The 227,169-nt window shown below is 40.3% G+C and overlaps 4 protein-coding genes across 8 annotated transcripts; 2 read left to right on the top strand and 2 right to left on the bottom strand.

The window, feature by feature from the left end:
* Positions 1-5,226: 5,226 nt before the first annotated feature.
* On the bottom strand, positions 5,227-29,794 carry LOC130072668 (uncharacterized). 2 transcript variants are annotated; one of them, XM_056237885.1, is made up of 7 exons: positions 29,701-29,794; positions 29,474-29,565; positions 6,602-6,659; positions 6,426-6,478; positions 6,246-6,317; positions 6,020-6,143; positions 5,227-5,841 (listed from the first exon to the last, which is right to left on the bottom strand). In XM_056237885.1, exons 1-7 carry the CDS (start codon positions 29,746-29,748, stop codon positions 5,470-5,472), a joined length of 819 nt encoding a protein of 272 aa, XP_056093860.1. In that variant the 5' UTR covers positions 29,749-29,794; the 3' UTR covers positions 5,227-5,469. The 2 variants fall into 2 exon arrangements, with proteins under 2 accessions (XP_056093860.1, XP_056093859.1); XM_056237884.1 differs by having other exon boundaries at positions 6,246-6,321; positions 6,427-6,478.
* Positions 29,795-29,887: 93 nt separating this feature from the next.
* Positions 29,888-31,065, bottom strand: LOC130072650 (UAP56-interacting factor-like). Its single transcript, XM_056237847.1, has 2 exons — positions 30,889-31,065; positions 29,888-30,108 (listed from the first exon to the last, which is right to left on the bottom strand). The coding sequence occupies exons 1-2, from the start codon at positions 30,974-30,976 to the stop codon at positions 29,888-29,890; spliced, it is 309 nt and encodes a 102-aa protein (XP_056093822.1). The 5' UTR covers positions 30,977-31,065.
* Positions 31,066-41,083: 10,018 nt separating this feature from the next.
* On the top strand, positions 41,084-172,092 carry lrch2 (leucine-rich repeats and calponin homology (CH) domain containing 2). 3 transcript variants are annotated; one of them, XM_056237872.1, is made up of 22 exons: positions 41,084-41,366; positions 72,168-72,312; positions 73,337-73,463; positions 73,544-73,649; positions 73,831-73,967; positions 75,953-76,083; positions 77,247-77,334; positions 78,618-78,714; positions 80,286-80,386; positions 80,545-80,609; positions 113,750-113,854; positions 117,606-117,674; positions 128,811-128,870; positions 147,413-147,461; positions 148,756-148,794; positions 149,774-149,914; positions 162,445-162,498; positions 164,148-164,211; positions 165,783-165,895; positions 168,864-169,001; positions 169,231-169,308; positions 170,120-172,092. In XM_056237872.1, the coding sequence occupies exons 1-22, from the start codon at positions 41,111-41,113 to the stop codon at positions 170,237-170,239; spliced, it is 2,283 nt and encodes a 760-aa protein (XP_056093847.1). In that variant the 5' UTR covers positions 41,084-41,110; the 3' UTR covers positions 170,240-172,092. The 3 variants fall into 3 exon arrangements, with proteins under 3 accessions (XP_056093847.1, XP_056093849.1, XP_056093848.1); XM_056237874.1 differs by lacking the exon at positions 117,606-117,674; XM_056237873.1 differs by lacking the exon at positions 148,756-148,794.
* A 2,894-nt stretch (positions 172,093-174,986) lies between these two features.
* On the top strand, positions 174,987-185,370 carry il13ra2 (interleukin 13 receptor, alpha 2). 2 transcript variants are annotated; one of them, XM_056237881.1, is made up of 10 exons: positions 174,987-175,084; positions 176,265-176,385; positions 176,881-177,032; positions 177,731-177,884; positions 179,917-180,037; positions 181,665-181,849; positions 183,535-183,686; positions 184,149-184,305; positions 184,631-184,754; positions 184,860-185,370. In XM_056237881.1, exons 2-10 carry the CDS (start codon positions 176,280-176,282, stop codon positions 184,957-184,959), a joined length of 1,251 nt encoding a protein of 416 aa, XP_056093856.1. In that variant the 5' UTR covers positions 174,987-175,084; positions 176,265-176,279; the 3' UTR covers positions 184,960-185,370. The 2 variants fall into 2 exon arrangements, with proteins under 2 accessions (XP_056093856.1, XP_056093857.1); XM_056237882.1 differs by lacking the exon at positions 184,860-185,370 and having other exon boundaries at positions 184,149-184,311; positions 184,625-184,757.
* The last annotated feature ends 41,799 nt before the right edge of the window (positions 185,371-227,169 follow it).

Below are 227,169 nucleotides of genomic sequence, written 5' to 3'. Positions count from 1 at the left end.
GAGCTCTCAACTACTGTTTTAACAGCAACAAATTTCTAAAGGTTTGTGTGTGTTGACGGCTGGTTAGAGGGCGGAAAAGTGAGTGCTTCACTGTTTCAGTTCCCTGTTCAGTGTTGCCACAGTCATTCCCCTGTGTGCTCCGGCACTGGTGATGGGTCCTATTTCCTGAAAGAGCAACACGGGTGCGTTTGAGTGCGTTTCTGGATGCGGTCGTTCCCTTTTCCTCTCTGACGGTCACAATTGTTGCATCACGTGTTTGGGCTTACAGCACGCTGAAGCAGCTTTTGTGGGCGGTTCATGTTCCCATTGCGGGAATTTGACTGTCGCGGTGTTGAGACCGAGACTCGCCTTCGTCCGCGAAGCAAGAGTCCCCATTACCATGCCCCACCCCTGGGTGCCGTGTGGGATGGGTGAACGGAGGATAGTGATGGAGGTCTCGCCCAGTAACCATTCCCTGTGGGCTCCTCACTCCTCCATCACACCGCAGCCGATGGAATTCCTGTTGAACGTGCTGGTCCCTCTGTAATGGACCGATCAGCCGTTTCAATTGGGGTTCCTCCAGAGGATAAGATGTCGATAGCAGCATCGGAGGGTGAGCTGGCCTCTGGAGATGACGACTCAGCTGTGTTATCTCCCTCTGGGAGCGCTCCAGGCGCTGCCAAGCCAGGTGGCAAGCCACAGCGAAAGCATTTTGGAGCGGGCCGCTCAGGGATGGAGGAGGATGCTCTTGGAGTTGGTCATCGATCCACTCCCTCACCCCGGGTGAGGGCCAGGTGGAGTCTTTGTTTGTGTGTGTGTTTGTTCCTCCGCTGCTCCCAAAAGAAGCAGAGCAAGCGGTACCCACACTCCAAAGAAAGAGCAAATTCCTCTGTTCCTGGGTCCCAAGAGGGCGAGTCTGGCGGTGTGCGACACTGTAAGCCTTGCACCCCTCAGCCCCCTCTTGTTCGCCAGCACGGCAGCTGGGTGCGGTTCGAGGACCCGGTCATCCATCTTCTCACGCATCCCTGGCCATCTCGTGGAGACAGGTAAGTGTCGTACACCACACTCAGACCCTGCTTCGGGCCGCCTCCGGGCCTTCCGAGCTGGGTCCCTGTCCTCCACATCGCTGCCCCACCTCAGGTACGTCTGTGGTTCCCTGGCCCCTGGCACAGTGTGTGTGAGCCTGAAGATGCTTCCTACCACTCCAGCTGGCCCCGAAACTACCAGCAGAATCGACTTGCGATTCATTTCGCTTTGCTTCGCCCTGGCTCAGTGATATTCATCACACCTAGGTGTTGAGCAGAGATGCTCCTAAGATTAGTGATATTTATCACACCTATGTGTTGAGCGCTGCTCCTGTCCTGTGTGTGCACATCGCAGTCCTACTAGCGAAGGACGCGATGTAGCCTCTCCTCCAGCCAATATGAAGACCGGTTTCTATAAACCCGTACTTCATTGTACCCTAGATATGTGGTGGGTTATGAATGAATGAATGAATGAATGAATTTTCAAATGCTCCGTCCCCAAGGTTGGCCTGCAGCATTCGACCTGAAGGACAGTACTTCAGATCTCTATCCTTCCGCTCCACAGACCATTCTGTGTTCTGGCGTCGAGGGTATGAAGTATCAGTACAAGTCCTACCCTTAGAGTGCTCCATAGCCAGTTGGGTCTTCAGGTCAACTGGGAGAGAGTAATCTCGCCCACGGGCTGAGTATCTCTTTTTCAGTTCAGGAGAAGGACTCGGTCCAACAATTCTCTTCAAGAAGAGTGTGTTAGGCTAGTGCTAGAAGTGAGAAAGGGTCCCACTGAAAATTTCAGAGGCTCCTGGGGCATATGGCAGACGCTGCCGCTTGGCTTCCTCCATATGAAGACCGCTTCAGCAGTAGTTTTATGATCGAGTCCCGAGGTGACCGTGGCAGAGCGGCACGCCCTGTGTGATAAAAGATCACCCCAGCCTGCCGCCAAACTCTAAGCCCGTGTTCAGACCTTCAGGTCCACTAACATCGACTAAGGGGCCATGTACAAAGGCCATGCTTTAACGGAGGCCTGGGTGACCTCCGACTGCATTGGCATTCGTTACCTCGAGTTGGCAGTTCACCTCGCTTTGAGCCACCGCTGCTCAGCGAGCTGGTACTGGTCTGAAAAGACAACATTGCGACCGTTGCGCTAAGCTTCCCTCGCATGTCACAACTCGCCCGTCACCTCCTCCTTGGAGTCAGAAGCTTCTGAGGTCGTTCATTCCACTATAAAATTCTTCCGCCTGCTCAATCGTACCGGCAACGAGCCTCACGACAGCTATGGCCAGGGAGAGTGGAGACTCCATCCCCTGGCGGTCAAGCTGGGCAGGGACCACTTCGGGGCCACACAGTTACATCTGTTGCCCCTCCGGACTCGTCCCTCTGCCAGTTGTGTTTCTGTCTGAGCGGACATCCCTTGGATAGACACTGGCTCTCAGCTGACCCCGGGGCCCCGCAGAAATGCGTTCCCCGGTGAGCCTTCTAAAAAAGCGGCTATGCGATTCATTATCGCTTGGTGCTGTTCAAGTTCAGTGATGTTCATCACACTCAGGTGTTAAGCAGAAATGCTCCTGAAGCTCAGTGAATTTCATCACACTCAGGTGCTGAGCAGAAATGCTCCTGAAGCTCAGTGAATTATCACATCTAGTGTTGAGCAGTGCTCCTGTCTTGTGCGTGCATGTCGCTTGCACCTACTGTGCTAAGTCAGGAGTGGAACAGGTCTTGATAGTTGCCCCTCATTGGCCCAACCAGATCTAGTTCCCTCAACAGCCTTCCTGACTTCCCCTGAATACATTTCAGGGACGGGGCATGATGGCACCCATGTTCAAAGAACTGGACGGGGAGGTTCAGGTGGCTACCACAAGGATATGTGGTAGTGACCATCACTTCTGCAAGCACCCCCTTAAGATAAGGCAGTTGTGCTTCGCTAAGTTAGAAGTGGAACCTATTCGTTGAGTAAGTCTTCTATCCGTGAGGAGATCCTGAGAGCGTTCGGTCATTTTAGTGCTCTCTTTCCTGCAAGTTGGGTTGGAGTAGGCTGTTCCTTCACCCTCAATATGATACAAACATCATATGCAGAAGTATGGGAAGCACGTCCTGATCGTCAGGTTCCTGAGGGAGCAAGGGTCATCAATGCGCCCCTCTTTATCCTCTTGGGCCTATCTCTGGTGCTACTGCAATGCAGAGACCGCCCCTGAGCCACTGCAGGCAGTGAGTTAAAAATTCTGTTTTTAAACAGTTCTCCTGCTCGCATGGTCTCTACTAGAGGGTAGGGACTTGCTCGCTTTCGGTCAAGGACTTGTGCCGCCAACCCTCACGAGCTGAGACCCCGGCCTGGATATGTGCCCAAGGTTCCTACCTCTCCCTTAACTGGGACTAGGTGGTGAGCCTGCAAGCGCTGCCTGGAGGAGGCAGACCCAGCCCTGGCTTTCTTTGTCCGTCCGCCTCATTGCGGTTATACGTGCACAGAACGCAAGCCTTAGGACCTCAGACCAGCTCAAATATCTGTTAAGGAAATCAGCAGAGAGGGAAGGCTGTTTCCAAGCGAGGTTGGCCCACTGAAATGTGGCTGCCTTCATCTTGGTGAAATTCCCGAGATGCACATGTCCACTTAGGTGGTGAGCTCCTCTTAAATGAGTGTGTGCTCCCGCCTAGGCGTTGACACAGAGTGCTTCACTGACAGATATTCTAGAGTTGGGGGCTGGGCGACACCTTAGTCGAACCGCTGCTTCCCGTGGGCTCCCTTCACGTGAAGCCAGTTTCACTGTAAGCCCGGTTCGTTGTGTCGGCTTGCTGCGCCATTCTCCTCCTATGGACTGGATACATGTGCAATTCTTGCTCCAGTTGAGTTCCCCTTTTTAGCCGAACCCTGTCGAGTTCCTCCATACCCTTTGGCAACGGACGTGGCGTAACGTCTGAAGCCAGGCCTATCACTCGTATGCTCTGGTGGAACCTGTGTTAGGCTGGGTCCATATGCTGTGATCCCTACGGCGATCCCATATGTGTATTCTTCCACGGTACGGCTCCCTGCGGCGAGCCCGTGTCTTCCTTTGGCAGAGCCTGGTCTGCCGTCACTGTTCGGTTGAGTCTCCCCACTGTCATAGGCTGGAACCACCCCAGTGACATTCCATATGTTGTACTGCCCGGTCATCCCCCCAGTTCATATGTGCATTCTCCACATTTTACCTCCCTTTGGGCAGGATGTGGCTTCCGCAGCGTCCCTTTCTTTGTTCAGGGAACGCTTTCCCTCCAGTAGGAGCAGCAGTGACTTCCCTGCCTAAGCCCTGTCCCTTCCCCGCCTTAATTTGCGGGGGGATCTGGAGGCTTTTGTCTAGGCACTGGAAGGTGGCAGCACTAGATGGCGTTTTAATTGGGATCCCAATCAGTCGACACATCGACTACGTCGAACGTGAGCGACTAAAAGGGAACGTCTCGGTTACTCATGTAACCCTCGTTCCCTGAAGGAGGGAACGGAGACGTAGTCCCGTCGCCACTATTGCTGGACCACCGCTGACTCCGAGTTACGCTCGGCTCCTCAGCGAAAAACAACTAGTGCGTGCATCCACTTCCGTATTTATTCCCGTGCCACGGGGGCGGAGTGTGTAATGCATTTCAGGTACGCCAATTACATTGGCTCGTTTTAACAGTACTCGAAGATGACAGGCTCTCTAAGCGTGATCCCAATCGGTCGACACGTCGACTACGTCTCCGTTCCCTCCTTCAGGGAACGAGGGTTACATAAGTAACCAAGACGTTTTCCTTTAGCTGAAAACCAAAACTGAAATCGAAAATAAAGTTTTGTTGATTAAATCTTGGTAATTAAACTCCTTATGCTGCTCAGGGTGTCATGGTTAGGCGATAAATTAAACCAGTCGCCATAAACTTCTTCAGCAACGAGCCAACTCTTGATATATCAGTCTAAATTTTTTACATTTTGTTACGCTAACATTATTTTTGTTCATGATGAAGAGCATCCATTTTGCAGCAATGTTGTAACTGTTGTACCTTATCCATGTTGTTCGTAGGAAATAATCACTGTTTCAGTTTCTGATTATACCTGATGAATTCAGATATATTTGATATTTTTCTCTATGATATACTCTACTGTTCAAAAGTTTGGGGTCTGTAAGATCTTTTCATGTTTACGAAAGAATTCTCTCATGCCCACCAAGGCTGCATTTATTTCATGAAAAATACAGTAAATTGTAATATTATTACAGGCGATATTATAATATTATTACAATTTAAAATATTTTTTATATTTTAATATATTTTAAACTTTAATTTAGTCCTGTGATAGCAAAGCCCTCCAAAACTATTTTGGTCAAAACTGATTTTTTTTTTATTTTATTTTTTTTATGTTTGGGCTGTTTCAAATTCAAATAATTTAAAAATAATTTTGGTTGCCGAAATATTGGTGCATCACTAACAGTAAACACCACTCATTCATTAAATTGAACGATTGTTATTCGAATCACTGAAGAATTACTGTTCGACCAGCTCCTCTTGATTCTCCCCTCCCTCTTGTCAAGCCTCGTCCTCCTCTTGTCACACCAACCCCTCCTCTTCCTCTGCCTCTTCCACCCCCCGCAATGTTTCCTCTTCCTCTTCCAGCACCTATAATGTTTCCTCTTCCTCTCCCTCTTCCAGCCCCCGCAATGTTTCCTCTTCCTCTGCCTCTTCCAGCACCTATAATGTTTCCTCTCCCTCTGCCTCGTCCACCCCTAACAGCGTTTCCTCTTCCTCCGCCTCCTCCAACAGCTCCTCTTCCTCTTCCACCGCCCCTTCCCCATCCTCGCCCACTGAAACTCAGGTCAGTGAATCGGTCATTGAGGGATACGGCAGTCTGCGAAACAAAGTAAAAACGGAGGCTCTAAAAACTGATGAACAATTTAATTGTGTAAGTTTATGGAAAAATAATAAAACTTTACTGTCTTTACACACACAAGGCCAATAAAATGTAATAAATGTCTGACTCTCCTACTTTACCGGGTGTACAGGCTTTGCCGGATGGCTAAACTCACCTGGTTAGTGGTCGCTTTGTAGTTAAATTGCAGAGGAATCCCCTTAGGTAAAGAAGTACCGGCTCCTCTAGAAGATCTGCCTCTTAACACTACCCCACCCCTCCTAGCCTGAATAGGTGTCTTCCTGATGGAGTGAAAAAAGCAAGAGAGACACACAAAGAAAAGCTAAACAAAGAAGGACATAAACCAGTGAATTAGAAGCCAGCGAGAAAGTTCATTCACTCACACAGTGACAGGTGCAGATTTAGCATTTGGCAGGGAAACTGTCAGTGTTGAGCCAGATGGTGCTGTTCTTTGACTTCAGTGTGTGTTTGGATGTGGATGTGACAGACACACAGAGAGAAAAACAATTTGTCAACACACCTTGAGAGTACTTTTTAGAATATTCACACGTAAAGAAACTCACCCTCTTATTTTCTGATACTTTTGCAATTTCTCAGCCATTTCTGTGGCAGAAAACTGAAGAAACAAAGACAAAGCACAGAACTGTAGGTTTAAAACATTGTAACAGGAAGGTCAATCCATGTGTAAGTCGTGTATAATGTTTTTTTTTTTTTTTTAAATAAAGATTGCCCTTCTTACCCCTCTGTCTAATACAAATGGTCTTCCACCCCTTTGTCCTCTTGCTGAAATTGCACCCCTAGAACAACAAATGACTATGACAAAAACTATTAAACAATTACATTAAACTACTATCTGTGCTATGGTAAGTTTACAGCTCTATTTCTATAAGTTTAATGTTATTTATAAGATGATTTCAATATTTTATGTCACAACGCATAACTTAATGGGTTAATGGGAGTCTGTAGTTGTCTGTAGTTTATCAGATCACCAGATTTTATGCTTATTTCCTATGTATTGTTCTGTTGTATTACATCTTAAGTGTTCTGATATATTTGATACAATATGTATCAAAAGTTAATTGTCTGTAAGATTTTTTTAATGTTTTTGAAAGATGTTTATGCTCACAACGGCTGTGTTAATTTGATCATAAATACAGTAAAAACAGTAATATTGTGAAATAATTGTTTTCTGTTGGAATATATTTAAACTGTATTTTATTCCTGTGATGGCAAATCTAAATTTTCAGCATCATTACTCCAATCTTCAGTGTCAAATGATCATTCTAATATGCTGATTTGGGGCTCAAAAACATCTTATATTATTATCAATGTTGAAAACAGTTGTGCTGCTTAATATTTTTGTGGAAAGAGTGCTATTTTTTTCAGGATTCTTTGATAAATAGAAAGTCTCTACTACACCCTCTTCAAGGTCTGAATTTTTTTAGAGATGATAAGCTACAGCTGTTTCATCTGAGCTTCTCTTTGAGGACAGAGAAGCAACACTGACCATTTCAGCCTAGGCTGCATGGAATACATTTTCTATTACTTCTCTCTTCTGCATCTCTGGCTTTCAGTGCATATATTTAGGCAGATGTTATGGCTTCAAATAAATGACAGAGACCAAGAGTTGAGATTGGGCTATGGATTGGAAGACTATTCTCATGATGAAAACCAGAGGACTAGTTCTCATCAACTACTGTGTACACCACCACTTCAGTAGGCGCATATGTCATATATTTCATATTGTTCTGCTCAGTTTAATTTTAAGAGAATATAATAATAAATACTTATTATATAGCACTATATAATACTTTAGCAATAAATATTTTAGATTTATTACTACTCAGACTGAGATTCTTGCATTATGAATAAGTTTGGATATTACCCCATCAAGTGCCCCATCATTAGTAAATATGTATGATACTGTATTATTATGGTATGAAACTCTATTATTGATATTTTCTGTAGTGTCTGGACCAATCAGACACACACAAATTATTCATTATATTTAATGGATAATCCAGCAAACTCACTATCCCAACAAAGGTCTGTGAGACTTCCCCCAAATCAAGCCAACACACTGGCAGAACTCGGTGTCCTGTTACAGGACACAGTTTTACGACCCATAAGAATGTGCAGGGAATTGGCTTTATGCACAGCTTCACTACTTCCTGAACTTCAGCCAGCCCTTTGTTTCCTGTCTGTCATTATTGGACAAACTGATTAGTCCAGGTGTGCCTGATTATTGTTACTGAGGCCAGGCACACCTGGATTAATCAGTTTGTCCAATAATGACAGACAGGAAACAAAGGGCTGGCTGAAGTTCAGGAAGTAGTGAAGCTGTGCATAAAGCCAATTGTCTCCTAATTCTTGCTGAGAAGAAGAAATGAACCATTTTAATCCTATATATTCTGTATATATATAACCATATGATAAATGTCTTAACATGTATCTAATTTTCCATCTCATAATTTTCCTTTTATGTGGTTTGGCCTACGTCTTCATTCTCTCTTCTAAACTATTTTGGTCTGAAACATGACTTGCATACTATGGTTAACCAAAATCCTATGTGTAGCATGTTTAGTCTCTATAAACTCCAATCTCCAACCCATTTGTTAATTTACATTACATTTTGCTAACTTTATTACGCATTAGTATTATAAGAATGTATAAGAAGGTTCTCTCTCATCAAGACCACATCAGCAAAGATCAACTGGAGCCTCAACAAATTGCATCAGGACAGTTTAATGCAAATGGACGAGACATGCAAGTATCAAACTTAGTCTCATTATTTGATACATTAAGTATCCTTACCCCTTTTTAAGAAGGGCGTGTTAGAACTAAACTGATGGTTTGCTCAGGCTGTTGATCTGCTGAACATCAAACAATGCTATAACTTCTTGCTTTCCTGTATTCTGCTTCAGCTCTCTTTCCCTTGGTAAACTGTATGTATGTATGTATGTATGTATGTATGTATGTATGTATGTATGTGTGTGTATGTTGGAGTAGTTTAAATGTTCAGTCTAATTAATAAAGTCTTTTTCATATCACACGTAAGTAAAGTTGTCTGTGTCTCAAGCTCATATCTGGAGTCAATACTCATAGATCTTGACTACTTGCTCTTAGTAGTACTTAGTAAGAAAGACATTTCCCATGCCCCGGAAATGTACATTTCTATTAATTAATAACCAATGTTGAGTGTCCACGGGATGAACCGAGTAATTGGTTGTAATGTTAATGTAGCTACATCAAGTTAACCCGATTAACTGATCCAAATATTCATAATCAATTATAACAAGTTATGATTGATTATTAATATTTCATAGAGCTAATTTGCTACATTTCTTTTGATAATGAAGTAAAAATAAATAGATTCATATTTTAAAGGCACAGTATGTAAGTTTCACTGCTAGAGACCACTTATTCAAAACAATAACAAAGCAATCTGACGGGAATCAGGCAGAAATGGTGTTCATGGGTGGGCTAATGTATTTAATGTTTTATTAACGTTACTATAGTATGAAGCTGGGCGGGGCCGAAAGCCGGGACATTTTTTTAAAAAATATTTATTTTTGCAGATTTTTGCCTTTATTATGATAGTACAGTACAAAGTGGACAGGAAGCGAGGTGGGAGAGAGAGAGGGGGATGGGATCAGGAAAGGTCCACGAGCCAGGACTCAAACTCGGGTCGCCTGAAGCGCAACAACGCTACATGTTGGCAGGCTGCCCACGAGGCCATCGGTGCCGACAAGCCAGGGACATTTTACGTTGCTGTTTTTATTATGCTTATATGCCGCAGTTGGCCCCAATTCCACTCCTTTCGTTTTGTTATTTATGCATATTTTACAATTAAAGTTATGTTTAATGTTCGTCTCCTTCTTACCTTAACTTTCTTACAGTTATTCTTGATCACTTAAACATTATCTTATTTCATTCTAATGAACCACCCTTAAGTGCTGAATTACTACTCATACAGTTTACTTTATATGACAAATTAAAATTGTGAGGTAACACAGCGCTGTTTTACTTGGTCAAAATAATCATACTAAAAATACATTTGAGTGAGTTGAAAGTTATGTTATAATGTTAATGTGTTGAGATAGCGGTGGCAGCTATGAGACACTTGATGCACATTGCAGTAAGCTAGATCGATAACAGAATATCATATTAATAAAAGCTGGATGACTTGAGTTGCTAAATGGCATGCAATTCATTTTAAAACATTGTGTGGTAGATAAAATGCTGTATTCCTGTAACTACAAATAAAGCTCTTTCTGATTATGTTATGTTAGCCACTTGACAAAATAATGTTGTCTGATTTACTTTTTGGGTACAAACATGTTACTCGCGGTAAATCAAGAAAACAAGAGATTCAAACAATAAGACTAACCGTGTTGAGCTATATAACAAATGATTTGTTTTCTGTCGATAAAGGTACCCTATCCAAACAGTTGCTTAAAACACATAATATTGTAGGGCTGAGCAAATACACTCTTTTTTTACAGTCTATGGTGGATACTGTCATTCACAATCACAGATTCTACTTTTTGGAAGTATGACATAATAATAATAATTATAATACAAGATAATAATTTTCACCGGAAAATGTCATCTGAACAAGTAAGTAACATCCACTTTTGTTCTGACCAACTAAGGGAAAAAAATCATTGCAGTAACTTTAAATCGTGCTGATTAAATCTAAAGATCGCTTATCATATCACGTCAAACCGTGCAAATCATACCTTGTTCTCAAATTGTAATGTTAACAACATCTGCATTGCGTGACTACATTTAAAGCCCTTCAGATATTTAGGGCCCAAGCCCAAAGGGCGAAGGCCCTATTGTTTTCCTTAGGATTATTTATTATTATTATTATTATTATTAGGGCCCAAGCCCAAAGGGCGAAGGCCCTATTGTTTTCCTTAGGATTATTTATTATTCTTCTTATTATTTTTCTGCTACCTTTTGGACACTTTTGGAGGCCTTAACATGCTCAAAAACTCCTGAAACTTTGCACACATGTCAGAACCCGCGGCCATCAGGGCCGGGCTGAAGATGGTACCCGGGCGTGGCAGGGGGGCTCGACAGCGCCCCCTGGAACGGGGTCCGAAAACATGGTCCATAAATCAAACACGCTTGCATGTAATAATATGAAACTCGGTACACATGTAGATCTCCTCGTTTCATATATACTTCACACTCTTACTTTTTACCCCAGCCCAACAGGAAGTCGGCTATTTAGGGTTGTTGGTAAAACACACGCAATGGAATGTGAAATACTCCTCCTAGAGAATTCAAACAAACGGCACGAAACTCGGTCAGCATGAAGTCAAGACATTGAGGATGAAAGTTTGCGAGGGGATTTTTGATATCTCGAACGGTTTGGCCGTGGCGAGGAAACAAAATTATGGCGAGAAACGTGAAACAGGAAGTGTGTCATAACTACTGCATACATTAACTGATCTTGATGAAACTTCAACAGTGTGTTCGTTGTAAGAGCCCGATCACATGGATGTGACTATTGTGAGTCAAAATTATAGCGCCACCAACTGGCAGCAGGAAGTGTGTCACTTCCTAAATGCTTTGAAATCACCCTCTTATTTTTACCCGATTTGCTTCAAACTTTATGTGTATAATGTAAACACACGCCAGATGTAGACCTGTGAAAGGATTATTGATATCTTAGATACTGTTGCCGTGGCAACACATCAAACTTTAATATTCTTGTTTGATGCTTTTGAGACTCTTAGCATGCTTGAAATTGCATGAAACTCGACAGACACAGGTATGCATATGGTTCAGATCAAGCCGGACAACTTTCTAATTAACTGTCATTAGCTCAGACCAAGAGGAAGTCAGATATTTTGGTTTGAATGTGGATGTTTCTGAGAATTTTCTCTCCCTCTCCCTCTGACAGAGAGAATGCACCCTGCCATTCGTGTGTGTCTGTGTGGGGAGGGGGGGAGGGGCTCTTTTAGTTTAAACACAAAATTATACATAGGGCCATACTGCCCTCTTGTGTCCAAAATTATATTTATATATACATTATACATATATTTGGTATGTGACTGAGGACCGAGAGCTTTTAAATACGGGACATTGATAATGGCCACGTGCAGAGCGCTCGAGGGAATTCCTATGGAAGTAGGAATGAACTAAAAAACGTTCGCTCTGTTCTGCTCGCTCGTCGCCATGGACGCGCACCATTATGAATGCCAGTGCAGCCGCATACTTTTTAGTGTCACTTTAAAATTAGTGCAATAACGGGGCCGATTGCTTGAATTGTGAGTTCAATAGTCTATTATTTTTCACGGAAAACACAACAACAAAAGAGTACAAGGATAGATTCGCTGAAATAGGGGCTTTTACATAAAATAGCCTATTCCGTCATCATCTTTTCAGTCAGCTCTTCACTCTCGTGATTAATGAAATTTGACTCCTGTTGCTGATATTTGCTGCAACTTTCGTTCCGCTCACAATTTAGTAAGCAAACACGCTTCAAATGTGTTTTTATTTTATTTTTGTGTATATATATGTGTGTGTATATATATGTGTGTATATATATATATATATATATATATATATATATAGCTTATGTTTCAAATATGAGTTAATTAACAATCGTTGGAAAGAATGATACTTTTAATATCACTAAACCGTCATTAGGTGTCGCCAGGCGACCGTCTTAATGAGCGAGTCATTGATTCATTCGTTCAAACGATTCGTTCGAACGGCTGAGTCATTCATGAATGAGACAGATTATGGATTGGTCGTTGAATCTTTGAGTCAACCGATTCGTTCAAAATGCTGAATCATTCAGTAATGAGAACGCGTTGCTGTGAGATGCTCGATGGTTCTGCTGTGATCTTTGTTTAACTATTTTCGCTGCTGAAACAGAAAAAAAAGTCAATATTGCATCTAAAATGTAAGTGATTTGACGTGTGTGTGTGTGTGTGTGTGTGTGTGTGTGATTGTGTCTGTTACAGTGATTGTTTAACCCTTGTTAAAGTTTAGGCCTTGTCTTTATGGATATATATCTTTTTATATAAAAAAAAATAGCATACAACCCATGTATTTTAAATGTATTGTTTGCTTTAAATTACATTGAGATTTGTATGTTTGGTAATTGAACCTGAATGAATTATAAATGAATGTGCTATATTTCAGATCATATATTTGTTTTCCTTAAAATTTGAACTAACACTAACTTTATTCTCATCTGAATGATAGATTATTTATTTCTGTATAAAATAAAAACACATTTGATTTTTCTTTTTTAATCAATGTAGAATGTGTAACTGAAAAAATAAACAGATTAGGGCTCTGATCGAGGACAATAATGTCAAAAAAAGAATCAGGGCATGTCTCATATCTTTCTAAAATGTAATTATACACCATTTATTTTTATATAAAATTATACAAATATTAGAACTAAACCCATTTTATTCCTTTTTTTCAATTTAAGAATTATTTTCAAGTTTAAAAACAGCCAGAATGGTTGTTTAGTCAAAAATAATAATAATCCAAATCATATATAGTGCTATACTGCCCTCTTGTGTTCAAAATCAGGTAGGCCTATTGAATTAATATATATTTATATATTAGGGATGTTACTATGGGAATATTTTCCCACCGGTTAATCAACGTGTGATTGTGTAAACAAATTGTGTAAACCTCCCGCTGGGGGGTTTAAAAACACTAACTTGAAAGCGAAAGTATAATATGGACGTCCGCACGGACATTGAAATGGTGGCGCTCGAATGAATTCCTATGGAAGTAGAAATTAACTAAACGTTCGCTCTGTTCTGCTCGCTCGTCGCCATGGACGCGCACCATTATGAATGCCAGTGCAGCCGCATACTTTTTAGTGTCACTAAAATTAGTGCAATTTCGGGGGCCGATTGCTTGAATTCTGAGTTCAATAGTCTATTATTTTTCACGGAAAACACAACAATAAAAGAGTACAATGACAGATTCGCTTAAATAGGCGTTTTTACATAAAATAGCCTATTCCGTCATCATCTTTTCAGTCAGCTCTTCACTCTCGTGATTAATGAAATTTGACTCCTGTTGCTGATATTTGCTGCAACTTTCGTTCAGCTCACAATTTAGTAAGAAAACACGTTTCAAATGTGTTTTTATTTTATTTTTGTGTATGTGTGTGTATATGTATGTATATATATAAATATAGCTTATGTTTCAAATATGAGTTAATTAACAATCGTTGGAAAGAATGATACTTTTAAACATAACACTAAACCGTCATTAGGTGTCGCCAGGCGACCGTCTTAATGAGCGAGTCATTGATTCATTCGTTTGAACGACTGAGTCATTCATGAATGAGATAGATGTTTATGGATTGATTGGTCATTGAATCTTTGAGTCAACCGATTCGTTCAAAATGCTGAATCATTCAGTAATGAGAACGCGTTGCTGTGAGATGCGCGATGGTTCTGCTGTGATCTTTGTTTAACTATTTTCGCTGCTGAAACAGAAAAAAAGTCAATATTGCATGTAAAATGTAAGTGATTTGACTTGTGTGTGTGTGTGTGTGTGATTGTGTCTGTTACAGTGATAAGAGTTTAACCCTTGTTAAACTTTAGGCCTTGTCTTTTTGGATATATATCTTTTTATATTAAAAAATAGTCATACAACCCATATATTTTAAACGTATTGTTTGCTTTAAATTACATTAGGATTGTATGTTTGGTAATTGAACCTGAATGAATTTTAAATGAATGTGCTATATTTCAGATCATATATTTGTTTTCCTTAAAATTTGAACTAACACTAACTTTATTCTCATCTGGATGATAGATTATTTATTTCTGTATAAAATAAAAACACATTTGATTTTTCTTTTTTAATCAATGTAGAATGTGTAACTGAAAAAATAAACAGATTAGGGCTCTTTTTGATGACAAGAAATGAAAACCAATGCGATATGATGAATGTCCAAAAGATGGCTCCCACAGACTGTTTTTAAATAGGATTGTTTGATATTTTTTGCTTTTAAACTGTGTGTGTGTGTGTGTGTAAGAGATTTTGGTTGGGTGACAGTTGTAGTTTACAGTTTGACAAGAGTTTATAGTTTGACAAAAGCACAATGTTGTGTTTTATTGCGAGTGTACACAAATATAAGTAAACACTTTGCAGTTTGAATAATGTCCTGTATGAACAAAAGGACGGAGTATGTCTTTATGTCTACATTGTTCAATTACGCCACACACACACACACACACACACACACACACACACACACACACACACACACACACACACACACACACACACACACACACACACACACACACACACACAAACACTATTTTTCTAATCAGATCAGGCAAGTAATATTCTGTCTTGTCTCTTAAAAAAACAATATATATATATGTATATATATATATATATATATATATATATGTGTGTGTGTGTGTGTGTATATATAAATATAGCTGCGAGCAGCGATGAAAGGGCCAAAGCCGGCGGCACCGCCACCCCGGTTATAGCGCCACCAACTGGCAGCAGGAAGTCTGTCACTTTCAAAAAGCTTTGAAATCACCTGATTGCTTCAAACTTCACTACTATGATGTAAACACACGGCAGATGTAGACCTGGATGTAGACCTGACCTTTCAGAAGGTTGCTCTCGCATACTTTGTGGTTGACATGTGCCCTCAATGCACACTTTTGCAGAGCCCACACTGATACAAGCTCTACAGCACACTTCTTTTCGACAGTCAAAGCAGGGTTACGTTTTTGCACGTCGTGCACAATAACCCTAAAGGCACCAGGGTGGCGGTGCCACCGGCTTTATATATATATATATATATATATATATATATATATATAAATATAGCTGCGAGCAGCGATGAAGGGCCAAAGCCGGTGGTACCGCCACCCCGGTGCCTTTAGGTAACTAAAGGCACCGGGGTTGCGGTGCCACCGGCTTGGGCCCGTAATCGCTGCTCGCAGCTATATTTATTATTATTATTATTATTATTATTAGGGCCCAAGCCCAAAGGGCGAAGGCCCTATTGTTTTCCTTAGGATTATTTATTATTATTATTATTATTATTATTAGGGCCCAAGCCCAAAGGGCGAAGGCCCTATTGTTTTCCTTAGGATTATTTATTATTCTTCTTATTATTTTTCTGCTACCTTTTGGACACTTTTGGAGGCCTTAACATGCTCAAAAACTCCTGAAACTTTGCACACATGTCAGAACCCGCGGCCATCAGGGCCGGGCTGAAGATGGTACTCGGGCGTGGCAGGGGGGCTCGACAGCGCCCCCTGGAACGGGGTCCGAAAACATGGTCCATAAATCAAACACGCTTGCATGTAATAATATGAAACTCGGTACACATGTAGATCTCCTCGTTTCATATATACTTCACACTCTTACTTTTTACCCCAGCCCAACAGGAAGTCGGCTATTTAGGGTTGTTGGTAAAACACACGCAATGGAATGTGAAATACTCCTCCTAGAGAATTCAAACAAACGGCACGAAACTCGGTCAGCATGAAGTCAAGACATTGAGGATGAAAGTTTGCGAGGGGATTTTTGATATCTCGAACGGTTTGGCCGTGGCGAGGAAACAAAATTATGGCGAGAAACGTGAAACAGGAAGTGTGTCATAACTACTGCATACATTAACTGATCTTGATGAAACTTCAACAGTGTGTTCGTTGTAAGAGGCCGATCACATGGATGTGACTATTGTGAGTCAAAATTATAGCGCCACCAACTGGCAGCAGGAAGTGTGTCACTTCCTAAATGCTTTGAAATCACCCTCTTATTTTTACCCGATTTGCTTCAAACTTTATGTGTATAATGTAAACACACGCCAGATGTAGACCTGTGAAAGGATTATTGATATCTTAGATACTGTTGCCGTGGCAACACATCAAACTTTAATATTCTTGTTTGATGCTTTTGAGACTCTTAACATACTTGAAATTGCATGAAACCCGACAGACACATCACATTTATTAGACAGTAGACATGTGCAGAGTTTCAGAAACGGGCGTGGTGAGGGGCTCAGTAGCGCCACCTTTTGTCAAAAGTGGGGGGATTGATTTTATCTACAGTAATAAAAATCGGTATGTGTATTGTTCTCCTCCAGCCAGACAACTTTCTAATTTACACTCAATAGCTCCAACCAACAGGAAGTCAGATATTTTGGTTTGAAAATTGTCATTTTATGTCTCTCTCTCTCTGAGCCTACGTCTATGTGTGTGTGTGTGTGTCTGTGAGTGTGGGGAGGGGGAGGGGGGCTAGATTAACCATTTGACTGCTGTGTGGTTTGGCCTGCATTAAAAAAGAAAAAAAAATGTCTTACGCCTTGTATTTTTTAAATAAGTTGTATTAATAAGTAAAGACATATAACCAGTTGAATTGTAGTGCATTGAAAATAGTTTTATATAATTAGTTTATTAATTAAATTAACTTGGTCAGAAAATTTGGTCCATAAATCAAACACACTTGCATGTAATATTATGAAACTCTGTACACATATAGATCTCATCGGGCCAAACAACTTTAAGCCAGCCCAACAGGAAGTGGGCTATTTTGGTCTTAATGTGGATGTTTTGCAAAACCAGGCTCTACATTTTTACCCACTCCTCTTAAGTGGTTTATTTTATTCCCACCAAACTTTTTCAACATGATGAAAATACATTAAAGAAGCATAAATGTGAATATCTATTGAATATCTCTAATTGTTTTGCTATGGCGAGGGATTAAAGTCATGTAAAAAAAAATAAACACTAAAAGCCTCATATCTTCTAAAAATTTAATTATACACCATTTATTTCTAGATAAAATTATACAAATATCAGAACTAAACCCATTTTATTCTTGTTTTCAATTTAAGAATAATGTACAAGTTTAAAAACAGCCAGGATGCACTATTCAGTTAAAAAATAAATATATCAAATAATACATAGGGCTATACTGCCCTCTTGTGTTCAAAATCAGGTAGGCCTGTTGTATTTAAATATAGGTAGCTGCTATGTGACTCCGAGAATTTTTTCTCACCGGTTATTTGACGTGTAACACCGGGGGCTTTTATATCGCTAACTTAAAAGTGAAAGTAAAGTAAGGACATTTATAGTGGTGGCGCTCACAGTGCGCTCGAATGAATTTCTATGGAAGTAGAAATGAAAAAACGTTCGCTCTGTTTTGCTCGCTCGTCGCCATGGACGCGCACCGTAATGAATGCCACTGCAGCCGCATACTTTTTAGTGTCACTTTAAAATTAGTGCAATATCGGGGGCCAATTGCTTGAATTGTGAGTTCAATAGTCTATTATTTTTCACGGAAAACACAACAACAAAAGAGTACAATGATAGATTCGCTTAAATAGGCGCTTTTACATAAAATAGCCTATTCCGTCATCATCTTTTCAGTCAGCTCTTCACTCTCGTGATTAATGAAATTTGACTCCTGTTGCTGATATTTGCTGCAACTTTCGTTCTGCTCACAATTTAGTAAGCAAACACGCTTCAAATGTGTTTTTATTTTATTTTTGTGTGTATATATGTATGTATATATATATATATAGCTTATGTTTCAAATATGAGTTAATTAACAATCGTTTGAAAGAATGATACTTTTAAACATATCACTAAGCCGTCATTAGGTGTCGCCAGGCGACCGTCTTAATGAGCGAGTCATTGATTCATTTGTTCGAACGATTCGTTCGAACGGCTGAGTCATTCATGAATGAGACAGATTATGGATTGGTCATTGAATCTTTGAGTCAACCGATTCGTTCAAAATGCTGAATCATTCAGTAATGAGAAAACACGTTGCTGTGAGATGCTCGATTGTTCTGCTGTGATCTTTGTTTAACTAGTTTCACTGCTGAAACAGAAAAAAGTCAATATTGCATATAAAATGTAAGTGATTTGACTTGTGTGTGTGTCTGTGTGTGTGTGTGTGTGTGTGTGTGTGTGTGTGTGTGTGTGTGTGTGTGTGTGTGTGTGTGTGTGTGTGTGTGTGTGTGTGTGTATGATTGTGTCTGTTACTTTTTGGATATATATCTTTTTATATAAAAAAAAATAGGCATACAACCCATATATTTTAAATGTATTGTTTGCTTTAAATTACATTAAGATTTGTATGTTTGGTAATTGAACCTGAATGAATTTTAAATGAATGTGCTATATTTCAGAGTTTTCCTTAAAATTTGACCTAACACTACCTTTATTCTCATCTGAATGATAGATTATTTATTTCTGTATAAAATAAAAAAGAGATTTTGGTTGGGTGACAGTTGTAGTTTACAGTTTGACAAAAGCACAATGTTGTGTTTTATTGCGATTGTTCACAAATATAAGTAAACACTTATGAGATAGATGTTTATGGATTGATTGGTCATTGAATCTTTGAGTCAACCGATTCGTTCAAAATGCTGAATCATTCAGTAATGAGAACGCGTTGCTGTGAGATGCGCGATGGTTCTGCTGTGATCTTTGTTTAACTATTTTCGCTGCTGAAACAGAAAAAAAGTCAATATTGCATCTAAAATGTAAGTGATTTGACTTGTGTGTGTGTGTGTGTGATTGTGTGTGTGATTGTGTCTGTTACAGTGATAAGAGTTTAACCCTTGTTAAACTTTAGACCTTGTCTTTTTGGATATATATCTTTTTATATTAAAAAATAGTCATACAACCCATATATTTTAAATGTATTGTTTGCTTTAAATTACATTAAGATTGTATGTTTGGTAATCGAACCTAAATGAATTTTACATGAATGTGCTATATTTCAGATCATATATTTGTTTTCCTTAAAATTTGAACTAACACTAACTTTATTCTCATCTGAATGATAGATTATTTATTTCTGTATAAAATAAAAACACCTTTGATTTTTCTTTTTTAATCAATGTAGAATGTGTAACTGAAAAAATAAACAGATTAGGGCTCTGTTTGATGACAAGAAATGAAAACCAATGCGATATGATGAATGTCCAAAAGATGGCTCCCACAGACTGTTTTTAAATAGGATTGTTTGATATTTTTTGCTTTTAAACTGTGTGTGTGTGTGTGTGTGTAAGAGATTTTGGTTGGGTGACAGTTGTAGTTTACAGTTTGACAAGAGTTTATAGTTTGACAAAAGCACAATGTTGTGTTTTATTGCGAGTGTACACAAATATAAGTAAACACTTTGCAGTTTGAATAATGTCCTGTATGAACAAAAGGACGGAGTATGTCTTTATGTCTACATTGTTCAATTACGCCACACACACACACACAAACACTATTTTTCTAATCAGATCAGGCAAGTAATATTCTGTCTTGTCTCTTAAAAAAACAATATATATATATTTATGTATATATATATATATATATATATATATATATATATATATATATATATGTGTGTGTGTGTGTGTATATATATATATAAATATAGCTGCGAGCAGCGTGAAAGGGCCAAAGCCGGCGGCACCGCCACCCCGGTTATAGCGCCACCAACTGGCTGCAGGAAGTCTGTCACTTTCAAAAAGCTTTGAAATCACCTGATTGCTTCAAACTTCACTACTATGATGTAAACACACGGCAGATGTAGACCTGGATGTAGACCTGACCTTTCAGAAGGTTGCTCTCGCATACTTTGTGGTTGACATGTGCCCTCAATGCACACTTTTGCAGAGCCCACACTGATACAAGCTCTACAGCACACTTCTTTTCGACAGTCAAAGCAGGGTTACGTTTTTGCACGTCGTGCACAATAACCCTAAAGGCACCAGGGTGGCGGTGCCACCGGCTTTATATATATATATATATATATATATATATATATATATAAATATAGCTGCGAGCAGCGATGAAGGGCCAAAGCCGGTGGTACCGCCACCCCGGTGCCTTTAGGTAACTAAAGGCACCGGGGTTGCGGTGCCACCGGCTTGGGCCCGTAATCGCTGCTCGCAGCTATATTTATTATTATTTTTCTGCTACCTTTTGGACACTTTTGGAGGCCTTAACATGCTCAAAAACTCCTGAAACTTTGCACACATGTCAGAACCCGCGGCCATCAGGGCCGGGCTGAAGATGGTACCCGGGCGTGGCAGGGGGGCTCGACAGCGCCCCCTGGAACGGGGTCCGAAAACATGGTCCATAAATCAAACACGCTTGCATGTAATAATATGAAACTCGGTACACATGTAGATCTCCTCGTTTCATATATACTTCACACTCTTACTTTTTACCCCAGCCCAACAGGAAGTCGGCTATTTAGGGTTGTTGGTAAAACACACGCAATGGAATGTGAAATACTCCTCCTAGAGAATTCAAACAAACGGCACGAAACTCGGTCAGCATGAAGTCAAGACATTGAGGATGAAAGTTTGCGAGGGGATTTTTGATATCTCGAACGGTTTGGCCGTGGCGAGGAAACGAATTTATGGCGAGAAACAACAAACAAGAAGTGCGTTATAACTTCTGCATACATTAACTGATCTTGATGAAACTTCAGCAGTGTGATCGCTGTAAGAGGCCGATCACATGGATGTGACTATTGTGAGTCAAAGTTATAGCGCCACCAACTGGCAGCAGGAAGTGTGTCACTTTCTAAATGCTTTTGACAAAAGTGGGGGGGTTAGTTTTATCTACAGTAACAAAACTCGATATGTATATTGTACTCTTCGAGCCGGACAACTTTCTAATTTACCGTAATTAGCTACGACCAACAGGAAGTCAGATATTTTGGTTTGAATGTGGATTTCAGATTCTGAGTTTTTAGCTACTCCTCCTAAGTAGTTTATTTTATTCATGCCAAACTTTTTCAACATGATGAAAATACATTGAAGATGCTAAATTGTGAACAGATATTGAATATCTCAAACGGTTTTGCTATGGTTGAGGGATTCAAGTAATGTCAAAAAAAGGATCAGGGCATGTCTCATATCTTTCTAAAATGTAATTATACACCATTTATTTTTATATAAAATTATTCAAATATTAGAACTAAACCCATTTTATTCCTTTTTTTCAATTTAAGAATTATTTTTAAGTTTAAAAACAGCCAGAATGGTTGTTTAGTCAAAAATAATAATAATCCAAATCATATATAGTGCTATACTGCCCTCTTGTGTTCAAAATCAGGTAGGCCTATTGAATTTATAAATATTTATATATTAGGGATGTTACTATGGGAATATTTTCCCACCGGTTAATCAACGTGTGATTGTGTAAACCAATTGTGTAAACCTCCCGCTGGGGGGGGTTTAAAAACACTAACTTGAAAGCGAAAGTATAATATGGACGTCCGCACAGACATTGAAATGGTGGCGCTCGAATGAATTCCTATGGAAGTAGAAATTAAATTGCTTGAATTGTGAGTTCAATAGTCTATTATTTTTCACGGAAAACACAACAATAAAAGAGTACAATGACAGATTCGCTTAAATAGGCGTTTTTACATAAAATAGCCTATTCCGTCATCATCTTTTCAGTCAGCTCTTCACTCTCGTGATTAATGAAATTTGACTCCTGTTGCTGATATTTGCTGCAACTTTCGTTCAGCTCACAATTTAGTAAGCAAACACGTTTCAAATGTGTTTTTATTTTATTTTTGTGTATGTGTGTGTATATGTATGTATATATATAAATATAGCTTATGTTTCAAATATGAGTTAATTAACAATCGTTGGAAAGAATGATACTTTTAAACATAACACTAAACCGTCATTAGGTGTCGCCAGGCGACCGTCTTAATGAGCGAGTCATTGATTCATTCGTTTGAACGACTGAGTCATTCATGAATGAGATAGATGTTTATGGATTGATTGGTCATTGAATCTTTGAGTCAACCGATTCGTTCAAAATGCTGAATCATTCAGTAATGAGAACGCGTTGCTGTGAGATGCGCGATGGTTCTGCTGTGATCTTTGTTTAACTATTTTCGCTGCTGAAACAGAAAAAAAGTCAATATTGCATGTAAAATGTAAGTGATTTGACTTGTGTGTGTGTGTGTGTGATTGTGTGTGTGATTGTGTCTGTTACAGTGATAAGAGTTTAACCCTTGTTAAACTTTAGGCCTTGTCTTTTTGGATATATATCTTTTTATATTAAAAAATAGTCATACAACCCATATATTTTAAATGTATTGTTTGCTTTAAATTACATTAAGATTGTATGTTTGGTAATTGAACCTGAATGAATTTTAAATGAATGTGCTATATTTCAGATCATATATTTGTTTTCCTTAAAATTTGAACTAACACTAACTTTATTCTCATCTGAATGATAGATTATTTATTTCTGTATAAAATAAAAACACATTTGATTTTTCTTTTTTAATCAATGTAGAATGTGTAACTGAAAAAATAAACAGATTAGGGCTCTGTTTGATGACAAGAAATGAAAACCAATGCGATATGATGAATGTCCAAAAGATGGCTCCCACAGACTGTTTTTAAATAGGATTGTTTGATATTTTTTGCTTTTAAACTGTGTGTGTGTGTGTGTGTGTAAGAGATTTTGGTTGGGTGACAGTTGTAGTTTACAGTTTGACAAGAGTTTATAGCTTGACAAAAGCACAATGTTGTGTTTTATTGCAAGTGTACACAAATATAAGTAAACACTTTGCAGTTTGAATAATGTCCTGTATGAACAAAAGGACGGAGTATGTTTTTATGTCTACATTGTTCAATTACGCCACACACACACACACACACACACACAAACACACACACACACACACACACACACACACACACACACACACACACACACACACACAAACACTATTTTTCTAATCAGATCAGGCAAGTAATATTCTGTCTTGTCTCTTAAAAAAACAATATATATATATTTATGTATATATATATATATATATACATATATATATATATGTGTGTGTGTGTGTGTGTGTGTTTGTGTGTGTATATATATAAATATAGCTGCAAGCAGCGATGAAAGGGCCAAAGCCGGCGGCACCGCCACCCCGGTTATAGCGCCACCAACTGGCAGCAGGAAGTCTGTCACTTTCAAAAAGCTTTGAAATCACCTGATTGCTTCAAACTTCACTACTATGATGTAAACACACGGCAGATGTAGACCTGGATGTAGACCTGACCTTTCAGAAGGTTGCTCTCGCATACTTTGTGGTTGATATGTGCCCTCAATGCACACTTTTGCAGAGCCCACACTGATACAAGCTCTACAGCACACTTCTTTTCGACAGTCAAAGCAGGGTTACGTTTTTGCACGTCGTGCACAATAACCCTAAAGGCACCAGGGTGGCGGTGCCACCGGCTTTATATATATATATATATATATATATATATATATATATATATATATATATATATATATATATATATATATATATATATATATAAATATAAATATAGCTGCGAGCAGCGATGAAGGGCCAAAGCCGGTGGTACCGCCACCCCGGTGCCTTTAGGTAACTAAAGGCACCGGGGTTGCGGTGCCACCGGCTTGGGCCCGTAATCGCTGCTCGCAGCTATATTTATTATTATTTTTCTGCTACCTTTTGGACACTTTTGGAGGCCTTAACATGCTCAAAAACTCCTGAAACTTTGCACACATGTCAGAACCCGCGGCCATCAGGGCCGGGCTGAAGATGGTACCCGGGCGTGGCAGGGGGGCTCGACAGCGCCCCCTGGAACGGGGTCCGAAAACATGGTCCATAAATCAAACACGCTTGCATGTAATAATATGAAACTCGGTACACATGTAGATCTCCTCGTTTCATATATACTTCACACTCTTACTTTTTACCCCAGCCCAACAGGAAGTCGGCTATTTAGGGTTGTTGGTAAAACACACGCAATGGAATGTGAAATACTCCTCCTAGAGAATTCAAACAAACGGCACGAAACTCGGTCAGCATGAAGTCAAGACATTGAGGATGAAAGTTTGCGAGGGGATTTTTGATATCTCGAACGGTTTGGCCGTGGCGAGGAAACAAAATTATGGCGAGAAACGTGAAACAGGAAGTGTGTCATAACTACTGCATACATTAACTGATCTTGATGAAACTTCAACAGTGTGTTCGTTGTAAGAGCCCGATCACATGGATGTGACTATTGTGAGTCAAAGTTATAGCGCCACCAACTGGCAGCAGGAAGTGTGTCACTTCCTAAATGCTTTTGACAAAAGGGGGGGGGTTAGTTTTATCTACAGTAATAAAACTCGATATGTATATTGTACTCTTCGAGCCGGACAACTTTCTAATTTACCGTAATTAGCTCGGATCAACAGAAAGTCAGATATTTTTGTCTGAATGTGGATTTTTGGCTAAAAAAGCCTCTGATTTTTTACCCACTCCTCTTAAGTGGTTTATTCAATTCCCACCAAACTTTTTCAACATGATGAAAATACATTAAAGAAGCTAAATTGTGAATGGCTATTGAATATCTCAAATTGTTTTGCTATGGCGAGGGATTAAAGTCATGTCAAAAAAGTAAACACTAAAAGCCTCATATCTTCTAAAAAATTAATTATACACCATTTATTTCTAGATAAAATTACACAAATATCAGAACTAACCCCATTTTATTCTTGTTTTCAATTTAAGAATAATGTACAAGTTTAAAAACAGCCAGAATGTGCTATTCAGTTAAAAAATAAATACATCAAGTAATACAAAGGGCTATACTGCCCTCTTGTGTCCAAAATGATATCAACTCAGTACATAAAACTTTTTTTATCAGGTATGGCTATTGTAATTAAATATAAATATATTAGGTATGTGGCTGTGAGGATCTTTTCCCACCGGTTAATCGACGTTAGACACCAGCGAGGCCTTTTAAATCGCTAATATAAAAGTGAAAGTAAAGTAAGGACGTCCGCACGGACATAGTGGTGGCGCTCGCAGTGCGCTCGAATGAATTTCTATGGAAGTGGAAATGAAAAAACGTTCGCTCTGTTCTGCTTGCTCGTCGCCATGGACGCGCACCGTTATGAATGCCAGTGCAGCCGCATACTTTTTAGTGTCACTTTAAAATTAGCACCATATCGGGGGCCGATTGTTTCCGGTTTTCAGGTAATACACAACAACAAATGAGTAAATGACAGATTCGCTTAAATAGGCGCTTTTACACAAAATATTCCATCATCATTTTTTTCAGTCAGCTCTTCACTCTCGTGATTAATGAATTTTGACTCCTGTTGCTGATCTTTGCTGCAACTTTCGTTCAGCTCACAATTTAGTAAGCAAACACGCTTCAAATGTGTTTTTATTTTATTTTTGTGTATACATATGTGTGTATATATATATATATATATATATATATATATATATATAGCTTATGTTTAACAATCGTTGGAAAGAATGATACTTTTAAACATATCACTAAACCGTCATTAGGTGTCGCCAGGCGACCGTCTTAATGAGCGAGTCATTGATTCATTCGTTCAAACGATTCGTTCGAACGGCTGAGTCATTCATGAATGAGACAGATTATGGATTGGTCGTTGAATCTTTGAGTCAACCGATTCGTTCAAAATGCTGAATCATTCAGTAATGAGAACGCGTTGCTGTGAGATCCTCGATGGTTCTGCTGTGATCTTTGTTTAACTATTTTCGCTGCTGAAACAGAAAAAAAGTCAATATTGCATCTAAAATGTAAGTGATTTGACGTGTGTGTGTGTGTGTGTGTGTGTGTGTGTGATTGTGTCTGTTACAGTGATTGTTTAACCCTTGTTAAAGTTTAGGCCTTGTCTTTTTGGATATATATCTTTTTATATATAAAAAAATAGCATACAACCCTGAGAATTTTCTCTCCCTCTCTCTTCGTCTCTGTGTGTGAGGGATTTGTCTATTGCTTTTAATGGAGTTCAAGGTTTCAGGGGCTTTTGGGGCTCTTAACGTGCTCAAAAACTATTGAAACTTTGCACACAGGTCAGAGCCCACAGCCATCAGGGCCGGGCTGAAGCTGGTACCCGGGCGTGGCAGGGGGGCTCAACAGCGCCCCCTTGAACGGGGTCCAACAATTTGGTCCATATATCCAACACACTTGCATGAATTAATATGAAACTTAGTACACATATAGATCTCATCGGGCCGAACATCTTTCCCCTGGTCAAGTTTTACGCCAGCCCAACAGGAAATCGGCTATTATGGGTTGTTTGGAAAACGCTTGCTGTGGAATTTGAAGTACTACTCCTAGGCAATTCATTCAATCATTGCCAAACTCGGTGTGCATGAAGTCAAGACATTAAGGATGCTAAATTGTGGACAGATTTTTGATATCTCGAACGGTTTGGCCACGGAGAGGAAATTAATTTTCATGACTAAAAAAGGACATATAAAGTGTGTTATGACTTAGTTAGTTTTACCTACAGTTACAAAACTCAGCGTGTATATTCTTCTCCTCAAGCCGAACAACTTTCTAATTTAAAGTAATTAGCTCCGACCCTCAGAAAGTCAGATATTGTGGTTTGAATATGGTCATTTTCTCTCTCTCTCTGAGCCAATATGGCAAGCCGCTTTAACATTTAATCATTTTAACCTACTAGTCTCTATTTTCATGCTACTAGTACTTATTTTTTAGATACTAGTATCTATTCCATTAAGTACTAGTACTTATTCATTTGGGACTAGTGCTTATTCTTTAGTACTAGTGCCTATTCTTTAGATACTAGTGCTTATTCTTTAGATATTCTTTTGAATACGTATTAGTAGCTAATGAATAAGTACTGGTATCTATTTAATATGTACTAGTATCTAATGACTTAGTACTAGTATTTATTGAATAAATACTAGTATCTATTAATAGGTACTAGTATCTAAAAGGTCATTTTCTCTCTCTCTCTCTCTCTCTCTCTCTCTCTCTCTCTCTGAGCCAATATGGCAAGCCGTTTTAACATTTAATCATTTTAACCTACTAGTCTCTATTTTCATGCTACTAGTACTTATTTTTTAGATACTAGTATCTATTCCATTAAGTACTAGTACTTATTCATTAGCGACTAGTGCTTATTCTGTTTAGAATATTCAAAGTGCTTATTCAATTTTTATGCTTATTTATATTTTCAGAGCAGAAAATCCGATTTTTCTGCTTATTCAATATTGCATCTAAAATGTAAGTGACTTGACGTGTGTGTGTGTGTGTGTGTGTGTGTGTGTGTGTGTGTGTGTGTGTGTGTGAGAGAGAGAGAGAGAGAGAGAGAGAGAGAGAGAGAGAGAGAGAGAGAGAGAGAGAGAGAGAGAGAGAGAGAGAGAGAGAGAGAGAGAGAGAGAGAGATTGCGTCTGTTACAGTGACAAGAGTTTAACCCTTTAAGGCCTTGTCTTTTTGGATATATATCTTTTTTTTATATAAAAAAAAGTGCATACAACCCATATATTTTAAATGTATTGTTTGCTTTAAATTAAATTAAGATTGTATGTTTGGTAATTGAACCTAAATACATTTAAAATTAATGTGCTATATTTCAGATCAATATATTTGTTTTCCTTCATTTTAATCAACACTAACTTTATTCTCATCTGAATTATAAATAACTTATTTCTGTATAAAATAAAAAATCCCGAATAATCCAGACCAACCAGAGCGCACTATTTCTACAACATCATCAGTGCTGAAGCGGAACTACCAGAGCCGTTCGGCAGATAGCGAGCAGATATTTTGTGTCACGTCGTGCACAATAACCCTAAAGGCACCAGGGTGGCGGTGCCACCGGCTTTTTATATATATATATATATATATATATATATATATATATATATATATATATATATAAATATAGCTGCGAGCAGCGATGAAGGGCCAAAGCCGGCGGCACCGCCACCCCGGTGCCTTTAGGTAACTAAAGGCACCGGGGTTGCGGTGCCACCGGCTTGGGCCCGTAATCGCTGCTCGCAGCTATATTTATCCTTGTTTTCGCATGGGTCCGGTTGCAGTCTCTTTTTCCAAACTCACAGTCCAAAGTCTTTTGCATATTACAACGGGGAATCTCCAGCTGTCACTGCGATTGTCGTTTGAACCTTTCTGGATCCGCCATCAAATTGATAAGTTTAATTATATCAAGTGCTGTGAGAAAAGGCTACAAAGCTCCACCTCCAACATCATCACACGCAATATAGCTTATACTAGCCGAGACTCCTTCTTTATGTGTACAGATGTGACGTAATGACGCAAAGACATGCTCGAATTTCCCGCGGAAATCCACCAGTACCACTGGAATTAAAAACATTATTACAAGTTTACCGATTTGAATCAAGCTAAGGCACTATTGTGTTTTGGATATGTACTTGCTATAGTTGGATATGTACTTCACTAACGATAGTTTTGGATATGTACTTGCTCAAAAAATTATTTTGGATAATTTTTAACCCACAAAAGCTACGGACTACAGCTTTAAAGCTTCTTTGGTGTTCTTACGTTTTCTATGAAAGTAACCGGAAATCGAGGTTAACGTGGATATAACGTTATTGACAGGCTACACAATGACACAGGCCATTCTCTGGATTTAAACATTGTAGGAAACATTTGGGATAATGTAAGTACACAAGTCAACAAAATATATAACATTGTTCTAGTGGTTTTTGGATATTTTAATCCAAAAATCTTACATATTGTGCCTTTAAGATGATAAAGTTGAAACAGAGAAGAGAGTGTAGAACCTGCTCAGTCTGGCTCCTCTTCCTCTACCTCTTCCTCGTCCTCTGAATGTCCCCCTCGATGTGAATGTGGTCTGATTAAACTGTCCATCGATCTATGGCACAGAGAGAGTAATCACAGTAATAATCATTGAAATAAATCTTATCAAGATAGAACACAGGGTTATTCAACCACTGGTTTCAATTACTTAACTCTATTTTAGCCATAGAAACAATAAGACCGTTCATACCGTGGTAGCGGCAGCGGCTCTGTTTAGTGAACCCCCTCTCGACACCATTCCCCTCCCGGATCCCCTTTGTCTCCTCAAACCTCTCAACCCGCCAGGACCTGTGGGACAAACCTATATTAGAAACCAGTTAAACAAGCGTTTATACAGTTCATTTGAAGCATTTTTTACAGATCTGGCCAGGCAGAAGTCATGCCAATTGTCCAAATGTGTCAGCTGTCACTAATTGAAGTGTAAGACAGTCAAGTATCAAATGCTTGCCTTGGTACTGCTGCTCTCCTCGCCTGAGTTCCCTCTGCTGCTGCTGTGGAACCTGGTTGAGTTTCTTCAAGACGTTGCTCCTGTTAGAAGCACGTTTACTTTTAGCTCTGTTCGCCTTCTGCTCTTTCTTATTCAGCCTTATAATGTCATCTGTGAAAAAAAAAGGAACAAAGTGTTTCGCCTCTGGTTTACTAAAAAAGCAAAGATATTCAACTTAAAGATGAATGATTAGATAAAATTAGATATCATTTGGAAATAATTCTTGTTTGAGCTAAATAGGAAAATAATTAGGTAAATGCAGCATGCAATATAGGCACCTTATGTTTTTATTTACTTGATTATCTCATGAGTGGGTGAATTTCACTATGGCAGATATGAATGATAAATCTTCTAACAGCACAGCAACTACTTTCTACTAATGATAATACACTATTAGGTGCCTTGGTGTTTTGCAGATATGTTTTGCCTCGGTATCAGTGTATTATAAATTGAGAACTGAATTTGGTTTTACCTAGAGCCCTTGAATAGAAAATAGTCTAGGACGCTGGTTTTACCTAACCAAATAAAACGACAAAATATTTAAAAGTATCAGCTCTTCAGGTTTGTTGAGTAAACAAGGGTCTGTATTAAAATGGTTGACTGACTGGCGCTACTGTCTGTGCTAGTCATTTACTGTGGCTGGACATTTACAGCCTACTTTAAATGTTAGGCTACTTATTTTTAGTCATTCACATATCATTACAGTCATTTACTATAATGCTGAAGTCAAGGCAAATGATTTGAGCACGAGCACGTTGGTTTGACAGCTGTTGAATGTATGTGACAGCTGACCACTGTTCCTCTACAACACACACACAGAAGTGAAACCGACGGATCCTGCAGCTGAGCCAACTCATCCAAATCACAATGTCTCGCCTCGCAATTACTAACCTAATGACAAGTCGATTTTGTCTGAGCTTGAAGCGTGAGACTCCTGCATTTGCTCTGTATTCTCCATCTGTACCTCATTCTCCCCCATTTCGTCTTCCAGTGTCGTTGCGCACGCAAAAGTTTCACAAGCGTCGCGTGTCCGTGTTTCTGACGGCTCGAGAAAAAAAAAAAATACAGCCTATACTCGGTAACTTCCAAACGAATGTAAGAATACAGAAACGCCAATGACGAGACGGACTGTGAAACTTTTCAACCCGGTTTCAAGGCGTTTTCCTTGTGTTTATTTGTGTCGATCGAGTGAGTGAGAGCCAAAGCCAAGCCCAGCAGCGCGTTGAATAGGAGGAGTGACAACCAGTGACAAGAGCCCTTAAAATAGCGCAATGTCTAATCCTGGTAGGCAGGTCTTTCCAAGGTGCATTGCAACGCAACTAGCGGCAGGAACCCTCCCCCCTCCATTATTATGTTTATCACGTTATCACAGACAAAATATGTTTTAATATAAGAAGTTGATCCAATTTTTTTTATTTTTTTTCTAAATAAAACAAGAGTTTCCCCTCAGTAGGCTATATAGGCCCTGTCCCAATACCCGCACTTGCGCCCTTGTGCCCCTCAATGCGCGTTCTCGCTAAGGGGTGCAAGACCGTAGGGTGTCCCGATCCTCTAATAGTGTTCTCCAGGGGTGATCATAAGGGCACTAAATGCACCCCTTTCGCAAGTGCGCATCAGACCTCACTTTGCTGTGGGATATTACCCAGAATCCTTGTAGTGTTGTGACGTTTCGAACAGCTAACCAATGGGGGAGAATGGTTGCTATGGTGCTGTTCGGGAGCGGAAACTCCGAAGATAAAGGAAGCCGGTATGGTGAAGTGTTTTTCAAGGCCGCGAAATTTAAAAATATAGAGGGGTTTCACGACGCGTCATCAATCCGGAAATCGGCCATTTTGGAGGCACAGAACGTAAATAATGCCACTGAACTGAATGGACTCGCAAATTTGGGTGAGTATTGCTGCTAAAAAATGGTCGAGTTTTGGTCTGTACCAATCAGTCACATCGGGAAAAAACATGTTGAGTGCTATAGACTGTCAAAAGTTAAAGAGAAGAGTGCAAAAACTGATGAAAGAAGGCGTTTGTGGTTGAGAGAGGTACAGCATCAGCTACTGGCGCGCTGGACTACTGGAGGCTGGTATGTAGCCTACTGCTTTTTCCCCACGCTCGTCTGCGCCGGTTTCAGAAATAATAACGTTACTTTTCTGCTCGTCCGGCAATTTGCAACAACACAGCATTGTTTCGGCAGTGACTTTCAGCATGTTTCCTATAAATGACGTTTGCATTTTAAGACATACCACGCGAAATCCGATCGTTCAGACTGAGGCTGATGTCCTGATATGTGATTTGAATAGGATTTCAAACCACATATGGATGTAACTTGAAACGGATTTCATGTGCTTTTTTGGACTGACAATCTGAACGTATCCTATGTCGGGATAATAAATAGATGGAAGAATTGCAGTAATGTTACGTGCTAGAGAAGCTAACTCGTTCGGATCTTTACCACATATTAACTTTAGTTTGTCAAAATGTTGCGCTCTCTCCTGCTTCCCAAGTCCTTCTCTATATGATTTCGCACCTACCACGTGTTTTTTCCGTGGTTTATTAGTGTAACAATGTGTTCAGTAGTACATAAACAGTGCAATCCATGCTGTTGTTTACATCCGAGTGCCTCCATAATGGCCGCGCATCCGGGTTACCGCCCAGAACGTGACGTTGGTGAAACCCCTCTATTAGTGTTATCGTGTCACGAAATGTAGTTTTAAGAGTTTTTCAGTCGAGAATATAGTTGTTTAAAGCTCAAATCTGTGGTTTGTTTATAAAGATAGCGCCTATTTAAAATTTTGATCGGACTTTTTCGGAGTTCCATGGATCAGCGGGCGCACAGCGCTCATGTAACTTACCCCGCCTGGAACAGCCTTACCTCGGCTAGTCATTCTGACGTTTCACGCGGGCTCTGTGTCTAGTGGTTAAACATGAGCTATAAATCGGCTTGTGTATATCTAACAGGCGATCTTTGGTCTCATTAATCTATGATTTGTTCCCTGGCAAATCGTTTTGGCTGAGGGCAAAGTGAAGTTTCATAACTTTATATATTTATGCTATTTAACTGTAACGTTAGCCTGTTGACTTATGTTTGACTGAATCTTTTAACTTGCTTTATTTCTTGACTTATATAGCTTCTTATACTTTTTTGGCTACTTATAATTTAATAATGGCTATTATTGATCAATAAAACTGAAATTTAACAAAAAGAGACAGGGTTGTGTCATTTTATTTCATATAGCCTATGTAAGACTTTTAATATATAGCCTTAGCCTATATATAATATATCACCAACACGTCATGTATTTTTTCATGTATGGGATGGGAAGAATTTCATATATCAATTTCCATAATAACATAATTAAAATTGCATTTCGAATCGCTGTGAATACGGTAAGGCAGTATAAGCTCAGGTAAACCCCAATCACAATTTATCTTAGCCAAAAACTGTTTTAATATTAATAACATTAACAGAAAGGTTGGTAGCTAAGAGTAAAAAAATATATTATTTTTTTCATTCAAAGGATTGTGTCATGTTACAGCTATTATAAGCAGCACACACGTTAGCCAAATGAATGGTGTTTGCTCTCCTGATCACAACAGAAGTGACGTGTGCAAAACTGTCCCAATTCTGCTCTTCACAGCTTTGGGCCCTTGCGCACTTACTCCGCTAAGTGCACTTTCAACAAGTGTCCACTTCCAGGAAGGCCTTAGGGCTCAAGTGAGAATTGGGACTGGGCCATACACTCACCCAGAGCCGTTGAAAAACAGAGTTGCGAGAACTTGCGACACTCCCATAGACCGCCATAGGAACTTTGGAATGCGGAAGTAACGCGTGCCCCCACTTTTCAAAATCCTGTATGTGTCCCCCCCACTTTCAAATTCGTTTTGTTATGATTTTTTAACTAAAATTAATTAAGTCACCTGTTGTTTCTGTCGTTTCATTGCCGACTGTGCCGCAAACGCGATACCTGCTCATTAGAACTTTCAGTGAGCTATTTTTAGAGTGTGCACGCGACGTTCCTGGACGTGGACGCGCGCTTCGACAGGCTTGGTCCTGCTCCTCCGCTCCGCTGTTGCGGCACAGTCAGCGATGAAACGCCAGAAACAACAACAGGTGACTTAAGCTAGCGTCATATGATCCTGTTCTTATTCTTATTCACGTTTATTCATTTATGCGCGACAAAACAAAAGAGAACGCGCTGCCAGTGAATGTCCTCCTGATACACACGCATAAAGACGCACAGAAAGACGCGCACTGGTATTGAGTTCTATTTCGCCGCTTGAACGAACAAAAACACACATGTATGCCAAAATGTCCGTTTTGTAGAGTATCCTCACAAGAACAGTCTTAAATGAGTTAAATAAAATCTTAAATGAAAGTAAAGAGTAGTGAGATAATGAGATGGATGAGATCCTGTCAGCAGCGGCAGATCTTAAAGTGACAGCAGTCACAAATTCTCTCTGTCAGTAAAGTTAACCAAAGAACAAAGGGAACAGAAAAAAATTCTAACTGCTCTTGACTAAATAATGCTTGTAGATTTAATAAGGATTAATCTATATTTAATTTATATTTATGCAGTGCGGACTGTTTGATAACCTTATTCAATTTCTGTATATTTCATACCTGGCACAGGTAAATATGACGTTTATTATGGGTTTATGTAAGATTTGTTTTAAGTTCACTTAAATTATAAGTTGTTATATATTTTTTTAAGCCTAATAAATGTTTTAAAAATAATTGGGGGGGGGGGGGGGGGGGGGGGGGTTATACTGTCTTTATGTTGTTTCTACATTACAGTGGAAATTGAGGCTCACATTATTTACATTTTTAATTACACACAAAACATTAATGGCTAACATTTTGACATTATAAAATGATTCTCTAAAGTCTTGGCGATCGGTCCCTATAAACAATAAAGAAAGTAAGACATATTTTTCTTATACATATAGCCTAGGCTACTATTCTTTTTGGCAGAATTTATCATTATAATCAAATTATTTCCTGGTTTTTGTATCAGCATAGTCCCTAAATGTATGTACATCCAGGAAATGGGATTCAAATCGAAAACATTTTCCCCCATTTTGTGTCCCCCCCACTTCTCAAACCAAAGTTACGCCCTTGATTGGAGCTATAGCTTACGTGACCAACACTTCACTAACGTTAGCTAACTTACCGTAACCTGATGTCAGTTGGGCTACATTTACCTCAGATTTTCTTCAAGTTCGTTGGCATACAACGTTTATCTTATGTATTAAATTTGTTGTTTAAGTTAGCAACACTTAGTTTGCGACCATATTAGTGCATCTGATTGCATGGAATAGCAGCTAGCTTAACAAGATGTGAATGATCCCAGTAAAAAGAAAGTATAACTGCAGATATAATCTATCCTCCATTGGGTAAGTTGTGTCAAAAGGGAGGCCCACTGTCTTAGACTTGAAAACCCCTGAGATAGATAATTACTTCATATATTTTTTAATTGAAGAGGCTGTGAAACTATTGGATACTGACTTTTGACCAAGGAAAACTGAAGTCGTGTTTTTAATAGTTGTTATTTAGAATACAGTGAATCATTTCAGCTGCCCAACATAACTCCTCATGTTTAAGGCTCCCTGTGACTTAAATAAAAGTGAAAAATGATACTCTTGTCATTTAGCTGAAAGAAGCACATGCACACTGCGGCTTTTGTGACACATTGAACTTTAATCTAACAGTCACTTGTGTGTAAAGGAATGTTTACACCTGAAAGCAGAATAGCTCAGAATATATTTTTTGGATGACATTTAATTTTTTACATTTAATTTTACATTATCAATTTTATCTTTCTCTCTTTTAGGAGGTGATAGAGAAGTCTAAAGCAAGACTTATACCTATATAATGTACTGTAAGTCTCAAGTTCCAGCTGTTGAACAGGTAATTTAATGTGCAAATCCATACATACACAATCACTGTATGTGTGTGTTGTCGTTTTGTTTGTTTTCAACAGGATGGATTATCAGTGGAGGGTGGAGCGATGACCAGGCTGGGGGAGCTTGCCATTCCTGTAAGCAGTGGAGTGATGATGAAGTTGGTTAGTGGCGCTATTGGAATGGTGGAGTACTGAAGCTGGTGGAGTGATGGTGAGGCTGTAAGTGTAAGATAGAATATAATATTGTTTGAAATTAGTAAAAAAATTATTGTCAAGTGCCAAAGCTACTGTACCACAAACAAGACCACATCTTTCTCATATTTCCTGAAGCAGATATTTTGGATTATTAATACGATATGATCAGCATACAATCAGTAAAACTAGTATAAACATAAGACCAGAGACCAGAAAAAAGGCAAAACAGACCCTCCATACCTATTGATGCTGAAGCCACGCTAGGTGCTGGGACATTTGTAGGAGCAAAGGTCAGACCAAACTCCTCCATGGCAACGATCAAGGTGTTTGGTGGGGGCCTGCTTGTTGTACGCCTAGATGTTTCTTGGCCTTGCTGGTTCTTTTTTGCCCTTTTCGCCTGGCTTTTGCTTCCGTGATGCCCATTATCAGACAGAATTTTTAATTGCATAATTTGTTGGATGAGCAAAATAATCATCCAGCTTCTTCCATAATGTTATTGTGTAAGAATACAAATTTGAATAACAATAGTGGTTTGTATATGGATATAGATATATATTTTGTTATATTTCAAATGCTGTACTGGAGTACATAGCCAAAATAACATAAGTTTAGGAAACATAAGTTTGCAATGTGTATTTAATCCGTCCTTCAATCTATTAACCTTAATACCGTTTCCTCTTTCTTGACTTAAACTTAGCAGCTTCTGCCTTTCATTGATATTCACTTGATGTGCATGTTTATGTGAATGTTTTTAACATATCATAAGGATGTTGGTTATTATGACCATAGAAGCACAAGAAAGATATATACAGTACATACTGTAAATGTATTATACCTTATGGGATCAGTCCCCCTTCACTCAAATTAAACACACACAAATGTATTCAATACAAAGGGCTTTATTGGCATGAAAGTTTCAAGAACAATGTTTTTCCAAAGCATCAAAATAAAATTTGTCTATATACAGTAATATGAACATTAACACAACATTAATACAACTGGGTGAGGAACAGCCAAACTTGACTAACAAGGTTGCATAAGACCCTTAACTGTCAAAAGTCATACACCATGGCAAGATTGAGCACAACAAGACACAAGGCAGACAGGGGTTTCCAGATGTGCTGTCCAAGCTCTTTTGAAGAACCACAAAGAAACTGGCAACGTTGAGGACCGTAAAGAAAGAAACTTGCTGCAGCAGATGAAAGACACATTATGCCAAAATTATGTATCATCCCTTGCATTCGGAAGATGTCCAGTAGTGCCATCAGAATGTAATGTACTGTCCAGTAGTGCCATGTGTGATTTATTAAATGGGTTAGGGTTATGTGTGTATATATATGCATATGTCAAAATGTGTGTTTGTGTAATATACATAAATACACATGCATTCATACGTACGTATATACATGCACACACACACATATATATATATATATACATGCACACACACACACACACATATATATAGTGTATACATACACAATAAGACAATATATTATGTGTATCATGGGTTAGGGTTAGTTATGTGTGATATAAATATATATACATGTGTACTGTACACAGTACATCGTATACATGTGTTTGTGGGTGTTTTCTGATGAATGGTTTAGTCTATGATTAGGGAAGGATAAAGGGGTACATTAGCCATACTGAAATGAATCCCGTTAACAGTTATGGATCGTATGTTAAAAACATAACGTTACATGTTATGGATCGTAGCCTATTTAGGAACCTAAGTTAGTTAATTCACTCATTAACTATCTCTCCAGTTTCATTTTATGAAGTTAAAATTTTACCGAACATTGCTGCAAATATAAGCGTCAACATAATAATCAATGTACATTATGCCTCAATATATACCGATAATTGCTGCAAATATAGTCGTTGGTGTTAATGCATTCTCCGTTATGGGAGCAGTCCGTTTCCCTCCAAAATTAAACACAAAAACTTATTAATGCTGTGTTTCTGTCACTCCCCAGAAAAAAATTATATTATATGTATTTAAAGTAAGCGTCACGGTCAACATAATAATCAATGTACATTATGCGTCAATATTTACCTATAATTGCTGCAAATATAGCTGCTGCTGTCTGTCCCGCTTAAAATCATTCAAACTGGATGACAGCGCGGCTCTGTTTGGAACTATTGAGAGCTACACAAACCACGTGACCGCGTGGTGGCAAGATCAAAGTGTGTCGCAACTCTCATATTTAACGGCTCTGCACTCACCTAAAGGATTATTAGGAACACCTGTTCAATTTCTCATTAATGCAATTATCTAATCAACCAATCACATGGCAGTTGCTTCAATGCATTTAGGGGTGTGGTCCTGGTCAAGACAATCTCCTGAACTCCAAACTGAGGCCCTGTTTACACGAAAACGATTCCGGGTGAAAACGTAATAATATTTTATCGGATGTGCGTTTCGTTTACACGGCGACGGCGTTTTTGGGGCTTAAAAACGCAAAAAAGTGAAACCACCCTCCAAAGTGGAAATCTTAAAAACGCTCCACCGTCGCGTTTCCGTCTAAACGGGTAAAAACGCAAATCTGCTCATGGCGGCTCTCGTTGCGTACGCATTTACGTCACAGGCATGCGCCAGTACAGGAAAATAACAACCAACATGTCGGATTATTTCCATACGTCGGACCTTCAAGTTGCCCTAGCAGCTCTGATAAACGTCCAAGAGTCTTTTCAATTTCGCGCTACTAGGGAGAGAAGTAGAAGGAAGGTTGTACGCAGGCGCACGGACTTGTTGTTGTTGTGTGGCAGTGCTTCACATTGCCACCTAGCCGCCTGGAGTGCATACTACATCGCATTTCTAACACTTTTGCGTCTCCATATGCACGCAGATTTCCCCCCCATAACGCTCGTCTAAACGCAGAATAAAAAGTGAAAACGAAATGCCACTTTTGCGTTTTCTCTTCAGATCGTTTCCGTGTAAACATGGCCTGAATGTCAGAATGGGAAAAAAAGGTGATTTAAGCAATTTTGAGCATGGCATGGTTGTTGGTGCCAGACGGGCCGGTCTGAGTATTTCACAATCTGCTCAGTTACTGGGATTTTCACCCACAACCATTTCTAGGGTTTACAAAGAATGGTGTGAAAATGGAAAAACATCCAGTATGCGGCAGTCCTGTGGGCGAAAATGCCTTGTTGATGCTAGAGGTCAGAGGAGAATGGGCCGACTGATTCAAGCTGATAGAAGAGCAACTTTGACTGAAATAACCACTTGTTACAACCGAGGTATGCAGCAAAGCATTTGTGAAGCCACAACACGCACAACCTTGAGGCTGGTGGGCTACAACAGCAAAAGACCCCACCGGGTACCACTCATCTCCACTACAAATAGGAAAAAGAGGCTACAATTTGCAAGAGCTCACCAAAATTGGACAGTTGAAGACTGGAAAAATGTTGCCTGGTCTGATGAGTCTCGATTTCTGTTGAGACATTCAGATGGTAGAGTCAGAATTTGGCGTAAACAGAATGAGAACATGGATCCATCATGCCTTGTTACCACTGTGCAGGCTGGTGGTGGTGGTGTAATGGTGTGGGTGATGTTTTCATGGCACATTTTAGGCCCCTTAGTGCCAATTGGGCATCGTTTAAATGCCACGGCCTACCTGAGCATTGTTTCTGACCACGTCCATCCCTTTATGGCCACCATCCTCTGATGGCTACTTCCAGCAGGATAATGCACCATGTCACAAAGCTCGAATCATTTCAAATTGGTTTCTTGAACATGACAATGAGTTCACTGTACTAAAATGGCCCCCACAGTCACCAGATCTCAACCCAATAGAGCATCTTTGGGATGTGGTGGAACGGGAGCTTCGTGCCCTGGATGTGCATCCCACAAATCTCCATCAACTGCAAGATGCTATCCTATCAATATGGGCCAACATTGCTAAAGAATGCTTTCAGCACCTTGTTGAATCAATGCCACGGAGAATTAAGGCAGTTCTGAAGGCGAAAGGGGGTCAAACACAGTATTAGTATCCTAATAATCATTTAGGTGAGTGTACATAGGCTGTTAACACTTCATAGCTATATCAGAATTTGTTGTAAATTGTAAAGTGACTTTTTTCTTTATACTGTAAAGTAGGCCAATAAATAGTATAAATCATTTTATAATATCATTATTATTTAAATTCATGTGTGCTCGACGCTGCTTGTAATCTTTTATCAAACTTCTGCACCCTCTTACAGCGCCATCTCTTCTCTGATGATGTGTTTACTGCCGCGAGGGTGGGACAACCACAACCACTTATTTGAGATTTTTTGTTTTAAAAGAATGACAATTACATTCAGAGGGGGGGGGGGGGGGGGGGGGATTATTCATTGAATAATCAAAAATAAAACATAAATACAGTCTGTAGAAAATAAATAGGCCTAGGTACGAGACTGTAACGTGTCTTCTAAATGTGCATTTTGTCATTGTTTTGGAGCACACTAACTTATAAAAGTAAGAACATATTCATACTAAAAGCCAAAAACTTCAATTTTGATTCCATGTGGACTTTAAAGTTTATGGGGTCAGCAACACCTCCCTTATGTTGCAAGGATTTTCTCAATTCAGCCGCCAGGGTTCGCCTTTGAGCTCAGGGCCCGTTCTCTGTACCCCACTAACCGCAACCACATGAGAGGAGGTAGGGCCTAAGACACGCCCTGAGAGTCATTAATCCTTTATTTCACCTCTTTCCACTCAATAATTATCTGAGAGATATTTTTAAAAACGAAAGTATGACTTAATTATAACAAAGCTTTTGAAAGGGCTGTAACCAAGTTCTCGTATTACAAATATTCCCGATGAAAATATAGCTTGCTCTAATTTTGCAAAAACAAAAACATGAATGGTTTCTCTTGATCATCCTTATGCTAATACATGCATGCCGTAAGAGCTGTGCCAAATCCTCCGCCCCTTTCCAGTAGTAGCATACCCCCCACCCCCCCTGTGTCCTCTGCGCATGCGCGGCACGCCAGGCAGGCGGCCCCCTATTATTATTGTCAGAATAATTTCACTTATGAAAATGGCGGCGAGTCAGGGAGCTGTGGGACCTGCGGCGGCTCTACAGAGCCAGCATTATCTGAACGTCGCGCACTGGAGCCCGGGCGTGATTCAACAGCAGCAGCAGCAGCAGCAACACCCGCTGCACACCGCCCGCAGTCTGGAGCGTGCACTGGAAGATGCCGTCTGCTCCGGGATGCTCAACATCAGCGGAAGAAAACTGCGTGAATACCCTGGTCTAAACTACGACCTGACCGATACTACACAAGCAGGTGGGTCCCGCAGATGTGGGCTAATCTCCCTTCCTGCTCCACTGACCCGATTCTCACGATTCATGTTTTAGGAGGACAACAAAAAGACAACTAGAGCGTGTACCTTTTGGTGCATTTGCGCGGTGTGTCAATGGGGTTTTGTGTGTTCACTTCAATAGCCAGTGCACATGGTGCTTGTACAAGGGAAAACCGTTAGTATCACGCTTCATTTCTCATGTTTATCGTAGCTTGAGTGCTGTGACATGGAATTAGAAATACTGGCTATGACACTGCGTCTCTATTTGTTTTGGTTTACATCCCATTTCCCCCCAGATCATTCATATTCCATGAATAAATACAACTAGAGAGAGCACTACAGCTGAAACGAAAGGAGACAATCTTCATTAACCTTTGCTCCAGTAAATTAATCCAGCAAGTTTTAAAATGCAAACCCGTAGAAACCACACTGCACCCTATCTATTCTGCGAACACGCGTGACGCAACAAAACTAGATGCTCCCTTTATATTTGACGAAGCAGTTTTATTTATCATTACGGGAACAGCTTATTTAGTGGATATGGCGTTAAAGGATGGCAAAAAACGTCGGTAAATGCAGATAGAGGCTGTTGTGCCAGACAAAAGATGCTGCCCTTCGTCTCTATAATCTATCGCGCCTTTCTTCATCCTCTCAGTGTAAGTCAACGTGCAAGCAGCCATGGATGTAATTTAAAAATGCATTTTTTTTTCAACTAATGTTTAGCATTATGATTTAGATGTTTGTATTAATATTAAGAGCTATTGTTGATCTAAATAATCTTTGGTCTGGCAATTCAGAGTCTTTTGGGTACTATCGCTGCACTCATAAATATTGCAGTATAAAGCGGATTAGCTACATTATTGTTTCTAGAGATGAGGCTAAAAATTAAATGGCTGCATCTCTTTCGGAAGTGTCTGTGGTCTGTAATGGTAGTCTTGCTGCAGCAACAGCCATTCAGATGTGAAGCAGACAGTGGGAGGAGGGACACTAATCCATTCATTCATGCACACCTTACACACAGCATCATGTCTACACTCCCATTCAACTGTATCGAGTTACACTAGTGGATAGGCCTTTTGTGATTATTTGGCTGTCTCAAAACCATTTTAGCTGTATGAAGGGTCGTTTGTTTATATCAAGCCTTGTGTTTTGATTCTCTCACACACACGGCTTGTTGGCCGAAAGAAGCCTGTGGCTGTTGTAGATAACAGTAGACGTTCACTGGTTTCCCTGTTACTGTCAGGGTCGTTAGCTTACAGATTGCGTTAGTTGATAGTACAGGGCTGCTTGTGTGCACTTTTGTTTGTGTGCATGATTTCTATGGATGTGTTCGAAAGAGGAAATAGTTGGATGTACACCAGACTGTCACCTATAAGAGGAAGTGACTTTGTCGCTGACTCAACTGGAGATGTATGACTGCAGAGAATCCTCGTCTTGCAATCTGTGTTCACTTTTGTGAGAATGAGATTGCTTGTGTGCTTGTTAGTTTCTGTGTGTTTGACAGTTTGAGTAGGCTTGAGTAAATGGTAGCATGTGCGTACTAGTGTGGGTCTGTTCCAATGGCTTCAGTGACCTAATTAGCAGTCTTTATTGTCTGTTTGGCCACAAACTTAACACTGGAGTATGAAGATACCCCCAAGTCTCTGATGCTAAAGTGTGATAAAGATGAAGAATTCCTTCTCTTTGTCTTTCTTGCCATCATTTTCCCACCAGTTTTCCCCTTTGAAGGGAGCTATTTATGACATGAGTCAAGAAGATAGCTGCATATATCTTTTTGTCGTCATTTGTGTCTTCATCGATGAACTGGATCACATTTCTGTGAATATGCATGATCCACATGTTCACATGTCCCAATTCAGTACATTGCAATGCATCTCATTCAATTTGATCTTCAATATCAGTTTCAATCCTTCTTGCGCAGTTTGCTTTACTATTGTCCAGTACTGGAGTTCACAATGGCTAAATGTGTAATCTCCCACCATTGTCTTGCAAAGACCTTATGTGTGCATTAAAAGCAAATGCTTTAAATTCTGAAGTTCAGTGAGAATTCCATTAACAGAATGGTTAAAGGCAGTTTAAAGGACTACGTCTTAGTGCTTAATTCCGATTTATTGCTCTGATCCAAACGCGGCACGCTGTCAAGTCACCTTTATTTATATAGCTCTTTTTACAATACAGATGGTTTCAAAGCAGCTTTACAGAGATAACACGAAAATAATGCAACAAAGTTTGTTTCCAGAAGAAAATAGCATCACAGTCCAGCTTAAGTAAGCTCAGTGATATTTCATTTTTGTTGTAAAAAAAAGTATAAAAGTATAATATATATATAGCCGCTCTGGAGAAAACAGTGATGTCATCGTCCAGCTCAGTTCAGTTCTCATATAATGGTGTCAATGCAGGCAGATCAGTGATATTGTTGAATATTAAATTAAATGTCCCCAACTAAGCAAGTCAAAAGCCAATGGCGACAAAGGCGAAAAAAGGCGACAGTGGCAAGGAACCAAAACTCCATCAGGTGACAGAATGGAGAAAAAAAACCTTTGGAGAACCCAGGCTCAGTCGGGGGGCCAGTTCTTCTCTGACCAATGAACGAACAGTGTATGATTATGATTCAGGCAGCATTATAGGTCAGAAGTCAGATTGGATTGGAACATTCAGAATAATATCCAGTTCCATCTGGTTGAAGGTCGGAGTCATCACGCCGTTATGGAGAAGGGTTTGTTGAGGATCAGTGCCGATGGCCTTCAGAGGGGAGAGTCTAGAAACAATCTCTGCTGACACTTCAGGGATGCATTGTGGTTGTGTCTAGGCGCAGGTCCTCCATCTGATCTAGATACGGCCCGGATCCGGCTGACTACATCATGCGTTGTGGTCTTGTCTATGTGCAGGTTCACCATCTGCTCTGGATACGGCCCGGATGTGGCTGATCACAGTATACCTCGGAATAAACAGAAAGACTAACATTAGCGTAGTAGATGCCATTCTTCTTATGATGTAACAATTACATCAGGTGTTATAGGAAGTTCCCGGTTCCGGCTGACATAATTTATGCATCCTAATAATCATTTAACTGATTTAAATAATAGGAATGTATAATGTTCTATGTGTATGCCAGGTTAAAGAGATGTGTTTTTAGTCTAGATTTAAACTGACATAGTGTGTCTGCTTCCCGGACAATGTTAGGAAGACTGTTCCAGAGTTTAGGTGCTAAATAGGAAAAAGATCTACCGTCAGCAGTCGATTTTGATATTCTAGGTATTATCAACTGGCCAGAATTTCGAGATCGGACTATAATGCGTTAAGAGCTCGCTCAAGTGTTGGGGAGCTAAACCATTTAGTGCTTTGTTTAAAAGCACTAAAACCATTTAGTGCACGCAGTCATACGTAAGTAAACACGGAGAACACTAAAGTAAGCGATTATGCATTTATTTATAGTGTTATCTTGCTGCCGAAGCCAGTGAATTTATGCGCAGGCAACATAAAAAACAAAGATGAGGATACGAAAAAAGAGCAGAGTTTTTAAACATTTATGATAGGAGCCCTCATGTTTTGCTTGGATATAGCTGTCACTGTAGCCTAATACTTATGAATTCTTAGACATCACTGTCCTTCCACTGACTACCTTTCGCAACTGTCTTGATAACGTCAGGTAGGCCTATGTAAAATCTTTGAAGTGACTCACATGAGCTCAGAATTGTGACGAATGTTGATCAAATTTGCATGAATTACGTTACTGTTCAGAGTGACTGAGGTCGCATTGCAAAATAGCTGACCTGTATTGGATTTAGTACCACATTATGGAAGTGGCACAAATTGGAATTGAATAGATCAGATTGCATGTGGTTTTTGCTGTTCACACTGTCTTGAGAAAAACAGATCTGAGTCACATGTGAGCAAAAAACAAAACAAAAACTGCAAACTTATTGCAGTGGTGAGGTTTGAAAGAGTAGCTGAAGAAGTGTGTTCAAAGTTCATGTACGTACACATACTCGTTTCTAAACCCATATCTGAGCAACTGAACGAGAATCTTTATGTGACAAAGACTGGCTTGATGTGAGATGGTTGGGTTTATTTAAAAAAAGAAAAGCTCAGATTTGTCTCTACTTTTGGCTAATCAAGGTGTTTATCAGAGAGAATGACCAATAAACGTTTTTTTTTTCATAATGCATTATCTTCATGTAGAAGTAAAGTACAAGTGGCATTTATTAACAATAATGGAAGATGAAGAAAAATAAAATGCTGACTGTTAATAAATATTGATTTTTTTTTCTCTTAATATCATCAGACTTTTTTTTGCTGTAGTATGCACTATAGAATATTCATGTGCAAAGTTGCCTTTCATGGAAATGACTTACATTAAGGTAGTTTGTGGTCATGCATGTATATGAATTATGTATGTGCCTGTTCGTTGTGCACATGTAGTGTTGCTTTTTGGATCCCTGTATTAAAGGCTGATGCAGATGTATGCTAATGCTAGCCGTAACCGCTTTTAACAGTTCTTATTTAGATTTGACAAAACATAAGTTCATGCATGCATATGGGTTCCCGCATGTGTGCGTGTCAAAATATGAAGGGTTGTACTGGAATTTATATCTGAAAATGCTGCTGCTCAGCCCAATTTTAGTGATTTTAGGTTTAAAGTGCCTTAAAGGGATACTCAATCCAAAAATGAATATGCTGTTATCATTTACTCATCCACATGTCTTTCCAAACCATTATGGATTTATTTCTTCTGTGGAACACAAAAGAAGATAATTTGAACATATTTGGTTACCATTGCCTTCCATTTTTTATGGTTCACAGAGGAAGGTCATATGGTTTTGGAACAACTTGAGGACGAGTTGTAAATTATTTCATTTTGGGTGTTCACTTTTGCTCCAACAGCTAAAGAAAAAAAAAAGCAAATATTGCCTAAAAGAGCAAATATTGAGAAATATCTACAGAAGTCAGATTTGCTGTCACTCGCTGAACAGCAGTGTTAGGGGATTTACAGTTAAGGACCCAAGGACCGACCAGGGCCCGTATTCATAAAGAATCTTAATGCAAAGAGTCGCTCCTAGTGACAAAGTTCTAAGAAAATTCTTAAAAATGTGGGCGTTTACTCTTAAAATCAAAGAAAAAATCCTAGTAAAGAAAAAAATAATTCAGAAAGTATCTTTACCCTTAAAAGAGGTCTTAAGGTCAAAATTGTTAGGAGTACGGACGAGGACTTTTAAGAGGCTTAAGAGTTTCTTTAGCAGAGGAAAAAATGGCAGAAAGACGAAGAGGGAGAAGAAATGTGTTGCAATAGATGACAGTGAGTTAATAAGACGCTATAGATTGACACCCGGCCCGAATTTTCCTATAAGGATGGCCTTGTGTTCATCCACTAACTGGGCTAACAGTAAACACTGTTCCTCTGTCCAGTCGGGCTTTCTCGCCCTTCTTGGTTTTGATTCCATGTTTGTTACATTAAAACTAACATTCAAACCACCACTTAAATAGACATGCCAGCAATCAGTGTAATTGGAAAGAGTGGAACAATTTTTATCATTCTAAGCCAATCAAATACCTTATAGGAAATTAACAGCATGGTAAAAAAAAAAAAAAAAAAGGATTTATATACACACATATAATGTGTGTGTGTGTGTGTGTGTGAGAACAGTCAAATAGGAAAAATTACGCATGTAATTTCAAAGCGAAGGCTTAGAATAGACCATATACTTAAAATCACTCTTTTTTTTTCCTTTTTGGACAACCAACCAATCACAGTCTTCAAAAGATTGTGTCACACATAGCAACGGGGTCAGCCCCGCCTCCTCACTAAGATGAACGTTTTTGTCTTTTCCTTACTCAGAGTTGCTCTCAGATCGGTCCCGAATCGCTCTTAACACTAGAAGCGCCAGAATTCCATAACTACTAGAACTGCCACAAGCGGTCATTTTGACCGTTAGATTGCAATCTCTATATCTTTAATGATAAATACCCAATTGAGAGATGAATGCATTTATTGTATTAGGATATCTTTTAAAAACAAAACAACACCAAACTGTACATTTAAAAAAAGTTTAATTGTACATTTATAAATAATAATATCAGTAGCCCGTAATTATCTCATAGGGCCTATTCACAACAGATAGGCCTAGCTATATTTCCATATCCATTCAACATAACTCAGAACAAGATAACAACTAAAAGTATCTTATTTAGATATTCTTTTGACAGTGAGAGAGACAATGTCACGGTTTATGAATTCGCTGTCTCCTTTCTCGTCTTGTTGTGTGTGTGTGTGTGTGTGCGTGGTTGCTGATCATTGCAGCTGATCAGCACGCCCGCTTTGATCAACGCGCCCGCTGTGACTGATCAGCGATTCGACCCTTTTCAGTGTTACTGTTGTTGCCTAGTCTTTGTCAGATCGTTGTGGATTTTTCCTGCGTGTTTGTTCCCTGCCTGTATCCGTTTTCCGTGTGTCATCCCGTGTTCAGCACTCACTCCAGCGTCCCTGTGCTGCCAAGGGCTTCATACCGGACATTTGCACACCTTAACTCTCCCAGCATCTGACCAGCTCTCAATAAACATATCTGTCATTTTGGAATTGAATCTTCTGATTATTTCCTAATAGACAAAGGTCAACCGCGAGAATTGTAACAAAAGAATACCGCGAAATTCAGTGCGGTCATAATGACCGTCTATGGCCGAAATAGGTAAATATGTTCATTTGTTTGTTTGCCTTATGTGTAATTTATATTAAAAACATTTTAAATGAAAATACAGACACTTTTAGGAAAAGTCAGGTACCAGGAGGATTTTATTTATTTTTTCAACAAAGTTATTGCAGATATAAAATTCAAAACGGTCAAAATGACCGTCGTGGCCGTTCTAGTGTTAAGCTGAGACTCCTACGTAAAAGTTTTTAAGCTAAATTAAGAGTTTTCTGAGAGGATTCTTAGGATCTTTATGAATACGGGCCCAGATATGATTAATTAAGACCCGGAGTCAAGAGTGGAGTCAATTGAAGACAAGAGTCAGAATTATAATAAATTATAATAAAAAAGAAAAGTTTTACTGAAGATAGTTTGCAGTTTCATCAGGCAGAAGTCAGCTTCAAGACTCACAAGGAGTTCGTAGGCCGCCCCGCTTACAGTTACAAAGATCACAGCAATTATACCATACACCAAGGTCTCAGCTATGTCCTTGCTTTAGGTTGTATGCTTCTGATTGGCTAAAAAAATAGATAAACATAGTAATTTTCCACACGTAAACAGATAGACTGAAGCATATCTCCATCAATTAGCGGACTGACACTCGGACCCTGAAATTAGGCACGTCGTGACCTTTCAGGTCGCAGATTTGGGTTGCTGGGCACCAACATGTCCAGAACAACAACTCAGTCAATCTCCAATAATGCCAGTGGTTCCTTAACCTGTTACCAAAAAGACTAACACACACACTGACACACAGCTTCACTTTAGTCTAACTGGAAAGTAAGGCTTTAACAAGGAAATGGTTCCTTAAACTATTGGTTCCAATGACCCCATTGGGTTAAAACCGAATGTTTTAACACATGTTGAAGACCTAAATTCTCAAACAAAACAAGTCCATATTTCATTTCTGGAAGCTGGTCTAAATGAGCAAGCACTGTCACTGCATTCCTGGCATGGGCCAGACCCTTCAGTCACCTCTCAGATGTTTAATACAGCCATTAGATAATACATGAAAAGAACATTTCAGTAATCACACTGGTAACTTCTATAACAAGGTAAAATCTCATAAGCCTAGAGAAGTCATTCACTCATGTGATATTTAGAAGGAAAAAATATTGATTAATACCTTGATTATAATCACTCATTAGATATACATTGAAGCAGCAGTGGATTCCAGAATCCACCCCTTCAGCAGTATTTAAACTGTATGTTGAGGCTGTATAGTTGAATGAGTTTAATTCTTTATGTGATGCAGTTAAGTGTTGTCCACAATACTAAACCATTTTTTTCAGTCTGCAATGTCACATTTTATAAACATTAAAAGTTGCAGTTATTAATTTTTCATGATTAAAGTTTTTGAAAAATATCAATAAAATGTCATGAGATGCCTGGTGTTAACTAATTTGCCATATTTATTCTGCTAAAAAAAGTGAAATCAATTCTGTGAAAAGGGTCCATATTTGCACACAAAGTAACAGGAAGTCCCAATCCTGTTTATAGCTGTGGCAGAGTGTTGAATGTCTCTTTTAGTGTCTCTCTCTTTAGGGTAATCTGAGCACCAGGAACACTGTAGTCATTCTTCCTCTAAGCATACTATAGTTCTCAGTAGATCAGTAGCTATTGAAATCAAAGAACTAAAAGAGTGTTTTAGTTCCCTGGACCGATCTCTTGAATGGTCAGACACAAACTGGTTCCCTTTCGAGAACGGTTCACTCGTATTGCGTAGCTATACGCTATGGGAAAACTCCTTTTCTCGAGAATATTGAAGCCTTTATTTTAAAACGCACAGCAAGCTGCACAGCAAGCACAGTGGAGGCTGTCTAAGCGTGCTGATTGGCTAGGCTGCGGCAACTGCACAAACCTATGGCGAAGCAGTGAGGATGCGCGAACCTGGCTGCTGACTATATAAGCGGCCCATTTCTCCATAGGAATCAGATTTAATCTCCTTCAGCGAACGACGCATCTCTTCGCTGACTTCTCCGTACAAAGAAGCCTCTCTCGCCGTTGAACAGCCCAGCAGCAGAACGCAGCGACCTGCAGCAGCAGCTCAGCGACTGGCAGCCTCCTGCTCAGCTTCCTAAACTCGCCGCGCCCGGTCTGTGTTTCATGCGGGGTCTCCCTGCATCACACTGACGGGCACAGTGAGTGTGCTTCCTGCCTCGGCACGGAACGCGCCGAAGCTGCTCTCACTGCATGAACATGCCGCTCTGCGCTCGCGGCTAGCTCTCTTTACGTCAGAAAGCGACCCCGCCCCTCGCGCCCTCCCGTTCGGAGCTGCCCGTTTCCCCTTTCCAAAGCACCAGGGTCCCCGGCCTAAACTTCCGCTGGACCCGGAGCCTTGGAAGCCGTCCTAATCCAGCAGAAATGAAGAGAAGGCGGGCCTGGGAAGCCATCCCTGAGGCCATCCTTAAAAATATTTTGGTTTGCAGTAACAGCAAAAAAAAAAAAAAAAGGGTCGGTAGGTAGGTCTATATATTTTTTTTTCAAGATTCAATGTAAAAAAAAAAGGATAATTTTGGTCATGGTGATTAGGTCGGTATGAATTTAAACAAATTTGCATATCGTGACGTCACTGACTGGGTCTTCAACCCCCATGCCTTCGGGCGCACCATTGCGAACCTCATTCTGATACAGGTTATAGACCACAAACAATTTGAAATATTTGTAAAAAAAAAAACATATTTATTGCATTAATTCCAGCTGCATTCATTTGGAAAAAAATAGGCAGAATCAAAAAAAAGAAAGAAAAGGAGCCACTAGATTTCAATGAAAGTGGATTTTCAGAGGGAAACAAATAAATTAAAATGACTAATCTCACCAGCGCCGCGCCGACCAATAAAACAGCGCGTTTGGCACCATTCGTTTACATTTGACCCATACTGTTACAAGCCCCCTTTCTGGTCTAGGGGCAGGAAAGGAGGGTAACAAAAAGTTGCAGGGAGAGAGTGAGAGATTTGACCCATAAACATCTGCTATTATTAACGGAAATCAGTGTGGTCAAATAGCTAGGCGCATTGTAGGAAACTATAGGCCGATTAAGTAGTCCTGACATATTATGGAATGGTCGATTTTCTTTTGTGCAATTTAGTACATTTCGGTATGGGATGTGCTGTTTTATTGGTCAGCGTGGCGCTGGTGAGATTAGTCCCCGCCGCTCTGACCATTGGCTGGCGCAAGCAAACACTTCTCTCTGCGCTGTCGAGTCTGTCGCGCTCGCGCGTCTCGGTCCATTGAGCAGCGCAGATTACAAGTCAGCGCAGCGCGAACTCTGTAACACACCGCGCCGTTTCGTCCCCCTTTCGGTGTGTTTGGCTTCCCACACTTATGTGTGTTTGTTTGTCAGAGCCTGCAGTTGCTGTGTGACGCGCGTTCGCGGTGGGCATGTCATGACGAGCTGGACGCGCTCCGAGAAAAGGCCGTTAACATCGATTCCCTATTTGAATTTCGAATAATGAGCGACTAAATGTAGGCTCATACAAACGTATTTCACAAGCAGCCGCGCCGCAGCCATCATCACCGAGCGCGAACCATTGACAGTGAATGAAACGAAGCGAACGCACAGGCCATAGTGTGACATGCGTAAACCAATGGTGTAAACATAATCATAATAGATGACGCCACGGGTTTTTATTTAAAAGAAAGAACGTAGCCTACGCAATTTATATTCACAATACTTACTATAATAAATCTATATTATTTTATTGCATTTGTATTAGTTGTTTGAAGAGTAAAAAAAAAAAATCGGTCGGTCTTAATGCAAGTTTACAACCGGCAAGTCGGTCGGACTAAAAGGAAAAATAAATAAATAATTGGGTCGGTCCTAATTTGACAGGGTCGGTCGGGTTACGGCAAACAAGAATATTTTTAAGGATGGCCTGACGTGTCAAAATGAGTATTGAGCACAACAAAATGAGGTTACTCGCTACAATTCGCTCAGGCCTATTTTAGATCTCAGACACCTGAACAAGGCCCTCATGGGACGACCGTTCAGGATGCTGACGACCAAACAAATCCTTGCGGAAATTCGCCCGAGGGATTGGTTTTTCTCAGTGGATCTGAAAGATGCTTACTTTCACATTCAAATAGCCCCCCATCACAGGCCATTCTTGAGATTCGCCTTTGGCCGCCTACGTATCAGGGTAAACCATGGTTGTATCAGAGCCCTGGCCCCTTGGAAAGACACCAGCTGGTACCAGTCTGGTGTAACCATGGGTCTGGCCTCAAGGAGGAAGGTGATTTCAACACACGCCTCCAACTTAGGTTGGGGGGCTCTGTACAAGGGCAGGCCTGCCTCTGGTCGAGCTCGGAGAAGTGCCTACATATCAACTGCCTCGAAATGAAAGCGGTCTTTCTAGCCCTAAAAACACCATGTCTTGGTCCGGACGGACAACATGGCAGTGGTGTCAAATATAAATCGCCATGGCGGTCTCAGGTCATACAACCTGTACTAGGGGTGGAACGGTACACAGAAGTCACGGTTCGGTTCATACCTCGGTTCAGACGTCACGGTTCGGTATGATTTCGGTACAATGGAGTGAAAAGCAAAACAAAAATGCAGAAGGCATTTTTATAAATGTCTTAAGCCTTGTATTTTTTAAATAAGTTTTATTAATAAAGGCATAGAACCAGTTTATTTGTAGTGCACTGACAGTAGTTTTATATAATTCGTTTATAAATTAAATTATTAAAAAGACCTTGAGATATGTTTGGTAATTGTACCTGAATGAATTTAAAATTAATTTGCTATTTCAGATCAATATATTTGTTTTCCTTCATTTCAATTAACCCTAACTTTATTCTCATCTGAATTATAAATAATTGATTTCCGTATAAAATAATACTACCATTAAAAACTTTTGTTAACAGTTGTAGGTTACAGTTTGACAAGAGTTTAGAGTGTGACAAAAGCACAATGTTGTGTTTTATTGCGAGTGTACACAAATATAAGTAAACAATTTTGCAGTTTTAATGATGTCCTGTATGACGGAGTATGTTTTTATGTTTCCACTGTTCATCGCCCGTGCCTCTCACACACACTGTTCGATCGCGCGATTCGCGCCCGCGCCCCTCTCTCTTTCTCGCACACACACACACACACACACACACACACACACACACTGTTCGATTGCGCGATTCGCGCCCGCGCCTCTCTCTCTTTCTCGCACACACACACACACACTCCAGCATTGCAATCTTGATCGCAGCCTGTTCATTGCTGCGTTCACAGTCACACCAAAAGCGAATAGAGCGAGATTGATCGCTATTTAAGAGTTTTTTTAATTTATTTGTACCGTGTATTCTCTGTGCAAATTCGTGCACCGAACCGTGACGCCCGTACCGTTTCGGTTCAATACGAATACATGTACCGTTCCACCCCTAACCTGTACATCATTGCCAAACAGCTCCTCTTATGGGCTCATGCCAACCTGCGCTCGCTCAGAGTGGCGCATGTACCGGGCATACTGAACCAGAGTGCAGATATGCTATCTCGAGACAACGTTCCCCCCGAGGAATGGTCTCTCAACCCTCAGACGGTTCTTTTGATCTGGAGTGTCTTCGGGAGGGCAGAGGACAGTAGACAACTTTCACTGCCCAATATTCTTTTCGAAGAACAGGGATGCGCTGGCCCACGAATGTCCCAGCAGCCCTCTTTACGCATTCCCTCCGGTCTTGATGCTCCCTCAGGTCATCAAACGGATCAGGGAGAACAAGTGTGCAGTCCTCTTAATAGCCCCTCTCTGGCGGACCCAGACCCATTTACCATGGTTCCCCGAGTTGATGGAGCTGCTAGGGAAAGCTCCCTGGCCTATTCCGCTGAGTAAGGACCTCCTCAAGCAGACGAACAGGACAGTCTGGCACCCCCGTCCCAACTTGTGGGCCCTCCATGTATGGCCCCTCAACGGGTCCTACTGCCGAGGCTAGAGCTCCGTCCACAAGACGCCTCTACGCCCTTAAGTGGTCAGTGTTCACCGGCTGGTGCTCAGCTCGGAACCTAGACCCATATTCGTGTGAAGTACCACTGGTACTTTCCTTTCTCCAAGAGCTGCTGGACGAGAGCCGGATCTAGGGGTGGAACGGTACATGTATTCGTATTAAACCGAAACGGTACGGGCGTCACGGTTCGGTGCATGAATTTACACGGAGAATACACGGTATAAAAATAAATAAAACTCGCGTAAAAATTAATTAATGTAATGCGGAACTACTGTTAGATACGCAGGTTCTTTAGGGACACATAATCTGTAGCCACGCTTTAGGTGAGCTCCGCCTATGTGCAGTTTTTTGTCAGGTCGACAGACCAGTGAGTGAGCCAGAGATAACAGCACTGAGAACGAGTATGGCGAGTGGTGGCGACCCACAAGAGTTAGAGGACCCGCCGGCCTCTTTAAGATCGCAAGTTTGGGAAAACTTCGGTTTCCCAGTCAGTTACAATTAATTAAACCAACAAGCTTCAACATTAGTTTACTCACTTGCGCATGCACACTCTCTCTCTCGCTTTCTCTTGCTCTGGTTAATTCATAAATTTATTACAGTGCTACTTTATTTCACTTCAGAATTCTAGATCTGAACTGTAGATAAACGGGAGGGAAGAACTATATATATTTTCCGTTTGACTAGCAAAACATTCATGAGTCATGATGACAGCTGTTATCTTATCTATTTATCCAACCCATTTAAAAACAGTCTGTGGGTGCCATCTTTTGGAGATTCATCATATTGCATTGGTTCTCATTCCTTGTCCTCAAACAGAGCACTAATCTGTTTATTTTAAGTTACACATTCTACATTGATTAAAAAAGAAAATCAAATGTGTTTTTTAATGGTAGTATTATTTTATACAGAAATAAATTATTTATAATTCAGATGAGAATAAAGTTAATGTTAATTAAAATTTTAAGGAAAACAAATATATTGATCTGAAATATAGCAAATTAATTTTAAATTAATTCAGGTACAATTACCAAACATATCTCAAGGTCTTTTTGTTTTTTTTTATTAATTTAATTAATAAAATAATTATATATAAACTACAAATAAACTGGTTCTATGCCTTTACTTTATTATTAAAACTTATTTAAAAAATACAAGGCTTAAGACATTTATATTCCTTTAATCCAAGCGCTCTCCATGAATGCTTCCTGCCTTGAGTTTGGGCCCAACGACTCCAGAGTCATCCTCAAACCAAGACATGGTTATGTACCCAAGGTGCTCTCGACTCCGTGCAGAGCCCATATTATTTCACTATTGGCTCTTCCCCCGTCGGAAGACGATAAAGACTTGAAACTACTCTGCCCTGTCAGGGCTCTCAGAGTCTATTTAGAGCGTTCTGCCCCGTTCAGGCAGTCGGAACAGCTCTTTGTATGCTTCGGTGGGCGCACCAAAGGGTTCCCGGTCACGAAGCAGAGTTTATCACGATGGATAGTTGATGCTATCTCTTTAGCCTACACTTCAATGGGCCTTCAATGCCCCATAGGCGTCAGGGCTCATTCCACAAGGGGTGCATGACCTCTTCATGGGCATGGTCCAGTGGTGTACCAATTGAAGACATTTGTGTGGCGGCTGGCTGGTCTTCGCCGTCCACATTTATAAGATTTTACAACTTGGAAGTGCCAGCCCTGCAGGCACGAGTCCTTTCTATATAGGAGGTCTTGGCCCCTGTTGGGCCCAAGCCTCTACATATTCCTTCGAGGGCCCCGTCTCATCCGGTCCCCGTTGGATTCTGACTTTAGTTCTACTATAAGTCTTGGGCTTCTCAGCTCCAGGCGGTAGTCAGAGCGAAGTCATCAGCTAATAGCACAGCGTTTTAAAATGGGTTCCCATAGCATATAGCTACGCAATACGAGTGAACCATTCTCGAAAGGGAACGTACTTGGTTACTAACATAACCTCGGTTTCCTGAGAGATAAGGGAACGAGTATTGCGTAGCCGGCTGTGCTATTATGCTGCACGTCCAGGTGCTGTCGCTTCAGTCGATTTATCAATCAGCGCGCTTAGACAGCCTGCACTGTGCTTGCTGTGCAGCTGTACTGCGTTTTAAAATAAAGGCTTCAATATTCTCGAGAAAAGGAGTTTTCCCATAGCGTATAGCTACGCAATACTCGTTCTCCTATCTCTCAGGGAACCGAGGTTACGTTAGTAATCGAGTACGTTTGATATCACAATGACTTCGTTGAAGTTGAATTACTCCGCGAATATCTTGAGAACTGAGATTGTGTCCATAACAAAGTTTTTGTTGTGCAAACAGAGGTCAATGTGACTTGGATTTATTTATTTTGAGGCGAGACAGGGAAAAGGTGTTTCCAGGAACTAAATTCACACTTTTTAAATAGCTTGTCATTGTGTCTGAATGAATGAATGACTCTTGTTGTGGAATTGTCTTGGGTTCAAAGAAATTCATTGCATATGTTTTGGAGGAAAATGTAATGCCACGCATGACGCTTCTTGATTTATTTACAGTATCTTTTGCCTATCTTACCCCGTATATATTTTACTATGTATTGTTGAGCCCTGCCTATCCCCTTCAGAGTACACATTATAACCCTCAAATTATTATTTTTTTCTTCTTCTGTTGGCCTAGGTTACTCACTTGCCCTTCCATCACTTTTTTTCTGACCTGACTGCATGAAATAGTGTCATTTTATATTAGTCTTTATATTAATATTAATTATTAATATTAATATTAATATAATACATATTAATTAACTACAAAACCAGGGTTTCCAGAGGTGAATTAAAAAAAAGACAAGAGGGACACACAGATAACAGAAAGCACATAAGTAGGCTACCAATACAGAATACACACCTTAGAATTACAGATTTGTTTCCACATTTTTTCTTCTTCTTTTGAACAGTAGCTTGAAATTATGCAGCTATTAATGCATAAACACACCTTTCTCAAACAATTTTTGTTATAGGCTATATGTTACCCAATACTCAGCTAGAGAAAGAGAATGTCAACTTGGTGACATTTAAATCAGTGGAATTACCAAAAACAATGTTTGTATCAAGTCATAAAAATGCATGGGGCAAGTGACAGCACCGTCACAGTCTGTTTCATTGAGCTCTGCTATTCAGCGTTATTAGATTTTAAGATGAACTACGTAACTTAATTTTGCTGGTGTTGCTTGAGTTTCCTTGCATGTCCTCCTGTGATGTACACTCTGGTCTTGAGATCTTGTGACAGTAGGCAGGAGACCTCTCTGCCCTTCACAGATAAACACACACACACAGACACAGACACAGACACACACAGACACAGCACTCTCCAGAGACTGAGGTAATTACACATGTGACATGCTGGTCCCATCTGTAAGGTGTCAACTTCAAACTCTTGTGCTCAGTATCATGGTCTTTGTAGTTTGGGCAGCACATCACAACTACCCCTTTTCCACCAACGCATTTTGAGAGCCGGTTCGGAGCCGGTGCCTGCGCGCGAACCAGTTCTTTGTGTTTCGACAGCCAAAGAACCGGTTCTCGGCCAGAAAAACTGGTTCCAAAGCGGCACCAACTCTTTGCTGGACTAGAACCGTTCTTTTACCACGTCATGCTTACCTCGGGAGCTGGGGGCGGGTTTAGATAACATATTTTCTGACATAATATAGGATCGCAAAGCCAGGAGAAACATTTGCAGAAACACGATGTAGTCCGCCATTGTAATTGTTATGCTTGAAGTTGGCGCAAGCGTTTCTATTTTTTTATTATTATTATTTTTTTTTTTTTATCGAAAACGTTATGTAAGCAAAGGAGAAAACAGTCACAATATAGAAAAAAAAAAAAAAAAAAAAAAAAAGACAAGACAGGAGTACATAACTAATCAGAAAAGATTACATATCAAAGGAAAAGATTAAAAGACTTACATATTTCAATTGTTTTTAAAGCCTTCTTGGTTCACGAGTTAGAGATAATCCCAAAGTAATGTACTTGCAAGCGTTTCTAGCTAAGATGTATGGCGACGTACACAGTGACGTAACGACGTCGTTCGCTGGGCGCTCTAGTCAGTGGAAAAACAAACAGGTTCTGAGAAGGTTCGCAAGTTGAACCAACTCCGAACCAACTTTGAACCAGCACCAGTTCCGAACCAGTTCGTTTTTGGTGGAAAAGGGGTAAGTGTGGTGAAGCTTTGCAGCACTAAGAAAAAATACTTTTAGGGAGTATGCATTGAAAAGTTAATAAACTAACAGATAGATCAGTCAAGAGGGATGAATGCACTCAGTCCAGTCGACATTGAGAAATGCATCTAAAACAAAATTAGGCTAATTCAGGGTTTAAAATGAAGTGAAACTGATGATATATGAGTCAGCTCTTCTCACTTTCTGAAGGTAGTTCTCAGGTCTCTGATACTGTAGCTTTATTAAACACTCATTCTGAGCTCTAGGCCTTTTTTAAAATGTTAATCATGTTTTTCTGTTTACGGTTTATGTTAAATCTGTCAGGTATTTAAAAAAAAAATCTGATAAGCAAAAAAACTATACAATGACATAAATTTCATTTTACTAACACGATCCAAACCACGTCCATATGTGCTGTTGTGCTGTAAAATCTTTATTTTGGAATAGCCTATGTTTCAGTGTAAACAGTCAGATCGGATTTCATCCAATTTTCGTCTTTCAGGACATTTGTAGCTTCAAACAAACTGCAGCTGGATAACACTAATTTTCTCTCATTCTTTTTTCAGTGTGACATTCACTATGTAGTGAATGGGTAAAGGAGTCAGCAGTTTTAAGCAAATACATATGCACGCATACATAAAATGTTGCTTATATATTTCACGCTGACATGCTCCTTGTAAGTCTATCATCTTAGTGAGATGTCATAATATGAGCAGAGGAAAAATTTCCCAGTTTTTTCCCACACTGACACCTACTTTCAGTCGTTGTATAAAAATGTCTCCTGGCGTTGTGCTGACATTTTTGTCATTACTGTAGCAAACATAGATACACCGCATATTGACTGCGCTGTTTGTACAAGTGATCCAATTTCATCACACTTGAGTTAGTTTCATGTTGTTCTGATACACTTCACTCGGTGAGATATAGTGTTTATGAGCTGTATATTTAAAGTTTGGGTTTCAAGTCTTAAACACCAAAATGGAGTGTCTAATAGTCCTAATTAGACTGAGAAATGTTGACATTATTTTGAGAGATTGTTCTGCCACTGGCATGTTAGAGCAGTGTTTCTGAGCTCTCACTTTGTCCTGTAATACTGAACCTAGAGTATGACACAGACGCAAACACTTTTTCAGGTTGCCTTTTTGCTTTTAGATTGAACAAAATATAATTATTGGTAACACTTTATTTCGATAGTCCACTTTAGACTATACTATAAGTAACTTTGCATCTGCATGTCAACTAGTAGTCATTAGAGTTGTAGACTGTCTTGCTTAATATCTGCTAATTTTGATGCTCCCCCAACAGACATTCAACTGACTGTACACTGTTAGACATTTCAAAAGGGTATTAGTGGCAACACTGTTGCCAGTAAGTTACTGTAAGATTTACTGTGCTATAACCGTATTTCAGTTTTACAGTAACTACATGGTACTATAATTATATGTAATACACTGCAATTACTGTAAAAAAAATCAGTACACTGTCATTAATTTGTACTAAATATAAATTAGATTTTATAATTTTTATATAGAATTTTATTCTACACAAGTACTACTGACATTCAATTCAAACAAACACAATTATTACAAAATATAAAAAATAAAATTTTTGCTTAAAGCTGCAGTCCGTAACTTTTTTGGGTAAAAAATTATCCAACATATATTTTTGAGAAAGTACATAACTAGCCAGTGTTCAAAACTCTCTGCTTGCCTTAGCTCGATTCAAAACGGTAAGCTTGTAATCATGTTTTTAATTCCAGTGGTACTGGTGGATTTCCGCGGGAAATTTGAGCATGTCTTTGCTTCATTACGTCACATCTGTACACATAAAGGAGTCTCGGCTAGTAGGCTATATTGCGTGTGAGGATGTTGGAGGTGAAGATTTATAGCCTTTTCTCACAGCACTTATCTTACTTAACTTAACTTATCAATTTGATGGCGGATCCAGAAAGGTTCAAACGACAATCAACAGTGAACAACGGGTTTACCCTTTGTAAAATGCAAAAGACTTCGGAGTGGCTACAGAAAAAAAGAGACTGCAACCGGCCCATGCGAAAACAAGGATAAATATCGGAAGGGCTTTTGAAAGTGTTTTGAAAGGCTTCAAAACGAACGCAGAGACGGCTTTTTTTCTGCTGGACTGGTAAGACATTTCAATGGTTCAATTATGTAGCACTTGTTCGCTTAATTCATACACTTACTTGTTCAGATGACATTTTCCGGTGAAAATTTACTCGGTGTCATACTTCCAAAAAGTAGAATCTGTGATTCTGAATGACAGTATCCACAAAACATTGGATTCATCGGGGGTTGCATGGCACGTGGGTTGTGCCGTGCCGAGGCACAACTCACGTAAAGTGAATAATTCCGCGAATAACTGCAATTGCAGATTTCGAACAGAGATGGCGACAAAGAGGAAAAACTACGGACTGCAGCTTTAAATTGTCCCTATTATGCTATTTTAAAGGTTCCTAATTTTGTTTTGGAGGTCTCCTACAACAGGTTTACATGCATCAAAAGTAAAAAAACAACTTCATTTTCTCATTATATACATTGCACATCAACTAATTTCTCAAAGACTTGAAAAATACTCATCCAAAGATTCACTCTCTCTAAACCCCTCATTTCCGTGAGCCTACTGTGCTCTGATTGGTCAGATGGCTCATTCTGTTGTGATTGGTCTACCTCTACCGTATACAGCGTGTGTCGTAAACGAAATGCCCATTACCATAACTGAATTTCAGCTCCGGAGTCTTTGTAAATCCTTAGCGATTGTACACACTGTAAGGACAGTAATGATGATGTCAATTATCTATTACATGGGAAGAACTAGTTATTTAACCCGAACCTCCATCGCAGGGACGAATTAAGCAGGACATTTTTCAGTGATCGTACATTATGAGATGCCTCTATTAGCATTAACAAGTGTATGTCCATCAAGAAACTGAGTATATTTCTAAATTATTTTGCGGAGCACATGTGGTAACTGTGTCAATAACAGCGCATACGTTAGCCGATTAGCACTAACATCAATGACGGATGTAACAATAAAGGTCCCCTGACATGGGGTTATTTTATAATGTTTCCTGGGTTGCCCTTATAATGTTAGTATGTTTTTTAGATCAAAAATAGTCATAATTTAGAAATAAGAGGCATTTTTCCTAGCCTGATTTTAGCCTCTGATTTGAACGCTCTGTTTGAAGGGGCGTGTCTGCTGTGGGATTCAGTGTAACCGGCCACTCCTGTGATTGGCTGACATGCTTGCATATGAATTAGCTACGTATTACATGTGAAACTCTCTCGAATACTTTTACTACAGCTATTATACGTTTTTACTATTACAGCTATCGAGATTAACGAATCGTGAGAAGTTTTTAAAGTATTTAGATCTATTCCCATCACATAAAAGTTCCAGCTCGTTTTCTCATGGGCGAGCCAAATTCTCCGGGCGGGCAAAGCAGAGAAAGGGGAGGTAACCTTTCCTCGTTATGACGTCATAACGAGAAGATTCAAGATCAGCGCGTCTGAGCTGCAGAGAAGAGAAAAATAGCCAAAGCTCGCTTTATACCGATTGAAAATTCTAGACACGAGGGGACCAAATACAGGCTAGGCCAGGGGAACTAATATTAATGTGAAAAAACCTCAGAAAGTGAAAATTTCATATCAGGGGACCTTTAAGTTAACAGAAAGGTTCATACTGGATGTGAAATGACTGGATGTGTGTCTGTGTAAAATATTTTTGTGGAAGAATTAACAAAGTTGTACTGTATGTGTAAGGGTAAATAATACTGCATTCATCATATGACATGTTTCTCTGTAAAGTCCCTGGTAAAGAGTAAAACATTATACAGTGAGGTGCTGTTTCATTTGACTTCCTTCATTCAGACTCTTTTCACTCTCTTTCTCTTAAACACTCTTTTGGATAGATTCATTGACTATTATATAACATTTATTCAGTGCAATAAAAATGAGATATGTTAGAGACACAAAGAGCAGGCGAGCGAGGCAGACAGAAAAATGTAAGGAGTCCACAAAAAGAAAATGAGATGAATACATGCAGAGAACAAGAGAATATCTGTTGTATACCCTCTTTTACTGCAGTCTCTTTCTTAATCTCATACTATGTCAGTATTGAATGCTGAAAAACACTGCTGCTGGTCACCAGTATATGCAGTGCTTTGGATGCTTGTCCTCAGTATGGGATATTATACGCATAATGCTGTGAAGCCTGCTATTAACAGATTTGGTACTCAATAATTTGAAGTCTGTAAGATTTTTAAAATGTTTTTAAAAGAGCTCTCCTTTCCTTACCAAAGTTGCATTTATTTGATCCAAAATGGAAAGTTAAACAGTAATATTGTGAAATGTTATTACAATTTGAAATGTTAAAATTTAAACAGTTTTCTATTTTAATATATTTTAAAATGTAAAATATATTCAAATTACTCCATCTTCAGTTCAGTGTCACATTGTCCTTCAAAAATCGCTTGGTGCTCAAGAGACATTCCTTACCCTGTGTCCCAATGTGCATAGGAAGTTTTCATTCTAAATAGTATGTGAAATTAGAATAAATGTATCCCGAAGTATAGCATGTTGAAAAGAGTATGCCACGTCCCTGGATGGTTTACTCTTTCCGAAATGTGGATCTGTGCACACTCCTTGTTTTGGGGAACAAGAAACACGAATAAAAAAACACGGTGGATGCACATGACATCGAGGGTTAAATAGAGATGTCCTGTTATTAATTGTCAAATATATAACTTGATGAAGAATATTTCTTTTTTAATAAAACATACGTTTGGCCAATAACTATTAAATGCATCATTATGCAAAAAACATGAGCAAAGTTGTCAGCATGAAAGACCCATGACTGTCAGATCAACATTCTCTTCAGTATGGTTAAAAGAATTGTTTTGAATAATGCAAATTTGCAAATAAAGCGTGGACTGTTTAAATAAGGTTGTTAACTGTGACGGGAAGATTGACAGGCCAGTTTACGGTGACAGAATGCAAATGACTATGCGACACAGCACCATTTTTTGACGTGGTAGTAATACCCCAAAGCTTCTCTCACGCACTCAAACGCATCTACTTTTTATCAACAAAAAGAGTAGGCTACATACATATAGTATAAGTAGGTGAATTGGGACGCCACATTATTATTATTAATGTTAAAAAAAGTTGTGCTGCTTAATATTTTCGTGAAAACCGTGATACATTTTTTTCAGGAATCTTTGTCTAATAGACAGTTCAAAAGAACAGCATTTATACAAATAGATATCTTGTAACAATGTAAAAGACTTGACTGTCACACTGTGATTGTGTATTTGGCCGTAGGTTAGTGTGGGTATGTGGATGGTGTTGAAGTTGTGTGGATGTGTTAACAAACCACCAAACCTTTCCACTCCTGTTAATGAACCTGTCACTCTGTGAGTATCTATTGCTGGTTTCCATGGTAATTGAAGGAGGGTTGGTCAATTAAAATGAACACCTCACCTCACTATAAACGTGCTGGGACTGTTGCTCGAGCAAGGGTGTGTGAGAATGATTTCTGTGTATGCGCTGTTTGTGCATGCTGATGAGCCCTACACAGCAATAGGGTCTATGGCGGTCTTGTCTGATCGTATTCAGAAAGAGTGATGTTTTTGCATTTCTGTTTGATGCTGCTAGTGGTTCAGAAATTCACTTCAGCTTTAAATGGATAGTTTACCCAAAAAATTTATATTCTGTCATTTACTCATCCTCATGTCATTCTGAGCCCATAAGACTGTCATTTATCTTCAGAACACAAATTCAGATATTTTTAATAATCTTAGCATTTTTGTTCATCCTATTGAAAATTTAGGTAAGCAACATTTTCAAGCTTCATGAAATATGGTAAAAGTAATCTGTATCAATTGAGCAGTTAAATCCAAGGTTTCTGATGAGACACAATCTAAACATTAATCATCACACACGTGTACATTGATTGTACGCATTGAACGGAAGCTTGATGCACAAGGACCAGTGAAGTTTGTTCTTATATGTCACACACACAAACTTTAGAATGTTGATTGACTGGTAAAATATCTAAAATATCTTCATTTGTCTTCTTGAATGAACGTTTTATGGGTTTATGTTAACAACACGAGGGAAAGAAATTGATGACAGAATTAACATTTTTGGGTGAACAATTCCTTTTAAGCTCAAACATGCTGTCTGCCAACCTTTGGCTTTTGCAGTGTTTTTGACTGAAGTAGGCCTATGTTTTCTACAGATCTCTATGAATTCTCTATGAAATGTCATATTTCTGGGTTTTGTCCATGAGAATTTGTTCATTTCTCACAAAGGAAATTAATTGGTAGCAACAGCAATCAAATGCAATCTATCATTATTATGTTTACAGTGGACAGGGTTGAGAATCTGTTGTCTAAGGGAGCAAATATAAAGAAGACGGATTAAAATATTCTGATGCAGTCAATTATCATATTCATAAAACACATGAACCACTGTGTGTGTGTGTGTGTGTGTGTGTGTGTGTGTGTGTGTGTGTGTGTGTGTGTGTGTGTGTGTGTGTGTGTGTGTGTGTGTGTGTGTGTGTGTGTGTGTGTGTGTGTGTGTGTGTGTGTGTGTGTGTGTGTGTGTGTGTGTGTGTGTGTGTGTGTGTGTGTGTGTGTGTGTGTGTGTGTGTGTGTGTGTGTGTGTGTGTGTGTGAGAAACTTGAGCCCTATCCCTCTCATGAAGACATTAAGGAAGCCTGCTGATAGCCCGTATCATCTCCATTGGCCTTAAGTCCATGCATTAAAAGCACATTGATTTCTCATTTATGTGTGTGTGTACGGTGGGGGTCTGGCACCTTCTGCTAAACAGCTGTGCCTCAGTCTAAGTATTGTTTGAGTAAAAAAGACGGATAACAAAAAGAAAGGAGAAATGGGAAAAAAGAACAAATAAAGTGATCATAGCTGAAAGATATCAAATCAGGATCTCGTTGCAAATACACTCAGAGGAGCAAAAAAAGATGAGAATAATTTCCCTTTAGTGAGCTCTCTTTCACTGGTTTTGTGCCAAAAGATGCGCACACACACACACACACACACACACACACACACAAAAGCTGATTTAAGAAACGTCGCTGTCTCAAGGAATTCCCATCAATTCATCCCTCTATCGCTTCCTCGCTCACTTCTCCTATCTCCATCCAGTATCCACAGTTATTGACACACACATGCACACATTTGTTTCACTAGTGAAGACATTACATAGACTTCCATTGATTTTATATCAGGTTAATGATATTTTCTATGGCCCTAAACCTGCTCTTACTTCTAAACCTACCCATCACAGAAACATGTCCAACACTAGATAAAAAAAAGTTTTTCTAATTTATAAGCCTTTTTAAAGGGACACTATGCAGCTTTTTTAGCTTAACTGAACAGCTTCAGAGTTATTGAAATGTTTATATAACTTCTTTCGGGTTGAATGGTGGGCGTCTCGACCCCCCCTGGTGCCTGTGAGCGAAAAAATCCCACTTGCAACTTCGGTGCGGCGGGCCGCGTCAGGAAGTATCGCGTGATATCAGCTCTCGCGATGTAACATATTCCTTTACGGCAACTGCACACATACACACAGGAACAAGGTAGATGGATGGAGTTTGTCACACTATCGTCATGGCTGAGCCGGCATATAAGATGCAGAAAGCTAGGAAAGCATTGTCGGAGGAACAGAGAAAGAGGAAACGGCAGACTGACCGAGCGAGGAGTCGGACACGAGCATAGGCATAATTTGCGGGTGTGTTATGTCCCCATTGAAACTTCTCGCGGCACGGATGTAACGTTACCATTACAAACAAATAAAACATCTCCAGGTAACTCTAGTAGAGCATTCATTTCGTCCGTTTGTTAAATAAGAGGCGATCTGAAATGTGTTATTTTTGAAATCAAGTGACCAAAGTGCTCGTTGCCTCTGCGATCAGTGGTGCAGATAAGTTACAGTGTTCTGTTGTGACGCGCGCCTGAATCCGTTGCGGGGACTGAGATACTCTCTATATTTTGTTATGGTAAAATCACAAAACCTAATGCACAAAAAACATGTCCCTGCTTGAAATACAACCACTAATAAACAATCGGTTTTGATGAGGAAAATAAACTATACTACTAGTACCGACTAGAACCCAGAACCTCTGACACACTTGCAAAAGTTCTGCCTCTGGACCATTAAAATTGTCGGATCTATGTATTTAATCACGTGAAAATTCTCACCACTAACAACATATATTATATCTCATTAAACGACAAATTAAACACAATGTACTATTGTATACTATCTATATAACAGGCCATGTCACGCTCTGAGTGAGTGGTATTTACGACAGTAACGTTAAATTCAAGCACTCCACAGTAACTCTAGGGGTCGCTGTTTGACAAAAACGGGATTTCTGCATAATGCCCCTTTAACCAGTAAGGGCCAGTAATATGTCCTCATTAGCCGGTTGTCGTAATATTTTACTATAGATGTGAGGACACCCTCACATTCTCTAGCAGTCATCAGTCTGCGCAACTCTCACTAGCTGGCCTCCGTTACACACGCAATGCAAGAGTGGATGTCTATTTATCGTTGCAGAAGCGCAACAAAATAATGCTTCACGAAAAAAAAATCGAAGATGATGAACCAACGACAAGGAAGCACAAAAAATTAACACACATACACGAGTAAATAGAAACAAGAGTTTGTTGTTAGTTGCCAACATAGTCTAGTCATTTTATGAAAATAATGTAAGAAAAATAATGAATAGGCGTATATAGGCTATATTTGGGTCTTTTTCGAAACTTTCCCCTAATGGGATTCTTCTGGGCTTTTTTGGGTGGGATACAAAATCAGTTGAGTTTGCTTCTGTTGCAATTTGTTCTAGGTTGACCCCCATTTTGGCTTAAAATGACTGGACTAACAGCACAGCAGCTCCAGATAAACAGTGACACCTAAAACAAGTGTATTTGTGGATTTAAAGCAACCTCCGTGTCTGTTTTCAGGCCTTCCCGCTTAGCTCTCTCCAGCGCTGGAAAGCTTTTCTAATATAACGTGGGTCCTAAAGCTCTTTCCTGATCATAACCCTTCATCAACCACACAACCCTTCTAACCCAGTAATATTCTTATGAGCTTATCTCTTTTGTAATGTCTCTCAGCCATCTCTCTTTCTTCAGTCTTTCTTCATATCTCCCTCTTGCTCGTTCTCTCTCCTCCACCATCATACGCCCCCTAATGCTGATTGGCTACACGGAAAGTTGGCTGTCGGTCTGTCCAACTTTCAAACTGCGTTTTTTCAAATATCGCTTACTTCACCTATAAAGGGTTAGTTCACCCTAAAATGTAAATTCTGTCATTTATTCTCCCTCATGTCATTCCAAAACTGTATGAATTTCTTTCGTCAGCAGAACATAGATATTTTGAAGAATGTTTTATAGTTTTGAAGTTCTGTTCCCAGTCATCATGTCATATTCTTCAAATGTGACTGAAAATGATTTATCATTTTTAAAAGCACAAATCCCTTAACTTAAAGTATTTTTAAAAATCTATTTTTTTTACAGTCTATGATTATAATATAATGAATAAAGGTTTGCAGGGTGGTGCGGGTATGGTTACAGCTAAAGCCTAGTTCACACTACATGATTTTAAAACGTCGGGCTGAACTGTCCGGTTCACACTACATGACTTGCTCTCTGTGAAATCAGGAGTGTTCAAGTTGTTGAGCTGTTCACACCACACGACACAACGTGATTGATCCGCAACAGGAGGTAACGCACTACACGAGTTGACAACAACTCTGTCACCCAACGATTCAATCTTGTCTACAAACCACGTTTTGTCACAAAAAATCATGCGATAAAACGAACCGGAAATGACGCGAAACATCACGCGCGCTAATACCCAGCGAAGAAGACGAAGACCCATGCCTTGCTCTGATTGGAGCAACCCATGCCTTGCTCTGATTGGCTGTAGCTCATGACATCACTGAGGTTGAGTCGGGCGACAGCTCTGGATATCTAGCATGCTAGATATTTTTCTGGGCTCGGCGACGCGTCTGCGAGGCGTCAGCGAGCGTCTTTGATGCGTTGTTGGCTCTTTCATACTAACAGATTGGCGAGCGTCCATCGTCCGCTAATCCCCCGCGATTTGCACGCGATAACACCCTGACCTGTCGGCGAGCTCAACGATTTGCAAATCGGGCTTATAATCCTGTAGTGTGAACTAGGCTTAACTGGCCAAAACATGACTCCTCGGCCGACTGGACCAGAAAAAAGATTTTTGCATTGTCTAGCACATGATCACATGCACATCTGAAAATTATACCACACTGTGATGAGGTTCAGTGTTTGAAGAAGGAAGAAGACCGGGGTCGGCGTGACTGGGACTCGCGATTTATTTATAGAACAAAAAGATAAACAAAAAGAGAGAGCCGCGCACGAGCGCATTCACCGTGTCACTTATGCCGAGTTCAGACTGCACGATTTTAGCCCCAAATTTGGCTCACCGACAGGTTTTGAGAAATCGCCGACAAAAGCCCGAAATCACAGGCAAATCGGTGCTCGTTCACGCGAGTGACAATCACGCAGTGTGAATGAGCAAAGACGCGATCTGAGAGAATCGCCGACGCCGTGAGATATTTGGCATGCTAAATATCTGGACCTGTCGGCGATTCACAATCCTGCTGTGTGAATGTGTTCTGACTGAAAACTACATCGGCGATGACCGACAGCCAATGAGAGAGCAAGATACAGGGAGGAGGAGGAGGAGTTATAGACCAGAATATCAGTATTTTAATAGATAGGCCTATATTTACAATTATATCAAACAGAAACAAAGCACAAACATTTGCATGACCAGCAGCAACAGCAGGACATTTGCAAAATTATTTATTTACCCCCAACTCTCTTTGCAAAACACAGTCCCTGCTCCCCTCGTCTTCCCAACCATTTCCTGCATAAACTGTTTTTTCGTTGTTGTTTTTTTTCTCTCGCTACAAATCAGTGCACAGACAATTTGTAGGCTATCATTTTTAATAATAAATTCAGTGTCGCGCGAGAACTCCGGTCTCTTACTATTGTGATCTTCCGTTATTTCCTATCACTTCTCGCGTTTGTTTGGTTGTGAAACGTAGTTTGCGGACCAGGCAGAAGTTGCCGGCGATTCTTTCTTTTGTAAAGTCATGCAGTGTGAAACCTCCTGTCGCCGATCCATCGTGCAGTGTGAACACAGCAGCAACTGAATGTTACCCCAGATAGTCATGCAGTGTGAAAACAACAGTGACCCGATTATTTTGAAAATCGTGCAGTCTGAACTCGGCATTACGTGACACCGCACAACATCAAACAGAATCAAAACAGACGGCGTTTCTCGGCTCTGCACGCGAGTTTCCAGTCCATCTCTCGCTCGTTCCCGCTGGCTTTTATCCGGTCTCTCCGCGCCAATCACTGCAATCAGACACAGGTGTTCGTCATCTGCACTTGACCTACTCACTTACCGCTCGGCTCCCGCCTCTCTCTCCCGCTACAGGGTTCGCTGAACCACGCCCCCCTCGCCACATACACAAATAAACGTATGTATAATACGATGATACAATACAATGATCTTTTTAAACGTTTGAGCATTTGAAGTGAAATGTTGCGTGGTGTGTAAATGTTGACAATGTTGAAGCCCGATTGCTAAACTAACGTGAGTCTGCTGTGCTCTCTATCAGCCAACTGAAGGCTGTTCAAGAGGAATTTCTGAGGTTGGAGTCAGCACAGTTTGGGTTGGTAACGGTTGCCAAGCAACACTGCTCCAGTCTGTAAGAGTTGCCAGGCAGCACAGTTTCAGGTTGGCAACGACCGCTGCACAATCAAATAGTTTTTTTTCCTGCTTGCATCTCATTGGCTGACAAGTGCCAAACCCATAATATTTAATGAATTCTTTTTTGCTGGCATTTGGCCTCAAACTCCTGAAGGATATTATCTGTAACAGGCACAAAATAATTCTGTTTGTATTTCTTCTTTTTCAGTCTGCTTTGATATAGTTAGTCTTTTATATTCCTCTCACATTTCTCTTTTCAAATGGGATGTGAATTATAGAGGAAGTTGACATGACTTTTCTTCTGCATGCATGTCTGCTCCCATGGTAGCACAATGACAACTCAGTTCTGATTGGTTGAAATTGTTATAATTCTGGGTGTTTCTTTTTTTTTGAGAGATTGATGTCTCAGGATGAGGGCTATCAATTTATATCCTTTTTTGTGTGCTTTACCAGTCAAAATGGTCCCAAATGAAGCCAAAGCAAGATGAACCTTTAATTGTCTCAGAACTGTGTTTTTGAACAAATCATTTGAGTATGATTCAATAAGACCTCTTATATATTTTTTTTTTTATGTTTTAATCCTTACAATGTAAGATCTGTTATATGTTTTCCCCAATATCTGTTTGGCTTATGTTTGATGTTAAATGTCATTGTAAGCTTTTATGAAAGTTGAATAAAAAAAATAAAAAACAATGATTCAAAAAGTCACTTGTCACCACCTAATGGCATAATGATGTAACTGGCAAGAAAGTGTCACTGACTAACTGCTAACTGTTAACGGACTAACTGTTGTGTAATAGTTTGACCGTTCGCAAAAGCCACGCCCCCTAGTTATTGTTGCTACGCCCGTCAAACAAATGGTCAAACACGACCAGCGCCACAGATTGCCATGACGGGAAGAGGTGCGTCAGTGACCTTTTTTGGAGCAATACCTCCGCGATATCCTCCAGATCGAGGCAAAAGTGGTTACAGTATGCAGTGGAGGGATATATTCAAAATATAAAAATACGCAATGAAGGAGACACGACTACTATCGAGGCTAATAATGCTCTCAAGGTCTCAAACCGGTCTCAAGCGAAATCTGAGAAACCCCATGACCTGTAACGTTACCTCAAATGCAACCAGCACAGCCTTGAAGAAGATTCTATAAGCTGTTTCAGTGGCTAATTGTTTGGAGTTAGAAATATATAACTCGCGCTGAATATTTAGTAATTTTGCTCTAACGTTAGTCTAAACTGTAGTCTACAGGTGCTGCCTGCGCTAGTGACTGCTGCTCATATCATGGAAATATTTTCATGATATTTTCCCCGAAAATATCATGTTAACAACAACACTTAAGAAAACGTACTTCCTTTGTGGATCCTCTTGATCCTCTTGATCTGCTTTCTCCATGTGTCTTTGACTAATCTCATTGTCTGACACATTTAACTGGGAGTGGGGCCGTCCACACTGTTTTTATCCATTGTAGGGACAACGCACGTTGTGTTTTCGGCTTTTGAAACGGAAAGAACACAACTCCTCCAGACAATCTCTCGGGGTATCTAGTGTCCGATTTACAAACGCCGTGGGCGCACCGCTTCACCATCTTGCTTGGAGTCAATGTTTGACGGACCTGCTCACATAGTAACGGTTGCTATGATGTGTGATTGGACAATAGCCGTTTTGGGGGAGGGGCCTGCGAACGGTCAATTGAACATATTTAAGCATATTTTCAATGTGATACATTCTTTTGACCGTTTTTTTTTTATGAAAAGTGAGCGGGTCACATTCATTTCACTGTTGTGAATCTCAGCCGTTTTATTGCTAGGTGTCACAACAGCAGAGCTTGTGACGGAGCTCTTCACACCGCATCTGAATTAAATGTACCGCCTTGACAAATCAATAATTACCTCTCTTATTTTCTCTCTCTTGCATTCTCTCTCTGTGTGTGTGTGTGTTACACTGCTGCTTTGTCAATGTCTGATAAGGTGAAACTCCTATAGATCAGACTAATCAACCAATTAATTATTCAATTATTCAGTCATTCTACCTGTAGACATTTCCTGAGTAACAGGGGCTTCAAACTTCCTGTTTGTTTGGATGTGCAGTACACTAGCATGCATTATTAATTTGTAAATGTGTGTATCTTTCAGTTGAAAATGTTCACAGTATACTTCGCCACGTTAAACTGACTTTATCTTTTTTCTGTACAGACTTGTCGAAAAACCGCTTTTGTGAACTCCCTCCAGAAGTTTGTATGTTTGCGCCGCTGGAGTCTTTAAACCTCTATCACAACTGCATAAAGGTCATTCCAGAGGCCATTATAAACCTACAGATGCTCACCTACCTGAACATCAGGTAACACCCACACTATGATGTCTTTGTCTTTTAAGATCATCTATTTCTAAGACTATCTTGACATCTGTCTATTATGCTGTTGTTGATCAAGCTGTTAAAATAATGTCTTTTGACTGAAACCGCTTTTAAATCAAATTCAGACCCATAGAAATGCATTGGAATCGACTGCAGGTGCAATTGTTGTCAAGTAAACTTTGTGCTCACCAAGGCTGTGTTTATTTAATCATAAATACAGTAAAAACTAACATTGTGAAATATAATTACAATTTAAAATAACTTATGATATAATTATACATAAAAGTAAAATAACTTTAAATAATAATCTTTCTATTTTTATATATTTTAAAACGTAATGTAATCCTTCGGTTCCAAATCAGAATTTTCAGCAGCTTGTTTGGGTCAGTAATTTTTTATTTTTTTTTATTTTTTATATAAATTAATACTTTTATTCAGCAAAGAATCAAGATGCATTTATAATGTTGCAAAATAATTGATTCCAAAATTCCCAAAAATGCATCATGGTATCCAAATAAGCAGACCAACCGTTTTCAACATTGATAAGAATAATAAATGTTTCTTGAGCAGCAAATCAGTGTATTAGAATGATTTCTGAAGGATCATGTGACACCTGAAGACTGGAGTAATGATGCTGAAAATAAAGCTTTGCAATCAACATGGATAAATTACATTTTAAAATATATTACAATAGAAAAAAATTACTTAAAATATGTAGTAATATGTCACAATATTACTGTTTCTACTGTATTTTTATCAAATAAATTTGGGTGAATTTTTTTTAATCAAAAGCCTTGGTGAGGCTGCAGAGACTTCTTTCAACACATAAAAAAATCTTACCAGCCCCAAACCACTGAACAGTAGTGTATTTTTGTCCAGCAACTGTAAGAGCTTTAATTTTTTTTTTCAGTTGTTGTTGGGGTTTCCTCATTAAAGAAAGTGAGAGATGGTATTAAATAGTATTTATTGAAGACTATTGAACCTAATCCTTGTGTTTTGATGTTTTCAGTCGAAATCAGCTGTCCGTTCTCCCCAAGTTTCTCTTCATTCTTCCTCTGAAAGTGCTTGTGGTCAGCAACAATAAACTCCTGTCTATTCCTGAGGAGATCGGAAAGGCCAAAGACCTCATGGAACTGGTCAGTATGTGAAAATACACGTGTAATATTTGTATACGATATGTTCATATATACACAGTACATGTTTTTTCTGTGTTCAGGACATCAGCTGTAATGAGATCCAGGTGCTTCCTGCTCATATGGGGAAACTACTCGCGCTACGAGAGCTCAACATACGAAGAAACTGGCTACAAGTCTTACCGGATGGTATAGACAGATATATCAACAGAAGCATCAATCGGATAAAACTACAAAAGCTTAGCTGGATATAAATTCACATTCAACACATTTAGTGTTTATGCTAGTTATGCTACTTACTTTGAGATAGGAAGGAATTCCTCATTATATCTTTAGTTTTCCCCTTTCTTTCTCCTTTACTCTCTCACAGAATTGTCTCATCTGCCGTTGATCAGGTTGGATTTCTCTTGTAATAAGATCACTGAGATTCCCATATCTTACCGTAAACTTAAGCAGTTACAGCACATCGTTCTTGACAACAACCCCATGCAGTCTCCTCCCGCCCAGGTATTTCAGTAGTACTCATCTGTTACTGTGTATCTCTTCACATGATGTGTGGCACTGAAGCTGAAGACTTGCTTGATTGTTGTTCCTGTCTGTTGGTAAAATTTTTTATGTTGGCGCCATCCAGTGGCTGACATTGCGAAACACATAAAATATCAAGCATATTGATGCAGTAATGATGGTATTTAATTTTTTTTCTAATCTTACTTGGGGTACCACATAGGAATGCCCCCTCAAAAAATAACGGTCCTGGAAAAAAAACTATTAGTGTCCACAATTTTTTTTGCAGAACTGTTTTCAACATTTATAATAATAAGAAAAGTTTCTTGAGCAGTAAATCAGCGTATTAGAAGAATTATTTCTGAAGGATCATGTGATGACACAATTATCTTTTTGGAGAAATATTATTAAACATGGTTTGGTTTCAAAATTGAGTAATTTCAATTGTCTTAAATGTTCAAGGACTTTGTAGTGTTTAAATTTGAGTGAACTTCGAAAGTTTGAATCACATTTCAAGCATAATTTCTGCATTGTGTATTATTTGCGTAAATAAATAGGCTACTCAACCACTCAACCCCCCTCCCCCCAAAACACAGCGAACTTGTGGTGCTTGGCCTTTTTACCATCACAGTGGTAAAAATCTGCCATCGTCACAGCTCTAACCAAACCACACTTTTCATTTTCCAGTTTGATTACTGTAAGGATCCATGGGACCCATCAGCCGTCACACTGTGCCCTTAAGCAATGCACTTAACCCAAGTTTCTCCAGTGTTGTTCTTGCTTGAAAGGAAGACACATGCTGCTGTACTTGTGGGCAGTAAATCAAACGATAAAATTCTTTGTTTCACAGAGTGTGATGATGTGTAGGATTATGTTGTTCTAGTCACAGCGTTATCAAAGAACTGTGTTCTGAGAACTCAGATTTAATCTCATCAGTATATTGTCTTTTAGGAAATGCGAGCTGTTGATAAGGGCTTGGTCCTTTTTCCTCTTCATCTGAAAAATCCTTTTTTTTAGACAATCACGTAAAATGCGTAATGTTTTGTTCTGTCTGATAAGTTGATAAAAAACTAAAAACAAAGATCATGTTTTCCCTGACTATGGCTTGTCTTGCTCAGACACGCAGTTGTGGAGCTCAGCATGTTCTTCCCTTGACTGAAATTAATTTTGGATTTGTTTGGAATGTTCTTTGGTCCGTTTAGTTTTTCCTGGGAAATGCAATGCTGAGAGAGGGAGGGGGAGGGGGAGGGGGAGGGGGAGGGGGAGAGAGAGGGGGAGGGGGAGGGGGAGGGGGAGGGGGAGAGAGAGAGGGAGGGGGAGGGGGAGGGGGAGGGGGAGGGGGAGGGAGAGAGAGAGAGAGAGAGAGAGAGAGAGAGAGAGAGAGAGAGAGAGAGAGAGAGGGAGAGAGGGAGAGAGGGAGAGAGGGAGAGTGTACAGGTGGATTCAAGTCAAGTTAAATTTTTTTTAAGAAGAATTATGTCAATGATGTGTTAGCACATTGCAGTATCTTACATAAATTGCTGCATTAGACTTAAAGTGAATATTTACATGAGAATGAATATTGACTATTTATAATGTCTGTCTGTCTGCTATGTATGTGGTGCGATTAAAAAAAAACAGTTTTTTTTAAAAGAAGTCTTTTATGCTCACCAAGGCTGCATTTATTTGATATAAATACAACAAAACAGTTACGCTAAATGTTGTTACATTTTAAAATAACTGTATTTTCAGCATCATTATTCCAGTCTTTAGTGTCACATGATCATTCAGAAATCATTCTAATATTGTGATTTGCTGCTCAAGAAACATTTATTATTATCAGTGTTGAAAACAGTTGTGAAAATAGACATTTCAAAAGAAGAGCATTTATTTATTTCAATTAATCAATATTAATTTCAGTGATCCACTTTTACAGAGGCTGTTTTTTTTCTGTGATGTTTAGAAACGTTCTTGTCGGTTTTTAGATACATTTTCTTCCTTGCTTTCAGATCTGCCTGAAGGGAAAGATCCACATCTTTAAGTATTTAAACCTGCAGGCATGTCGCCTGGATAAAAAACCAGACACACTTGACCTGCCTTCTTTGGGAAAGCGCTGCTTACCTCAGCAGCTAACAGACAGGTAACTACAGCAAGGCTTGAAAAAAATCAATGGTTCACTCCGAGCAGAATCAGTATTTTAACATTTCTGTTCTGCTTTCCTTCTGTAACATTACAGAAGGAAGTTTTATTAGAAAAAAATACTGATTAATAACGTTATTTTTGAACAATTATTTCCCCCCTATACTTTATACCAGACCTTGAATAGAACTTTATTCTAAATAGCTTTATACTAAAGCTTGTGACTAAACCTCGTAACCCTAGTGTATCCTCAAACTGTTGGCAAAACCTCGTACAGTAGCACAACCCGCCTCAATCATAAATGCTAAATCATAAATCATAAAATTGTTTGCAGTGCAAGGGGAAATCAAGAACTGGTTCTTTGAACAAGCAATGCATTTAAGCTGTACTATTTGAATTTATGATTGGTTGACTTAAGAAACATTAGAGCGAGTAATTGAGTTGTCAATTCAAACCATTTGTTCAAAAGCACTGATTCATTTAAGAAACTAGTGACTTTTTTGTGAGTCATTTTATTATTCATTCAAAGGATTTGTTCAGAAAGGCTGATTCATTCAGGAATGAAACCCCTCTGTGTTGCTTGGAGATGTCCTATGGTTCTGCTTTGAATTTGTTTGAGACTATTTTGTTGGTGGAGCAATTGCAAAGTAACTGGCAAATTGTGTTTAAAATATTACTCAAATTAATATATTAATTTGATATTCAATATCTATTCAACAATATTACTTTTTTTTGTTGCTTTTCAGTAGATTAAAAAAATCAGCTGAATTAGAGATTTTTGTGATCTGTCTGTACAAAGCTTTAGATTCCTTCTTTCTCCAATAATTTCTTTTTAATGATTAGCTGCTAGCCATCATTGCTACTGTAGTTCTAATGTGATGACTTAAGTAGTAACGAAGGCTTGTACATATCTTTTAAACCTATCAGTGGTAGCTCACAAATCAGTGCTGTAAGTAGTTTCACACAGAAGAGGATCTTCGGGACACAACATTTACGCAATTGGCCAATGACTATTGTATAAAAGTGTTGTATCTTTCAAGTGTGATATGCTTCATTATTATTTCATTGAATTTATCCTCATCCAACTCTCAGTGTAGTGAAGGGAAATTATGTTGTGTGTCTATTTATCTCTTGTTTTACATGAATATGTGTTTGTTTGTGTAGTATGGAAGATTTTTATCCCAGTAAAAACCATGGCCCTGACTCCGGTATTGGCAGTGACAATGGGGACAAAAGACTGTCGACTACAGAGGTAAACACACAGACACATTAGTTGTACACATATATAGTTAGTGCTGCAAACGGCTCAAATATTGAGTTTTTTTTACTTGATATAATAGAAAAAAGTTTTGAATTAATTCTGCCTGACAATCAAAACAGTAGACAGAGGCCCTGTTTACACCTGGTATTAGGATGTTTTGGTCGATCGGATCACAAGTGTACGACTCTAAAAACAGGTGTAAAGGGGGTCTAAAACTTTTGAGCTTGTCCATTTTCGACCACTTCCAGAGGTAGTCGAAAACGCATTAGACCGGATTGATTTCTTGGTGTATTCATTACTTCAATGAGCTCATTGTTTCTGCCTTAAATTATTACATTGTTTAAATGAATACATTTTTAGCTAACTGTGATTTTGTATTATGTACATTTCTGAAATACATAACTTTTACCTCTAACAGATCAATTACCTCTAACAGATCACTCTAAATTGTAATGTGGACTCATGCATTTTTTGAAAAGCTGCTTTGAAACGATGCGTATTGTGAAAAGTGCTATACAAATATGCTATACTAATAAATGTGAATTGAATTGAATTATGTGATGTGGTCGTAAATGCTCATGTGGTCGAATGTGTTCGCACAGAGACAAAAGGCCACCTGTTCTCCGCCTACTGACCTTAGCACAATGTTCTCACCATTCCTGATTTCCAACACGCACTCACCGCGTTCAGCTGATCTTGTGGATATCAGAGCAGAAACGAAAGCCATTGTTCACCGTATGTTTTTCCGTCGTCTCCATGCACGTTCATATGTAAATTGCGCAAGCTTATTTTGTCCATTAGATCAAAAGATCTGAAAAACCCATACATATACCCACCCATAGACCCCTCCCTTGAAGAAATCAGGACAGAAGTAGTTGAAAGTGGACAAAAGAGACAGGTGTATAACAGGTGTAAACGGGTATGTCTCTCACTCTTCTACTTATGATCTGATCGACCAAAACACATCTTAATACCAGTTGCAAACAGGGCCTGAGGTGGGGTGAGTTAAGCTCATAATTAGGTGGGCTGTGCACACCTGTGGAACTTGACCTGATCTGGATGTTCAAGAAAGACGATCTAAAACAAGTAGCAATTACTGAGTAAATACAAAGACTATAGAATAACATAAAACGCGTCACTCGTATAATGACTTGTCTTAAAGGGACTTTGGTAAATCTCTAGTACAGTTTGCCAGAGGCAAAAAATCTAAAAAATATTTTATTTCCTTTCTATTGTTTTTTTCTCTCAATCCTGTTCTGTCTGTCATTCCCCAGCCATCTGATGATGATACAATGAGTCTCCACTCTCAAGTGTCTGAGACCGCGCGGGCTGACCCACACATACTTCTCACAAAGCTGGACTCAAACAAAGGTGTGCTTTCAGCATTAGTAATATTGGCCATAGGTTATTATTCACATTGTGTATTTGTTTATTTCTTTGATAGTGATCAATCCAGCATTGTGTATTGTGTCATGACTCATGACATTAGATACTCAGGTCTGCTGTCTGTTTTGTCACTTTGAAATAAACTTGGATTTGTTTGTACCATAAGACACCATAGTAATGATGCCAAGATAAGAGACAGGATTCTACCTCTGCTTATCGTCGCTAAGACTAAATACATTAACATTGTTATATCCATTACCATGCTAAACTATTCCAAGAGTTGTCATAATTTAATTAATTTAATTAACATAATTTAATGCTTACTTAAAGTTAAGCTTTAGAAATATATGAAATAGTTTAATAACACTGTTCATTTAAATTTTATTCAGCATTAAAGTTGATCAATAATAAGAAATGTTTCTCGAGCACCAAATCTCAAGCACCAAATACGGCATATCAGAATGATTTCTGAAGGATCATGTGACACTGAAGACTGAAGTAATTTCACCTTTGCCAACACAGGAATAAATTATTACAAAAAATATATTTAAACAGTTACTTTAGTTACTTTAAATTGCAGTATTATTTCAGTTTGATCAAATAAATGCAGCATTGGTGAGCATAAGAGACGACTTTAAAAAACAATAGAAAATCTTACTGACCACAAATGTTTGAACAGTAGTGTACATGTCAGACACAATTTCAAAATCAGTGCATCCCTAAAAGCGAGTGAATTCAGACTCCGGTGTAGATACACCAAATCACACAATATAAGTGATTTTCAAAAATCAAATTTTAATTGCATATTTCAAAATGCTTATTTATAAGGTAAGGTTTTTTTATTTTTTGTTTTGTTTTGCTGTTCAACCAATTGAATTAGAAACCGATTATTTGTATCCTGTTGTCCTGCAAAGCCTTAGTGAGCCATAAACATTTGTGCACAGTTATCAGACATCTAATTCACCTGTAGCGTGCAGACACTTGATTGTTGAGGCCAACACAATTTCCTGTTCTTTCTGTCATTAAAATGGTGTTATAAAAGCCAGTAATTGTCAGTTATTAAGTGAACGACTCAGACAAGTCGGGAAATTACCTATAGCCGCAAATTCACTTCTTTATTCAGAAAGGCTTGATATGTCATATATTTCTGTAATTATGTTGTTTGTTCACTTATGATTGTCATCACTACTTATGATCACAGTCATGACATACTAATATGCAAAATCCGATTCCCTAGAAGACATAACATAATGAACTAGCTGTTGCATTGCATACCAGAACTAACTTATTCCATTGTGCATTGAAGAGATAAAACATAATTTCTGTTTGTTGACTTTTGATTGACACCACTACATATTTTTACAGTCATGATTTACTGATATGCAAACCCATGCCCTAGAAACATCACAGAAAAAAAAAGACAAAAGACAAATAAAGCCTCTTGGTGTTTGTGAGAAGTAGCATGTCATATTGCTGGTATGTAGTTGGCAATTACAGTATAAGTTTACAGGAATAAAAGTGCCTCACCTTAGTGTTCTCATGTCAATTATCTGCAGATCAGGAACCATATGACTTTATTGACCCAAATCCAGATGAAGAGGCCATTCTGTCTGAGGGAGATCTACAGCACAATGCACCCTATGTGTCGTGTATAAAGGTATGCTTAAACATTCACACAGATCCATACTCCTCCTGTGTACTTGCTTTTTAAAATCCTTATCTGTCAAGCAAAGACACCACAAGCATGCACATGTGTACATAAACACACTCAGTGCACCACACAATGTAAAAGAGCTTCCCCTCTCTCATCCTCAGGAGTTGGAGCGGGTTCTGAAAACACACCAAAGCAAAGACAAAGAGAACTGGAAAGAAGAGTCTGGGTAAGTCTGACTGGTTTTATGGGAGATATTATATAGGGAACATTCCTATACGCAAAATCCGTGCTACTGAGGTTTGTAGTTTTGAGTCAGTTTCCTGCACAGACTTCAAAATTACATCCATTATCATAAATGTTGCCTTTGCTACACTTCCTGACTATAAAAAGTCTCACTCGTAAATATCTCTTACTTCAAGTGTGTGTATTCAAGGTCATTTACCCATTTATGGAATCTAGCTACGGTCATAAAGGTTTTAATTTACTAGCTACGGTCAACAAATGTTTTAACTTGTCATTTCATTAATTAATCTCTGTATCATGCACTTAAGGCAATTCATTCATATTCAACAGCCCTACTAGAGACATGAAAAGAATCGTTCCAAATTTTGGGGTTGGTAAGATTTGTTCAATGTTTTTTAAAGAAGAAACAATAATGTTTTGAAATATTACTACAATTTAAAATAACGGTTTTCTGTTTTAATATATTTTTAAAAAGTCATTTATTCCTGTAATGGCAAAGCTGAGTTTTCAGCATCATTACTCCAGTCTTCAGTGCCACATGATCCTTCAGAAATCATTCGAATATGGTGATTTACTATGGTGATTGTGACCGGACAAATGAACACTGAAAAGGCTGCAACTTAAATACAAAGCAAATGAGGGAAATAATGACAAACACCTGTGATAATAAATGAATCTCCATGACAACTAAAGAGTGGCGGGAAACTGAACTAAGGAACACATGTGACTGAAAATAAACTAAAAGTCCATGAAAATGAAACCAACTAAACAGAACCGTGACATAAGTAAGACGTGATGACTGACAGGATGATGTCTCAACAGATCCTGAGGAGCGTTATTGACAAATATCTTCTCTTGTAAAATGTGTGGTCAGTACCACTGCTTCCTATAGCCTACACAGAGTAAATTGGAAAATGAAAGTAAAAAAACTAGCATCCATTCAACAGCGATTTCAATACCTGAATATTGATAGCGTCTCCCTATTGCCTGCAAACGCAAAATCCATCTCATATTTTTTTCCAATACCATGTTCCTTTAGGGGCTCTGTAGAATGTGTAATTTCCTTTCTAAACTAATATTCAGCTTCGGGCACATCCCTAATCATGGCTGAATAAAAGTATTAATTTCTTTTAAAAACCTCAAACTTTTGAACAGTAGTGTGTAAGCATAAATAACATGCTAACACATGTTATAGGTCAAGGTTTCATACATACTATGGCTGTACGCTAATGGTTAAAGATCCAAGCTGCTGACACAAAGGTCAATAGTTTGGGTTGACACATGAATAGAGCTTCAAGAAGACTTCCTGTGTGAATGTGAGCTGATGTGCTGTATAGTATTTCACACCGGATGAAGCCTCTTTAGGAGCAAAAAGTTTAACCATATTGAAATTATTAACAAGACATGAAAACTCTTGAAACTGCTCAACGATGGATTTTTTTTATTGGGACTATGTTCCAAACAAAGTGTGTAACAAGTACCAACTGTAGTGTAGTGTTTTTAAACAGTTAAGGGGCCTTTCACACAGAATGCATTTTTGTTTAAACAGTGCAGTGGAATGAACAAAAAACGCAAGATCTAGACATGTTTGAACTGTGTTTTTAGAAAGGCTTGACAAAAGACTGTCAATCAGTCAAACATGTCTCTCTAGCACACGTATTTACAAAGAAAACAAAAGCAGTGCAGTGGAATGTAAAAATGTGTTCTGTGTGAACATAAGCTTAGTCAAACCTAAGCTTAAATGCCACCCAGGTTTTGCATTGTGGCTTTTGTATTTTACATGGATTTTTGTTCCATGCAGATGTGCGGTTTGTCACTGGAGAAGGTTTTGATGTGGTTGATTTATTTCTATAAATACATCTGATACACTGTGTATGTGTGTGTGTCTGTGTGTGTCACAGAAAAGGAAGGACAGGAAAAGTGACGAGCATGCATGTTTTGTACAAGCAAGTTACTCACTTTTTTCTCATTATTTTCTTTTTCACTAGATTACTTAGAACAGGTGTGGCACATTTTCCCTGACTTACATCACCATGACTTTCATAGTCAACTAACCACTGTTTCGCAATGCAATCTGACATGACATGATGACATTATATCTTAATTATGGTTTTTTGTGTTGTCAAAAATGTCAGTAGTCAGTGCCAACATAAGTTACATTTCTTTTCTTCAGTACAATAACAGGTTTGATTCTTTGTCTGTCTGAAACTTAACGGTCAAATAGGGCTGAAAGGTAAGAGAGTCTTTAGGGCGGCTTGTGTAATGACTGTTTTTACACTTGGGATACTTAAATGCTTCACTCATCAATTAGCAGTTTTCCCCATGTAATTGCCACTAATTTATGTGCTTTACATAGACATACATAGACTAATACTTTTACAGGTAATGTTTTACAAACTAGTTGTGAGTTTGTAAAACTTTACCTGTAAAAGTATTAGTCAAAATCTGCTAAGGGGTATTTTTACAATAATGTTTCATAAGTTAACTACTTTAGTTAACATGAACTAAGAATGAACAATACTTCTACAGCATTTATTAATTTAGTTAATGTTACTTTCAGCATTTACTAATACATTATTAAAATCAAAAGTTGTATTTGTTAACATTATTTAATGCACTGTGAACTAACAAGAACAATTAACTACTATTTTTATTAACTAACATGAACAAAGATTAATACATATTTATATAAATAAAAAATAAATGCAAACAAATGTATTACTTATTGTTAGTTTCTTAGTTAATACATTAGCTAATGTTAACTAATGAGACCTTAATGTTAGTGTTACCATTTAAAGGTACAATATGTAGGATTTTTGCAGTAAACTATCCAAAAACTACTAGGCCAATGTTATATATTTTGTTTAGTTGATCACTTACAATATCCCCAATGTTTCCAACTATTTGTAAACTTGGTTAAAATTGTGATTTTAACCAAGGAAACGGGACGTGTCAGCAGGGGTGAGGAGTCGCCAGTCAATGGTCATATCCGGGTTACCCTCGGTTTCCGGTCGTACTGCCATAGTAACCATGGCGACAGACGTGGACAACTGGGTTATGCTTAGCAGGACGCTCACGCTGTTATTGTTTTGTTCAAACATTTTGGACCATGGCAAGCAGACTTTGAGACAAAAAGAGGACTAGAACGAAGATCAAAATCTTTCGAGATGCCGAGAGCTCCACGTCCGCGACTAACTTCGACTTGACAGAGACGCGAGTGTTGCATGTACTTTATTAACGTAAGACAGGTGAGCAAATGTACATAGAACTAATCAATGTTATTTAGTTCAATATGATGAAATCTGATCTGTATGTTATTCTAATGTTGATCTAGCTTACTGCTAGTCTCATACAGCCAACAAACAACCTAACTAACAACATTCAACATGCCTCAAATGCCGTTTAGTGTGATCGTGTAACTATTAGAGCAAGTGAAACAGCGCTGCGTTACCTTAAGTTTAATTCATCTAATAAACTGACCTGTGAGTAACTTATTAATTCAGCACTTGTGTGTAGTTCGGTAGAATAAAATGTCCTTATTCCTTTATATCCTCGGGACTCGCGTGTGGCGCTGGTATACGTCTCTCATTAGCAATCGCGCCCTGCTTCACACCACAGTCATGTTAAAAACATCACTGTATTCACTCATCCATAAAAGATCCATCAGCTTGACGACAAGATCCATAATTCCGCTTGATGCTTTGCGTCATCGATATACGCCTTTGTTATTGTATGAGATTAGCGACCCCTGGTGGCCAAAAATTACATACTGTGCGTTTAATTAAATTTAACAAATCATGTAAAAAAAATTGCATCTTTTATTGGAAAATTAAACCACATTTGATCAAACTTTGATCATTTTTATAATTGATAATCAGTTGTTATAATTGATAATAACAACTGAGAAGATAGTGATCAAACTACATTTTATAAAAATCACCTGTCGAGTTTGTAATATATATTTCATCAGCCAATGAGTCCATTTGGACGACTACAGGGACTCATCTCAAGATCACTCATTTAACATTTAATCTTTTGCCAAAATGATGGGGAAAAAAAAGATCAGTTAAGAATATAAAATTATTGAAAATATTCAAATCAGGAATGTTAGAATGCGTAGTTTGTGCATGAAAAATGTCCGTCAAAACATTTTGAAAGATTGCAAAGTTTTTCGGATTGGCTTTTATTCTCTTTTGCATGAAGCATTTCCCTGATCATTCCGATTCAATGTCAGCGAGTGAAGAACAAATTTATACTCGCGTGCGTTATGTATTATGTACGTTATCGTCTCTGACCGACAGCATGTTGAAGCCACTCAGGCCGTCATGTCCACCCTCTTCTCGGAAAGCGAGGACTTTGTCAAAACATCTGATAGTGTGGGTTTTCCAGGAAATGCGTGTACTCCCTGGACCTCTGCTTCTCGTAAATACTGCAGTGAATACTGCATGTTATTTTTTGATAGACATTATTATTGTGATCTTCACTATTCCGTAAGGAAATAATTTATTTCTTAGCTGGCAACTTGGCAAGTATTCAGTGAAGTGATTGATGCCCATGAGTGTGGTACAGTATGTCAATGTTTTTAGTTGTAATATTTCAACCGACAGATAGCCTAAGTTTTTGATGGATGTGATAACGTGCGTGATAGGTGAACTATGTTGGATTTTTGGGTAATTATAAAATGTGTTAGAGACATTCTAAATGCTTTTTGTGTAGTTAATTATACTTATTTTACGGAATTAAGTTTATTTCATGGCTTAAATAAATGACATGTTATACTGGCTGACATGTTTGTCGCAAATTTGTTGACTTTTGAAAATCAAGTTTATTTATTTATTAAACTGTGCTTTTCAGATTTTTCAGGTTGGTCTAATAGTAGTTTTCAGTTACATAAATTGAATAAAGTAAAATAAACAAATGTAAAATAACTGCATTGTCTTCACTGTATAAATTAAATACAGATTCATCTTTATTAATGTTGTTCAGTCAGGAGTGATTTTTTTTTTTCTTTGTCCTTTATTGTTTGATTAGCATTAAAAAACAGACAGCAGCAGGTTTATTAGGCTGCTGTCACTTTAAAAGCTGCATGGAACCAACATAATGATATGCATGTGTTTTATTTCTCAACTGTTTATGTGCACTTAAGACATAAACCAACTATATGTACTAGGATTCTCGCCAAGACGGGCATTTTGACATAATTTTGTGTGAATATTTTCCCAAACATGCGCGACTGTGCTTGCAACTGAGAATTTTAGTTCACGTCATCTCAGCACATTTAGTGGTGTAACGAGTTACCTCAAAGGGATTAATTATGAATATTTGGGTCAGCTAATTGGATTAACTTGATGTAGCTAAATTAATATTACAATCAATTAATCAGTTTTTTGATTATTCATGTATTCTAAAATAGGGCATCTTTCATGGCCACAGAAAAATTATTATTTCTTAGCATGTACAGCGCTTAGAGCATGTAACAAGATCAAGATTGTAAAATAAACTTTGTTGCAAGCAGAGAATCAGAACCAAATATGTATTATGCACAAGTTTTATTAACTAAATCACAAACAACTAAACTAAACAAACATACATGCATAGGTAAAATAGTGAGTGACAGAATGAAACCGGAAGCAGGAAATGGAACTATGGAAAAGATCCATTTAACTATGAAAAGAACCATCAGCATACTATTTTCAGAGCACCTCATTAAAGTCGGCATGAAACGGAAGTTGAGATTGTCATTTTTTCCTTGTTGTGACGTATATCCGAGTGAAACGGCTTCTGAAATTAGAAAAAAAAATGTAGGGCGGGGCTTGATTTCGTCCTTCGGGAATTGATTGGATCGTTGGAGGTTGGGCGTTGCAAACAAAATGGAAGCAGATTTGAATGCTAGTTTACATTCAGTTGTAGCCGCACCCTCATCGGCTCTGGCCGCACCCTTTCGCCATGGCACGTGACCGAAAGAGAAGAGAGGTCGTTTCCAGGGGGGAGGGAAGGGTAATGTATTTGATTAAAGATTATAAGGGTACATGAATTTAAAAAAAATAATGAAGTGTACAGCTAAATCATTTATAATAAACACTAGAAGTTCTAGAAGAAGATTCCACAGGTGCACGGATGACGTCAAAATTGGCCTGTTCAAAGCATATTGCACTCCTTTGTATACGGCTCCTTTATGGACTAAGTTTAAAAAGGCTAGTATGCAGAAGCTTAAGGTTGCTTATAATGACTTTATGAGGACACTGCTCTAGTGCAAGTGACCTGTTTTGTAATGCAGGGGTCTGCACTTTTCAGGCATTACTGAGGAGACTCACCTACAAATTCATTTGTCGCCTGAATGACTCCCAGAACAGCATTGTGATGCTGCTAGTAAATCCTAGGTTTAGTGCCATACGATACCAATCATCACTATGGAAAGGCTGGCATAAGTGTCTTTTATAGAAATGCCGTATTTGAGCTTTTTTAAATTCTCTTTATCTTTGTATCTCTTTGTATATGTTTCTGATTTATGTATTGTTGCATGTTATGTCTGTGCCTTCTGAATGGACCAAGAGTCTGTAAATAAAGGTTGATGATGATGATGATGACTACAATATTACATATAAAAAGAAGATTTGTCAAATTTGATTTCATGCCAACTTTAAATGTATACTTGCATGGTCTTTGGAGTGGAAACATTTCTTGAAGTTCCTGAAGAAGGATGTTGATGGTTCCATTAGTCTCAATCGATTTCTTCGGTGTTGTATGAAGAAAAGTTGATGAACTTGAGTGGTTTGTTTGACTCTGTTCTGGTAGAAGGTTTTCTCTCCATGAACACATAGCTGAGCACATGCAGATTGTGGCCTGCCGGAAAGGCCACGCAGGCATCCAAGGAGTGAGGTCGGAAGAGTTGATGGTTGCCCATTCAGTGATGGTAAAGTTGCAGTTTTCTTCTGAGTTGGATTGAAGAAAATACAGTCTGACTCTGTTGGGAGAGTGAAGGCTTAGCAGGCTGTGGTCATGGCCTGCCGGGGCCCCCACAGAAGAAGCAGCAGTAGAGGCCAGAAGAAGAGAGAGGGGGGTCACTGTGAATTTGTCTCTAATAAAGCCTGAGAAAAGCCCCACCTCTCCGGGTTTGCTTGACCAATGAGAAGGGTGGAATTTCCAAGTGGGAAAATTCCTCTGTTGTTGATTTATAGGTCTTTGTTTTAAGTGTGCTCATTTGCATGTGCAGCTGGATTGGTTGCTGATGAAGAAACTATGAAAGATTCTTGTAATAATATGAATGAATGAGGCATTTATATAGCGCTTTTCATATGTACTACTGTACACCCAAAGCGCTTTCGGGGTCTCTCCTCATCCACCACCAGTGTGCAGCATCCACTTGGATGATGTGACGGCAGCCACAGAACAACGGCGCCAGTGCGCCACACACCAGCTATAGGTGGAGAGAGGAGAGAGAGTGATAGAGCAAATTCAATGAATGGGGATTATTAGGAGGCCATGATTGGCAAGGGCCATTGGAGGGAATGTGGCCAGGACACCGGGGTTACACCCCTACTCTTTATGAGAAGTGCCATCGGATGTTTAATGACCACAGAGAGTCAGGACCTTGGTTTAACATCTCATCCGAAGGACGGTGCTCTTTGACAGTATAGTGTCCCCATTACTATACTGGGGCGTTAGGACCCATTCAGACCACAGGGTGAGCACCCCCTGCTGGCCTCACTAACAGCTCTTCCAGCAGCAACCTAGTTTTCTCAGGAGGTCTCCCATCTAGGTACTGACCAGGCTCAGCCCTGCTTAGCTTCAGTGGGCAACCAGTCTTGGGCTACAGGGTGATATGGCTGCTGACAATATGTTGCGCAGCTATCGACATATGTACACAATCATTTCGATCTTCAAAGTACCAATTTATAGAGACCAAACCTGTAAGGTGAGGTTACCTTGACCGTTGGTTCTATCATAAAATCCACAGTATCAAAAATAAAAAATAATAGAATTAAAAGACACTACACAAAACAGTAAATCATTCACACAATGTTCTGGGGTGCATGTTCGTTTATAGATCAGTTCGTCCATTCATGCGCAGGAAAGTCTGTTTAAGGGCTGTGGGTCTTTTCTATGGCCTCTGCTTTTTCCACGTGACCACATTTTTAACAGCAATAAAACCAACTTATCTGATTGTAGTCATGGTAACCAAGACCCTTCTTGCCCTTGTTGGGGGGATAGGACCATAGATCCCAGAGTGAGTTTTAAAGATCATTTGTTAAATATAACAAATTAGGGATGGGCGATATGGCCTAAAATCCATATTGCGATATACATTGCAGCCTCTTGCGATAACGATATATATCACGATATATAAATTATAATAGAACCATTTCAGAACAGGTTAGACAGACCATAAGGAAAGCCAAACTGCAAAATGTATTTGTTTTAAAAACATTTATTATGCAAAACTGTAATTATAGAACATAATGTTGCAGATGAATAAAATTCAAGTACACTAGCTGCAGAGACTTTAACAAAGAAAAAGCTTAAAGTATTGGGTTTATTTCCTGTAGTGCACGCCTGTTTCACACATACTCCATGTGCAGTGCAGTGCGGTGGTGTGCGGCACAGGAGCAGCACGCGCTATTGTGCTTTCACATATGGTTTGCAGTGCGCAACTGATCTACGGCTGTACGACAAACAACATTAATCCTCTATTTTTTATTTTAAATCACTATTTATATTATTAGTGTCTTTTATAAAATAATATAAAAGAGTTTCAGCATTGTGATTCTATTTGTACACAGACAGTAGGCTAGTAATACGCACTCTTTCACAAGACTTACGCACTCTTTCACAAGGCTATTCATGTTTAAATTTATAACACTTAAAAACATATTATTACTTCTATATAGATTTATATAGTAAGTTGCTCAAGCAAGTGGCAAAACATTTATACATTTATGTTAACATCGCAAACATTTTAAATTAAAACATACATAATTGACATAAACAGGTCTCTCATACCTTTTCTTTTGCATTTAAATCTTTTTTACAAGAAATATTGCAATCACAAAGAACTTGTTTCACGAAGAGACAAGTGCATCCATTATGTCGCGTTGTTGAGGTAATGTTACTGTGTAGTTTCCTTGCTTTAATTACCCCGAGCTTAAAGTTAAAAAGAAAATGATTGAAAAATAGTATATATATTTTTTTACTATATTAGTAAAGAGATTACTATATTTTCATATCAATCCGTGTTCATTTTGACCATGAACCATGCGCTGTCACTTTAATTCAGCACGTGCAGCACAGCAGAAATAGACTGTGTGGAAACGATCACTGCACTGCTGTATACACACCGCTCCTGGAACGCATTGCCGCACCGCATCCGCGTGCAGGCCTGTTAACATGGGTACGGAAAAAATACATAGCCTACAAATGCACTGCAAACGGAATATGTGTGAAACAGGCGTTAGCCAGAACTGTTGCCCCTACAGAGTATAGTTTGCTGCTGCTCGTCGGACGGCTTAAATCCGAACCAATGGATGTTGCACCGGTTTTTTTTACCAGCTCCTCCGTTTCGCTTTCAGCCATGTTTACTCAAGATGTCGAATACGATGATGCGTTGCAGCCGTTTGCAGCTCGTGGCTCTAAATTTTGCGGGTAGATTGCGTCAACATGCATTATCGCGATAGTGCAATATAATTAAAATCCATATCGTAGACCAATTTTGTATCGTTTATATTGCATATCGTTTATATCGCCCATTACTATAACAAATAATTGTCTGATTTGTCTGTCGTTACAGTGGATTATTTCATAAAGATAACTAGTTTCAACGTTCCACTGCCATATGCCCAAACTACGACTGTTTACCTATTCATAGCAGTTTTTAATGTTATTGCATTAATATGCAATAACGCTGCATTTATTTGATTAAAAAAAGTAAAAAAACGTTATATTGTAAAATGCAATTTATTCCTGTGGTGGCAAAGTTGAATTTTCAGCATCATTACTCCAGTCTTCAGTGTCACATGATCCTTCAGAAATCATTTTAATATGCTGATTTGCTGCTCAAGAAACATTTCTTCTTATTATTATTATCAATGTTGACAGTTGTACCTTACTCAGTTTGACATACATTATGAGATGTTGCAACTGTAATTCCTCTACATCAGCATTAAAGGAGAACTCCGGCGCAAAATGAACCTTTGGTCTAATTACACATTGTTACCTAGTCAACCGTTATCTGAGATTTGTTTTCATGATTATCGAATGTAAATAGTTTTATCTCTAAAAACAGTTTAGCCTATAAAGCTAGTATAACGCTAGTATATTGGGCATAGATCAATGACAAATAAAAATCGCTTGCTAATACCACTAACAAGGCTCAAAATAGCCCCACACTAGCACGGTAGCATAATGAGGGTCCCTACATGCAAACCGAAGCATTGAGAACTTTGTCAGTGTCCAGACAGTTTAATAAGAAGATATTTAATACATACAGTCAACTTCGCGTATACAGGCAGGAGCCATCTTTGAAATACAGTCTCTACCAGTCAATCCAACTGCGCTGGTGAGATATGAACGAGCTATAAGTTGTGATAAGGTGAGCGCGAACAGCAGGCTTGGATCGGCGTTCGTAGATCGACTGGTAGAGACTGTATTTCAAAGATGGCTCCTGCCTGTATATGCGAAGTTGACTGTATGTATTAAATATCTTCTTATTAAACTGTCTGGACACTGACAAAGTTCTCAATGCTTCGGTTTGAAGGTAGCGACCCTCATTATGCTACCGTGCTAGTGTGGGGCTATTTTGAGCCTTGTTAGTGGTATTAACAAGCGATTTTTATTTGTCATTGATCTATGCCCAATATACTAGCGTTATACTAGCTTTATAGGCTAAACTGTTTTTAGAGATAAAACTATTTACATTCGATAATCATGAAAACAAATCTCAGATAACGGTTGACTAGGTAACAATGTGTAATTAGACCAAAGGTTCATTTTGCGCCGGAGTTCTCCTTTAACAAGTGTATGTCCATCAACAAATCAATGTGTATATTTCTAAATTATTGCGGTGTACATGTGGGAACTGGATCATTAACTGTATCAATAACAGCGCATACGTTAGCCGAGCTGCACTAACGTGAATGACTGATGCAGCATTAAAGTTTGTAAAACAAATCTTGCTCCATCCTTTATCATGACTCAAAATAGTAAGAATGACAGACAATCTGCATTGATGGACACAATTTTTAGTAGTAGTGGGCCCACAGCTGATTAGCAGAAGACAATAATAACGTGAGTTAGCCGGTTAGCTGGATAACTACACAATATAAAACACAAAATGACATTTTGAACACCCGGTAGAAAATGTATACATCAATAATTAATAATACTTACAGGTTGGGATTCTGAAGAGCAAGTTGGTCCAAATAAAGTGGGTATTGTCCCATTTTTAATGGATAAGTATTGTGTAAATCCCATTTAGACTTCACAGAGATTTGAGAAGCAATCGTCAAAAGCTTAACCACTGACTTAACCACTGACTCTTCACATCCTCATCCTTTGCAAAAGCAAATTCTCTTTGTATACACTACCAGAGTATAAGACAGCGTCTTCTTTACATGTACACAACACCAGCTACAGTGTTTGAGACGAGGGCAGGTCAAAGTAGACGTTGTTCGCGGGCAGCCAATGCAGACCATAGGTGGGCATTAGGCAAATTTGTTACAACGTTATGTATGGAGGTCACTGAAGTGGGATTCGAATTACTGGCGACTCGTTTAGGCTGTTCAGAGTAGTGCTGCACGATTAATCATATCGCAATCGCGATGTCAAGCCTATGCGATTATATGACACACAATGCTGCGATTTTATGAAATAAATAAATGCATGTGTGGACATGACAACCCATTCTCTCTGAGAGCTGTTTGCCCATTTTCTACACCGCTAATAAAAAGAAGACCAGTCAGTTTGTTTAGGCAGTGGCACGTGTGGCGCGTATGGTCACGTCGTGACTTTTTCCGGTAGCGTAGAGAACAGGTGAAGATGGATGCCGAGCAGACGGACACTGAACTGGTGAACAGAATTTTTTTTACCTCGGTTCAGGGTTTCCGCAGGGCATTAAAAAGCATTAAATTTGAATCCTACAGGCATTAAAAATTTAGATTGTTTTGAAGAGAATTTTATATGATCAATTTATTTGAATATAGCCTTCATAATTAATCATTTTTATTTCCTGTCGTAAATTATGTACGTTAGTGTGATAAACACGCGGAACCGGTTTGGTGATTGCTTCCGGCTGGAGCAAAATTGCCGTGATTCGGAGGTGACGCAGGCATTTTGTACAGCAGGAATAACAGGAATAAAACCAGAATGGGAGAAAGTGCAAATTCCAGCAGAAGTGGCTGGAAGACGAACATTTAGAAGAAGGATTTTAAAGCTGGGACCGAGATGGGTCTTGTGCATGTTGCCCACTTGGGTCCGGCCTAGTACCAAGTGCAATCCTACATGAAATTCATCTGGGCAATTAACATGGGGCCATTATGTAACCCGCAGACAATCCTACATGGGGCCCATTTTTCTGCCCATTTCATACCTACACTCACCGGCCACTTTATTAGGTACACCTGTCCAACTGCTCGTTAACACTTAATTTCTAAGCAGCCAATCACATGGCGGCAACTCAGTGCATTTAGGCATGTAGACATGGTCAAGACAATCTCCTGCAGTTCAAACCAAGCATCAGTATGGGGAAGAAAGTTGATTTGAGTGACTTTGAACGTGGCATGATTGTTGGTGCCAGAAGGGCTGGTCTGAGTATTTCAGAAACTGCTAATCTACTGGGATTTTCACGCACAACCATCTCTAGGGTTTACAGAGAATGGTCCGAAAAAGAAAAAACATCCAGTGAGCGGCAGTTCTGTGGGCGGAAATGCCTTGTTGATGCCAGAGGTCAGAGGAGAATGGCCAGACTGGTTCGAGCTGATAGAAGGGCAACAGTGACTGAAATAACCACTCGTTACAACCGAGGTATGCAGCAAAGCATTTGTGAAGCCACAACACGCACAACCTTGAGGCGGATGGGCTACAACAGCAGAAGACTCCACCGGGTACCACTCATCTCCACTACAAATAGGAAAAAGAGGCTACAATTTGCAAGAGCTCACCAAAACTGAACAGTTGAAGACTGGAAAAATGTTGCCTGGTCTGATGAGTCTCGATTTCTGTTGAGACATTCAGATGTTAGAGTCAGAATTTGGCGTAAACAGAATGAGAACATGGAACCATCATGCCTTGTTACCACTGTGCAGGCTGGTGGTGGTGGTGTAATGGTGTGGGGGATGTTTTCCTGGCACACTTTAGGCCCCTTAGTGCCAATTGGGCATCGTTTAAATGCCACGGCCTACCTGAGCATTGTTTCTGACCATGTCCATCCCTTTATGGCCACCATGTACCCATCCTCTGATGGCTACTTCCACCATGTCACAAAGCTCTAATCATTTCAAATTGGTTTCTTGAACATGACAATGAGTTCACTGTACTAAAATGGCCTCCACAGTCACCAGATCTCAACCCAATAGAGCATCTTTCGGATGTGGTGGAACGGGAGATTCGCATCATGGATGTGCAGCCGACAAATCTGCGGCAACTGTGTGATGCCATCATGTCAATATGGACCAAACTCCCTGAGGAATGCTTCCAGCACCTTGTTGAATCTATGCCACGAAGAATTGAGGCAGTTCTGAAGGCAAAAGGGGGTCCAACCCGTTACTAGCATGGGGTACCTAATAAAGTGGCCGGTGAGTGTATATGGGCCCCACATACAAATGTTGGCTGGGCAGTATCGTGCGCACAGACAGCGCGCCAGAAACGAACAATAACACTTTCGCGCTTGAACGAACAATAACACACACAATTATGCCAAAATGTCTGTTTTGTCGAGTATCCTCATAACATAAGAGCAGTCTTAAATTAGTTATAGTGTGAGACAGGGGCGGAGCGGGGGGGTGGCTAATTGGGCTTAAGCCCCGAATGTTTTGTCAAAAGCCCCGAATCTTTTAGGTTTTTAAAATGACTTCAACTTTGTTTAATTTCCTCTTAGTCTTTCTGACTGGAGTGGCAAAAAATGAAACAAAAGCTCTACCACCGTGCGTGGTGGCGGACGGTAATGCATTGCATCGCGCATCACTCAGCTTGTATGCCAACTGCCAATAAAAACTATATAAATCGTCTTCTTCGTCGTCGTTGTCATCAGGGGCTTGCCGTTGGCGGGCTGTTGTATGTTTCACCAGAGAAAGTCTAATATGGGCTTTGGTTTCACCGTGACATAAAATTTGATGAAAGTGATGTTTTTGAAAACATATTTCTGACAATAAATGAAAGATTTTTAAAATGGCATGTCTATTTTGTCTCCGCGGAGCTGAGATGAGAACAATCGGAACACGGCCGTATTCTTGTTCATGCGCATCTTGGTGACACGGATAAATGTACGCAGCAATAATTAATGTTCCTGCGAGATTGTTGCGCGGGATGTAGTAGCGTGCAAAAGTTACAGAAATGTACAAAAAGTGCCCTGGCCTTGAATGACTAGGTAAGGAAAATAAGACTAAATCAAAATTAAATAACCAAGACTAGGTTGTCCTTGTGATTTTTCTCAAGCGATGATTTTACTCATAATATCGGATTATCAGCAAACTGCCAAGAGAACGGCTAGCTGGCTACTCAAAATAAACTAGCAATCTATTCAGTCACCATATTTGTGTTTGATCTGTGTGAATTACAGAAATATAAGACTTGCTAGACCAAGACTCGCAGAGTAGGCTGTGTGTATGTGTGTGTGTGTAGGCCTATCTCTCTTCATGTGGCACATTATGTTTGGCACATTGTATGGGTCACTATATAACAAGGTAATACAATGTGTAATCAAGTGATGACTGATTAACAGTAATGTAAACGCTAAATCTTCTACAACAATGCAAAGTATATGCTCTTAACCTTACAGTTTTTCACATTTCATGTAATACTCAATTGATCAATTTCTTTGCACAAAACACTCCAGAAAGTGCCTTTTAATGGTTTATTTTTAAAAAAAAAATCCCGGGAGGGCATACCCCCGTACCCCCCTAGGGAGAGCAGCCCCACATAATAAAAATAGATGCCCCTGGTTTGGGCTAAGCCCCGAATGTGTACATCGTCTGGCTCCGCCCCTAGTGTGAGATCCGCGTCATGCAGCGGCTGGTTTTAAAGGGGCACTTTGCAACTCGTCATTTCTTCGCTGATTTTCACTTTTGTTGTCGCATGTTTTCTCATCGAGCTCCCCCTACAGCTGTGCGGCGTATATTTTCACAACACTGTCATAAAAAAACTCACTTGCGGCACCTTCTTCCCGCTTTCTACCGCTGCTCATGTGCATTTGTTATTATCGGAGCCGGCCAACTTTATCGTGTGGAGCTATGTCTACCGAGTGGGTAATACATACACAGTATCATAGAATTATGTTGAATTGCCATAAAGCAGTTCATGTTTCTCGCTCGTTCTCGCTTCTCACGAGACTTCCTATTTCCAACTTACCGAGACGTTAGTCCCCATGTTGCAAGGTTGGTTTTCCGCCTGGGGACACTGGGGGGAGCGGGGAAAGTCACCATTCTCTCCAGAACAGGTTATTGAACCATTCAAATGATTTCTAAACGGTTTTATTAAGTTGAAATTGTTGCCAAGTGCCCATTTAAAGGGACAGCCAATAAAGCTTTCTGTCAGTAAAGTTAATCTAAGAACTAAGGGAACAGAGAAAATTACTCGCTGCTCTTGACTAAAGAACTTTTGTAGCTTTAATAAGGATTAGTCTATATTTAATTTATAATTTATGCCTTGCAGACTGTTTGATAACTTTATTCAATTTCTGTAGCCTATACGTCCTACCTGTTAGACAGGAATGGCAAAGGTAAATTGGACATTTATTATGGGTTTATGTGAGGATTGTTTGAAGTTCACTTAAATTAAAAGTTGTTATATTTTTTGGAAGCCTAATAAATGTAAAAAAAATTATAGCTTTCAATTACACTGTAATGTTGGATGGCTATAATTAATGTTTAAAATTAGGGGGGAAAAAATCATTTTTATCCAGATATCAATAGCTGTATTAGTATCAGTGATACTGGCCTTCATTCATAAAAAGATGCCATTAAACAAGTATTTAAAATATACTGTCTTTATGTTGTCTCCACATTCATTTTATATATAAACTAATATAAACCTATAAAAATGTAAGTGTTTTAATTGCGATTAAAGGTACAATATGTAATAATTTTGTAATAAAATATCCAAAAATCACTTGCACAGTGTGATATATTTCCTGCAGTTGTGTACTTACAATATCCTAAAAGTCTCCAAAGATTTTTTATTTCAGAGAAATTCCAATTTTAAATAAGTGGCCGTCCCGGAAAAAAATGGTAACCATTAGCGGCACGCAGTTCTTGTTTCTTTCAAACATAGACCATGGCAAGCAGACTTTGGGACAAACAAGGAGAACTAAAATGAGGATCAATATCAGCGTGGCGTTTTTGAGGTGCCGAGAGCTCCACGTCCGAGACTAACTTGGACTCGACAGAGCTTCACGAGTCATGACTTGACAGCTTTATTAGACAGGTGAGCAAATGTACATAAAACAAATCAATGTTATATAATGTTAGCTCAACATGATGAAATGTTAGAATATGGTCAGTATGTTATTCTAATGTTGATCTTGCTTACTGCTAGTTTCGTATAGCAAACGAAGTAACACGTAGTAACGTTATAATATTATAACTTTCAACACCCATTTAAATGCCGTTTAGTATGATAGTGTAACGTTAGACCAAGTGAAGCAGCGCTGCTTTACCTCAAGTTTAATTCGTCTAATAAACTGACCTGTGTGAGTAATCCAGCACTTGCGGGTAGTTCGGTAGAATTAAATGTCCTTATTCCTTTATATCCGCGGGACTTGCGTGTGATATCTGTCTCTTTAGCAATCGCGACCTGCTTCATACCACTGTAATGTTAAAAAACATGAATGTTTGCACTCATCCATAAACTTTATTAGATCCATCAGCTTGACAGCAAGTCCCATCATTCAGCTCATCACTGCGTCATCAACCTACGCCTTTGTTATTGTTGGAAACTGCGCCCTCTTGTGGCGAAAAAATCTTACATATTGTCACAGAAAAAAATTTGTTTATTTTTTAATCGATTGACCGCACTAATATATAATATCCATGGTTAGTCATGGGTCATGTATGGCATTAAAAAAGGCATTACATTTAATTTGAAGATACCTGCAGAAACCCTGTCTGTTATATGGCGATATTTTGGCTATAAGATAACCGACACTGATCAGACAGAGCAGGGCTGCCAAATCTCACTCATTCAGCGTGAGACTCACACAATTGACACTTTTCACATGCTTTCACGCCACACATCCTTTTTCTAACGCAGAGAAAAATCGCGAAGCAAAGAGGACACTGACACCGACAGACTAGAGAGCAGGTTACTTTTGATATGAAACAAATCATCAGCTCTCAGATTCTGTCAGTTTTATTACGAAATTCAAACAATAGCGTTTTGGCGCTTGTAGACTATAAATGTGACGTGACAGATCGCTTTGGCAATCACAATACACATCCTGCTTAAATGTCCCTGTTTGCCTGGAAAGAATGTTCAAAATATCTTATTTTCATGAGCATACAAATGTTCTTATTTATTGTTCTATTTATTTTGTACTATTGTACTATTGAGACAATAACAAGTTTGCAGTAATGCAAAGATGTCATTTAAATTTGTAAAAAATATTATTTTAATTTGAAAACACTGAGTTGAGAAATAGACATTTCAGCATTATCACTAGATCTGTGTGTGCATTTTCCTTGAGAACTAAGCAAGTTGACTCATGAAACCATTTGTTTATTATATCGCAATCGCATTATTGACCTCAATAATCGCAATATATGAGATTTTCCCCAAATCGTGCAGCCCTAGAGTCAATTCTTTCTTTTGAGAGACAATAACTTTACTTATCGTGCACTTTCGGCTTCACAACTTTGCAGATCGTTTACATTCACAGACAGCTGTATTACACATTGCATGAAAGGTAATATTCGAAAAACTATATTGGGGGCACTTTAATCTTCATAAGGTGAGGCAACAGTCAGAACAACATAATACATAATTGAAATGGCAGTTGGTTCATGTATTTAAAAATATTCTTTTTTTTTCTGCCATTGGAAACCACCAGTATTGAGAACTTGGAAAATGTTGAACAGTCAGAACAGGTAAGCTAACATATGGATCATCACACCAGTATAGGTAACATTATGTATTTATACGGTTTTATTTCAATTGTTACATCACAAGGTACAAAGGAAGGAAATCAATGTAGACGATAGTTTGTAGACGAAGGTTGCTCAGCTGTAACGTTACATGAAGTGAATGCCTGTCATTCAATCACGGACGACTGCACAAAATGTGCATAGCATACTAATAAAAACATTACAAACTGCTATGAAAAGGTAAACAATTGTAGTTTGGACCTAAGTCAGTGTGATGCTGAAACTATATATATTACCTTTATGAAACTAAATGTGTGTGAACTAAAATTGTCAGCTGCATGTGCAGATGCGCATGTCTGGGAAACTCATGCATATTCATGTTTGCTCCGCTTTCGGAAGCCGAAAATCTCATGACACTGTTCAGGCGTAAGAAGATGTTAATTCGAAGCATTCGCACGCTGTCTGAATCGCAGCTTTCTGGGCACGCACTCCAGATGTGTGCGCACAAAACGTCTCACACAGTGCACGAGTACCGAATTGAGCTCTCTTTCGCATCTTCTTGCACTTGAATATTTAAATTGGCAAGACTTAAAAACGAGTGCAAATGATAAACTTTCGTGTCTATGCAGAACAGATCTATCAACTGTCCCGAGCGTCGTTTATGCTGACCCCGTGGGCATTGGGCAGTCCTTATTGTCAAGCCCTGGAATGTCTTAGCAGGTAATAGTTTATTATCTTAACTAATAAAAAGAACGTACTAGGTTACTAACGTAACCTCGGTTCCCTGAGAGTAAGGGAACGAGTATTGCGTAGCTAAAACGCAGTGGGGAACTCCTTTCCTCGATAAATATTGAAGCTAATAATTTAAAACGCAGTGCAGCTGCACAGCGAAACAGCAGAGCGTCTAGCTCGCCCATTGGCTGTGCTGCGGCAACTGCACATCCTATGGCCAAGCGCCTCTGATGCGCAAGCCAATCAAGTGACTTGGCGCCATCCTCCTGGCTCCTTTGAGGAAACGAACGATGAGGTCGTTTCTCCCCAGTGACTGGCCAGCCACAGGAGCATGGTAAGCTGCTATGGCTGCCACATACACTTTGAGCGTGGATGGGGAGCGACCCGCATCCAAAAGCTCTTGCAAGGAGAGTACCACTGACACTTCGCATAACTGGGGCTCGAGGTCACTGGCTAAGCACCAGCCAGTGAATACTGACCACTTCAGAGCATAGAGATGCCTAGTAGGCGGTGCTCTAGCCTCAGTGATGGTATTCAAGACCTTTTCTGGGAGGTCCCAGGATACCCGTTAAGGGGCCACAAATGGAGGGCCCATAAGTTAAGGCGAGGGTGCCAAATCGTCCCGTTCGCCTGTGTGAGGAGATCCTTCCTCATTGGCACTGGCCAGGGAACAATGTCCATCACCTGCGTAAATTCGGGAAACCACGCCTGGGTTTTCCAGAGGGGGAGGCTACTAGGAGGACTGAGCATCCGCTCTCCTTGATCCTTCTCATGACCTGAGGGATCATAGAGACCGGTGGGAACGCATATAGAGGGCGTCTGGGCCAGGGGTGGGCCAGCGTGTCCTTGTTCTTCGAAAAGAATGCTGCGCAATGAGTGTTGTTTTTCGAGGCGAAGAGGTCGACCTCTGCCTTGCCGAATACACTCCATATCAGACGAACCGTCTGTGTGTTGAGAGACCACTCGACTGGGGGAGTTTTGTCTCGAGATAGCATGTCCACACCCAAATTTTGGACTCCCGGGACATGAGTAGCTCTCAGAGAGCGCAGGTTGGCATGCGACCAGAGGAGGAGATTCTGATGCAGTGCTGGTTCACCATAATGTGCAGCCGTCCTGACCACCATGCATGGGCTTGCACACAGCGCTTTAGCCAATGCTGAAGGGGGCGCATATGCAGTAATCCTAGCTGGAGTACTGACGATGCAGCGGGCATGAGACCGCGAAGCCTCTGAAACTTCCTGAGGGACGTGCGTGTACCTACCCTGAAGGAGGCTATCAGCTGTTGGATAGAGAAAGTGCGCTCTGGTGTAAGCCACGCTCTCATCATTGTAGAGTCCTTAACTGTCCCCAGAAAGGTTACGTTCTGGCTGGGTAACAGTTTGCATTTGGAAAAATGTATCCTGAGCCCCAGGCATTCCAAGTGGCTGAGGAGCATGGATCTGTGTGTCAATAATTCGGTCTTCGACTGAAACATAAAGCGCCAATCGACGAGATAGTTCAGCACGTGCACTCCCTCTTGCCTCAGGGGAGAAAGCGCTGTGTCCATGCACTTCGTGAAAGTACGAGGTGCTAGGGACAGACCGAATGGTAGGACCGTGTATTGATAAACCTGCCCCTCGAAGGCGAATCTCAAGAATGGCCTGTGATTGGCCGTTATTTGAATGTGAAAGGAAGCATCTTTCAAAGCTTTGTTCAGATGTCTCAGATCTAAAATGGCACAAGGAAGTAGCGGCTGTGAAACCCTGACCGGCTTTTGGTAGCAGATTTTGTACTTCGGTGCGAAGCACGTGAGCCACGTTGCTTCTCACCGAGGTCTCGACGACCGCCTGAAGACCGCTAGGTCTGTGGTGCTGCGCAGGTCACGGAACTGGTTTGTGGCGGGGGGCCTGCTGGCGCCCTGGCAGGAACCATCAATTCAGCCGACTCCTAGGCGGCTCCTCAAGCGAGGCCCATTCAAGACCGAGGTCTGAAACGGCCGCAGTGAGGATGCGCATCCGAATTAGTCCTGGTAGCAGCAGCGCTAGCACCAGACTGTGAGTGCGACCACTCTTCCTCAGACGCAGCGATGGAGAGGCTGTCGTGTTCTTTGTCCGATCCGCCGAAGGAGATGAGATTGCGGCTGAAGTAGTGCCTGGAAAGGAAGAGCAGGAGTCGAAAGAGAGCTAACCGCATCCGCAGCGTTGAGATAGGCAGGCTCTCGAAGTAAGAGCACCCCGCGGCAGAGAGTGCAGCTTCAGCGTCGGTGGGTCCCAGGCACGTGGCGCACTCCGTGTGCCCATCATCTTCGTGTAGACATGATCCTCACAAGGTGCATGAAGAGCGAGGCATTTGGAACAACGCTCGCTGAAATTTCTCTTTTAGAAACTGAGTGTCGCAGCGGCGAACACAACAGTAGCAGTAAAAGGATATATAGCGTTTTCCGCCGGATGGCCACAGGAGAGCAGCGACAGAAGAGAAACGGCTTCGAGGTGAGTTGAAGGCGCTGTTTGCAAGGCTCGCTCTAGCTGTCTGGCTTGTTTCCACGGCAAAGGCTTCAGAGGAGTCAGAGACGTGAAGTGTCGCTGAAGGAGAGAAAATCTGCTAGATGGACAAAATGGGTACTCTTTATTGGCTTAAGCCACGCCCATTTAGGCGTGCTCTGACGTGCGACTTGGCGCCAAACACGTCAGAGCACGCCTAAAAGGCGCTTGGCCATAGGATGTGCAGTTACCGCAGCACAGCCAATGGGCGAGCTAGACGCTCTGCTGTGTTTGTTGTGCAGCTGCACTGCATTTTTTAGCAATTATTAGCTGCAATAGGCTTGTTCAAGATGAGCAAAATCTGCGCAGAACTGATCACCGCGAGATACTGATCACCGCGAGATGCATGCCGGTTAGAAATGTGTCCGAATGCGGTCAGCCTTGCTCTGATATCATGCTGACGTATGTCAAAAAACTCGCGACCGCGTCGGATTCTGCAGTCGCGCCCAGTTGCTCTCCACCGACTGCACTGATCAAAAGCATGATGGGAAACGACTTGCTGACGACACAGCTTAATGCTCATTGATTTAAACAACCGTGATGTATTGTTCTCTTTTAAAATGTTTGATTTTAACTCTGTTATCATATTTTATGTGTATACGTACGCTATGTGTGAATAAACTCTCTGACAGTGCAATATGGGTTATGTGATGTCATTTTTATTTAAAAAAATATATATAAAAACACGTCTGTATTAAATAAAAAAATATTGATAAACATGTATTTGGAATGAAATTAAATAACAAGTACCGGGTGTCTTTGTTCATTATATTTATTTTCATATAAAAGCAACATAACTTAAATTACATAATACAGTTTATTATCAACACCGTGCACGAGCGTGAATCCCGCGATATCCGCCTTTGATCTCACAGGTGTCTGATCCACTGCGAGAAGAGAGATCTGTCTGGCTTGCCTACGCTTTTTTCACTCCTCCCCAGTCACTGCAGCTGCCTACTCTCGCATACATTTCAGGCGAGGCAAGGCACATCTCAAACAAGCCTAATATTTCTCGAGGAAAGGAGTTCCCCACTGCCTATTAGCTACGCAATGCCAAGTGTCCGTTCTCGAAAGGGAACTACATATTTTCCTTTATGCACCTGAAATGAGCATGCATTTATTTAATGGCAATTAGTATGATATTGACAATGGTAATAGTTTAAAGTTTTATACATTTTTATTTCTAATCATAATTTGATGACATGTACTGTTTTTATATCTCAGGAAAGAGCAATAGTAATTGTGGAAAAATAATAAATGGAGCAAATATCTCCAAACTGTGCAGCAGGATTGTGACAATGTGAATTACCAATCTTTTCTTATATTGACAGTTGTTTCTGTTTCATGTGTTTTTTTTTCCAAGGGTATTTTTGTTACCTTTGTTACAAGCTCTTACCTTGGTATTCCAGAGAAGTTAACAAAGGGAGGAAGTAATGCGGTTTTATCTAGATGTCAGGAAAATTCCCTTGCAATCTGGTGAATTGAGTTCAGAACCAAAAAAACAAAAAAACAGTTCCAGGGTTATGGATTTACCTCGCCTATAGTTTAGATCCGGTCTTGATTTCATCTCATTAAGATTCAGACAACTGATGTTATAGGTGGAACTAGAGGATGGAGGATTATTTAATATTTTATGACTGTCTAATTCATCACATTAAAGGTGCTGTAGGACATCTGGGAAAATGCTAACTTTTGCCTGATAGCAGTAAAAGCGTACGTCCCACCCTTCCTGCAAATCGCCGTCCAAAAAATGTTTCTGCAGAGAAGTCCATTTCTTAGTTAATTATTTATTCATTGAGCAATTATTATACACTTTGGTTTAAATAAGTGTCGAAATAATAAAGGAGGGAAAATTCACAAAAGATCTGGATACTTTTCACAGCAATACACTAAGATAAATACTATATGCGACTCTTTGCCAACTGTGCATCTATTGGCGTGTAATAATGACGCACACTTCCCTAAATCAAAACTTGTTTAGGCACGGTTAATTGAAGCCTTGAAGTATCATGACTGTGCCTGTGCCAACCTTTTATGACGTAAGTCACACTTTACGTGTCTGATTTGTTTTTACCTTGGTAATCCAGAAGAGTTATTTAATGTACATCCAGACTCGAGACTAATATTGTGGAAAGATTTCGGATTCCTAATATAATGGCTGGAGCCAGAGAATGGAGGTTTATTTGCATTTTATTTATTTTTTGTAGTGCATTTGGTAAGCCACACTAACTGTTAGTCAACAATAATCAACTAATTTAATTATATATTAGCACTATTCAGATACACTTTGCTAAAAAAGTTATATAAATTTCAAAATTATAAAGGAAGGGAAAAATGGAGTTAGAACTTTCGCAGGAGTTTTTATGCCATTCAGGTTGCCGAGTCTCCATTTTTTTCCCAGAGAATTCCCAGATTCTGTAGTATCCAAAGGTCCAACAGAAACAAACTAATACTTGAGTCATCGGGTAAATTCCGAGTTACTAGCCATACTTGCGGTTATGTGGTGTTCCTGCGATGTGTCCACTTGAGTAGCTGTTTGTGCTGTTGGGAATGCTGTTTATAGGCTTTTACATTGGTGGATGAGAGGAACTTCTTATATGGTAAAAAAAAACAAAGGGTGGTGCCAAACTATGGATGATATGTGGTTTGTGATTTTATTTTATTTTAATATTTTTTTTGGATGGCCTCAGCAGAACCTATTCAATAAATTATTTACTTTTCTTCCCCAAACAGCTTTTGTTTCTATTAATTTGCCTTTTAAATCAAATCAGCTGTCATGAAGGATGGAGTTATGTTGTCTTTCAAGTCGTTCCAAACTCACACAGAAATATGTGCCTCGTTGATGGGAGACGCTTGACAAAACTAGCTAAAAAGCTTAAAAATTGGAGTCTGAGTTCCCATCATACACTATGTAATTTCCTGTTAAATCTGTCAACTCAGACTGCCTAGTATCTGCAGAAAAGTTGTGTAATGTATTCCAGCCTTTAGTCAAACTTGTAACAAAAACACCTTGTAATTTGCACAGTTAATTGAAATGAGATTTGCTTTTGATGTCTCTCTCACTGGTTGTAAAGTTATAATAGTGTACAGATGGCTGACTGACAAAATATTCCGTTAATGATGACCATACACACACTGCTGCCAAATCCATAATAACATGGCACATGAAAGAGCAAGGCAACAGAGATAAATGTACTACATACTACCAAAAAGTATGTGGACACCTCCATTCTAATTACCAGGTTTGGCTATTCCAGTAATTGCAGTGAGAAAATGTCTTGTCATATACAAGGACTAGAATTGTGTGTTCCAGCTTTGTTCCTGCAGTTTTTGGAAGCTCCTTTTTCTGTTCAAAAATCTAAATACAATACAAAATTTTAAGTTTTAAGAGTCTGTCTGGTGTAGAATAACTTGGTCCGCACAAAGCCCAGATGTGAACCCCATAAAACACCTTTGGAATGAAAAAAAGCAGCTTTTGATTAGACGGTTCAAGAGTAGTGCAGCATCCAATCATTCACTAAACTCACTGATGTGTCTGTCCCCTACCAGTGTTTACAGCTCTTGTAAGATGCAGTATCACATCTGCTAGGCTTACTACGGTAGTCTGTGTTACACAGTGTTTGGCCGTACACCGATTACATTACTTGGCCATCACGGCACCTCACTGTCATTTTGCTTTTTTTTATAGAAATAAAAACCATTAGTTCAGTCAACAGACCTTACAATTTTAAAATGAAAGCCTCTGCTCTGCACCATACAGCACAAGCTGCAGTCTCAGCACAGTGCAGCAGGAGTCTTGTCACTTGCCAGTCATCTCTCCTTACTCTCGTCATGTGATAAGATGATGTATGAAGGTAATATGATGCCATAAAGAATCGCATGTGAAGGGTAAGATTTGTGAAAGTGTACATAAGATTGCAAGAGTAAATACAATTTGCATGTGCAAGAGAAGATTTGTAAAGGTGTAAATACAATTTGCATGTGCAAGAGAAGATTTGTAAAGGTGTCTCAGTCTTGGACACACCTGCGACTGATCTGATTGCTCGTCAGCACAGCTGACCCCGAAGGGCAATCAGATCAGCGCAGTAGACACACAGAATGAACAGGCAAAACCCGCAAACCGTGACATTACCCAACCCCCTAGGAGTGTCACCTGAAGCTCCCAGAGGATCCTACCTGGCGATTGTAAGCATCGATAAGGGAGTGATCCAATATGTCCCGGGCAGGAACCCAACTCCTCTCCTCCGGACCGTAACCCTCTCAGTCCACCAAGTACTGGAATCCACGTCCCCTCCGCCTTGAGTCCAGAATACGATTTACCGAATAAACTGGTTCCCCATCTACGATTTGCGGTGGTGGGGGAACCGGGGCTGGCGGATTAATAGTAGAACGAAAAAAAGGTTTGATCTTTGAAACATGGAAGACGGGATGAATTCTCTGGTACGCCAGAGGAAGTTTGAGGCGGACCGTCACCGGACTAAGGATCTTGGTGATGGTAAACGGGACGGGGGCCAATGAATCTTGGAGCAAGTTTTCTACAAACGGAGAGGAGAGGAATATCAGCAGATGAAAGCCACACTTTTTGACCAGCGACGTAGACGGGAGGCCTCGACCGGTGGCGATCGGCCTGGGCCTTGGTGCACAAACCCAAACAGAGAAGAGTCTCCCTGGCCGTTCTCCAGATGTCTCTGCACCTCTGGACGAATTCGTGAGCGGAGGGAACCGCGACCTCGGATTCCAGACTAGGAAAAATTTGTGGCTGGTATCCTAAGCTACACTCAAACGGAGACAGGCTCGTGGACGACACTGGTAATGAGTTATGTGCGTACTCAACCCATGAGATATGCTGACTCCAAGAGGACGGATTCTTTGATGCTAAACATCGCAACCCTCGTTCTAAATCTTGGTTGGTCCTCTCCGTCTGACCGTTGCTCTGGGGATGGAACCCAGAGGAAAGACTGACATTCGCCCCCAGCAACCGGCAAAACTCTCTCCAAAATCTGGATTTGAACTGGGTACCCCTGTCAGAGACCACGTCTGTCGTGAGCCCATGAATCCGAAAAACGTGGTCTATAACAGCCACTGTCTCTCTGGCTGACGATAATTTGGGCAGAGGAATGAAATGAGTAGCCTTCGGAAACCTGTCCACCACGGTTAAAACCACCGTGTTACCCTGTGAGGCAGGGAGGCCTGTAACGAAATCTAGCGCAGTGTGTGACCATGGTCTGACAACGGTTGAATGAATCCAGCCGGAGGGCGAGTGGAGGTCTTACAACTAGCACAGACGGAGCAGGTCAATACAAAACGAAGAGTGTCGCGAGCCATGGTTTGCCACCAGAACCGTTGTTTAATAAGAAAAATAGTACGGTTGACTCCTGGATGACAAGCTAGCTTGGAACAGTGACCCCACCGGATAACGTTGGACCGCAATCTCTCTGGCACAAACAATCGACCTGGTGGGCATCCGGGCGGAGGCACTACCCCATGTAAGACAGTGCGGACCTTCGACTCGATCTCCCAGGTCAGCATTGAAACCACACAACTCTGTGGAACGATGGACGCGGACGAAACCGGGCATTCAGATTGGTCAAAAATGCGGGACAATGCGTCAGGTTTGATGTTCTTGGAACCAGGACGGTAGGAAATAGAAAAATCGAATCGACCGAAAAAAGTGCCCACCGAGCCCAGGGCTCGACATAAGCAATGGCCCGATGGCCCGGGGCCAGTAAAAGAGTATGTCGGGCTAGTTGATTGGCCAGTCACTGGCCATCAGCAAAACAAACAGCAAACATCATATACAGTGGCGCGAAGAGTGTCAATGTTACTTCAGGTTATTTATAACGTATTAAAATGTCAAAGATTTATGAGGCTGATACGAGAAAGAGGACATTCCTAGTAGGGCTGGGCGGTAAATCGAGTTTGTAGGCTACAGTATATCGATTTTTTTTTTTTAAACGATATGGAATGAGGCAATACCGTTTATATCGATACAGTAACGTTAGTTTGATACGAGCACATCTGAAAAATAGCGGAGTACGCAGTGTGAGTTCCTGCTGTGAAAGAACATAGTACAATTTGTCCTAAACATGACACAAGCTTATACTGGTAAGATATAGTTAACAAGTTTAAAGTAGCTTGCCCTGTCAGATGCTCTGACAGATACTGTTGCTGACTGAGAGATAAATACTTGCGCTGTTACATGCGTTTGAGACGTGGTGCTTTCCTCAGTGCTTAACTTACATTTCACAGGTATATTCTCCATCTGTAAATGTTAGAAAGTCAAACAAATATGTCCATTTCACTGTCAGGAAAGGACGATCTTCTGCAAGTGAATCTCCGCTAATATTCAAGCTCCCGTGAATGAGCGCCGCCGCGCGCACGCGCGCCAAACAGACGGAGCACAATAGAGTAGCGCAATAATTCTGACTAAAATATACATATTGCTAAAATATTTGTTGTTGGAGACAATAAATGTGCCATATGTGGAATTTTAAACCTACAAGTATGTTTTTATGAAAGTGAGCATTATAATGGGGTAATCAAATGCAGGCTAAAATAATTAGTTTGTGCTTTTGTTTTTATTTTCATTTTTAGTTTAGCCTTTAGTCATTTTAAAAACAAAAGCATTATTTTTGCTTTTAAATTGTAATGTTACAATGTTAGATTGTAATATGATTTTAACAACCTTTTTGCACATAATATATTCCATAGCCTACATTGCATTCCCTATATTTGTTTCCATATCCTTCAATATCAATATTGTTTGGATATCATTGAGCAGGATGTGAAATAACATTTTTTTTAAATAAATACAGATTTTCTTTATCCAAATAGAAAAACGTAGAAAGTACCGAGATATATATCGTATATCGTCATTTAACCAAAAAATACCGAGATATGATTTTTTTGGCCATATCGCCCAGTCCTAATTCCTAGTGTCATGGAAAACACAGTAAACCTGGCTGGAGAAAGGCGATGAGGGCATGTACTGTTTCGTTTGCCGGAAATTTCCAACAAAAGACAACAAAAATGCATAACTGGCCTGCCGACGGGCTATCTAAAGTGTAATCAAATTCCCCCCTAAACTTCTGCCTAGCCCCCCTAAAAATGTGTGATTAAGTGTAAGCTACACAAATTTGTGTTCGCTTCAGTCTTGTTATAATCAGATTCAGCGCGTTCTTCATTTTTTCTTCATTGACAGTTTTTTAGGTCATAAATGTTAAACGAATGACAAAAATAATCAGGCAAACTAATATACTTTTGTCTAATTTCGCCATTTTGAAGTGAAAATAGGCCTTTGTAATATTACTCATCACTCATGTAATGTAATAATTAGTTTACTGTCATTGTGAGGGGGCAAGAAAAATTAATCCTAATGTATACAATAAATACAGTTTAATGGAAAAGTGCTTTTCCTTCTATTTCTTTCAGGGCCAGTAAAAATATAGAAGGGGCCAGTAAAACTCTGATCTACTGGCCCTGGGGGCCAGTGGGGATTTTTTTTTATGGTGAGCCCTGGAACCTGCCTAGAGTTAAGTCGTTTGGCGGACCTGATGTATTCAAGGTTCTTATGATCGGTCCAAACGATAAAGGGTACCCCCGAGCCCTCCAACCAATGACACCACTCCTCCAAGGCCAACTTGACTGCCAACAATTCTCTATTACCAATGTCGTAGTTGCGTTCGGCGGGAGACAAGCGATGAGAAAAATAAGCACACGGATGAACCTTGTCGTCCGCGGAGGAGCGCTGGGAGAGAACCGCTACCCCCACCTCTGATGCGTCGACCTCCACCACAAACTGACGAGAGGAATCAGGGGCAACGAGAATAGGGGCTGAAACAAAGCAGTCCTTCAGTTTGGAAAATGCAGTCTCAGCTGCATTAGACCACCTGAACGTTGTCATGGTGGAGGTCAAGGCAGTCAGAGGTGCGGCTAGTTGGCTATAGTTGCGAATAAAACGTCGGTAAAAATTGGTAAAGCCCAGAAACCTCTGCAGGGCCTTGCGGGAGTCTGGAGTTGGCCAATTCACCACTGCCTGAATCTTGTCGGGATCCATGCTCACCCCCTCGGACGACACGATGAATCCTAAAAAAGGAACAGACTGTGCATTAAAGACGCATTTCTCCGCCTTGACATAAAGCCCATTCTCCAACAGCCTCTGAAGCACTCGTCTGACGTGTTGAACGTGTTCCTGGAGAGACGAAGAAAAAATCAATATGTCATCCAGGTAAACATATATGAACTGATCGACCATGTCTCTCAACACGTCGTTGACGAATGCCTGGAAAACCGCGGGGGAGTTGGAAAGGCCGAAAGGCATAACCAAGTATTCAAAATGCCCCCTAGGGGTGTTAAAAGCGGTTTTCCACTCATTCCCCTTCCTAATGCAGACCAAATGATAGGCGTTACGAAGATCCAACTTTGTGAATAAGGAAGCACCCTGCAGTCTCTCGAAGGCTGAAGACATCAACGGCAAAGGATAAGTATTCTTTATCGTGATGTCGTTCAGCCCTCGGTAGTCAATACAAGGGCGCAAAGAACCGTCCTTCTTACCCACAAAGAAAAATCCCGCCCCTGCAGGAGAAGAGGAAGGACGGATGAGTTTGGCTACCAGAGAATCAGAAATATATTTCTCCATCACCTCCCTCTCGGGAATAGAAAGAGAGTATAATCTGCCCTTAGGCGGAGACCTACCTGGCAATAAGTCTATCGCACAGTCATAGGGACGATGCAGAGGAAGAGAAGCAGCCAGAGACTTACTGAACACCTCCTTCAGGTCGAGGTACTCCTCGGGCACGTTAGACAGGTCCGCCTGCTCATCTTGCAACACAGAACAAGACACAGAAGAACAAGCAGACACCAAACAGGACGCATGACAATTCTCACTCCAATACATGACAGAGTTCAGACGCCAGTTTATGTGAGGGTTATGAAGGGTGAGCCAAGGGTGTCCCAACACCACGGGGGCAAAGGCGGAGTCAATGAGGAGAAAGTGAATCTCCTCGACGTGATTGCTAGATGTGATCAAACTCACCGGTCCGGTAGAATGAGTGACGGATGACAGAAGTTGACCACTGAGTGCATTTACCGAGATGGGATGAGTGATGGGAATGATGGGGTTTTCAAGACGCTGCGCCAGTCCATGAAGGTCCATGAAGCTCCCCTCCGCTCCAGAATCCACCAGAGTGTCACAGAGATGATGAGAGGTGGCCCACTGCAGTCTGACCGGGAGGAACGTTGATTCTCGGGAAGCTTCATCAAAAGCAATGCCACCCGTCAGTAACCACCTCTCTACTGACGGGTCTTGGCTTTTACCGGGCACTTAGAGGCAAAGTGTCCCCCGGCTCCACAGTATAAACATAGCCCCTGGGCTCTCCTCCGCTCCCTCTCCTTCCGGGAGAGGCGAGCTCTGCCCACCTGCATGGGTTCAGGATCGAATGATGGGCCGACAGCATCACAGGGAGGAGTAACAAGATGGGGCTATATGTCTGGAATCAAACTTCTCTGCATTAGAAGATCTCGACGCTGCAGTCTGGTGTCCACTCGAATAGCAAGATCGATCAGGCCATCCAATGATGTTGGTAGGTCCAGAGTGTAGATCTCACCCTGGATGCGATCGGCCAACCCATGCAGAAACATGTCCCACTGCGCCTCGCTGTTCCATTTGCACTCCGCGGCTAGTGTCCGGAACTCTATGGAATAGTCTGCCACCGACCTGTGGTCCTGACGAAGATCTGCCAAGGTCCGGGCCGCCTCCTTGCCTGAGACTGCCCGATCCAACACTTTCTTGAGTTCCGTACTGAAGGTCTCAAATGACGTCAAACACTGATGCCCCTGTTCCCATACAGCGGTTCCCCATAGCGCCGCTCGTCCGGACAGTAGTGTGATTACGAAGGCTATTCTGAACTCCTCGGTTGGAAACGATGAGGGCTGTAGGGCAAAAAACAGTGAGCATTTGGTCAGAAACGCCTGACATAGTTGTGGCTCACCCGAATAGGCAGCAGGCAGACGAGGTTCCGGGCTGTTGGTGGGACGGCTCGTGGGTGGAACAGCGGGTGGAACAGTGGGTGGTGGCTCAGGCGCAGTGGTGGCGTGGGCAGACTCAGCTCGAAGATGTTGCAGCTGGGAGGACAGTTCCGAAATCTGCGCCACCAACGCCTGGACTGCACGACCGGTCACCGTGATCTGTTCATCCTGTCGATCAAAGCGCGCGCCGTTGTGTGTCAAGATCTCTCGCAACTCGGCCATATTCGCTGGATCCATAACGTGGTCAGATCGTTATGTTATGTCACAAAACACAGGATCCAATTGCAAATAAAGTGAGGTTTATTCTGAATAACAGAACAAGCAAACAGGAAGGCAGGAAGTCAAGATGATCGGCAGTAGACTCTTGGCGGCGCAGGCAGACTGCAGTGGGCTCAACTCAGTCCTGGAGAAATCAGGAGAGACTGACGCGAACAGAGAGAAATCCTCCGTGGGCAGAACCAACAAGGCTGGCAGAGAGATGCAGGATAATCCATGAGAAAACAGGAGAACTGGAGTGGTAACACTGCACACAACAGAGACCAGAACAGAGGACCAGCAACAACAATCTGACACTGAACATGACAAACACAGCACTACATATAGGACTCTAAATGAGACACACCTGCGACTGATCTGATTGCTCGTCAGCACAGCTGACGCTGAAGGGCAATCAGATCAGCGCAGTAGACACACAGAATGAACAGGCAAAACCCACGAACCGTGACATAATGATGGCAGAGGATTTGGTGCGCAACAGATCCTGAGCGTCATTGACAAATATCTTATCTTGTAAATTGTGCAGACAGTACCGCCGCTCCCTATACACAGAGTACACATGATCACGAATTCATTCAAAAGCGATTTTAGTACCCCACATATTGATGGTGAATGTACATCATGTTCCTGGATCAACATTTCAATCAACCAATCAGATTTGAGGGACAAGTTTACAGTTTGTCAAGTTTAGGCTTACAACCAGGGTTAGGTCCTTTAACATCACTCTTATTCAACTATCATTTCCCCCTGATTTTGGGGCTAACTTATGGGTAGGGTCAGGTTTAAGGCTAAGAATAGGGTTAGGACAAATTATTTTTTACATGAAAGTGGTTCCAGGATCAACAAAATATTATATACCGGTGTGAAAATTTCCTCACCGTGACATCCCTAACATCTGCTCAAAGGCTTCATTAAGGTCCTGTACCATGGCTCCTTGTATCATGCTAACATCTGCAGGACTTCTAGCCGAAAACACAATATTTTGTGCATTAGTAAATTTGGTAATGGTCCACCAGAAATGAATTAAACACATTATTGCATTAATTTATAGCCACATTGGTTGTCTGTTTGGTTAAACATTATATGATATTTCTAAACAATCTATTCTTTCATGAATTCCTTTAACTTCACAGACACTGAAATGTTATATTAGCATCTGAATTTTGAATAACTCCGTGTAAGGATTTGATTTTAACGGTTTGATGTAAATTGTGTACAGATTAAGAATTCAGCAATAACCTCCTTTTGTCTCTTTCTTTTTTGTCTTTTTTTCTCATCTACTTCAGCTCAGAGAAAGAGCAGTTAGTTGAAGAGGAGGAGGATGACTTGAAGGAAGTGTTGGATCTGAGGAAGATTGCAGTACAGCTGCTACAACAAGAGCAACAGAACAGGTGATCATTCTTTCATGCTACAGGAAATCACACATGGTCATGCAACCTTCAGAGCCCATCAAACAGTAAGTCCCTCTGACTCCCTGTAATATTAGGGCTGTCAATCGATTAAAAAAATCAAAACAAAGACTTGCACTGACTACACATTATAAAAATTATTTATATAAAGGGGCTGTTCTAGGATTATTGTATATTTGGGGCTTAGACTAGGTGTATTTGGCACCATTAGCATTAAACATTGGAATATTATATATATACTTTACAAATAAATGTTGACATGTTACATCTCCAAGGTATAATTTTAATAAAGTAAATCTTTCCCCTGAGATACAACTAAAAAAGTCCAGCTAACTGTCTTTATCTCAAAAGATTTCTTCAAAACACAGTAGTTAAAAATAAATTATAAAGAAATTTGTCCTTTTAGGCTTCCTATAGTCAGCTGTATGTTCTATAAGGTAACAGTAGAGACTCATTTTAACTTTTTAAATAAGTTAGCAGATGGTTTAAATGATTGCTTCAAAGATTAATATAGTTCCTTAATTTACCAAAGTTTGTGGCATCATGTCGTAATAAAGGTTTTGCAAGAACTGTAAATTTGCAGACTTGTGTATATTCTACTTTGTTATCAGAGTTATGTCTGGAAAATATTCAGTGCTGGATTACAGGTGGATGCAATTCTAACCTAAAAGGCAACAAATCTTCTAGTTCAGGGGTGTCAAACTCGGTTCCTGGAGGGCCACAGCCCTACAGAGTTTAGTTCCAACCCTGCTTCAACACACATACCTGTAGTTTTCAAATAAGCCTGAAGGATTTGCTGGAATAGGTGCGTTTAATTAGGATTAAAGCTAAACTTTACATGGCTGTGGGTTTTGCCCCACTGAACTAGTTACTCTATTTTCTTCAGGGTTGTCTGCAGAACTAAAGGCTCCCCAGTCATTTAAATGAGTGCTCTTTGTCACAAAATAAATTAATCAAATTCTATGCATTAAAGGCAGATTAACATGGGCTTTTAACTAAATTCCCACATATAGCACAGCCAGTATAGTTATGCCAGGCTACTTTAAACAGCTTCAATTGGGCTTTTAGTCCAAAAGAGCGCACATTTAGAAAAATCTTGATACATTCTCATATGTTCACGTCTCGTTGCTTTAAAGAGAATGATAATTTCTATTTATTTTTTTCACAAAATTATGTGCTCTGGAGAATTTTGAGCGCTCTCTCCACTGCCATCACAATATAGGAATATGTCATCAAAATTATAAAAAAACAAAAAAAACATTTAGGCCTAACGAGTTCCCGTTTAATGTATTTAAAACACGAGCCTATGATATGTGAGTTATCACACCAGCAAGAGCGCTGATTTTCCGAACATCTGCACAATCGCAAATGTGACATCAGTTCAATCAAAGAAAACAGAACAAACAGCTGAACCGATGCGCCTCCGAGTAACACGTGTTTTGTTCCTCAAAAAATCTTCATTTTTGACAGAATCAGACAAGTAAATGATTCAATTAGGCTACCCATTCAAACATACAGTCATTTGCTAGGTTAAACGAATTAGGATTTTTGAACGAATCGGTTGAATAAAGGATCCAACTCCCTCATTAAGATGGAGACTTGCCGCCACCTACTGGCGGTGTTAGTTTGATAGTTAAAATGGTTTCATAGTTAATTTTTCTCAATCATTTCATATTTCTACATTCAAATTTTTACATTTAAAACATTAATCTCTTAACATAATTTATGCAATTATAATTTGCTGTGTAAATCCATACATGCCATGTCTAAACAGCCTGTGTCAATCCAAAAATGGATTTTATTAATACCGACTTCCTTTTATTTGGTCATAATAAGCCACCGTGTTTTTGCATTCTGATTGAATTTGTTGACTAAATTTAAGAATCTGACAGATAGCTATGACAATGAATAAAAAAAATACTGTTTTCTCTTGGCTTTATTATTAGAGTTTTGATCTTATCTCAACCTAGAGAGCACATCCTGCATTATATTGTATTATAATGACTATTTAAAATTAGCCTACCACTAAACTTTGACTATAGGCACGTTGCATATTAATTGTTCTAGGAACCGCAAAGCATATTTACATTTTTGTGTAATTTGTGCTACTCCATAATGATGTTTGTAGCATATAGGGCCCAAACATAAACTCAAGCCCAGGGGCCCCCACCCCCTAAGTCCTGCCCTGATGCCAGGGGTCGCCAACCCTGCTCCTGGAGAGTTCAGCTCCAACCCCAATCAAACCAGAGGTGTAAAGATTACCTGAAAACCATACTTGAGTTAAAGTACAGATACCTTATAGCAAAAATGATTTTATTACAAGTTACAAGTCACCAATTCCAATACGACTTGAGTAAAAGCCTTACCCCCAGTTTCTCAGACAAGGCTTAGGCTAGTCTCAGACTAAAATGCATGTTTGAGCTTTTAACTTAAAGCAACTTGCACTGATATATCTTAAAATATGTCAGTGCCATTGTTTTGTCTCAAGACGCACCAGTAATGTTTTTTTTCTAAGGCACGTTTTATAAAAGCTGCTTTAATGCCCTAATTGAACTAAGCCCTAATCCTGGCTTAATCTAAGCACTGTCTGTGAAACCGGGCCTTTTTAACAGTAGGCCTACTTAAGTATTTTACATTGCTGAATGTAGGCTCAAAGATGCACAGTGACATACCAGTGAAAAACAAGAAACAGTTGATTTGTGAGGAGAGCAATCACATGTTTATTTTTGCAAAATCAAAATATAACCGTCTTTTCAGAATAACGGATCAATAAAATAATGAAAAGTTAAATTAAATGGTCAAAGCCTACTTGCAATGGACGTGCTGGTTTGGGCCTCATCAGCAGCTGCAGGCATGTCCTTATCTCATATATGAAACACCTGCGATTCACAACAACCTGCTAATGCACTCGCATTCACGTAAAGTAGCCTTGTTGACAAGTTTGGGTGAGTCAGGGCAAAACGTACAAGATTTTGTAGCAGAAATAAACTGCTGTAGAAAAAGTTAGGTGCCATGCAAAATGTAACAAGTACATTACTCATCACAAATGTAATGTAGAAAAGAGTATACTTATTCAAAAATGTAGTCCAAAAATGTAGTAGAGTAAAAGTCGCTAATATCTTTAAAACTCCGGAAACTACAAAGTAGCCAAAAAGGTACTTAAGGACAGTAACTAATTACATTTATTCAAATATTTTACACCACGGAATCAAACACACCTGAAGCAGCTAATCAAGGTGTTCATGGTTACTTGAAAATTACAGGCAGTGGTGGAACTGAGGTCTGCTGGAGACGTATGAGTTATGCTTTTATAATTTGTGTTATTGAAATTAATTCTACTGAATGAAAACAGTAAATTGACGTCCCAATATAATGTAGATATATCTTTTAAAATACGGTACTCCTCTGTTCTGTATTCACCTTTTCTTTCTTTTGAACCTCCTCCTAATACCTCCTATGACTTTTCTCTCTTTCACTGTAAGTTATGTCTATGAGAGATTCACAGATGAAAGCAAGATTTGACAGTTCCAATTCAAAACTATCATCCATGCATGCTACATCTGAAGGAGAGAACGGCTGTCAGATGTATTGAAGTAATTCAATCAGACACTCTATTTACTAACAAATGAACCATATTCCTCCTCCTCTTTCTCCTTCCTTCTCCTTCTCCATCCCTTCCATCTCCACCTAATCCTGGGATCTGATCGGTACACACATGACATTTGACTCTCAGGAGGCGGTCCCTAATTTGTAGGGCAGAGAGTCTAATTCACCGTAGAAGAGCAGCGGGGAGAGCTCACAGGTAGAAGGAGAGCTGTGTGTGTTTATATGTGTGTTTATTTCAAATGGTGGATATGTGTCATACTTAATCTGATATGGGTGTATGACACATGTCCAGTACATCTGGCGTCTGCGTGTTGTGTGTTAGTAAGTACATACGTGCATGTCCTGGCTTAATGATGTCACGAAGTCAAGTGTTGCAATTTCAAGTGTTGTAAATGTTTCAAAATAGTTTCCCACGTTCTAAAATTGTTGATGTGCAGATGTGGAAATACACTTCTTTTGAATTTGTTGGTTCATTTCACAAAAGAAGAAATTGCATGCATTTTCAAAGATTGATGTGTATCGTAAGCCAATGTGCTTTAAGGATCATTGGGCAGACATCATGAATTGAGAATGCTCTGAAGTGCGTCTAACCTAGAAATTCATCCAATCAATCATTTTTATTTGCTTTTCAACTCCCATCTTTAGCACTGATTGTATTCACAAATTGTTTAACGTTGCATATGCATTACATCTTAAATAATGAAAAATGAGCTGAAATTCAATCTGGCTGTTTAAACTAAAGTGCATTACCAAAAATCTGTTTTTGTCACCTGTGAATGTGGTTTTGGGACAGATTCCAGAATGTTTTTCTTTTCGGTTCAGAGTACAAAAACTAAATCTTTTGCATGTTTTGAACTTGGGCTTTCGCACTGGGTAGTTCTAGAAACTTAAGGAGCTTTCGCACCTGAGGAACCTATTCATAGTTCCTAGAACTATTGGCGAAAGTTCCCGGTTTCCGCGCGTTCGCACCGCAGGAACTAGGAACGATTTTAGTTCTAGGAATTCTTTTTGGAGAAACTAATTTAGCTCCAACTTTAGAGTAGGGTCTAAACCAGCACTATAGGAACTATCAGTGACGTTAGTGTGCGCTGATTGGCCAAACGCAGGCAAAACACCAGCACCCTCCATTCAGGCTTTGTAAACACTCAAATTATAGCCAATACATTTAATCCAGAAACTAACTCTATGAACATGGAAAACAGTGATAGATGGACCCCTCAACCTTTACGCTGAGGAGAAAATCCAAACGCTACTTTGAGGGGACCAAGCAAAACATAATTATGTATTTCTGCTCAGCTAGCGACACTGGACATCAACCACACGGCATACGTTAATACCTTTTCATTACTGCCCACATTCTATGTATAACTATGAAGGTAATATGATGCCATAAAGAATCACATGCTTTTTTCCACGCTTACACTTTTGGCACGTTTTTTTCGCACAAATGCAGCCAAAAGCACTGCAAGCCTGTGAACAGCAATTTGCAAGCGAAAACAACAGTCAGGAACTGCAAAACAGGTTGATCGCGTAAAATGAAACTTTGTGTAAAAAAAAAAAGTTGCAAATGTCTAAATGACTTGTTGTGTACATGAGGCAAAAAAGTTCCCGTAATAACATTATTTGTACAGTTGCGTCTTTCTTTTAGCTGCGCTTACAGTTTTGGCACGATTCTCTCACACGATTCTTATCAACATTAGAATAACATACAGATCATATTCTAACATTTCATCATGTTGAGCTATATAACATTGATTCGTTTTATGTACATTTGCTCACCTGTCTAATAAAGTAACTTACATGTAAGAGCTCTGTCAAGTCGAAGTTTGTCAAGGATGTGGAGCTCTCTGCATTTCGAAGACGCCACGCTGATATTGATCCTCGTTTTAGTTATTTTTTCCCAAAGTCTGCTTGCCACAGTCCATAACGTTTGAATGAAACAACAGCGTGCAGCTAGACATTACGCACTACTGTCGCCATGGTTACTATGGCAGAACGAGCGGAAACCAGGGATAACGCGGATATTACATTAGTGACAGGCGACAAGTGAACAGGGATTCCGGGACGTCCAATTATTTAAAATGGGAATTTCTCTGAAATTAAAAGTCTTTGGGAACTTTTGGGATATTGTAAGTACACAACTGCAGGAAATATATCACACTGTGCAAGTGATTTTTGGATATTTTATTACAAAATTGTTACATATTGTACCTTTAATGCACACATCCATGTTAAATAAATAAATCATGATTGCTTAAAGGAGAACTCCAGCCCAAAATGAACCTATTCTGTCCTCAGTGTGTGTGACTGTACACAAATCGACAGATAGCTAACAGGCTTCAAGAGAAAGTCAGAGGCTGGAGTAAAGTTCAAGGCTCTTTACTGTTGTCGTAATTCTCATGAAGGAATTTTTGTAAAACTGAAATGATACAGAAAGATAGCACCAATCACTGAATGCTATTCAAACACATCATACATTAACAGACATAAAATAATATACCTTTAAGCTACAAAGTTGTAACATATATATTACATTCAGCTGGTATGCTTATAAATGTAAATAACTTGTAAATATAGTATGTGTGCATCTAAACTAACAAACTATTGGCTACCTCTTAGCTGAAAGGCTATACAATAGCAGTTTCACATGTTAACAAATAAATATTCAAGTAACATCACAGAACATCTTACATGACACTTATGAATCAATGTAATTAACTATAAATTCAAATACAACTTACAAGCTTGATGCTTTCTCAAGGCACAAACAGAGTGGGAACAGGATAAGGTGACTGGAGCTGACCGCATGGAATTTAACTACTAATGTTTCCTGATCAGACTGCATCGTGATAAAATCAACCAATGAAAGCAATGTAAGAATTATATATGAAGACAATGAATTACACCCAGATGACCACTAGGGGGAGAAAGTAGCAAACTAAATGCAAAGGTCTTACAGAACATAACACTCCCTGCCTGGTATTAATTAAATACCACTATCTGAATAACCTTGTGTCTGAATAAAAAAGGGGAACTAAATCAGTTTGTTTCCTCAGCACTCTTGAGAAGGATCGTCTCAGAAACAGGTCTCAAGAAGGTCCTTGCTGACCCAGATCTTGTGACTTTAAGTTCGATCTTCCTGACCTTCCCATCTTCATCAGGGAATGTCTTTGTAACCAGAGCTAAGGGCCATTCATTCCGCTTCACCTGGTTATCTTTAAGCAGAACCAGGTCACCTTTCTCAATGTTAGGCCGTACGTCCTGCCACTTGCTTCGGCTTTGCAGCGTAGGAAGGTACTCACGTCTCCATCTGCTCCAAAACGTGTTGGCCAGATGCTGCACCCGTCTGCACTGCTGTCGGTGAAGGTCTGTGCTGTCAAAGGTTCCCGGAGGAGGAGGGTAAGTAGACATCTTCTGAGTCAGAAGTGTAGCAGGGGTAAGGAGAAAGGGTGACTCCGGGTCTGAAGAAATAGGTGCGAGTGGCCTAGCATTAATAATTGCCGTGATCTCTGCCATTAAAGTAGACAACACCTCATGAGTGAGGCATGAAGGATTGGTTTGCATAAGCATGGAGTTGAGTATCCGTCTGGCGAAACCAATCATTCGCTCCCAAGATCCACCCATGTGGGAGGAATGCGGGGGGTTAAATACCCAAGAGCAACCCTCTTCACCCAAGTACCTCCTCACATTGGGCTCTTTGGGATCAGTAAGGAGTATATGCAGCTCCTTGCAGGCACCTCTAAAGTTGGTTCCACAGTCTGAACGGATTTGCTTAGCAGGTCCCCGCAGAGCAAAGAATCGGCGCAAAGCATTGATGAAGCTTGACGTGTCCATCGCCTCTATCAGCTCTATGTGCACAGCCCGTGTGCTCATGCAGGTGAAAAGTACAGCCCACCTTTTGCTGTTAGCCTGTCCACCGCGGGTTCGTCTTGTGGTGACAACCCATGGGCCGAAAACGTCAAGTCCCACGTAGGTGAAGGGTGGCTCTGTACTCAGACGATCTGAGGGTAGATCTGCCATCTTCTGTTCAGCGCTTTTCCCACGAAGCTTGTTACATGTAACGCATTTGTGAAGGATGCTGCTGATACATTTCTTAGCTCCAATGATCCAGAATCCAGCTGTGCGGACAGAGCCTTCTGTAAGAACACGACCTTGGTGCTTAACCTTGTCATGGTAATGACGCACGAGCAATGTTGCAATGTGGCTACGGCCTGGAATGATAAGAGGGAACTTTTCTTTAGTGTCTAGTACCGCATGGTTGAGCCTGCCTCCTATTCTCAGGAGACCCTCTTCGTCCACATAGGGGTTCAGCTTTCTCAATGAACTATCTTTTGAGATGTCTTTCCCAGCAATCAAGCAGGCGAACTCTTTGCTGTAAGTTTCTCTTTGCACACACCTGACAATAAGAGTTCCTGCCTTGGACAGCTCTTCTGCCGTGTGAGGTTTTTTGCATTGATGCCAGCCACTACAGGTGTCATCCTTGGTTTTTACAGCACTTCTTTGCGACTGAATGATGTGTGTCAGAAATGCTATGCCTCGCACCAGAGACTTCCAAGAGGAAAACCGTTCAAAGCGATGAGATCCCAGACTAGATGGAGTAGAGAGAGTGGTGACATTAGAGCGCACTTCAACGTCTGCATCCGGATCAATGAGTCCATATGGCTCCTCTCCTGAAGTTGGCTACTCCTTCAGGGAGGGACAAAAACGGAGGCCCTGTGAGCCAGGTTGTGCTAGCTAATTCTGCCGCAGGTACAGAACGTGTAGCATGATCTGCCGGATTCTGTGTGGTGCAGACGTAGTTCCACTGCTCAGGTTTGGTGGACTTCCTGATTCGCTGGACTCTGTTGGAAACGTACACATAAAACCGCCTGGTCTGATTGTATATGTACCCCAAGACGACCTTGCTGTCTGTGTAAAACCGCAATGTGTCTATACTGATGTCCAACTCACTCTCGATCAACTCTGCCATTTCTACTGCTAACACAGCTGCTCCCAGTTCCAACCTTGGGATGGTGTGGGCAGATGAAGGCACCAGTTTTGCCTTTCCCAAAACAAATCCCACGTGACACTCTCCATCATTGTTGATCACCTTGAGGTAAGCTACAGCGGCGATAGCCTTCACCGAGGCATCTGAGAAGATGTGGAGCTCTTTCTTTTGAGTGGTGATAAGAGTGGTAGGTGTGTAAGCTCTTGGAATCTTGAGCTCGCTCAGGTCTTGCAAGGAGTCTTTCCAAATTCTCCATTCAGTTTCTTTCTCAGGTGAAAGAGGCTTATCCCAGTCGAGGGCTTCAATGCTAGTGAGCTCTCGTAACAGGAACTTCCCTTGTATAATGATTGGCGCCACAAATCCGAGAGGGTCAAACAGACTGTTCACGGTGGCTAGAACGCCTCTACGGGTAAAAGGCTTCTCGGTAGACGCTACTCTGAAGGTGAAGACGTCATGTTTAAGATCCCAGCTGAGCCCTAAGCTGCGTTGAATGAGGGCTGAATTGTCATTGAAGTCCAGGTTCTGTAAACCCTTTGCATGGTCTTCTGGTGGGAAGGCATCCAAGACGTCAGAGTGGTTCGACGCTATCTTGTGGAGGCGTAAGTTTGAGCCAGCAAGCATCTCCTGCGCCTTTTTCAGCAGATCTATGGCTTCAGCAGCTGATGGTAGAGACTTGAGGCCGTCATCAACATAGAAATCGCGCTCCACAAAGTGTTGGGCCTCTGAGCCATACTCACTTGCTCCCTGTTGTGCCGCGCGACGAAGACCATAGATAGCTACTGCTGGCGACGGGCTGTTGCCGAACACATGGACCTTCATCCTGTACTCAACAATCTCCTTGCCAGGATCGTTGTCCCTGAACCAGAGGAACCGAAGGAAGTCTCGGTGGTCTTCTCTGACAGTAAAACTATAAAACATCTGCTCAATGTCTGCTACCACTGCTACTGACTCTCTTCGGAAGCGTAGTAAGACTCCAAGTAAGCTGTTGTTCAAATCTGGGCCTTTAAGTAACACATCGTTGATAGAAATCCCATGATGCTGAGCACTGGAATCAAACACGACTCTAATCTGATTCGGCTTCTGAGGGTGGTACACACCGAAGATGGGTAAGTACCATCGTTCCTCTCCCTCTTGCATCGGTGGAGCTAGCTCTGCCTGGTCGTGATCGAAGATCTTTTGCATGAAGTTCACAAAGTGAGTTTTCATCTCAGGCTTTCTTTCAAGTGTGCGGCACAAAGAGGCAAGACGATTAAGAGCTTGCTCTCGATTGTTTGGGAGCTGTCGCCGTGGTGATCGAAATGGAAGAGGTGCCACCCAACTGTTGGACTCATCCATAAACATTTCTTTATCCATAAGCGCCAGGAAAAGCTCATCTTCGATGGAGAGACCCACTTTGTCATCATCCTTGGTTCTCTCAAAGATTGTGCTGCCGAGGCTGCAGTCATGGAGGACTGGGGTGTGGTGTATAAAGCCGTGAAGAGATGTGCAGTGTAGTCCTTCGTTGCCAAACCTCTCCTTGACTTGAATATGATTGGGACATGGAGTAAGGAGAGATGGACGGCCATTTTCAAGCACGCTAGTCCGAAAAGAAGTCACAGACTCTGTCTTGTGGGCTGAGCTCAAGCAGACGTCACCTATAACAACCCAGCCAAGATCTAGTCTTTGAGCGTAGGGTGCTGTGGGTGGCCCATTGCGTTGTTCTCTGACTTTGTGAACCTGGAGGATGTCGCGTCCCAGAAGGAGGAGTATCTGGGCCTCTAGATCTAGGTGTGGTATCTTATGAGCTATGGACTTCAGGTGTCTATGATACTGTGCGGCTGCTGGAGTTGGAATCTCAGAGCGGTCATTTGGCATGTGATTGCATTCAATGAGTGTGGGGAGCATCACGCTTGTTGTTTCATCCAGTGACTCCACCATGAACCCTATGGCTCTTCTCCCATACGCTTCAGTGACCCCTGAACATGTGCGCAGAGTATATGGCGAGTTTAACCCTTCGATTTGAAAGAGGTCAAAGAATTCAGACCTGGCCAGGGACCTGTTGCTCTGGTCATCCAGAATGACATACATTTTCACAGCTTTGTCAGGGCGTGCTTTAGGATAAACCTTTACTAGGCAAATCTTGGAACAGGATCTAGGTTTCCTACCGTCATCACAAACCTCTGTGCACCTAGAGGTGACTGCCTGCTGAAGTGTTTCTCTTTCACCCTCCCCGCCATGCTCTGAGGAGGGACCTCTCCTGTCCCATGGTGGGGGTCCAGGGTGCAGTGCTGCAATATGTCTGTCGCTCTCACATTCTGTGCACTTCAAAGCTGCCTCACAGTTCTTTGCCAGGTGAATGGTAGAGGAGCAACATCTGAAACAGATACCATTTTCTTTAAGAAAAGCCTTGCGCTCTTCTAATGACCTGCTTCGAAAACCTCTACACTTTTTCAGAGGATGAGGTTTCTTGTGGATAGGGCATTGTTTGTCTATTTCACCTCGCCTACTGCTTGAACTGTCCGCCTGAGACGCTATTTGAAGCGATGCGATTTCAGTCTTGTGAGCAGAAACATAGCTTTTGCCATATGCTGGTCTCTTTTCCACTCGTTCAAGCTTTGATGGACCCGTAGTAAACCTGTGGGAAGTATTCAATGGGGTTATAGGGGCTGTTGAGAGAGTGAAGCTTGGGTCGTTTCTTCTGCGTGCTTCACTGCATATGAAGTCTGTGAAGTATGCAAATGGAGGAAAACATACGTTGTGTTGCTCCTTGTATTGTGAGCCTTGAGCTAACCACCTCTCTTGCAGACCAATTGGCAACTTCTCAACGATAGGGTTGACACCCCTGGCGGTGTCCAAGTATGAGAGCCCTGGCAGGTAACCCTCAGCTTTTGCAGACACTAGCTCCCTTAGAAGGTCTCCCAGCTCCCTGAGCTTTACGGGGTCTTTATGACTGATTTTAGGAAAGTTCTCTATCCTCTCAAAGAGAGCTCTTTCAATAACCTCGGGGGAGCCATAGCACTCCTCTAGGCGGTCCCAAGCCATTCTTAGACCTATATCAGGGCTGGCAACATGCACAGAACGAATCCGTATGACGTGCTCCGAAGACTGATTTCCTAACCATTTTGTTAAGAGGTCAAGCTCCTCGCCAGCACTTAAGTTCAGTCCTCCAATAGCGTTGCAGAATGAAGACTTCCATGCCCAGTAATTTTCTGGACGATCATTAAATTTGATCAGGCCAGAATTCACCAGCTCTCGACGTACCAAGTACCTCGCAATATCACTCATACCTGCCCTGTCGTCTGCATACCCAATATGTGGCTGTAATGAGGCTCTACTGACAGAGCAAGGGTGAGGATGAGTAGAGAGGAGCTGATCAAGGGAGTGGTGATGAATTGCTGGTATTGGCCTTTCAGGCTGCTGCATTTTATGGCTGTTGTCCCTTGTGGGGAGTTGACGAACCACTGACGTCGCTCTTTCCGGCTGTTGTGCTGCAGCCTGAATTGCACCCTCATTCTTGGGTACGAAATGAGAAGCACTGCTGGGACCAGGGAGACGCTCCTTTCTGTCTGATTGGACATCGGGTTTGATGAGCGGCAACAGTGATGGCGTGTATGGTTCAAGTACTGGGGGTTTCTCATCACAGAGACGTAGCTGGGAGTGGTGTTCAACGTATTCACGGGTGCGCTGAATGGCGACTTGAACTGAGCCGTGGAGACTCCTACTGCCCTGTGTACCTTCGATTTCTGCTGCTGCCTCAAGAACTTCAGCTTCAGCCGAGGCTACTGCAATCTCCCTCTCATGCTCCAAAGCTGATAACTCAGCGGCTATATGTGCCTCCTTGACCTTCAAATCAGCTGTAAGATGTGCCTCTTTTATTTTCAATTCAGCTTCTCTCTGAACGAAGGTGGCACGTGCACGTGCAGCTTCCACTTTAGCACGGGCCCTAGTAGCGGCCCTGCTAGCTGAGGATACTTTAGATGTGCTTGATGAGGTGGATCGTTGTGATCTTGCTTCATGTGCCGTCTCCTGATCTTTAACACCACCGTCAGTGATGGACACTTTTCCCAATCCAGCTTCACTGGTATGCGACATTATGGTTAACAATCCTTCAAGATGTATTAGAAGGGATGAATAGAGAGGCCTTAGTATGCTTGAAAGGGTGTACTGGCTCAGTACCTAATCTTCTCGTTGCTGTTTCGCCCGCCGTGAAGTCGCTTTTTTACTATTCTGTCCTCAGTGTGTGTGACTGTACACAAATCGACAGATAGCTAACAGGCTTCAAGAGAAAGTCAGAGGCTGGAGTAAAGTTCAAGGCTCTTTACTGTTGTCGTAATTCTCATGAAGGAATTTTTGTAAAACTGAAATGATACAGAAAGATAGCACCAATCACTGAATGCTATTCAAACACATCATACATTAACAGACATAAAATAATATACCTTTAAGCTACAAAGTTGTAACATATATATTACATTCAGCTGGTATGCTTATAAATGTAAATAACTTGTAAATATAGTATGTGTGCATCTAAACTAACAAACTATTGGCTACCTCTTAGCTGAAAGGCTATACAATAGCAGTTTCACATGTTAACAAATAAATATTCAAGTAACATCACAGAACATCTTACATGACACTTATGAATCAATGTAATTAACCATAAATTCAAATACAACTTACAAGCGATGCTTTCTCAAGGCACAAACAGAGTGGGAACAGGATAAGGTGACTGGAGCTGACCGCATGGAATTTAACTACTAATGTTTCCTGATCAGACTGCATCATGTGATAAAATCAACCAATGAAAGCAATGTAAGAATTATATATGAAGACAATGAATTACACCCAGATGACCACTAGGGGGAGAAAGTAGCAAACTAAATGCAAAGGTCTTACAGAACATAACAGAACCTTTGGTCTAATAAAACATTGGTACATAGTCAACCGTTCTCTGAGATTTGTTTTCATGATAATCGAATGTAAAGAGTTTTATCTCTAAAAACTGTTTAGCGTATAACGCTAGTCATGGGGGCATTTAATAAGTAAAAAGAAATCGCTAGTTAATACCACTAACAAGGCTCAAAATAGCCCCACACTAGCACAGTAACATAATGAGGGTCCCTACATGCAAAACGAAGCATTGAGAACTTTGTAAGTGTACAGACCGTTTAATAAGAAGATATTTTATAAAGACAGTCCACTTCGTGTATACAGACTGGAGCCATCTTTGGAAAACAGTCTCGACTAGTCAAACCACGAACGCCATTCATACAGTTCAGAAGTTACTGAACTTCATACAGTTCAGCTCACTTAGCACGTCGTTCGTGGTTTGACTAGTCAAGACTGTTTTCCAAAGATGGCTCCTGTCTGTATACACGAAGTGGACTGTCTTTATAAAATATCTTCTTATTAAACGGTCTGTACACTTACAAAGTTCTCAATGCTTCGTTTTGCATGTAGGGACCCTCATTGTGTTACTGTGTTATTGTGGGGCTATTTTTAGCCTTGTTAGTGGTATTAACTAGCGATTTCTTTTTACTTATTAAATGCCCCCATTACTAGCGTTATACGCTAAACAGTTTTTAGAGATAAAACTCTTTACATTCGATTATCATGAAAACAAATCTCAGAGAACGGTTGACTAGGTACCAATGTTTTATTAGACCAAAGGTTCATTTTGCGCCGGAGTTCTCCTTTGCTTAATAAGCTGTGCACCATTAGGCTGACTATATGAGTTACGGTAGAGATCCACTTTTGCGACACGACTGTGGCGTGGTGTCGCGACGCCTCCCCAGATTTGTATTTTGATGGGCGTTCCTCAAGTTTACCGCTATGGGCGTGGTTTTGAGCCAGCGGCCAGTCTAGAACAAAGGACCCTCGAGAGACTTCCCTCCGTCTCCATGTGCTCTACTTCTATTGGATAGACGCGGCGCGTTCAACAGATTCATTTGCATAAAGATGGGTATCGGCCAGCTTTTTGACGCACAGCATTTTTCCAAATGAAGCGCCGCCTTCCCGGGATGCTTTGCGGGCGCGTCAAAGTTGCGTGACGTCACCCATAGGAATAAAGCAAAGCGCGCCGCGACAGAAGTATCGCACGGACAAGTGGATCCGCACCCTTAGTGTGACCATTGTGACCCAGGTCTATAACAATTGCCTTTTTCATGGGGAGGAATTGTTTATGTCAGGTTTGCTGTCAGGCATGTGTTCTTTTTTTTTTTTTGGTACAAAGATACACTTGTTAAACACCGCTACAGATGCAGGTAAAAAGACTACATTCATTCTCATATAGTGACACCAGCATTGAAATGTTTTTCTGCATCATTTGAAGTGTCAAAAGACAGAATGGTTGTTCTGTTCTTGCAGGTTTCTCAGCCACTCAGGGAGCAGCACCAAACAGAGATCCCCATCTCAGACTGTCAGAAGGTATTCTGATGCACACACAAACTCTTACTTACATTCTGATTTCTTAAAAAAAATATCAACTTTATTCACCTTTATTTTCCAACGCTCAAGTAAGCTATTTCCTGTGAATGTGCGGGTTGTCTGATTCTTTAGCTGCTTTAGGTCAGTAACCAGAAGAATAAAAAAAGCACAGTAAAATTTGTGCTACAAACCAGTTTATTTATGATTATAATATTAAATTAAAATAATATTATAACAAATGCTAGTTCGCAATATCAAACAGTATAATGGGACTTTTTAGACAGCTAAAATAACTTGAAAACTTAAAACTTGAATAAAATGAACAAATATTACATTTGCGTATTTATTAGCAGATAATGTATGGTTAATGTACATTAGAAATGTCATGACACTTCATATATTTTCATTAAAACATTACAATAAGCTCCCATAAGTTGACATTAGTTAATGCATAAGGTATCATGAAATAACTGAACAATATTTTTACTGCATTTATTGATCTTGGTAAATTCTAATTTATAAATGCAATTTTTTTCACTGCAAATTAAAGTTAGGTAATGGTAGTTAAATTTAAGTATAAATTAATATTACCCAGATTAATAAATTCTGTAAAAAATATTGTCAGTTAAACTAATGTTAACATGCAACATATTGTAAAGTGGGTAACATTTGCTAATGCATTAGTTTTCTTGAACTAACAATTACAATTTTTACAGCATTTATTAAATTTAATATAAATTAATAAACTGTTGTTCATAGGTAATTTGTGTTTATTGATATAGCGTTAATGTTAGAAATGTATATAGAAATTAACATGCACCTGAGATATTTAAAAAATGTAATTGTTCATGAAACAAATGTTAACGAATGGAACCTTATTTTAAGATGTTGTTCTTATGCATTACCTTGTTTTTATTCTGTCTGCTAATGATTTATAATGCTATTATAAAGTGGTATTAGTTGTACCAAACTATTCTGTATTCATAGAAACAAAGCTTTGCATTTGCACATTTATTTTAAACAGTGAGTGTTTGTAGGGTGGAGAATCCTCAGGAGTTCAATCTCTGAGATCTCTTTGTTGATTGTGGAAACACCCTTAAAATAAAAAAAGAGAACTGAGAGGGAGGTGATAACAGGAGAAGCTATAGATTTGACAGTTGAACAGGTAGAGACATGAATGTATACACCTGGAAATAGTTTTTTTTTTTTTTCAGACCCAAGGCATTATTCTGTATTGGAACACGTGTGTCGTCTTCTGTCATCTCCTAATAACATTTATTCTCAGATTTGATCCTTAGAAATAACTGTTAAAGTTACAGATTTAGTTTTATTCAGAACTGCAGTCTTAATCCTGAGGTCTGCATTAGTGAATCACACTATGACTGAAGCACCAGGGCATCAGTTTCGTATACTAATGTACCACAACCATACTGTTTCTCCAACACTTTTTGGAGGTCCTGTACAACAAATTCTTTTTCTAGCGCATTCTCATTGTCAACCATTTCACCTCCAATCTGAAATTTGAAGGTCAACTAAGTAAGCTAATCAAGAAAACTCTCACTCTGCAAACATATTCAACCAGAATTTTATTCAGCTATTTAATTTTCCCAAATGCAAAAAAAGAAGAAAAAAAACGCACAACTGCTCATTTAAATTAGAAAACATTAAACAAGATTGATCACTAAGAAGAAGACCGAGATGTTAAAAATTAAAGGGGCACTTGGCAACTATTTCAACTTATTTTACAATAAAACTTACAACTTACAATAAAACCATTTAGAAATCATTTGAATGGTTTAATAACCTGTTCTGGAGAGAATGGTGACTTTCCCCGCTCACCCCAGCGTTCCCAGGCGGAAAACCAACTTTGCAACATGGGGACTAACGTCCTGGTAAGTTGGAAATAGGAAGTCTCGTGAGAAGCGAGAACGAGCGAGAAACACGAACTGCTTTATGGCAATTCGACATAATTCTATGATGTATTACCCACTCGGTAGACACTCCACACGATAAAGTTGTCCGGCTCCGATAATAACAAATGCACATGAGCAGTGGGAAGAAGGTGCCGCAAGTGAGTTTTTTTATGACAATGTTGTGAAAATATACGCCACACAGCTGTAGAGGGAGCTCGATGAGAAAACATGCGACAACAAAAGTGAAAATCAGCGAAGAAATTACTATAGTTGCCAAGTTCCCCTTTAAAGGTAGGGTAGGCATTTTTTTTATAAACACTTTTTAACCCTCTGGGGTCTAAGGTGTTTTTGGGGTCCTTGAGATGTTTTGACATGCACTGACATTTGTGCTTTTTTCAGTTGCTTATAAACATATTAATGGCACAAGTGAAATTACACTCTATTTAGCACAAACATGGCTACCATAATATGTGAGCAACATGTATGTACATGTTTGTATTTTTGAGAGAATATTGTTTATGCATGGTTATTGAAAAAACTAAAAATGAAAGTTTCTGAAATAAGGCCACAAAACACATACTAAATATCTGCCCACAAGACTTTTGACTAATGGATGTTGTCGCTTAGAGTTTTTGCTTCAAAATGATCTGAAAATCATCCTGCCTAATCATTCACATAAAACAATAGATTGTTTTAAATTGTGAAAAACATTTGTTTGTTTGGAAAGGCAATATGCGTGAACGGCCCAAACCCCTCATGTATAATTAGGTGGTTCTCACCTGAGAAGACAAAGACCCGCATAATATTGAGCCTTTCATTCAGGTGTGTCACACAAGAAAGAATGCAAGGACTATATATATATATACATTCATACATACATACATGCATACATACATACATACATACATACACACACACACACACACACACACACACACACACACACACACACACACACACACACACACACACACATATATATGTGTGTATGTATATATATATATATATATATATAATCAAAATATAAATGAAAGTTAAAAGCACATTTTTAGTCATACCTGGAAACAAATCCATTTCAAATGGGCTTTATGGGCCATTCTATAGAATTGGTTCAAAGTTAGAGTTGGAAACATCTTGAAAAGACATTTTTGTTATATTTGTCTTATATGTAGACATTTAGTCTTATTTTTGACAAAACATTTTTGACAAACACTATACTAACTATAAAAACAAAAGCTTATTTGATGTGGCTGTAGTCTATTTTACAGTAAAACGTTTATAACAAAAACTAGTCAACGAAATGTTGTCTTTCATAATTCGTCTGTAACATAGGCATATCGTTGCGATCTCATGAAAGTGCGTATCTGTAGCACAAATTTAATTTCTCATACCAAAAATAGATTTTGCGTGCATATGATATGCAGTTTACGTGTGCATATGATACGCACTTTATGGCGTGTAATATACACGCACTCCACACACCTAATCCTACCCAAGGGGTTTACAGTGCGTAGCCTATCATTTGCACGCAAAAACTGTTTTTGGCGTAGGATGGTACGAGAAATTAAATTCGTGCTATAGATACGCACTTTCATGAGATCTTGTTGTTTTTATGATATATTAGGGCATATAAATGTTAATTTGCAGTTTAAGTTGCTTATACAAAGACATTTTATTTCAACATATTTCAGTTGATTTTTACTCATCTCAGTATAGCAATATAGTTTGGTAAAAGCTGTTCATTCATTCACACACAGAAAGCGATTCATATTAAAACAGTATTTTTGCAGTTTACATAGGCTACTCCATATCGTGATTACAACAAAGCACTTAAAAAAAAAACTTACTGCATCAGCTTGATCCGTCGCTCCTCGAAATAAATTTAAACCAGCACTTCTGATGTATCCCAGGATTATTCCTTACAGCCTCGCAAGACGACGTAAAGTAGCCTACTGTAATCTGATTAAACTTGTTGTGTTTTATCGAGTTGATGTGTGGGCGTTGACAGGTTTGCATGTATCGCCTCAGATCATTTGCGTTTGAATAGCGCGCGCTCTCCGTGGGCGTTGTAACGAATCACACAATAATAATATACATAAAATGTATTTAAGGGGGGCCGGAAGGCCAATTTAGCTCAAAAGGAATGATTCATCGATTTGCATTGAATCTTGACCGAATCACTATGGAACCGAGCAAATGACTCGTTTAGAGTTCATTTGAACGGGCCGTAATTATAACCTTGGCAACAGATATAAATATCCAATCTATAGTGAAACACTATGTATTAGCAAGGTAACTTTAGATCGACAGTACAAGACATTAAATGTGCAAGCACAACACAAGGCAAATATCTTTTCAAATATATTGACGACTTTATTAACTATTCTAAACACATAATAAAACTAAGGTCTAAACACAATCACACACACGCATTCATACAAGGCGCAGAGGAAGAGAGAGAGAGTGAGAGAGAGTTTTCAGAGATGCACTTTGTAAGACATGACCTGAACGAACCACCAAGCATTAATTTAAACCTTCGTTTCTTAGACAGGTTATTCAATTTACATTTGCACCAGTTCAGTTAAGAGTCTGGAGTAGCTGATACTTGCTTGTCTTTGCGTTGCTTAGGGAGTTCCCTTTTTGCGGTGCTTCGTCAAAGGGGTTTCCCGACCGGGTCCGTGTGGCTGGTTGTCTTGGAAGTGCCTGGATGGAAGTTTCTGAACTGCCGGTCACGTGTGATTGGCAGGCGAATAAGAGTCTTTACAGTTCGAAGCGCGTTGCAGGAGAGACGTTTAAACGAACTTCGCAGCAACTTAACGTTGAACCGAGACTTTTATGAAAAAAGAAAATAAAGGAAGAAATGAAAGTAAGACTAGTTAGATGGCTTGAATGAGCTGTTTCAACCCCGATCTTGATGGGTTATTTGTCTGCTGGTCTAATTTGGTCTGGTCGATGTAGAAGCGTGCGAACACGCTCTTTGGTGTTTTCAGAGAGAAGCACGAACAGGAACACTCTCTTGCTGTTGCTAGAGAGAGGCGCAAACTTAATTCAACACCGAACCGAACTCAAAAACCGAACGGCAACCCCGAACTGCTCTCTGAACCGAATTTCTTTTTTCAACTTACTCTAACTCCTTTGTTCGGGTCTTTAACTTAAACGTTAGTCCAACCTCTTTTGGAGAATTCTGACCAATGAGACAATGGCATCATTTTAGGAGGTGGATCGTTCCTACTTATCGTTATCTGGGATCTGCTTGGGTTCCAGCACTTAGCAGAGAAACAAGAGACCCCAGTTTAAACATTATAGATTATTATAATCATACAAAACATTTTACACAGATTTCAAACAAGCCACCTTTTGAATTAAGGGCATACGATTCTTTTGATTGGAAGCACGATACCCTTTCATCCATACACACAGTTATATCACAATTACATGATTTATATGTGATCTACGCATAATACAAACATGAATTGTAGGAACAACAAGAATTATGATGTTTGATTAAGTCCACGGAGCATTGTTCTGTGTGAGTTTTAATGGGTTTGATATGTAAAGTCTGTGTAAGTCTCTCACGTTCCATGGAAGCGGGGTCTGTCTTACATCGCTGTCCTGCTCAGCAGTGGTGATGCTGAGGGAGGTCAAAGGTGGTCAGGCCCCTTAATGGTCAGGCCTCGTCTCACCATTTCTGAGCAGCTTTGTCTTGCTTAAGGATGAAACAGTGACAACGTTCTTCCTGTTTAGGCTTATCTCTAATGCCTGCGGGGCCATAAAAGACTTCTCTGGGGGGGTTTTCTAGACAATTTGGAGCCAGTCTTGTGACTTTGGAATGTGGTATTCAGATCCGAAATGCTGAATCACATTTGAATGAATCCCATGAGAGATTAGAAAGATTAATTCGTGTTTGGTTCATCCTTAAAGTCTCTACAGCGTGATCAAATTAAAAGATAATGAGCTGAAATGAGAATGACTGACATCTCTCTCTTTTCATATAGATTACATAAACAGAGAATATTTGTTTTTGTTATGAATTAGACCATTTAAAAGTACACACTTAAATGATTATAAAGATATATAGCTCCTGCCTGGGAGAATAGTATTCGCTGAGTTTTGTTTAAGTTTAGAGACGTGCTCCAAAAAAAAAGTTCACTGTGACGGAGAGCCAGATCGCACACCCTGTTTATTTTCTTTATTTAACAAAAGCACAATGTTTTGTTTCGATTGTAAGTGGACACATAAAAAAGAAGACATTCAACTGTTTATTTTTTTTCATATTTCTTAAGTCTGTATGACCAAAAATGACGGAGTATTTTAAGTCTATTTTGCTGCTATGTGAAAAAAATCGAGCAAAACGCGCCGGCGCGTTTGCCGACCCCAGAGGGTTAATACTGGCTGAAACTCTCTCACATCCTGATAGCAATCAATAATAGAAGTGGTCTAAATATTAAAACATGTACATATATCTTCTGTTGAAGTCTCAGGACCAAAAAATTTCCAAATACGATGTCCTACCTGCCTGTTGTTGGAAACTTTTCCTTCGTCGAAGCAGAGACCAGGAGACGTTGGGATATCTTTCAAGCAGAAGTTATTCTTTATTGAGGACTTTGCTGTGCCTCGCTGTAGTCATCCAAGTCTGACTAAGGGAACTTTACATAACATGCCACCTCGATGTAAATCCCTCCCCCTAAATGTATATAAATTGCAAATGAAGTACAGGATTCAGCTCGTTACCTGATATCATCAGCATAACAGTGTCATTCAAATGCATAGATGCTAATCCAATCAGCCTCACAGTATTCCCCATACCTTCACGTTATCATAGCTTAACTTGGGACAATGACACTGTTCAGGAGGTGCATAAAGACAAAAGGTTAATGTCAGACACCTGGGTTGCTTGACTTAATCTTCTTTGAATCTCATCATCTATACCTCAAAATGTAAAACACAGTGTACAGAACTTTCTCAGTTTATATACTATTGTATTGGAACCTAGATGTAAAATTTTATACATTTGTAATACAACAGTTCCCCCTTAGAGAGTTTTAATAACTCTCACAAAATACAAATGTAGACACTTAAAAGTTCATTCTTGTAACCTGTGATCGTTACAGGCACATATCACATGCTCTGTGTTGATTTTCTGTAATTGCATGCTGACACAGAAACAAACATGCAATTAGGGTCCTTGAAGTTCTTACGGGTAATGGTCTTTTCTGGTTGGAACTGTCATTTTCTCGTGAGAGGCGTGATTCATTTGTTGAATGAAACACTTGATAATGTGGACGCATAGATAGTACGCGAGTAGGAGAAACAACAGCAGAATTGCTATTTCCTTGATCCACAGCCAGGGTTTACCTAACAAGTTTCCGAACCATGAAGCTCAGTCCTACTGATCTGTTAGATGACACTTTTATACTACACAGTACTGTTGGCAGCGCTTTAACCCATTGTACTCCTTCCTGATGCATTTTGCTTAGCCTGGTTTTAATTGTTCTGTTTGCACGTTCAACCTGTCCTGATGCTTGTGGCCTGTATGGGCAGTGAAGATTCCACTTAATCTTCAACATTCTAGACACTTCCTTGACTACCTGTCCTGTGAAGTATGTACCTTGATCTGAGTCAATGCAATCTGGTAATCCCCATCTGGGAATGAAATCAGTGACAAGACATTTAGCAGTATGTGCAGCTGTAGCACGCCCTGTTGGATAAGCTTCTATCCATCTTGAGCACTTTTCTATTACTACCAAAACGTCAGTTTTTCCCTAACTGTGCGTTCACACCAAGACGCGAATAGCGCGTCTAATTCGCGTGTAGTAAACACGCATGTTAAAGGATTAGTTCACTTTAAAAAAAAAACTTTTGCTGATAATTTACTCACCCCCATGTCATCCAAGATGTCCATGTCTTTCTTTCTTCAGTCGAAAAGAAATTAATGTTTTTGATGAAAACATTCCAGGATTTTTCTCCATATAATGCACTTTGCTGGGCACCAAACGGTTCAAGGTCTAAATGACCGTTTCAGTGCAGCTTCAAAGGGCTTTAAACGATACCAGACGATTAATAAGGGTCTTATCTAGCGAAACGATCGGTCATTTAAAAAATAAATAAAAAAGTTAAAGTTTTATAGGCACAAATGCTCGCCTTGCGAACTCTCCTGTTCGAACTCGTTCATCAAAATGAACGAGTCAATGACTCGAAAAAAGATTAGTTTCTCTAGATAAGATCTGTCTAGATTTCTGACAGATCGTTTCTCTAGATAAGACCCTTATTCATCGTCTGGTATCGTTTAAAGCCCTTTGAAGCTGAACTGAAACGGTCATTTAGACCTTGAACCGTTTGGCTACCATTGAAGTCCATTATCTGGAGAAAAATCCTGGAATGTTTTCATCAAAAACATTAATTTCTTTTCGACTGAAGAAAGAAAGACATGGACATCTTGGATGACATGGGGGGTGAGTAAATTATCAGCAAAAGTTTTTTTTTAAAGTGAACTACTCCTTTAACCCTTTAGGCGCCAGAGTTTTTTTCCTAAAACGTTCGATTTTGACATCTTAATTTCAAAAGGCTATATCTTAAAAGTGATAAAAGATAGAGACTTTCTGTAAATTAGAGAAATATTAAGGATGACCCAAAGTTTATGTAGGGATTACATTTTCCCATCTAATTTGCATATTATGACGTCATATGGTGGCGGCAATCTTGCATTATAGAATTTTCATGAAAAGTCACGTTTAAATGATAAAATGCAGCACTTCTTTCCCCCCAAAATGTCCATCACCTTCTGTATGCTATATTGCACAATACTGAATGCTCAGGTATATAGTAAGTAGTAAACAAACTGTGTAAATCATTACTAATAAATGGTAGAAACAAACCGAATGCATGTAGTGGTTGGCCTTTTGCTGTAGAGATTTTCTATTTACTAAATACAGTAGGCACTCTGATTCCATGTATGGGGCACATATATATTATTTAGTGCTGGGCCGTTATCGGCGTTAACGTGCTGCGTTAACGTGAGACTCTTATCGGGCGATAAAAAAAATATCGCCGTTAATCAAAGTTGGGTTGGGAGGGATCATAAATAGCTTTTTCGAATATCGTTATATTTTCGCGCAATTCTAATGTGTTGTATGACGCCGCGCCTACTGTCACAGATCGCGCAGTTGGGTATTTTCCTGTCAGGGACACGAGGTGTACTTTTACTTTGTTACGTTGGGCGAAGTTCCTCTCGTTACTTTATTTTAATGCAATACATGATGTTTTATTAACAAGGTTCGGGAGGAGCAGGTGCAGATAATTAACCCAATCAGCACAAGTGGAGATCAATCAGTAATCAACTCAGGACAAGATAAATAACAGCAGAACCATCCTCTGTTCCTTGACAGTTTATCAGCATCCCACCTCCACCCCATCTCCTCACTTTTAGTTCCATCTCTAGTTCCATCTACTCTTACCAACGGGGGGAGTACTCTGGGTTCGGGCAGAATTCCGAGCTCGGAACCCTCCACCCGGACAGCACGCCAAGTACGCATAACCTTTACCATAATAATTATATGTAGATGTGAACTCGTGAAGTTGTTAAATGAGTTTATTCCAAGCGCGCTGTGTCCTTTGTATGGGCATGAGCGATGCTCATTTACAAATGAATCACTCTTTTGAGTCGATTCTGTTCAAAGACTTCATCAAACAAGTTGTCAGATGATCTGTCTAAATCGGTTCGCGAATCAGTTGATCTGTTCAGTTCCTCGCGCACTGAATCGTCTGAAGCGCTTTCAATTCACACTCGGAGTCGAAACAGGAAGATTTAAGAGCATCAAGAGCGTTGGATGAAGTGGCCGATCTACAGTCTAGTCTAGTGAATGCAAATCTGCAAATGCATCATATTTTTGCCAGCGATGAAGATCTTTATTAGTTGAACATCTTCGTAAGCTGTCTGTGAATGAATGATTCCACAGGACGATACATTCGATTTCATTTCATTCAGGTAATACATTGTGTGTGTATTGCGCGTGTATTGCGCAGTGGCATAATCACACGAATAGTTTACATTGATTGAAACTAATTTGTTTAAAAATGAGGCTATTGCAGTAACAAGACAGGTTCACATAAAATTCTTATGATATGATGACATTATTTTTTGATCTAACGAGCATTGGCGATGCAAAAACGGACTGTCGTGCGTATTGTTTTTTTTCTTCTTCCAATTAGCCTACTATGTTAAAAAAAAAGGACGAAAACATGTTACTTGTTCAATTAATAAACAGTTTGTTTGATGACAAATCGCTAAAGATGAAATTGGCCTCCCTTTTTTTGTCATTGTTTTTTTTTTTTTTTTACGATATTCGACTTTTGCTCCTCGGTTGTCGAATGGCATTTTTGGCAGAAATGCACATCCCTACGCGAGGCAAACTATTCTCAAAGACTTACTTTTAGTCATTATTTGGGTAGCACACATATTCTGAATGCCTTCGGGAGAATTCAAATGAGCCATTTTAATCTAGATTAATCTAGATTAATTTCAATATTAATCTAGATTAATCTAGATTAAAAAAATTAATCTATGCCCACCTCTAATATTATTCATATGACATACAAACACAAGTAGACAAGACTTGTTTAGTTCAAACGCTCACTCGCCACGGCAAGGCACAGATCATGAGTGAGATGATACGAGCAGCGCGGCCAGATCTGTCTCGCGCGCGCCGAGTGTGCACAGCTCGGACTACTGTCATTGTCATTGCGACTCCTCACCCTGCCTCCACGTTGCCTCCTAACTGTCCTATGAATACTTCGACCTCGTCTAACATACCCAGTGGTATTAGACAAAGTCTCCACCACAATACTGTCGCCGCGATTGCGGAGAGGACCTGATAAAATGGCTCACTCGCACACTAGCTCGGCTTTTGAACATTTTGTATAGAAACATGACGTTTTTTTGATTCGGGGATGAAGTATGACATGTCTGCCATCCAGTGGATCGGAGACGAAAATTTTACACCCAATTTGACAAAATCGGCCGTTTTATTCAGTGCCGCATCTTGTCGAGTAAACTCGACCGTGGCGCCTAGAGGGTTAAGTGTAGTAATCAGCCGTCTTGTAAAAAGATGTCCGCCAACGGATTTCGCCTCCGCTTTGAACACTTTGAATCCATTCGCGCGTCAAGAGCGAAATTGACGCGCGTAAAAAACTAAAGTTTGAAGTGAAATTGACGCGCGAATGGATTCAAAGTGTTCAAAGCGGAGGCGAAATCCGTTGGCGACCATCTTTTTACAAGACGGCTGATGTTGAGCGAGCATTCATCGAGAGAGTCACCGCTCTGTATTTGCTCTGGAGAGTTTGGCGAGTTTCACCATTTGCTGATTGGTTAACGCGGCGCGAATTGACGCCAAAGTTAAAAAATTTCAACTCGGGCGGCAGACACGAATTTGCGTCAAACGCGTGAATGCACAAAAAGCACTAAATAAAATCATTTGCGCGTAACGCGCCATACACTCAGTTCGCACCATTCGCGACGCGGGAATTTTTTACGCACGTAACGTGTCTTTGCATTGAATTAACAAATCACTCACACCAGACGCTCTATTCGCGTCTGCTGTGAACGCACCATAACAACGAGGCAACGATATGTAATCAACTTGCAGGTGACGAAATGGTCCTGGTGGAGCTGGGGTATGTGTTTCTGCTGGCACATCATTATTTTTCTGACATGTAACGCATCTCTTGACTGTTTCGGTGGCTACCTTTCTGAATTTTGTATTCCACCATTGATTCGAGAACCTGTGATTCATCGTTGCTTGACCACTGTGACCCAAATTGTGTATTTGTTGAGCCAAATATGGCAGCAGTGATTCGGTAGCGACATACTTTCCCCCTTTGGTCCAGCAGCCGGATGAATCCACGTTGGCAACAGTTTGTATTTGGACAACAGAAGAGTTGGGAGGAACACTTTCAGTTCCCTCAATTCCCTGAGATCTTCTCCTAGCATCACATACCTTTACTGAATCTACAGGCTCATCAGTTACTGATTGGATGGCTACATCTGTTTCAAAGAAAGCTTGTAAGTCAGGACAATTGTTATCAGGCTGACTAACTTCTTCCACGTCAGTTTTTTCTGCATCTTTGTTGCGGTTTAATTTCTTAGTCAAAGAGGATACTCTAGCACAGAGCTCTTTGGTCTGTTTCTCTAGCTCTGAGTTACGCTGAGACTGTTGTGTAGCTAGTGCTAGAGTATCCTCTTTGACTAAGAAATTAAACCGCAACAAAGATGAAGAAAAAACTGACGTGGAAGAAGTTAGTCAAAGAGGATACTCTAGCATGGAGCTCTTTGGTCTGTTTCTCCAGCTCTAAGTTACGCTGAGACTGTTGTGTAGCTAGTCCTAAACCAAATTCTCTGTGGCAGCAGATAATGCCTTTCACATTGTTCTTGCGAAAACTTGCTCCTAGTACCTTTTTACACTCATCTACCGACCAAGTCTTGTCTGGATGAATCTCATATTTCTGCCTTAGTTCTTGTCTAACTTTTTCAGTGACTATTAGGTTCATTTGTACTCCTAACAGTGATTTGAATTCGCTATCTGACCACGAAGGAGTCGCAAGACCACCTTTTTCAGTTGTGGGGATCAGTCTAGCATTTTTTCTAAACGTTTTGTGAGTTTCTTTATCACACAATCAAAAACACTAAAACTTCTCTGATCAACAGAGGGTACACTTGTTAACACAGATCAACTATTGTTAACTTTCCTTGGCAGAGCAAAGGATAACACAAATTACTAGCACTTTACGCTAATCTTCCCTGCCTGAAACAGAGGATTAATCTTCTATGACTACACAGGATAAATCACCTTCTCTGGTAAAGCAGAGGATAAATATTCCCTAACTTTACAGAGGATAAACCTTCTCTAGCAACGTAGAGGATAACTATTCCGTTAAACAACCTTCCCTGATTAGATAGAGGATAAAACAACTTCCCTGACTATACAGAGGATGAAACACTTCCCTGGCAAAGCAGAGGATAAACTACTGTTAACACACTGTAGCTGTTGTTAACCTTCCCTGGTTGAACAGAGGATGAATCTTCTCTAACTACACAGAGGATAAATGAATATTAACATGTAATGCTAATCTTCCCTGCCTGGAGCAGAGCGAGCATTTTCAGATTTTTATGGAAGTTGAAGTTTACGGTTATGCGTGAGCAAGAAGCTCAACTTCCATAGGAATGAATTGAAAACGCTCACTATGCTCCGCTTGCTTTGTGCCAGTGGACACACGTCATTCATTAACATGGGCAGTGGCAAAACACGCTCCGCTATGAAACAGGCATAAAAGACATCGCAGAATCGTGGTCATTTAGGAATAAATTCAATCGTGCACGTTTAATCGTGCAGCTCTAGTTCATCTTGAACCAAAACGACAAGCTTGTCGAAACACATGAACGCACACTTGAGCTTGTGCTGCGTTCACGCCATGTCGTAACCGTAATTTAGAGACAACAACCTGTGACGTTCTACCCAGAGCTGTTCACGTCCTCAGACTTGGATTTATATGTTTCTGTAATGTTGCCTGAATCATAATCATACACTGTTCGTTCGTTGGCCAGAGGAGAACTGGCCCCCGACTGAGCCTGGTGAACTAGCCCCTGACTGAGCCTGGTGAACTAGCCCCCGACTGAGCCTGGTTTCTCCCAAGGTTTTTTTCTCCATTCTGTCACCTGAGTTTTGGTTTCTCAACAGTATCAATGCTGAAATGAATCTGAGTACAAGTAAGACCTCTAAGTTGTTTACGATCATTATTATTGTAATGTTATGTGCTTTGAGGCATGAGGTAATTTAACGCTGTCTCTTGTCTCGTGACGCTTTGCAGTCTCTGCTGTGTGCGTTCATGTGTTTTGAAGGAGGCGTGGCTTTGGAGACAGTGGTATTTCAGAAGGGGAGGAAGGGGAGGGTGGTATTTCATGTTTCAAAGCTAATTTGCTATTGCTAGCCTCTCCGAAATTGCCTACCCTACCTTTAAGTAAAATGTTATGCATGTGTTTTTACTATCTTTAAATTAGTGTGAGGTTTTATTTATATATAAACATAATATCTGTTGACAAATACCCTCATTGCCTTGTATCTTTTCGGTGTCGCAATATACCGGTGTTGACGATAATCGTGATATTCAAATCATGAAATATCGACATCGTGTTAATTTAGAGTGTGGCGATATACCGGTATTGGCGATAACCACGATGTTTAAAATGAATAGGACTGTTATGATAACATGACACGTAAATACTCCAGCGCGAGTGCCTGATTGACGTCTCAGCTGTATTGCACCCGCTGACACCTATCAAACAAGAAGACGCAGCCCGGGCCGCGCAGCTGTCTGAGCGAAAGAGAGTGAAACACTCTGTCCACACCCGAAAAAAGTAAGCTCGCCTGAATGGGAGTTCTTCGGCTCAAAAGAAAACAGCACTTTATAGGGGCTCGCACACCGGACGAGAAGCGCAGCGCCACGTCTTTAAAATTCGAACACATTTTCTCTTCGAGTGTAGGCTACACACACCGGTTGTGCCATTCGGCGTCTGTCCGCGGCGCCCAGCTCTTGTACAAAATCCTGCCGCGACACAGAGCGCCATTTACATAGTTTTATATTAGGCTAAATTTACATTATATTTGTCGCAGATCATCGTAAATGATTTCACCCTGTGCGGCAATGCACATTTAGTTTTACATTAATTTACAGAAATCAGCTGCTTGAATGAAAATTGCTGATGTTATCGGATTTTCAGGTGATATTCTCAATTCATTCAGTTAATTGATGCTCTGAGGTAAAGTGTTCAGATCACAGACTCAGCAACTATTGTATTTAATTGTACAGTACAACCATAACATAGTACAGACATTATCTTAATTTCATAATCTCCTTAAACATAAGAATACGCTGGCTGTCCATACACTGAGAAAGTGCGCGTCCGGTGTGCGATACCTCGAGTTGTCCTACACGCGACGCAGCGCTGCAGAATGTGTAGCCACCAACCTTTTTACCCATCTCCGTGTCCATCACCCTGCGGATTACACAATTTTACAGAGAATTGCGATTATTTTACTAGTCATAGAATGGGAAATGTGACATTAACCTGTTAACAGGGGGTTCCTGTGTTCATACATTTAATAAAGGTTGATTATTAAGAACCATCTTATTTTTGTATTTGTATTTGCACTTGATTTTTTTGTTTGTACCCTTATGTTTGTTGGGTAAAAAATAAAAACTATATAAACAACGTAAAAATTAATTACCCCCCCCCCCCCCCCCCCCCATATATTCTATAGATATCGCGAATTATTTTGGCCACAATAACCGTGGTGTGAAAAATCTAACATCGTGACAGCCCTACATCTAATGCTACAGCACAGGAGACCAGACAACTCAACATACACTAAAAAAAAATTTGAAGTTGTAAATAAAATAAAGATTATAGGAGTATTTTTTCAGGAAAATAATATTTCAGTCTTTCTACTTCAAAATTTCAAATTTAATTCAATGTTTCTCTGTAATTATTTATGAAATTTAACTGGCAATTTCTTAGTTATAATTGTAATCCTACAACATTTCCCCCCCCCCCAGTATAGTATGTATGATATGGAACAATGTCAGCATTTACAGTACTACACATACTGTACGCTAATGTTCAAATGTTTGGAGTCATATTTATATTCAGCAAGGATGCATTTCATTGATCAAAAGTGACCATAAATGCATTCATAATATTACAAAAGATTTCGATTTCAAATCAATATAGTTGTTTTGAACTTTCTGTTCATCAAAAAATCCTGAAAGAAATGTATCACTGTTTCCACAAAAATATTAAGCAGCACAACTGTTTTCAGCTTGATGATAATAAGAATACATTTCTTGAGCAGCGAATCCGCAAATTAAAAGGATTTCTGAAGGATTGTGTAAAACTCAAGGCTGAAGTAATGATGCTGAAAACTACATTGGCACTTCATGTGTAAATGTAATTATAGTGGGGTTTTCCGTGTGTTTATGATATTGATATTGTCCATGATGCTTGATAATGAACTTTGTGTACATAGTTTTGGTTAAGTCGTATTTGATAATGATTCTTTGGAGTGTTGAATTTGACGGCACAGACCTGTCATTGGCTGCAGAAAGCAATCCCAGCCTTAAAATTAGTGTTACATCTGCAGACTTGCCTCTCACTGCCTGAAAATGTTACCCCACACAGGGTTCCAGACTGCGACAAAAATTGAGAATGTGCGAGTTAGAATTTGATGTGGTCGCATTTGTGCGAGTGCACTCAGTTAAATTCGCGCGTGCGCAACAGAATGTCGTTGTATCCGTAACTGCTGCAGTCCGTAACTTTTTGTGTTCAAAATGAACAACATGTATATAATGAACGAGTACATCATGAATCCATTTTCCAAACCGTGTTTTTGTCTTATCCGCTGCGGAGTAGCCCAGTACCTGTATGACTCCACTGCATGGCACGGTTCGACTCGCTTCGCTTTTCCACTGCGTGGTACGACTCGACTCGGCACGGCTCGGTTTGCTTTTCCACTGCAGTTAGTACCGCTTCAAAGTGGGTGGGATTATAGACTGATCGTTAGTTTATCCGCTCCTCTGCAACCAACGAGAGGAACGTCTGCACTTCGTCCACTGACCACGATTCAGCCATTTCTTTTTTGGATGTTTTTTTTCTTTCTTTTTTTCTTCAAGCAAGTAGTTTTAAAACAGGTGCTACAGCTGTTACTGGCTATTTAAATCTAGCGGGTTTGATGTCTCGCAAATACAATGACGCTGGTAGTGACGATTCTGTCAGACCAATCAGTGATCTGCAGTGTTTTCAGGTCACATTTTAGTATCGGTACGGTACGCTTGGAACCTCAACAGAGGTGGTACCATTTAAAGCGAACCGTACCGTACCACACAGTGGAAAAGCACCACAAAGTGAGCCGTATCGAGCCGAGCCGTACCGTACCATGCAGTGGAAAAGTGCCGAAGCGTGCCGTACCGAACCGTGTTCCATTATATACGCCAGCTGGAAAACCTCCGGTGAAATGTCACTTGCTGGTGTGTTGGTATCTTCAATGTCCTGAGGTTGCTTTAACAGCATAAATATTGTAATACTTATTTTATAATCAGAATATAGTCACATAAAGCTCCAGTCCGTAACTTTTTTGGGTTAAAAAATATCCAAAATAAATTAGTACATAACCAGCCAGTGTTCAAAACTATCTGCTTGCCTTAGCTCGATTCAAAACGGTAAGCTTGTAATAATGTTTTTAATTCCAGTGGTACTGGTGGTGTCACGGTGTGGTGTAGGTAGAAGAAAGGCGAACAGGCAAAAAGCTCCAATATAAACGTTTACTCACAACAATGTACACTAGGTACAGAACGGGTAGAAGGCTCACACACCAATTACAACGTAAACATTAACGAGAACGGACCAAGACTGACTGAACAGAAGGGAACTAAATACAAAAGGTGATGACGAGACAATGACAGACAGCTGTGAGGAACATAAGTGTCCATGGTGAATAATGACATGCAAAAAATTCATGAAAATTATTATGTTGGTCATACTTCCAAAAAGTAGAATCTGTGATTCCGAATGACAGTATCCACACCGGCGTGGCGACTGACAGCCGCACATTCTCCTCACAACATTGGATTCATCCGCACTGTGCCGTGCCGAGGCACAACTCACGTAAAGTTGTATTTAGTGTGTACTTTAGTTAGATTTATTAAACAAAACTGTGTCGAAATCAGTGAGCTTGCGCTGGCAGCGCTGCACTGACTGACAGTTATTGTTTATCATGAGACTTTTGTGAATACTTGATACTTCAACTTGACAAAGTTTATTTTTAAACCTAGTGAATTTATCATATTTATTGCATTGGTATATATTTATAGTTTTTGGTCATCACATTAAAAATAACACTTGAAGTGCTGAAAAAATGTTGTGTGTGCGTGTCCAATTACAGGCATCGCGTTTCTTATTCCAACATTCACATTAGCTTCAAGTCTTTATTGCAATCAACTGCTTCATTGGCAAATTAGGAAAGTGTGATAACGGCATTAAAATATAAATACAACATTAAAAGTCAACCATTGATGGTTTTGTGTGGATGTACAGTGAGTAGCCTACATGTTCACCGGAAATGCCCGAGCTGGCTTATCGAAAACCAGGAAGTAACTGTGCATATTAATCCATTAGGAATTCAGGAAATTTAGGAATTAAGCATATAAAAATGAAAAGATTGAGACAACTATTCATCAGCATGCATTGATTAATCCTATGTTGTAGCAAAACCAGTGGAAAAGTTTGTCTGGAGCCCTGACCCCACAGCAAACATATTAAGGTTGATGTAGACCATTCATCTGCTGGAATTATGACACATTGAAAGAATTAGGATAGAGCCTCGCATCACCCTCATCGTCCACAGACAGCAGACATCAATGACCTGTCAACACATCAGGCCTCACACACAGTTGAGCATGCACAAACATTCCCATATCTGTCCCCACATAAGTGCACACATTAGTATCGTAGTGCAATAGCCCCTAAGCCCCCATTTGTATGTTTTGGGGGTCCATGTCACTCAATGTTTCTGTTTTTCTTTACAGTGCATCACTAGATGAAGGAAGCAGCTCAGCCTCTGCCTTAAGTGGACAGGTACCAATATACATGTTTACAAGCACACGCAGTCATACACGCCTTCGTTGTATGTAATAATGCATGTAGCCGCATGCTCATTTTGTCTCACCTTGTAAGAAATACTAGCTGGCTTTTCATTTGAAATTTTCTTCTTCAAAACTGGCTTCTTCTTAGTGTGAGATTGACTTATATTATTGTTTTATAGTAGCCCATTCTATCATCCCTTTTATTCCCCAGCCATGTGTGCTCATTTATGTAATATTTTGATTACTAAAGATGCATTCAGTAGTTCTTCTTTAGCTAGCGTTAGCATCGCTGTTTTTCATGTACTTTAAGTATCAACACCAAAATGGTGTTAGACGCTGCACTGCAATCTATTGACGTCGATCAGCATGATTATTTCTAAGTTTGGTCACACATGTCCACTATTAACTAGGAGTTTTCCCTCAATAAACTCCTAATGACTGCTTATTGATAGTAAGTAAGGTAGTTGTTGTAGTGGTTATGTTTGGGTATGGGGTAGGGTTAAGGGCTCTAGAATATGGTCATGCAGAATAAGGAATAAATATGTGTGGTATAAGTATTAATAAACAGCCAATATGCTAGTAATATGCATTGCACGCTAATAAGCAACTAATTAATAGTGAATGTGTACCTAATCTAAAGTGTTACCCACATTTTTTTGTAAATTACACAGTTATTGGTGTGTTTTAGAGAGCTGTCTAACAATAATGAATTCCCTTACCTGTCTAATAAACAGAATCTTGGGCATCACAATTCAGGATTTTCTCCATCAAATATTCCCATCGTGTGTATGTCTTATCAATGTTTGCATACGCTTTCTGTGTTTGTTGGCCTTCGTGTCTTCTGGCTTCAGACCTTTTCTGCTGCTTTGGCGGTACAGGTACTGATTCTCTCGTTGTCTTTGCTGGTTGCACGATAATAAGTGTTTTCGGTAGTCTAATTTTTGCTCTTTGCATCACCAAACAACACTACATTACTAGTGTATCTACAAAGGCAGCAGCCATTGAGCGAGAGGATTCTCACTGACGTTTAGTGAAACCGCAGAACGCGTCATTTCAGCATTGAGCTCGGTGACCCGCACCGTGCATAATTAAAACATTTTATGTAGAAAACTATTATGAGTACAGTCTTCATCTTCATGTTCTAATATCAGTATAGTGCTCTCAGCTTTGTTGAACACATACAACTGTTTACATCCATTTCTAATTCCATTCTTACTCATTCTGTGTTTTTTGTTGTTGTTGTTGTTTTTGTGTGTGTACTTGTATGTGTGCATTTATTTTTTAAGGAGACTGATCTCACTGATGAAGATGCGGCTTTCTCTGAGGTCACTCTTCCTTCATCACATTCTTCCTCCTCATTTATTTCTACCTTTACAGTAAAGGTTCTAATGTCCGAGGTTATTGTAGTAATTTTACTCAGATTTGCACTACTGTTCAAAAGTTTGGGGTCGATATTTTTAAATAAGTGTATGCTTTTATTCAGAAAGAATGTATTAAATTGATCAGTGACAGTAAAGACATTTATAATGCTAAACACTTTTTAAAAATAAATGTTGTTTTTTAACTTTCAATTCACCAAAGAACCTTGAATTCTAAGCAGCACATCTGTTTTCAACATTGATGATAATAATACATGTTTCTTGAGGAGCAAATCAGCATATTAGAATGATTTCTGAAGGATCATGTGACACTGAAGACTAGAGTAATGATGCTGACATCACAGGAATAAATTACATCTTAATATATTCACATAGAAAGAGTTATTGTGAAATATTTTTACAATTTAATATATTATTACTGTTTTTACTGTATTTTTTTTATCAAATAAATGCAGCCTTGGTGAGCATAAGAGACTTCTTTCAAAAACATGTAAAAAAAAAAAAAGGGAAAAAAAGTTACTGACACCAAACATTTGAACAGGAGTGTATATTTCATTACATTTTCTTTACAACATTTTGTTCACCCATTCCTTACATTACAAGCTAAAAAAAATATGCAGTTAAAATGTAACTCCATTTCATAAACACACTTTTGCTGGAAAACAATGGCATAGAATCTCAAACATTGCTAATTGATTTATAGTTTTCAACACAAGCATGATACTTTCATGCTTTTGATCATATATGTCATTTTTGATATTCCAACAAAAACACATCGGTGTTAGCCAACCACATAACATTATCTGTGAATGTCAATGAAGCACTGGCCCAAAAAAGCAGGTTACAGTTTTGCTCTCACACTGGCCTGAGGCCTCTTTATAGTTGAGACCTGTCATTCACTGTAATATTGTGATTTGTCTCTCAGCCTTCTTCCTCTTGCTCGTTTGATGGAAGTTTGAAATCAGAAAGCAGTGACTCAGAGCCAAGATGGCCAGAGGTCCCTCCTGTTCTCAACCAGAATGAGGATCGGAGAAGAAATAAATACCTAAGAAAAGACTACCTGAAGGTACACACCCAAGTACGCACATGTTCTCGGTTTTTCTCATGTACACTCACGCATCCCTCTCTCTCTCTCTCTCTCTCTCTCTCTCTCTCTCTCTCTCTCTCTCTCTCTCTCTCTCTCTCTCTCTCTCTCTCTCTCTCTCTCTCTCTCTCTCTCTCTCTCTCTCTCTCACTCACTTGTTCTGTCAAAGAAACACACACACACATTTTAACACTTCATGCCACTTGTTGTAAAATTGCTTGAATTGGTCAGTTTGGGAGTTTTTTTTTTTTTTTTTGTGCTGTGTTGACACTTGATATGACAGAATCACCACTAGTTAGAATACCCCCAGCCTCAGTCCCTGGTATCTTGATATCTTGCCCCAGATGTTGTTAAAATGCCTGACTAATTCCTTTACGTCTGTCCTTATCTAAAACATGGTGATTCAGGATGCGAGAAGATTATTCTTTTGAGGTGCTTTAGAAACACTGCATTGTGAGTTTAGCATCAGTTCCTAGTCCTGTGCATATTGTTCAAATCTTGCCTTGTGATCTTGCTAATAATTAGCTGTAATTGTTATACATTAAAAAGGGACAAAATTCTAGACCACTCCGTAAAATTGTTTTATTTCAATGTACCTTGCTGCTTTCACTTCGTATAGTCTCAGAGTTGCTAGATTTGCCTGAATTTCTACATAAATTGATCTTAACATTTAAAAACTATGGCACCATAATAGATAAACACAGTCTGCTTGAACAAATAGCACACCAAGGCGTTTTCACACCTGAAAGTCCAAACCAAAGTTCATGTTTTGATACATTTTATACATTCGGTAAGTTTTGGTTTGGTTTCACATTGCAATTATGCGAGCGCACTAAAGAACTTTACATGACATACTTGCGTCCTGTCGTTATCATCTATGTGGGCTGCATCTTGACATTGATTGGTTTGAAAACGGACATGCGTCTGACGTCAGCGTGTTGTCAATTCGGCGGGTAACTTTGACGAGAATGAATGAACAGACGCATATCGTTGCCACTATACTGTTATTATTACGGCATTACTACCTGCAGCACCAACTATACTTGAGGCTAGTAAATTCGCCAAATGAACGTCCTTGTTGTGCGATCATTTTATTGTCGGAGAAGACTGCAAGCTATCCTGCGAGAACCACCGGAACTTCCTGTAAATGGTCCTGAAAGTCCGATCCATACAGAAAATGCGTTCACACTAGAAACTAACCAAACCTTTGTTCAGTTTGATCCGGGCCGAGACTACCTCTTTTCGTCCGACCAAATTTTGGTTTGGTTCGTCTGTTTGGAGGTTTCACACCTGTAATTTTGATTCGGATCAAACTGAAAAGTCCGAAAATCCAGACCAAACAAGGTAGGTGTGAAAGGGCCCTTATACACAACATATATGACTATTTTACAGTTTCTTTTTATTTCCAGACCATTAGTAGTATATTCTGGCACCTTTCCTGTTTGGGCCAGCCATCATTTTGGGTGGGCCAGTGCCACCCTAGCCCTTATGTGGCCTTGCCACTGGTGCATGGTGGAATACATGTGAATTCCTAAGCTAGTGACCTCCATGAAAGATGCTGATAATCTCACATAACCTGGATCCCTGTCAATTAGACGAGATTGGCAGTGTTGCCCCAAACCTTACACTATAAAATCACATATTTCGAGTGTCAACTGACTAAGTCATAAATCTCTGGAGCATGTGAACATCTCTGTTGATGTGTCTATGATGCTTTAAACATTCTGTAGACAGATGAAACTAAAGTTAAAAACACAACATAATGTGTGACAGAACACCAACATCAAAGCCTGGTCCCATCTTACGTCAAATGAGATGCTTTGGCACAAACTCAAGAGATTGATTAACAGCAGACCGACTCAAACTGAAAGAGTTTTGTGAAGAGGGGTGGCTGCTTCTGATCGTTGTACACATCTGATCCACAATTACAGGAAACATTTTGTGGAGGATATTTCTGGCAAAAGACCTTTACAGACTTTTTTCCATCCTGCACGGTGACTGTTTACACGTTTCACACTGCACTTTACTCCTGGCCGCTTTCAACCCTGGGTAGAGGAACGTTTTACATTTGTAATTTAGAAGTGGGGTTAGCACACTTTTTACCCCACATTGCAGTGCCAAACCTGTACAGTGTGAAACGATGCGGTGTTATAATGTTACTACTAGATGCTTAGCAAACGACAACTAATAGTGTGCCTCATATTCAAGAGCTTTGGACAGTCACAGAAACACAACATGTTGTATAAACAGTAGTTTCAGCGTTTGAGGGAAAAACTGTCAAATGGTTACCGAAAACAAATTGGATTGAAGAATAGACCGTTTCATTCTTACCTTTATAGTCTAAAAAGTATATTTTGGATTACCTTGATTGTACTGTCGGCAATATATAATATTAATTGTTAATCCCAGGTAAATAATGAGCAATGTGAAACGTGAAGGAAGATAACCCAGGATCCCATTTACCCGGGATTTAGAATGACCCAGGATGAACTATTTCAAGTGTGAAAAAAGCCCTAGTGTGTTCAATAAAAATATGAAAACATATAATTGTTTCTGTGTTATTTGAAGTCCTATTCGGATGGGATTCATTTTACAAGAGTAGATGGAGTAATGAAATTTTACCACAGGATGTCTGTAATATAAATGGCCAATTTGCACGGGCTAATAAATCTCAGTAAAATTACCAGAAGTGGGAGGGATAACTATTTATGCACCGCTGTCACCTGGACACACTATATATTAATTCATTTCTGATTGGGGAAGAGGCTCTTACCTAAAACTAAAAGAAGTGCTTTCGACCTTCTTTTTGATCAGAATAGTAGCCTATGCGGAAACCACTTGAGTTTTGCCACAGACTTGTCCCACCGCCTAGAACGCAACTGAATGCTTGCGTTCATACTTGAAAAACTGTGGAAATGACAGAATATTTATGTGCGCATTTACGGCTGGTCTATTCGCACGGGATTATCATAACATTGTCTGTAATGATTACTGAGATGGCACATTCGGACGGGACTAAAACGGGACATTGTTTTGCTTCCTTGGACTGTAACTTCCTTCCCCTAACTGTAACTGAGAGAACAAATGAGAGTCCTTGGAGGATCTGTTTGGTTTGAGTTATTATGGATACATTTGCATTAGCGTTTAATGCTCTCTTTTACTTTTAAAGTGGTTTCTTACCACTGCTATATACAGACACTATGGTATGACAAAAAGAACATTAGGTTACACTTTATATTAAAGGGGTACTTCACCGCTGGTAAATGGGCTTTCAATAAAAATTGGCTGCCTATATCCACCTTATTTTTCAACGCGGAATTAAGGTGTAGCCTATTCTGTGAATGCGAGACTTCCGATTTATTAGCCGCAGAGTTTGAAATTACCCAGCTAACAATTTTACGTTCTGGGAGCGTTAGTAAACTAATACTCCCTATTGGTTATCCAGGAAAGTTTTCTTAACGTAAATAGAACGTTCCCTTAAGGTTAGGGGGACGTTCCGGGAACCTACTGCGCATATCTGGTTTACTTGAATATGCACGCCACAACGCAACAAATAATGGCGGGATTTGAAAAAACATGTCAACCTATGTCTGTCAACCTAAAACCTATTTTTGGTGATGAGGATGGAAGAGGAAGGGAGGATGGAAGAGGAAGGGAGGAGATGGCTGGATGACAGGATTTAGTTTGAATAAGAAATGAATGTATGAAATCCAAATTTTATATTAGCCTTTATACACACACACACACACACACACACACTCTCACAGACACACACACACATATATACATATATATATATATATATATATGTAAACATAGTTATTAACGTAGTTAATCTGGTTAATTTCTTCTGGTTTTTTTTTTGTTGTTGTTGTTTTTTGGCTAGTAGAAGTTCTGAATGGCCGGTAACTTAAAAATTTAGTAGCCAAATTGGCCGGTGAGTGTTAGTTAATTTCAAACCCTACCGCTAGTGCTGGGCGGTATGACCAAAAATTTATATCACGGTATTTTTCAAAATTATACCGTTTCACAGTATATGACGGTATTTATTTGTTCTCAAGCATGACTGGGTGTTAACCACATTTTCTACTGATTGAGAGAGGAAATACTGCAGTAGATTGACTTAGAATGCCCTATTTTATGGTGCGTTCAAGTCATCTCGTAAATATCGTATATTAAACTAATTTCCTGCATAGAATATGATGGCATTATAATATAAAAATGTAATATGTTATGATAAAGTTTGCAGTGGCTCCATAAATTAATTAAAAACATAAAAAAGCAAAGCACACCTGATGCACATTTCTTTCCCAGGTAACGGCTGTACACAAAGCAGCAGCTCTCATAAACGCTGCTTTATCAGGAAAGATAAAGATTAAATGAAAATAACATCTAAACTTTTCTAAAGACAGTCAGTTCCCTTCAAAGATATATAAATATTCATATAAAAACACCCACGCTGCGTTTTGACTTTGAAACGTGTCAATGTTTATTCAACGATGTCAAAGCCTTTTAGAAAATCTGTTTGTGGCGGGCAGTGTTGATATTGTGAACCAATGTATGGGAAACACTGTAATATAATTTGACTGCTAGTATCAATTATAGTTATAACGGCCCCCTGAAATCAAAATGTAAGTTTTTTAGCTTTTAGTAGGCTATGAATATGTTAGCCATAATGTCATGAATAAGCTTGTGTGTTCCAAACCATTGACAAAATTCGTATTTAGCATTCAAAACGTACAGTCCCTCACTTCCACTAAAATGCATCACGGATTTTTATGACGTCACCGCAGACTTCAGCTTCTCATCACATCTTCTGTCCAATCAAATGCTCTCTAGAATCTAAAGCGTCCCGCCCCCTATGCTATAAATACCACCTGGTCAAAGCGACGCAATATGGGTTTTTGCCAGGGTCGATATTGTCCACACCACTTTTTGAAATAACTCGCGGCACGGATGTACCTAATACACATCTCCAGTTAACTAGCAGGTCATTCATTTCGTTCGTTTGTCAAATAAAGAGGCGTTCTAGCACTGAAATGTGTTGTTTTTTAAATCAAGCTGCTGAGGTCCTTGCCGCTGCGATCAGTCTTCACTCGGCGCTTCAATCTATCGTCGTCTTCACTCAGCGCTTCAATCTATCACCGTTGCGGAGACTCTTTTCGTTCCGGTGAAATCACAAAACAAAATGCACACAAACGTGTCCCTGCTTGATTAAAATATTCAGTTTTGATGAGGAAAAAAAACTATATGAGAGCGGATTAGAACCCGGAACCTCTGACACGCTTAGCAAAAGTTCTGCCACTATACCATGAAAGTACACGTGTTACAGTCTATGGATTTATTCAGTTTTATTCCGTTTTCCAACTGTACATTGGTTAGGAATGAAATGGCTAGAAATTTTTTCATACCTCTACTATTGAATCCAACGTATCATCAGCGCTCTGATTCGCTTCCATGGTGCTGTGAACAACTTGCAGTCTGTGAGGTAAACACTATTAGCTATTTGAAAAGGGGGAGGAGCCATTCAATATGTCCTATCCATCTTCACTCTTCACTTCACGCTTAGTAACACTTACAGCTGTGCCCTCACCACAGTGCAACAGTGAAAAGGGACCCTCTCAAACAGTGTCGCGCCGCGTTCCGAACGTATACACGTATGAGAGCGACATACACCGGTATTGCGGTATATTAAAAATTCATATCATAACAAAAATAAACACCAGTATAGACCCCTTTTCAGTTAGTAAACATGGTGACTTTTTTGTGGGCGGAGCTTAGGTGGAGGCAGAACGATCCCTCTGGCCGCTTCACTAACGTTAGTTTGCAAGTTTTGTTAGCTTGTTTTTTAACAATGACTAGAGAAAATCCGATTTTATCTTAAAGTGCAAGGTCACTCAGTGTCCAGGACCGCGATTGTTATTTGCAAAAGTGAATTTTAACGGACGGAACCAGATTGGCAGACCCGTACACACTCACTCAATGGATGGACGATCTGACAGGATTTACGTTAACGCTACCTCCGGTTGAGTGGTCTGACTTCTACACCTGTCCGATAGAGAAACTGAGGGCATATAAATCTTTAGATGCCTATAATAACTATGTGATGAATGGTCATGTACAAGACTTGTGTGGTTCGATCCGCAGTTCTGCCTAGCCAGCGCAAAGAAGACGACAATGTAAAGAGTGACATTACGGTGCAATTTTAATGATGTGAATATTTTCTAGAAATAAAAATTCTAGATACAGCATATTCATTTTTCATTGATTCTTGCACCCAACAACACAACAAGATGACATTTAATAATAATAAAAATAATTTAAGCTCCTTATTATGTAGCCGAATCTGTGTTGGTTTGTATTAGCCGCCTCCAGTTGTCCGTTTGTTTTGCCTCCAGCTAACGCTGTGACGTAATTGTGACGTCGGTGCAAAAGGGGTCTATTCGGTACGAACCGATATACTGCCCAGCACTATTAGCCGCTATAGGGAAATAATTCGCCTTTGGCTAAGCCACACCCTAGAATGTAGATTGACCAATCACAGCGCAGCCAAGAACGAGCTCCCACAGAGGTCCGACACTTTTTCACAGCGCTCCATTGACTTTAACACAGGCGTCTCATATTTTTGGTCTCCGCAGGCTATTAGCGTCGTAGTTTTATCAAAAATATGGTTAAACGTTGTGCCTGGGGCATTTGTAACAGATACGCGTTTCCCAGAGAGGTTGGAGGGGGGTGTCCGTTTTTTTCCCTTCCCAAACCGAAGTCAAATCCTGACAAGTGTCGTCTAGCACACGCTGCTAATAAATACAACGTTATACTCACGTAGTCCGTTTGCTTTGTAATAACGATTATAGAAGTGAATAGAGACCTACCCAGCTTTGCATGAACAGTGTTGCTCCTTGATATTCTTAGTCCCAGCCTCCGTCTCGATTAGTAGGATATGCGGTGGTTCATTTTTTGACTGTGACTGGTAACTTATGCTTTTGCCTCTATTTGGATGCCTTGTTGTTCCTTGCGTTTCACCTGTTTGTCGTTAATATAGCCTTCGAACGTATATTGCAGCCCCTTTTGCCTACTTCTATCAGACACTTTATTTGCTGCTTTATAAAAGTTTGATAAAATTTCAGCAGGAAGAGCCGTCACAGCATAAGCCATGTTGATACCAGAGCCCAGATGAAGTTTGTTTGTCGGACGTAGCAACAGTAACTAAGGGGGGCGGGGCTTAGCCAAAGGCGAATTAGAAGAACATATCAAATTGCAGTAAACTGTAAAACTGTTTGCGCCACAAACCAGCCTGTTTATAATTGAGACAATACATTAAAATAATATGGCAAGAAATACCAGTTTGCAATATCAAGCAGCATAACAATCCGTTTTGTACAGCTAAAAATAATTGGAAGGGAATGACACCAAAGCCAGGCACATTAAAATTACAAACCTGAAAAATAAGGTGAATATAGTAGAAAGACAAAAAAAAATTTAAATCGGTGCTACCTGACTAGAAACAAGAGGAAAATTAGTTTTTTGCTTCCCTTTTGCCAAATAGGTAGGAAAACTTCAATGCACTTTACATGTTGCAGTCCAAGGTCTCTCCCACCAGTCTGCAATGGACATGCTTGACCAGAGTATTTAGTATATAGTAGCGCCTTGCTTTAGTAGGAAATACGCCTTTTCAGCGCTATTTATTTCTCTGTGTGTCTTTAGTAAATCCTTTTATTGCCAAAAGTGGGTTTTCCTGAATCCCATCTCAGTAGCATCAAGTGTTTTGCAATAGAGGGTATGCACATGATGGGAAAGAGCTGTGTGATTGACTGTACAAGTCGATTCAACACGAAATCTGAGCCATCTTTTTACAGAAAAGAGAAGCAAATCACTGCAATTCATAGAAACAACTTGAATCCAGATTGAACTCGTTTGCCTGACGGTAACAGCTGACGGGTATCCAGATAACTTTATAAGTTTCTACAAAACAAATTGAAACAGCCCAAATATCCTTTTATGTCTTCGTCACTTAAAATTCACCAACAAATCTAGTCTTGAAGTAAGTCTTGAAGTAGTCTTCAAATTTATTTGTATAGCTCTTCAAAACAGGCATGGTTTCCAAACAGCTTTAAAGAAAGACATAATGTTATGTCTGTAATGCTTTAACAAGTTTTAGGGCCGAGTGCTATAACGATATATAACAATGATATAAGTGATCATACGAATTTAGATCTACCTGTATTGTAGTGTTGCCTAGCAGATAAAGCGTTCACAGGCTTAGATTTATGTATTTCCCCGGTGTCGAAATCAGGTACTTTTCAAGAAACTCGTTTCCTGGCCACATGTCAATGTCCGTGGACCACTGGTTCTTTGGTAAGTTGTGAGGATCATTGTCACTTCCCTTAATTTATGCAGATAATCATTTGTTTTACTCCCGTTTTCACAGTTGCCCCTATTAAAATGTTGCAGGATGTTTTCCCACTCAATCCGGCTGAGGGAGCGTGTCCCAACGGGAAAATTATGTCAGTACATACTACATACCCTTTATACAACATGAACATAAGTAAATTATACCTAACAATTTGTGGTTGTTTTTTAAAGTAAGTACATAGTAGTTAAAGATACCTAACATAAAGGGTGAAAGGTAGGGTTTACCACACAATAGAATCCTGTACACACCTCGACACACACCTGTTCACAACCAGTCATCCAAACAATTCAATTCAAATTTATTTGTATAGCGCTTTTCACAATACATATTGTTTCAAAGCAGCTTTACAGAAAGTGCATTTCAGAAATGTACATAGAAAAATACAGTTAGTTAATTATGTATTAATTCAGGGCATAACATATCGCCGGCGTTGAGTCGTCTCTTCACAGGCGTCGAGTCGTCTCTTCACAGGCGTTTAGTCATCTCATCGCAGGTGTTGGGGCATCTGAAGTCTCCCTGAGAGGCTGGATACAATCTGGAGCTGACGGACGCTATTTACCTTGGGACTGGCGTCCTGAGATAACAGCAGAAAAGCAGATGGGAAATAATTAGCATAGCTGCTGTTCATAATATTAATGCATTCGATCTGATTCAACAGTAGTATAAAAGGTAAGCATTGTGTGAATGCTTGGCTAAAGAGATGCACATTTAATCTAGTTTTAAACTGGGACAGCGAGTCTGAGCCTCGAACAATATCAGGAAGGCTATTCCAGAGTTTAGGAGCTAAATGTGAGAACGCCCTCCCTCCTTTAGTGGACTTAGATATCCTAGGAATGACCAGAACCCTCGAATTTAGTGATCTTAAAGAACGCGATGGATTGTAGGGCGATAGATGGTCCATTAAATACACTGGAGCTAAACCATTTAGGGCTTTATAGGTCAGTAGTAATACTTTGTAATTGATATGGAACTTAATAGGTAACCAGTGTAGAGATGATAAAATTGGTGTTATACGATCATATTTTCTTGACCTAGTAAGAACTCTAGCGGCTGCATTTTGCACTAACTGTAGCTTGTTTATTGAAGATGCAGGACAACCAGCTAATAAAGCATTACAGTAATCTAGTCTCAAGGTCATGAATGCAGAAACTAACTTTTCTGCATCAGAAACAGATAGCATGTTACGTAGCTTAGCAATGTTTCTAAGGTGGAGAAAGGCTGTTCTTGTAACAAATGAAATATGATTTTCGAAAGACAAGTTGCTGTCTGGTATAACACCCAGGTCTTTTACTGTAGTGGATAAAGTAACAGGACATCCTTCTAAATTAAAGTTGTATTGTAAGAGGTTTTGTGGGTGGTTTTTTGGACCAATAAGTAATACCTCGTACGTTTTATCTGAATTTAATAGCAGGAAATTACATGTCATCCAGCATTTTATATCTTTAAGACACTGTAAATTTAGATAAGTTAGTGTTTTCATCTGGTCATGATGAAATATATAATTGAGTGTCATCAGCATAACAGTGGAAATGAATTCCATGTTTTCTTATAATATTACCAAGTGGCAGCATATATATTGAGAATAGCAGAGGGCCTAACACCGATCCTTGCGGCACTCCATAGTCTACTGACGTTATCTTTTTCCCCATTTAAACAGACAAAATGGTAACGGTCTGATAAGTACGATCTAAACCAGCTTAATGCCTGTCCCTGAACACCAGTGTAGTTTTGTAGTCGATCCAAGAGTATTTTATGATCTATAGTGTCAAACGCAGCGCTAAGATCGAGTAGAACTAGTATTGAGATACAGCCTTGGTAAGAAGCTTAAAGTAAATCATTTGTAATTTTAACTAGCGCAGTTTCTGTGCTATGATGCGGTCTGAATCCTGACTGAAATTTTTCATAGATATCATTTTCTTGCAAGAAAGAGCACAATTGAGCGGACACAACTTTTTCCTAGTATTTTAGACATAAATGGAAGATTTGAAATGGGTCTGTAATTTGCTAGGTTATTTGGATCTAATTGTGGTTTCTTAATGAGAGGTTTTATTACTGCCAGCTTGAATATTCTTGGAACATTACCTAAAAATAAAGACGAGTTAATAATATTGAGAAGAGGCTCTTCCACTACAGGTAACACTACTTTCAGTAGTTTAGTGGGTATTGGATCTAATAAACATGTTGTTGGTTTAGATGCAATGATACGTTTATTTAGCTCTTCCTGTCCTATAGTTGTAAAGCGGTTTAGTTGTTCTTGAGGGGCCATAATTGAGGCTGAATCATAAGACACCATAGAGGATTGTACATTTACAATTATGTTTTTGATGCTTCCTATATTTTCTCAGTGAATAAATTCATAAAATCATTACTACTACACTGTAATGGAATATTTTGCTCAGGTGATGTCTGTTTATTTGTTAGTCTAGCCACGGTGTTAAATAAAAACCTTGGATTATTTTGGTTATTTTCTATTAGTTTGCGGAGATGCTCTGCCCTGGCTGCTTTTAGAGCCTTTTTATAACGTGACATACGGTCTTTCCACGCGATTCTAAAGACCTCTAAATTAGTTTGTTTCCGTTTACACTCTAAGTTACGAGTTTCTCTCTTGATAACATGCGTAGCACTGTTGTACCATGGTGCTTTAGTTTTCTCTCTAACCTTTTTTAATCTAATTGGTGCAACAATTTTTAATGTACTAGAGAAAATGGTGCTAAAACTGCTAGTCATTTCCTCTAGTTCATCTGTTTGTTTGGGTTCACTGAGCAGCTGAGATAGATCAGGTAAGCTATTTGAGAATCTATCTATAGTGGTTGGAAGGATTGTTCTGCCTGGTCGATAACGTGGCGCAACATGACAAATTTCAGCAGTACGTAGTATGCAAGTTACCATGTAACTTACAAACACATACAGTACAGTATGTAGGTCGTCCCGTAAACATTTCTGTAATTGCCTGTTGATTGAATGAGGCAATTCATTCACTGCAGCTGTGTGATTTGACCCAGAGGAAAGATGAATGTCTTCCCTGTTCTTGATCTTGTTTATCTTCATTTTATGTCATCACTGTTGGAATTCCAGGACTGTTATGGGAATCGTCTAGAATTTGCTCTCCCTCTTTGCTCTGACAAGTGTAGACGATGCCAGGCTGATAATTCTATTTTTGTTTTGTCTAGTATATGACGTCTTACTCTCTTCTCCAAAAAAAGTTGTATTGCTTTCCTGAATCAAGCCTCTGCTTAATAAAACGGTTAAACATTCACAGCCATTTGTTTTAACTTTCAACTGAAATGAATTCATTTTAAAACAGTGAGGAATGTTTGAGACTCAGAGAAAAAGGAAAGTCATGGTTGAGCTGAAATAATGAGTAGCTTTCCAAGTCAAGAGAGAGCGAAACAATAAGGGAATCAGTTTGGATCAGACAGGTTTCCAGCTTTCCACATAAGAGGGAAATCAGGAAAAGAAACTGTGTTTGTGACTAACAGAATCGACCTGAAACTGGTGTCAGATATGCCTAAATCTGTTCTTAAGATGCGATTGGACAAAGAACATGAACATAAACCGATTATTATTGTGCTTGTGTAAGAGTCTGTCTGATCAAACAACATCACTTTTTTATGTGAAATGGATCATGTCATGATAATAAAACTGGTGAGGGATAAATTAATAAAAAAAAATATATATATTCAATTTGTGGCTGTCTCCACAAATGGTTGAACAGAAAACACTACAGAAATGGTAAGAAAAAGTGTATCAATTTTCCAATCAGAATTTATGTCAGTCCAAAAGTATAGTACTGTTTATTTAATATAAAACAGTTTATACACGTCTGTACATTGATATGTAGTGTTTGGTCATTTGGCACCTTTTGGTCCAGACTATGTTATTCCAGCCATTAATTTTGGAAGTGGTGACATCAGTCAGCATGTGCACTTTTTTTGTGTGCAACATGCATCAGACAGTCTGTCAACGTGAGTGTGGGCACTTTATCTGGGGCAGTAAATCCCTTATCTCAGACTAGACCATTTACTGCATTTCTGATGTTAAAGGCTGAAAAAATGTGTCACAGATCTGATCTTCTGGCTCCCTGTGTTTCCCATTTCAGTACAAGTGTCAAAGTGCTCGAAGAAACTCAAGTGGCAACGACAATGATTGTGAGGTGAGACTTTGTGTGTGTGACTGTCTGCATGTCTCTGCTTGAGTGTCACTGTTTTATTGGGTTTCCACAGTCATGAAAAACCTGAAAATATCAGGGAATTTCTATAATTGTGATATTTAGGCTAGGTAAAGTAATGGAAATGTTGTAGAAATTCACTCTATGCACCTAACGCCCCAGACACCTGAGATAGTTGTGATCCCAATCTAATATTATTCTCAGGTGAGCCCAGAGCATTATGGATACTATCACTTGGGAAATAAGAATTTATAGTGCCCCACTAACCTACATCACAGCAGTAACCAAACTCAATATTCACAGCCAAAAAACACGCATACACTCATATTTATATTTTAAGAAATGCATAAAATAGCAAGGTTGCATGTTTTCTTCAAATTGATTGGTTAAACTATCTTCTAAGCATCTTGTCTAGACTACAAAATCATAAGACAGACTAGGTTTAGTATACATTTTTTTCATTGCCCTCTATGGCTGATTGCAACATAGGCATATAAAGTTCAAGAATTTCCATATTTCTTAAGCACTGTCATAACCAGTTTTTTGAAGAAAATATTTCATTCTTCATCCACCACAGAAATATATATATAGTCATCAATAGCTACGTTTACATGGAGACCTTTTGTTTCAATCGGAATGAATTCATTCTGATTGATGAATCCGAACGTAGTCTTTACATGAACGCTAAATAAAGTGATTGGGTTGATGTGCACGTTTATGTCACAAGCTTCAAATCGGAATAGATTTTTTTGACATGCGTACACTGCAGAAATATACAGTTTCCCGCTACACGGGCGGGAAACATTATTTCTCCTACATTACTTAATATTTGTCTATAGAGGCGTTGTGCCGTGCTGCTTATATTTATCAAACAAAACGCCTCTTCCCGTGCCAAAAACAAGGCCTCTGTGGATGAGAGTCCAAAACAAGGACTGGTGCGAGGTTGTCCTGCTCCACTTCAAAGACGATCAGTGGAAGGATAATTTGAGAATGGCACGACAGTCAGTTGACACTTCATTCAACAACACCAGCTCGTTCCACACGTCATACGACATTACGCCATCTCTACATCATTGCACATGCGCAGTACTTTCCAGATTCGGTTTTCAATCCGATCAAATGTTGGTTTACATGTCCTCTCGATCGGATTAGAAAAAGTTTACACCACTCCTTACAATCCAAATGAAATTTTAATCGAATTTGGCCAATACATTCCGATTGACGTGGTTGTCGTGACTTTTTTTATTTCCGACTGTGCTACTAGTCCGATTACAAACAAATTATTAGGGTCCATGTAAACGCTGCTAATGTTTATTTCTCTAGTTATGCTCAGTTTTTCATAATATTTCATCAGGTACAAATCTGCTCTTTTGTCAGTGCAGTCAATAAAGTTTATTGGAAATTCATTAGAAACCTTGGTTTTGTACCCCTGTCTGACTCTGTAAAAGTACAATATAACATTCACAAAGTTCATGGAGGAAGGAAACATCTGTGTAAAACATGTAAAACCGACCATCTCAGTCAGAAGAAACTGAATCCATGTCTGAATCCATAATTCAGGATTGTTTCAGGAGTGTTTGCCGTGTTTACATACGGCAGTTTTTTCCAGCATGACAATGCCTGTGTTTTTGCAGGAGGGAATGCGGTCTAATGAGTTCACCACAACTCTCACTGTCTTTGGCCTGAAACCAAGATCAGGTAAATCTTTGGGCCTATTTACACTTGTCACTTAATGCGTTTTTACTGATCAGATAGCTCACAGAGTTCACGTCACTGAATGCAACAGATGCAGTTTATTTATCATCACTGTGTTGTTGAGCTTTCAGGATGTGACGCGTCTCAAACCTTCACCTGAAGTGGTTTGAGTGATCCGATTTAGATCTGTCTCGAAAGTGTTTCAGGGGGTATTTACAGTATACATGGTCTTTTCAGATCTGATAGCTATCCGATCGCATCAAGTAACCATGTGTAAATAGGCCCTTTATCGCCCCCTCCCCTTTTATTTTCTTATAATTTGTCTTTGTTTTTAATCTTGGTGATGGTATTGCCAATGTTTGTTAGCTTTGCAAAGCATTTGCTTTTTAGCGCAAGTAAGCAATGAAAGTTGTATCAATGTGTAACCCCGGATATTTTCCTATTTAAAACCGTTTCTAGTAATTACACTTGAGTGAAACAAGCATCATGTCTGAAATCGTCTTTTAAGCTCTTTACTACATTAACAGTGGTTTTCCCACAGATATCTTATTTAGAGACTGCACTCAAATTTTACGATCTCTTTCATTTCAAAATTACCTTTGTTTAATGGGAATTTAGAGGTCAAGAACAGCATTTCTTTGGAAAGATATCATCTTAAACTTTGGTCTTGAACTTTAGTTATACCAAGGCTTTTTTTTCATGACTTTGCAATTCAGTGGAAAGCACAAGGAAGGCCTGTGCTTCCTGTCTCACAGAAAACAATGGCAATTGAGCAGCATACAATACCAAAACCGCTTGTTATCAGTCTCAATGCTTCCCTTTTTATCATTTGAGTCAGTCATATTTTTGAAATATTAATATCTTGTGCTCTGAGACCCACAAATAGCTGCTGTAGAGGTACCGCTGCTATGTGAACAATCAATAAATCACCTGTTTTGATATGTTTATCATCTGCATAATACAGCATATAGACATCAACGAAACAAATCAAAACATGCTTCTCTATATTTTTTGTTCATGTAAATTAGGCCTCATACTATAGCAATGAGAAATAGGTTTACCAAGTGCTGTGAAAATATGGAGAAATCGAGAAGTGTGGTTGTTTAAGCCTTTTAATGGCCATGTAATGTAATTTCATCTAGTAAATAACTGTCTGGCTTGAACAAAAAAACCACAAACAGCTGAAAACCATTTGAAACCGTAAAGTCTATATCTGAGGTTATTTATGTTTTTTTTGTTCCACATCAAAGTGTTTTAAAGCAGATTTATTTGTTTAAACCAGGGCTGCAACAGAAAATGTATAAAAATATGAATTATGGAGCTATTCAACAGTAAATTGTCAGTAGATTAGTCAGATGTGCATGAACAAACTTGATCTTTGAAGGGCAGTCATGGGAGACCTCTAAACTTCCCCTTTTATAAGCTAATGCTAATGAACAGACAGGAGACACTGAGTGACCAGGTTTACACAGTGTGCAGATTTAAAGATTTACCAGACTCAAAGATCAGACAGGTTAGTTGTTAAAGGAAATGAAGAGAAACATGATGATAATGACTGTGTGTTTACTACTCAGCCTTCTCCCGTGGAAATCGTCAAGACTTAAGCTCCACAGACCCAAGCTTTACCATGAGGAGAAAGATGGAGCACCTCAGGGAGGAGATGGAGCAGATCAGACTCCTGCGGCAGGTCAGAATTCCCCCGTAATATTCCTCTGGCATATTTTACAAAGTTAAAAAAGATAATAAAAAATGCTTGATTCATATCTCTAGGTAAGCGAAGTGAAACACACTCAAAAACATGTTCTGTTTTTAATTTTAGCCTAGAGGTTTATTTAGGTAAAAATTCTCTTTAAATGTATTGTCAGTGCTTTTAAAATCCACTTGCCATAACAGTGATTTCTTGCTTTCTTTGGACAGTATTCTATCTGTTTTATGTTTCTACTTGTCTCTGTGGAGCTCTCATCAGTAGTGTTAACTGTACTTGTTAGGTCATGATGTAAAAAAAGGACGATCTATTTCAGGCAGTAATTCATACCATGTAATCAGACAGGTGGGAACAAACGTTTCCTATTTAATTCTGAGGAAAGGAGTAAAACCATTTTTGGATGTGTGCTTCACATGGGGAGCGCTATTTGAGTCACTGCCTATTTAAAGCAGTTTGGTCCCTTATTGTGTAGGGTTTACTATTACTTTATACTAGGATATACAGTTGAAACCAGATATTTACATACACTTCAGAAAAAAACAAAAACTTTTCTTTACTGTCATACATTAAATCAGAGTAAACTTTTTCTGTTTTAGATCAATAAATATTAACATATTTTTTGCATTTGTTAAATGTCAGAATCGAGCGAGGGATCATTTTTATATATTTTTTTATCACTTTCATCAAAGTCAGAAGTATACATACACTAAGTTTATTGTGTCTTTAAACAAAAAGAAAACTCCAGATTATTCCACTCTGAGCTTAAGAAGCTTCTGATAGGTTAATTGATTCCATTTGAGTTAATTGGTGGCATACCTGTGGATGCATATAAAGGCACACCTCAAACACAGAGCCTCTTTCTTTGACATCATGGGAAAATCAGGAGAAATCAACCAAGACATTAGGAAAAGAATTGTGGACCTCCACAAGTGTGGCTCATCCTTAGGTGCAATTTCCAGATGCCTGAAGGTCCCACGTTAATCTGTTCAGACAATAACGCGCAAGTATAAAAAACATGGGAATGTACAACCATCATACCGCTCAGGAAGGAGACGGATTCTGAGTCCCAGAGAGGAACGTTTTTTGGTGCGAAATGTGTGAATCAATCCCAGGACAACAGCAAAAGACCTTGTGAAGATGCTAGCTGAAACTGGTAAGACAGTGTCATTATCCACAGTAAAACGAGTCCTGTACCACCATGAGCTAAAAGGTTACTCTGGGAGAAGAAAGCCATTACTTCAAAACCACCATAAAAAAAAGCCAGACTACTGTTTGCAACTGCACATGGGGACAAAAATCTTAATTTCTGGAGACATGTCCTGTGGTCTGATGAAACAAAAATTGAACTGTTCGGCCATAATGATAAACGGTATATTTGGAGGAAAAAGGGCGAAGCTTTGAAGCCTCAGAACACCATCCCAACTGTGAAGTATGGGGGTGGTAGTATAATGTTGTGGGGCTGCTTTGCTGCAGAAGGGACTGGTGCACTTCACAAAATAGATGGCATCATGAGAAAAGAACATTTTGTGGATATATTGAAGCAACATCTGAAGACATCAGCCAGGAAGTCAAAGCTTGGGTGCAAATGGGTCTTCCAAATGGACAATGACCCCAACCATACCTCCAAATTAGTTACAAAGTGGCTTAAGGACAACAAAGTCAAGGTATTGGAGTGGCCATCACAAAGCCCTGATCTCAATCCCATAGAAAATTTGTGGGCGGCACTGAAAAGGCGAGTGCGAGCAAGAAGGCCTACAAACCTGACCCAGTTACACCAGTTCTGTCAAGAGGAGTGGGCCAAAATTCCAGCAAACTATTGTAGAAAGCTTGTGGAAGGATACCCAAAACGTTTGGCCCAAGTGAAACAGTTTTGGGGCAATTCTACCAAATACTAAGGAAGAGTATGTATACTTCTGACTTTGATGAAAGTGATAAAAAAAAATACATAAAAATGATCCCTCGCTCGATTCTGCAAAAAATATGTTAATATTTATTGATCTAAAACAGAAAAAGTTTACTCTGATTTAATGTATGACAGTAAAGAAATAAAAGTGTTTGTGTTTTTTTCTGAAGTGTATGTAAACATCTGGTTTCAACTGTATAAAGGAAATTATATATATATATATCATTATAACATTCTATATCTTTACTTTCACTTTTGACCCATTTCATGCATCCTTACTGAATAAAAGCATTAAAAAGTATTAATTAAAAAAAATATTCTTACTGACCCCAAGCTTTTGAACAGTAGTGTATAATATTACAAAAGCTTTTTTTTATTTTTACTTTATATTCATCAACGAATCCTGGAAAAAAATTTCAACATAGATAATAAGAATAGAGCTGTCAAATCGATTTGAAAAAAAAACCCTCTATGTTAGATGTGATTAATCACGATTAATCATTTTGACAACACTAAATAATAAGAAATGTTTCTTGAGCATCAAATCAGCATATTAGAATGATTTCTAAAGGATCATGTGACACTGAAGACTGGAGTAATGATGCTGAAAATACAGTTTTGGTCACAGGAATAAATGACACTTTAAAATGTATTCAAATAGAAAACAGTTATTTTAAATTGTAAACATATTTCACCATATTTCTGCTGTATTTTGGAACAAATAAATGCAGCCTTGGTGAGCAGAAGAGACTTCTTTTAAAAGCGTTAAAAAATCTTATCGATCTAAATCTTTTGAACGGTAGTGTGTGTTTATACACTTTTTTTGATACACACACGCAGTGAAATGCTTGCTTGTCTTTGCTAATGATTTCCGGTCATGTCCAACTTCCACCTCTTCAGCTATGTGCTGTCTTGGTGGTGAAGAGCGAATGTGATAGCCGGAATGACTGAACAGAGGATGGAGGTTTAGCACATGGATGATTCTTGCTTCATTCATTTGATATACCTGTCTCTTATTTGGATTTAAAGTGATGTTTTTTTTTGCAGAACCTTGAGTCTAGGTTGAAGGTTTTGTTGCCAGACGATGTAGGTGCTGCTCTGATGGATGGTGTTGTTTTATGCCATCTGGCCAATCACATTCGTCCTCGTTCCGTGGCCAGTATTCATGTGCCCTCCCCTGCAGTGGTAAGTCCCACTGAATGTTTCATTCAGACTTTCTTGGATCTCCTTTTCTGATAATAATTAATGAAATGTCTTAGAGTATTTCTGGGTTCAAATGAGATTTTCTGCACCTTTGTTTAGCATTCAAAACAAGCACATAAATTGTTTGATGTTGTGTGGATCTGTTTAGTGCTAGATACTCTACTCTCTGAAGGTTTTTATAAAGGACATTGTCTGTGTGTGTCTTTAATAGCCAAAGCTGAGTATGGCCAAGTGTCGGCGGAATGTTGAGAATTTCTTGGATGCTTGTAAAAAGCTTGGAGTGACACAGGTATGTTTTCATCCGATATCTGCATTTTTTTTTTATTATATAATTTGATATTGAATATTTTATTGATTCTACATATTTTAAAATTACAACATAATCTAGTTTTTACTTAAAGGGATATTGATAGATGTGCACATGTTGAAGTAGTTGTGCATTCATCCAAAAAAAAAATGAAGTTGAATGTTTATCCATAATGTCATACACTATATATTCAAAGGTTTAAGGTCAGTAAGATTTTTTAGAAATTAATACTTTTATTCAGCAAGGACACATTACATTTATCAAAAGTGAGAGTAAAGCTATTTATATTGTAAAGGTTTCTGTTTCAAATAAATCCTGAATCTTAAAAAAAAAACATCATGGTTTCCACAATAACATTTGGCAGCACAACTGTTTTTGACATGGATAATAATATGACATTTTCTTGAGCAGCAAGTCATCAAATTTAAGGGTCATGTGACCCTGAAGACTGGAGTAATGACTCCTGAAAATTTAGCTTTGACATTACAGGAACAAATTTCATTTTAAAATATATTCAAATAGAAAACAGTTACTTCAAATTGCAATAATATTTCACAATATTGCTGTATGTTTTTGATCAAATAAATGCAGCCTTTAAAAAAATTCTTACCAGCCCCAAACTTTTGCACAGTAGTGTACATTATAATGTTGTATTATTTAAAAATGTTGTATTTTTGTTTTACCGTGTCATCATTTTTAACAAGGTAGTACAGATTTATAATATAGGCCATTTATCTTATCGATGTTATTTATCTATATTTATGCTTACATTTGCTTGTGTGTTCATGAACAGGACAAGTTGTGTTTGCCACATCACATCCTGGAGGAGCGAGGTCTGGTGAAAGTTGGTGTCACTGTACAGGCACTGCTGGATCTTCCATCATCAAAGCCCAACCAACTTTCAACCATGTAGCATCGCTGGATCATGGGACGTCCACTTAGCATCCCTTTACCCTGCCTTACCACCTCATCCTCACTCCTCACTCTCAGTGTTGTTCTTTGACCTATTATGTGGAGGTCATGACCCTTCACCCTAACTCAACTGTGGTGAACAGGCCGGCTTTCCCCTACCTCTTATAAGCCTCTATGGAGGGGACTAGACAGTTTAAAGCTCCAATATTGTGCCCTATTGGAGGGAAATTGTACGTTAAAGCCACACATTTCATTCTGAGGGGAAATATCTGTTTCTAGTCCACGACTGGCTGTGCCGTCTTAATGCTGGACACCTCAGTCTCCTTTCTTTTGTATCTCCTTCTCATATCTCTCGTGTTTGCTCTTCTCTTGGACCGGTGAGCCCAACAATGGGCGAGGACAGGAGAAAAGTATGCAGCTTTCTGGCTGATTCTGGACCAGAGGGAAGGTTTTATTTCAGTGCCACTCCAGCCCTCTCCTGTATGAAGTCACTAAGAGCTGTCAGTCATCTCGTTACATTCTGTCTGTTGTTTCCTGTCTTTCTGAGGAAATAAGTAAGGGAGAGACATGTATTGATGTGCATGTAATCACAACCAGACCAACAATGGGGACACCTGGAAAGGACCGACAAAGATGTTGCCATAAAAAAGGGATCATGGCTGTCATAATTGTTAATTTACTGCAGTCAGGTGAGTCATTGGAAGTGCATTAGAAAGTATTAATTTCTTTCTGCATGCCTGCACTGTTTTGTTTGAAACGTGAAGACACTGCTCATGTACATACGAGACAAAGGCTTGTTTGTGTTCTTTTACATACTTGCAAATCTTTGTTCTAAATTATGACTGGTTTTCCCACAGGTTTTATTTTATTGCTTCAGTTCTCGTGAACAGCCTGCGTGAGGAATTCACAACAGAATTCCATTGTAATTGCATTGTGCACTAGAATTTTCATTGTTTGTTGTGCAGGTATGAATAATTTTCAGCACTAAAAATAGGCCAGTTTTAAATATTGCAACACCTAATTATAATCACATAGAGTAGAAACAGTCCATTTATAATTGACACACACTTGATTGTATGGATTTAAATTTACAATCAACTAAAGGCTTGATTTAAAAAATAATGTCTCATAGATAAACAAATCTAAAGAATCTTTGATGCCTGGAAAATGTAATCAAGTTGTAAAGCATTTGATGTGCTGCAGTTCGTCCGTAAACTAAAGATGTTTAGAAATTTTAGTATGTACAAGTCATTTTTATTTGTTTTATCGAGGAATTTATTTATTTACCTTTATGTACTTTTGTATGTTTTATTTATTTATTTAAATTGTTTACTTCTTTATCAACCTCTGAAAAACATTAACTATTGCCCCAAAATCAGCAATAACATTCAAAACGTCTTGAGGAAATTGGAGGTTTTGGAGGTCACCATCTTGAAAGGTTTTAGCTCTTTCAGTTTCCATTTCTGCGTTTACATGCACACCAGAAAGCCATTTATTGTGAGAAAGCTAATGAGGATCAGATGAGAAAGAAACGTTCACATTTACATGCCCAGTTTCATCACATTGCTTACGCATCAGTAGTTTTTATGTTACTTGAATTGTGCAGTTTTTTGTGCACTCAATAAAAAAAAAACATAAGAATGCTGCTTATGCGTTTACATGACTGCATAATCCACATTCTCATTACGTTTATATGAAAGTAAGAAAATGGCTGCTAATACAGAGCATGTAAACTCCAACCTTCGTGTCTTAGCCTGCTTTCTCGTATAAACGAATTTATAGTGGGCATGTAAGTACTGTCATTCAACATTTGCCTTTTTTTAGCCTTGTCTGCTCACTACCTGAACATTAGCTGTAACACTTTTCCGAACAAGAAAAAATGTAGGGCGGGACTTGATTTTGTCCATTAGGAATTGATTGGATGGTTGTAGTTGTTATTGCTGTGATCTCTGAGATCATGTGATTGATCTCAGGTTGTCCTGCCCTCACGCCAGTAAAAATGTCATCAGAGAAGAGATGTCGCTGCAGGAGGGAGGGAAAGTGCACATGGATTTAAAATATATACTGATGCGCATTGATAAATCTTTAATACTAAATACTGCAGTATTACATTTGTCAAATTTTATTTCAAGGTGACTTCAATTTTAGGCTTGTCTATCTATATCGAAGGTCTAACAGTTTACGATCTTTTACCATACATGATTATTTGCCATATTTCCGTCTGAAAACTACAGGTATGTTTTGCCTATTATTGCTGTCATGTCTGAATAACCACTTCAAGCACATCTTGAAAGTTAGCCTACTTGTTGATGTTTTGAAGAGACTGATGAGTAAACATTGTTCATTGATTTATGCCTTTCAAAACCTCACAGTATGCTCACCTGGCAGTAGGAGCAGCTGTTGACAACTTTTCTGTGGAAAGGAGTTTTGGGAACTAAATTTTACAACGATTAGTAATGATTCACTCCCCTACCCTAGTCCATATACAGTAGCATAGCAGCTTGCTTCTGATTCAGATCCAAAGCTTGGTGATGTATTGATGACAGCAATTCCTCAGGGTCCTTGACACAATCTCTGCCAATAATCTAAAATGTTTTCAGTTCTTCTTAACCTGTACAGTTCTTCTTAACAAAACATGTTTTTATTATATTTGATTTTACTTTCACTCACACCCATTAGATAAGATCTGTGAATTCCATGTTAGATCAGTTTAAAGTGTCAGTTTCACATTTGTTTGTGTCTAAGACTTTCCAATTAGCCATCTGTCACTCACACACATCCATGTACACTGTCACTTGCGAGATTCCAGAAACTGGGTGCCTGGTACAAGGTATAAACTGCATACTGCATGCTACTTTTTTATTAATATTCTATAGTACTCAGTATGCTACAATAATGACGGAACTGTAGCAGAGATAATCGTTGCCATAAGACCTTAAATTGAAAAATTTAACGCTGAAACGGGTTTTATGACAGTCTTATTGCATTGTGGGAAACGAGTAGACGGCTCATACTGAGTATGCACATTTACACTGTTGTTTGTGAGGAGGATGACAGTATGCTGTTTGAATGAAAGCCATTCTCGTGTTATTTTTTGTCCCCTTTCACAATCAAACTCCATTTTAGCAAAGCTTTGAAATAATCTCACTTGTCAGCTCTGATCCTCATTCATGTTGAGAAAATGTTCAGTTTGTAAAAAGAAGTGTTCATTCAAAAGTAATAGACAGGAGATGCCTCCTATGCAGTGCGTACTGTATGTATAGATGTTTTTGTATGACATAACTGGATTGCATGTCTGGATCATACCATTGTTCTTGTACATAATCTCTGTTTCAACACATTAGGATGTTTCTTAAAAAGGAAACTACCCGAAACATTTCAGATGTCAAAATACTGGAATAAAATAACATTTTACAGTGTTTCATTGCGTCCTTGACCTTTGCTTTGTGCTTCTCCTTCACTGCAGGAACAATTCTTCATATAACAGGGTAGAAAATACAGACCTCTCTTAGTATCAGACTGTATTAAGCAATGCTTATTAAAATATCAAGCAACACATTTGACCATTCATCTGTCTGTGTCTGCTAAATGATTCAAGAACTATGAATCCATTTCCAAAGAAAGCTTACATCTCTCTTCCAGAGAATCAATCACAGAGAAGGCACAGGTTCAGGAAGGAAGTGTTGTTTTCTCAGGTTGCACTCATGAACAAAGATAAGCAGACACTATTAACTCCATATTATTTGCAGCAGAATAATTTGAGTCGTTCAAAACCGCTATAGACGAAAGTTGTTTATTTATCAATGAACAGATTATAAAATAACACTCTAGTCCAATTTGTAATTATGAGAGATATGTAGGCCTATTTATGAGATATGAACCCATTTACTGAAGCTTTAAAAATCTTGAGAAAGATTGTTACTGCAAATATGTGTTACTGCAAGCTAAGTTTCCTATTGTTGAATTTAAGCCACATTATGGATACTATACATTTGTACTCCTAAAAGCACTATATATTATGTATTAGTTTATATTAATGAGGAAAATTGTGAATTTGTGGTCTATCTTAATACTATAAACGTACAGCCTTAACATATTAAATAGAGTAGTTATATATATTTTACTAGCCTACATTGTGCATCTGATGATGTTTATTTTATTTATTTTGCACATTTTTCTGATATTTCTCATCAATGGTAACTTGCAAGCATGCTGTTTTCAATCAGCCTAAAGCCCAGAGGACACATTTATCATTTACACTTAGGAAAATAAATGGCTGTGCTTCTGAGAGCTAAAACTTCTCAACGCTCGCATTCAGCATAAACATCCCCCTGCAAAAATATTTTTTCTTGCTGCCTTGTAAAGACCATATTTCTGCACATAATGGGGAAAATTGAATAAACAGAGTAAACCCAAGTAAACACTTGGCAGTCTAACTAGGGTGATTTACAGGACAACACACCGGCGGAACGCCCGAACAACACAAACGCTCTGTGTGAACGGAGCTGCAGCAACAATGATCCTTTGTTTCAAATCATTCCGAACTGTTCAACCAGTTTACCAAATGACAAAACCACAAGTATTTGATTAACTTTTACCGGTATCAATTGCAATGCTGTACAAATTGTGGCATGTATGTCGTTCAAGAAAAAAACCTGTAACTATATACAAGACAGTCTGTAAATAACCGTGTGATTTACGCGCGCGCAGACGCACAATGAGTCACTCACACTAGAGAGCGCTGTTCCTACAACATTTAAGAACCATGATATGATTTCATTCAGTCCATCCTAAGGCAACTATATGAGCTCATACCATCAGGAGGTTCTATCACAGGACAGTGACAGTGAGTATATTTCTTCTAATATTTTGTACTGTAGTAGCTTTTTGTTCGTCGTATATGGATATTTTGACTTTCCACTTCTCAGCACCTTTTCAGATCTACTTTATTTAAATAGGCTGTATTTAGTTTAACTATAAAGTGGAGTAATTGATCTGAATTCACTCTATAACTATATACTTGTTTTTGTGTGTGCAGATATCTACATTTATTGTAAATATTTGAGTTCAAATCAAAATAGCAGCCTTTATTTTAAAACATTAGGCCTATAAGGCAAATATGTTATATTTAATGTAGCTATAATATATATTAAAAAAACAGAGTTCCTAAAAAGAATACAGAGTGAACATATAACTATGACACCATTGTATTTTTACTCTAGTTCTCTGATCATTATTGTTTAAAATTGTGAACATCTTTTCATTTTGAACATATAAAGAAATTATCATATAATATAGGATATAATATTGTAATATTTGCATATTTTAATATATAACAAAATTAAAAATATATTTTTATGTTTACAGAACATCAACATGTTTCTAACTACATATCAACATTTGTTTTTTAATGCACGTTCCATTTATATGCTGAATTAATATGGTTTATAATTTGCTTTCCCTTCTATAAATACTATATATTTATATATAAAGTCATATTTGCGAATGTGTTAAGGGGTTAGTTCACCCAAAAATAACCTGCAATCATTATGAGTCAAATATGACTTTTTTTCTTCTTTTGTGCAACATTAAAGAAGATTATTTGAAAAAATATTTTTTTACACAGAAAGTCGATGTACAGCGAAACTGTTTAGTTACCAACATTTTTCAAAATATCCTCCTTTATGTTTTGCATAAAGAAAAAAAGCCATACAGGTTTGGAACGACATGAGGCCGAGTAAATGATGACAGAATTTCCATTTTTGTGTGAACTCAATTTAAGGCTGAGAACAACACTGTGATGCAGAACAGCTGTTTTAGGGTTAAGATGCCATAGCTGACAAGATTGAGCAGACTATTAACTTATCTGGCTATAACAAACACAGGGGCCACACCTTATACGTAAGCAAAAGATCTGACTGTGTGGGTGATTTAAACTCTTCCCTTTTTAAGAACACTGCACAATGTAATTCAAACAAGCGTGAAGAGAGATTAATGCTGTACATGTCCGATGCTTTATCCCTCAGAGACAGATAAAGAACATGTTGCTGCCGAATAAGGTTCCTGTATGGCTCTCTGCATTTACTCTGCTTTTGCTGACTCAGGACCCCGTCTCCACATCAGAGGTCGTGGCCTGTGGAAAGGCGGGTAAGTTTCCTGGCTGATTCCAATGAAACGATTAAACAAATAGGCACAATTCCAGACTTCCCTTGAGTCAGATCAAATACAAGACAGTCAGTATTTGTATGAACATAACATTTATCAAAGCTTTAGTAGGTAAACTAAGATGAAGCAAATAGTAAACGTATTTGATATTTCTCAAATCTGTCTTCAACATTTGTTATATTGTTCATGTTTCCTTTTACATCCGTTCTTTGATTGCCTAACTTTATGACTAGACAGATAGAAGTTTCAGCACGACTTTGTGTCGCAGATCACTGATAAATAGGCTGAATTCACTGGATTTCACAACTGTTTGTCCTCATGGCATGCACACAAAACAGTTTGACTCATCCGATTGACGACTCTTGAGTTCAGAATTACAACTACTGTAGATGTTTGCTGCAGGTGCTTAGTCTGTCTTCAAGCCAAGCGTTATAAAAGGGAAACAACATTGTTCATAGACATATACATTTTCCACAGTGGATCCACCTGCCAATATTGAGATAAAAGACCCTGGCTTCCTGGGTTACCTCAGTATTCACTGGACTCGGCCAGCCAGCCTTCAGAACCTTACAGGTTGCACAGTACGATATCAACTCCGATACTATGACACCTACGAGGAACGATGGAGGGTAAGGATCCTTGAGAATCAGCAGAACACAATCGTTTTTTTCCCTTTCAACAAGTAAATATTTACTTCTCTGGCCTTGCCAGCACAAGTGTATTTCACACTTCATGCATGCTTCACTTGTCATTTTTAAATGTTTTGAAAAAACTTTACGCTCTAGAGATTTTAGTTTTTGTTTTGTTTTGTTGCATTTCCGTGAAAACGTTGTGGACGTTTTGTGACTGTTTTACTAAAGCTGTGCTCAGTCCTGCTGGAGAAAACTGCTCTAGTATTTAATCATTATTGTGACATATCAGCCATTTCAATCAAGTCTGTTTCTTTCTGAACTTTTATACTTGTTATTCACTGAATCATTGCGCCTGTCCAAATACCCACATTTGACAAAACTTTGTTTTGAAAGCAAACTCAATTTGTACATTTGCATTTAGAGCTTTAATCTAAGAAATGATAAGGGCCAGGCTGGTTTCAAAACCAAGTCTCATTTCATAAATTGCAGTTCATTGAACTTACTGTAAAGGTCGATTTCGTAAACTATAGTTCAGTGTTCCATGGAACTCCTGAGACTCGCCAAAAATCTGTTTTTTATTTAATGTAACCACTCTCCCTGTGGGCTATATATATTCAGGAGAGACCTATTTGTTGCACAACATCCTTAAATATATTATTTGTGACTCAAAACTGCCCTCTTTTTGTGTTGTACAGAGTGTCCGAACAGTCAAGCTGACTTATGCTGCCCAGTTTGACCTTGAGAAACCAGTCACGGTGAGAATGCTCACTGTGTTAAAGTGTGCCTGCAACAATGGGACAGAGGTCCAAGGGGAGGAGACAGAGAGGATGTTCACACCTGAACCTACAGGTAAAAGGTTTAAAAACTACTACCTCACTGAAGCGAACAAGAGCAAAGACCAGCTATACATCCTTTATTGTTCTTGCAGGGAATCTAACTGAAATCTTATAATCCTTATATTGCTTTGTAGCTTCTTTTAATTATGCAGTCATTCATTTATTAAATAATTTTACCTCTAAAAATGGTATTTTGTTAAAAATCATGTAAAAATCTCTCATTAAAGGGTTAGTTAACCCAAAAATGAAAATTATGTCATTATCACCCTTATGTCGTCCCAAGCCCGTAAGACCTCCGTTCATCTTCGGAACACAGTTTAAGATATTTTAGATTTAGTCCGAGAGCTTTCTGTCCCTCCATTGAAAATGTATGTACGGTATACTGTCCTTGTCCAGAAAGGAAATACAGACATCATCAAAGTAGTCCATGTGACATCAGTGGGTTAGTTAGAATGTTTTCAAGCATCGGAAATACATCTTGGTCCAAAAATAACAAAAACTATGACTTTATTCAGCATTGTCTTCCGTTGTGCTTGAGATCCCATGACCAGCCGAGTTACTATTCATTTTATCTCTGCAATCCCTGACTTTCGCTAGCAAAATTATTATTCACAGCTGGCGGAAAAAAGCGCATTTCATCAATCGCATCTTTAACTTAAAACAGTTTTTTTTTTGTATCTGATTGTATGCTCCAAATAAACAATAATAACAAATTCTAGGAATAGAAAAGGTCAGTCAGACAGACTCCACAGGAATAATCAACAAAGCATTTTTATACGTTGGCTTCTTTGTGTTGGCGTAATTCTTCAGACTTTATACATTTATAGTTAAAACATTAATAATTAAATTAAATTGTATCCATCTAAAACGAATGCATGTGGATATTTTCCACTTCTATGTTCCCATGCAGCCTTTTTAATCTAAACTTTATTGCATAAGCAAAAAAAATAAAATGCTAGTAGTCTAAACACACCCATCTGGAATCCACTTATGTCTTGTTTACAAGACAAAATGCTTTTGAGGAGTGAAACAGCTGTTGCATCATTTAGATTTGTGTCTTTCTAAGAAATTGGTAAAAAAATAAAAGATAAAAAACCTCTTTCAGATTACGTTACCTTAAATATAATTGATCGAGTTTGAGGAAATCATGGTTCATTATTCATTTCTTGGCAGAATTGTCATTCAAAAGTTATCCATACTGTTATAATAGCATATAATAATATTCAATAAAATGACATGAGTGAATTCAAATCACAAATGAGTATTTCTTGTCCTTAACACTAGAACGGCCACGACGGTCATTTTGACCGTTTTGAATTTTATATCTGCAATAACTTAAAATTATATTATTTAAAAAATTATCAATAACTTAATTATTATAAATATGTTTTATATAAACAATAAAAAGTGTCTGTATTTTCATTGTGTTTTTTTTTTCTTATAAATTACACATAAGGCAAAAAAAACAAATTAACATATTTACCTATTTCGGCCATAGACGGTCATATTGACCGCACTGAATTTCGCGGTATTCTTTTGTTACATTTAGTTGTTATTATCTTGTTCTGAATTATGTTGAATGGATATGGAAAATAGCCTATCTGTTGTGAATATGCGATAATTATGGTACTAATGATATTATTATTTATAAATGTATTAAACTTGTTTAAATGTACAGTTTGTTGTTGTTTTGTTTTTAAAAGATAATACAATAAATGCATTCATCTCTCAATTGGGTATTTTATCATTAAAAATATAGAGTTTGGAATCTAGCGGTCAAAATGACCGCTTCTTGCACTTCTAGTGTTAAGTCCTTAAAGTGCAAAATCTGAATGGAGCATTCATTGTTGCAAATAAATGTACATTTTAATGTTTATTAAATTGCCTTTGTGTCTTATTTGAAATGGCTTACTCTATTTTTATATTATATTCATGCTGCATCACCTTACAGCAGTGCCACCAGCAATTCACCTGAGATGGCCTTGCTTTCTATTTTGATTGTTCTCCTTTACCTAAACATGTTCTCAACTGTGGTTTTGTCCCAGGTGTGGCAGGGTCAAAAATAAGAGACTTTCATTGCGTCTACTATGGGAAGGAGTACATGGAATGCACCTGGGATTCAGGACCTGTCCAGCCTCCAAATTCACAGCACTACCTCTATTACTGGTGAGCACTTCCGTGGGAATGTTTCTTACATTAAACCATTGATTAAGATAGTTTCACAGATGCAGTAAGGGTTGTTGCACTGTGCCGCAGGGAGAGGTGAGGACAGGTTGAAACACAAGTCATTTTACTTGGAATTACTTGTATTTGAGAGAACTTATAGCCTTCAGTGTTCTAATGCAAAAGCTTCTGCTGTTTTATCTGTTCCATAGAAGACAAAAATGAAGTGCCATGCTATACACACATTTGAATTTGGCAAAGTTCAACATAAGCTAATTTGGTTGTGGTCATGGATTAACCTTTTGGATCTAAGCACATTCCACTGCACTACAGGTCAAGACAGGACTGCTTAGTCATTTTGTTCTTTCTGTGAACTTGTGTAACAGGTCGCAATACAATAGAATCTTCAATTTGATGCCAAAATACCATTTATAACATTTATAACTGGTGATACTCTGAGGGGCCATTTACATGACATTGGCATTCTGGAGGCCAGAAAACGGGTTTCAAAGTGCAAGTTGTGTGAAAAAGGTGACGTCATGCGCATTACGTGTTCAGTCTAGTACAACAGACGGGTTCCGGAAGTAAAAACTCAAATGCATTTTCATCATTCATTTTCTGCATAGGGAAACAGATTTTTTTTTAAGACAGACCTAGACCTACTGTGAGATACAAGGTAATCCATGGTATTTGCTTCTATTGAAGCGGTCAGCCTGCCTTATTTCAGCTTATTTTTTAAATAATCATATTTTACAGCAGAATTCCTAGAGAAAAACTACATTGCAGTTGAAACTGTACAGACAAATTACACCAATCTATGTGTCGAAAAAAGCGACATGTGGCAAAATAGCTCTTTAGCTCCACCCATCCGATGAAGCACTGCAAATGATGTAATCGAGACGATAAGCTCTCAATGTATATATATATATACATATTATATTATGTTTATTGCAATTAAAAAAAATATATATATATATATATATATATGATCAACCATTGTAAATTAGTTGTTTAATATTTCTCCATTTTTATTTCGATTATGCTTTTCGCAATGCTTCATGGGATTGTAGTTCTTTCCCTCACTAAAACCGTTAAGTCTTGTACCCTTGTCATTTTGTTCGATTTTCAAAAACTTTTTTGCTTCAAATCAAAGTTTGTAATGTTATGATTCACCTCATAGCTGATTGGCTTGGCTCGGCTCATGTTATAACTCTTTAAGGAAGGCTTTTTAAAATCCCTATGGGAAAAATTAATGGAAAAAATACTTCCGCAACCAGGACTACTGAAAAAGTGGGCAGGAGCTTGTTGAACTCTAGGTGCATAGTAAAGTAACCCCGCTAACTAGGCTACTGGCCTGGCATGCATAATACAGCGTTTTTAGTCGTTGTTGCGGATCCGTGTGGACGGGGATTGTTTAGACAACGTTGTACCTGTACGCGAAAAACGCAAAGGAAAACATTTCCATTTTTAGTACATTGTTGTCGTGTAAATCTACCCTGAATATAGTCATAATTTCAACGACATAATTTCTCTTCTAAGATATCTAATGATGCACACAAAAAACATACAAATCAGTTTTACATTAATATCCCACATTTTTGAATGAGTATATGTGTATCTGTTTTTCCAGGCACAGGGAAATGGATGAAACACAGGAATGTCCAGAATACATCATATTATCTGAGGTTCGGAGAGGATGCAGGATACCTCGAGAATCAATCTTAGAGTTCTCCAAGTTTAATATGTGTGTAAATGGATCCTCTCCTGCAGGAAGTCTGAGAACAGCCTACTTCTCTATTGAGGTCCAAAACCATGGTAAATACACACTGTTTGTATGACAGAAAAAAATCTCAATATGAGTGTATATAGGCCTATTGCAAATTTAGCTAACTAGGGAGACATACAGAATGAGCACCTGATCTGACTCAACAGTAAAGTGCATTAACCCTCTGGGGTTGTTCGGCCCAAATGGACCCGAATCATTCAAATAAAAAAAATGTTAAAAATCACAGCTTCTTCGGAATGGTCTGAAATTTGGTGACTTTGTTGGTAGTTGGTATGTGAACACCCAAAAAAATTGGGGACAGGATGTGAACAGTCTAAGTGGTTGTAAAAAAAAATAGTCACACTCAGGACCTTCGGGTCCGAATGGACCCCCATAGGAAATGAATGGGAAATTGGCAAAAATGTGAAAAAACAGAGTTTTTTGGGGCGTACAATCTACAAATCAGCCACAACCCATAAAAAAAGCACACAACAGTGAAGGGGAGAATCTATAAAACATCAAGAGTGCAAAACAGACACATCCACACACACTTTTATACACATACACACTCATAAATTCAGATTACTGTACATAAATCTGTTTTGAATTTTTAAAAATCACAGCTTAATCGGAATGTTACGAAACTAGGTGACTTTTATGGTATTAGGTATGTGAACACACAAAACAAATGGGGACAGGATCTGAATAGTCTAAGTGGTTGTAAAAAAAATAGTCAAACTCAGGACCTTCGGGTTCAAATGGACCCCCATAGGAAATGAATGTGAAATTGTCAAAAATATGAAAACACAGATTATTCAATATGAAAACACAGACTATTCAAATAGAATAGTCTATTTGAATAGTCTAAGTGGTTGTAAAAAATAAATATAAAAAAATACTCACACTTAGGACCTTCGGGTCCGAATGACCCCCATTGGAAATGAATGGGAAATTGTCAAAAATATGAAAACAGTTTTTTTGTGCATACAATATACAAATCAGCCAGAATGCAGAAAAAATGACTCAACGGTGAAGGGGTGAATCTCTAAAACATCAAGAGTGCAAAACAGAGACACACACACACACACACACACTGTATTATATATTTATAATAATCTGTATTATAAAGTAAAACTGGCACTTCAAATTACCATTTAAACCAACCAAAAAAACAAAAACCAAGACAAAAATAGTCTTTGAGAATCTGTTTAGTATATTTTAAAAATCAACAACCTGAAAAAAAATTGGTATATATTTGCAAAAATCACTAGAATCCCCAAGCCTTTCTACAGAGAGCTGTAAATCCACTAGTGGTAAAAATGTGCTATTGCGTGATAAAAATGCTCAGTGTGTCCACCAGATGGCATCTATATTTTTTTAAAAATTGCTTTCATGAGGCCTAGGCTTCACTCTAAAATGTAATACAGCTTTGATAAAAAAAAAAAAAAAAAAAAAAAAAAAAACTATTATGTTCAATGGGAAAAAATGGGTCATAATTATTGCATAAATATTAATTATAAATCATAAAAATATCTCAAAACACCAAAAAAGAAAAGAAAAAAATGTATAGAAAACAAGTTAAATTTTTTTTTTATGATTTTCTTTTTTAAAATATGAATCCTGCCCTTTGGGTCCATTTGGACCCGAACACCCCAAGTGTGACTGTTAAACGAACAACCCCAGAGGGTTAAAGAACATATTCCTCAGTTGCTTCTCTCTTTCTTTCTCTCTGCAGTAAAACCAGCTGTGGTATCCTCTGTGCACATCTCAGAGATTGATGGACTGTTGAAGTTAGATTGGTCGCCACCTAGTGGTCTGGTGCCAGAACACTGCTTGGAATATGAGATCGAGAGAAGCACTCTAATGACAAATGACAAAGAACAGCAGGTATTCCAGTCATTCTATCTTGTTTTCTTCTTCTCAGCGTCATTTGATGATTAAAATTCTCGGTTCTATTCATAAACACAATTTTCAAGTTTTTGTGCTTGTTGGTACATATTTAAGGTGTCTCACATTTACACAGGTGATTGACATTACAGAATAGTCTACCAATGGCAAATAAGAATCTGATGTATTTGATACATCTAAAATGCCTTCAGGAACAGAAAGGGGGAACACTGCTGATAATTCTCTCAAAGTGGTTTTATTGCTTTGTAACATCAGTAATTTGTAAACAACACTTGTCGACATGAACAACCGCCATTCAATTGCATTTTATTCTGAATCTTGGCATGCAGCATTAAACCAAGATTTGATTTAGGTTGTGTGCCAAATCAAAAAAAGAAGAAGAAAAAAACAAAACAGGAATCCAGCCTGTCAAAGCTCATGTTATCTTTATTTCTCCTTCAGCAAAGGAAGGTTCTAGAAAATTTAGTTCTGGACCTATCTTATGACATCCGGAGAGAAGCAGAAAGTAAGAAAACTTGTTTTCAAGTCAGGTCAAAGGTGAACATGTACTGCGCTGATGGAGGATTCTGGAGTGACTGGAGCCAAATACAGTGTACAGGTTAGACTTATTGATTTTGGAGTTTTATGCATATTATGCTGAGAAGTAATCAAGCAAATCTGGGACAAATTATGTAAAATCTGTAATTTCTGTTTTTTTTTTTTGAGATTCATAATTGAAGTTTGTTTGTGATTATTTAAAGACAGTTATTGTGTCTCGATTTAATGTGCTCTTTTAAGCTTTTGAAAATATGTATGATTAACAAAGCAAATGTATGTCCTAAGATGTAAAGACAGTAGAAAGTATCCTTAGGTTGTAAATAGTCCTTTGCATTTTACACTACTAAGTTAGTTTTGATCATGTTTTTTCTCACTGCCACTATCAGAAGAGAAGGAAACTCAATACATAAATGGAACATCATGGAATAATCTCAGTCTGGTTGGCCTAGTTGTTATTGGCATTGCTGGAGTCATCATCCTCTGTCTTTCATTATGGATATTAAAGAAGATGTGAGTATACAGCAAATAGTGAATACATAAATAGATGCGCATACAGATTCTTTGATAGGTTTATTCTTCATTGATTGAATCAAAAACCCATTTCTGTCCCCACAGCTGCATAAAAAAGACCAGCAAGAAGGATGCCCTATACACTTTGTACAAGCAGAAGGTCAACGAGACCATGCCCACAATCCTCAGCCCCATTTTCAAGTGATGCTCCCTATGACCTGCTATACTGCATTACCATTCAGCAGTTCTAGACTGCACTAAAAGCTCACTACTCAGAAAAATAAACACGAGGAGTGAGACTTCAACGCCCTTTCAGAGTTTACCTTCTAGTGCATTTAAAGTGATAGCTATTAGGACCAATAATCTTGTGGAACAGACATGTGAACCTGAATGAACCACAGCACTGACCTGAATGTATATGTGCCACTTTGTTTACTAAGCCACTATGTTACTACCTGATGTGTTTACACACATATAATGTGTTACTTAAAGTTACTCATAGATTTTTCAAATGCCAATGATCTTGCCAGTTTTGCCTAGTCTTTATTTTTCTATGAGCTTTTTCTCTGTTTTACCTGGATGTATGACTTTTTTTATATATATTTTAGGTTATTTTACCGCTGATTACATCATAAAGATTGAGCAATTCAGCTTGAGTATTCATTTCAAATACATTTCAAATACATTATTAAAATACAAATCTTTTGAATTTATGATCTGTTTGTTTAATTTTTTATAATACATACAATCAACAAGAAGTCTGTAAAATACCCCCTACAGCTAATGCAGTGCACACACTTACAAAACATATTTCATTATTGTTCACTTCCTAATCAGAACATTACAGCCCTTCCTGGTGGTCATCACTTCCTGAGCTGACTAAGTCTAGTGAGTGGTGACTGGAATGATGATGTTTGGGTCATGACATTACACAGTATATAGTACAAATGATGTACTGCATGCAATAAACAGTGTCACTGTATTCAAAGAAAGCTTTGTCGAGGCAAAAAGCAGTGTTGTTTTGAGAACGTTCCACAGTTATTTAGCTACCATCCTTCAATTGTAAACCTCTTGATTTAATATTGACATCTTGCACCAAGAAAGTCGTTAAAGAGATAGATCTCACAAAAAGATTTATTCTGTAATTTACTCACTGGAGGCTATCCTATAATTGCATAATTGTGAATATTTACTTTAACCACAATTACCCAAATTACCTAATTTAAACTAAAGGAGCCATTTGTGCAGAGCTAATCTAAGTGAAATCATCTTCTCTTGAGCCTAGGACATCTGTGGTCAGGTCATCTAGTCAGGACCTCATCTATGACACTTCGGCTTCCATCAAAAGGCAGATCTTCGATACAGGCCGGTCCAGCTGACCCGTTTTTGTCTTCAGCTGTACTGAGCAGCAGACAAAAGCCCGTTCACACTACAAGCGACAAATTTGACGCTGCAGGTCGCCAGTGGCTGCGCTGGAGGACATTCATGGATTTTACTCTATGTTAGACAACATAGGCCTCGTTTACACTGCAGGTCTTGATGCCCAATTCTGATTTGTTGCCTATATCCGATTTTTTCTACCGCCCGTTTACACGTTCTTTAAATTGTGACCCATATCCGAGTCATGTGTTTACACTTGACAGAAACATCGCGCATGTTTAAAGGGGTCTTCTTGCTCAGATGGACGAACGCGCAGCGAGATCTCAGGACAGGTGGGAACATATACAACACGATCTCATAAAAGTGAGTAGGCCTATCTATAGCACAAATTGTATTTCTCATGCCATTTATACGCCAAGAATAGTTTTTGCTTGCATATGATACGCACTGTAAACGTGCGTATTACACGCCATAAAGTGCGTATCATGCACGCAAAAACTATTTTTGGTGTAAATGCCACGTGAAAAAAAAAATCGTGCAATAAAAGCACTTTCATGAGATCGTTGCGGGCATTAAAGAGGAGCAGTGGGTCCGAAATTTTTGGATGAGCAAGCCAACCTTTGATATGTTGTGTCAACGTGTGTCCACATTCCTCTCCTACCTACGACGACACAATGTTTCATCGGGCCATCCGTCCATCCACAGATGCGCGTGGGGGTTTATCTCGTCATTAAACCGCGGAGACGCAGCCAAAGGGTGCGGATCCACTTGACCGTGCGATACTTTTGTCGCGCCGCGCACCGCTCCTATGGGTGACGTCACGCGACTTTAAAGTGCCCGCAAAGCATCCCGGGAAGGCGGCGCTTCATTTGGAAAAATGCTGCGCGTCAAAAGCTGGCCGATGCCCATCTTTATGCAAATGTAACATGTTTACATGACAGTCGCATTGGCACATATCCGATTTACATCTGATTTATTTCCACATATGAACAAGGCCTGAAAGTAACCGATCTCGAAATATCCGAATGCATGCGTTTTTTTCCTGTTTACACTGTCATAGAACACATCCGATCTGTGTCGCATGCGAGTAAAAAATCGGAATTGGGTCACATTTCACTGACAGTGTAAACGAGGCCAAATACGTTTTCTTGCCTCTACAAACAAATATTCTGGAAGGAAAAGTCTAAATATAAATGGAATCAGTAAATAAAATACATAATATTAAAGATGAACGAGAAACAGTGAGTGCTCTTTGCCAATAGCGGCTATTTAAAGGACAACTCCGGCGCAAAATGAACCTCGGGTGTAATAACACATTGGTACAGACTAAATCGTTCCCTGAGATTTGTTTTCATGATAATCGAATATAAAGAGTTTTATCTCTAAAAACAGTTTAGCTAACGCTAGTATATTGGGCATCGAGTAAGCAAAAAGAGATCGCTAGTTAATACCATTAACAAGGCTCAAATTAGCCCCACACTAACACGGCAGCATAATGAGTGTCCTTACATGCAAACCGAAGCATTGAGAACTTTGTAAGTGTATAGACAGTTTAATAAGAAGATACTTTACACAGACAGTACAGTTAGCGCATACAGAAAGCAGCCATCTTGGAAAACAGCCTCGATCAATCGAACCACGAAGGTGAGCACGAACACGAACAGTTCACACGAACAGTACGTGTAGATATTAAAGATAAGATAAATTATATTTATTTTTTTTATTTTCTCTGTTGCGTTCAGTGCTTCTCTTATGCGCTCAGTGCTTTCTTCCGGAAACAACGGACCATATGAGATTCCAAGTCACAGTTCAGCTCACGTATCACCGTGTTCGTGGTTTGACTGATCGAGGCTGTTTTCCAAGATGGCTGCTGTCTGTATGCGCTAACTGTACTGTCTGTGTAAAGTATCTTCTTATTAAACTGTCTATACACTTACAAAGTTCTCAATGCTTCGGTTTGCATGTAAGGACACTCATTATGCTGCCGTGTTAGTGTGGGGCTAATTTGAGCCTTGTTAATGGTATTAACTAGCGATCTCTTTTTGTTTACTCGATGCCCAATATACTAGCGTTATAAGCTAAACTGTTTTTAGAGATAAAACTCTTTACATTCGATTATCATGAAAACAAATCTCAGGGAACGATTTAGTCTGTACCAATGTGTTATTACACCCGAGGTTCATTTTGCACCGGAGTTGTCCTTTAACTGCAGCAAACGGGCAAATACCGGCCTATCTTGGTTCCCGAAACCATTCAGGCATGGAGTCAGTACCACTGTATGTACACGGAGATAGATCATAAATTATAGGACAGTTTCTGACTGCTAAAATGACCTTCTCATTCAATTTGCCTCGGTCAGACTCAGCACTGAAGAGTGATGCGCTCCAGGCTCCACTGACTTCACTCCTATTGGTTGTCGCTCCCGAAAGTCGCTCAGCATTTGCATAAAGTTAAACAGATCTCAACTTTGTCGCGTCGCCAGAAACGCCCATAGACAGTAAAAGAAATGGACACAGCGACCCCGTTGATTTCAACGGAGAGAGTTGAAGCCCAACATGGGCACTCACTTCCTGATAGCCAAGCGTTCTGCGCAGGCTCAAACTGAGCTTGACGACGTAGTTGTCACGTGAGCAACCGTTCTGACCTTCTAGTAGCTGTGCCGGAACAAATCTGAATTGAAATCTGAAACAAATCTGTTGTTTCAATTTCAGAAATTTCAGAAATTTCAAATTTAAATTTTCAAGCTTTATTTGTCATTGCATAAATACAGTGTATTAACACAACGAAATTCCAAGTGCTACTCCAGATCAGTGCTTTAGACAAAATACACACTAATAGATAAATATAACAGACAAACAAACACCCCCCATCCCTTTCTCCCCTCCCTCCCCGACAACACACACCCTCCCACACACATATGTGTACAATAGCAGCGGGAACGAGAGAGCTCAAAGCCGCTGCACTTGCGCGCGCCGCCATTTTGTCTCATACCACAAAATGCATCATACATAATCATTGAAATATTTTGTCCCGTTGCTTTTATGAACTCTCTATCTATGGGCTTCTCCCTTGACTTTATGCCTCCATGTCCACCCGATTGCCTCATAGACAGTAAACGATTGCCTACGAGCTTCTACTTCTGTCTATACGGTAATTTCTCTACTGTGCGACAGAGCGTCCAGTGGTTATGACGCAATCGTTAGCCTATTTTTACAAGAATGGCTTCTACGGGGCCATAACGTAAGATACAAAGTAATGGAGCCTTTTATACATTGTCGTGTTTCTTTAGAAATAAATAATGGACAAATGGAGTCTTTGGACGCCTCAGATGTAAAGTTATTCGCTGTCAAAGTGACGCCAAAATGAATGGGAGTCAATGGGATGCTAACAGCAGGTGATAGCCAGCTACAATGGCGGCCCCCGGAGGCAGCTTCAACTTCCGGCTGATGGATTACCCCCTTGGACACGCCCCACCGGTCGCTGTCGCGCTTGTCGCCGGAAATCGCCCGCTCCCCATTGAAATGAATGGTATCGTGTCGCTTTGTCACTTGTAGTGTGAACGGGGACCAGGGTGTCCACTTGTCCGTGCGATACTTCTGTCGCGCCGCGCTCCGCTTTATTCCTATGGGTAGGGATGGCTGACGCGAAACAGACGTTCCGAAGCTTTGCGAGATCCCGAAGCGCAGATGATTCGAAACACTGATCCGAAGCGTGATTCAAAACACCCACGTCACGTGACTACGGCTAAATGAAGGTTCTGAGTGTTTCAACCATGGTTTCAACAGGTGGCATGGTCCGTCGAGTCAGGGTTTGATTGATAGGTCGGTCGGGAACAGATCACACAATCACATAGTATAAAAGTGAAGTCAACGCATTTTCACATCGTGGGTTTTTGTGAGCGGAATTTGGTTTTGAGATAACAGATTTTTGGTGATATAGTGACATTTATAGTGCGATTTGTTTAGTTATATTTAGGCTTCCATTTAAATGTAGGCTACACATTGACTGAGAGACATATAGAGTATAGTGACACATTAATAGATGCATAGATAGAAATATATATAGACAGATAGATTAATAGATAGATACATAGATTAATAGATAGATAGATAGATAGATAGATAGATAGATAGATAGATAGATAGATAGATAGATAGATAGATAGATAGATAGATAGATAGATAGATAGATAGATAGATAGATAGATATGGAGGCTCCACAGAAGAGATGCCGTATATGTGGTGTGGGAGCATTTCCATTTAGAAACCCCAAATAAAGTGAGATGTGTGTATTGTGATGGGCAGCTAGCCTACTGCAACAATACATCATCCATGATGCGCTGTTTGAGGAGCACTCATCCTGCAGGGTGCAGAGGATAGCATTCCCCCTGTACCTAGGCCTGCCACTGACACTGCTGGGCCATCTAAGCAAGGTATGCATTGTTTGAAATATAGGCTAATTATAATTGAAATATAATAACAAATTGTTGGGACACTGTTTAGAAAGTCCATAGGCCAAACCCTACCTAACGTCCCAATCACAACTGCCAATCAAGTTAAAAACAGCTTTACTGTGAATATAATATATGTTGTCAGTATAATATATTTTGAGAATATACATTTTATAGGTCTACATATATGAGTACCCAATCTACAGCCAAGATATAATTTTGTTTTTTCTAATTGTAGTAGTTCTACAATCCACTTTATCTTTCTCTGCACACTGAGCATACATATTCATAACATAACTTTGTTTAGGAAGGTTTCCAAATAATGAACCAGTAGGCTACTTTCACAGTAGGCTACTATTTTTCCAATATGTTTGTGCCGTCAGTTTAGGATTTGTTACTAATTACGGTTTTCTTTTTCATTCAGAGCCACAAATGTCAACATCAGGCCCATCATCATCATCAACACCAGTTGAAACACATTACAGTTTATGGGAACATTTTCATAATCGTATCCGTGAAACCCAGATGATACACAATGCTACAGCTGATGCCACAGTAGAAGTGAAAAAAATACCTCAACGATGCGTTTTTGCCCAGAACTCATGATCCCCTAACTTAATGGAAAGAGAGAGCAGTAATCTTTCCTCATTTGTATGTCCTTGCTAAAAGATATCTTTGCATGCCAGCAACAAGTGTCCCTTGTGAGAGCATTTTTTCAAAGGCTGGAGAAATTATCTGTAAAAAAAAAAGAAGTAGGCTGAGTCTTTCGACAGCAGAGAAATTGATATTTTTGAATAACAATCTATAAGAAAGTGAGACATTGTGGCTTGATTTCTTTTATTAATATTCATTTTTCATGAACAAAATAACATTATGCAATGTGAAGAGCCTACAGGTTACAAGCTTCACATATTAGAAAAATACAATAATAAAAAAACAACACATTTTTTAATGGCTCATTGTAAAGGTTGTTTCAGATCAACACCTGCAAGTGACCACTAGGTGTCGCCGTGGAGACGGGTGTCGGATTTATTCGAAGCCTCGAAACAATATGGCACATTTGCTTCAACTGTTTCATTGCTTCACGAAGCCTCGATCTGCCCACCACTACCTATGGGTGACGTCACGCGACTTTAACGCGCCCTCAAAGCATCCCGGGAAGGCGGCGCTTCATTTGGAAAAATGCTGCGCGTCATAAAGCTGGCCGATGCCCATCTTTATGCAAATGTTTTACGTTGAACGTGACGCGACTATCCAATAGAAGTAGAGCATATGGAGACGGGGGGAAGCCTCTCGCAGGTCCTCTGTTCTAGACTGGCCCCTGGCTCAAAACCACGCCCATAGCGGTAAACTAAGGTACACCCATCAACATACAAATATAGGGAGGCATCGCGACACCATGCGACAGTCGTGTCGCAAAAGTGGATCTCTACCGTAAAGCCTTTCTTGTCAGTTCTGCCGTGCAAAGGCAAAGGACCGTAACTTCGTTTTTGGTCGAAAATGAGTTATTGATATTTTTGGCACATTCAAGACCTCCTTTATCACGTGGATAAGTATCTTGAGTCAATTCCGTTGTTTTTTGAGAAAATAATGGGTTAACCGTAACTTCCAAAAGCCCATGAGAAACCAAGGCAGAACACCGTAACACCAGTTACCGCTCTTTGGCTTTGTTTTGGAACGCTCATATTGAGTTACGGCACTCTGCCTTTGTTTAGCCGCGGTGTTCTATCACATAATGCTACCTATCAGATTATACAGTGTTCTGCCTTTGTTTTACTCGCCATTAAAATTTAAATTACGATGTAGCCTGTGTACTTTGTACAGCTACCATCCGTCCCTGTAACTTCTGATGTCCTCAGAGCTTTGTCCTGCACTAATGCGGTCAAAACATTTAGTATGCTCTTAACCCGCTCCATCGACAAACGTGCGATATCGATCGCGAAGGATATATGCAGAGTTGACAGAAAAATGTTACACATGCCATAGCAGGTCAATACAACAAAGAACTAAAGCCCCGCCTCACCCAGTTCGGGTACCGGACCTAGTTGAAACAATCATGCATCTAGCTGGCAGGGTGCCAAAACTTCGCCAGCACCTTCAGCTCCACCCTGAACACGGTCGAGCCGACGTGGGACTAATATATCACAGGGAGTGAAAAAATGAAGCAACAAGGGTATATTGGTGCATACAACATAATGAAGCAAGAAGTGCTGGTGCATACAACATCAGAACAGCTGTTAAAAGCATGCATACAAAACACAGCGTCCGGAATAAATCCGTGGGACGAGCGTAGTGCACGCACAATAATAGGGCAGACAGCTGAAACCAACGCATACTGAAAAGACGCAGAACACTGAAGGTTGTGCTATAAATGCAGTCTTTAACGCTATGGAGGTATTTTGTCATGTCTAATGTATTAATAGGGCCACCAGAATGCAACCAAAGCACAATAAGTAGAAGGCTATAGGTAATTGTAAATCATACAAAATAAATGCCATGATCACTAGATTTTATACAGGTGTTACTATAATGATTTTGTTAATGGTGATCAGCAACCAAATATTGACAATGTGGAAGTTACTGCCTTTTGCCTTGGCATGACTTCTCACTTATTGCTGACAATAAAAAGGCAGAGTACAGTAACTTTAAAATAGTGGTCAAAAGTCAAGTTTGAGCTCAAAATTTTGTTATGTAGATAATTTTCATTACTTAAACATCTAATTGCCAGATTTTCAGTGTCCCACCTATAATTAATTTGGCGGGACAACTAAAAATCTTTAAAGTCATTTTTCTCAGTTCCACACTCTAGCGAGTTAAGGTCTTTTGCCTTTGTAGGGCAGAGGGTATGTCTGCGTAATTTTTCCCATCAGCCAGGACCCTCGTGGAGCGTCAGGATCCATTATGACCACAATGTCTCCAATGGAAAAGCTTCTTTTTGGTCTCATCCACTTCTGTCTTTCCTGGAGTAGCGGTAAGTAGTCCCTCACCCAGCGCTTCCAAAAGAGGTCAGAGAGAAATTGCACCTGCCTCCATCTTCTCTTCATGTACAGGTCATCCTTACAAAAGAGCCCAGGAGGGAGGTGTGGCTTTGAATTTATGAGCAGGACGTGGTTGGTTGTAAGTGCTTCGAGGTCATTCGCATCATCAGAGGCCTTTGTGATGGGACGACTATTGAGAATGCCTTCGACTTCACAAAGAATGGTATGAAAACCTTCATCATCCAGTGTTTGAATTCTGAGCGTGGAAGAGAGGACCCTTTTCGCAAGACGAATAAGACGCACCCAAGATGCTCTTTGGAAAGAATGACAGGATGTTTTTCAACTTCAGGCACGGCAGCCCTACTAAGCCTTCCTCCCACCCGCAGCAATCCGTCCTCCAACACGGTCCAGCTTGTAGAGGTTGCTGTTTCGTTTGACAGATCCTCCGTCTTTCAAAACAGCAATCTCATCAGAAAACCTCTCTTGCTGGAAAAAGCAGATGATGGAACCTTCTGCCCTCTCAGGGTCACCTGTTGTCAGTGACTGTCCACGAAGGGCCATTTTTCCCTTTGCATCTCGGCATAAAGGTATAGTTTCTTCGGCCTCCATTATCATGACCAATGCTTTCGGAGGCTTCAAGAACCTTTCTCCTTTGGGACAAGGTTAGAAGCACATCTCTGAGTCTGAGCATCCATACCACAGACGTTCTCAGTTTCTTAAAATCTAAAAAGCAGCTTAAAAATACCTTTGTTGCATTCAGTGGACTGTGGGAGACAAAGGCATTCACCAGTGGGTCTTTCTTCACCTCAGGGTCATCCACAGGGATCAAAGGTTGTTCCATGATGGTCTTAGGCCATTCCACTTCCCCCCTCAAGAGAAATTCTGGTCCCTTCAGCCACCGCTCACATGCAAGGAATTCATCAGCACTTAGACCCCTGGATGCCTCATCTGCTGGATTCAGTCTTGTGCCAACGTGTCTCCACTGTGCAACATCGGTTCCATTTCTGATTACAGCGCACCCTATTGGCCACAAACGTATGAAACCTCCTGTTCTCATTTCCAATATACTTTAAAACAGTTGTGCTGTCTGTCCAGAAAACTGATGGGTGTGGATCCAGCTGCAACTCCCTCTTCAGCATATTGCCCACCCGGACAGGCAGGACAGCAGCAGTCAGCTAAAGACGAGGAATTGTTGTTTGCTTTAAAGGAGCAACCCTGGCCTTGCCCAAGATAAAAGCAATACTGACATGGTTTCTCTCATTCTCCATCCTGAGATATGATGCTGTTCCGTAGCCATACTCACTGGCATCGGAGAAGTGATGCAACTGCAGGTGAGTAGGTGTTCCAAAGTCTTTTGGCTTGATGCACCAGTCCACTGTGAGCTCAGTGATGTGATGGAGATTAGCCAGCCATTTGGACCACTGCTCGGCGAAGACACAAGGTATGCTGGCATCCCAGCCGATGTTCAGCCTGCACATCTCCTGCAGCATCCTTTTAACAGGCAAAGTAAATGGTGCAAGAAAACCCAAAGGGTTATAGATAGATGACACCACAGACAAAATGCCACGTCTTGTATGTGGGCGGTCTTCTATGGCTACCCTAAAGGTCAGAACGTCTGCATCTATGCACCAATGAAGACCAAGAGCTGTTTCGACAGGACTTGCCTTTTGATCCAGGTTAAGCCGCCTGGTGGTCTTGGAGCGCTGTGGCTCAGGAATACTGGCCAAGACTTCACTGCTTAACAACTCTAAGGGTTTTCTTTTTCGGATGGTATACCCCGTGATGGGGAATATACCACACCTTGCCATCAGCTCACTTCAACTGCTGATGTGGTACAAACTCAGCATAACCCTTTTCAATGACTTCGGAGAGGAAAGCTGTGTACTCTTGATGATAATCTTTGTTCCTCTTAAACTTCCGGTGAAGACTTAAGATACACTGCTCTGCGATGCTGTGGTTGTTTGACATCTTCAGCCTTAAAAGGCAAGTCAAAGCAATAGTGTCCTTCATCAAGCTGAATTGAAGACTCCATTATTTGCATGAACTTGGGCAACCAATAAGTCTTGTTACTTGAAGACTGAGATCCTATTGGCAGTGACAGCAGGACGGTCCATCTTGCCTTTACGCGGCTCACCACCTCTCAGCGCGAAGTGAATATAAATGGCTCCTACACTCACCCTCATGTTACATCCAAACCTGTATTTTTCTGTGGAACGTCATAATGGGTATAGTGAGGTTTTTTCCCATTCAATTATGTTGTTTTGGACACCATTGACATTAATTTTATGGACAAAACCTGTTGAAATATTGTTCAAAATAGCGTCTAGTTATACGCTTGAACACTTTGAATCCATTCGCGCGTCAAGAGCGAAATTGACGCGCATAAAAAACAAAAGTTACGGTAGAGATTAGTGATGGTGAAATGAAGCTTTGTGAAGAAATGAGGCTTTCCCCTCAAGTGTATTGTAAATTGGTTCATTACTTGAAGCTTTTCAACACGGTGCACACTAACGACATCTTGTGGTCAAAAGGTGGAAAAGCTACCTTTCCCAATTTTTTTAATTTATTGTTTTATGTTATAAATCACTTTGTGCTATGAAAACCACAAAGCAATAAAATCATCAGTGTTAGTGTTGATGTTTACACAATGTATGAACAAATGAGAGATTAATTAATTTATGAAAAAATTAGGGCTGGGCAAGTTAACGCGTTATTATCGCGTTAACGCATTTATTAATTAATGCCGACAATTTTTTTATCGCACGTTAACGCAGTTTTTTTTTTTTGTTGATTATTTTGAAAGTCCGTTGCACACTGGCTCTGAATAGGACATAGGCCTACAGTCAAACCATGGTTCACAGGAGGGGTGGGATGTTGGTCAGCCAGCAAATAACCCACCCAAACCAGCAGTGGAGAGAGGCTTTGGCAGGTTCTCTCAGGTGAACAGAAAAGGAGACAGCGCTCCGCGAGTGAATGACAGGCGCTCTATGGATAGTAACCATAGCAACGGCTTCTGTGCGCAACGCAGCTGTAGTCTTTTTAACTTAAATTAAAATTATACATAACTTTACCTGATGTGCCTGCGTGTAGTTTAGCGGGGATGCTCTGCAATGTGAATTCCCTTCTGTTGATGTCCTGATAACTATTTAAATATTGGAAACTCGAACAGCGAGCCGAGGATCAGTCCCTCTTCCAATGATTTGTACTGCGCGTCGTGTACAAAAAGTTTTGGACAATCAAAGTCCTTTTAGACAATTCAACTTCGGCAACGGGCGGGCGCGGGCGCGTGCGTGAGGCGAGCGCGTGAGGCGAGCATGACCGCAACAGTTTCACAGAACGCACCCGCTTGTCGCTGCACCTTGTGCTCGACCAATTCACCTCACTCTAAAAGGCTGATTTATACTTCTGTGTCGGACTTACGCTATACACTACGCGTTGGTTGGTTTTACTTCTGCGTCGTTGTCCGCGTTGACGCGCAATTACACATGCAGAGGGAGCATGTGAAACCCGTGGAGCGGTTCTAGCAATCACAGCGCTTGCGGTGCGCGTAGAATTGACGGGGTACGACGTAAGTTCGACGCAGAAGTATAAATTGGGCTTTACCAAATTGGGTGTTTAATGCAATCTTAGTGTACGTGGGAAACCATGGCATGACCAAACCTAAGCTACTATCAGAGAAGTAACGTTGGTCGACTTATATCTCATGACCTCTGACTACTGTTTCTGCTGCTAAAAGACACCTGTTGATACCTGTTAAGAAAAAAACCAAGAAAACTGGACTCGTTTTAACAAGCTAGATAAAAGGTAATGCCCTGGCAGTGGCAAATAGCTTTGTTTTAATATTTGATTTGATTACATTAATGTTTAAGTTGAGATTTACAATAAATATTTTATTGCTGTGTAAAGGGAATACTGCTGGTAAAAGCACCTTATTTGTTTAAAGTGTTTGCAAACCACATGTTATTACACTTTTGTGTATATAGCAGTACATTTAAATCAAAAGTGAGTAAAACACTACTTTAGAATTCATTATTAAAGTTTGCGCGTAACAATGCGATTAATCGCGAATAATCGCAAGAAAATCATGCGATTAATCGCGATTAAAATTTTTAATCGTTGCCCAGCACTAGAAAAAATTAATACATAGGACAAATTAACTCTGCTTTGTTTAAAGGGTTAGTTCACTCAAAAATAAAAATTATGTCATTAATGACTCACCCTCATGTTGTCCCAAGCCCGTAAGACCTCCGTTCATCTTCGGAACACAGTTTAAGATATTTTAGATTTAGTCCGAGAGCTTTCTGTCCCTCCTTTGAAAATGTATGTACGGTATACTGTCCTTGTCCAGAAAGGAAATACCTGGACATCATCAAAGTAGTCCATGTGACATCAGTGGGTTAGTTAGAATGTTTTGAAGCATCGAAAATACATTTTGGTTCAAAAATAACAAAAACTGCGACTTTATTCAGCATTGTATTGTCTTCCGGTTCTGTGGTCGAGCCGCGTTCAGTGATGACGTAAGACGCTGCTGATGTGTAATCCGGTGTGTCCGTGTATTCGGGTTCAAATAAATATGGCTGGGCAAAAAAATGCAAGTCTTCCTCTGTGTCGAAATCCTTAGACATGTTTGCGAAGATTGTTTTGTTTACAGCTTGCGTCTCCCTCAGACTGTAAACGAAGCTCGGGCGCACCGGATTACACGTCATCAGCGTCACTGAACCTGGCTCGACAACAGAACCGGAAGACAATACAACACGCAAGGTCTCTCGCTCTCTGCCGCGCGCTGCACGGTTTGGAGCACATACAGTATGTTCTGTCTCGCATGCGCGGCTCTAGATTCCAAGAGATTTGAACTAATTTACGGGCATCAGAGAGCCGCTATCATTATGCGGGATTTTTAAAGGTTAATTTTTTTTAAACAATTCGGCGCAAAAAGGAGGACAAATGAGTGTCCGGCTTGAGGCTGCGCCGGACGCCGGACAGGGGGCTTAAAATCCGGACTGTCCGGCCAAAATCCGGACGTATGGCCACCCTACCCATAGATGATAGGCTAGATGTCTTACGGCGGAGTCTCTATCATCATCACCGTCGGCCATCTTGTCACAGGTAAGCTTTCTGGCGGGCTATGTGGTACCTGATGTAAGATGAGTGATCATCATCAGCACGAACACAAATAATCTCATTGAAATATTGATGGTTTTACCAGGGTTCTCAAGTCTCACGCATTGGCCGTGAGACACACGCAATTTAACCAGTTCACACGCTCACACGCCACACCATGTATTTCTCACGCTGAAAAGGCAATGCCAACCAAGTTGTCCTGCAAGCTTTATATAACGTTGTATACGAGGCGCAGGCACACAAAGTGAAGTTTCCTGCCGCCAGTGCGTCCGTATCTCGGCCAGATTGCGTTCGTTACTAGGCAACATAGATGCGCGAGCGCGAACACACGGAAGTTGACGGAACATTCTCGGCCACCGCGTGAACAAACGCACACACATTCTCGGCCACCGTACGTTCGTTACTAGGTAACCAAAAATATCGCGCGAACACACGTCGTGATCATAGGCCATGAGGTATGTTGGAAGAAAGCTTGTCTAACATTTTTAGGCCAGAGAACATTTAATATATAGCCCATCGTATACATTATTATTGGTGCAGTCAAAAACTCTACAACTACTTTGCAACCAGGCCAGAAGCTTTGGCTAAGGGAAATGTTAGTGGCTATGGGAAGGAATGAAGATGTATTTCTAAATTTTATTTTAAAATATATATTATACTGTATTAATAGTCTTTCTAGTTACATTAAGGCTACATGTATTGAAGCAGAGTGCTCAGGGTAATATTTTATAACCTGTCAAAACATACATTAATCATTGCCATTGCATTTGTATTTTTCAAAGATTTCAGGGCAAAATGCAAAAAGAATTGTTTTTCCAAACTGTTTGGAGCAATTTGTTATATTTTTGTGATTTTGAAATATAACATTAAAGAGTATATTTGATGTGATGAATTGCTCTGTCATTTATCAGATTTACCAATTGTTATAATTTCAATTTGTGCTGGTTGATTATGAACAATGGGTAAAATTGGGGGGTGGGGATGGGCGGGGCTCCAATGGGGCCCCTCCCCTTGGGCTCCTCCCCTAACCGCATGTGATCTCACTCCAAGCTTTTGATAAAACTTGAGAACCCTGGTTTTACAAACGGTTTGGTTTCTTATAAACTTTATTAACGTGGCTATAATTCTGGATGATTATTTATTTATACACTTATAATTTATAAGTATGCAGTGTCATAACTACATCTCTGACGTTTATGTAACCGGGTGGTAGATGCCTTTTAAAGTTTGTTTTTTCTCCTTGCCTGTTAAAGATCTATTATTTCATGGTTACTCACTATGTTTAATTATTAAAACAGGAAAAACAGAGATTACCTGTACTTCCCTGAGTCATCAACAGGTGGCACTAGGTTGATTGCGTACAATACAGTGCGTGCGCGCTCTTGACTCAGTCTTTTGGTGAGACGTGCAGCGGGTAGTGTGAGAGACGTGCACTCGCGGGAGATTGTAAACAATGGTCATCCATGGTGTACAACATAATGTTGGGGATTTCAACCCTCGTGAATGTGGAGGTGTGTAGGAGCTGATTGTTATGTGAGTGTTATTTTCTCTAATTTCTCTCGAATGATATGTAAGTGGGCAATATAAAAAATATACTTGTTGTTGTTTTATCTTTGTACAGTATCCCCACTGCCACTGCGTATTCAGTGGCGGATTTAGCAATTTGGGGGCCCAAGGCGAAGGTAGTATGGGGCCCCCCATCCGATCTTTAAAAGAGAAAGAAATTTCTTTTTTTTTTGTTGAAAAATAAACCATTAAATGGCACTTTCTGGAAAGTTTTGTGCAAAGAAATATAGAAAAAAGTAGGTCTAGCAAGTCTTATATTTCTGTAATTCACACAGATCAAACACAAATATGCTTACTGAATAGATTGCTAGTTGAGCGACTAATGATTTCATGCCTTTTTTTCGCAAATGTTTTTTAGAAATATATAATTTGCGAAAAGTAAAAAAAAAAAAAACTTAAGCATAGTTTAAAATTCGATGCGATTCGATTAATTCGATTTGATTCTTAATTTTTTATATGCATTCATAGGATTATTTAAATGCTTCCCCCAATGGGTCTTAGTCAGGGTGTGAATGGCTACAGCTGCCTTCGGGGGTCAGAGAGTGGGAACAAAAAAAACAATTGTTTTGTCTATTGTTAACGTTAGTTCATGTTAGTTTTTAATGAATCTATTATTATAAAAAATATTTCCAAAGCCTATAAATTAGCATTTGTAAAAATGTAAACCAAGATTTAAAAAGGCTTTAAAAGTATAGTTAGTTCATCATGCTAACCATTTTGTAGGCATGGATACACAACCTTAAAGTGTTCCTGGTACATTAAACATCCTTCCATTGTGAGACAAAAAATACCATGAACTTTCCCAACTAAACCTTAACTAACGTTTCCTCTTGGAATAGCTACTCTGTTTTCTCTTTCCATGTAATGAATGCGCACCCTTGAATAAGTGGGGTTTTACTTTAACTGCTCAGGACGGGTATGACCCATTTCCGTAAAACTTCAGTATTTTATCTTAAAGAAAATAACGGTCACGTTTCCACGCAACGAACGCGTTGTTTCATAGCAGTGCCCGCGCAATGATATGGCAGCTTTATCAATGGCTTGCTTTCTTGATAGAGAGCTGTCATCTGCTCATGTGAACACCAATGGCTGTCCTGAGGAGAGCTCAAACATGGACTCCTCAAAAATCTGCAGATGAGAGCTATATGGGACCGAGCGCGAGCGAAATCCAGTGAAAGATGGTAAGAGTGCAGCGAGTATGTGAGAGCTGTGAGGACGCGAAATGACGCCGCACAACGCCTCATTAATTCGCGCATGTAGTCATTTAATGTTTTAAAGCACTGAATCGATATAGAATCGCAAATTATTCGATTCTTAGCATTTTAAATCGAATATTGACCGAAATGAACGATTCACGATTCGAAATACATGTTTCAAGATCGATGCATATGCATCGTCAGGATTTGTAATCAATGCATCAAGAAAACGAATGAATCGTTACACCCCTACAAAATAGACATAACCAGCTTTTTAAAATTGTTTTTAAAACTAAACATTTAGACTATTTTAGCACAAATTATGAGCTCATTGGCGATTTTTTTTTTATAATTCTTGACAAAACATTTTTGAAGAAAAGTTTTGGGTGGGCCTGTTGAAAAGTGGGTGGGCCTAGGCCCGTCAGGCCCACCTATAACGCCGTGCCTGCTCAGACCGGCCCGTCTGGCACCAACAACCATGCCATGCTCAAAATTGCTTAAATCTGTTATGGTGATAGCAGAAGAACCCAAGCGCAGACGGTATGCAAACACACAACGTTTAATATAACAGAAAACAGAGAAAACAAAACCCACGAGGGGGCAAAACAGTACAAGATAAAGTAAACGACTAACCACACTAGACTAAGACTTTGACATTAAACTAAACAGGAACAAGACAGGCTTTGACAAGATCGCAACTCTTAGACAAAACCCTCGACAAGGTACTCACTGGGTATAGACATGGCACGTAAGGCAATGAACCGGCACAGGACAGCAAACACAAGGAGATTAAAAAGGGAACACTAATGACAAAGACAGGTGAAGCTGACAGGTGAAGCTGACTAGACAAGGACAGGTGAAACTGACTAGACAATAATGACGAGACGAGGATAACAAGGGGGCGGGGTAACGTAACGAGACAACACAAGCACATGGCTCAAAACACAAGACCATATGCTTGCACACAAAACATGATTCTGTCATGATCCTGCCTCAAGACTAGAGAAAATCAAGGACACCAGGGCAGAATCATGACAGAACCCCCACCTTAAGGAGCGGCTACCAGACGCTCCTCAAGGGGACATCAAACACGGGACATGACAGACTGAGACATCGACACAAACCAACAAAACATGACAAATAACAGTAACGGCAAACACAAAAACACAACAACAGGGTTAGGATGAAACATTAAAAATAATAAACAAGGAAGAGGTGGCGGAGGAAACACAGAGTTCATGGGGGGTGGTCCAGAGTGGCTGGGTGTGCTGGGGGTCTTAGGTCCACGGGACGAGGGCTTGGGACGAGGATTCCGGGCGGACTTGGGTGGAGGCACTCGAGGAGAAGCCATAGGGGAACCAGTCCGGGGTTGAACAGGGACAGGAGGTACAGTGGGCGACGGAGCGGGAATCACGACAGGGGAAGCTGAGGGTGGCGAGACAAGACTCTTGACCGGGGAAACAGCGGGAAAAGGAACAGGACACATAACAGGGGGTGTAGCAGGCGGCTGTGGAGCGGGAACCGAACTCTCTGAATCGGACTCGGCGCTCATGAAAACAGACTCGGGATCAGCACTCTCCGAAGCGGACTCGGAAACCAAGCTCCTCGAATCAGTCTCGGAAACAGCGCTATCAGCGGTAGAATCTGGAACTACGCTCTCTGTAGTGGAGTCAGAAACAGCACTCTCTGCCACTGACTCTGGAACCGTCCTCTCTGCAGCAGACTCAGGATCAGCCTCAGACTCGGGCATCGTGCTTCCTGCAGCAGGTCCAGGAACAGCTCTCACTGTAGCCGCGGCAGGTTGAGAACTCATAGCGGACACAGGGGGAGATAGGGACGGAGGACAGAGAGCCCTCTTCTTCCTCCTCTTTCTCCTTGGCCGCGGAGCAGAGACCATAGCCAAACTAGTAGCCGGTAATGAAGAATCACCGGGGTCCTTCGCTGGAACTGGGGAAACCACCACCGGCAAGGAAGACTCTGGAGAGGAGGATTTCGAAACTGACTCCCACGATAAATGTCTTCCTCGCTTACCGCGGAGGCTGACCGATGCGACAGATGTCTCGGGAGTCGAGTGAGCTTTGGCCCCAAGCGTAGCAACAGCAAGAACGTGACCCTCCGGGATCACGGGTAGTGTGGCAAGGGGTGATGACACGGTGGGACCCTGCAGCTCCTCTTGACACAAACAGTCCACCATGTCCCGGAACGGGCGGTGGACCAGCCTCTCCCGTTCAGCCAGAGGAGGGGGAACATTGAGACCCGCGATGAGGTAACGGTTGGTGAGGATCTCAGGTAAGAAAAGCCTCCTAGCTTCCACGGCCTGGGCATATCTCCTCAGGGACCTCTCTCCCTGGGGAGGGAAAGGAAGCTTGCCCAACCTGCTGTCGGCGATGGCCGACTGCCACCACAATTCCTGGTCAGTCGACTGTCGAATAGCAGGAAAAGACATACAGTCTGCTGGGTTCTGTTTTGGCCGGTTCATTCTGTTATGGTGATAGCAGAAGAACCAAAGCGCAGACGGTATGCAAACACACAACGTTTATTATAACAGAAAACAGAGAAAACAAAACCCACGAGGGGGCAAAACAGTACAAGATAAAGTAAACGACTAACCACACTAGACTAAGACTTTGACATTAAACTAAACAGGAACAAGACAGGCTTTTACAAGATCGCAACTCTTAGACAAAACACTCGACAAGGTACTCACTGGGTATAGACATGGCACGTAAGGCAATGAACCGGCACAGGACAGCAAACACAAGGAGATTTAAAAGGGAACACTAATGACAAAGACAGGTGAAGCTGACTAGACAAGGACAGGTGAAACTGACTAGACAATAATGACGAGACGAGGATAACAAGGGGGCGGGGTAACGTAACGAGACAACACAAGCACATGGCTCAAAACACAAGACCATATGCTTGCACACAAAACATGATTCTGTCATGATCCTGCCTCAAGACTAGAGAAAATCAAGGACACTAGGGCAGAATCATGACAAAATCACCTTTCTTTCCCATTCTGACATTCAGTTTGAAGTTCAGGAGATTGTTTTGACCAGGACCACACCCCTAAATGCATTAAAGCAACTGCCATGTGATTGGTTGATTAGATAATTGCATTAATGAGAAATTGAACAAGTGTTCCTAATAATCCTTTAGGTGAGTGTACAGGTCCTTCTCAAAAAATTAGCATATTGTGATAAAGTTAATTATTTTCCATAATGTAATGATAAAAATGAAACTTTCATATATTTTAGATTGATTGCACACCAACTGAAATATTTCAGGTCTTTTATCGTTTTAATACTGATGATTTTGGCATACAGCTCATGAAAACCCAAAATTCCTGTCTCAAAAAATTAGCATATCATGAAAAGGGTCTCTAAACAAGCTATTAACCTAATCATCTGAATCAACTAATTAACTCTAAACACCTGCAAAAGATTCCTGAGGCTTTTAAAAACTCCCAGCCCGTTTCATTACTCAAAACCGCAATCATGGGTAAGACTGCCGACCTGACTGCTGTCCAGAAGGCCATCATTGACATCCTCAAGGAAGAGGGTAAGACAGAAAGAAATTTCTGAACAAATAGGCTGTTCCCAGAGTGCTGTATCAAGGCACCTCAGTGGGAAGTCTGTGGGAAGGAAAAAGTGTGGCAAAAAACGCTACACAACGAGAAGAGGTGACCGGACCCTGAGGAAGATTGTGGAGAAGGACCGATTCCAGACCTTGGGGGACCTGCGGAAGCAGCGGACTGAGTCTGGAGTAGAAACATCCAGAGCCACCGTGCTCAGGCGTGTGCAGGAAATGGGCTACAGGTGCCGCATTCCCCAGGTCAAGCCACTTTTGAACCAGAAACAGCGGCAGAAGCGCCAGACCTGGGCTACAGAGAAGCAGCACTGGGCTGTTGCTCAGTTTTGCATGTCATTTGGAAATCAAGGTGCCAGAGTCTGGAGGAGGACTGGGGAGAAGGAAATGCCTGAAGCCAAGTGTCAAGTACCCACAGTCAGTGATGGTCTGGGGTGCCATGTCAGCTGCTGGTGTTGGTCCACTGTGTTTTATCAAGGGCAGGGTCAATGCAGCTAGCTATCAGGAGATTTTGGAGCACTTCATGCTTCCATCTGCTGAAAAGCTTTATGGAGATGAAGATTTCATTTTTCAGCACGACCTGGCACCTGCTCACAGTGCCAAAACCACTGGTAAATGGTTTACTGACCATGGTATTACTGTGCTCAATTGGCCTGCCAGCTCTCCTGACCTGAACCCCATAGAGAATCTGTGGGATATTGTGAAGAGAAAGTTGAGAGACGCAAGACCCAACACTCTGGATGAGCTTAAGGCCGCTATCGAAGCATCCTGGGCCTCCATAACACCTCAGCAGTGCCACAGGCTGATTGCCTCCATGCCACGCCGCATTGAAGCAGTCATTTCTGCAAAAGGATTCCCGACCAATTATTGACTATTGAGTGCATAACTGAACATAATTATTTGAAGGTTGACTTTTTTTTGTTGTATTAAAAACACTTCTTTTATTGGTCGGATGAAATATGCAAATTTTTTGAGACAGGAATTTTGGGTTTTCATGAGCTGTATGCCAAAATCATCAGTATTAAAACAATAAAAGACCTGAAATATTTCAGTTGGTGTGCAATGAATCTAAAATATATGAAAGTTTAATTTTTATCATTACATTATGGAAAATAATGAACTTTATCACAATATGCTAATTTTTTTAGAAGGACCTGTATATTAGGGGTGGAACGGTACATGTATTCGTATTGAACCGAAACGGTACGGGCGTCACGGTTCGGTGCACGAATTTGCACGGAGAACACGGTACAAATAAAAAAACCCTCTTAAATAGCGATAAATTTCGCTCTATTCGCTTTTGGTGTGACTGTGAACGCAGCAATGAACAGGCTGCGATCAAGATTGCAATGCTGGAGTGTGTGTGTGTGTGTGTGTGTGTGTGTGTGTGTGTGTGTGCGTGCGCGCGCGCGCGAGAGGCGCGATGAACAGTGTGTGTGTGTGCGTGTGCGAGAGAGAGAGACAGAGACAGAGAGAGGCGCGGGTGCGAATCGCGCGATCGAACAGTGTGTGTGTGCGCGCGGGCGCGAATCGCGCGATCGAACAGTGTGCGTGTGCGTGCGTGCGTGTGTGTGTGAGAGGCACGGGCGATCGAACAGTGGAAACATAAAAACATACTCCGTCATTTTTTTCATACAGGACATCATTAAAACTGCAAATTGTTTATTTATATTTATGTACACTCGCAATAAAACACAACATTGTGCTTTTGTCACACTCTAAACTCTTGTCAAACTGTAAGTGTAACCTACAACTGTTAACAAAAGTTCTCTTACGAGAGGTTCTCTCTTATTGCGTAAGCTAGCTTACGCTACGGGAAAGATTCATATTTTCTGAGAATTTGAAGCCAAAAAATTATCCTATAATTTTGTATCCATTGTCAACGCAGTTCAGCTGCAGCAGACCATGAGCGGGCTAGCTAGCAGCTCATTGGTTCGCTCACAGAGAACTGCTTAAGCCTATGAGGAGACGCGAATGAACTCTCGGCCAATGAGAGTCTGACCTGCTCTCATTGCGTCAGAGCCCGCCGAAACGGGCTTGGTCAGAGAGTATAAATTAGCGTCCCCAGGCTGTAAACTCTGATTTTCATCTCTTCAGCGAGGCTACATGCATCTGCTGATCCTGAGAGAAGCCGCCGTCGTTGAAAAGGCAACTCTAGCGAGCATCTGGGAGACTGAGGAAGCCGGCCGTCTTCACCACCTTCAGCCGTCCTGCGAGCTAGCGCCATCCAACGGATTTGTATCCTTTTTACAAAAAGCTTCCTATACTTATTTGTATCTAAAAGAGCCCAGCGTCTTTTTAAAGATGTCTCGTAAATCCTCCTGCGGTTCTTGCCGCGCTCCCCTCGAGACTGGAGGCCGCCACGTCATCTGCGCTCTCTGCCTCGGATTGGAGCACGCCGAGCTCGCCCTCGCCGATGGCGGCTGCGATCTCTGCGAGGACATGCCGTTGTCGACCCTGCGGGCTCGACTTCAGGCCACGAAAGTTGCTTCCGCGCCGCCTCTGACTTCGCCGCGGAAGAAGAAACGCCGCTCTCAGAGGCCGCCGGAACCCCAGCTAGAAGCGTTCATCCCGCCGGAGCCTGTCGCCTCCCGCTCTCCTTCTCCGCCGCTTCCGGACATACAGTTGCCGCCGAGTGGCCGCTCTGTCGCCTCCGATGACGCCGCGGACATTAAGGAAACCTGTTCGCTTCTCGCTTCAGACAGTGAGGAATGGTCCGGTTCTCACGCCTCCTCGGCCCGAGAATCCTCTGGGACCCGCGCTGGAATCGAGAAGGAATTAGTGCGCCTCCTCTCACAGGCCGTCGAACGCCTCAGGCTCGATTGGTCCCCTCCCCCCGAGCAGACCATCAACCGTATGGACGGCAGCTACTTCCGCCAGCGCTCGACTCCTGTCACTAAACGGGCCGCGCCCTTCCTGCCTGAACTGCACGCGGAACTCACAAAGTCCTGGAATGCCCCGCTCTCTGCTAGAACTCGCTCTGACTCTTCCGCCCCGCTTCGCGTTGTGGACGGAGCCGCAGAAAAGGGCTATCTCTCCATTCCCCCTGTAGAGGACCTGGTCGCCGCACATTTATGCCCGCCTTCCACGAGATGGCGCTCATCTCCTGTGCTTCCCTCTAAAGCCTGCAGAGCGACTTCAAGCTTTCACGCCCGCGCTTACTCAGCCGCCGGCCAAGCAGCCTCTGCACTTCACTCCATGTCCGTCCTTCAGATACTACAGGGTGATTTACTTCGTGAATGGGACGAGAGCGAAAAAAAAATAAAAAATCTCCACAGTCGCGGATTTGAGGAGCGCCACGGACTTTGCCCTTCGCGCTACAAAATCTGCTGCTCAAGCCCTGGGGAAATGCATGGCCGCCATTTGTGTGTCTGAAAGACATTTGTGGCTCACACTCGCCGACATGGGAGATTCTGAGCGCGCCGCCTTTCTCAACGCCCCGCTCTCTCCATCCGGCCTCTTCTGATCTGCTGTCACGGGTATCGTTGACCGTTTCTCCGAAGTGCAGAAAGCCTCCCAGGCCATGAATCTTTTTCTGCCTCGTCGCGCTAGCTCCTCTGCAGGCTGCTCACGTGACCAGCCTCCTGCACGAGCCCCACTCCAGCGCCCAGCTCAGCACAGCCACGAGCCCGTGTGCGCGTCCCACCTCTGCTCACTCTGTTACACGGCCCTTAAACTCCTCTCTGAGTGTAAGTCCCGCTGTCATAAACACTTTGAGCGCGCTCGCGCAGCCCGCTATGTGCAGTAACGGGGACCATGTAGCCATTCACCCCTTAGCGTTACGCTTCAGAGCGTGGGAAGCTATTCCGGGAATTTCCCAGTGGGTGCTAAACACAATAAGGCTGGGCTATCGCTTACAGTTTCACCGCCGCCCTCCATGTTTTCGAGCGCGGCTAAAAACTATTGTGAACCCAGAAGCAGTGACACTGCTCCGTTCAGAGATAGCAAAACTATTGTGCAAAAGGGCTATAGAGAGAGTTCCTCTGTCTATGAGCGAGTCGGGGTTTTACGGCCGTTATTTTCTGGTTCCCAAGAAAGACGGCGGCCTCAGACCGATCTTAGACCTCAGATTTCTGAACAAAGTTCTCATGAAGAGACCGTTCAAAATGCTCACTATCAGAAAACTCCTCGCGCATGCGCGCCAGGGGGACTGGTTCATTTCACTAGATCTGAAAGATGCTTACTTTCAGATTCAGATAAATCCCCTTCACAGGCCATTCTTACGTTTCGCCTTCGAAGGCCAGGTTCATCAATACACCGTCCTTCCGGTCAGCCTATCCCTAGCACTCCGTACGATCACGAAGTGCTTGTATGCGGCGCTCGCCCCCCTGCGGAGTCAGGGGCTGCGAATACTGAACTTTTTGGACGACTGGCTGATTTTGGCACAATCACAGAGAGAGCTACTGTCTCATCGTACAGTTCTCCTCGACCATCTGAAAGATTTGGGCCTCTCTGTCAACTGGACAAAGAGCGCACTACAACCCAGTCAGACTATCTCCTTCTTGGGTATAGAGCTAGACTCGGTCACGATGACGGCTCGTCTGTCAACACAGCGCGCGCGCCGTGTTCAGCGTCTCGCCGCATCTTTTCAGATGAACAGACTCACACCTCTGAAAACTTTTCAGAAGGCGTTGGGTTACATGGCCTCAGCCTCCGCGGTGCTCCAGCTGGGGTTACTGCGCTTGCGCCCGCTTCAGCTCTGGTTGAAGAGCCGTGTGTCTCACCGTGCGTGGACCACGGGCCGCCAGCTGATAAAAGTAACGTAGACCTGTATCACAGCTCTGCAGCCATGGACTGTGGCAGAATGGTTTCAGCGGGGCGTTTCCATGGGGACCTTTTCTCGCCGAAAAGTCTTCTCGACAGACGCATCCAACACGGGTTGGGGTGCGGTCTGCGAGGGCTCACAGGCCTTCGGCCCCTGGTCAGCTCAGGAGAGCCTCCTCCACATAAACTGTTTGGAGATGCTGGCGGTCGAGAACGCGCTCACGCGCTTTCTTCCGCGCATTCACGGTCACCACGTGCTGATCCGTTCGGACAATATAGCCGTGGTCTCCTATCTAAACCGTCAGGGCGGAGTCAGATCCAGGAATCTCCTCCGGCTGACAGAACGCATCCTAGTTTGGTCCCAGTGTCACCTGCTCTCGCTTAGAGCGACGCACGTGCCGGGTCATCTGAACGACGGTCCAGACAGTCTGTCCATCTGCACACTCTTACAGTCCAAAAGCTGTGGCGAATATTCGGCAGAGCAGAGGGGGACCTCTTCCCCTCAGAAGAGAACACCCACTGCCCAATGTTTTTCTTAAAGAGCGAGGACGCGCTAGCCTAGACCTGGCCCAGCCGCCCGCTTTATGCATTCCCTCCGGTTTCTCTGCTACCACAGGTGCTTCAGAGAATCAGGGAAACACGCCACTCGGTGCTCCTCATAGCCCCGCGGTGGGAGGGTCAGACTTGGTTTCCGGAGCTCACTCAGCTGTCACAGACAGCCCCGTGGCCCATTCCAATCAGAGCAGATCTCCTCTCTCAAGCTCGCGGCACGATCTGCCATCCCCACCCAGAGCGCTGGGCGCTACATGCGTGGGTGATCAACAACTACCCGTTGCTTTGCCAGAGGGAGTGTTAAACACGATCATACAGGCTAGAGCGGCTTCTACTAGAAGGCTCTATGCGTCTAAATGGTCTGTGTTCTCTAAATGGTGCACCGACAGAAACTTGGACCCACGGTTATGCGAGGCTCCTTCCTTGCTAGTTTTTCTCCAAGAGATGTTGGACATGGGCAGGTCCCCGTCCACTCTCAAGGTGTATGTGGCAGCCGTCGCAGCGTTCGTTGAACCCCGGCGCGGCCAGTCACTGGGCAAAGTTGGCTTGGTCATCCGCTTCCTCAGAGGAGCTAGAAGGATGAACCCCCCACGCCCCCCTTCGGTGCCGATTTGGGACCTTTCCATAGTTCTCGAAGCTATGAAAGCCCCTCCATTCGAACCGCTAAACACCGTAGACCTCAAATACCTTTCGCTCAAAACAGTTTTTCTGCTCGCGCTCGCGTCAGTAAAACGTGTGGGAGACCTTCACGCGCTGTCCATTAGCACTTCCTGTCTCGAGTTTGGGCCCAATGACTCAGTCGTTCTCAAACCTAGACATGGTTATGTCCCAAAATCGATTGGTACCCCGTTCAGGGCACAAGTTATTTCCCTATCGGCTCTGCCTGCATCCGATAGCGAATCTGACTCTAATCTCCTGTGTCCGGTCAGGGCCCTGAGATTATACATTACTCGCACTGCTCTGGTCAGACGATCCGAGCAGCTCTTTGTTTCGTTTGGTGGGCGCACCAAGGGGTTGGCCGCCTCGAAACAGACTCTATCCAGATGGATAGTTGATGCCATTGCAGCCGCATACGCATCAAAAGACCTGCCATGCCCTCTGGGCATCAGGGCTCATTCCACTAGAGGCATGGCCTCATCGTGGGCATGGTCCAGCGGAATTTCCATTCATGACATTTGTGTGGCAGCGGGATGGGCTTCCCCCTCCACCTTTGTTAGATTTTACAATCTGGAAGTTCCCGCCTTGCAGGCTAAACTACTAGCAGTCTAGTATGTTACAGCTCTTCTGGTTGAGCTGCACTATAGGGAGTCATTCACACAGACCGGTTTCGCTCTGTCCCTCTCTATCATGTGCTTATGTACTACACAATCTCCGGCCCGCTCTGCTGGCCTTTGTCACAGGTACATATAATTATTCCCACTCGTAAGGGTTCCCCGGGGTCTCCCCTGGGACTCATAGTGGATGCTTAGCACGCACGGCGTTGACCAGGTGTTCCCGTAGCGTAAGCTAGCTTACGCAATACGAGAGAACCTCTCGTAAGAGAACGAATCGATTACCTAACGTAACCTCGGTTCTCTCTAGATGAGGGAACGAGTATTGCGTTCCTGGCCGTGCTTGTGCTACTAGCGTTCTCGCTTCATTCCATGAAAACCAGAGTTTACAGCCTGGGGACGCTAATTTATACTCTCTGACCACGCCCGTTTCGGCGGGCTCTGACGCAATGAGGGCAGGTCAGACTCTCATTGGCCGAGAGTTCATTCGCGTCTCCTCATAGGCTTAAGCAGTTCTCTGTGAGCGAACCAATGAGCTGCTAGCTAGCCCGCTCATGGTCTGTTGCAGCTTAACTGCGTTGACAATGGATACAAAATTATAGGATCATTTTTTGGCTTCAAATTCTCAGAAAAGATGAATCTTTCCCGTAGCGTAAGCTAGCTTACGCAATACTCGTTCCCTCATCTAGAGAGAACCGAGGTTACGTTAGGTAACCGATTCGTTTTTAATGGTAGTATTATTTTATACGAAAATCAATTATTTATAATTCAGATGAGAATAAAGTTAGGGTTAATTAAAATGAAGGAAAACAATATTGATCTGAAACGGCAAATTAATTTTAAATTCATTCAGGTACAATTACCAACCATAGGCTATCTCATGTTCTTTTCGTCTTTTTAATAATTTAATTAATAAACTAATTATATAAAACTACTGTCAGTGCACTACAAATAAACTGGTTCTATGCCTTTATTAATAAAACTTATTTAAAAAATACAAGGCTTAAGACATTTATAAAAAAGCCTTCTGCATTTTTGTTTTGCTATTCACTCCATTGTACCAAAATCGTACTGAACCGTGATGTCTGAACCGAGGTATGAACCGAACCGTGACTTCTGTGTACCGTTCCACGCCTAGTGTATAATGAAATTTATGCTGTTGTGGACACTTTTCCTAATTAACTTTTTTTATTAATTTTTTTATCAATCATAATCTCATGGAGATGCTACAGCTCATACAGTCGATTGATCAGCTGGCATTTGTTATGATGTGTTTCTCTGGTGCTGCGTCCCAATTCGCATACTATTCATCCTTGCCTATTCGAAATTAGTATTAGTGTGTCCCAAATTGTAGTATGTTGAAATGAGTATTCCAAAGATAACCTACCTTTATGGTCTGCATTTGCAGATCTGTGCCAGAGATTGGCTGCATCCGAAATAGGCCTATATGAACTGTGTCCTCCGGAAACATTGAAGCTATCGCCGTAGAAACAAGCCTTATTCTGCTAGAACGAGCCTTCGCACAGCGGACTGCGCCTTCACTCGTCTTGGAAGCCGCTTTCTCCTGTCGCCGCTCTCCTGTGGCCATCCGGCGATCGGCACAATATCCTTAAATCCTTTCTAAGCTTTGTTATCAAATGCCTCGTCCACTGTGCCTTGTGCCACGAGGCGAATGAACACTATGAGCACGCCTTGTGCCTGGGTCCACGCACGGGCTGCACTTCACAAGGGCGGCTGTTCCAGAAATAGAATGTGTCAGCCTGCTTATTTACTTCCCGCGCTCGCGGCTAGCTCTCCTTTCGGATGGCAAACCGCTTCTCGCGCACACCATTCCCCATCCCACCTTCCTTCGTCGAGCCTTGACAGAAGAAGTGTGCGGTTAGATGAGCGCGTGGTTAGCTCTCTTACGTCAAGAGAGCTACCGCGCCCTCCCGTTCTGCACGTCACGCAGAGCCCCTCCGTGAATCAGACCATCATGCCTGGGTCCCCCTCCCCCCTGTGGCTCAGTGGTGGATTCCAGACTCCTGCACCAGAGACCCGTGTTCGTATCCCGGCTCTGACAGCAGGTGAAATTTATTGATTGACAAATGTTTACACACTGCGCTCGCGGCCAGCTTCCTTATGATACAGAAAGCGACCCCGCCCCTCGCGCCCATTTCACAACGGCGGGGTTAGAGTATTAATGAGCGTTCAAAAACATGTGAGCCCACGCTGGCCCCACCCCGCATGACTCACATTCTACATAGAGAGACCTTTTATACCAGGGCCTGCTGTACTGAAACTGTTCTCTCTTGCGCGTTCCCCCACTTCCTTCCCTCATTGAGCCGTGATTGAAGAAGCGCGCGGTTGATGTGCACGCGGCTATCTCTCTTTACGTCACAAGAGAGTTACTCCGCCCTCGCGCCCGGGACTCAGACACAACACGTGCATTTTCATGCCTGGAATCAACCACGCTGAAACTGCTCTCTCTCACGACGGCTGTTCTCACTGCGAGAACAAGCCGCCATTCTCTCGGCGCTAGCGGCTAGCTTCCTGTACATCAGGGAGCTACCCCGCCCGCGTGCCCCTCCTTTGCGTGGGTCCTTTGTCTCGTGCATATGAGCGTCAGTAACAAGTGAGCCCACGCCGGCCCCGCCTCCCGTGTGACTCACTTTCTCCAGATAAAGTATTTTCTCCGGTGTTATTATTCAACACCTTCTAAGAGAGCTCATTCATCCCTCACAGTTTCCTCTTAGCCTAGGTAACTGTAGATGCAGCAAGGGCCCGTTACAAGCACACACCCACTTCAAACTAACGCTGCTTTATCAGAGAAATAAATGTTTCCCCTAAAGCCCCCCGCTCACGGGTGGCTGGGAATGTTCTCAAACCAGTTACCAGGCCCGTTACAAAGCACGCACCAATGATAACGCACACTATCACTGCAGTCAGCGCGCCCGCTGCGAAGCACGCGCCACGACAGATAGTCAGTGCTTCGACAGCATTTTCGCTCCACTGAAAGTATTAAAGCACATAAAGAGCATGTTTCAAGCACACAACACACGGGTTCCCGGTCCCCCTTCACTAGGTGGCCCCCTCCCAGTTGTCACTCTAAATCGAGGGCTTGGAGCCAGAGGGGCGTAAGTGGCTTTTGACCAACTTTACAGGAGAGACAAAACAAAATTTTGACCACACTTCAATCACATGTATCATTAACCTTAAACCACAAACATTGCAACCACAGGCATACTTACATGAATGAGTATTTAAGTAAAAAATGTATGGCATATTAACACAATGAACATGTTCTAAAACATTTTAAAATAAAAAAATATGTCAAAAACGTCAGATACGCCTTTTTGGCACCAAACATTTCCAAGTCTTCTATGGACATATTGGGCGTATCTGCTGAACAATGCAGAAAATATTTGATAAAAAGGGGAATTGATTGAATAATTAACACTTGAATCACACTTGAACAAGTAATTATTTTTCATTTAACTCATTCATTATTATTATTATTATTATTTTTTTTTTTTCACCTTTCCATTCTGGGCATCTGCTGAACACTACAGACTGTAATTAAAGTCACTGAACTTGCTAAACACACTTCTGATTGGCAATTCATGAGTTGTTCAATTGATTTCATTACAATTCTTTTTTTTTCAATACTCTATTCAATTGACAGTTCTCTCGTGTTCTTTTTGCTTTTTAGTTCTTTTCCCTCACCTTCCTTCCTGGAACATGAATGCCATGTGAATTAATGTACCCTTGGCCAGAATTTCTTAACCTTTTACGTTGGTTTCTTTTCCAATTTTCAACATCTCTCTGTCTTTTTCTTCCTTTTTGTGGTGTGTTGGCATCCTCTTCCTGGCCACTTTCAACCCCTCCCTCCTAAACAGGCTCAATGTCTACTGTCTCAGTCCCTCGATCTTCTTCTGTCTCCATGTGTCCCTCATCAATTGCATGATCTGTGTCCCTGCCTGTCTCTCTTTCCCCATCTTCTGCTGTCTACATGTGTCCCTCATCTCTCTCCCTCATCTCATGCTGTGTCCCTAAATTATATAATTAATATTTATTAATATCCTACATGAATGCCCTGATACTAATAACTCGGGGTAAGGATTAGATAAGGTAATGTTCTAACTTATTTTCTATGCAAGTCAGAACTCACTTCCTCCATCTGTCTCCATGTGTCCCTCAAGTTGATCTCTCTTCCTCACCTCATGGATATAATATCCTACATAATACAGGATATAATATCCTACATGAGTGCCCTGAATCTATTAGTTCAAGGCTAGGGTAAAGTAGATTATGAGAAAGTTCAAAAGAATATTCTCTGTCAGAACACAGGCACAGTTAGCCAGATCAGACCAAACCAATGGGATTAACGTTAGCCATGCTAGGCTAGGCTAACAAGGTAAGGCTCTCAAGGCATGATTATGTCTTACTGTCATCACTCTTGTGAGGAAATGCATTCAAACAACTCTGACTCATCTTCAACTTCTTCAATATACACTCACCTAAAGGATTATTAGGAACACCATCCTAATACTGTGTTTGACCCCCTTTCGCCTTCAGAACTGCCTTAATTCTACGTGGCATTGATTCAATAAGGTGCTGAAAGCATTCTTTAGAAATGTTGGCCCATATTGATAGGATAGCATCTTGCAGTTGATGGAGATTTGTGGGATGCACATCCAGGGCACAAAGCTCCCGTTCCACCACATCCCAAAGATGCTCTATTGGAGATCTGGTGACTGTGGGGGCCATTTTAGTACAGTGAACTCATTGTCATGTTCAAGAAACCAATTTGAAATGATTCGAGCTTTGTGACATGGTGCATTATCCTGCTGGAAGTAGCCATCAGAGGATGGGTACATGGTGGCCATAAAGGGATGGTCATGGTCAGAAACAATGCTCAGGTAGGCCGTGGCATTTAAGCGATGCCCAATTGGCACTAAGGGGCCTAAAGTGTGCCAAGAAAACATCCCCCACACCATTACACCACCACCACCACCAGCCTGCACAGTGGTAACAAGGCATGATGGATCCATGTTCTCATTCTGTTTACGCCAAATTCTGACTCTACAATCTGAATGTCTCAACAGAAATCGAGACTCATCAGACCAGGCAACATTTTTCCAGTCTTCAACTGTCCAATTTTGGTGAGCTCTTGCAAATTGTCGCCTCTTTTTCCTATTTGTAGTGGAGATGAGTGGTACCCGGTGGGGTCTTCTGCTGTTGTAGCCCATCCGCCTCAAGGTTGTGCGTGTTGTGGCTTCACAAATGCTTTGCTGCATACCTCGGTTGTAACAAGTGGTTATTTCAGTCAAAGTTGCTCTTCTATCAGCTTGAATCAGTCGGCCCATTCTCCTCTGACCTCTAGCATCAACAAGGCATTTTCGCCCACAGGACTGCCGCATACTGGATATTTTTCCCTTTTCACACCATTCTTTGTAAACCCTAGAAATGGTTGTGCGTGAAAATCCCAGTAACTGAGCAGATTGTGAAATACTCAGACCGGCCCGTCTGGCACCAACAACCATGCCACGCTCAAAATTGCTTAAATCACCTTTCTTTCCCATTCTGACATTCAGTTTGGAGTTCAGGAGATTGTCTTGACCAGGACCACACCCCTAAATGCATTGAAGCAACTGCCATGTGATTGGTTGATTAGATAATTGCATTAATGAGAAATTGTACAGGTGTTTCTAATAATCCTTTAGGTGAGTGTAGGATTCATCAGTTTGTTTCATAATATTCATCAAAATCGTTTCTGCCTCAGACAGTTCCATGTCTGCAGTTGTGTCAGCCATTTTGAATGCAGTTTTAGGGCACCAACTACACTTACGCCCTTCTGGCTCTGAACAAAAATGTGGGTCCTTATTGTATTTTTCAGAGCCAGAAGGGCGTAAGTGGACTTACGCCCTTCTGGCTCCAAACATTACTCACACTTTTGTGTTAGGTCTGTATTGTTTTGTTGCTTTATTCAATACAGTTTGATCTCAGATAGGTCTTTTTGGCACAACTAGATAGAGCTCATCAAGACCTTTAATTTGATATATAGAACTCATTTTCGCCCAAAATGCCACTTACGCCCCTCTGGTTCCAAGCCCTCGAAATTTGCCTTGGGTGAAAGCCCCTCCAGTCAGTTCAACACGCAGTATGTGCACAAATCACAATATAAGGGTATCTGGTTCCCCTGTGTTAGGCGGCCCATCCCCCGAATATGTGTCAAACCCTAGCTACAAAGGCTCTGGCCTGTCAAGCCATTCCCGGTGTGTCGAGTTGGGTTATAAACACAATAAAGCGAGGCTACTCGCTCCAGTTTGCTCGCAGACCCCCAAAGTTTCAGGCGGTTCTTGAGACTTCGGTGAGAAGCAGCGTGTGTCACGTGCTTTGCTCCGAATTACAAAATCTGTTAGCAAAAGGGGTGATAGAATTGGCTCCACCCGCACTAAAACACTCTGGGTTTTATAGCCGCTATTTTCTAGTACCAAAGAAGACAGCGGCATCAGACCTATACTAGACTTAAGGCATCTGAACAAAGCCCTCATGAGACGGCCATTAAGAATGTCAACTATCAGACAAATCCTCGCGCAAGTTTGCCCAGGGGATTGTTTTTTTTACTGTGGATCTGAAAGACGCACACTTTCACTCCAGATAGCCCCCCTTCACAGGCCATTCTTGAGATTCGCCTTCGAGGGGCAGACTTATCAATACACAGTTCTGCCGTTCGGTCTGTCCCTAGCACCCCGTACATTTACGAAGTGCATGAACGCAGCGCTTTCTCCCCTGAGATACCGGGAGTGCGCGTGCTGAATTATCTCGACGATCCAAGAGCAAGCTAACCCCCAGCCAGAGTGTGATCTTTCTGGGCACAGTTATCGACTCTACAACTATGAGAGCGTGGCTCACACCAGAGCGCGCGGTCTCTATACAACACTTAACAGCCTCCTTCAAAGCAGGCGCACGCACACCCCTCAGAGAGTTTCAGAAACTTCTCGGTCTCATGGCAGCAGCATCGCCAGTACTCTGTATGGGATTACTGCATATACGCCCGCTTTGAATATCTGGGTGCAGATATGCTTTCTCGAGACAACACTCCCCTAGGCGAGTGGTCTCTAAACCCTCAGACGGTTAGTCTGATATGGAGTGTTTTCGGCGAGGCCGAGGTCAACCTTTTTGCCTCGAGAGACAACACTCACTGCGCAGTGTTCTTTTCGAAGAACAGGGATGCGCTGGCCCATCCCTGGCCCAGTCGTCTCTTGTATGCGTTTCCCCTCGTTTCCATGATCCCCCAGGTCATCAAACGGGTCAGGGAACAGGGATGCCCAGTCCTTCTAGTGGCCCCCCTCTGAAAGTCCAGACCGTGGTCTCCAGAGCTGGTTCAGATGGTGGACAATGTCCCATGGCCTGTCCCACTGAGGAGAGATCTCCTCACACAGGCGAAGGGGACGATCTGGCACCCTCGTCCCGAATTATGGGCCCTACATGTGTGGCCCCTCAACGGGTACCCAGGGACCTCCCTTTGAAGGTCCTGAACACGATTACTGAGGCTAGAGCCCCGTCTACCAGGCATCTCTATGCCCTGAAGCGGTCAGTGTTCTCTGGCTGGTGCTTGTTTAGACACTTTGAACCTCAGTCATGCGAGGTATCAGTGATTCTCTCCTTCCTACAAGAGCTGTTAGACGCGGGCCGTTCCCCGTCCACGCTCAAAGTATATGTGGCAGCCATAGCAGCTTATCATGCTCCAGTGGCTGGCCAATCACTAGGAAGAAATGACTTGGACGTACGGTTCCTTAAGGGGGTCAGGAGGATGAACCCTTCCAGGCCTCCTTCTGTACTGTCTTGGGACCTCTCCACGGTCCTTGGGGCCCTGAAGGGTCCTCCAATTGAGCCGCTTCAGTCGGTTGATCTTAAACCACTTTCACTAAGGACTGCTCTCCTGCTGGCACTGGAGTCTATCAAGCGAGTGGGAGATCTGCAGGCGCTCTCTGTGAGCCCCTCTTGTTTGGAGTTTGGAATAGGTGACTCCAAAGTTACTCTCAAACCCAGACATGGCTTTGTCCCTAAGCTGCTCTCAACACCGTTTAGAACACAGGTTATTACACTATTAGCTCTTCCCCCTTCCGATGAGGATGGGGAGGCTAATCTACTTTGCCCTGTTAAAACTTTGAAGGTCTATTTGGAGCGCTCTGCGTCCTATAGACAGTCAGAACAGTTCTTTGTCTGCTTCGGTGGCCGATCCAAAGGATCTCCAGTCACGAAGCAGAGGCTGTCCAGATGGATAGTGGATGCCATCTCTTTGGCATACGCCTCGGTGGGTCAGGTTTGCCCTATAGGCACTAGAGCCCATTCGACTAGAGGTATGGCCTCGCCATGGGCGTGGTCCTCTGGGTTTCTTATTCAGGACATTTGTGCGGCGGCCGGTTGGTCCTTGCCCTCCATGTTTGTGAGGTTCTATAATATGGAGGTCCCTTCCCTGCAGGCGAAGGTCCTTTCTGTATGATTAGACTCAACGAGGTCCGGTCTCATCTATGTGTCAGGTCACTGTTCATAAGCACGCTATCCCTTACTATAAACCAGCTTTGGCTGTTTTTTGTCCCTATATCATCAGACCCGAAGGTGTCCGGTCTATTGGTATATTATTTTGGGGTACAAGCTTAGTGACATCACTATATATATGATTTAGACCCAACGTCAGTATCAGTATATATATGAATTCTGGCTTGTTTCTGTGAGCCCAGGGGTCCTGGGCTTCAGTTGCAGCCAATTACTTATGGTGCGGCGTTTTACATTGCGTCCCCACTGCCTATAGCTACGCAATACAAAGTGACCGTTCTCGAAAGGGAACGTACCCGGTTACAAACTAACCTTGGTTCCCTGAGAGTAGGGAACGAGTATTCCGTAGACTGCCGCACTGTAGTAACATGGCAAGTTGTTGCTTCAGTCGATTTAAACCTGCTATAATGGCGAATTCGGGTTCCTTTTATAGGCGCTCTGACGTGTGTCGACTCGCTGATAGCTGATTGGCGCACACCTCAGAGGCGCCTTGGCTTCAATAAATCTGGGGAAAGGAGTTTCCCTACTCCGTATAGCTACACAATACTCGTTCCCCACTCTCAGGGAACCGAGGTTACATTAGTAACCGAGTACGTTTCTGATATTTTGAATTTGGTCTGCAGTACCTATTTCTATGGGGTTAGAATTGTTGCATTATTCCAAATAAATAGATTAAAGGTACAATATGTAGGAATTTTTCGCCACAAGAGGGCGCAGTTACCAACAATAACAAAGGCGAAGCTTGATGACGCTATGAGGGAGAGTTGAACGATGGGAGATGTCGTTTTCACCATTCAGAGATGTTATGGAATTAATGAATCATGATCACGGATGAGGTAATTTATTTGTTTTTGTATTACCTGTACGTCTGATCGCAATATTTTATGTCACCATAATGAATTAACTGCAAGGAACACGAAATGTTATGCTATATTGTCCTGTTATAGCTATTTGTCAAATGATTTGTTGGGTTAATGCTGCGCAGTTTTACGTGTTTATGGTTAATGCCGCGTTGTTTTACGTGTTCAAACCAATCGTACTCAAAGTAAATTTGAACGAATATTTGCAAGTAATGGCTAAATATTGTTTAACAACGCATATCCGATTGTATTTAATTGCACTGCCATAATCTCGGTCAAAACACAAGTGATAAAAAGCATTACCAAAATACAAAGAGCAATATAACTGTGAATTTTCATCAGCATAACGATCACTTGATAGTTTTGAGGTGAATCAACATATGCATAATGATTGATCTGTCACATCATATAGGCCTATGTATCTCGCATTGTTTATAAGTGATATTATTGACAGTTGCAAGGAAACACAGGAATCCTTTTGTTTTATGTACATTTGCTCACCTGTCTAATAAAATGCAAGAGCGGTGTTGCTCCAAGTTAGTCGCGGACGTAGAGCTCTCTGCATCTCGAAAACGCCACGCCGATATTGATCCTCATTTTAGTTCTCCTTTTTTGTCCCAAAGTCTGCTTGCCATGGTCCATAATGATTGAACGAAACAACAACAGCGTGCCGCTAAACGGTATGTACTACGCAGTTATCCACGTCTGTCGCCATGGTCACGTCATGGCTATGGCAGTACAAGCGGAAACCGAAGAAATCGCGGATATTGCGTCATTGACAGGCGACATTTTTTTCCGGGACGGCAACTTATTTAAAATTGGAATTTCTCTGAAATAAAAAATCTTTGGAGACTTTTGGGATATTGTAAGTACACAACTGCAGGAAATATATCACACTGTGCAAGTGATTTTTGGATATTTTATTACAAAATTCCTACATATTGTACCTTTAAGATTCACAAATAAATGTAAATACTTTCACATAAAATTATAAAATTCACAAATAAAAAGATTAAGATCCACAAATAACTGTAAAGAGTTTCACAAAAATGTATATAAAATGAGATTTGCAAATAAAAAAATATTTACAAATGTTTTATTATTTTACAAACACAACTCTGCCTGGCATTTATTTGTGAACCGCTTTCTGTGCATTTGTAAATCGCTGCACACATTTGTGAATAGCTTCATGTGCATTTGTAAATCCCCTCACGTGTCTGTGGATTTTGAAACACTTGTCGATGTGCAGACAAATCCACAAATAAGTGAACTCCACCCACCGTTTACTCAAGCCAATCAGATAACGGCCACTTTGAGCTGGCCAATCATAGCATGTTCTCGCTACAACCAATCACGTTTGGTTTTACACTCGGGGTGAGAACTGATTCTTGCACCCTTGAAAGGAGCAGTAATCTTTGGGCGCTTTGTTCAAATTGAGCTGAACTGTTAGTGTGGTTAAAAACATTCTGTTTTCAAAAGATTGGAGTTTAAGACCTCTTTATATTTCCATCAGGATAAACAGGAATTATGATCATCACAGATCCCGAGCATCATGATCAGTAACACCCTCTCTACACCGTCAAGAGGCACGAAACAGCGCGTCAAAAACAAATAGTGCCCTGCCCCATAATCTTTTCACTGCTGCCGTAGCAGTTTCAAAAAATGTAAAACTAGCATGTTTGAAATGTTAACACATCTTTCCCTATGTGACGTCTGTTTTCTTTCAGCATAACTGTCTGCATATTTGCACTTATATTGACTAGTGCTGGCTACTTGAACATTAGATTTAGATTGGCCAGGTCAATGTGGCTGTTATCTGATTGGCTTGGTGGGAGTAGTCCACTTATTTGTGGATTTGTCTGCAGGTCGACGCTAGAAGTGTTTCAAAATCCACAGATGCGTGAGGGGATTTACAAAGGCACAAGAAACTATTCACAAATATGTGCAGCTATTTACAAATACTCAGAAAGCAGTTCACAAATAAATGCCAGGCAGTTGTGTTTGTAAAATAATAAAATATTTGTAAATATTTTATTTGCAAATCTCTTATTTATTTGTGAATTTGATCATTTTTTGTGAAATTTATTACATTTATTTGTGGATTTTAATCTATTTATTTGTGAATTTGATCATTTTTTGTGAATCTCTTTACATTTATTTGTGAATAATATTAATCTATTTATTTGAAATAATGCAACAATTCTAACCCCATATATTTGTCCACTAGGTGTCATTCTTACATACAGCACCTTTAAGTCTATCTTGGAAATCTGTTGCTGTTGTGACTGCTATTTGATGGTTGATGATGTGACTCTTGACATGAAACCAGCAGTTTGTGTGTGGGAGAAAGAATGCTTGTTATGATGTGGGGTGGGGGGCATGTGGATGTGCTGCGTTGAACCTCATTTTAACAATCTTTCACACTTGGCCTACTTTCAATTATCCTGTTCTTTGTACAGTACAGTTTAGTAATTTCAATAGGGAGCTAGTGTGACAGTGTGTCATGCTGGATTAGTAAAAGGGTATTTCCCAACTGTTGCATGTTTGTTGTAATTGATTCTCTAGAATGTAATGGTGCAGCATCAAGATTTGTTTTCACTGGAATTACTGAAATAGCAACCCCTTATTTAAAGCTGCAGTAGGGAGTTTTGAGAAAACGTTGACTTAGCCTGAAAATTTGAACAAGCACAACTTACAGGTCCCACCCCCTTGCTCTCTGCTGCGCTACAGCCCTCCCTCCACAGCGGAGCCTGTCATGAACGCGCAGGCTAGTAAACAGGGCCACCGATAACAGCGGATAAAAAGTTATATGGCACATTCACTAATAGGGACTAAACGTCAATAATATGCTTTACATTGACTATGGCCTGCCCATACTTTGACTACAAACTTCGTCCTCAAATCATTATGTATTTTGCAATACAGCCTACATGTAACTTTATAACGTTGCACTCTTTCTAGTTATAAATAGCTAGTAAGATAACGTTAATATAACGGTAACTAACGTTATAGTATGTAAGTAATTATTCTAGCGATATATAATGCTAGATAAGGTGTGCTAGTACATTATTTCAGCAACATGACAAGCCAGTGAATTAGCAGGTTTCAATTGTTGCTTAGCAGAGTGCGTGACATTTTATCTACATGTTATGCGGCTAGAGTTTTGACACCGAGTCAACTGTGTAATTCTTTCTTTTTCGCTTGGTTATCGTCATCAGTCTTTTTCCTTTTACCTCTTTGTTTTATGAGCAGGTGTCACTCGAGAATTGGCAGTTTAGGTTGTTTCTCCGTCATAAGCACAGCTGCAGCACGCCGGCAATCTTGAGTTTGAACGACGGCTCGCGCTCCGGCGCTCGCGCTGTACAAGAGAGGGGTGTGATCAGCGCGTACACGAGCGTGATTGACAGTGCTTAGACACTCCTCCTGGCTCTGATTGGTTGTTTCTGACCGGGAGCGTGTATTTCTTGCAAATGGCAATAGGACCACTAGGAGGAGCCAGAGGAGCTTGATTTTTACACAGATTATCTGTCTCATATTCTACTGTCAGGACATAATGACAGTTTTAGCAAATACATGTTTTCAAAAGTTACCTACAGGAGCTTTAAAAAAGGGTGTTGCATGCTTTTGGATATAATGTATGTATTATCTAGCAATCACTGTGCATAATATAGGCATATTCAACATTTAAATAGTTATTTAATGCTTTTCAGAGGGTAGTTAACTGTTTAGCCATTGTTTTAATTAACTGATGCTGTGATGCATACCTGATGTAGCCTCCTTGTTCTAGATGTGTAGTCTGCCCATAAAATATGCAGATGGCCCACACATTTGAATGTAAATAATACTAATTAACAGTAATAATAGAGATTACAATATCGAGGGTAATAATAGACAATCAAATACAGATGACAAATGTCACCAGCTCAGTAAGCATGTATTCAGTTGATTTATTTATAATGAAATGTTTATTCTTCATAAAGATTCAGCCCAGGGCAACAGCATCCTCTGTTGGTGACTGATTGAAGTTGTTGTTGAAACCACAATTTGAAAATGGTTTTGTTGGGTTACCAAATAGGCTAGCTCTATTGAACACTTACAAAGAGTTCAGAATGCAGCTTCACGAATGCTAACTCGCTCTAAAATGAGAAACTGGCTGCTTGTATAATTCAGAATTAAATTCAAGATCCTCTAGTTTTTAAATGTCTCCATTATACTGCACCAATATAGCCTACCTTTCTAATTTGTTGAATAAATACAAAGTTCTGTCATGAAACTCTAGATGTTGCTGGCTGATAGGTCCTTAACTCAATTTGTTATGCCGAGTTCACAATGAACGATTTTAGGCTCGATTTTCGCTCGCCGACAGGTTTTGTGAGATCGCCGACAAATGCCCGAAATGATAGGCAAATCGGTGCTCGTTCACGTGAGTGACAATCACGCAGTGTGAATTATCAAAGACGCGATCTGAGAGAATCACAGACGCCCGTGAGTTATTTGGCATGCCAAAAAGCTGGACCTGTCGGCGATTCAAAATCCTGCAGTGTGAATGTGTTCTGACTGAAAACTACATTGGCGATGACCTACAGCCAATGAGAGCAAGAAACAGGACAGCGGGATGTTCGGGGAGGAGCAATAGACCAGAATATCATTATTTTAATAGATAGGCTATATTTACAATTATATACAACAGAAACAAAGCACAAACATTTGCTTGACCAGCAGCAACACCAGCACATTGCAAAATTATTTATTTACCCCCAACTCTCTTTACAGAACACACAATCCTTGCTCCCCTCGTCTCCCCAACCATTTCCTCCTGCATAATGTTTTTTTTTCTCCTTTTCGCTGCAAATCAATGCACAGACAATTAGGATCGCAAATCTTCTAGCAGGCTATCATTTTTAATAACAATTTCAGTCTTGCGCGAGAACTCCGGTCTCGCATACACGTAATCTTGCGTTCCTTATCACTTCTCACCTGTGTTTGGTTGTGAAACGTAGTTTGCGGACCAGACAGATGTTGTCGGTGATTCTTTCTTTTGTTAAGTCATACAGCGTGAAACACCCTGTCGCCGATCCATCGTGCAGTGTGATACATCAGCAACTGAATGTCACCCCAGATAGTCGTGCAGTGTGAATAGAACAGTGACCCGACTACTTTGAAAATCATGCAGTGTGAACTCAGCATTAACGATCACATCTACATAGCGCAGCTGATTGGTTGCTGTTCCATCAGCAACCATTAAATACGTGGCATTGTTCAGAAACCCTCTACCTTCCCCAGCTCCACCTGTATAGATATGCTATGGCCACGGGGGTTATTTCATGTAGGCTATTTTATATGAGCAGCAGCAGCATGTCTTACGTACTCACAGCAGCATGTCTGTGGATATATTGTCAGTAGCAAGTCTCTGTTGTAAGGTATGGACTGTCAGTTGACTTCCTCCTTTCCTCAAGCAAGAACGTGTGTACAACACACACACACACTCTCTCTCTCACACACACACAAAGAACGGGGTGTTCTGTTACAAGACTGAGCTTTACCCTTGGAATGTCCCAGAGAGTGGGATTCCTCCTTATTCTTGCTGAGAAGAAGTAACGAACCCGGGTTTAAACCTATATATTCTATGTATATACATATAACCATGTGATACATGCATCTAATGTTCCATCTCATGATTTTCCTTTATGTTGTTTGGTCTGTGTGGCCTTGTAAACTCTAATGGGTTAATGTTGAGACGTGACTTGCATACTATGAGAAACAGAAATCACTGTGTAGCATGTTTAGTCTCGATAAACTCCAACCTTCGTTCCCATTTGTTGATTTACATTACATCTTGGCAACTTTGTGATGCAGGGGTATTATAAGAAATCTTGAAGGTTCTTTCTCTTAAACACCAAATTAACTGACATATTCAGATGTCCTGCGAGATTCAGCCGTACTATAGCCAGCAAGCTTCAGAGGAATGGCCAGAGTCATAAAATGCTTGAACATTCCATGCCCTCCCCCATCTCTGCAAGAGAGATAACAGAACTCTAACACACACACACACAAACCAACACACACACATAATGGACCTTTACATTACACTCATAAAACGAGCCATTACCAATTGTATACGATATATTCCTGTATGTCTGTG

This window comes from Rhinichthys klamathensis, unplaced genomic scaffold, assembly GCF_029890125.1.
Source record: "Rhinichthys klamathensis goyatoka isolate OS25496 unplaced genomic scaffold, OSU_Roscu_1.1 h1tg000501l_1, whole genome shotgun sequence".
Taxonomy (NCBI): Eukaryota; Metazoa; Chordata; class Actinopteri; order Cypriniformes; family Leuciscidae; genus Rhinichthys; species Rhinichthys klamathensis.
This window is presented reverse-complemented; position numbering and strand designations above follow the sequence as displayed.

Coding starts and splice junctions, on each gene's coding strand:
- lrch2 (XM_056237872.1), top strand. CDS start 41,111: ATGAAAATGGCGGCGAGTCAGGGAGCTGTGGGACCTGCGGCGGCTCTA. Junction 76,084..77,246: donor CCTCAGCAGCTAACAGACAG/GTAACTACAGCA, acceptor TTGTTTGTGTAG/TATGGAAGATTTTTATCCCA. Junction 164,212..165,782: donor TGGCCTGAAACCAAGATCAG/GTAAATCTTTGG, acceptor TTTACTACTCAG/CCTTCTCCCGTGGAAATCGT.
- il13ra2 (XM_056237881.1), top strand. CDS start 176,280: ATGTTGCTGCCGAATAAGGTTCCTGTATGGCTCTCTGCATTTACTCTG. Junction 181,850..183,534: donor TATTGAGGTCCAAAACCATG/GTAAATACACAC, acceptor TTCTCTCTGCAG/TAAAACCAGCTGTGGTATCC. Junction 184,755..184,859: donor TTATGGATATTAAAGAAGAT/GTGAGTATACAG, acceptor CTGTCCCCACAG/CTGCATAAAAAAGACCAGCA.
- LOC130072668 (XM_056237884.1), bottom strand. CDS start 29,748: ATGGTGTCGAGAGGGGGTTCACTAAACAGAGCCGCTGCCGCTACCACG. Junction 6,479..6,601: donor CATTTGTATTAGACAGAGGG/GTAAGAAGGGCA, acceptor TTGTTTCTTCAG/TTTTCTGCCACAGAAATGGC. Junction 5,842..6,019: donor ACAAAGCGACCACTAACCAG/GTGAGTTTAGCC, acceptor TTTGTTTCGCAG/ACTGCCGTATCCCTCAATGA.
- LOC130072650 (XM_056237847.1), bottom strand. CDS start 30,976: ATGGGGGAGAATGAGGTACAGATGGAGAATACAGAGCAAATGCAGGAG. Junction 30,109..30,888: donor CAAAATCGACTTGTCATTAG/GTTAGTAATTGC, acceptor TTTTTTTCACAG/ATGACATTATAAGGCTGAAT.